This window comes from Salmo salar, chromosome 18 (genome assembly GCF_965601325.2).
Source record: "Salmo salar chromosome 18, fSalSal1, whole genome shotgun sequence".
In the NCBI taxonomy this organism is placed as follows: Eukaryota; Metazoa; Chordata; class Actinopteri; order Salmoniformes; family Salmonidae; genus Salmo; species Salmo salar.
In genome coordinates, this window is record NC_138308.1 from 76,677,414 (window position 1) to 76,965,771 (window position 288,358).

Sequence of the window (288,358 nt, forward strand, 5' to 3'; positions counted from 1 at the left end):
GTGTCTGCTGGTTGCCTGTGAGCCCCAACACTTAATTAATTGAAGCAATTACTTGGGCAGCGGAGGTCTCACCTGGGCGTTATAGGTGTGAATATTTTTGATTGAGACTGCGCTCCAACACCACTAGGACTAGCAGCTGAAACCCCCTGAGCTAGCATATGGAATAGAAACGTTTTGAAGTGCGCTCAAGAGATCATCGCAGAGTTGATAAACTTACTAGACCGAGGTCACTTTCCCTCATTTAGAGTTTCGTAATGGAGTTGGTCTTCTGTCATGAATATCCCCTCTCTATGTGTTATCCATTAAATATTAAACAAGTATTAAATGATGAATATCCAACATATGGGTGCTCTTGAAATTTTATTACATACTGTATGATTTAGACGAACATTTGGGAATGTATTGGTGTAAGGAGCGGAACTGAAGCACCTGATACATTATGAATAAAAATATACATTTTAAAATCTACATAACATAGATAAGATTACGTAGAATCAACATAAAACTTAATGCAGGGTCTGAAATAAGCACCAGACTACCTGCCAAACACTGGTAAAAAGTGTCAGTGGCTGGTGGGCCATTAGGCCATGCTTATCGAATACTAAACATTCTCATATGGCTGCAATGATGCGTTTCCTGTTTGTTTCCTGGCTGCTCCCATAGTAAACATCCTCCTAATATACATAATTATGTCCCCCTCAATGCACCGTTGGTATTATAGTTTATCACTGAAAGCAGTAAACCCTTATCCCGTTGTTACCAAATTATATAGTTCCCATAAAACTCAACAGAAAATGCACTTAACAGGCTCCCTGTGATGCATCCACAAGTTGATCATCAACAGCATCATCAATATCAATAACTTGGCTGTTTCTAAATATGCTCTGCTTGTTCCCATCTGTTCCCTTTATAAAATAATATTTGAATAATAAATATTAAGTTAAATTTTGGGTTTGAATTTCTAATGCTTTGTTGAAGATCTGGTGACCACAGGATGTAATTCAGTATGCAGCTAGTCTTGTAAGAGAATACTTTTGAAGTCCAGGGGCCGTCTGTATCGAGCGTCTCAGAGAAGGAATGCTGATACAGGATCAGTTCAGCCTTTTACATCATAACGAATCAGATTACAGACAGGGGAGACCAGGACCATTCTATAGTGACACATCATTGAACCTTATTTCCACACCTAGCCATCAATCCTCAGAAACATAGTCAAATGATTTGTTTCTCTGTTTAGCTTAGACAATAAAAGATCTTCGGTAACGCTTGACCTAAAGCCTACAAGTATAATGTATTACGATGCGGTTACAATACATTTTAAGACTTGAGTTATGAGAACGTATGATCTACTCAAGGCCATGACATCCCTCCCCCTTGATTTTTACCTCAGCCAATTAAGATAAGACTAGAGTCAACACGTGCTCCCAAGTTGAGCTAAAGGGAGTATGTTGTGTAAGGTATATCTGCACACTACTGTACCTCATCACCTATTACCTGAGTACTGTTGCCATGGCAGTCCCTGTAGAAGTCATTTGCATACTTTATAGTGCTAGATAAAAGGGGATAGAGACAGGGAAGTAGAGAAGGGATAGAGAGAGAGAGAGCAGCCTCAGAGGGAAGAGGGTGACTACGTTTGGAGTTTACACTGGGTCAATTTCATCTGGGGACTCCTAAATATGTGCTGAGAATAATTATAGTCTAAAGAGCTAGGAGGTAAGTTGCTCATCAATAGATTTTTGGTAACACTTTACGATACAGAAATGAACAGGTAGCTTGTTTACATAGAAAGTACATGATAACTATATAGTTACACTGTAATATACTATAACATGCTTGTCTTTGGGATTCATGAAAACAAGTAACTCTAAGCGTCATTTTGTACCAGTTACCAAATGTGTTTTTGTGTGTTTTTATGTACATTTTACATACTGTAGCAAGGTCTCATGCGATGCTGTGGGTTGTTGTTGTAGCCTAGTGGTTAGAGCATTGGGCCAGTAACCGAAAGGTTGCTGGATCGAATCCCCCAGCTGACAAGGTAAAAATCTGTCGTTCTGCCACTGAGCAAGGCAGTTAACCCACTGTTCCACGGGCGCCAAAGACATGGATGTCAATTATGGCAGCCCCCCGCACCTCTTTGATTCAGAGGTGTTGGGTTAAAAGCGAAAGACACATTTCAGTTGAACACATTCAGTCGTACAACTGACTAGGTATCCCCCTTTCCCTTTGTTATAGTTGCTAGCTAGTTTCCTCATGGGGCTATGGCTGGGTCAGTATTTTGGCTGAGTCACTGTATTGTCATGTTTTCCATGGCTACATAATGCAATGATCATCATTAGTGGCTTTAATACCAGCAGCTTCGTGTGACTTTAAATGAGGCATCGGTCATTTCTTACAATTTTCTTCAGTAATTTCCTTGTCATGAGATTTATTGTTTACACTTTTTGAACAGCATGCACAAATGATGGAGTGTGACTTTAACAGGTGGGGAGGTAGATGGGTAAATAAAAAAACATAGCGATCAGATTGGACTTCAGCCTTTTATGTAGTAGTGTCATAACGCTGAACAAAATGATTTACCAAAACCCTGTTGTATTGCTGGTGTGGAGATAAAGGCAATAGGATTCCTTGATAAGGATGTAATAAAATGACAGTCTCATGTCATGTGTTTACCCGTGCACGTGACGAGACAGGAAGAGTTTGAGTGAGTATTCTGTTGGGGTAAAGGTCAGGCCAATATATAAGCACCTACTTTTGGCGATACCACATGCTTTGCTATGATCTATTTGCTTTGGACAAGCTGGTTGTCTACTTAATACTTCATGCTTACCTTCAGCAAAAGTGGTAATAAGTGAAGAACACAAACATTTAGAAGCAAAAGTCAGCTTGATTGGCATGTATTAGCTTAATGTCTTCTCTAATTTCGGGAAAAATGCAATAAGTTGGTTCTAATGTGGCTAATTAGCAGCAAACGACTGCGTAATATGCACCAGATTAATATGACTCTACTGTAGTTGATTGATGCTAATAACATGGCGCTTTGAACATCTAAATAGCCTTAGTTCAAGAAGAGTTTCTGTCTTTGCAGTGACCCATTTTCAACATTTCACAAACAGTTTTGTTGTCAAGTTTTCAAAACTTAAAAGGGGCAATCTGGGTGGGAGGGTGTGTAAGTAAAGAAATTAAAAATTAAAAAAGGGGGAAAAGTGTAATGTTATTTTTTATGATTTCATTGCCCTTGCGACCCAATAAAAAACAATTGTTCACAAAAAAAGGGGCAATCTGGAACAACAAAGCAGTCATGTAAACACACTCCAAATCATACACATCTGGATGGATATGGATGCAAGAACTGACCATCCATGACATTCAAATGTTAATTTTATCCATCTTTTCAAGCTATACAGAGTTTGTTTACAATATCATTATTTTTTTACAAAGAATTAACTTCTGTAGGGTAGGGGGCAGTATTTTGACGTCCGGATGAAAGGCGTGCCCAAATTAAATTGCCTGCTACTCAGGCTCAGAAGGTAGGATATGCATATTATTAGTAGATTTGGATTGAAAACACTCTGAAGTTTCTAAAACTGAATGATGTCTGTGAGTATAACAGAACTCATATGGCAGGCAAAAAACGGAGAAAAATCCAACCAGGAAGTGTGGAAATCTGAGGCTTGTAGTTTTTCAAGTGATTCCCTATCCAGTACACAGTGACTTAGGGTTCATTTTGCACTTCCTAAGGCTTCCACTAGATGTCAACAGTCTTTAGAACGTTGTTTCATGCCTCTACTGTGAATATAGAGCGAACAAGAGGGCCTGGAAGTTGATGAATGAGGAAATGACATGAGCTCAAGAGGCGCGCCCTCACGTGAGTGTGAGCTGTGTTCCTTTTCTTTTCTGAAGACATTGGAATTGTCTGGTTGGAATATTACTGAAGATTTATGTTAAAAACATCCTAAAGATCGATGCTATACATCGTTTGACATATTTCTACGAACGTAAATATAACTTTTTTTGACTTTTCGTCATGACATTTTCGCGCGCTTCCTGCATTTGGAGAAGTGGACTGAACGTGCAAACAAAAATTAGGTATTTGGACATAAATTATGGACTTTATCGAACAAAACAAACATTTATTGTGGACCTGGGATTCCTGGGAGTGCATTCTGATGAAGATCATCAAAGGTAAGTGAATATTTATAATATTATTTCTGAGTTTTATTGACTCCACAAAATGGCAGGTTTGGTTTCGTGTCTGAACGCTGTACTCAGATTATTGCAAAGTGTGCTTTCGCTGTAAAGTTTTTTTGAAATCTGACACAGCGGTTGCATTAAGGAGAAGTGTATCTATAATTCTTTGAATTACAGTTTAATATTTTATCAAAGTTTATGAGTATTTCTGTAAATTGATGTGCTCATTCACTGGAAGTTTTGGGAGGCAAAACATTTCTGAACATTACACGCCAATGTAAAATGGGGTTTTTGGATATAAATATGAACTTTATCGAGCAAAACATACATGTATTGTGTAACATGAAGTCCTATGAGTGCCATCTGATGAAGATCATCAAAGGTTAGTGATTTATTTTAGCTGTATTTCTGGTTTTTGTGACGCCTCTCCTTGCTTGGAAAATGGCTGTGTGGTTTTTCTTGTCAAGGTGATGCCCTAACATAATCGAATGCTATGCTTTCGCCGTAAAGCCTTTTTGAAATCGGACAATGTGGTTGGATTAACGAGAAGTTTATCTTTAAAATGGTGTAAAATAGTTGATTGTTTGAGAAATTTGAATTATGAGATTTTTGTTGTTTTGAATTTGGCGCCCTGCTATTTCACTGGCTGTTGAATAGTGTGTACCGCAGGTGGGACAGTCACGTCCCACATACCCCAGAGAAAATAAGCTTATATTTAGGTTGCGATGGGGTACAAGTTATATTGTTCAAGAATCAATGGCTTATATATCATTCAATTTAAAGTCCAGACATGGATGTGCCATTTCCAGATTGCATCTTTAACACACACATAACACGGAACCCAAACGTGCGCCATCGTGCGCTAATGTGCATAAATGTATTTTGTCCCCATACACCAAACGCGATCACGACACGCAGGTTAAAATATCAAAACAAACTCTGAACCAATGACATTAATTTGGGGACAGGTCTAAAAGCATCAAACATGTATGGCAATTTAGCTAGTTAGCTTGCACTTGCTAGCTAATTTGTCCTATTTAGCTAGCTTGCTGTTGCTAGCTAATTTGTCCTGGGATATAAACATTGAGTTGTTATTTTACCTGAAATGCACAAGGTCCTCTACTCCGACAATTAATCCACACATAAAACGGTCAACCGAATCGTTTCTAGTCATCTCTCCTCCTTCCAGGCTTATTCATCTTTGAACTTATATGGTGATTGGCATCTACACTTTCATAGTATTACCACGACAACCAGCAAAACATTTAATCTTTCAATCACCCTCGTGGGTATAATCAATGAGGAGATGGCACGTGGGTACCTGCTTCTATAAACCAATGAGGAGATGGGAGAGGCAGGACTTGCAGCGCGATCTGCTTCAGAAATAGGAATGCCTTCTATTTTAGCCCTTGGCAACGCAGCCGCTCGTTGGCGCGCGCGCAGTGTGGGTGCAATAATTGAATAAAATAGATTTCTAAATGTATTTTGCAACGCTCGCGCACGCGTCGTGTCCGGTCTGGTCAGCATGTAACACAATGGCTTTATTAATGCAGTTGGTTAAATTTTTCTGAATTCAATAACATGTTGAGTTAAAGCCATTGTACAGAATCAGTGGAGGAAGTATGAAACTGGTTGCAATGACGTCGTCATGACACTATTTACGACTTCAATATTACTTAATCAAGGTCATACTGGTTGTATAAAACAGTTGTATTGCTGAAGTATACACAAAGTTGATTGAACTAAAGGGATAGTTCACCCAAATTACAAAATGGCATATTGATTTCCCTACCCTGAAATCAGTCTATGTACAAGGTTAGACATCAATCCATATTTTGTTTTGTTTACCTGGCCACTGTCTCCAAATGGAAGGAAACCAATGTAATTTTGCAATTTGTGTGAACTATCCTTTTAATATTAGTGAGTGTCGAGATTCATTTTGTCCTCATTAGCTGAATACATGAAAATGCAACACTACATGCTTCAGAATACTTACTGTAAAACACTACAATTTACAGGGTCATGCCTCTTCAGCTGCGAGCAAATAACATTCCATTGAGCCACATTGCATGTAATTGTTTCTACATAGAGAAATCAAACAGGCTGTACAGCATAACTGCTCCGATGCAGAGGCAAACCTTTCAAGACGACCATTTGAGGCCCCATCTTGAGCGTGCGTTTTATAAATAGGAAATTACCTTATGCATTTTTTATAACATAGGTTTCTGGTTATGTCAGGGCTTTTTTTTTACCCAATGATGTCTGTGTAGAGCGTAATGAAATATTCAAGTAAAGCAGAGACAAATACATTACCTAGTGCACACTGAGTTTCTGAAGGCTGTGGATGTCAGGAGCCTGAGCTAAATGTATTTATATAAAATAAACACGTTGTACTTTGTGAGGGCCACACAATATGCAGCCTTTTTTATACAATAGCTACAGCCTTTAATAATGCGAATGTAGATATTGAACAGCATTTAAGTTTCTGTTAATAAGAATCTTCTCAGTCAACTCACCAGTGGTGGAAAAAGAACCCAATTGTCATACTTGAGTAAATGAAAAGATACCTTAATAGAAAATGACTCAAATAAAAGTGAAAGTCACTCAGTAAAATATTACTTGAGTAAAAGTCAAAGTATTTGGTTTTAAATATACTTAAGTATCAAAAGTTAAAGTATAAATCATTTCAAATTCCTTATATTAAGTAAACCAGATGGCACCATTTTCTTGATTTTTTTGTATTTGTTTACGGATAGCCAGGAGCCTACTCCAACACTCAGGCATCATTTACAAACAAAGAATGTGTGTTTAGTGAGTATGCCAGATCAGAGGCAATAATTCATGTTGCAAAATTTTGTAAGTGTTTCAACCTGGTCCTGAATAACCCTTGCCAGCTGTTCAGGAATAGCTTGGCCGAAAGAGGGGCGACAATACCTTGAAGGGACCATTCCATGGCCATGTTTTAAAGCACAGATGTTCAGGGGGATTAGTTTGGGGTGTTTAAGAGTTATTCTGGAGGGAAGTAGCATCAAGGAGTGCGCAGAAGGCCCTTGGCCCTCCTTCAATGCACTGTTGGTGGTATAATCTACTCTGGCTTTGTAAAGGTTTAGTTACCAAACTGTCTGTGACAATGCAGGTTTAAGTCCACTTTTAGGTTTATAGATTTTTTGGTTTTTTACTATGCAGTGCCTAGGCTTTTTTGGTTAGTGGTCTGGTGATTCTGGAATGTGATGTGTTATTGTGCAGAGTTCACCTCCTGCAATGGCACATAAAATATATGTTAAATGTGATGGTTGTCTACAGTAACCAAGGCAACACTTGTTTTTGTTACTATACACTATAGGTCAAAAGATTTAGAACACTTACTCATTAAAGGATTTTTCTTTATTTTTACTATTTTCTACATTGTGGAAAAATAGTGAAGACATCAAAACTATGAAATAACACATATGGAATCATGTAGTAACCAAAAAAGTGTAAAAACAAATAAAAATATATTTTATATTTGAGATTCTTCAAATAGCTACCCTTTGCCTTGATGACGGCTTTCCACACTCTTGGCGTTCTCTCAACCAGCTTCACCAGGAATGATTTTCCAACAGTCCTGAAGGAGTTCCCACATATGCTTAGTACTTGTTGGCTGCTTTTCCTTCACTCTGCGGTGCGACTCATCCCAAACCATCTCAATTTGGTTGAGGTCGTGGAGGCCAGGTCATCTGATGCAGCACTCCATCACTCTCCTTCTTGGTCAAATAGCCCTTACACAGTCTGGTGGTGTGTTGGGTAATTGTCCTGTTGAAAAACAAATGATAGTCCCACTAAGTACAAACCAGATGGGATGATGTATCACAGCAGAATGCTGTGGTAGCCATGCTGGTTAAGTACGTCTCACAAAGACATGGCGTTTGGAACCAAAAATCTTTAATTTGTACTCCAGACCAAAGGACATATTTCCTCCAGTCTAATGTCCATTGCTCGTGTTTCTTGGCCCAAGCAAGGCTCTTCTTATTGGTGTCCTTTAGTAGTGGTTTCTTTGCAGCAATTCGACCATGAAGGCCTGATTCACGCAGTCTCACATTTACATTTTACATTTTAGTCATTTAGCAGACGCTCTTATCCAGAGTGAACAGTTGATGTTGAGATGTGTCTGTTACTTGAACTCTGTGAAGCATTTATTTGGGCTGCAATTTCTGAGGCTGGTAACTCTCATGAACTTATCCTCTGCAGCAGAGGTAACTCTGGGTCTTCCATTCCTGTGAGCCAGTTTCATCATAGTGCTTGATGGTTTTTTGCGACTGCACTTGAAGAAACTTCAAAAGTTCTTGACATTTTCCGTATTGACTGACCTTCATATTTTAAAATAATGATGGACTGTCATTTCTCTTTCCTTATTTGAGCTGTTCTTGTCATAATATGGACTTGGTATTTTACCAAATAGGGCTATCTTCTGTATACCCCCTACCTTGTCACAACACAACTGATTGGCTCAAACGCATTTAGAAGGAAAGAAATTCCACAAATTAAGGCACACCTGTTAATTGAAATGCATTCAAGGTCACTACCTCATGAAGCTGGTTGTGAAAATGCCAAGTGTGCAAAGCTGTCATCAAGACAAAGGGTGGCTACTTTGAAAAATATCAAATTTATTTTGATCTGTTTAACACTTTTATGGTTACTACATGATTCCATATGTGTTATTTCATACTTCGGATGTCTTCACTATTATTCTACAATGTAGAAAATTGAAATAATAAAGAAAAACCCTTGAATGAGGTGTTCTAAAACTTTTGACCGGTAGTGCATGTGTTTTTGTTTGTAGTTATTGTCATATGACTTTTTTCATTATGCAAACATACTGGGATAAACAAATGCTGCAGGCATAGGCAGGCCTAGATGTTCAAGTTACTTTCTCTGGACTCATTTGTTTTACATTTGGTTAGATGATTAGTCAGAAGCACCTGCCAAATACTGCCATGCTGATGTTCTTTGTTTTCTTGTTTTAATCTGATATACACTGAGTGTACAAAACATTAAGGACACCTCTTTCCATGAAATAGACCGACCAGGTGAATCTAGGTGAAAGCTACAGTATAATCCCTTATTGATGTCACTTGTTAAATCTACTTCAATCAGTGTAGAAGAATGGGGGAGACAGGTTAAAGAAGGGCTCGTGGTAATGGTATCAAATAATGGAGTGGAATGGTATCAAATACATGGTTTCCATGTGTTTGATGTCATTCCATTTGCTCTGTTCTGGCCATTTTTATGAGCCGTCCTGCCCTCAGCAGCCTCCACTGATCTATACCCATGTAAATCTACAGGGTTATTACCTTGAGTGTAGACAATGTGTACATGTAAGCCTACATCTTCCTGACGGATCGTTTTGAGTAGGATGTCCTGCTTCTATCACAATAATGATCACTTATAAAGCAGTACTTCTGCCACTGACGAGATATGTAGGTTTATAAAGCTGGCCTGAAAATACCTTTTACCAAGGTTAATTCATCTTTGAATGTGAGCTATAGTTTCCCTTATTAATATAACTTAATGAATGAAGACCTCATCAATGTCAACTCAAATAGCACAATATTTAGAGAGGAATGTGTTGGATACTGATGTGTCTACCAGGGAGTGATTTCTCGGGAAAAGCTGGTAATGATACAGTATACTTGCGTGACCCAGCAATTCACCTCTCCCCTTAGGCACTAATTAAAATGAACTTTGCCATAAGCCATCCCCTTGAACCTGCCTCAGAGACTTTTATGATTCCCACATATAAATAGAGCTTGTAATAGAGGGGGATAAAGAAAAACAGGGATAGATGGAGGGGCAAGAAGAAGAGGAGAGGGAGTAGAAAGAAAGAAAGATGGAGAAGGGGGGGCATTTGCTCTTTGGAAAGGGTGGAACATTCTCTGCCCTCCGATCGGATGACAAAATATCTGTTTACACGTTCCATCATTGCGGGAGTTGAAATAATGCACTCTGATTTAGTAAGTCCCCAAATGCCAGGCATGCATCAGCACTTTTATCTCATACTACATGCCTGTTATTTTCTTTTTCTCTTTCCTCTGCCTCGCTCTGCGCTCTGTTCTTGGCTCTTTGGAACTAATGACACCATTGAGATGTCTTGTGGCACAGCAACATATTTCAATTATTCAGAAGTGTTCCCTCTGTCACTAGGAGAAAATGTTTTTATGGAAAACCCGTGAGATTGTAGTGTGCGGCTGACTTTTTGTTTAGTCTGTATTGACATTTTTCTTGGGGTACAAAAAAAAATACATGTTATGGTAATATTTCAAAAGATTTATTAACCTCAGTGATCCACTTCCAGGTAGCTGTTGATGCCTATTCCTATGTTGCAACCATCTCTCCTACGTCTGTATATAGTATGGTATAAGATGTATGTATGCGTTTCCTCATTTCTGCATAAATGGTATGAGTAGAAAAAAGTAGGACATAGTTAATAGTACCTTTCCAGATCAAATCCATAGACCTAACAAGACTCCTAACAAGTTAGAGTTTACAGGTTTGGTTTAGTCTGTCTTTTGTCTGTTACTTAGAGGTAACAGTCGTTTAACGCTAATGGATTTGGAAAACTGGATGTACACTAACCTCAACTTCCCCATGACAGTAAATAAAACATCTATGAAGTAGGCCTAGCTGTAAATAATGTAAAGACACAGGGTGAAAATGGAAGGAAGAGGAAATGGATAGTTAAAAGCAAAATAATGGTCCTGGGCTTTCCCTCAGGCTAAAACGCAAATCCTCTATCCTAACCTTCTACTCCTAAAGTCCTACAAGTCTTTATGCAGGACATAAAGTTACAGTATCTCAAAGTAGCTTAAAACGGCATACTATACACATACTGTAGCTATCCTAGCTTAACGTCAATCTATATGGCCTATGATTTATAAATACAGTGTCTGATGTCTGGTGAAGTGTTAGCTCTGGTCCAGGGCGTTAGTGCGTGTTCCTTCACGTTCACCAATGCCCTGGACCAGATCTTGTGTACTGTAGTGGTAGTACTACCAAAATTAAGTGAGAGTTGATTAGGTACATTATTGAGATGGTAAGTCATCAGGTTAAATGTATTATTTGGTTTAGAAAAGCAGTGGTGATGTCTAATGTAACCATAATAGAATGCAGGAAAAGGTGACAGCATGTCAATGATGGACCCAAAATCTACAAGTTAAGGGCCTTTCCGTTGTGCAATTATTGAGTTTTTAATAAAGGTCACGATGAGTGTAAAATGCCATTATATATCAATCTATGTTTATTATCTGTTTAATCAGTGTGCCAAGGCCACTAAAATGTTTCATAAATCCTTTTAGTAACGCCTGAAATCGGGAAAAAGAAAACGAACAGAAAAAAATGTATCTATGTTGATTTGTTGGCCATCAATTATCATACAACTGGTTTGTGTGACATGGTGAGGTTGGACCCAGGTGCAGAGAACAGACCAGACGAGGAATGGTTAAGGATAAACATAATACTTTACTGAGAAACGGTAGCCACAGGATCACAGTAAACTTAAAAACAACAAACACTACGTCTCAAACTCAACCATGAAACGAACGCACATGGTAAACAAACTCAAGCTTCTGCAGAGGACAACAGAAAACACACCTCTTCAGGGAAATCATAATGAGTAAATAGGACACACCTGAGTGTCTGTAATGTCTCTAGGACGGCCTCTGCCGCCCTCTGGTGACAGGTAGAACCATGACAGTTTGTGCCTAGAATTCCCATATCGTAACGGTACATTTTAGATATGGGCAACCATCTGGGATTGCTACGTTCTTTTTTGGCATTTTAAATCAATGATATTATAGCCTATAGCAGTTGGTTAATGAGGAATATATTCCTCATGAGCTTAGTTCAACTGTCTTACCCCGTCAGAACTGAAAATATAAGCAAGTTGTATTCCACTCTTTATACCAGTGCAATTCTAAACAAACACTCTATAGCTTCAAAACATGGTTAAAACTATAATTTTGACATAATGCACAGTATGGTCTGTTCTTGCATCCATAGCTCTGTCTATTAATTTGAGAGTGGTGTATCAAACCCAATCCCTCAGCTCTTTACTAATCCCAGATTGCCCCTTTCAACAATGAATAAAACATACTTGGCAAACAATGAATATACTGTAAATACTACATATGAAATAAATAGCTGCCTCTTATCTTTAGACAGAATTATTTGGAATGTAATGCACATTTTATTCTTCATAATGACTTCCCTGTGGATGCATGTACAAAGAATGTACCCTACAAGCAATGAATTTGTATCATTTAATAAGTAGCTGGAGTGTTGCGATTGATTCTATGTTAGATCAGCTTTAATATTGCAGGTAGCTTGTAAGGTTCTATCAATCCACTAACCCGACTTCCCCTCCCCTAATTGGAGAAAACTAATTGACAACAATACTTAGGCTTCTACTTTCAGTTTATACATACTATATACATTTTATGGACACCGTATATTTTATGTTAGCTATCTTTTTTGGTTTGCTTTTAGTCCCACCCTTCAGCTACCCTCAACCCCTCCCATCTATCACTGAAAACCATCCAGTTTTGATTTCTATTTGCCATATATGTTTTACCTGGGTCCTAAACCTTTCTATTCTCATAGTATCTACAGATTGTAAATTAAAGATTGACAATTTTACTAGGAGTAAAGTATTATATTATTGGTCATTTGACTATGGCTTTTAAAGTCCCCCAGCAGTGCTATTTGCAAAGTTAGCTCCAGGTAAATGTTGCAAAGCCATTCCTGAACCTGCGACCAAAAATAAGCTACATATGGGGTGTACCAAAACAAGTGATTTAATGATCATAAACCATGTGCCATGGTATCAGCACATCGAAAGTCTCTTCCCAACTATTTTGCAACCTGTATGGTGCATCTGTCAATTTTTGGGTCCTTATTAAATTAAATTTGAATTATTTTTAATTTATCACAATTTTCTTTAATTAACAAATTTTGGTCTTAATGTAGGGCCGACGTTCTTCCACTTGCCTCCATTTTTTCCAGTAATGCTGCAATGAGTTGGTTGTAATTTTTGATTGAGCAGACATTTCCATAGATATTTGTTCTGTCTTTTCTGGTGGATTAAACTGAAACTGCGACCAGCTTTCTATGGCTTGTTTTAAAAATAGTTATTTCATTTTCAAATAACCAAAAGTGAGAGGTTGTCATCTCAATAAAGGGAAAAAGGCTATTTTTGAACAATGGGTGAGCCATTCTTACTAATCTGCTGGAAAACCAGTTTCGATTTAAGTACAACCTTTGTATGACTGATGCCTTTAGTGAGAGGTTCAATACTTCAATATTTAATCGTTTCAGTCCTCCATATTCATTATATAAATAGGCCCATTTAATTTTGGCTAGCTTGCCCTTCCAAATAAAGTGGAATATTTTTGCTCATATCATTTAAAAAACAAGTCGTTCAGTGTAGGCAGGGCCATAAGTAAATGGATAAACTTGGATTTGACAAAAGAATTAATCAGGGTGATTTTTCCACACAAATAGACAGGTATTTACCTTTCAATGGTGGCAAGATCTTATCTATTTTTGTTAACTTTCTATTAGAATGTATCATAGTGAGATCATCTCTTTCTTTCGGGATTTGAATACAGATTATGTCCACTTCACCGTCAGACCACTTTATTGGTAAACTACATGGTAATGTAAAAGTAGTATTTTTTAGCAATCCAGTACATAACATGATACACTTATCATAGTTCGTTGTAATCCTGACAGGTTAGACTAATTATCTAGATCCTCTATGAGGTGTTGCTGGGATCAAAATTGTGGATTAGTCAGTGTACAATGATACCTATGTTTTTAAGCCCTGTGATTTCTAGCCCTTGATATTATTGTTGGATCTAATTTTAATAGCTACCATTTAGATAACCATAATAAATAGATATGCCAATAGTAGACAGCCTTGTTTCACTCCTCTTGACAGTTTAATACTTTCTGAGAAGTAGCCATTATTTATTCTATTACCCCGCAGGCTCCTATACATAACTCTGCCCCGTTGTAGGCCTATGAGAGATTCTCCTAAATTAAAATAGTCCAGGTGTTTACATACAAATTCTAGTTGTATTTTATCAAAGGCCTTTTCAAAATGAGCTTATTAATACCTGGCCTGATTTCCTAGATTTTTCATAATGTTTTATTGTTTCCAGTACTTGTGTTATATGATCTCCAATGTATCGTCCATGTAGAACGCCTGTCTGATTAGGATGAATAATATCAGACAATACCTTTTTAATTCACTGTTCTATGCATTTTTGCTATAAATATTGCATCACAACACCGAATTGTAAGGGGCCTCTAGTTTTTAAGCTGGACTGGATATTTATACACTGCTCCAAAAAATAAAGGGAACACTAAAATAACACATCCTAGATCTGAATGAAAGAAATAATCTTATTAAATACTTTTTTCTTGACATAGTTCAATGTGCTGACAACAAAATCACACAAAAATAACCAATGGAAATCCAATTTATCAACCCATGGAGGTCTGGATTTGGAGTCACAATCAAAATTAAAGTGGAAAACCACACTACAGGCTCATCCAACTTTGATGTAATGTCCTTAAAACAAGTCAAAATGAGGCTCTGTAGTGTGTGTGGCCTCCACGTGCCTGTATGGCCTCCCTACAACGCCTGGGCATGCTCCTGATGAGGTGGCGGATGGTCTCCTGAGGGATCTCCCCCCAGACCTGGACTAAAGCATCCGCCAACTCCTGGACAGTCTGTGGTGCAACGTGGCGTTGGTGGATGGAGCGAGACATGATGTCCCAGATGTGCTCAATTGGATTCAGGTCTGGGGAACGGGCGGGCCAGTCCATAGCATCAATGCCTTCCTCTTGCAGGAACTGCTGACACACTCCAGACACATGAGGTCTAGCATTGTCTTGCATTAGGAGGAACCCAGGGCCAACCGCACCAGCATATGGTCTCACAAGGGATCTGAGGATCTCATCTCGGTACCTAATGGCAGTCAGGCTACCTCTGGCGAGCACATGGAGGGCTGTGCGGCCCCCCCAAAGAAATGCCACCCCACACCATGACTGACCCACCGCCAAACCGGTCATGCTGGAGGATGTTGCAGGCAGCAGAACGTTCTCCACGGCGTCTCCAGACTCTGTCACATCTGTCACGTGCTCAGTGTGAACCTGCTTTCATCTGTGAAGAGCACAGTGCGCCAGTGGCGAATTTGCCAATCTTGGTGTTCTCTGGCAAATGCCAAACGTCCTGCACGGTGTTGGGCTGTAAGCACAACCCCCACCTGTGGACGTCGGGCCCTCATACCACCCTCATGGAGTCTGTTTCTGACCGTTTGAGCAGACACATGCACATTTGTGGCCTGCTGGAGGTCATTTTGCAGGGCTCTGGCAGTGCTCCTCCTGCTCCTCCTGTTGCCCTCCTACGGCCTCCTCCACGTCTCCTGATGTACTGGCCTGTCTCCTGGTATCACCTCCATGCTCTGGACACTACACTGACAGACACAGCAAACCTTCTTGCCACAGCTCGCATTGATGTGCCATCCTGGATGAGCTGCACTACCTGAGCCACTTGTGTGGGTTGTAGACTCCGTCTCATGCTACCACTAGAGTGAAAGCACCGCCAGCATTCAAAAGTGACCAAAACATCAGCCAGGAAGCATAGGAACTGAGAAGTGGTCTGTGGTCTCCACCTGCAGAACCACTCCTTTATTGGGGGTGTCTTGCTTATTGCCTATAATTTCCACCTGTTGTCTATTCCATTTGCACAACAGCATGTGCAATTTATTGTCAATCAGTGTTGCTTCCTAAGTGGACAGTTTGATTTCACAGAAGTGTGATTGACTTGGAGTTACATTCTGTTGTTTAAGTGTTCCCTTTATTTTTTTGAGCAGTATATTTACCACCTGGGTCCCGTTTCAGTAATAGTAAAATCAGTCTACCATTTTTATTGGTGTGGTTAAAACACACTAATAACGGATCTCTGAGTACATCGAAAAAATGTTTGATATACCTCAACTGGTATTCCATCCAGCCCTGGAGTTTCCCCAGACTTAAAGGCTTTAATTGCATCAATTAGTTCCTCCTCTGTAATTTGGCCTTCACATTAGTCTTTCTGTACAGCTGTTAATTTTACACAGTTTTTAACACTATTAATAGAAAAAAAATCTTTACAACAAACTTCAGTTGGTGGAGATGGAGGAGACTAAAATGAAAACATTTGCTTAAGTACTTTTCTTCCATTTTCAAAATATGGTTTGGTGAATCATGGAGGGCTCCAATTGTAACAAGTTTCTGTAAATTCTTTTTGGTAGCATTTCTACGTTGAAGATGAAAAAAGAAGTGGGTGATTAGTGGCGTTCCCTTATGATGCGCTTGTCCTCTGTATTAAAACAAAAACCTTGCCTTTATTCCATTTAGGGTCTATTAAGTGGGGGTTGCCATAACGACGCTTTGGCAGGATATTGCCTGGATAAGGCATAATGGGTCTCCTGACACAACTCGGTCTGCTCCTGTGGAAGAACTTCACTCTTCGGAAGAGACAAAAGGTAACTGCACACCCTCTGTATAAAATCAATCTATGTCTGCTAAGATCGGCCAAATACGGGGTATAGAAGGATATACGACCGTGTGCTCGTGCTACAGTGGACAAGGACATCTTAAGTATTGTGATAGTGGAAGAGTAGAGGGAATTGTCCTAAACTGGTTCATATTAATGTGAGATGATGCCTTAATTCCCTCGCTGGAAAATGATTTTTTCCCCCAGACACACAGTTGGAAGTGTCACCTTCCAAATGTTATGTCACTTGCAGCCTGTGTTTTAGCTTTTACAAAGTCAGCCTGATGGGAACAGATGGGGCATTGGGAGTGAGTGGTATAAGGTTTGTATAAAAGCTAGACTATACCTTTACCCACCAGAACAACCCTCTATATAACGTGATACCTTAGGGATATGTGTATATGACACAGTTTCAATTGTGTCGGTCCAACTGTAGCAAAATGGGTTCGTCATGCGCTTTGCTGATGTCCTGGTCAAAGTGAACTTTGTTCAAAGACTTTTATAAAATTTGCTAAATAAGCAAAAAACATCCGGGTCTCTGTTGATGGTTGTTGACTCCTCATCTTAGATCGGAGTGTGACATACCGAGTTTGATACCAGCTGCCCTCCAATTTCGCTAGAAAGCTTTGACTTTTACTGGAATGTTGAAAACTATGTAACATTGATGTTCCATCGTCATCTTCTCATCCAATACAGAAGGACATACAATAGAAACAACATATGAGTCAGTGACATTCCAGTAAACAGTACATTCGTAAATTATTCAGACCCCTTCTCCCCATTTTATGTTACAGCCTTATTATGAAATTGATTAAATTAATTGTTTTCCTCATCATTCTACGCACAATACTCCATAATGACAAAGCGAAAACAGGTTTTTAGAAATGTTTGCAAATGTATAAATAAATAAGTATTTAGACCCTTTGCTATGAGACTCAAAATTGAGGTCAGGTGCATACTGTTTCCATTGATCATCCTTGAGATGTTACTACAACTTGATTGGAGTCCAGTTTTGGTAAATTCAATTGATTGGACATGATTTGGTAAGTCACACACGTTTATATAAGGTCCCATGATGACAGTGCTTGTCAGAGCAAAAACCAAGCCATGTAGGTAGAAGGAATTGTCTGTAGAGCTCTGAGACAGGGTTGTGTCGATGCACAGATCTGGAGAAGGGTATCTCTGCCACCCTAGACCAACTTCAGTTTGCATACCGCCCCAACAGGTCCACAGACGATGCAATCGCCATCACACTGCACACTGTCCTATCCCATCTAGACAAGAGGAATACCTATGTAAGAATTCTGTTCATTGACTACAGCTCAGCATTCAAAACCATAGTACCCTCCAAGCTCATCATTAAGCTTGAGGCCCTGGGTCTCAACCCCGCCCTGTGCAATTAGGTCCTGGACTTTCTGACAGGTCGCCCCCAGGTCGTGAAGGTAGGAAACAACATATCCACTTCGGTGATCCTCAACACTGGGGCCCCACAAGGGTGCGTGCTCAGCCCCTCCTATACTGCCTGTTCCCCCATGACTGCGTGGCCATGCACACCTCCAACTCAATCATCAAGTTTGCAGATGACAACAGTAGTGGGCTTGATTACCAACAACGACGAGACAGTCTACAGGGAGGAGGTGAGAGCCCTCAGTGTGGTGTCAGGAAAACAACCTCTCACTCAACGTCAACAAAACAAAGGAGAAGATTGTGGACTTCAGGAAATAGCAGAGGGAGCACCCCCCTATCCACATCGACGGGACAGCAGTGGAGAAGGTGGAAAGTTTTAAGTTCCTCGGCGTACACATCACGGACAAACTGAAATGGTCCACCCACACAGGCAGTGTGGTGAAGAAAGCGCAAAGGCACCTCTTCAACCTCAGGAGGCTGAAGAAATGTGGCTTTTCACCTAAAACCCTCACAAACCATTACAGATACACAATTGAGAGCATCCTGTCGTGCTGTATGGCAACTGCACCACCCTCAACCACAAGGCTCTCCAGAGGGCGGTGCGGTCTGCACAACGTATCACCGGGAAAAAACTACCTGCCCTCCAGGACACCTACAGCACCCGATGTCACAGGAAGGCAAAAAAGATCCACAAGGACAACAACCACCCGAGCCACTGCCTGTTTACCCCTCTACCATACAGGAGATGAGGTCAGTACAGGTTCATCAAAGCTGAGACCGAGAGACTGAAAAACATCTTCTATCTCAAGGTCATCAGACTGTTAACCACCATCCCTAACACAGAGAGGCTGCTGCTTACATACAGACTCAAATCATTAGCCACTTTAATAAATTGATCACTATTCACCTTAAAAAATGCAACTTTAATAATGTTTACATATCTCACATTGCTCATCTCATGTATATACTGTATTTTATACCATCTATTGCATCTTGCCTATGCCGCTCGGCCATATATTTATATGTACATATTCCATCCCTTTACATTTGTGCGTATTAGGTAGTTGTTGTGAAATTGTTAGATTTCTTATTAGATATTACTGCACTGTCAGAACTAGAAGCACAAGCATTTCACTAGACTCGCATTCACATCTGCTAACCATGTGTATGTGACCAATAAAATTTGATTTGATTCGGGTACCAAAACATTTCTGCAGCATTGAAGCTCCCCAAGAACACGGTGGCCTCCATCATTCTTAAATGGAAGAAGTTTGGAAACATCTAGACATTTCCTAGAGCTGGCTGCCCAGCCAAACTGAGCAATTTGGCAAGAAGGGCCTTGGTCAGGTCAGGGAGGTGACCAATAATTCAATGGTCACTTTGACAGAGCTCCAGAGTTCCTCTGTGTAGATGGGATAACCTTCCAGAAGGACAACCATCTCTGCAGCACTCCACCAATCCGGCCTTTATGGTAGAGTGGCCAGACGGAAGCCACTGCTCAGTAAAAAGCACATGACAGCCCTAGTCATTAGCTCCTCACCTTGCTCACTTTACACACACACCTCTCTCTCACACAAGCCTAATGTAGCAGCTAATGAAGATACTTTAGAAAAACTAGATTACTTCTTGGATTACATTTAAATTCAGAAAGGATATTTGCGAAAAAATACATTATGACACCATTCTGTTTTCTCAATGACATTCAATTCAGAATCGAAAAAAAGGCGCAGGTTTAAGTTTGTTCCACCTGAGCAAGTCTGACCACAAGTCAGAGACCACCATGATGATGCATTTGATGGATCCTTTTTGTCTTCTTCTAATGCCTCTCAAGGTGATAGTTATCCAAAAGTAACTGAAAGTAATCAGATCACGTTCTGAGTTTGGGTAATCCAAGAGTTACGCTACTGATTACAATTTTGGATGGATAACTAGTAAGTGTAAAGGATTACATTTAAAAAGTAGCATACAAAACCCTGTGGCTAATGGCGTATGGGCCATATAATACTCTGTGATGTCACCAACCAGCCATACGGTCCCAGACTATACTGACTTAAGGGAGATGTTGCCACAACGGCAACGCCTAGGTCAGAGCTTGTTGTCAGTGAAACTATACTTCCTCCAGGGATGCCACTGTTTGTTATACAGTAGATACAATAAGGCCCTCCATTTTTTCAGTCAATGTCAATCACACAGTTTTTTTGACTTTCTCATAGTGACGGTGATGAGAAAAACACCCACCAGTACACCGGGTTCCCTATGGATAAAGCACAGTAGGCTGCACCTCATTCCAGCATAAAACAGCAGACTTGGGGAAGTTTTCATGTCAGCTTTTTAATAAAGTTTTGACTTTATACTCGATACAGATGACCCGTGGCAATTTTAGCATGTACATCTTAGGGGGCAAACTAAAACATTTTTTGGGGAATGCATGCCAGCAAAGCCACTACACAATACAACACTAAACAATACATTAATGGCCCTATAATGGTGACTAACGGGCCTACATAAAGCTGTCCCAACAGCAGAGTCCCAACAGCAGTCCCAACACCTTACCACTGCTACACCTGGCTATCAGCGGAGCCTTGTCTGGCAGCAAAACAATTCATTCAGCCTCATTTACTGCCTTTAAAAAAACATAGCTGATATGGCTGACTTGCTTAAACAAATGTGTTTTTTACTGATAATTGAGATGTACTAACTATGCCATAAGGGAACGACAAGCAGATACAAGGCAATCTGCAATTTCGATTAAGAAATGAATGTGCGCGCTAGGACGGACGTAGTCAGTTTAACTATTTGTTCAGCACCTTTGAAATGTACAGCGATATAATTCAGATCATGGGCCGTTCTTACAGTGTTCTCCCTGTACACCAAGTCAGAACAGTAGGATAAATGAAGGGGGCATATAAGCAGACAATGAAAGATCTTACAATATTCAATGATTGCATTTCTATTAAACAGGTTACAGGCCACATGTGCACCACCAAGTAAGAACAGTAGGTGAAATTAAGAGGGGTAAATAAACCAAATTATTAGGTGAGGCACATGGGCTGCAAACAGTTTACTACACAACATACAGTTAGTATTACTTTCTTAGCCACAGTATACATATCTCTCTGGCCTATTACATAATTTATGCAGCAGCATACAAGACATTTTTGGACTCACCTTGTTGTGCTGTGCTCACTTGAACATGAAGGTGGCGCGGTGGTCCTTCGTGGGACAATTCTTTCATCAAACTTTATCATCAAAGTCTAGCACTCTCTGGATTTATGGTGCTTTCAAATCAACTGGGAACTCTGAAAAACAAGGTTGAATCATGATGACGTCAATGATATTCAGGTCATAGCTCTAGAAAGAGGCCTGAGTTCCCGACTTACAATTCGGAGTTGGATGACCGTTCAAAAAGTATTTTCCCAGTCGGAGCTAGTTTTTTCCCCGAGTTCCCAGTTGTCTTGCACTCACTGAAGTCAGATTTCCCAGCTCCGCATTAACAGTTGTTTTGAGCATGGCAGAAATGATGCTGGATATATAGCAAGGCCAATGTTGAATGTTTATCATTTTAAGCTTGGAAAAGAGACCCTTAAACCCACAATTGGGACCACACACCCACTCCGCTGAATAGCAGGCTAGTGATTGCTTTGCAATGTTTGCAGCTAGCCGCTGATTCCTTCCAAACTACACTTTTTTTTACATTGTTTTAAAACTGATATGTGACACGTATTACTGGCAAAATAAAAAAACATTTAGCAAAAAATGTGGGGCTCAAAACAAGTGGGGCTCTGTTTTGAATTAGAACATGTTAGGGGAAAGAAACATAGGATATTGACTTGTGGAAACTGAATGGGAGTTAACAAGGAGATTTGGTCTTTTAGAGGTTAATGACCAATTCAATTAATCACTGACCAAGCATTTTTGGGGATTTTATAAAAGTCATGAAACTGATTTTATGGTTCAACATTTCCCATAATTTCATATGGAGAGATTATCCATTCACAAAGACCACCGTGTCGAATGGCTAATGCCTAGAGAGCCCTGTATTGAGAGAGCCCCCATGATCCTTCTCTTCTCGCTCTTTCCTCTGGTACTCTGGAATACATTATAATAAATCCCATTCTCAGTGGTACCACAATTTCCCTGACCCATGTAAGGCTGATGAAAATGGAAGATATGTGAAATGACCCAAGACATCCCTCAAAAACTGGGGGTTTCGTATTGATAATTGATAATTGACTTTTGGATACATACAGCATAACATTGTGGAGCAAGAAATAGCTGAGTGATTATGTACTGTATCAACCAAATCCACTTGGTGTGGCTCATTTAAGTTATTTTATGATGGATTGTGGATCACTGGAGAAGCTACAACACTGAGTAACAACAAACGAAACACCTATATACAGTAACATGTGGTTTGACAACTTGTATAACTACTGTATTGGCAGAGGACCAATGGTGGAAAAAGTATCCAACTGTCATACTTGAGTAAAGGTAAAGATACCTTAATAGAAAATGACTCAAGCAAAAGTCAGTCACCCAGTAAAATACTACTTGTCTAAAATGATTTGGTTTAAAATATACTTAAGTATCAAAAGTAAATGCAATTGCTAAAATATATTTAAGTATCAAAAGTAAAAGTATGAATCAATTCAAATTCCTTATATTATCCAAATCAGATGGCTCCATTTTCTTGTTTTTTTTTAATTTGCCAAGAGCCAGGGGCACACTCCAACATTTAGACATAATTTACAAACGAAGCATGCAAGTTTAGTGAGTCCACCAGATCAGAGGCAATATGGATGACCAGGGATGTTCTGTTTATAAGTGTGTGAATTTGACTTAGCTTTGTCTGTCCTGCTAAGCAAAATGTAACGAGCACTTTTGGATGTCAAGGAAAATGTATAGAGTAAAAAATACATTATTTCCTTTATGAATTTAGTGAAGTAAAAGTTGTCAAAAATATAAATAGTAAAGTACAGATACCCCAAAAAACGACTTAAGTGGTACTTTAAAGTATTTTTACTTAAGTACTTTACACCACTGCAGACGACCGTCTCACAACGCCGTCTCATTATGCCATTATGTATGGCATAATAATGGCATGACACATGCCATAGAGACTCCATAAGTTGTTCACTTTTGAGAGGATTGACAACAATAGACCTGTCAGTAGAAGAGCAGTATTGATTTTTAAGTCTATGGACTCTTGCGAGAGCCAGGCTAGCGCTGCCTCTGATTTCTCTAAGCAGCTAGGTCACTCCACTAGAGATGATGGGGGGGAGGAACACGCCGCTAGACAAGGTTGGCGGAGGGAGAGAGAGAAGGCGCCGAGGGACGCGTAAAAGCCTAAATGAGGGAGGGAGGTGAAGAGTTGAGGCGAGATGTAGCATCGTAATATCTTTCTCCCTAGTTGGCTCCCTGCGAAGCCTGTAGACAGCTCACGCTGTTCGAGCACTTTGACTGTTGTTCTGAATTTCCCTCTCAAAGTGAACTCTAGTCAAGAGGGGAACGCAGGTACACCTACCTTGCCCCTTAGCTACACAAGTTGCCATGGCAGAAGTATTTCCAGGCTGCATATAGGAGTTGGTTCAACATTAGCAAGTTCGCCGACTACTCTTAGGAAAAAAAAGGAGTTATCTAGAATCTTAAAACCCTTTTTTGGTTCCAGGTAGAACCGTTTTGGTTCAAAGTAGAACCCTTTTGGGTTCCATGAGGACCCTTTCCAAAGAATATCTACATGGAACCCAAAAGGGTTCTACATGGAACCAAAAAGGGTTATCCCTGGAACCAAAAAGGGTTATCCTATGGGGGCAGCCAAAGAACCCTTTTGGAACCCTTTTTTTAGGAGTGTGTGGCAAGTTGATGCATTTAAGTGAGATAGCATAGGGCAAGAGTCCCATTGAAATTTTGATTAGCTAGGAGGGGTGAAAAGCCTCCCATCTCCCATGCCACGGTGAAATTGTACTCACAGTGTTCCTAGCCATCTCTGCAAAGGGCAAATGAAGAGATAGACTAAGAGAAAAACTAAAAGAGAACACATCAAGCCTCCATTTGGTCCATCGTTTTTTCTCTCCATTCTTCATTCCCCGGGGTTATTTGGAATAAAAGGCTGAGATCTTTGATGTGGTAAGAAGGGATACGGGCGGGTGGTGAAGTGGACATATTAACGAAGGGAAGGGACCTATGGGTCCAGACACTCAGGTTTAGGTTCCATTTATAGCAGGATGGACAGTGCCTGTGTCCCAAATGACCGCCTATTCCCCTATATAGTGCACTACTTTTGATCAGAGCCTTATTGGGCAGCCCAAAATAGGGAATATGGTGCCATTTGGGATGCAGACAGCGTATGAGGAGATGAGGTGAGTTAGCTTTGGCCGGGCGGAGGAGTGGAGGATTCAGTGGAGCTTGCAGTCTCATCCTCAGAGGTATAGGGATGTAAAAGCCGACCGACCTGACTGCAATGACTATGCTTTGCACCACACACACACAGGCGCCGATACGCATACACACACACACACACACACACACACACACACACACGCTCCAGTGAACTCTCATTCACGTCACTGAACCATACCCAATGATTTGAAAAAAGCACATTTGTACATAACAGGTGAATTTGCAGAGGTGATGCAATTTACTGAAACATCTGACGGCTCCGTGAGAGAGCTGCATTTTTGGTAATCATAGATGGGTTGCTATAGTTTTTGTTTCAAATTCCCTGGAATCATCAGGACCTTTACAGTTTTTCTCAATTGCGTGAAAGCTTTGTTAAATCAATGCTGTTGATTTTCAAAATGGTGTTCTCAAGACACGTAACTCTGTGGCCTTCTGCAAAACAGGAAATGCATTTTCAAAATGAAGTTGCCTTCTCAAAACGTAAATACATTCGTCAAAACGATACTATACCGTCCCAATTACTAATACATTCCGCAAAGGAACACGACTGCCTGCAAAAAGGTTAACACAAACAGGCAAAACGTCAGTACAGAGACAAAGTGGAATCGCAGTTCAGTGGCTCAGACACGAGACGTATGTGGCAGGGTCTACAGACAATCACGGACTACAAAGGGAAAACTAGCCTCGTCATGAACACTGATGTCTTGCTCCCGAACACCGGCGTCTTGCTCCCAGACCAGCTACACACCTTCGCCCGCTTTAAGAATAACACAGTGCCACTGATGCGGTCCGCTCCCAAGGACTGTGGGCTCTCGTTCTCCGTGTTAACCCTCACAAGGCTACCAGAACAGACAGCATCCCTAGCCACGTCCTCAGCATGCACAGACCAGCTGGCTGGAGTGTTTTTATGGACATATTCCATCTCTCCCTATCCCAGTCTGCTCTCCCCACTTGCTTCAAGATGTCTACCATTGTTCCTGTACCCAAGAAAGCAAAGATAACTGAAATAAATGACTATCGCCCCGTAGCACTCACTTCTGTCATTATGCTTTGAGAGGCTAGTTAAGGATCATATCACCTCCACCTTACCTGACACTTTAGACCAACTTCAATACCTAAATAAGAATGCTGTTCATTGACTATAGCTCAGCCTTCAACACCCTAGTACCCTCCAAACTCATCATTAAGCTCAGGTGGTGAAGGCAGGAAACAACACCTCCACTTCACTGATGCTCAACACAGTGGACCTACAAGGGTGAGGGCTCAGCCCCCTCCTGTACTCCCTGTTCACCCATGACTGAATGAGCTGATCATGGACTTCAGGAAACAGCAGAGGGAGTACGCCCCTATCCACATTGACGGGACCACAGTGGAGAAGGTGGAACGCATCAAGTTCCTCGGCGTACACATCACTGACAACCTGAAATGGTCCACCCACACAGACCGGCTACCACCCGGTTACTCAACCCTGCACCTTAGAGACTGCTGCCCTATATGCATAGACATGGAATCTCCGGTCACTTTAATAATGGAACTCTAGTCACTGTAATAATGTTTACATACTGGTTTATTCTACAGTATTTTAGTCAATGCCACTCCGACATTGCTTGTCCTAATATTTATCTATCTCTAAATTCCATTCCTTTACTTTTAGATTTTTGTGTAGTGTTGTGAATTGTTATGTACTACTGCCCTGTTGGAGCTAGGAACATAACCATTTCGCTACACCCGCAATAATGTCTGCTAAATATGTGTACGTGACCAATAAAATATGATTTGAATTGATTTGATCTTGAGTCAAATCTGACAAAACAAAGTTATTCTATCATTTAAAAAATCCTAGTTATCAAATTGTTTTCTTTGAAGTCTCTAAATCATGATGATCAAAATTTGAAATACGACTATCAAAAGGTGCAGAATTATGCAAAATTACTCTCTTATGTACAGTACCAGTCAAAAGTTTGGACACACCTACTCATATTTGAGATTCTTCAAAGTAGCCACCCTTTGCCTTGATGACAGCTTTGCACACTCTTGGCATTCTCTCAACCAGCTTCATGAGTCAGTCATCTGGAATGCATTTCAATTAACAGGTGTGCCTTGTTAAAAGTTAATTTGTGGAATTTCTTTCCTTCTTTCCACTGTCATTCATTAGTGTCATCACAATCCAAGTCCATGTATTCAAAACTGTACATAGGCTTGGACATTCCGACGGCAAGCAGAAACGCACTCCCCAGTAGAAATAAGGAACGGTGAATACAGTGGAGGAACCACAACTGATATGAATGTATAGGCCGCAATCCACAAAAAAGCAAAGCTGTATAATGAAAAGTCACAATGTTGGAGATGATAACTTAGAAGTAACTCCACTTTATTTTCTCAGCATCTCTTCAGATTTTTCCCTATATTGTACCTGGTGTTCTACTGTTAAAGCCATATACAATTTTGTGTAGTAGTACTTACTGGAAATAGAGAACACATTTGCAACCTTTCCTCTTCTGATGAAAACTACCTGTTGATATTCTGTGAACAGAACACTTTACAGTGAATGTTGTATTCATTGATGACAATTGTATTTACGGTTTTGCAAAAGTGGGTCTAAAATATGCAATTGATGTACAAAGGCAAGAAAATTATCAGCCATTCTGCGAATGTATTTAAGCATTTGATCATTTGCTATAGTTATGTTTAACCACGGTTTCAAAAAAATACTGGTACGAGATTGAGATTTTTTTTATTGTGGACAGTAAATGTCATGGCATGTTAATCATATTAGATTATATGGCATTTGTTTTAGAAATCTATGCATTTGGCATGCCGATTTGAATATACAAAGTATTTTATTGTGACGACAAACAATGTGACACCAACTCCACTTCAGCAACAAGTGTCGACCCCTATCATTTAGGGCTAGAACACAGGCATTAGCAACACAAACACAGAGACTAGAATGGGATTCATGAGGTAATATCCTGTAATATGATATAATATGATTTAACATGAGGTAATCTGTCTACTTCATCTTCAATTCAGGTGCGTCTGGTGGTGGAGTTGTTGTGGCCTCTCTTTCTGTTCTTCATCCTGGTCTGGGTGAGATCAACCACCCAACCCATTTACCAGGGCGAATGTAAGTAGAATGGTCCCAGTTTACGCAAACTGCAACTTATTAAGGCTTTATAATGCATGTATAAAGTATTTACAATTTAAATAGATGCTTCACAAATAAACTATAGGCTCACAAATCATATGCCAAATGTGACACTATATCAATTCCCCCAAAATGAAATCTATTGCACTACAATCATAGTGTTTCTAATCGTGAAATGCAGCGTGTCCCTTCCTTTCTCCAATTTCTGCTGTAACTTTGTCACCTGATAAAAGTAGCAATGTCACCGTGGCCCAGCAAATGTCATACCTAGGACTATAACACACTGTTCAGTATCACTCTTCCTACAAACTCTCATTAGTATAATGTACATTTTCGGACACCCCTACTCCCTCTGACATGAAGTATGAGTAGGAAGTAGGGACAATTGGTCATGTGTAGAAGGGTGTCCTAAAAAGTTCACCTGACATGTCAAATCCAAGGGTAATGGCTAGACGGGCTTATGTCCAAGTGTAGCTTATGTTAAAGTGACATCAAAATATGCGTGTTTGAGTTGCGTCTGGGATAATTTGTGCATTTTAGATGAGCCTAACCCTTCTCTTAACCTGTTACGTTCATTCTCCTAACCGGCTACGAAAGTCCCTTCTGACCATAGCTGTATACCATCTAGTCAAAACTCTATTAAAGTGGCTGAGGGAGTACGCAAGATGGCCGCCGAGTCAGCTGACACTAACAAACAAGTCAGCTGACACAGAACATGAACACGCACACCAAGCAATTCCCTAATTGAAGCCATCATCTGAGGACACTGCAGAAAGCTGCAGAAAGATGGTGGAGGATGAGGACTGTTAGGTGCTCATGTATGGAAGAAGAAAAAAAAGTAAATTATTTTTTGGGTTCAAGGTCATTATCCAAATAAAGCCATGCCTTCCGCCGGGGTGCTGCCTTGGCTTCAAGGCATGATGTGTAACATAGACAACCCATGTGTAAACCATTCCACGCCAGGAGAAGCACCGGGACAAGTCAACAACTTCAACAATTCCATGTATGTAGAAGGGCAACCTTTTTCAAGCCATTTACCTACAGTGACAATTTCCAAATGTACTGTAAATGATCCTAGTTTGAGTTACATTATTTCACCTTGATAATGGCAGGTTTTGGTAGTCAGTTAGCCATTGATGTCCCTTTAGAAAGTGAGTTACATCACATTTGAAGTTGGCCTATTAGCTATCTTTCATTTAGCCATGCATTGTCTAAGACTTTCTAAATTCTTCCTCTGTCCAACCAGAATTGCTGGGATGTTGATCGAGTTACAGTCACTTCTGGCGAACAGATCCATCATAACCAAGATCCAGACGCTTTCTGATGATGTGGACCAGTGGGTTTTGATTCTACAGACATCTAACCATAAAAAAGGTACAGTATTTGAACCGTTATCAAATTGTTCAAACTGTTTTTTTTAGAGCCCTAGAAAATCATGAGCATTGATGATCTACTTTAGCACACCAACCAAACTGATCCTGTACTCACTGTTCAATACACTGAGGACCATATTAATGAACTAAGTTCTAAGCCAAACCTTGAATATCTCATGAATAATAAAGCTTTTACAGCCACTGACTAATGGCTCAGCAGTAATTGGAACAGTATAATACTTTACCAGACTGACAATCACTTTGCCATAGATTTGACCACAGTCCTCTATCAACTAGAGTAGCCCATTCATGAGGGTGACAGTTTGGAGGATTTGTTATTCTCTGAGATCACTCGAAAAACAATGACAACTGATTATTTATGATCTAATTTGCCGTGTGGAGTGGCAGATCGTTTATCTTCATAAGTTGCTACTTTGCATTAGGCTCATTTAGCCTGATGATATTCAGATTTTCACAAGGCACCTAATTTGCAAATAGGCAAAAGTGGGCCCAGCCATTGTTTGAGGCTCACACAAACATCGCACCCAAAACCTTATTTGCATTTTGGGGTCACAGGCTTGTAATATACAAGATTAAATCCATCAGAGATCTAAGGCACGGCTTAATTAATGGGATACGCTGTCTGAGGCGACATGGCGAAAGGTCATATAGCACAAGGGAGAGGCAGAGGGATATCAAAGGGATATAAATGGCAAAGGTGATTGTGTTGTGCTTCTCACCGGAGATGTTTAAAAGTGTTGGGGTGGGGACTCCAATCTCGCCCGGTAACCAAGTTCAGACAGAGCCCAGAGCATGTTTTTGTTTCGACCTGTACAAGAGTCATGTTGTCCTACCTTATTGATGGTGTTGAAAATGATAATGACAGAGGTAGTAGTAGTTTTAGTAAGAGTATAATGACAGGATAAGTATCTCTACCTTGAATTCCTATAAACATGAATTAAACGTCATAGGTACATACTATCATTTATGTTCTACCATATTACAATGCCATGTATGTGGCTTAAGTCAAAATGTTCTCTGCATATTCTACAATATTGTATTCATGAGTTTGTTTCAAGAGCAGATTTCTTGAGAATACTCACGAACCATGTAGCCTAAGAGATAAACATTGTGGAGTGAAGTGGTAATGGGCTGTCTTTGGCTTGTGATCTGCACCCAGACATTCTCACCAGTCTAAGCGGGGAGGATTACATTAAACAGTCGATTGGTTTTGATGTTGTCATTTCGACCAAGACTATCAGTGGGCATCTAATCAGTACAAAATGACTGTTTAACTGACTGATGCATGTTTAGCAACGATGTGCCAGCTCCCACTAAAACAATTCCACTGTCGACCCTCCCTCGCTCTTATCCACATTTTATTGCAACATTCACCTGTGGAATACAATACAATTTCAACTGATTACGACCAAATGCCTCCCAAAGTGGATGTTAAACAAAAAAAGCATGGCAAAGCAGTTTGGGGAATGCTACACTTAAATATATCAGTTGGATGCTGTCAATATCAAATGAGTAAGGAACATCACATTTTCCAAACCCATCTTTGATGTTCGCCACGTCTATGGAGTATACTGTTTTACATGCCGTCTATCAAAACAAACTGAAACAGCTCCCTCAAAAATAGTTTTCATTCCAGATCCATTCTAATTCTGACCGAGTGGAAGCACATTACTTGTTCTCGCTCTTCATGTTTAAGGTCAGCCCATTCCTCTGAGAAGTATCCTGAATGACAATGAAATGTTCACCACATATCTGAGGGAAAACCTGTCCATGCCATCGATGGTAGCCAACAGTCTGATTACCTCAAATATTCGCCTGAATGAGGTGAGTCAGCATAATTACCACAAAATATTTTTTTCACAGCATAGTACTGCAGAGTGGTCTGGAAACAAGATGTAATGTTTTGGGTGACCTGAACAAATTCACATAGAAATATGCATTATAGATCTGTTATTCTCATTGAAAGCAAGTCTAAGAAATCGTAGATATGTTCTATGTGCACTATTTCTATGCTTCCTGTTCTTAAGGTTGTTTTTGTGTCTTTCGGTTTTGTACACCATCTTCAGAAAATACAATATTTGCGGTTATGGAAAAGATATTTCACAACTGTTTAGATGGTACAATAAACTGAAATTAGGTGAACTATTAGAATTTTAGCAACCAGGAAATGGCGGAGGGATTTCTGCATAGTGCATCTTTAACAAACACAACGCAAATCTTCAATCCAAAATGAATCTTCTGCTCTTCTGTCAACCCCCTCTCTCACATAAGACACAACCTTCTGGCTTCAGGTCTGCCTCTTCAACCTCTAGGCTACCTACCCATATGATTGAAAATAATGCATCGCAAGGACATCATTTCTTGACAGTTCTAATCGATTCAGGAGAGACATACTGTATGACTTTGCAGAGAATTTACTGTAAGAAGTCAATGTTTCTCAATTTTTTCTTAGGGGTACACACTTTGTTATAGCCCAGCATTAACACACTTGGTTCAACTAATCAACCAATCCCCAAGCTCTTGAATAATGAAATCAGATGTGTTAGCGCTGAGCTAAACCACAAATGTCACACATTGGGGGTACCCCAGGAATTGATTGAAAAACACTGCTCTACCTGGCACGTTTGTGTTCAGGTGAAATGCAGCTGTTGTAGCGATAAGCGTGATCTGTGAGTGGCCCCTTCAGATGTTCCACATCGATACCTTGCCATGTTCCAACTGACGTCAGAGGAGTAGGAAAAATATCATTATTTGTGCCAGGCTATACACTCCTCACTGACAAGGGTGCTTGGTGTGTGTGCTTGTGTGTGTAAAGTACACAAATCAAACTCCAGGTAGAAAACGGAATCAGATAGGTTTCTATTTTACTTCTACCACTTCTGATGCTCATCCTATCCTTTCACCAGATGATAGGCATTTCAAGGCAAGACGATCTGAGGATCACCCTTTGCAATGGAACAGCTCTTGATAGATATGTGGAATTCAGCAGCGCCTCTGACAAGGAGGCCTTTCAGAAAGTCAGCTGCTCCCTCACAGCACAGCAGTTGAGACAAACCGGAGAAGTTTTCCTACAAAACCTGGATACAAGGAAGATGCTCACCAATGTAAGTCAAATCGAATTAGGTCTACCACTCAATTATGGAAATGTCACTTGATTGTACTGTTTACTTCATTGTGACATAAAGATGTAATTACGTATTTTACTTGCTTCTTAATTGAACTTTTCTCTCTGTGGCTCTTAGTTGTTTGAAATCGATGTTAGCTACTGCCAAATAGCATTTTTTTTATTTTCATGTCATCCAACAAATGTAAACGCCTAGAGCTCTCTAAACGGTATTGGCGATTAGTACTGTATGGTCAGATGACATGAACACAAGTGGTGGGTTTGGCATCGAAAAGAGGAATCAAATGCAGAAAAAAAACCCATACCTAATGTAAAATATGGTGGTGGATCTTTAATGTTATTTGGTTATTTTGTTTCCGCTGGTCCTGGGGCCAGTATTTTGCCCAGTACCAGGACATTTTAACCTAAATCCTGGTCGGCTCTGCCAGGAGGCTAAAACTTGGCCGCAAGTGGATATTATAGCAAGACAATAACCCCAAGCACATCAAAATCCACAAAGAACAACATTTGGAATGGCCATATCGGTCTCTGGACTTGAACCTAATGGTTTTCAATGGAAGAGGGCATCCCATAAGCGCAGACGAAAGATATCAAGGATCTGGAAAGATTATGTATGGAGGAATGGTCTAAGAACCCAACGTGTTCTTCAATCTCATAAAACATTTTACAAAAAATGCTTAGTGCCATTATCCTCGTAAGGTGAGATATTAACAGGTATTGAAAAGAGTGTTGCCAATAATTTTGACCCCTATCTTTTTGAGAGAAAAAATATTAACTTGTTTAACAAAATCTATTTGGTTTTAATTGTATTCATTTAAAATAATATAATAGTAAAACAAATAATGTGCATACTTTATAACTCAGTATGTGTATTATTTATTTCACTCTTATTTCACTCTTTTGATGGACCTGACTGCACTATACATCTATAGATTTTGCCATGAGTGTGTGGAGTTGGCAACCATTTGGGTTTATATTCTAGATTATACTCTCCAGAGTACTTTCCTTACTGAATCTTGTGTCTTGTATCTCATTGACACCAATGCATGAGTTCACTTTTTCAATCTTGCACCAAACAGAGCGCCCTGAGGTCAAAACTGTCAAAGCCACTCACCATTTTAACCTGCTTTGTTTATTGCACCTTTGAAATATGTTAGTGTCTCAAGAATATTAGCTAATGAGCCAGCCAGCTAACATTAGCTAGCTAACAGTACACTTTAACTTGGAGTCTTTTGTTTAGACATGTACAGTGGGGCAAAAAAGTATTTAGTCAGCCACCAATTGTGCAAGTTCTCCCACTTAAAAAGATGAGAGAGGCCTGTAATTTTCATCATAGGTTCACGTCAACTATGACAGACAAAATGACCGATTTTTAATGAATTTATTTGCAAATTATGGTGGAAAATAAGTATTTGGTCACCTACAAACAAGCAAGATTTCTGGCTCTCACAGACCTGTAACTTCTTCTTTAAGAGGCTCCTCTGTCCTCCACTCGTTACCTGTATTAATGGCACCTATTTGAAGTTGTTATCAGTATAAAAGACACCTGTCCACAACCTCAAACAGTCACACTCCAAACTCCACTATGGCCAAGACCAAAGAGCTGTCAAAGGACACCAGAAACAAAATTGTAGACCTGCACCAGGCTGGGAAGACTGAATCTGCAATAGGTAAGCAGCTTGGTTTGAAGAAATCAACTGTGGGAGCAATTATTAGGAAATGGAAGACATACAAGACCACTGATAATCTCCCTCGATCTGGGGCTCCACGCAAGATCTCACCCCGTGGGGTCAAAATGATCACAAGAACGGTGAGCAAAAATCCCAGAAGCACACGGGGGGACCTAGTGAATGACCTGCAGAGAGCTGGGACCAAAGTAACAAAGCCTACCATCAGTAACACACTACGCCGCCAGGGACTCAAATCCTGCAGTGACAGACGTGTCCCCCTGCTTAAGCCAGTACATGTCCAGGCCTGTCTGAAGTTTGCTAGAGAGCATTTGGATGATTTAGAAGAGGATTGGGAGAATGTCATATGGTCAGATGAAACCAAAATATAACTTTTTGGTAAAAACTCAACTCGTCGTGTTTGGAGGACAAAGAATGCTGAGTTGCATCCAAAGAACACCATACCTACTGTGAAGCATGGGGGTGGAAACATCATGCTTTGGGGCTGTTTTTCTGCAAAGGGACCAGGACGACTGATCCGTGTAAAGGAAAGAATGAATGGGGCCAGGTATCGTGAGATTTTTAGTGAAAACCTCCTATCAGCAAGGCCATTGAAGATGAAACGTGGCTGGGTCTTTCAGCATGACAATGATCCCAAACACACCGCCCGGGCAACGAAGGAGTGGCTTCGTAAGAAACATTTAAAGGTCCTGAAGTGGCCTAGCCAGTCTCCAGATCTCAACCCCATAGAAAATCTTTGGAGGGAGTTGAAAGTCCGTGTTGCCCAGCGACAGCCCCAAAACATCACTGCTCTAGAGGAGATCTGCATGGAGGAATGGGCCAAAATACCAGCAGCAGTGTGTGAAAACCTTGTGAAGACTTACAGAAAACATTTGACCTGTGTCATTGCCAACAAAGGGTATATAAAATTGAGATAAACTTTTGTTATTCACCAAATACTTATTTTCCACCATAATTTGCAAATAAATTCATAAAAAAATCCTACAATGTGATTTTCTGGAATTGTTTTTCTCATTTTGTCTGTCATAGTTGAAGTGTACCTATGATGAAAATTACAGGCCTCTCATCTTTTTAAGTGGGAGAACTTGCACAATTGGTGGCTGACTAAATACTTTTTTTGCCCCACTGTAGCTAGCTAAACAATGAACCATAATCCCAATCCATAGAGTACTAGCAATACAAACAGATTGTCATAGCTAGCTAAAGCTAGCCAACTAGGTTCAATGTTAGTTAACTAGCTAACATTAGGCTATAACTAGAAATGCAAATTACTTTCTGAGATATTACTACACAGATCATAGACGTAATGTTCTAGCGAGCCAGCCAGCTAACGTTAGCTAGCTATCTAACATTACGCTTTAACTTGAGATGAAAATGACTTTCTGAGAAAATTAGAAACTTATATATTATGTTGGCATGATGATATAATGGTCTGGGTGACTGTGGGGACAAAGTATGTTTGATTAAAACCCAAGGTGAGAGATATTTTTCCTAAGCCTGAGAAGCTGAGCTTTGCGCTTCATTAAAGATGCTTTATGGATGTTCAGTCACTTAACGCAAGAAACCACACAATCCTTAGTTTTTGGCTAACAATATGCTTTTGTTCATGGGCGTGAGTTATATACCTTTTAGTCAAATTAGGTCATCTCTGGCCAATATCTGTCCATTTAGGGGACCCCTTTTGGCTCAAGAGCACCAGAGGCAAAATGTCTGTACAACCTCTTTAATTGAAGTTTGTTCTCTATGCTCCTCCTCTCTTGGTCTCCACTAACCATTGTAAAGTAGAAACAATTAGATTTATTTAGCATTGATATTTGCTGGATATCATTGAAACCTTACTTCCTGTAGAGGCGACAAAAGAGTGCACTTCCCTTCCCAGTTTATCTTTGAGAGAAAATGTATGGGACAGCAAAAGCAATGAATAAGTGATGAGGCAAGAAGTTCATGGAGGGGAAAAAAAAGCCATTTGAACAACTTAAGCTTGGAGGCATTTTCAGTCATCGAAGAAAATGCCAGACAAGATATGGCAACAAAAAAAGTCATCTGGCCCCCCTGAGCAAAATGGAGGCTGAAAAAAATACCCTTTCACACACTGAGAGCTTGGGGTTGAAGAAAAGTGGTGATAAAAAATACATAAAGAAAGGGACTTTAGAAATAAAAAAATTTAGTCTGGGTTTATCAAGACAGCATTGAGTGGTAGTGGGTGATTTAGTTGTGTTGAGACTTAATAGATATTTTTAAGGGAACGCAGAGCACAATATAGTGAGGTTATAGGGAGCATTGTACAGAAAGTAACTGGTGCTATCTTGTCTTACAAGAGTCCAGGTGCACATTACAGTAGCTTAGAAATATTACTTTTGCAACGTGGATATTTCCGGGAAAACAATGTGGTTGGTAGTATGTTATAAACATAGAAGAATTTAATTGAATACAAGTAATTTATCCCCAGAGGGGAAATTGGATTTGTCACCAGCATTGGGCACATAGCTACAGGGACAATACAGACACACAGGAATACATAAGAACACAAAGTCCTGATAATACTGTTGGCTGGTGGAAGCAGTGCAATACACAGTGCATTCGGAAAGTATTCAGACCCCTTGACTTTTTACATATTTTGTTACGTTAAAACCTTATTCTAAAATTGATTAAATTGTTTCTTTTCCTCATCAATCTACACATAATATCCCATAAAGACAAAGCAACAATTTTGCGATTACGGCCTCGAGTCTTCCTGGGTATGAAGACTCTCCATGATGATGGTGCCAGCATCATGCTGTTGGGATGTTTTAAAATGGCAGGGACTTGGAGACTAGTCAGTATCGAGGGAAAGATGAATGGAGCAAAGTACAGAAAGACCCTTGATAAAAACCTGCTCCAGAGTGTTCAGACTGAGGCGAAGGTTCACCTTCCAATAGGACAACAACCCTAAGCACACGGCCAAGACAACACAGGAGTGGCTTCGGGACAAGTTTACGAATGTCCTTGAGTGGCCAGCCAGAGCCCAGACTTGAACCCAATTGATCTCTGGAGAGACCTGAAAATAGCTGTGCAGCGACGCTCCCATCCAACCTGACAGAGCTTGAGAGGATCTGCAGAGAAGAATGGGAGAAACTCCCCAAAAACAGGTGTGCCAAGCTTGTAGCATCATACTCAAGAAGACTCGAGGCTGTAATCACTGCCAAAGGTGCTTCAACAAAGTACTGAGTAAAGGGTCTGAATACTTATGTAAATGTGATATTTCAGTTTATTTTTTGTCATAAATTTACACAAATTTCTAAAAACCAGTTTTTGCTTTGTCATTATGTGGTACTGTGTGTAGATTGATGAGGATTTGTTTTATTTAATCCATTTTAGAATAAGGCTGTCACTTATCAAAATGTGTAAAACGTCAAGGGGTCTAAATACTTTCCGAATGCACCGTATGACGTCAATAGCATCAACAGAATCAACTACACATTCTGAAACATCTTAAGATATCACATGGTATATGTATTGTAGTAACCAGTCATACTGTGTTGTGAAAGTACAGTAAATTACAGAGCTATTACTTAAGGTCAAAGTAACATTCGTTTTTGTCCCCGACTCATTTTCAGTGACAAAGTAGGGTGCTTGGATGTTATGAACTCTGAAACAACAAATCTGAGGAGGTTGTTTTGGGGGCATTCCTTCTGAAGTTACAGTATCCATTACAGTTCCCATTACATCTAGTAAGGTCACTGTCTTGGTAACCTTTGTGGTTTCTGAGTCCACAATGAAATGAATGTTCTATTTTTGTAACACCATTCCATGCTCTAGCCTCCCTTGGAAACACAGCTGAGAAATGACAGATCATGCGGAGAAAAAAAAAGAGTGAAACATCATAGAGTTTACCGAATGGCTCTGAGAGATTGCCTTGTGCCATGGGTCTACTTATCAAGCCATTAATACGATACAGCCCAAGACCTCACTTTCTGCCCATTGACTACTTAGCTGTGATTTCAAGCTGTTTCATCCCAAATTTCCTAAGTGAGATGCCCATGCTTTTCCAATCAGCACGTCTCGGCTTCCTTGTGTATTGCTGCCGACGGTAAAAATTTAACCAAAATGAATGTACTGAGAACTCAATAAGGGCTGCCGGATAAACGGGGATTCGAGTGACACCTCCTTGAATTTGTAAATGCTCTGTGGCTTTATACTTTTCATAAATACAACTGGGGGATTTAGGATTCATTTTCTCTCTTTAGCACTCTATCTCTATGGATTTGAGCTATATTGTTTTTCTCAGTGACGGTCAATGGGGACTCATGTTAGCATACTCCTGACACATGGAAAGGATAGTGTTTCAAAGGAAACGTGCAGCGGCTGGGCTGCCTTGGGCCGGTGTGTTCTAAACATCAGATATGTGGTATGGCTCTGAATCATATTCCTGACATTTTATAAAAATACATCCACAATAAACATTGTTGGGGAAGATATTGGTTTTGACATTGCTTAGACTAAACCACGGGCCTCATGCACCCAATGCTTTTGAAGGAGGGCACTGTTGGAAAAAAATGCTGTGTCTAGGCTGTTTTTCCATTGTTACAGTAACTGCACTTTATATAGTGCTGTATATCCTCAAGCAACCATTACTTTCAACTGAATGACATGCACCTGAAAAAGGAAATGCAGAACTACTCTCTGTCGGCCAGTTTTGTTGCAAACACCTGAGGTTTTTGAGGTAACATCTGAGGTGTTCGCTTGAAGGGGGAAGTACAGTATTTTACAACATAATCTTAGAAGGTTTCTCACCGTGAAAGTAGTCTATGGGCAAAAATAAACTGTAATCCATGGTTTGGTTTTCTTTAAATAGCCACTACGAACATGAGCGAACTTTAACCAACGATAGCTAAAAATCAACGGGAGTGATAAGGGCAACAGTGCAATTCAGATTGAGGAACCATCTAACATTAAGTTGTAAAATACATCATTTAACCTTTAAAACACTGAGCCTGTTACAAACAAATGCACATTATATATTGAATATAAATCAACAATGTTTGCTGAATCAACTTCTTATTCCCTCATTTAGCTACCTTCAGCTTTGGATTTGACTCCGTCCGAGACCTTTGGATTAGTGAGGAAAACTACAGAGGATGCCTTACCCGTGCTTGATGAGGTTGGTGTGGTAGTTATTTACCATCTGACAGGACAGTGGGCCTACATGGAAATCCAATAACATTCAGTATTAGTTTGTTGAGAACACCTGTGTCGCCCAGTGACCTGGGCTTGTATGACTCATTGTAATCAATAACAATAATGGGAATTTGAAGACAAGTCTATTGAGAAATTGCATGATATTGGGTTGTATCATATCAATTTGTTGTCTTGAAGTCAATAAGTGAAGTACTATTCCGTCATGTTCTGAAATGTAGTTGTGCATCTTCTTTCAATGACACCCCCACCAATACAGATGAACAAGTTGCAGAACTCAATGTTGTTAAAGGCCGCTGATATGCTGGATTTCAGAGCAGACACATTTGGCAGTCTGAACATCCTACTTTGTAGTAAAACACCAAACTCCAACTCCACAAAGACCACCATGAATTTCCCTGCTTTTGGAGCGATGAGGAATGACACAGAAAACAACGTCAGGAGCAGCAATTCCAGTAAGTATTGTTAATACTGCACTCTGCCTTGACCTATCAAAATACTAACTTCAATTGTTGAAGCTTTTATTTTCATATTTACCACTGTATCAGTCCAAAATTGCATTTTAAACAAATAGGGGAATGGTTCAATTCGAGCCCCCTGAAGCTTAGACTTTTGTTGCTCATATCTCAACCGTAATTCACACTGAATACAATATTTGTATCAGGGTGAACAGAAAATTCCCTCAATGTTCTTACTTTTTTTGTGTAATTAGTTTGAGTTCACACAACAATAACAAATATTAATTTCTACAAAAATAAAATTACATTGACAGAACAGAACAGACATAACACAGGGGCGATTCCAAACACACAATGTTTTTTTAACTCCTTTTTCTCCCCAATTGTGTGATATTCAATTGGTAGTTAGATTCTTGTCCCATCACTGCAACTCCCGTACGGACTTGGGAGAGGCGAAGGTCGAGAGCCACGCATCCTCCGAAACACGACCCTGTCAAGCCACACTGCTTCTTGACACACTGCTCGCTTAGCCTGGAAGCCAGTTGAACCAATGTATCAGAGGAAACGCTGTACAACTGGCGACAAGAGTCAGCGAGCATGCACCCGGCCCGCCACAAGGAGTCGCTAGAGCGTGATGGGACAAGGACATGCCAGCCGACCAAACCCTCCCCTAACAATGCTGGGCCAATTGTGTGCTGCCTCATGGGTCTCCCTGTCACGGGCCGGCTACGACACAGCCTGGGATCGAACCCGGGTCTGTAGTGACGCCTCTAGCACTGCGATACAGTGCCTTAGACCGCTGCGCCATTGTGTGGGAGGCCCACACAATGTTATACATGGAGTACCCATCACTGTGGGGTAGGAAGAGAGACTGTGGAGAGAAACCCCCTGCGCGAGCATTAAAGCCAGGCCCTAAATAGAAGCATTCCAAAACATTGGGGACTAGTCAGCTGACAGCATCTAGTAACGCATGATGTTTTCCCCACCTCAAAGAATAAACACTAAGCCAATTCGAGGATAACAAAAGAATATGGCCTTGATGAAAAAATACTTGTAGTTATACTGTACATGCAGCTCCAGCCTATGAAAAATCACAGAAGTAAAATACAATTGAATGTACACGTTTGGCCAAGCCTCCCACCCATCTCCCACCAACAGCCAGTAGCAAACTTCTCAAATAGTAGAGATAGTCAAAAAGAAACAAAAAAGGGGAAGAAAAGAGAGGTAAGTCAGCCAAGCAATTGGTCTCTTAGGGCGGAGGATATCCCTGCCCATGCCTGCACTGTGGACGGCATCGCCCTATTGTTTTTGCTGTTGTGCATTCCAAATGAACAATATTCTGGAAAACATATAGTCAATTTCCAGAGCCAGCCCCGAATTACACCGTAACTGCACAATAGTTTTCTTTGCTGCTGTAAATCCAGCTAGTAGAATTCTATGTGGAATAAGTGTGAAAGATAAAGATGATTCATCATTCAGCAGGCAAGGAAGGATCTGAGATAAGGCTTACCATCATCAATCTTGACAGCACTGAGCATGTGTCACTCCAAAATGTGTGTGTAACCGGACAATCCCTACAACATTGATTGTACAGTGTGTGCAGTTTGGAATTATTATTTTCATCAGAAAACGTTTATATGGAGTTGCATATTTTCTGTGAATCAATTTGAAGTGAATGAGCTGGCTAAGATTCTTAGATCCCTCACTCAGATTTGACCATATCCTATCCATCCTCTCCAACTCTGTCTCCCATACCACCTCCATGGGTAATATCTAATAAGTCTTCCCTGTAAGTGTGTCATATATCTCTGCTACTAGCCCTCTAAAACTGCTATCTGGACCTATCCAGCCTGCCATTGGGTGGCAAGGGCAAATTCCAGGGTACACCATAAGCCTTCATAGCTGACCTTAACTGCAGATGCAGATAGTATGAGGATCCTGGCAGGGAATAGTCGTCTTTAATATCCTGAAATCTGTGCAAGCCAATCTCAATATAAATACATCTGTTTCTACATCTGCATTGCTTGCTGTTTGGGGTTTTAGGCTGGGTTTCTGTCAGGGATTTCGTCGTCGTCAGACGATATGGCGAAATCATCGTCGGAAAAGGAGGACCAATATGCAGCAGAATGATGAATGTTCATCTTGAAGTTTTATTAACTCAAAAGTGAACACAAAATAATAAACAACGTACTCACGATCTACTAGACAGTCCTGTTATGCTCACACACGCTAAACAAGAAACAATCTCCCACAAATACACAGACAAACACACCCAACTAATATAGGACTTCCAATCAAAGGCAACACCACACAGCTGCCTTCAATTGGAAGTCCACCCCAATTAACTCTACATAGAAACAGACTACCTAGACTAAACATAGAATACATGAATCTCAATCAGTGCCCAACAAACCCCGGAATACTTAAATCAAATGCCCTTCTAGAAAAACACCACCCTGAACCACATAAAACAAATACCCTCTGCCACGTCCTGACCAAACTACAATGACAATTAACCCTTATACTGGCCAGGACGTGACAGTTTCTGTATAAGCTCTTTGTGACATCTGCTGACACAACAAGGGCTTTATAAATACTTTTGATTTGAAATAAATGTGATCCTTCAAAACATAAACACCCTTTGAAGACCAAGAGGTCTGTGTGAAAGGATGTCCACCTGTCAATTATTTGAAATTGTTCCATATTGGAGATGACCTGATTACCTATTCACTTTTTCACCCTCTTCCATATATTCAAGGAGTTCAAAACTGTGCTACCAAACGTAAAACGAAGATGTTTTCTACCTACCCCAGCAAATACAAACTGTTTTAGTCGATGCCGTTTAACCAGACCAGATTCAATAGCTCTCCAAGGTACAACTGATTGACGGTCCATTCACACTTGTAATGCTCTTATTTGAAAAGCCCAATGATATAAATTGAGAACCTCCTGTGCATTTAGCATGCTGCAAAGTAGGGAGTTTGATCCTAACCCGTTTTCCACTTCCTATAAAGTTAGAGATAAACGTTGGAGGTGGCGATAAAGGGATCATAAAGAATAAAAAGTTAACCCGGGGCAAGATATTCATTTTCACTGGGGTAACTCTGCCCTGTAACAATAGTTCGATTAGACCACCTCTGCAAATCCTTGTTAATGTTTTGCAACAGGCCATAGAAGTTGTCTCTAACAATTTTCTGCAAAGCAGAACATTTTTACCTCCAAATAAGTAAAGCTGGTGCTTATTGGTTCAAAAGAGGGTAAAAGAGCATAGCTGCTTTATTTAGAGGAACACAGATTTGGTCCAGTTTATCTTGTATCCAGCCAGCTCTTTAAAATTATCAAACAACTCCAGTACATGAGAGAGAGAGGACCCAACATTGGAGAGGAACAGAATGATGTCATCTGCATGACATGAGACAAAGTTTGTAGACCCATGAATTGCAATTGGAGATATAGTCATACTTTCTCTGACAGCCTGTGCAAAGGGCTCTAGTGACAGAGCAAAAAGCAGTGGGGACATAGGACAATCTTGTTTAGATCTGCGTTGTAATGGAAATGGAGACGATTGACAGGTACCAGTTGTCACTGAAGCAGTGGGGCTGTTATATAATGTTTTTATCATAGAGATGAAATTATGATTGAACTCAAACTGCTCCAAAACCATCCCTACATATCCCCATTCTAACCGGTTGAATGCCTTTTCAACATCAAGTGACAAAACAGAGTAGTCGTGACGTAAATTGATCAGCAATGTAAATAACATGCAGTAAACGGCGTACATTATCTGCAGCCAATCTCCCTTTTAACAAAGCCAGTTTGGTCATGGTGTATTAACTTACACACCAAGAGATCAATACACATGGCCAATACTTTTGCATTTAACTTTGCATCCCCACAAATCAGGGAGACTGGTCGGTAACAAGAACATTCAAGCGGGTCTTTTCCCTTCTTCAGTAACAGAGTAATTCATGCAATGTTCTGGTCCCTATGGAGTGACCCAGTCTCAATAGCATAATTAATGGAGTCCAAAATCTGGGGATCAACTTTATCCCATAGAACCAGATATAGTTCCATCAAGCAAGGGAGATTTTCCTTTTTGTAGAGCCCTGACCGCATCCCCAGCTCTTTTAAGGTTACGGGTTGTTCCAGCAGCTCTGTCTAATAAATCCCATTTAGTTAAAGCCAAATTCTGCATAAATAACTTGCTCCTTTGCATATCAAGTGTAGCTTCTGATGAGTAAAGGGCACTATAACAAATATTTAAAAATGTAATTTATTTCTTCAGGATCTGTGACTACTGGCCCATCACTTAAGCGTATAGCATTAATTGATGTCTTAGACTCATTCTGCTTCTGCCACAGAGCAAGCAATCTACTAGGTCTTTCCCCATGAAAATATTTCTGTTTAGTTCAGTGCATAAAAAAATGCACTGTTTTGCGCAATGAGAGTGCATTGAATTCCCCTCTCAATGCTAAGAGTTTATTTGACCTCTCCTCTGAGAATGCATCCATCTGCTCCCTCTCCAATGAGTCAACTTCAGCCTCAATCTCTGTGTAGCGCTTATTTCTGGCAGAGTTTAATGTAGAGGAAAACACTATACAATTGCCTCTGATAAAACATTTAGCTGCTTCCCATAATGTCTGAGGACTCTCACACTGCTCCCTATTGATTACCAACAATTCTTCCAGCTGTTGATTGATCTACATTGTCAATCCTGGGTTAGACAACAAAGAATCATTGAAACACCATCTACGAGCTCGGGGAAACTTATTAAAATGGGTTATTGTGCACATCACAGGAGAGTGATCAGATATCAAAATGGGCAACATCTCCAATGTTGATATATTTTCGATTAGTGAAGGTGTGACAAAGATCATATTCTAGAATTGACTATATTTATGTAGAGCAGAGTCTGCCATATGTCTATTAAATTCAGTTCTGCAATAAATGTTCTCAGCTCAAGGGAAGACGCAGGAAGAGAATCCTGACTACTTGAGGATTTATCTGATGCTGGGTTAATCATTGCATTAAAATCTCCCCCCACAATGAGATGACCATAATGGAACCGTCGCAAAGAGACGCTGAGATCTGGAGTTTTCTATCAACGAAGACCAACAATAAAGACAGCATTTACCTTGAAAGCGCATGGTACATGCAGTGACATTAAAGACAACAGAGGATACATATTTCCATCTAATAGCTATGTTAATTATCCAATCGGAGACTGGGTTGTAATCATCCATACCTGTCATCGCAGTCTTCCTGCTGAACTATTGTTGTGTTTCTTGATAGTTTCGCTAGCTAGCCAGCCAGCCAACTACTCCCCCTACTACTAACAGTAACAGACAAGTTGCTTGCCTTTATCTACAAAAAAAAGTATTCTTTCAGTTCGGAAGAAACGGTTTAGTAAAGTCCTCACAACAAAACTACTCGCCACGCCAGTTAATTCGTAAACTCAGTTCTGTGAAGCACAGAGCTGTAGCTAAGGTTAGTTTATGTCTACTAAAAATAGCCAAACAATTCAAGGACCTAGCTAGCTAGCAAGCTAGTCAGCCGCAACACAGTGGCTACCGCTCTATCCCAGGGTGAAGAGATGTCCATCTCCTGTGCGACTTTGTCTTCTCCGCAATCCAAGCCTGGATTGTCACTGCGGCCTGGGTTCGAAGTCCCATTTGCCTCGAATGTTGATCAGGGGAAATCCTCTGCCTCCCTGAGTGAGTTGAAGATAATCCTGTTGCCTCCATGCGTTAGTTTAAGGAGTGCAAGATACTGCAGACATGTCTGTAGACTAAGCGCCGTAATCTTTTTTACCGGGGTGAATGCAGTTCTCTTATTTGTGGTCTCTGCACTGTAATCCAGAAAGAACTGCAGATGTTGGTGTTTGTGCATAATGGGGAAAACGGCCATTGCCCCTTGCAGGATAGCCTGGCGGTCAGTGTAATCCAGCAGATTAAAGATCAGGGTTAGGGACCGCTCAGACCCGATGCCTTTGCCGAATACACAGTGCGCCCTCTCGATGTAGATGTCCTGGCCTACCAATGAAGTGCTCCAAATTGACAGATTTCCTTTTAGGAACCAACGGAGTCCGACCCTTCCTCTGCGTTGTCAAGTCCCACCAATTTCAAATTTGACATATGATTTCTGTCCTCGTTTTTCTTTCGTTTGTTCTCATGCACCTTGGAGTGAAGCTGGTCTTATTTTCCCTCGGTCTGTTTAAGAGACTTGCTCAAGCCTTCCACGGCAATTAACTGAATTGGCTTTAGTCACCAGGACCTGCAATCAATCAATCAATCAATCAAATGTATTTATAAAGCCCTTCTTACATCAGCTGATGTCACGTAGTGCTGTACAGAAACCCAGCCTAAAGCCCCAAACAGCAAGCAATGCAGGTGTAGAAGCACGGTGGATAGGAAAAACTCCCTAGAAAGGCCAGAACCTAGGAAGAAATCTAGAGAGGAACCAGGCTGTGAGGGGTGGCCAGTCCTCTTCTGGCTGTGCAGGGTGGAGATTATAACAGAACATGGCCAAGATACTCAAATGTTCATAGATGACCAGCAGGGTCAAATAATAATAATCACAGTGGTTGTAGAGGGTGCAACAGGTCAGCACCTCAGGAGTAAATGTCAGTTGGCTTTTCATAGCCGATCATTCAGAGTATCTCTACCGCTCCTGCTGTCTCTAGAGAGTTGAAAACAGCAGGTCTGGGACAGATAGCACGTCCGGTGAACAAGTCAGGTTTCCATAGCCACAGGCAGAACAGTTGAAACTGGAGCAGCAGCACGACCAGGTGGACTGGAGACAGCAAGGAGTCATCAGGCCAGGAAGTCCTGAGGCATGGTCCTAGGGCTCAGGTCCTCAGAGAAGAAAGAAAGAGAGAAAAAGAGAGAATTAGCATACTTAAATTCACACAGGACACCGGATAAGACAGGAGAAATACTCCAGATAAAACAGACTGACCCTAGCCGCCCAACACACAAACTATTGCAGCATAAATACTGGAGGCTGAGACAGGAGGGGTCGGGAGACACTGTGGCCCCGTCCGATGACAAGCTGCAATCTTTGGTGTCAGAATGTTGTCTACAGCCTTTTCCACGGCTGAGGTAATAATAGCATCCAGGCTGCGATGTTGTTCCACCATAGCCTGTCTAGAGGCCTGCAAAATGGCGTTGTGGAGCTCTTTACAGAGGGCCTCAGTTTTCCTAAATTTCTTCTTCACGGGAGAGCTTGCATCTTTTCTTTTGACCCCACCTTTGTACACTGACATGTTACAAGGTTGTTAGTAATACTATAAATCTCAACACATATCAAAATAACACATTTCGAAGGAATTGGAGGTGAGCTGAGAAATCAAGCTTGCATCGCTCCCACTTTTTCTCCCCGTTTTCGTGGTATCCATTTGGTAGTTACAGTCTTGTCTCATCGCTGCAACTCCCATACGGACTCGGGGGAGGAGACGGTCGAGAGCCATGCGTCCTCCGAAACACAACCCAACCAAGCCGCACTGCTTCTTGACACAATGTCCACTTAACCCGGAAGCCAGCCGCACCAATATGTTGGAGGAAACATCGCACACCTGCCGACCGTGTCAGTGTGCACTGCGCCAGGCTCGCCACAGGAGTCGCTAGTGCGCGATGGGACAAGGACATCCCTGCCGGCCAAACCCTCCCGTAACCCACAGCACAGCTAGCACTGTGCCACTCGGGAGGCCCCCCTCAATGTTCTTACAGTGTTAGTACTATGTTCCTAGAATGATACAATCAGTTTTTAACAGTCCAAGGAGGTTTCTTTAATGTGTAAATGTTGTCTTACCGTTAAGGAATTGTTGTACAACAGTTTTAGAAAATTTGAAATAATGATTGGAATAGCAAATTATTATTATTATTATTATTGTGCAAAGGGCTTATTATGTGGTCTCGGATCCATTTAGCTGTCAAACAGCAATGTTGGGTAATGTATACACAGCTCAGACATAGCACTCTACCATGTTTAGAAATTACATTCATGAACGCTTCAAAGGTCACACTTGTCATGTGGGACCTGTATGATTCCCCTGATCACTGAAGTATTGTTCTGAGAAATGGGCTTCAATATGCTTCCTCCAATGACAATAAATCCATTTAGTATAACAGTAACCAGCTAGGCATACACATGTGGTTGCTATTCCCAATGACATTTAATAAATATGTAGCCCGTTTTTTTTCTCTCTGTTTTCCGACAAATGGTCATGTTTTAAAATGCAGCTGAGCCCTTGTCTGTTCAGCTTGACAAATAGTCGGGTGCTAAGATATTCATAGATTTTTTACAGAGTGGAAAGGTTTTCTGAGGCCAGGAGATGCCAAAGTAAAAAAACGAGATAATCTTAAACCTTACCAGGGGTCTGACCTGTCAAGCCAACCTATTTATTTACAGTGCTGAGTTCCTCATTACACAAATGGGTTTGTCCCTCCGCTTACCACTGAGTACAATTTCTCAAGTGTAATGTTTTTCGGATTGCACTAATTAGGGGCTGCTCTATGCTGTTCCATTAATTGCCTGTTAGTTTGAGGATCCGCAGGATTTCTTTTTGATTTTAATACGTTTGGTTTTTCCGTGGATTTGTGTTCTGGTGCCACTACAAATTAGTAAAACAATGCAGCAGCCATTTCAAATGAGTGCCAACACCTCTGTCTGCATGCTAATCGCTTAACTTGCTTCTTTTTAGTGTTCTGTACAGTACATGAGTATGGGAATACACATCTCTTTACAATAACCAATATACAGCACGTCTCTTTTGCAAGACTCAAAGTGGACTCTGAGGAAAACTAAAATAGAAACAATAAAGGCTATAAAAGTTTCTTGGTAAAAAGTGTACCCCTCCCAAATGAATTTATGTTGGGATTAGGCACCATCCAATAGCATCATTAAAGTAAAAAACAGGGTAGTAAACTGCTGTCTGTGGCAGTAAACACTTGTAAAACATTTTTTAAGATGGCCTCCCACAAAGGAGAAATAAGTTTAGACCTTTGGATCGATTGTTTACACTCCCCACTGTGCTGGGGAATCACATATCATAGAAAAAATTGTGTGTATAGGGCATTGAAATGTATGATGGATAGAGCCTATAGCAGTTCTTTCCAACCCTGTTCCTGTAGAACTACTGTACCTTCCTGTAGGTTTTCAATCCAACCCCAGTCGTAACTAACCTGATTCAGCTGATCAACCAGCTATTTAGTAGAATCAGATGCACTAGGCTTAGAGTTAAATATCTTCAGGATGGTAGCTCTCCAGGAACAGGGTTGGAGAGTCCTGGGCCCTGTTTCACCAAATCTTCTTTAGGATAAGTTCATTGTTAGAACTGTATGATCCTATAGTTCTAACAATGAACATAGCCTTCTGGGAAACCGGGGCCAGGCCTATAGCATACAGAATGATACGTTCATTTTGCTGGAGGCTGTTTCTATATACACTACCGTTCAAACGTTTGGGGTCACTTAGAAATGTCCTTGTTTTTGAAAGAAAATTGTCCATTAAAATAACATCAAAATGATCAGAAATACAGTGTAGACATTGTTAATGTTGTCAATGACTATTGTACCTGGAAACGGCAGATTTTTTTATGGAATATCTACATAGGCGTACAGAGGCACATTATCAGCAACCATCACTCCTGTGTTCCAATGGCACGTTGTGTTAACTAATCCAAATGTATCATTATAAAAGGCTTATTGATCATGAGAAAACACTTTTGCAATTATGTTAGTACAGCTGAAAACTTTTGTTCTGATTAAAGAAGCAAGAAAACAGTAAAGTAGCGAGGCTACATACAGACACCGGTTAGTCAGGCTGATTGAGGTAGTATGTACATGTAGATATGGTTAAAGTGACTATGCATGTATGATGAACAGAGAGTGGCAGTAGCGTAAAAGAGGGGTTGGCGGGTGGTGGGTGGTGGGTGGGACACAATGCAGATAGCCTGGTTAGCCAATGTGCGGGAGCACTGGTTGGTCGGCCCAATTGACCATTGATTGCCCTTAGTTGGATGTAGAAGTTGCAGTAGAGCACTGTTTGTAGATGTTCATGTGAATTTGTGTGTGTATGTGTGTGTCTGCACAAATATTATGTTTGTATCTGTGTGTGAGTGATGAAAGGAATATTGTATGGCTTTCACTTAAGAGAAAGTCCTGTTTGAATAACATTCTGGAGAGTTCTATTTGAATGTTGGAAGCGGTGCAGTTTAAGTGAGTGATGTGTGTGTTAGCCACGATAGGTAGGCGTGTGACTGTGTGTGTGTACGTGTGCAGAGTAAAATGTATGTGTGTGTGTGAGAGAGTCTTATTTCTGCACTGTGCGGAACTCAAATGTATTAAATTTGCCAGGTATGATGAGGGGCTGACTAGAGGCTCCGAGCAATTACTTGGCTGCAGCTCCCTGTGTAAAATATGGATTCAGTTCCTCCCTGCCACCATTGTGTGATAAATCAGACACCTTTGGTAAGAATATGATGGTATGTCACAGTTTTGGGGGAGATAAATATTAATATGAATACGAATGTGTGGAAGAGATTCATCCTGATATCAATATTTATTGAACGGAGAGCTCTAAGCCATGTGACGCTGTGTATGATTATAGGAAATTACGTGTGGTCAGGGGAAACAGCTGGCCGGAGTGAGGGCGGCCATTAGCACTCGACAGAGTTTCCCCGGAGCACCTTAGAAGGGATGGCCGCAAGGCAAAAGACTAACATTTATCGCACATCCTGCACTCAAAATTTCCACAAGTCTTATAGGTAGCCAGCGGTTAAGGGAGCACTGTGATAGAAGAGGTGGAAGGGGCTTTTGAGTCGAGATGACGAGTCAAGTATAGACCTACGCACCTGAGCCCAGACAGACGGACCAAAAGACACACATAAAAGTACAGACAGTTAGATAAAGACACAGTGACACATAGAGGCAGACAGAAACAGAGACACAGATATAGAGACATGTACAGTAGGCAGGCAGACAGACAAATATAGGCAGGCAAGCAGACAGACATACCGATAAACAGACGCTTTACAGGACAGACAGACATCCTCACACCCTACAGAACACAAACAAGTGGTGGTGGTTTCAGCACCTTTCACCATGCTATTCCCTCAGATCTATCGTCCTGTGTAACCTACACAGCGCTCCAACCGACCTGGCAATATTCACATTGGCAGATTGGATAAATTAATAATGATCCCACTGCAGCTGAGCATATTGACTTGTTTTCTCGCTCAGTGTTGAGCACTCCTGGCTCCCAACTCCTACTGTGTGTATTCAGCTGTGCTGGACTGCTATATAAATATCTTGCTCCCTTCCTTCCTCTCTCCCCAGCCATTGTGTTATTAGCTACACATTAATGGAGTCGTTCGACACAAAATAATTGAGTCTTTGAAGTGTCGTAATTGCAATAAATCCTCCACGTAGTGAAAAGTGTAAACTTGACCGGTTGTCAGATCGCCTGCTACTTCCATTATTAAGCATGTGAAGACTACCGTTTATTTTCTCAGCAGTGGCGTGAGGGTTTGATGTGATTTCTGGATTTCTGGAATCTATGGACTCTATTTGTACCCATAGTGGTCCACTATAGGGAATAGGGTGCCATTTAGGATGCAGCATAAATCTTCTGTTTCTAACCCTGAAATACAACAGATTAACAAACTTTTATTTTGATGGTAACTTTGATTGTAACAGATGGATTAAATGTGGTCCGCAAATGTGATGCCAACATAAAATGTTTTTCATTTTTTTATGTCTATTATCATCAAGACATTATTAATTTATCTTATGTTATATTTGGTGGTTTGGTCCAAGTACTCATTCAGACAGATGTCTGTACAATTTTTATCTGTTGCTTTTCTCAATTTCTAAGTCGCTAACAGGTGTATTTACACATGTTTTTGAAGGAACAATCGATGTTTCTCTCTCACCAGGTGCCTTCTGCAAAGTACTGATTGACACTCTTGAGGGAACTCCTGGCCTACGTATTGTTTGGAGGACATTTCGGCCCCTGATCCAAGGGAAGATCCTCTACACCCCTGACACACCTGCAACTAGACTAATGGTGAAAGAGGTAAAACAAAGGAGAAACTCATATTGTATGCACATCACATGTCTGCCAGGGTTGGTGTCAATTTGAATTGAAGTCAGTCAATTAGACTGAAAGGAAATGGATGTCTGCAAGAATGTGGACTCTGTGATCCCAACACTCATAACAGTGTTGGGGACATTGACTTTGGGTGCCTATGTAAATAGCTTGAATAATTAAAACGTTTGCGATTGTATCTAATTGCATATTTTCACTTCACGAATCATACCAAGACGAGGCATTTAGATTAGCTGGTAAATCAAAACGTGATGATAGACGCTATGAACCCCTCTCCAGAAACCGCAAAGAAAGAGCCAGAGAGAGGAAATAGGGAACACACTCAGGGGATATGATCTATTTTTCATGACGTTTCTCCCATAATTAACATCATTTTGAAACTGCATAAACAAAACAAACCAATGGTGAGAAGCTGTAGGGAATTGGATGTGAAGAATATCTAGTAAGATAATGGCTGAGTAGATCCACCGACTTCACAGCGAGTGGCTCGGTCTTGCCATAGGGGCCCGTTTTCACACTCCTAGCAGCCCAATTGTTTACATCTCAGTGCTTGGGTGTAAATAACCCTGTTTACATTAGTCACAACGGGGGTAGAAATCAAATCAGTCTTCCCGGGGGATAGGTGAAAATACGAAGACGCAGTGTGTTCTCAAGGTCAGATTGGCTGCGAAATAAATTTGATAGCACAGTGTGAATGCCTTCAAATGGAGTAGGGTTAGAGATGGAATTTTCCATATTTTAATCACCACACTGTATCTCTCTTTCTTGTTTCAGGCAAATAGTACTTTCAACGCATTGGCCATGTTGAAAGAGTTGTTGGAAGCTTGGGAGGATTTTGAACCACGTGGTCGGAACTACTTTCAAAATGGCCCCCAAGTCAGTGCACTGCGGGTAAGATTTATGACTCCTTCAACAGAAACATGGAAACCTGATGTACTACACCGGAGAGCTGATTTACATGTGACAGATGTTAGACAAGGATGAATGACTTGTCATACATGAGTATCACTGTCTTATCTATGGTGATGTTATCCAATGTTAATGTAAGTGAGAAAATAAAAATAACAGTTGGTTTTATGTGTTAAATCCAGTTGAAAAGAGCTTTAATGTCAATATACATCTGTGGAGGCTCCTCAGAGGAAGAAGGGGAGGACCATCCTCCTCAGTGAATTTCATATTTTTTTTAAGTAGTGAAACATTAAAAATCGATCCTTTTTAGATAAGACTATACTAAATATATTCACGTCACCAAATAATTGGTTTAACCACTGTTTTGCAATGAAGGTCTACAGTAGTCTCAACAGCACTCTGTAGGGTAGCACCATGGTGTAGCCGGAGGACAGCTAGTTTCCATCCTCCTCTGGGTACATTGACTTACAAAATACAATACAAAACCAAGGACGCTCGTGGTTCTCACCCCCTTCCATAGACTTACACAGTAATTATGAGGACATCCTCCACCCTACCAGAGCTCTTGCAGCATGAACTGACATGTTGTCCACCCAATCAAAGGATCAGAGAATTAATCTAATACTGAAAGCATAAGCTACAGCTTGCTAGTATTCCAGTGCATAACATGTGAGTACTTAACTAGCGAATGTTTAGCCTACTCAAACACCGGGCTCAAACAGAGAGGGATGCTATGTTAGCTAGCTGGCTATGGCTATCAAACACTGGAACTCTTCCAAGTCAAGGTAAGCTTTTGGTTTCATTAATTTATTGCAACCGATGCCCGCCAGTGTAACTGCTAAACTGCTTGCTGACTGTATTACATGATTGTAGCGGATTAACTAACACGTTAGTTCTAGTAGCTACGTTGACTATGACGTTAGCTAATATGGTGACAACAATGTAGGCTGTGTTTAGCGGTTATAATATGAAGGATTGGCTTGGAAAGTTTTTTTTCACCTGGTCACAGGCAGCTGATGTGTTGTGCACTGAAGTCCACAAGCAAAGGGAAAAGGTGAGAGGAGGAGAGTGTGTAGATGCAAAAAATAATTATTCAATGATCAAAGGGATCAAGTTTGTATGTGGTTGCTATGAAATTGAACAGTGTTTACGTGTGATCAGGGGTGAATTCATTCCGCCGATTCTATTGAAATCTGTTCCTTAAACGGAAGCGAATGGACCAAAATGGGGATAAACATACCTGAATTTAACCAATAAAAACTCTTGTTTTCAACTGTTGGACTAATGATTACACTCTAGATCAGCTAGATGCAGGCATGTGTGCAAGGCGGTTTTGAATGTGTCAATGTCTGTTACCTTGATGACTCAAATTTATCTCGACCTGTGCACCTACGTTGTAAACTTCCATTCATAAGCTAGGTCCTAGCAACTTCATGATAGGTATAGGGAAAATGTGAGTATCATGTTGTAGCCTAGACCTATCGATGTTACATTGATCTGCCTGAATGGAATATGAATGGCAGTCATCCAATATGCTGTAGTAAAAATAAGGCCATGCTCATAAAAAAAATGATCGTCCTCCCTCATCTTAAAACTTCTTCAGGATCGGTGGGTCCCCTGCAGGATGTTGAGCTAACGTAGGTTAATGCAATTAGCATGAGGTTGTAAGTGACAAGAACATTTCCCAGGACATAGACATATCTGATATTGTCAGAAAGCTTCAATTCTTATTAATCTAACTGCACTGTTCAATTTACAGTAGCTATTACAGTGAAATAATACCATGCTATTGTTTGATATATATATATGGCCTTTCTCTTGCATTTCAAAGATGGTGGCACAAAAAAATACAAAAGACGGTTGGTTTTCTCTTTGTATTATCTTCTACCAGATCTAATATGTTATATTCTCCTACATTCCTTTCACATTTTCACAAACTTAAGTGTTTCCTTTCAAATGGTATCACGAATATGCATATCCTTGCTTCAGGGCCTGAGCTTCAAGCAGTTAGATTTGGGTATGTCATTTTAGGCGAAAATTGAAAAAAGTAGCGGATCCTTAAGAGGTTTCTAAACTGCACCAACCGCCACTGATATACAGTGTGTTCATAATGTATTCAGACCCCCTGACCTTTTCCACATTTTGTTACGTTACAGCCTTATTGTAAAATTGATTAAATTGTATTTGTACCCCATAATGACAAGCAAAACTGTTTTTTAGAAATGTTAGCAAATGTATATAAAAAAAAGGTTAATATCATGTTTACATAAGTATTCAAACCCTTTACTCAGTACTTTGTTGAAGCACCTTTGGCAGCGATTACAACCTCGAGTCTTCTTGAGTATGACGCTACAAGCTTTGCACACCTGTTTTTGGGGAGTTTCTCCCATTCTTCTCTGCAGATCCTCTCAAGCTCTGTCAGGTTGTATGGGAAGCGTCGCAGCACAGCTTTTTTCAGGTCTCTCCAGAGATTCTTGATCGGGTTCAAGTCTGGGCTCTGGCTGGGCCACTCAAGGACATTCAGAGACTTGTCCCAAAGACACTCCTGTGTTGTCGTGGCTGTGTGCTTAGGGTCATTGTCCTGTTGGAAGGTGAACCTTCACTCCAGTCTGAGGTCCTGAGTGCTCTGGAGCATGTTATTATCAAAGATCTCCCTGTACTTTGCTCCATTTATCTTTCCCTCGATCCTGACTAGTCTCCGAGTCCCTCCAGCTGTAAAACATTCCCACAGCATGATGCGGCCACCACCATGCTTCACCGTAGGGATGGTGCCAGGTTTCCTCCAGACGTGACACTTGGCATTCAGGCCAAAGCAAACTCCAAGCAGGCTGTTATGTGCCTTTTATTGAAGAGTGGCTTCCGTCTGGCCACTGTACCATAAAGGCCTGATTGGTGAAGTGCTGCAGAGATGGTTGTCCTTCTGGAAGGTTCTCCAATCTCCACAGAGGAACTCTGGAGCTCTGTCAGAGTGACCATCCGGCTCTTTGTTACCTCGCTCACCAAGGCCCTTCTCCCCCGATTGTTCATTTTGGCTGGGAGGCCAGCTCTTGGAAGAGTCTTGGTGGTTCCGAACTTCTTCCATTTAAGAATGATGAATACCACTGTGTTCTTGGGGACCTTCAATGCTGCAGAATTTGTTTTGTACACTTCTCCAGATCTGTTGCCTCAACACAATCCTGTCTCGGAGCTCTACGGACAATTCATTTGACCTCATGGCTTTGTTTTAGCTCTGACAAACGCTGTCAACTGTGGGACGTTATATAGAGAGGTGTTTGCCTTTCCAAATCATGTCCAATAAATTGAATTTGCCACAGGTGGACACCAAACAAGTTGTAGAAACATCTTAAGGATGATCAATATAAACAGGATGCACATGAACTCAATTTCGATTCTTATGGAAAAGGATCTGAATACTTTCCATTTTTTTTATTTGCAAAACAATCAATATTTGCAAAACAAACCTGTTTTCCCTTTGTCATTATGGGGTATTGTGTGCAGATTGATGAGGATTATTGTCACGGGTGTTGTTGTGTAGAGATGACCAAGGCGCAGCGGGTTGCGTGCTCATCATTATAATTTATTAAGTAAATGTGAACACGGGAAAAACAATAAACAAAAGAACGACAGAAGACAGTTTAACCTGGTTATACTTACAACAGCAGTGCTAAAGACAACTACCTATATATAGGACTCTCAATCAGAGGAAAATAGAAACACCTGCCTCCAATTGAGAGTCCACACCCAAACCTAAACATAGAAAAACTAAACTAGACAGAACGTAGAAAATACAACCTAGAACATACCCAACACCCAGAACTAATAAATCACACACCCTAAACACAACCAACCACCCCGAACCAACCAAAACAAATACCCTCTGCCACGTCCTGACCAAACTACAATACAAATAATACCTAAACTGGTCAGGACGTGACAATTATATATATATATATTTTAATCCATTTTAGAATAAGGCTGTAATGTAACAAAATGTGGAAAAAGGGAAGGGGTCTGAATCCTTTCCAAATGCACTATACATCAGTCGGAATTTTGAATGACATACACAAGCCATTCCACTAGGGATATTTACCAACCTTTATCTCTCAAAAGTAGAGTCCTACACTTCCTCCCACCAGAATATATATAACATTTTTAACACATTCAGCTGAAAATGGCACGTTCGTTTGTAGAAACGGACCAAGGCACAGCGTGAGTAGCGTCCCACATAATTTATTAACAAAATACAAAAACAATAAAGAATAAACAAAACGTGACAACAATGCAACTACACATAAACACAATATCCCATAACCCACAAGTGGAAAACATGCTACTTAAGTATCATCCCCAATTAGAGACAACGATTACCAGCTGCCTCTAATTGGGAATCATACACAATCACCAACATAGAAAAACAAACCTAGAACCCCACATATAAATAATAAACTAGACTAACCCCCCAGTTACGCCCTGACCTACTCTACCATAGAAAATAAAAGCTTTCTATGGTCAGGACGTGACAGAAAAATATAGCTACATATCAGGTTTATCGATATGGAAAAAAATAAAGTAATTATGGGTAAGTGCTGGATAATTTTCACCCCGGCAGTCAGGGAAGGGGATTAGCTTGGAATGAAGAGATGGAGAGCTCACACACCTTTCCTTTCCCTTCCCAGAAACCCCCTCTCTCTCCTTCCCCTTCCCTTGAAGCAGACATTACTCCCGTGTCACCTGAAATGAGCTTATGGGCAGCTAGGGAAGAGCGTAGCCGAGCACTCCATGTAGCCAGGTTATTCATTACCCCAGCCCTAACCTTTACACAAATGGACCCTGCAATTCTCCTTTGTCTTCATTTTCTCCCTCCGAGCAGCAGGCATCAGAACTGGTAGTTCCATGGTGTCATCTTCTCCAGAGGTCTCTCAAGGTTTTAGCAACTTTCTACATTGATGGCGGCAATTACAGCACAGTTGAGTTATCAGCCGAGCTGAAGAGAGAAATCTCTTAAATCCCAAATAAACCCCTAGCCCCCACTGATGGGATCTAGGAGGATTGGATAGGCATAAGCAATATGGTGACAATTCCACCTCATAGACATAGATAGACAACTGCTGTGACCAAAAGCCATTTTAGCATGGGCAGTGCTATTGAGGACTTGCATCATTTTGAAGGCAGGTTTACGTTTATTGTCATGAATCTTGTCCTGGAGGCAGAGCTGAGCGATTTCCGCTAATGGGCCAGCTGCAAGGTGAAAATTGTCTACATTGTAAAAAGTAATTTAATTTCAGGTTAGGTATTAGGGTTAGCAGTGTGGGTAAGTTTAATGTTAGGGTTAGGTTTAAAATCAGATTTTACGACTTTGTGGCTGTGCCATCTAGTGCTCACTCTGCAGAGCTGCCTCCAGGGTAAGATTAATGACAATAAATGCCAACCGGCATGTTGAAGTAGTCAACTGGGTGTGACTCCCTATGGGTTAAGGAAGGATCACTTAATTCCATCCAGGTTATCAGGATGGATCAGCCAAAGAATTATACTCGTGAGCAAACATTCCACAACTGCAAGTTGTCTTTATACCTGTTCAAACAAGACAGTATGCACCCTTTCAGTTTGTTAACCAACTCATAGAAGTTGTAAAATAAGAAAATGGACTACTTAAAAATGGATATGGTCTTTATGGCGCTACCCGTGCGCTCACAGATGCCTTAGTGGAACAGATACAAAGAAGAGTCCTCTAACTAGCTCTATGTTCCACCTTGACTATCAGAGGGCAAGATGGATTTACTACCATTTTCCCTATACCCATTCAATCCTCTCAGATCTATGCTAGTGCATAGGGGAGAGGGGATAGCTCTGATTTTATGGAATGGCTTGAAGGACCCAGAAATCAGTATTCTCAAACACTACTCTGTGTAAAAAGAATTACTAGTGTTGCCAACAGGTAATCGTATGGGTTTACATCTGTTCATATAGCCTTCTATTACAGTAAAAGGGGCAGCAGGGTAGCCTAGTGGTTAGAGCGTTGGGCTAGTAACCTAAAGGTTGCAAGTTCAAATCCCCGAGCTGACAAGGTACAAATCTGTCGTTCTGCCCCTGAACAAGGCAGTTAACCCACTGTTCCTAGGCCGTCATTGAAGAATTTGTTATTAACTGATTTGCCTAGTTAAATAAAGATAAAAATACATTTAAAAAGGTTGGTTGCCATTTACTCGATGCCAAACCAGTGACCATCTAGGAAAATGTCAAGCAGGAATTATTATTAGAATGACCCTATGTTGGAAAATGGTAAGAGGGCTGGTTTGAGTTTTCATTGCCGTCGGGAGCCGACCCTTTCCATCCTTTTAAAAGGCCAGGGGAAATGTGGGGAAAACAGGGGGACATGTATTGGTTTGCTCGGAGACCTCATGTCGGATAATGTAATTTGACACTTGGACGCCGGGGTTAAACGGCATATCTGCAACAATCCGTCCCAAATGCCACTGAACGTTAGTAGTAGTACAACATATAGACCATGTTTAGCCACAGACACATTGGCAATGTATAATCAATAGAATTTCAGTGACCCTTTACAAATATTCTTAACTCTAAAGTAAAAACGGCATATTGTTTACAATATATTTCTGTATGTACATCTTGAAACTAAATTAATTATTCCACCCTTACTATCACAGATATATGGTTAAACCTCATGTTTTTAATGGGCAGGAGCAGCATAGACGTTTGACACTTTGACCTCATGTTAAACATTCCAGTGTTTACTTACAAACGCCACTGAACACATTGGTCAGAATATGTTTGAGGCAGAAAGAGACAGAGAGAGAGAGAGAGAGAGAGAGAGAGAGAGAGAGACAGAGAATTTCAGCCTGTTTTGCCACACTACATTATCAGCAGACCATGTTCAGTTATGCAATACAACACCACTATTATCGTGTTATTACACGGTTGCAATTTCATGGTTGCGAGCATACTGTATGCACCCTACAGATCACACTGAGGGGAGCAGTCCCAGACAGATGGAAATTGTACATCCCAAATGGCACCCTATCCTCTTTATAGTGCACTACTTTTGATCTGGGCCCATAGGGATCAGGTCAAAAGTAGTGCACTATATAAGGAATAGGGTGCCATTTGGGATGCATGTAATGTATTTTCACCAAACCTGTACCAGGGAACGTACAGAACCTGAGTAGGAAGCTATTATGTAAGGCTCCCATTGTTCTACACTACAGGGATGGGTGGCCATTCATTTTTGAAACTGCACACATACTGTAGGGAGGCTGTAACAGCAACAACATTTGCATTTAGATTAGCATATCTCTTCCTTAACTCTTTGAGTGCCGAGTGAAATCATGGAATGAGGCTTAAGCCGAGCTGACAGTTAAGACACCTGGTGCTTATCACACTGGGGTGAGGGCTGGGGAAGGAGGAAGGAGACAGTCACAGGAAGCACACAGTGTGTGTATGTGTGTGTGGGAATGTACACTTGTTTGTGCACATGCCTGAGTGTGTCTGCATATGTGCCTGCGACTCTACATGTGTGAATGTGCATGGTCATGAAAACGGTGGGTGTAAATTCCCAAGCCTGCAATACAACAGTGCCATCTAGCTTAATGTTTCTAATTAATTCTCTCACAGAGGAAAAACTAGGTCCTAAGGATCTGCAGTGCTGCAGGTCTCCAATTAGCTTCCATTGCATTCATTTCTCAGTGCATTGATTGTTTTATAATCTGATGAGTGTAAATTACCCACACAACCCCTTTTCTCTGCTTTTCAAATCAGGCCTTTCTAGATAACCCGGTGTTTGCAGCCGCACTCAGCCACGGGCTCAAAGGCACAAGATGGACGGAAGAACTGCTCGCCAACTTCCTGTACAACAGGCCCCCCGAGGACCGCCCTGCGGGCATGCCGCCGAATGACTGGCGCGACGTGTTCAACGCCACCAGCCAAATCCTGGACCTCCTGAAGAAGTTCATTGGGGTTTGTTAATTCTGTCTCTTCACATTGGCAAATGTTATTTGATACTTTTCCCCCCCCCTTTACAAAATACACTGACATTTTGGAGTGTGTTTATGTATCCTCCCACTGGGCACAGACAGTCAATACAACATTTATTCCACATTGGGTCAATGTAATTCCATTGAAATGAGGTGGAAACAACGTTGATTCAACCATTGTGTGCCCAGTTGTCTAGCTCTAATACATGAGTAAAAACGTTCAACATCGTGTGTGCGTTCACAAATATAATAGTTAAATTCTTCACCCCCAACAGCACAAGCTGTCGTTTGATTGGGTGAATACAAAGCTAGACTGCCAATTGCTACTGTATATACAAAGGTCCATATCAATTGACAACTTTGACAACATTCCGAAAATGCCTAACTGTACTGCTGTGGTAATATAATGGATTGTTATAAGCCTCCACGGACACACATTTCAGCTAACATAACAACACAAGACACAGCGCTATCTTTACACATACTGTTGTGACATGCAGACAGTTGGGTGAACATTGACGTATTGATCCGTTTGGTGGTTTGCAGCGATACACTACTTTCCCTGCCGCTATGTAGCCACACGTGTAGACTACAGACATTTTATCATCCCCCTCAATGCTAATACCTGGGAGATTACATCTAAGCCTCCTGGGGTTTAACCACATGGGGCAAAAGAATTCCAAAAGTAATGCAATCCATTTTCGTTCCTGATGTAATTCCATATCTCAAAATGGACGCCGGGATGATGTTTACTCGTCAATCATTTACCTTTTCCTTGTCGCATAGGCTCAACGCATGCTGAGCGTGGACAGGGGGGAGAAAATGTGAAATGTGCTCTCTGTCTCTCTCTTTCTCTCTCCCTACCTCTTTCCCCCCGCACTCCTATGTTTGCTCTCTCTGTCTCTCCCTCTCCCCCTGCTCTCTCACATTCGCTCTCTTTCTCTCCCCCTCTCTCTACACTTCCCCCTCTTTCCCCGCTCTTTTATTTTTGCTCTCTCTCTCTTTTCCATTTGAATTTCTCTCAAGGTATAAAAAATGTAATCAGTATATTAATCAAAGGCTCATGTAGTCAATACATGTCAAGTTGAGGAAGCATGGCAACATTTAACTATAAATCAACATTTCTGGTCTTTCAGGTCCTTCAAACTCAAGAAGACATATGACTAGTAATACAACATTGATTCTTTATACTTTTTGAAAATGAAATGTCAAATTGGTTGGACTCATTACATCCACAGAATTTACTAATACAATATTAATTTTATTAATACACAAATTGTAGCTAATCATTGACCAGAGCATACGTTTGGTTGTGAAAGATGTTGACTGCCTACATAAGCTATTTCCTGAAGTGGTCCATAGATAGATTAACTGAAGTGAGTAGAAACACTTGATTTGTACTCTGTTATCATCTATAATGCAGACGGCTAGTCCTCCCCAGCAAATATGCTGGCACATGGCTAAAAACATATCATTATCATATACAATATATAAATATACACTGAGTGTACAAAACATTGTGAACACCTGCTCTTTCCATGAAATACCGTGCCTTCTAAAAGTATTCATACCCCTTAACTTAGTCCACATTTGGTTGTGTTACAGTATGAATTCAAAATTGATTAAATCAATTGTTTTATCACCCATTTACAAACAATATTCGTAATGACGAAATGAAAAAATATGTTTTTAGAAAATGTTTCAAGTTTATTGAAAATGAAATACAGACATATCTAATTTACACAAGTCTTCACACCCCTGAGTCAATATATGTTAGAATCACCTTTGGCAGCGATTACAGCTGTGAGTCTTTCTGGGTAAGTCTCTAAGATCTTTGCACACCTGGATTGTGCAATATTTGCCCATTATTCTTTTTAAAATGCTTCAAGCTCTGTCAAGTTGATTGTTGATCATTGCTAGACAGACATAAATTGCCATAGATTTTCAAGACGATTTAAGTTAAAACTCTAACCAGGCCATTCAGGAACATTCAATGTCGTCTTGGTAAGCTACTCTCCCAGTGTTTGTTGGAAAGCAGACTGAACCAGTTTTTCCTCTAGGATTTTGCCTGTGCTGATAGTTGTATTCCTTAAATGTTTTCCCTAAAAAGCTCCCTAGTCCTTGACAATGACAAGGATACCCATAACATGAAGCAGCAACCACCATGCTTGAAAATATGAAGAGTGGTACTCAGTGTTGTGTTGTGGTGGATTTGTCCCAAACATAACGCTTTGTATTCAGGACCAAAAGTTCCTTTCTTTGACACATTTTTGGAGTATTACTTAAGAGCATTGTTGCAAACAGGATGCATGTTTTGGAATATTTTTATTCTGTACAGGCTTCCTTCTTTTCACTCTGTCATTTAGGTTAGTATTGTGGAGTAACTACAATGTAATTGATCCATCCTCAGTTTTCTCCTATCACAGCCATTAAACTCAGTAACTGTTTTAAAGTCACCATTTGCCTCATGGTGAAATCCCTGAGCAGTTTCCTTCCTCTCCGGTAACTGAGTTAGGAAGTACGCTTGTATCTTTGTAGTGACTGGGTGTATTGATACACCATCCAAAGTACAATGAATAACTTCACCATGCTCAAAAAGATATTCAATTTCTGCTTTTTTTTTTACCCATCTACCAATAGGTGCCTTTATTTGCAAGGCATTGGAAAACCTCCCTCGTCTTTGAGGTTGGATCTCTTTTTGAAATTCTCAGCTCGACTGAGGGACCCTACAGATAATTGTGTGTGTGGGGTACAGAGTTGGGGTAGTCATTCAAAAATCATGTTAACCACTATTATTCAACACGGAATGAGTTAGTGAAACTTATTATGCGATTTGTTAAGCACATTCTTACTCATGAACTTATATAAGCTTGCCTTATCAAAGGGGTTGAATAGTTATTGATTCAAGACAGCTCGGCTTTACATATTTTATGAATAAAAAAAAAATCTAATAAATAAATTCCACTTTGACATTATAGAGTATTGTGTTTAGATCAGTAACACAAAATCTAAATGTAATCAATTTTAGATTCAGTCTGAAAAAGCAAAGGGGTGTGAATAGTTTTTGATAGCATTGTAGAATTTACCATGTGAATCCAGGTGAAAGTTGTGATTCCTTATGGATTTCACCTGTTAAATCCACTTCAATCAGTGTAGATGAAGGGAAGGAGACTGGTTAAATAAATAGTTTTTAAGCCTTGAGACATGGATTGTGTATGTGTTCCATTCAGAGGGTGAATGGACAAGAAAAAATACTTAAGTGCCTTTGAACCGGGTTTGGTAGTGCGTGCCAGGAGCACCGGTTTGAGTCAAGAACTGCAACGCTCAACAGTTTCCCGTGTGTATCAAGAATGTTCCATCATCCCAAGGACATCCAGACAACTTGACACAACTGTGGGAAGCATTGGAGTCAACATGGTCCAGCATCATTGTGGAACGCTTTTGACACCTTGTAGAGTCCATGCCCCGACGAATTGAGGCTGTTCTGAGGGCAAAAGGGGGGCATGCAACTCAAGGTGTCCTTAATGTTTTGTACAGTCAGTCCATGCTAATGTCCTCCCGCAGCTATCATCTATCAGCGTACCCTCTACAACCATGACATCACTGTGTCTGCTACTACAGTGTTGCCTCGCACCCAAATAGCAACCTGTTACATTTATGGTGCAGTTCTTTTGACCAGGGCCCATAGGGCTCTTATCCAAAGTAGTGCACTATTTAGGGAATAGGGTGCCATTTCTGAGTCTAATAAAGGGCAGCGAGAGATTGGAGGTGGCACCCTGTCACATTGTCAGTAGGTTAGTTCCTCAACCGTGAAAGTCCGATCATTGCTATCCAACTGCTTAGACTTAGCACCACCATATCCAGTGGTTGGGGAAAAGCACGACATGTTTGACATAGGGCCAATTTGCTCTAGATGCTGATTTTGGATCAGATTCACATTTTCCCAACTAATGGTTGAAGTTAGGATTGGGGGAGGAAGATGCTGACCCTAGATATGGACCTAGCGTAAACTTCACCCCGGAGCTAGTTGGGTTAGGGTTTATCGAGGACAAAAGTGTACTTACTATGACTGTGATAGAGTATGTGGTTGTCTCACCTAGCAATCTTACGATTAATGCAATAACTGTAAGTTATTAAATGTAATAGGATTTTGATGGGTTGACTTAGAGCAGTGGGCTTGTGCTGAGTGGCTGCTTAGCCTGCTTCCTCAATGGATCACTACAGATTACAAGTGTAGATCCAAACTCTTAAGAGGACAAACTTTTTAATGCAGTTGACGTTTGACTCGGCAGCGTTCTTGTCGTAAGTCGTCACGGAGATTATGAACTAAGTGGGATATCGAAGAGTCTGTCAGGTCTCAATTGAAACATCAACTTGATAAGCACACATACACAGTCCATGTCACAATTGTCTCTAAGCTTAATATGTTTTCTTTAACCTGCCTCCTCCCCTTCATCTCCACTGATTTGAAGTGGATTTAACAAGTGACATCAATAAGGGATCACAGCTTTCACCTGGTCAGTCTGTGTCATGGAAAGAGTGGATGTTCTTAATGTTTTGTAAACTCCGTTTATATGACAATGAAACACATGTATTTGTTTAAGAGATGCTGCCACATGGTTGGTCGTACAGTATATAAACAGTCTCATAGTTAATACATTGCAGGTAAGATGACACAATATATAATCCTACCTAATGCATTGCGAGTAAACCAATGCATTAAAGCCCTTTCCTGCAGTCAAATGACCTAGTGGCCTCATGGGTGGAATAAACATATATATTTTTTAAATGCTGGAAATCCGGTGTTTCTATGTAAAATAGTTTTGTTATATTTCCGTCTTCTGTGATGTATATAAAGTGTAGTATTGGGATGGAAACTCAAAATGGAATACATTTCAACTCTATATCTGACATGGTACAGGTGTCTTCTTCTTTGTAAGCCCATAACCATGTGTGTGAGATGTATACTTCTGTTTCAAAGTAGATTTGTTTAAGACTACCAAGAAACACTCTGTGTAACCCTGATTTAGCCCACTGCAGCAAAAGGCGAAACAAACCTGACATTTCCCTACATACAGGGGAGGCACAAACTGCCCAATAATCAAATAATGTCATGTACTGCATAACGTACAGCCAACAATGTGACATGCTGAATTTGGACACTCAATAACAACATAGGCAATTATATGCTGTCTGTGAAAATAGTAAAGGACCTTCTTTACTGAGAGAAAGTAACATAACAAGCCTGTGTGGTAGAGGTATGTGTGGACAGCTGTCAAGCCAGACTCACTCCCCAGATGGCTAGCTCATTACAGTCCATTGGAAACAAGGATAAAGCGAGTACCAGCCAGCTACCAAATCTGTATCTCAGTATGCCTCAGCCATACTCCATAACATATCCCTTGGCAGCTCTGCATCATTTGTAACTCCGCTGTTGTCCAGTCTATTGTTTTCAGTGTCAGTACCAAAACATATTTGTTCTACTGCACCATTCCTCAGGCATGTCTTATGTTGTGGTTACTGTTCATCGCTTCTTTTTGGATCGTGGTATTGCAGAAATGCGATTTTCCCTTTTTATTTTATTATTGTCTTTTAGTGAGGAGCATTAATACAAATATGGTACGATTAAGCAATTAGGCCTGAGGGGGTGTGGTATATGGCCAATATACCACAGCTAAGGGCTGTTCATAAGCACGACTCAACGCGGAGTGCCTGGATACAGCTCTTTGCTATATTGGCCATATACTGTACCACAAACCCCCGAGGTGCCTTATTGCTATTATAAACTGGTTACCAACATAATTAGAGCAGTAAAAATACGTGTTTTGTCATACTCGTGGCATACAGTCTGATATACCACTGCTGTCAGCCAATAAGCATTCAGGGCTCGACCATCCAGTTTCTAATCATGTGTACATGTCTAAAATCTTACTGTCGGTACAGGAGAAAAAGGTTGTGTATGATATTGCAGAAGACCTAACATGAGTTCGTATGCCCTGTGCACTGAGGCACAAACTTGATTTGCACGCTCAACTCAGGTTTAAGTCGAGTTACAAATCATGTAATTTCAAACATTGTGTACAACAATCTACCAAAGTTACTCTGATGTTGACTATTGTCGCTATGATACATAATCGGGAGTTGAAATGAGTTGAGTGTTGATTGAAGGACATTTAGATTAGATAGGTAAGATGACTTTATTAGTCACATGCACAGGGTGGCAGATGTAATCGCAGGGTACGGTGAAATACTTGTGCTTCTAGCTCCAACAGGGCAGGTCAAATGTGGCCGGTGACTCTTTGCTTCTTGAAAGCCCAATATCTTGAAGACTTGACTGCTGACATGCAAAACATTTTGGGACTGTATCAATAGCGGACTAATGGAAAAAAATACCAAAAGATAGTTTGAGTGAAGTTTTCCTTTAAGATTAGTTTCTGAAGGTAATGGGACTCTGTTGAGTTCAGTAGTGCAACTACATATTACAAAAATTATATGATTCTACTCTTTCAACCATGCAAATAAGTTTAATCATTTCTTTCATGGGCAGTACAGTTGGCCTTGAAGTCTCCATCTTTCAGAGTTGTTGGAAAGATGGGAGATGCGGCGAGTGGGCGTAATGGTTTTGGACATGTTCTTTCTGTGTAATATCTATGAAACACCCAGGGCTGGAATTGGTTGGCAACGGGTGGGAACTTTTAAAGGAATGGGGTTCCCAAAGTGACATTTTCAGTAAGATTTGTATCCTGAGATGAATGCATACCTAAAGCACTCTCCAGCGCTCTCTTTTCTCATCTTATATTAAAGTAATGATCTTGTTTAAGACACCTAGCAGTTTGTAAAGAATTAAGTAAACTTATTTTCTCTCTTTCTTGGTGTAACTTGTCTTTCAATGTTACAGTGCCTGGACCTGGATAAGTTTGAGGCTGTTGACAGTGAGGGACATCTCGTGGCTAGAGCCTTGGAGCTTCTAGAAAACGATACATACTGGGCTGGTATAGTTTTCGAAGAACTCGACCCTGCCGCCAGCCACCCCCCTCCTTACGTCAAGTACAAGATCCGCTTGGACATCGATGAGGGGGAGAGTACCCGTAAGATTAAAGAAAGGTAGGCACAGTACACAGACTCTCCGCTGTCAGCCTGTTCTGTTTTAGTGCTAACGAGAAAACATTTGGCGACAGGGCCCGTATTCATAGTGTCTCAGAGGAGTGCTGATCCAGGATCAGGTCTCCCCGTCCATGTAATGTTATTCAAAATGACCTAAAAGGTGCAAAATATCCTAGATCAGCACTCCTACTGTGAGACACTTTATGAATACAAGCCGTGGTGTTGCTTAGCCTTTTTGTTTTTTACCAGACAATTGAAGTATCTAAAGCAAATAGACATTTTCTTGCATATTTCTCTGCTATATCTCAGATGATTAATAGTAAGCATTCGGTGCCAATAAATGGATGATTCCATGTCACTCATGGGATAAATGTCATTACAAAAAATGTATATATTTTGGTGTAACATATAGCGGTTTCATCCATGATGTTTTCAGCCGCGGCTGTCTCTTAAACACTGACAGTCATGTGACGTGTGTCCTTTCAATTTAAAGGGGATGGTCTCCCGGGGCCCGTGACTCCGTCAACAACCTGCGCTATATATGGGGAGGCTTCGCCTATCTGCAGGACATGATGGACCACGGCATTATACGGTTGCACACGAACAAATCACAGCCACTCGGCGTGTTTGCCCAGCAAATGCCGTATCCCTGCTACGTGGACGACGTGTGAGTACAAAAGCTTTTATCTGTCTGGCCCATGATTAGAGAGGGAAGAAGGCATTACCACAATAAAAATCTACTCACTCTGGGACTTGCCACTCACCGCCACCACAGGCTTGAGTAATGGCAGTTACTAAGGCCTCACAAATGTCCCTGTGGAAATGTTTTTTTGAAGCTACAGTGCATCTCTTCTTTTGTCTTTCATCGTTGGCTACTGCTGTCTGGTACAGCCACAACTTAGGAAAACATAGAGGAGAGAATTGTTAGTATTGCAATTCTAACATGAACATTTGAGGTCCGTCAGGAGTTTTGAATTATGAATTTTGGCTGAGCTGAGGAAAAACAAACGTGTGGCAAGACGGAGAGACAACAAGACAGAGCAGAAGAAGTCTGAGCTATTGATTTACTCAAACCACAGGCCTCCCAGGTCTTGAACATTATATACCCGAGCCAGTTTTCCCAAAAGCATCTTAAGGCTAAGTTCCTCGTTAGACTCTTCATCAGAGCATCATTGAATCTTTAGAGATGTGTTTCCCTAAACCATTGTTACTAAAGTTGCAGTTGAAAAGGTTTGTTATTTAACGATTGCATCAGACCACTCGTAGAACAGGTACTGTAATTGTGTCGAATTAGACGCCTCACAAGTCCTCAACTGGCAGCTTCATTAAATAGTACCCGCAAAACACCAGTCTCAACGTCATCAGTGAAAAGGCGAGTCCGGGATGCTGGCCTTCTAGGTAGAGTTCCTCTGTCCAGTGTCTGTGTTCTTTTGCAGGTATTTAATGAAGCTGCCAGTTGAGGACTTGTGAGGTGTCTGTTTCTCAAACTAGACACACAATGTTCTTGTCCTGTTGCTCAGTTGTGCACCGGGGACACACACTCATCTTTCTATTCTGGTTAGAGCCAGTTTGCGCTGTTCTGTGAAGGGAGTTGTCCACAGCGTTGTATGAGATCTTCAGTTTCTTGGCAATTTCTCGCATGGAATAGCCTTCATTTATCAGAGCAATAATAGACTGATGAGTTTCAGAAGAAGGTATTTTTTCTGGCCATTTTGAGCCTGTAATCGAACCCACAAATGCTGATGCTCCAGATAATCAACTAGTCCAAGGAAGGCCATTTGTATTGCTACTTTAATCAGAACAACAGTTTATAGCTGTGCTAACATAATTGCAAAAGGGTTTTCTAATGATCAATTAGCCTTTTAAAATGATAAACTTGGATTAGCTAGCACAACGTGCCATTGGAACACAGAGGTGATGGTTGCTGATAATGGGCCTCTGTGCACCTATGTATATATTCCATAAAAAATCAGCCGTTCCCAGCTACAATAGTCATTTACAACATTAACAATGTCTACACTGTATTTCTGATCAATTTGGTGTTATTTTAATGGACAAAAAAATAGCTTTTCTTTCAAAAACAAGGACATTTCTAAGTGACCCCTAACTTTTGAACGGTAGTGTACCTACGGTATATATTTCAATGATATTGAAATACATTTCTTATTCAGTCAATTGAGGAAAGATGTATGGTTAAAACACTCGTAAGCTTAAGTTCCATCGCTATCGGGAAACAGGGCCCTGAATGCTTGATGTACCTTTTGAATTATTCAGGCTACATTCTTATAGTCCCTCCCTTTCATTCAATATTATTTTTCCTCCTCGAGAAAGTACCCAATTCCCTTATGAAGCCACTGACAAAGTCCATCATATAGAGATTGATAGGGACCATTCTATTCTGTGTAAATCAGGCATTCATTAGTGTTGCTGTTTTATGTCACAATACATACAGTATCTGTATTTCGAGACAGAGAATGCACTACTGTGCTCAGTCTTAGGCAGCTAAGGTTTCCTTAGAGGAAATTACTCCCGTCTACATGGATTGATCATGTAGCTCAATGACGTCATCGGGGGACAGATAATTACAAAGGAGATCTAAGTCCACTTGTACAACAAAGTACACTGAGTGTACAAAACATTAAGAACACCTTCTTAATATTGAGTTGCACCCTGCCCTTTTGCCTTCAGAACAGCCACAGTTCATCGGGGCTTGGACTCTACAAGGTGTCTTAAGCATTCCACATGGTGTCACGCGCTGACCGTAGAGAGCCTTTTTATTTCTCTATTTGGTTAGGTCAGGGTGTGATTTGGGTGGGCATTCTAGATGATGTATATCTATGTTTTGTATTTCTATGTTGGCCTGATATGGTTCCCAATCAGAGGCAGCTGTCTTGCGTTGTCTCTGATTGGGGATCATATTTAGGCAGCCTTTTCCCACTGGGGTTTTGTGGGATCTTGTTTTTGCATTGCGCTGTATTTAGCCCTGCAGAACGTTACGCTCGGTTTTTGTATTTTGTTGGTTTTGTTGGTGTTCATAAAATAAAGTAAGATGTACGCTTACCACGCTGCACCTTGGTCTCATTCTTACGACCAACGTGACACATGGATGCTGGCCCATGTTCACTCCAATGCTTCCCACAGTTGTGTCAAGTTGGCTGGATGTCCTTTGGGTGTTGGACCATTCTTGATACATACGGGAAACTGTTGAACGTGAAAAACCCAGCAGCGTTGCAGTTCTTGACACAAACCGGTGCTCCTGGCACCTACTACCATACGTTCAAAAGGCACTTCAATCTTTTGTCTTGTCCATTCACCCTCTGAATTACACAGATACACAATTCCATGTCTCAATTGTCTCAAGGCTTATAAATCCTTCTTTACTGATATCCTCCCCTTCATATACACTGATTGAAGAGGATTTAACAATTGACATCAATAAGGGATCATAGCTTTCACCTGGATTCACCTGGTCAGTCTGTCATGGAAGGAGTTCCTAATGTTTTGGACATTCAGTCCCAAGTGACACCCTATTCCCTATAGTGCACTAAATAGTGACTAGGGTGCAAAGCAGACGCAATGTTTCAGGACACAGATATTTCCCGCATTAGAAATGCTGGTGGCATTGATTAGAGCACATATATTTCTAATACTTTATCTGTGCTTTATCGAGCTTTCCCAATTCAATGTAACCCCTGGAATAGTCCAAAGTGTGAATCCCACCCATCTGGCACTCCAGGTAGGCCCAATCAAGCTCAAAATGTTCATGCCAAATACTATTTGAACCCAGGTCTGGTTAGAAATGTGTTATTTTTAATGATGGTAAGTTACTCCATATGGTTGCCTTGGAAACATATGGTTAAAGACAACATCAGTGCTAGTCAGACAGAAAGCACATTGGCAGAGTCAGTAATGTCTTTATTGATTTGTCATCAACATCTGGACTAGCAATTGAATCTCCATGAAAAACGTCTCTCTTTAGCCGATAATCAGCTTGATTGGTAGCACAGACCACATAACATTCTGTTGAATCTTCAAAAAGGACCTTGATCGAATATAGGGCCTACTAGGCTTATACTATGAACAAGGTATTACACAACCAACATAGAAAATTGATTAGCTGTTTGCAAAAATCGAATCTATCTGAATACTTGGAAATGAAGGTAAAAAAAAATGCATAACAGGCATAACAGCGTTGTTACCTGTGGTGCCTTTATGACAGTCGTTACTTGCTGAATATCAAACTGATTGCAGTCCACTTTTATGGTTTCTGAGTATTAGCTCGTTTCAACAAACACATATATTACAGAGGTGGTTTGGTAAGCCACACTTGTGTGAGGACTAATCTTGACCGAGACCTGAAGATCTAATACCTTGGTTTTTAGCTCAGAGGGCTAACACAATCTCATAGCGAAGACCTGGGTTCAAATCCCAGTTGGTCACATAGACACTATGGTGACACACAACAGTAAACTCAGTTGGCTTTATCCCGTGATGACTGCTGGTGAGAGGGTGAAAGATCATCTTGCATATCCATTGTGGTTTGCTGTAGGCCTGTATTTTTAAGAGTGGTCCCCTCACCCTCATTCATGGCACAATGGAAACCATCCATTTTATGTTAATTATTTGCCAGCGAATGTTGCAAACGAGCTCAAATGAGACAATCAAAGTGTTATTTCCTAATGCTGCCCTCCTGCCTGGGTTCCCTCTCTGTGAAACAAAGGAATAATAACCACTGAAGATGAATGGGGGCTATAAAGCACCACAAAACCCTTGGTCCCTCCGCCATTTACTCTTTCCCCTGCCTAGACATTTGGGGGTTTCCCGTAAATTATTAACACTTGAAAACCGTTATTTAGTTCATAAATAATTGAGAGTGGGATTGCAGAAAAAAAGGAAGATGCAGGGAAGCATGAGAGAAAGGACCTTTTGGGGTGATTATTGTGATCTCAAAATGTGTCGCTGCTGCTGCAGCCAAAAGTGGGAGGAAGAGCATTGTGCATTCAGATGTTCCTGTTTTTAACCTGCTGTAACCATTTTTCAGTTTAGAAAAGACCAAAATGTCTAATCTGACTTTAAAATGCAATTTCAAAACCAGAGAATTCTCAGTACTTTTACACAACTTATTATCAATTGAAAGGATGTGCACTTTAACTGTGCGAAGCAAATCAAATATATGGATTAAGGTCCAAAATTACATACACTTGACACAGTAATGTAAAGTGCTTTATTAAAGCTTTAGTCCATGTAATGCCCTTGTTTGAGTTGATAACAACACACTTTCACTTTACCTGCATATTTTAGATGCTGATAGCATCCCAAAGGTGATTTTATGAACAGTACTTGCAATATTGATTTGATTTATCATGCTTTGTTCCATTTTCCATATTATAGAGGAATGAGCCTTGCACTTTCCTTTAAACATTGAGCTATGCATTTCAATCATTGCAGCTCTTTCTCAGGGATACTCTTAATCAGAAGAGTACATTCCGATTGGACACACATGGACACTTCCTTTCAACGTGGACAATTGAGTAATATTTGATTGACACGTTGATCAATGAGATCAGATTATTCAACCACTCAAAAACGTGAGATTGGTATCACTACACTAAAAGCACAACCAACATGATTAAATAATCCCGTGGTTAAAGTTTCGCCCTCCAAACAACCGTTTACATTCATGAATTTTTGCAAATCCAATGTATTTTACATTTAGATTCCACGTCACAAAACTGCACATTAATGAATTATGCTGAAACAGTGTTGATTCAACTATTTTTTCCCCAGTGGGTTTTCTTTCCCTCCATTGTTCCTATAATATATTATTAGACAGGGGTTGACCTACAGTATTGACCCAGTGGCTTTCATGGAACAAAGACCCATAGATACCACTGTGTTTCCAGCAGGTTTACCCTCTCTCCTTCCTCACTGTATTTCTCTCCCACTCCAGTACCTATATACAGTACAAAGTCAACTGCTACAGATCGGTTGGCTCTTCGACGAGAGCCGACCCTTTTTGCATTTTCAAACCGTATTAGCTCCATGTTTTTGTCACATTCCCACACCAACCATTCAATGAAGGCTGAGGATAAGAGTTCAGGCTCCTCGGCCTTTAAGGGCTTGATAAGACACGGAAAATGAGTCTCTGCTGCGCTCGAATCAGAGAATCAATTGTTTGTATCTCAATGCTGTTCCACATCAATAGTCGTTTAACAATGCCATCTTGATATTGTATCAGAACTTAATTACAATAACATGTACATAGAACTTGGATATTGCACAGGGCAGGTTCCTATGAGGCTTTTGAAATTGTTTACAGCATAGGTATATGAGTATTGTGACTCCACTATCCAGCAGTGTTACTTTGCAAACGTGAAAAAGGATGTATTATCTGCAAATACGAGAGACAAATTTACATCAATGATACTGCCCCTTTGTGCCCATATGCACAACAATAAAGACACCATATTGACTTTCAAACAGTAGATACTTTTGAGAATCACCACTTCTGCAAAGATTAATGTTTGTAGCGGCAGTCAAAATGATCTCTAAAACATACCAACCAACTAACCCTTGGATGATTCCCTCCCCCCCTTTCAGTGGCAAGAGCACATTTAACATAATTACACTATTCTCTGGGGTTTCTCTGCTCCCCATATCACTTGATTTACTAAGAACCCCAAGTCTCCCAAGTCTCCTAAATTTAAGTCACGGCGGCGATGTAACTCGAGCCCTGTAACATGCACCCAGTAGAGGACTTATATTATTTAAGCATCCTCAAATCGATCAGCAATGTATTATTCAGGAGCATCTGGTGGCAAGGTTGTCAGTGTCAAACGTGGTGTGCATGACTGATGTACTCTATAGTGACAAGTCGACAAGGAGTTAACGGTCGCAGGTTGGCAACCATTAAAGGGGCAATCTGGAATTTGGTTCATCAATGTTTTTTGAATCCCAGATTGCCCCTTTAAAGAGATATTGCAATATAATAAGGACTCTGTAATAAGGGGATTACTATTCAATCTGATGCAACTGTTAGCTGAGGCACGATCTTGTTTGTTTGTTTGTAAAAAAATAATTTAAATAGGCACATTTTACATACAGAAAATGACGTGATCTAATAAACAGACCGAGTAAGTAGAAAAAGCATAAATAAATAACAGAAAATAAAATTAACCAAAAATAAATAAAACTAAGACACAAAGTGGTCTAATCAGGGATCAGATTACAAAAGTTATTATGAAGACAGGGCTTCTTTAGATTTAACTAATTTAAAGGAAGTCTTGTACAATGTAACCTCATTCAAAAAGATTACACACAGAGGGGTCATTTTTAAGAAAGAACATTTGTGCGTGAAATATTTTGCCATAATAATTCAACATTTCTGTCCTCCATTAGGAAACAAAATCTGACATTATTATATTAAAGTGGCTATAATAAGATCATTTTTATGTACTCTAGTATTGAAATGCATCCCAAAAGGATTTAGAGTTGACATGTAAAGAAAAGATGTGATTAAAGTAAAAAAATAGATTGAAAAACACAACCACTGTTTTCTTTTTTTCCCTTTTTTTCTTTACTTTAAGCTCTTAAGCAGACCTGAGTTGACATTAGACATGTTATGTTATTTGAAATCCACACACACACACATTTCAAGTTCAACTTTTTTGACACTCCTATTCTGTTTCAGTTGCTCCTAGAAACTTGGTGGTGTTAACTTGAACCCTTCTTGTGGCTTACACTGCTTCCTGTGAAAGTGATACATCCCACGAGAGAACAGGAAGTGACCTCGAAGCCAGGTCGCTCCCATTCAAGCACTCGCATTACTGAATTTTCTCTGTCACAAGGGCTGTCTCTACATTGCGAAGTAGAGGACAAGGTACACCATTATTCCCCTCTGACTCCCTAATTGGTACTATTGAGAGACAGCGTTTGGTTGATGTCTTTCAAAGCTAGGCACAACTCCAAATTCTCTCCACAAATGGTTAGAAAAGTCTATTTTGTGGTGCTTGCATTCTGGCATATGGTAGGGAAGGGGGCAGGTGAGGGATTTATAAAAGGCACTTCTCATCTTATAAATGGACTATCCTAGCGGATCACGCCGTAATTTGCAATTAATATGATACATTGGCCCGTGATATCATATAAACTTTTATAGTGTTTTTAAAATCTCTGGATAGCCACTACCCATGTTTCTATGCTCACATATGCCTCTACTAACTCAGCTAGGTATGGAGAAAATCTTTAGGTGCTGGAGAGAGAAAAAACCTGTCTGCTACTGCTTTCCTCGTGAAAATTGTCCTTATTGTCAGGGGCGAATTACCAATTAAGGGAAGTAGGCTTTTGTCCCGGCCTGTTTTCAATTGGCCGAGTTTCAAAAGTCCCTTAACAAATCACTCGCCCAAAAGTTAGCCCGAGAAATTAGCCCAATGTAAATGCACTGGAAATGTACTTTCATTAAATCTTAATGTTTATTAGCTTGAAAGTGGGACACCGTTCTACCTATTACGGTATATAGAGTCCCTTTATCCTGCCTGCCCCACCGTGATAAACTGGTGCTTCGTTGGCATTCTAAGGATTGTATTTATGGTCGGTAAGCACAACTGATATGTGAAATCTTTACTTTGTCAAAGGCTCAATCCATTTGATATATCTTCTTCACTGTCTAATAGAGCATTGGCAGCACTTTATTATATTGGCGCCGTACAATATATTGACATGGCGTTATGAAACGTGTTTGAAGTTTATTGGGATGAATCTTATCCTGGGGGCAGAGCTGAGCGATTTCCACTAGATGGGCCAGATGCAAAGTCAAAATTGGCTATATATCGTAACAATCCAATGAAAACAAGAAATTAGCTTTTTGGTCATTTAAGGTTAGGGTTAGGCATTAGGGTTAGCAGTGTGGTTAAGGTTAGGGTTAAGGTAAGTGTTAGGTTTACAATCAGATTTTGAGACTTTGTGGCTGTGCCAGCTAGTGACTATCCTGCAGAGCTGCCTCCAGTACATGAGTCATCCCAATAAATACCACCAACCTGCTTTAATACTGTCTGATTCTATTGTAACATCATCAAATGATCCATCATGCTGAGTATGGCGGGTGGTTCTAGATGGTTAGATAGAGCTGATGCACAAGGTTTATGAAGGCTAGCTCAATGTAAAATCCCCTTATAATAGAGCTGAATCTATAAACGTATTGGACCCTTGATTAAAAACTCCCAGAGTGTGTCTATCTTAATGGATCATCCGTTGGGACGATGACATTTACTGCATCAACAGAACTTATTTTCTATCTCGGTCTTCTAAGGGGCAAGGGTCCATTCAACGGATGAAAAATGAGGTGTTCAGACAAAGTGTTATCCTAAACTGTGTTGAATTTCTCAAAATGACTAGAGGCCATTTTAACAATAGAACAATGGTTGCCAAGGCTCCCTGTTCAGTACATTATCATGCTTAGCTATGATAGTACGACAGGATCAAAACAACGTGTGAAAGACTATATTAGTCCATTAAACTAAGTGCTGATTCTGAACTCAAGATACACATTGATTTGAAGACAAGATTGATTTTGTTTTTGTTAGTTGTGCAACATGCCTCATTCAGCCCATCTCTTAAAACCTGATTGCGAGAGCTCTGTCTTTACATAAGGAGTGTGGTTTATACAACAGGTGATCAATAAATAATGCATTAACTCCCATCTCGCTGCATTACCTTCCCTTATCAAAACCTGGGCTTGTCGATATCACCGGCTTAGCTGTTTCGTGACCTCTGTGATTGCCTCCCTTGCCTTCCCTATGCACCCACCAGCTTCCTCGCGAGTATCGGAACCATGCTTCCCATGTACCTGGTGCTGGCCTTCATGTACACCGTCTGCATGATCATCAAGGGCCTCGTCCTGGAGAAGGAGCTCAGGCTCAAGGAGGTTCAGCGGGCCGTTGGAGTTCAGAACGGTGCCATTTGGTTCGCGTGGTTCACCGAGAACTTTGTCCTGCTCATGGTCCCATGCGCATTCATAAGTGTCATGGTTAAGGTCAGTACTGAGAATGATGACTAAATTCAAATAACAAAGCACAATATCACTTGGTTACTAAAATAAACTGATGTGGAGGAACAGATTCTACCGGTTGTTAGCTATCATTGACTGTCCTTGAGCTTGTAGAGCATATTGTTTCCTGATAGTCCTACTTAGTGTGCAAAGTAATACAGAAGAAGATTACCATGCAAGTTATAAAAACTTTACCTAATGAGTCAATTAAAACCCATCCTCGTTGGTGTAAATGCATTATAGGCACAGTGCCGTTTGAAGTGCTATATTGTTTAAAGAGAAGTAACAAGAAAACACTGTTTTATTTAAGAGAAGTATGTACATTAATCAGAGTAAGTGTCCATATCAGGACAGCGTGCAGGTGCACAATATTTTGTTATACAGGATCTAAAAGATATTTCATTTGTAAAGTGGTTGTGCCTTGTTCTTTGTTACTCTTGCTCCCGTTAATTCTGGGATAACTAAAGCCAATAATAATGTTTAAAAAACGAATCAGGCATGACCTATCTCAATTTCCACTGTGTCATGCTAATTGATTGAGCTTGGTACTAAAATCGTAATTTCCCTACATTAAAATCAGCCTTGTTGTAAATCAAATGCCTGTATTTCCTGCGATTGCATCGCCTTCTTTGCACGCTATTCAAGCATATACTGAATGATGTTTATCATCGATGTGACACAACTTCCCTAGTGACACTCCGGAGAGTCATACTGGTGCGACTAGATGAAAGACAGTATTCCACCCATCGAGACAGTCTAGGGATAAAACGTCTGTCATTGAGAATGGATACATTAGGAGAAGCTATATGTAAAAAAAAAAGTCCATCTGTTATGCTGTGCACTTACAGAATCAAAGCAATTTTGGATGCTTACCGGAATATCACATTAGACTGGATATGGCCGACTCGATACGGCCTCTGAGTGACTCTATATAATCATGTATGACAGTAGGAACACTGTGTTCAATGTTGTACAACGGTCCTGTTCGCTGCCATATACATACAGTATGTCCTCTTGATAACTTTCAAATGCTGCATCAAAATGTCCTATGTTACATACAGCTTTCACCTAGTTCTTACTGAACGGTGTCACTCTTAAAGCTGTTGTTGTTGATGTGAGACACATGAGCTGCTGCTCTGTAGCTTTAAATCACTCCTCTGTGTCATTGATCCTGCCGTGTGTAATTAAGTGGCCTATCTGTTAAATTGATCCCCTGTCCGTGGACTAATGTGCGTCTAAGCTAAATTATAGAACCATTATCACAATGAGGTGGCCATTTTGTTTGCTCATCACCACACAAACATGTTTGCATTGTTTTTATCTGCCTCTAAAAGGTACTGTGCCCTTTTCAGCCTCCTAATTCATATGCATGGTTGAATTAAAAAGAAAAGGATAGTATATAATGTAGATCAGCTAATACATTTTTTTTCAGTTTAATTGGAAAATACTCCTGGTAAATAAAATTGATATTTGAACAGCTGGGCAAAATGTAATTTCCCCATCACCCTAATGTGCTTGCCAGCCATCATCAATTTGTAAACATTAATAACAATAAATTGAGTTAGTTGGGTGCCTTGGAGGAACCACTGGGCACGGTGTGTATTCAAATCATAGAGATCAGTTATTATTATGATGATATTTTCATGCCCATTTTGTATACCAGGGAATCAGAAGGAAATTATTTGACTGCTGTGTCTGGACAAGGCATGACTGCCACAAGTTTGGTCATCCACACCTGAATTTCCCCTCTTCTTTTCCAATTGCCATTCCACTCCAGGGGATGTCAAAATGCTAATTCCCCTCCTGTCTAGAGTGATTTATCGGAGTTTATTAATATTGTTGGCCCAAACACTGTGGCCTTTCTTTGCTTCCCACTCAAAGAAAAACAACATGAAGCATTGGTTAGGTAAATCGATTAGTTTGGTTCTTCACAGACCATGTTCCCTAATGGAAATATGACTTTAGTGGTGATCAACATATTCTACCTCTATACGACCTCATAATGCACTTACTGCCCACTGGGCAAAAACTGGTTGAATTAACATTGTTTCCACTTAATTTCAACCAAAAATGGTAATGTCATGACGTTGAATCATGGTGGAAAACTGATTGAATTTGAAAAAGTCATCAACGTAAGGGAATTTAGTATTTTTCCCCCCAACTTTTAACCTAAATACAATAACATGGTGAAATGTTTTGTTGAATATACATTGAATTCACGTTAGTTGACAACTCAACCAAAAGTAAATCAAAAATAGGTGTTGGACTGACATCTGTGTCCAGTGGGTGAAAGTCGTTTCAGCGTCTCTGGATAACATTCATACTTTCTTTGAGAGTCTGCCACATGCGCTTGTACATATCAAAACGACTGTATGTTGACACAGAACTTTGCAGAAAATGAATGAGGTCAAAACATTGGAAATCCATATCTCAGGCCACTTGAATGCTATCACCACCAGTGAAGTCTATTTGCTGTAATATCTATCAAGTTTATTGCTAGAAATCAAGTTGTAGTTACATAACACACACATTGGGATTTTGCCACGACAATAGCACAGTAGAAAATCTCAATCAGCGTCCAGATGTGACTGGGCCGTGTACACCCTGCCCGCTGTCCGACCCCTCCCCCTTAGGTTCCTCAGCTCGCTGGCGCGCTCTCTGCCCCTATACATGACCCTGGCCTGGATCTACTCGGTGGCCATGATCGTGAAGGGCATCGTTATGGAGAAGGAGGCGCGTCTGAAGGAGACGTTGAGGATGACGGGGCTGAGGAGCTCCACCTACTGGCTGAGCTGGGCCGTGTCCAGCGTGCTGCCGCTGGCTGTCAGTGCGCTCCTCCTCACCCTCATCCTCAAGGTGATTCACCACTGATTCCACTCTGATTCAGGGAGACCTTTGACCACTTCTTGAAGGGCTGTGGGAAATGGGCACCAACTCATTCTCATTTCAAGGCTAAGATTGCCAATGGCTGGACTAGAAGGAAGTGATGAGGTATATTGTAATATCAGCATGTAGTAAACAATTAAGAAACAATCATTAGAAGTGCTGTAATACCAAACAGCAGAATTAGGCAACATTTCTTATCAATTTAGATGAGGCTGTTAGCTTGGCTACCACTGCTTGTAACGAACCAGTGGTGTATCAATACTCCTAATGACAGTATTCAGTGGGTTTGGGTTTGTTCAATGGACATTGTAATGAAGTGTAATCAAAGAGTTGAGTTGCTCTAGTGGACAGACCTCCAAGACTGGGAAAGGGTCTCCTTTTAATGTAGCTAAGCAGAGTGACACCACTATTGGGTTTATATTACTACTAACTATAGACTAACAATTAAAGGCTCACTCCTTCATTAGAAAAACAACAAAATGGCAGCAAGTGGATTGCTATTGGGCTGGGGAAGGGTAACCACTTTCAAATCCATAGAGGGAGTCATGGATGCAAGGACTGACAGTCCATTACGTCAACGTGATATTGAATCATATTTTGATACTACGGTATGTTAGAAGTACAACAGGTGATACATTAGTAGGAGTAGTCTTCAGAAGACACTGGTCACTCTGCCTACTGCTTATCGAATCCTCAAAAATGAGTCATTTTAATCAAAAGCTTTATTTTTGTTCTGCTTCGTGCTCTCTTCACAAATAATTACTTAATCACTCAGTTTTTTTTTGTAAGATGCCTGCTAGACACAAGAAATGGTTGAGGCTCAAACATCAATTGGCAATCAATACTCCCAAAGTGCTAACTAGGGTAGTTTTGTGGCTACCAATGGCCCTGTTCGAAATACATCCTTCCTTTATACTTCCTTGAAGTAAACACAGATCAAAAATGTTTTGATTGATGAAAGTAAAACCCTGATAATGTGGGATTATTTTTACATTAGATATTATTATTTTTTCTAAATTACAGTTCTGTAGTTCTTAAATATGGTGAGTTAGTTGTTTTGAATTGTAATGGTAATTGATCATCTACCTACAATAGCCTTGCTTTCACCTATCACAGATCTTTGATTATCTCATGAAAATGAGGAAGGAAGCATTTCAAACAGGGCCACAGTGTTGTTTCCCCCTCTTGTCCCTTTTATTATCCCTTTCTTTCCTCTCCCGGTGCAGTATGGGAAGGTGCTGCAGTACAGCGACCCCTCAGTGATCTTCGTCTTCCTGCTGGTCTTCTGCGTGGCCACCATCATGGAGTGTTTCTTCATCAGCGTCTTCTTCTCCAAGGCCAACCTGGCGGCGGCGTGCGGAGGCCTCATCTACTTCGTCCTCTACCTGCCGCACCTCCTCTGCTACGCCTGGAGGGACGTCATGGGGTTCCAGGTCAAAATCGCTGTGGTGAGTGGACCTATGGAACTACTGTACCTTCCACCACAGGTGCATAATGGACAGCAGAGACCCAGTGGGTGTTTATTAGGGTTTGGATTTGGAACTGTATTGAAGACTCAGTAAGTGATTCTGTTATGGTATTGAAGAGAGATGAAGTTTGTACTTTGACCTAGAGAGTTGTGGGGTTGAGGCTTGGAAACATACTGTAAATACCAGGCATAATCCCAGCTTAAATAGCAGACCTGATTCAATAAATGAACTGATCGTCAAACCCGTGGTGAGTTGATCAATTCAGTTGTGTTGGAACAAAAGCCTGCACACCCTGTGGTTCTCCACGACCAATGTGAATCTAAACAAATATGAGAAGTGGGTTACTGAAATAAACACACACACACACACACACACACACACACACACACACACACACACACACACACACACACACACACACACACACACACACACACACACACGCACACATGCACACGCCTAGTACGGATGCTGGGATAATGTCCATACACTGTACAATCCCCATGACCTGAACTATAGATCCTTGCTCTGACACACAAGAATAATTTGGATAATAAACGAGACACTAATGATATCCCTATGTGCCCTGTAACCGTTATTCTCTCAACCTTTTAACTCTACCAGTGTATCGTCAGATCTATATTGCTACTTCAATAACCTTAACCTTAATAATAATGTTGTTGTATTTGTGGTTCCATTTGATCCAAACATTTATTGATCTCTCCCACCTTTTCACATTAGGTTCATGTGTTTTGAAATGTATCCCATTGACCTTATCCCATAAACAAGATGCAATTTGCAATACTTCTGTCTGTTTTCTGTGATCTCTAAGTTGGAAACGTTGATTTCCTCTGACATCGTGGACTTCTGGTTTTCTAATATCGAGTCGTGTTTTTCATTTCCTGTACGGGTGCAGTTATTGAGCTTTTAAGGTTTACTTCAAATGGGGATATTACTTTTCTGACTCTCTGCCAGAAGTACAAGCACTCAGTCATTTAACTCAGGACTTTATGATACACATACTTGAGAAAGCAGATAAGTGTGACTGAATAAACCCATTGGGTAGTTTTTATGGGATTCTGTCCTTTGGGGAAAAAAAATACAAAAATAGCATATACATGCTCAACTTTGATTGTAGCGTTTCTGATTGACCTTTATGTTCTGTGTAGGATCATTTGTCCTGGAGTCGTCCGTTCTGCAGACACAGACGCAGCAATTCTTAATCTTCATTGCAGTGAGGCCTAGACACATCTTTCGAGTAGAACCATGTTTCCTTGTTTATCAAAATTGAAATATTAAGCCGCGGCCTGGAAATATATCTTACTTTGGCATCTGACAATGCTTTGTGTGTTTTCTACACTACATGACCAAATGTATGTGGACACCTGCTTGTCGAACATCCTCATTCCAAAATTATGGGCATTAATATGGCGTTGGTCCCCCCTTTGCTGTTATAACAGTCTCCACTCTTCTGGGAAGGCTTTCCACTAGATGTGGGAACATCTCTGCAGGGACTTGCTTCCATTCGGCCACAAGAGTGTTAGTGAGGTCGGGCACTGATGTTGGGCGATTAGGCCTGGCTCGCAGTCGGCGTTCCAATTCATCCCAAAGACATTCGATGGGGTTGAGGTCATGGCTCTGTGCACGCCAGTCAAGTTCTTCCACACCGGTCTCCACAAACCATTTCTGTACGGACCTCGCTTTGTGCATGGGGACATTGTCATGCTTAAACAGGAAAGGGCCTTCCCCAAACTGTTGCACAGAATCGTCTAGAATGTAAATGTGTGTTGTAGCGTTAAGATTTCCCTTCACTGGAACTAAAGGGTCTAGCCTGAACCATGAAAAATAGCCCCAGAGCATTATTCCTCCTCCCCCAAATGGCGAGCTTTATACCACTCCAGCCAACGCTTGGCATTGCGCATGGTGATCTTAGGCTTGTGTGCGGCTGCTTGGCCATGGAAACCCATTTCATGAAGCTCCCGACTAACAGTTCTTATGCTTCCAGAAGCAATTTGGTACTTCGTAGTGAGTGTTGAAACCGAGGAGAGACTATTTATGTGCTTCAGCCCTTGGCGGTCCCGTTCTGTGAGCTTGTGTGGACTACCACTTCGCGGCTGAGCTGTTGTTGCTCCTAGATGTTTCCCCTTCACAATAACAGCACTTACAGTTGACTGGTGCAGTTCTAACAGGAAAGACATTTGACGAACTGACTTGTTGGAAAGATGGCATCCTATGACAGTGCCACTTTGAAAGTCACTGAGCACTTCAGTAAGGCCATTCTACTGCCAATGTTTGTCTATGGAGATTGAATGGCTCTATGCTCGATTTTTATACACCTGTCAGCAACAGGTGTGCCCGAACTATGCGAATCGACTAATTTGAAGGGGTGTCCACATACTTTGTATATATAGTGTATCTTTTTATGCCGGTATACACTGCTTCCTTTAAACCCAGCATTCAAACAAGTAATGCCAACACGACGGCACAAATTGATCTCATCTGAGAGTAGTTTGTGTTCTAAGTAGTTAGGGTATTTATTGTGTTCTTGTGTGGAAAAGTTGCCAGTTCTCCTCATGGCATCTCCACTTTTCTGCCTAAGTGTGTTTCATATATATTGTATCATGAGGGGAGAAAAAAACACTGCTTTACAGAACTATTTTATTCCGGGCACTCTTCCTCAGCCAAAGTGGTTTTGTGGAGTTGTGCCCTTGGCATTGAGATGTCCTTCCTCTGCTCCCCCTGCTTAGACAGAAGGCTACTCCTTTCATTTGCATGAACAGTGTTCCTCTGACCACGTTGACTTACAGTCCATCCCTATAGTTTATTTATTAGAGTGTAGGGATGTTTTTCCCCTTCCCAACATAGAGGAAAGTACATTGTTCCCAGGCACACACACACACACACACACACACACACACACACACACACACACACACACACACACACACACACACACACACAGAAAAACACACACAAAACACATCACCCGCTCAGTATTGTGCGTGCGTATTGTCTTTAATATCATATCCATACCACTGCATTTAAATAATGAAAAATATTGTATATTTTAATGAGAGTGTTGTGACTCAAGGATTTTTCCTAAGCAAAGGTATTGGCTGTGTGTGTGATGTCACAGGGACAGCAATAAGATAGCACAAATTCAAAATCCAATTATCTTTCCAGCGTCCAGTTTTTTTTATTTTCTTCCTTTGATTCACCTCCACAAACAAACGAAGGATCCTCCTCTCAGATGTAAATGCGTTGCTTGTCGTCTGTGAGAGCTCTCTAACAGAGCTAGTAGCTTTTTCCTTCTTTCCGCTGGCTAGGTGCTTGTTGTGGCCTCCGTATTGTCATGTTGACGTGTTTTCATAGCGGGTGGTCTGTTTGTGTTTGATTCTGCTGTGTCTGCCCTTCTCAAAGTCAGACTGGCCGCACCGTCGCTCTGTCAGCCTGTCACTCAAAGGTCATGGAGGGGTCATTCACTGCCCTGCCGTCACCCATTGTCTGGTGGTTGGCTGCCCATTGTTTGGCAGGCGAACGTGTCCGACCTTGGGCTTAGGGGGACAGTTGAATGGATGCCAGGGGCTGTGTATGGAGAGACTGCGGACAGAGGTCAGATCAGACCTCGGGTGTCTGTGGGGCTGTAACTGCCCCTATTGTCACTGTCAGAATTTCATTCACTTGGAGACTTTGGCAGTTGTCGATTTTAGACGGTTAAGATGCGACAGAGGAGGGCGAATATTGATACTTTTTTTGTGCTGTTGTACATAATGTGTTGGTCTACAAGGCTTTATTAAGGAAAAATACCACTCAAAAACTATCTTTTGATATTTGTGACCAACCGCCTCGATTCAGTCTAAATGAAGCAACATTTGAAATTGTGTTTTTTTTTACATTGGATAAAAGTAGAGATATTTGACATATGTCAAGCTTCTTTAAACAGGTCACATTTGTTTCATTAGTCCAAAATGGACTGTGACACTTAGTGTTTTGAAAGTTCTATATCTTGAAAACTTGATTGCTGACATGCTAAATATTATATCAACAGTGGACTAATGGAGCAAATACCAAAATACAGTTTTTGAGTGGTATTTTGTTTGTGGCATCTGACTGGGCTTAAACGCTTGGGGGAAATTAAGCATGCCCAAACAGCTGGCAGGCAACATGGAGAAGAGAGTGATCGGCTGTACCAGAGGATGTGTCATGGGAAAAGCATCATTTGCCATTTCCCTAGCTTTCCTACGGTATGAAAGATGTAACGCGTTTTTGTTTGACACACATGACTTGCCGTCCACATTTGTTTCTTTGACCAGCTGGAACTTCTTGGGCTGCACAAATCCAGTCCCCAAAAGCCGCTGTCCTGTCTGCTGATGTTCTTTTATTCTTTGTACTTAAAGGAAATGATTTATCAAGAATTTACATTGATTAGCTAGACTAGTGTGTCCACATACCAGGAGGGAGAAAGCGGTAGAAAGCGTTTTGAAACATTTTAAAATTGGGTGGAATTTGCCCAATTAGAACATAGAATGGTGTTGTCTGTTGCAAAAAAAAATGTATCCTACATTTTGCCCTATTGAACACGACCACAATTTCCCAAAGCTAGATCATGTACTGACCATAGACAAAGGCTAGAATGAAAATCAGCAAACACAATATAATTCAATGACATTGTTGCATCTCCTGTACAAGTTCATTGTTTTGCCTTGAACTTCCTGACGTGCTCTGCCACACTGATATTGAAGATGATATTGATGATCTGACATGATCCTGACGTCCAGTCTGAAATAATAACCAAACACATCTTAACTTCATCCATTTCCAGAGTTTGCTGTCGTGCGTGGCCTTCGGGTATGGCTGTGAGAACTTTGCCAAGTATGAGGAGCAGGGCATCGGTATTCAGTGGAGTAACATCGCCCAAAATCCTGAAGACGGAGACCGGTATAGCTTCATCGTGTCCATCCTCATGATGCTAGTCGACGCCCTCATCTACTGGCTGCTCACGTGGTACATAGAGAACGTCTTCCCAGGTAACTCATTCATGTGAACGCCATCAGTAATGCACTCATCCGGAGTGAAGTGTCCCCTAGGTACAGATCTAGAATCCCCTCCCCCAATCCTAACCGTTAGTGGAGAAAAAGCTAAACTGACCCAAGATCGGTGTCTAGGGGCAACTTCACCCTAGTGTACACCGTAATGCTCACTGTACGGTATCCATATTAGGATTCTCCAACTCCAAGTGAATCTGACACAACTTCCTTAAAGGTGGACAGTGAGCATTATGGTGAAGCTGCCCCAATCTGTGACCCTGGGTCAGTTTAGCATTCTCCTGAGTTTAGCATTCTCCTGAACACTTGAATAAATGGGGGATACAAAGTACATTGAAAGCAGGTGCCACCACACAGGTGTGGTTCCTGAGTTAATTCAACAATTAACGTCTCGTCATGTATAAAAATGCTGGGTAGGCCATTATTTTGGCTACCATGGCAATGCCCCCATATAATGACAATAACCCCCATCCACAGGGCACGGGTGGTCACTGAATGGTTAAGAGCAGGAAACCGATGTAAACCATATGCCATGGCCATCTCAGTCACCAGATCTCAACCAAATTGAACACTTATGGGAGATTCTGGAGCAGTGCCTGAGACAGCGTTTTCCACCACCACCAACAAAACACCAAATGATGGAAATTCCAGTGTAGGAGTGGTGTCGCATCCCTTCAGTAGAGTTCCAGACACTTGTAGAATGTATGTGGTGGTCCAATGCCCTATTAAGACACTCTAAGTTGGTGTTTCCTTTATTCTGGCAGTTACTTGTATGTTATACTGTAATTATGAAATCCACAGAGTACACAGAACTGATACGCACCTCTCTTGCCAAAACAACTTTGGTCAATAATCAGAAAATATATATAATATCCCAGCAGATTGCCATAATGTATTCATCTCATCTTCTCTAATTAAAAAAAGAGGGGGATTTGTGCCAGTCTTGCTGGATGGAAATATGCACTGCAAAGCGCCATCCCTCAAGCCAAGCTGTTATTAAAATGTGAATGATGTTTCTCCATGCTTGATCACAGGCCAATATGGAGTAGCAAAGCCATGGTACTTCCCATTCACCGCCTCCTATTGGTGTGGGACTTCATCGGCGCCCAATGCTGATCCCAGTCAGTTCAAGGACCCCATTGAATACACCGGTATAGTAGGCAGTTTTTCACGCACACACCTTTGCACAAACACACACTCAATCCCATAGTGGATCTATTCAATCAGCCATTACGCAACATTTATTAATTTGTCTGGTTTAACACAGGTCATTACAATCACAGACTGTTTGCAATCTAAATAAGTCTAGTTAATTAGAACTTGCCTCCTGATTGTTACCACCTTGGTTGTTTGTTGGATAATAATGGAGAAAGAGAATGGTTGGGGGAAAACAAGGCTGAAGTTAAAACTGATTGTGTTATTCTGAGGGGGAGAGCAGAGAATTGTTTTTATTTGTGTCACACAACACCGTAACATAAAAATGTATATAAATTACCTTTTGTTATAATAGCAGACACCTTTTTTTTATGTAATTAAGGGAATATAATTATTGAGCTGTGGGTAGATTCTGTTTGGAATACTATTTATTATGTATCTTTTCTGAGGACATGAATCAAAAGTCTAATTTCATCTTATTAATGTAATAGTAAAATAATATTATACAACAGATGGGTCTAATCCTGAATGCTGATTGGTTATAACCCCATTCCAGCCTGTGTCTATTCCACAAATTACCACCGGCTAAATCTATGACATTAAAATGCCTATTTGCTCTGTTCCATCTGACTGCACAATCCACTGTCTCTTCAGCCCAGACAGGTCATTTATAAACCTGATCACTATAAAAAGCATCGAGACATAATCTCACATTTCTTTTAGACTAACATTTTAGTTTTCAACAGCGGAGATTTGTATAAACCTTGCTATCTGTCTCTCCGACATTTGCAACATTGTTTCAATATTGAATTTGATCTCCAGCTGTCCCATAGTAATGAAGGTGTTGGGAGTCGGGACGAGACAGGCATGCAGGCAGCTTTTCTCAGCCAGTCGAAATCACGAATCAGCTGGCATCATTTTTATGGATCTATACAAAGAAATGCCAATAGAAAACAGGTCAAATGAAATGCAGCTAGTTTGCTGTCTTTCCAGCTTCAGTTTGAAGTGATTATGTTAGCTGTGTTGTTGGTTAGCTCCTCTGAACAACAGTGTCCTGACGAGAGCACATTTTCTATGCCAGGTGAAATCGTGCCTCATTTACCTTATTGTTATGGATGTATCCAAATAAATGTCATTAGAAAACAGCTTTAAAAAATGCTAATTCAGCTACTTTGCTGTTATTCTGTCTGCACTGTTTGACATGACTGTAAATTAGCCGTAGTTGGCTAGCTAGCAAGCAAGGGATAAGAACGTTGCCAGCCAGTATGGCAATGGAACACTTAGGACGAACAACTGGGTCGTGTCCATAGATACAGAACAAAGACTTAATGAATGGGCCGAACCGATAGGATGAACGACCAGCCAGCTTGGGTAGCAACCTTAGATTTGTGTCAGGACTATATCTCTTGGAAGGATGAAATAGTCTGAATCAATTAATACAAATATAGTTAATGAAAATATATCAAACATTATTTGACTAGGTTGGTAACCTGTTGTATAAAAGTGATAATGCCCCCGTAGCCGGTGTTTGTCTCGGGCCTAACAATTCCCGTGCCAATTATATCCTCCAAACACCAGCTTCTTGGGCATTATCACTTAAATTATGGCAGACACTTTTAGCCTAAGAGACTTAGTCATCTGTGCATATATTTTACTTATGGGTGGCCTCAGGAGTTGAACCTACAATCCTGGCGTTGCAAGTGCCATGCTCTACCTACTGAGCCATACAGGCACATGTATTTGATATTTACCATCTATATATGCATTAATGACACGTGACCTATTGTCACGTTCCTTAATTTGTCATAAGGAGAATAAGGTATGTCTTCTTTTTTTTAAAGATTATTTGGAAAAGCCACCACTCAATATGAAGGCAGGGGTCTCAATCAGGAACCTTGTAAAGATCTATAAAACTGGGAAAAAGCTTGCAGTGGATGGACTAACTGTGGACTTCTTCGAGAATCACATCACCTCTTTCCTTGGTCACAATGGGGCAGGAAAAACAACCACCATGTAAGTAACACAATAATACAAATGGACTGAATTTATGTAGCGCTCTTCTAGGTTTTAAAGCTTAAAGGGAAAATTGCCTCAAAAACTGAACAAAATACCTAAAGATAGTTTTTGAGTGGATTTCCCCTTTTTAGAGCTTTACATCATTGTATGGATGCAACTCACCTCATCCACTGCCAATGTGTAACACCCACCTGGGTGATGCCACAGCAGCCATTTTGTCCCAGAAAGCTCAACACACAGCTATCACAGTGGAGAGGTGAGGAAAGGACTTACAAACTGGCAGCTCTCCATGGTATCACATGAGGACACATTACATAGTAGTTCAAATGTATTGTGCAACAAAAATAAATGCAATGATTTGCACATTTGTTTCATCTAGTTCATTTAACTCTAATTTCTTCTTGAAATAATAAAGTGCACATAAAATAAAATCTTGCTCTTACTTTGTGATGAGTTTGAAAGATGACAAAACTGCGAGTGGAAAGTGAGTGGGAATTATACTTGACGGGTTACATTGTTTTCACAAGCTGTTTACAGTTAATTCACTTTTTAAAGATGCTACTTCACTGCAGCTGTAATGAGATTACTCTATCATGTCTATCCTCACAATTAAATATGTGAATTTTGTTGATTGATTAGCCAACCATGATACATTTTGTTGATTAGTCACTGGGAAAGTGACATCTATTTCAGCCACCACTTTCATATTCACTTTTTCTGTTTTTGACTGGACTTCCAGATGATATAATCAAATTCCAGAAAATGTGGTTATTTAAGATATACAAAATTGTATATAAAATTATATTCATAATTGTGAATTAATTTACTTCTACACAATGCGTTTTATGAAGGTTTTCGATTCCGTTTCTATAGATACGGAAGTGAAAATGACGTCCCACTTTCCCAGTACATTTTCTTGTACTCCTTTTGTCTTATAGGTCGATCCTGACAGGACTCTTCGCTCCGACGTCGGGGACCGCTCTAATAAACGGTTATGATATCCGCACAGACATGGACACCATTAGAAAGCATCTGGGAATGTGCCCTCAGCACAATGTCTTATTCAACGAGTAAGTGGCATTCAACAAGTGGATCGATATCGCTCAATCACCTCTTCAATAACCTATATCCCAGCAGGCAAAACTGGTTGCAATGACATCACTATGTCATGGGCAGGTTGTGCACTGGTTGTATAAGGACGTTTTGCAAAGGTCTGACCAGATTACAGCCGAAATATGACAGACCCCCACGATCTCTAAATTTTGATATGAAAAGACGTCTTGGTTTCTTGGTGTAATAGAGACCAGCTGGTTGTAATTTGGCTATATGGCCTCTTTTCAACAGGAAAAAAACATGTTTACAATTAGACAATATTCATGAAAATGTTATGTCACAGTTAATGTTGGACGTAATTCCAAATGAAACATCGACAGTAACTTGCATCTCAAATCATTGCGATATTCTCACCCATCCTCAGGCCTACTTCGAACTAAGCTTTTTTTCATTCCATCCACTTTCTTCCCTCTAATAGTGTCATTATCAACCACGATGCAGACTCACAGGCTGACATTGTTCGTTATGCCCTTTCATAACCGGGTTCTCTTCCATTTTCCCCTTTGCTGAGTGATCACCTGCGACCTCCGATGCCTCATGTCTCTTACATCATGATTATGACTGAGTACCGGGCAAATTACGGCCATGAATATTTATCCCAACAGAACTGAAGTGTCTATAATTAAACTGGGGCTCTCAATATTCATGCGTACGGGAAGTAGGTTAGACGCTAAAACGTACGCACAGATATGCCCGCCGGCTTGGCAGTCAAGATGATTCCGCGAAAGTTCGTGACATGTGAACGGAGTCGGCTGGCTGGAGTGGAAACAGTGGTGTCAGAGAGGTGTGGATTGTATTAATATGAAAGGTTGCGAGTTGATGATGAGGGTACTTATGGGCGCTAATAAGTCATGGATCATATGATTTTGTTATAGGAGTTGAAGTTCATTGGAAGTTTAGTTCAAGAGTGACTATCCCGTGTAACTTTAAGTACAATGAAATAATATATATTTCAAATAATATATAATCAAACATTTTATTATTATTATTGTCACTTGAGTCTGGAAATGCAGAAAATACTGGATCCACTTTTTGTACATTTGATAAATCAAATCATTTTTTCTGCTTCTTAGCCTTACAGTTGAGGAACACATCTACTTCTACTCCAGATTAAAGGGACGAAGCCGAGAGGAAGTGAAAACAGAGATTGACCAAATTATCAAGGATGTCGGGCTGCCACACAAACGCAAGGAATTTGCCAAGAACCTGTCAGGTGCGTGTGTGTGTCCAGGGAATGCAATCATGCACAAATTTAACTTTATATAACATTTTCATTAGGTAACTCTGTCCCCGAGCCACCACTTGTCAAACTGTGTGTGCACGCATGCGTGTGTGTGGAAATGCAGGTGTATAATCCATTGTCTGGGGGGCAAACAATATGCTTGATAAATTGGCTCCAGTCATGGGTTGCATGTGAACAAAATCACTGAAATATGCCATTCAAGGTTAATCTAGTCTGACATTTCCACAACATTAGCACAACACAAGACACATTCACAACAGCTCCCAGAGTGTCAGCCTGTGCTGTTCTGTGTCAGGTTTCCATCCAACCTTTTTAATGTGAGGAAAGTACATGTCAAAAAAAATGTGACGAAAGACCTAATGGCCTGATGGAAAGTCATTATCCCGATACACAATCGGGTTTCTTCACCATTTGTGTATCTGCTTGTTAACAAATCAAATTTTGCAACGCGTGTAGACTTTACCGTGAAATGCCTGCTTACAAGCCCTTCCCAACGACGCAGAGTTTAACCAAAAACAATAGTAACACGAGAGGAATAAAATACTCAAGATTAGAGCTATATACAAGGAGTACCAGTACCAGATCAATGTGCAGGGGTATGAGGTATTTGAGGTAGATATGTACATCAAGGCAGGTTAAAGTGACTATGCATCAGGATAGGTGCATAGTCACGTGTGGCTCAGTTGGTTGAGCTTGGCGCTTGCAACGCCAGGGTTGCGTTTTCGTACTGGGGGGACCAGTACGAAAACATATGCACTCACTACTCTAAGTCGCTCTTGATAAGAGTGATGACTCAAATGTAAGAGGAAGATATGTACATAATAGCAGAGTAAAGTGACTAGGCATCAGGATAGATAATAATAAGGTATTTGAGGTAGATATGTACATGAAGGCAGGGTAAAGTGACTAGGCATCAGGATAGATAATAATAAGGTATTTGAGGTAGATATGTACATGAAGGCAGAGTAAAGTGACTACGCATCAGGATTGATAATAATATGAGTAAAATAGAGAACAGAATAGCAGCAGGCAGCATAGGATTTGTGTATGTGATGTGCAATCTGCTTGGAAGGTGTGATATTCACACAAGCAGATTGCACATCACATACACTGTCGATCAATAGTATAATTGTTTCATGTGCTTGTACTATCTGTAACAAAATGTCAAACTGACCATTAGCTACAGTACATACCTTGCCATTCTATGACAGTGTTTTCCTATCCTTATTGAGAAAGACACCTGGTGGTTTTGATTTCAACCAAAAACGTAACCTTTATGAAAGGAAAAAGCTGACAAACTGTAAGTGATATCAAGACCAAACCTCAAAGAAATTGATCAGAATGAACACAGATATGCTTTTTAAATGTCAAAATTGATCAGGCCTAGTCTTTGAGGGCCACTGTAAATGCTAGTTTTCATTTCAGTCTCTTGGTTCTCGTTTCTTCCCTGTATCGATCAATAAGGTCATTGATTAGCTAGGAATTCCACACACCTGGTTTTCAGGTCTAACTCTGACACATTTTAAAGGAAATAAATAAAACCGGAAGACAATGTGGCCCCACTGCATGGATCTGAAATGATTGGATCATTTTACACAATATGGTTCAAATTCCACCTATCAGAGGGAAAGGTGGAGAAACAGAGTCCAGGAGCTAGGGGCCAGAATTTGATTTGGAATTGGGCCTGTATGTTCTCTCAAGGGCACATAAAGTCCTCTTCTAATCGTACCTGTTTCCCTATACCTATTCAATTCATTAAGATCCACCACACAAGTGTGTAGGGGCCAGGGGTCGATTTGGAATTGGGGATATGTGTGCTTTGAAGGGGAAGAAAGTGTGCCCTTTGAAGGGAGCAGAAAGTGACCAAATATGAACTGTGCCCTTTCTCAGGGGGAATGCAGAGGAAATTGTCGGTGGCAATCGCATTCGTGGGAGGGTCCAACATCGTCATCCTGGATGAACCCACAGCGGGGGTGGACCCATACGCCCGGAGGGGGATATGGGAACTACTGTTGAAGTACAAACAAGGTATGGGATCTGTCGGTTGAATACCAAACCACTCTGTTGAGCTCCAAAGTCTATACACTATGTTTGATGTTGTTAGGAGTGTTGACTTTAAGTATTTATTATGGGTCTTCTCTATGGACAGAATTCTCAGATATGGACCAAGGTACTTCAGCTTCAGCTTTTTCACTGTCTTTTTACTGTTGTTTTTATTTCTTTACTTATCTATTTTTCACCTAATACCTATTTTTTACTTAGAAATTGCACTGTTGGTTAGGGCCTGTAAGTAAGCATTTCACTGTAAGGTCTACAGCTGTTGTGTTTGGCGCACGTGACAAATAAACTTTGATTTGATATATAGGAATATCCGAAGTTAAATGCATTGTAAAACATCCAGAATTACATGATTTAGTATTTAAAAAAATGACAAAATGAAGGTAGATCATTTGGCTTTAGGAGAGCTCACGCAAGTTAACTCTTTTTTTAAAATGAGCATTTCATTGATTTAGTTTTAATTACTATTTTTCTGGTATGATTTTGTTTGGGTCGGCAATGACACAGTTGTCTTCCCAGTCTACAGTATCGTCATGGAGACCGATAATGTTGACTAGATGACAGCGATAATAAGGCATCGGAGACTCATCCAATTTGATGGGACAGTTAAAAGGCTCTTTAATTGTTGACATATTCAATTGCTTGTCATTTTCTGGGATGCACTTTTGCCTGTTTGCCCAAGCTTCCCTATGACTGAAAGGCAAGACATGGACATTATAATAACACATTTCCAAGATGTCTAAATGTTTGATGTGCATTGAGCAGCATTTCATCTTAGCTATTTCATTAGCAGTATTCATTACCTAATCAAGTCCCATCCAGAGCTTGAGAACTCTTGTTTAATGAGAACATTCACATCCATACTAAGTTAAGTGTCATACTGTAGCATGTCTTATTGGCACCACAATGTTAGAATTGTTGCTAAAGTTTATCATTATCACTGGAATGAATTTGCACTGAGAGTATATTTGTTTGAAACCAAAGCCAAGCTGATATATTGCATGTTTTACTTCCTTGATTAAGTGCTTTGGTCTTAAACTTAAGAGTAGCTCAGACGTTTGGCTGTTTTTCCAGGAAATGGTATTGTCTGGTTCTCAAATGTTCCCATTAGTTAGTCTAAGTGTTATTGATAGCAAGTAACTGACACCTTTCACATAGTTGAAGCTCTGAAGTAGCCAAACTTGTAACATGTATGCACCGAAGCTTGTTAATTAGAACATTCAATAGAAACTAATGAGGTCCCTATAGGAATACATCACATTTCCACCTCCATTTATTCCTCTGAAGATCTCTTACACTCTGTAGATGTTTGATGATATGACCTGCATGGATAATGTGGTTGCTGATCTATGATCTTCCTAGATTACTTCTAAAACATAGGTATGGAGATCTAATACATTCCAATTGAACTCATGTGCTGAAAGCACTTGCCATTCCCCAATTTGAACTGTAGATGTGTGAACATGTGTCAAATAGTTGGGTAGGAGAGAGAAGGGAGAGAGTGTAATCACAGCGTGGAGGAGTTCTTAAAGATCAACAAAACGCAACAATTAAGAAAAACAATATTTCCGTCTTGGGGGGGTGTAGTTTGATGTGGTAGTTACTGATGTTTGTCCCCCATGAGACACCATAGGAACAAAGCCAGTATTCCTTCCTCAAAATAGTGAGAATGAATCTAAGATACACTACATGACCAAAAGTATGTAGACACCTGCTCGTCGAACATCTCATTACAAAATCATGCACATTAATATAGAGTTGGTCCGCCCTTTGCTGCTATAACAGTCTCCACTCTTCTGGGAAGGCTTTCCACTAGATGCTGGAACATTGCTCCGGAAACTTGCTTCCATTCAGCTACAAGACCATTAGTGAGGTCGGGCACAAATGTTGGGCGATTAGGCCAGGCTCGCAGTCGGCGTTCCAATTCAACCCAAAGGTGTTCGATGGAGTTGAGGTCAGGTTTCTGTGCAGGCCAGTCCAGTTTTCCACACCGATCTCAACAAACCATTTCTGTATGGACCTTGCTTTGTGCATGGGGGCATTGTCATGATGAAACAGGAAAGGGCCTTCCCCAAACTGTTGCAACAAAGTTGGAAGCACAGAATCGTATAGAATATCATTATATGCTGTAGCATTAAGATTTCCCTTCACTGGGACTAAGGGGCCTAGCCCAAACTATGAAAAACAGCCTCAGACCATTATTCCTCCACCACCAAACTTTATAGTTGACACTATGCATTCAGACAGGTAGCGTTCTCCTGGCAACTTCCAAACCCAGATTCGGGCTGCCTGATGGTGAAGCATGATTCATCCCTACAGAGATAACATTTCCACTGCTCGAAAGTCCAATGGTGGCAAGCTTTACACCACTCCAGCTGTCACTTGGCATTGCGCTTGTGTGCGGCTGCTCAGCCACGGAAACCCATTTCATAAAGCTTCCAACGAACAGTTCTTGTGCTGACGTTGCATCCAGAAGACGTTTGGAACTCGGTAGTGAATGTTGCAACCCGAAGACAGGCGATTTGTACGCGCTATGCACCTCAGTACTCGACGGTCCCGTTCTATGAGCTTATGTGGCTTACCAGCTAGGGTTGTGGCGGTCACAAAATGTCGTCAGCCGGTGATTGTCAAGCTAATAACTGTAGGTCTCATGGTAACTGTCTTCCACACACAGCCTACAAGCCACTGATGCAGACCTTTGGAACATTTACATTTTAAAAAGTCTAATAAATCCATGTAAAATAGCCTACACCTTCATAACAAATCCATGATTTACTTTAGACAGGTCTAAAGAAGCATGATATGAAGAAAATGTAGAAGAACAGAATAGCATACTCTGGCTATGCCAAATGGCTTTGGACTACACAAGTTATTTTAGGAGACAAGATTTGCTTAAAATTCCGCGGCATTATTTAATATGTTTTTATAGTATGAAGACTACAATTGAACAAAGCTGAATAAAATAGAAAGGATATTTTCTCCAAATGATTTGAGGGAGTGCGCACATGTGGCTATTCTGTGTTGAGCAGTTAAAAAAAGAAATAGGTACTCCTGTACGCTTAATTTGGAGTTATTCATTTAACTTTAGTTGTTCTACAAATGTTGGGCTATATGTTTTGATATTTAATACATTGTAAGGCTGCATGATGCGACTCTAATGATGATTTGAAAAAGTTGCTTGAAAGGCATGAACTCTCCTTTGTTTTTTGAGCAGGCTGTACACACTCAGTCTCTCATTCAAAATTTGACAAGAAATTGATAATGCCTCGAATTTCACGGCAGCATTCCCTTTGTGTGGCCGTAATGCACCCTCAAAAAGTCCATGCCTTTTGCGGCCAGTGGCCGTTGTGCCGCTGGCCTTTTCTCACAGGCTACAAGTGAAGACAGACACATCAGGGACTCAATTCCGAGGTGTATATTGAAGATATTGGAAGAACTGTCCACATTTACTTTTCGTCAGTCAACAAGATGAGTAGACCTAACGAACAGCAAAAGCACTAGCCTATGTCAACCTACTATCCCCCATAATAATAAAGTCAACCTATTCTATTCTATGCGAGAAATAAATATTCCAAACATAGTCTGGGACAGTTGTGGGATGCAATAGATCCCAAATTAATACAGCCACTAACATCAAAAAACTTTTATAAGCAATGTGGCTGACGCAACAGATCAGAACATTTACCTTAAAATGCTGATAAACTATTAGGCTATTTCTTCACATTATAAGCGCAGCAATGCGCACATGGCAGTAGGCTATATGGTCAAATGTTCCATTAGCGGGAAAACACCATTATCAAAAGTGACCTCAAATGTGATTATGCGTGTACTGTAAATTCCGGACTATAAGCCACAACTTTTTTCCCAGGCTTTGAACCTCGCGGCTTAAACAATGACGCGGCTAATATATGGATTTTTCCCGCTTTCAATTTTTTTTTCTCCAAAAAAACACATTCTGTGACGGGCTCAGTTTTTTGGCGGCATGAAGCTTTCATTAGACCAATGAAATTGCCAAACGGGTTAAGGTCAGGTTAAGGTCAAACAACTTTTTTGTTTACTGTTTAGATTAAATCGAGCACTCTCAAACTTCCCATCATTCTGATTACGGTAGTCATTTTGTCACCCTCATCATGGCAAAGACACGGAGAAATGCATATGATGCAGCTTTCAAGTTGAAGGCGATTGATCTGGCTGTTGGAAAAGGAAATAGAGCTGCTGCACGGGAGCTTGGTCTTAATGAGTCGATGATAAGACGTTGGAAACAGCAGCGTAAGGAATTGTCTCAGTGTAAAAAGACAACTAAAGCTTACTGCTAATTTTGTATTTTTTGTTACAAGCCGTGTTTCGTTAAAGTCTATTTATTTTTGTTACAAGCCGTGTTTCGTTAAAGCCTATTTATTTTTGTTACAAGCCGTGTTTCGTTAAAGCCTGTGTAAAGTTAATTTGTTTCAATGTACCGGTAGGTACCTGCGGCTTATAGACATGTGCGGCTTATTTATGTTCAAAATAATATACATTTTTTTAAATTCAGTGGGTGCAGCTTATATTCAGGTGCGCTTAATAGTCCGGAAATTACGGTAATGCTTTTATTATAGAGGTGCATTTTTATGGTGAAAATTATCTTCCCCAAACTTGAAACTCATGCACTGCTTATGTATGCCAGCTAGGCTCTACACCCCTTGTAAAGTGGATTAATGTGGTTAATTTTAAGAAGATATTTTGCCACTTGTGATACAACCATATCAAAACATATATGCCTATGGGCTAGGCTACATGAGGTGTGCGACTATGATTAGAAAAGTGTCAAAAAGAAGGCATTGTTTCTTATGCTGGGTATCATTCACAAGTGATTCATATATAATTCACAAGTGATATTATAGAATTCTTTACATATACTAAATAATATACAGAACCAGTCAAAATTTTGGACACACCTACTCATTCAAGGGTTTTTCTTTATTTTTACTATTTTCTTCATTGTAGAATAATAGTGAAGACATCAAAACTATGAAGTAACAGATATGGAATCATGTAGTAACCCAAAAAGTTTTAAACAAATATATTTTTTGTTTCCTTTACTCTGCGTTCCAACTAATCCCAAACCATCTCAATTGGGTTGAGGTCGGGGGATTGTGGAGCCCAGCTCATCTGATGCAGCACTCCATCACTCTCCTTCTTGGTCAAATAGCCCTTACACCGCCTGAAGGTGTGTTTTGGGTCATTGTCCTGTCGAAAAATAAACGACAGTCCCACATAAAGCAAACCAGGTGGGATGGCGTACTGCTGCAGAATGCTGTGGTAGCCATGCTGGTTAAGTGTGCCGTGAATTCCAAATAAATCACTGATAGTGTCACCATAAAAGCACCCCCACCATCACACCTCCTCCTCCATGCCTCATGGTGGGAACCACACATGTGGAGATCATCTGTTCACCTACTCTGCGCCTCACAAAGACATGGCAGTTGGAACCAAAAATCTAAAATGATTGACTCATCAGACAATAGGACAGATTTCCACCCGTCTAATGCTTATTGTTCATGTTTCTTGGCCCAAACAAGTCTCTTCTTCTTACTGGTGTCCTTTACTAGTGGTTTCTTTGCAGCAATTCGACCATGAAAGCCTGATTTACTCAGTCTCCTCTGAACAGTTGATGTTGACGTGTCTGTTACTTGAACTCTGCAACGCATTTATTTGGACTACAATCTGAGGTGCAGTTAACTCTAATGAACTTATCCTCTGCAGCAGAGGTAACTCTGGGTCTTCCTTTCCTGTGGCGGTCCTCATTAGAGTCAGTTTCATCATATCGCTTGATGTTTTTTGACTGCAAATGAAGATATTTTCAAAGTTCTTGGAATTTCCCCGATTGACTGACCTTCATGTCTTAAAGTAATGATGGACTGTTGTTTCTCTTTGCTTATTTGAGCTGTTCTTGCCATAATATGGACCTGGTCTTCTACCAAATAGGGCTATTTTCTGTATACCGCCCCTACCTTGTCACAACACAACTGATTGGTTCAAATGCATTAAGATGAAAAATAAATTCCACAAATTAAATTTTAACAAGGCACACCTGTTAATTGAAATGCATTCCAAGTGACTAGCTCATGAAGCTGGTTGAAAGAATTCCAAGAGTGTGGAAAGCTGTCATCAAGGCAAAGGGTGGCTTGATGATAAATGTAAAATATATTTTTGTATGTAACACTGTTTTGGTTACTACAGGATTCCATATGTGTCATTTCATAGTTTTGATGTCTTCACTATTATTTTACAATATAGAAAAAAGTTCAAATAAAGAAAAACCCTTGAAAGAGTAGTTGTGTCCAAACTTTTGACTGGTACTGTATGTGTGAAATTTGTTTTGATTTAGAATGGACCATTATCATGCACCTGTCTCAAAGCAGGGGCAGCAGAAAAAAATACATGTCATCTATGCACTTTAATAGCGAATGGAGCACACTTTTTCCATGGTCCATTTTCATGCCAGCCAGGTAGGCTATACTCCTGTTATATAGATAAGTAATGTGCTTAATATTGGTAAAGTTGAGAAATATATATATATATATATATATTACTAGACCTAGCCTAAATAAAGCTGATGGGATCCTCCTCTTTTTAGTAGAGGCCATCACTCTGTTTTCTCGCGCAATTGCTTAGCCTATAGAAATGTTGTGCAACATGAGCTCATGGGCTCTCATGAAGTGTTTGATTCGATTTTCGATTACATTTGCATTGATATCAGAGTGATTAGAGGGACAATAGAGGGCTGAGTACCAGGCAGTTATCAAGTTTGATAGACTACTAATGAGCATCAGAGCTTGGAGAAGCCAAATTACTGTGATTAAATGGTCACGTGGAATTTGACTGCCTTCAATGACTCCAGACCGCTGGTGTGGGGGTAATACGGTCACCGCCACTGCCCTACTACCACCTCGTGGCTGAGCAGTTGTTGCTCCTAGACGTTTCCACTTCACAATAACACCACTTACAGTTGACCGGGGCAGCTCTAGCAGGGCAGAAATTAAAAAATCTGACTTGTTGGAAATGTGACGGTGCCACCTTGAAATTCACTGAGCTCTTCAGTGATGCCATTCTACTGCTAATGTTTGTCTATGGAGATTGCATGGCTGTGTGCTTGATTTTATACCCCTGTCAGCAACGGGTGTGGCTGAAATAGCTGAATCCACTAATTTGAAGGGGTATCCACATACTTTTGTAAATATATTGGTAGAGCATGGTGTTTGCAATGCCAGGGTTGTGGGTTCAATTCCCACGGGGGGCAAGTACGGGGAGAAAAAAAAAATGTATGCATTCACTACTGTAAGTCGCTCTGGATAAGAGTGTCTGCTAAATGACTAAAATGTAAAAAAATAAAAAGTGTAAATGTATAAAGTGTAACTTAAGAAATCTGTTATGTGTTCTGTGGTGGGATTTGATAGAGCGCAATCCCTGCAGCTGTGTATCCCGTGTTAGTGGGCAACTGAGCATTGCCGAAATCGAAACTCAAGCCTCAGAGACTGACTTTCTGAAAAAAATGATCCTATTTACACTTTGTTGTCAATTTTGACACTAGAATACATTTTCCTGACTAATATCGATGCCACATAGGCCGCTTTCTATCAGAGAAGTAGTTTATTGCCTAACTTCAAAGTTTAACTCGGGATTACATTAAATAACATGTCCTGATATTACAGCTTACAGCGTTATATATTTGGTTAAAGCTTAATGTCTCAGCAGTGAAATATATTCTCATATTTAGGCGAGGATGTAGTTGACAAAACGTTTGGTAATGATAGTGGATTATGTTTAAGTTTCATTCGATCAGTTGGGGAAACAATAGCGTTTATGCCATTTAGAGAATGCTAGAAAATGATCCGTGCGTATCTGATGCTACAGCCTGCAGTGTGTTTTTAATTAAGGTGATGAATCATTGAGATAAGACAAATGTTCTAAGCATAAATCAAAAAGCAAAAACAAAAGGCATTTTATGGAAATGATGCATTTATGAATGAAATTAGGCTGAATTAAATGCCTCATCTCCCACATATTTTTTTATAATCAAGTCAATAAATGAAATAATCACCGTGATGCCACATTGCCTTGCAAATGAATCCTATTATCACCGATATCACAGCTGAAAACCAATTCATAGGTTATTCCATGAACAATTTGTTTCGTAGCTGCTCAATCTATTATGTATACAGATTGTAATTTAATACAGCATCTCCCCGGTTGACAAATGACATAATATAGTATCAGAACAAATGAATCCCCTGTTGACAAATGACCTAATACAGTATAAGAACAAATGAATCCCCTGTTGACAAATGACATAATACAGTATCAGAACAAATGAATCCCCTGTTGACAAATGACATAATATAGTATCAGAACAAATGAATCCCCTGATGGCAAATGACCAAATATAGTATCAGAACAAATTAATACCCTGTTGACAAATGACGTAATATAGCATCAGAGCAAATTAATCCCCTGTTGACAAATGACCTAATATAGTATCAGAACAAATGAATCCCCTGTTGACAAATGACGTAATATAGCATCAGAGCAAATGAATCCCCTGTTGACAGATGACATAATACAGTATAAGAACAAATTAATCCCCTGTTGACAAATGACCTAATATAGTATCAGAACAAATTCATTCCAAACGTCGGAGCAGTAGTGTAAACAAGCTTTGCTTGTACAGTAAGGAATCTGTCTGTGTTGACATACAGTTCCTTCAAAAAGTATTCATACCTCTTGATTTTTTTACACAATTTGTTGTGATACAGCCTGCATTTAAAATGGATTCAAATTAGATTTTGTGTCACTGGCATGCACACAATACCCCATAATCTCAAAGTACAATTATGTTCTTAGACATTTTTACAAATTAGTAAAAAATGAAACTTTGTTATGGCAAGCCTAAATTAAGTTCAGGAGTACGAATGTGGTTAACAAGTCACATAATAAGGCCTAACTCTGTGTACAATAATAGTGTTTGACATGATTTTTAATGACTACCTCATCTTTGTACCCCACACATACAATTATTGGTTAGATTCCTCAGTCGAGCAGTGAAATTCAAACACAGATTCAACCACAAAGACCAGTGAGGTTTTCCAACGCCTTGCAAAAAGGACACCTATGGGTAGATGACTAAAAATAAAAACAGACATTGAATATCCTGTTAATTACACTTTGGATGATGTATCAACACACCAAGTCACTGCAAAGATACAGGCGTCCTTCCTAACTCAATTGCTGGAGAGAAAGGAAACCGCTCAGGGATGACATTAAAACAGTGATAGAAAACTCAGGATAAATCAACAACATTGTAGTTACTCCACAATACTAACCTAAATGACAGAGTAAAAAGAAGGACGCCTGTGCAGAATATATACCAAAACATACATCCTGTTTGCAATAAGGCACAAAAGTAATCAGGGAGAAGGGCCTTGGTCAGGGAGGTGACCAAGAACCCGATGGTCACTCTGACAGAGGTCTAGAGTTCCTCTGTGGAAATGGGAGAACCTTCCAGAAAGACAACCATCTCTGCAGCACTCCACCAATCAGGCCTTTATGGTAGAGTGGCCAGACGGAAGCCACACCTCAATAAAATGCACATGGAGTTTGCCAAAAGGCACTTAGACTCTGACTATGAGAAACAAGAATCTCTGGGCTGATGAAACCAAGAATAAACTCTTTGGCCTAAATGCCAAGCGTCACGTCTGGAGGAAACCTGGCACCATGAAGCATGGTGTGGCATCATCATACTGTGGGAATGTTTTTCAGCTGCAGGGACTGGGAGACTAGTCAGGATCGAGGCAAAGATGAATGGCGCAAAGTACAGAGAGATCCTTGATGAAAACCTGCTCCAGAGCGCTCAGGACCTCAGACAGGGGCGAAGTTTCACCTTCCAACAGGACAACGACCCTAAGCACACAGCCAAGAGAACACAGGAGTGGCTTCGGGACAAGTCTCTGAATGTCCTTGAGTGGCCCAGCCAGAGCCCGGACTTAAACATCTCAGGAGAGACCTGAAAATAGCTGTGCAGCAACACTCCCCATTGAACTCATATGTACATATATATATATTATTCAGACCCCTTGACCTTTTGAGTTTTACTGGGGTGGAGGTGTGGTAAGAGAGACCCTCCACCGTTGTGATATAACTCAACACTCTCAAGACACTAAGAAATCCTATCCTTCCAATTCATCAGTAACTTCCCACTTTTCTCAATTGAAATGTTCTATTTACTGTTGATTAGATAAACAGAACACTCTCTTTATATACAGCCTGTTTGCAGTAAAAGATGTAGACAACCCCAAAACGAAGTGCAAGTCATGTTTCTAAATGTAGTCCCTTAAAAGCAAAACTTCACAATTTGTCATCTTCATGTTCATCATCTCCTGCACCACCCCAAAATCAACAGACTGTATGTGAAAATGATGCGTTTCTGTGTTTTGTAGTAAAAAAGATAGAGCAAGATAAATGTTTCCAGTGACATCGTCAACCAATAAGTAGGAAATGCCTACTCACAGTTGGTCAAAATCACGCGATGCACACCGATGATGTCATTGTTAACACTTATCTTCCTCTGTCTATGCTATGGAGTGTGGTGAATGTCAGACTTATTTAGTGGTTTAGTAATACGATAACTGCAACACTTCAGGCAGATTTTCTGTTTCTCATTGAGTGAGAGAACAAGAGAACAAGCCCAGGTACTGTTCAGGTGTAAATAGTTTCCACATTATTGATCTAGTTATTATGGAATCCATATTAGGAATATTATCATTCCTCAGACCTCACCCTTCACCTAGTCAAGTTTGACGCTTGACTAGTGCAGGGTTTGGACTTGACTAGATGAGGGCTTGAGGAGGAGGGAGGAGGAATTGACTAGTTTACAGTTAAGAAGACTGGGTGATGTCTGAGGAGGAGGGAGGAGGATTGACTAGTTTACAGTTAAGAAGACTGGGTGATGTCTGAGGAGGAGGGAGGAGGGTTGACTAGTTTACAGTTAAGAAGACTGGGTGATGTCTGAGGAGGAGGGAGGAGGATTGACTAGTTTACAGTTAAGAAGACTGAGTGATGTCTGAGGAGGAGGGAACATTTTCTGAATGTGGATTTGGTTAATTAGGGTCCAGCCTCGGCACAGCAGTACGAAGTGCTTACTTTAGCCTAAATATACACGCCTATTAACTATCTTGCAGCTGTTAAACTGCATGAATGTCTGCATCCCTCCTTTTGATGTACTCTTAAAGGAATACAGGATTTTAGAACTTTGGTTTTCACCGGTATTATGTTGCATGTAGTCACAGCACAGGAGATGTGCCCGTGTTTCCCACTACTTTGATTTATCACTTTATTCTGTAATGCACCACAACACACCATAAATCAGTATACCTTTGTGGGCTGCACACCAACCAAACACATTTATTTTTCTCCCAGCTCCCATCATCCAGTGTGTTTTTATTATTTCTCCCTGTAAACCAAGGCAATTTCTTGAAAAATCAACAGCGAGCACAAACGGCCATGCAAAATGAGCCATGTCAGTAGTGCCGAATCACATGGGACTACCTGCTGCACTCCACCCAATTTCCCCCTTCAAACAACCGCTCTTTGCTATACATTTTATACGCATGGAAAGTGCATTCCGTCACATTTGGTAAAATATGAACACAACTGTAGCCACCTCCCATCATTCTGGAGGCTTTTTTTTATGACAGCGTTACTAATTAACTATCTTGCTACTTCGGGGAGAAACAATCTGATTGGAAAGTGTAGACATCATGGTAAACAGTGATGGAGACACCAAACCGTTTTTGATACAGCATCTTGCTTGCTAGCAACGAGATTTGCATTGGCTAATTAATGTTAAATAAGTGCATTGTTTTCCCCCGCAGTTAGTCAAGGTAATTAGTTAGCCAACAAAATGTGTTTGCAGTTAGTTAGCAATTGTTTCTACCCTATTTTGCGTGCTACAGTAGTGCTGCCGTGTCAATTACTTGTCTCCAAAAATGAGGTGTCTCCAGTTGTTTACATTTTACCATTGTGATTGACATATTTACAGTTAGTTAAGTACTGCATCCCTCTTTGCTAGCAAACCTAATGCTGCCTAAAACTAATAAGGTGGCTGCACTAATGTTTACATTTTGATGTTTGTGACATGCTTGTTTTGATACTTTCAGAGTCATGGGATCTCAGTGAGACACTCAATGGGCGTCTGGGCCATGGTAGTAAAGAGCTATAGCATAGCACAGAGAACGAGTTTAGAAGCTCAGATGGTGACAGGGCACAAGAGGTGTGAGGGAAAAAATGGTTTGGGTTCTCAGTTTCTCCAAACAAAATAGCATATTGCTGCGTGAGGCTATGGCTAACGACCTCCGAGTGTGTCCTTATCCAGGTAATGCGTCCTGAGGGGATACAAATTTAACTAGCTCGGAGGGGAAAAAACGACACGCTCAGCCGATAGCCTTGACCTTTTGTAATAATGACCCCAAATCTGACGAAAAATGGCGGGGGGAGGGGGGGGAATCCAGCCGGTCAGCTAATCAAGAGAGAGTGTGCGTCATATCATGGAACTGTATGTCCGACTGTACAATGCCCCTCTACTTGTGGCTGTTACTGTGGCTGTTAGTGTATCAGCATGAATTATCCTGGTAAAGGACTGCATCACCAATATTATGCAGATACAACTGTCAATTCCACAAAACAGCACAGTGTATTTCACTTCCATATTACTTTGACTCTAGTCAGTATCTTGTAATATAGGGGTTGCTAGTTTTCACATTGTTGTTTTACACAATGGTTGCATGTAGTGTTTAGGCCTAATTTCACATCCGTTTAGCAGTCTTGCAGTATGTAGCCTGTTACATCATTATTTCCTCTTAAAATGTAAATATCCTGTTACAATGGCTTTATTGAAGTGTAATGCTAACCTTTAAAATCCTACATTTCCTTGCATATCAGAGTATAAATTGGAGACAAGGGGTGTTTATGCTGTTTTGAAATGTGGCACAATCAACAATAACAGAGATACATTTCACCGCTGCCACTACGCACGCTGTGAGCTAACGACATCGGCTAGATGACCATGCTGTGACTTCATCACAAATGTCATGCCTGCTTCCTGATTGACTAGGAATGTGCTAATTAGTATATGTTAGCTCAGGCTGCATGATATAACCCACCCCCTCCCTCTGTGAATAAGCAGGCTCCGGGGTCGTGTATGGATTCTCTGTGGTTGCCATTTGGTTTCACTCAAATATAACTTCCACTGACAAGAAAGGAAAGTGTGTTCAGAAACACAACAAAGGGACTGTTTAGTAGATTTATTTAACCAGGCCTATGCATAGTTGTATGTTGGTTATATTGTATTCTATTTAGGAGGAAGTGTATGTAGTTGTTGTTTTCTATCTTGATTTGGAAGGAAAACTGTTATTGCAGAATTTGTCATTTGTTCCAGATTCCCACCCACACACAGTCTTGTTGCTTTGCAGTACAGTGTGAGTGTTAACACAGAGGCCTGGACAATGAGGATATAAGCACAAAAACACATTGTGGAAACTTGTCTCAGTTCAATGACTTTACATTTGTTGTTTATTTGGTGCAACTTTCTTTATTTCTCAAGATGGTTGACAAAACAAACAAACTACTCCCAGAGTACTGACTCACACACATACACACACCACCCCCCTACCACCCACTAGCGGTTCTGGGGGGGGGGGGGGGCAGTGCCCTTGTGACAACAATTTTGGAACCCCTTGTGGCCCCCACTAAATGTGGAGTATGAAATCATTTTTACATAACAAATTTTTGCTAGCGTTCTTTTTTTACATCCGTTATTAGACAGTGGCAACGCGGAACATGGTCTTTTGCCTGCTAATGCCTGCAATGCAGTGAAGAAAACAATAACGTCTAATGTAACTGGCCCCTCTAACAGTACAACTGGCCCCAGCTTGCCCCCCCCCCCCCAGTTGAAATGGTCTAGAACCACCACTGCTACCACCTCAAATTGGACCCATTGAGTGAAATCAATAGATTGGTTTTCTCCATCTCTTCCCCGTAGGTCGCACAATCATCCTCTCCACTCATCACATGGATGAGGCGGACATCTTGGGAGACCGCATTGCCATTATCTCTCACGGCAAGATGTGTTGCTATGGCTCCTCCCTGTTCTTGAAGAAATACTTTGGCAGTGGCTACTATCTCACTCTGGTCAAGGCCGGAGACGAGCAAATGACCAACCAGTGCACTGGAGTCGAGCAGCGCCAGGTGAAAGAGGTAAATGGAGGAGAGTGAAGTTGCCCCTAGACACTGATCTCGGGTCAGTTTTTCATTTTCCCAAACAATGGTTAAGGTTTGGAATAGGTGAGGGGAAACTGATCCTAGATCTGTACCTACGGGAAACATCACCCAGGAGCAAAGTTAATAATTTACCATGTGTGCTGCATTTTGCATTGATATCTGTTTTGGGCATAGGAAATATTATGTATTGATAACTTATCGATATGATTTTTGAAAGTTGTGCTAATAGTTGAAATTGTTGAAGATCCAAAACATGCCCCCAGATTGATAAATAGTTCTCTATTTAGGAAATGATGGAGCTGGGTGAACTCCACACTTGAAACTTCATGTGCTACCTAGTTAAAAATCCCAACTTTTGTTTTATTTTTATTGGCTGTGTGTTTTCAGCTTAGTTTAATTTGATCATTGTGAGCTAAACCTGTATTTCCAAAGGAAACATACAACTCTGGTGCATATTTGCAATTGCCCATTCATGATGTCTGATCCCACATTGAACAACATCATTACACCGACCAATAATTCACCCATAATGGGGCATGATCATTTGTTAGACTTTTTGCATCTGGGGGAATCACTCCAATAGTAACCTCTAAGACACATCAGCAACATTTGCCATGCAGTCCGTTATTGACACGGTTCCTCTGACTTTCCAAAGTGATCTGACTTGTTGCCCACCCCTGTAATGATCTATGTTTAGTCTCCCCCAGCATGAGAATTGGCAGATACCTCTGTACTGGATGATACTAATTGTCTTGAGGGATGGGGGGGAGTGGGATTCTTGATCTAGTTCCTTGCAGTGCCTTGCACACTTAGTTTTAATCAATAGCAGCAAATGAACAAGATTCACTGATGCCTGCAGGGCTACAACAATTACCATTCGTCTATAGGCTCTTTGTGGGGAGTGGAGTAATTTGTTCAAAAATAAATAAATTAAGAACAAAAAGACAAACAAGAGAGATGTAATGCTCCCCCAAAATGACTTGCATATTCAGCCGATTGGTGCCGAGGACTTGGCCTGTGGTTCTCATAAAAACAATAGTTCATGCTTCCCATTCTGTCCATTGACTGTAAAGTTAAGGCCAGGCACCACAGGGTGAAATTACATCTACTTATCAATTTTGAGGTTTTTGGGTATTTTGGTCCTTTAATATCATTATTTTCTAAAAGTAAACACAAAAATGGTCAAGAACTTGTTGAGCACACTACCGTCATCAAAATGTCATGAGTTTTAACTATTTTTTACATGGATACACACGACAGTGGGGTCCAAAATGATTGACACCCTTGATAAAGAGGCGCAATAATGACTGTTTTAAATAAATAATTTAAATACTGACCAATATTGAATGCTCCAAGAAATTGGGAAACTATTTTCTTTAATACTAATACAATTGCTCATAGAAATAGATTTTGTTCAACAAGTCATATGTTTTTCCCTCAAAGGTAGAGGTAAAAATGATTGACAAAGATTCTTATCAAGTAGTCAAAAGTTTAGTATTTGGTACCATATTCTTAGCACGGAATGACTACATCAAGCTTGTGACCCTACAAAGTTATTGGATGCATTTGCAGTAAAAAAATTTATTTGGTGTGTTTCAATTTTTTTGAGCCCAGTAGAAATGAATGGTAAATAATATATGCGTCATGTTGGAGTAACTTGCGTTGTAAATAACAATAGAATATGTTTCTAACACTTATACGTTAATGTGGATGCTACCATGATTATGGATAATCAAGAATAAATAGTGAATAATGATGAGTGAGAAAGTTACAGTGGGTCAAAGATCTTACCCACAAGACATGCTAACCTCTCACCATCACCAATAACTCATGACACGATGGTTGAGCGAATAGCATGAAGTATATACAGTGTCCATATTAGGATAGTCTCAGTAGGACTTTCAATCTCAGCAGTCCTGCTTAGTGGTGATTCGATAGATATGAGGAGAGAATTATCAAGGTAACAATCAGCCTGAGAGCTCCACCGTGATGCAACCTTTTTAATTTCTCTCTAATAGGAGACTGGTGAGTCATTGAGGAGAACCAGTCTGGTTGAAGGGATCGCAAGACAGAACTGGAGTAACTCTGAACCCACAGGTAGGACTAACACCACCTAAATACAATTCATCAACAGGATCCCCCTTAATAATGTATCCAAACTTTGTCATGTTTGTCCCTTGTGCTTCATTCACAAGAGCCATATAAATATGTTTTACCTTAACTGTCATGGGAAATAGTTAAATTGAAGGACGATTTTATGTAGTGTTTTTCCAAGTACTCAAATCACCTAACATTGTATGGGTGGAACTCACCACCACACAGCTAGAACAGAAAAGAGAGACGAAGAGTGGCCTGAGAGTCTGACAGGCTTTAGAATGTCATGTCAGCAGTTGATTGTGCACTCCATTTCTTGTCACAGTGACATCTCTAAGTATTCTAGTCCACTCTCTCTCTCTCTCTCTCTCTCTGAAATCTGTGACACTGGCTAGTGGGTCTGATTGCCCGACCAGTGTCAGTCCCAACCAGAGTAGGTGTCGACCGTAGTCCCAATCAGTCATAAGGCAGCCTTGGTCTTCTTCCAAATCATTTTTTTTTAAAACTTGGAGTGATGATCAAGAATCAAGGAGCTGGGATGGGGGCCTGGATTGTACCTATCATGAAGGGAGAAAGACTGGATTTTGATTGATTGATTGTGTGAGTGTGTGTGTGTGTGGGGGGGGGGGGGGGGCATGAATACAATGTCATGGCTTCATTTTGATCAATATCCAAACCGTCTAAAAAATATACACAACAAATATGACAGAGGGAGCTTTCCAAGGATATATTCAATCATATCCTCTGTGTAGAACTGTCTGGGTATGCTAATGTTCTACTTAAAAACCATACAGATGTACCAGTCAAAAGTTTGGACACATCTACAGTACTCATTCCAGGCTTTTTCTTTATTTTTACATTGTAGAATAATAGTGAAGACATCAAAACTATGAAATAACACATATGGAATAATGTACAGTAGTAACCACAAAAGTGTTAAACTAATCAAAATATATTTTAGATTTTAGATTCTTCAAAGTAGCCACTCTTTGCCTTGATGACAGCTTTGCACACTCTTCGCATTCTCTCAATCAGCTTCATGACGAATGTCTTTCCAACAGTATTGAAGGAGTTCCCACAATGTGACCAACCACCTTATGTAGCAAAAGTTGAAATTGTGTTTTTTACATCAGATAAAAGCAGAGACACAAGCTACAAAATGGTTTATCATACACTGCATTTGAGGAACAATGGGAAAGTAATTCTCCCTTGAAAGTTGATTAACTTGTAACCTCACTTTTGCGAAAATGGCCTTTGAATGTTTTGGTACCTGCTGGAGAGCTCTCCTTTGTCTACACCCATTTAGCATTGTTCACACCCTCTTCAGCTTTAGCCCCGACACAAACTCTGACCATTTTACTCGCCCTAGCAGAGCTGGTTAGGTTGTTTTCATGTTATCCAGAGCGTTGGTAACTAACTGTGCTGCTGGCAACAATTTAATTACGCTTTTTTGCTAACGTTTACTGACACCGGCCATATTCAACAGGTGTTGAGCGTTCCTAAATTCATCAGTTATTCTGCGCTATGGCACACAGACGAGAGTGCTCTGAATTAGGAGTATATGGCCAGACTGAATATGCTAACGCACCCAAAATAGTTGCTCTTTTGTTAACTGGCTTAACAATGAACCACAATCCCAACTCATGACATTACTACCCTGCATGAATCTGCAGGTAGCTAACCAGCCAGGTTCAATGTTAGCTAGCTAACATTAGAATATAACTAGCCAAGCAAATGGCTCTGAGATACGAATAATAAGGTCATACACGTAATGTTAGCTAGGAAGGCAGCCAACTAGCGTTAATTAGCTAACTGTACACTTTAACCTCTTGGGGCTATGTGGGACGCTAGCGTGCCACCCGTGGTGCACCCTATCAACAGCAGGTGCATTTCAAGAGCGGCAAATTTGAAACCAAATAAATGTCAAAATTCAAATTTTTCAAACATACAAATATCTTACACCCTTTGAAAGATAAACATCTCCTTAATCTAACCACGTTGTCCGATTCCAAAAAGGTTTTACGGCGAAAGCATAAAGTTAGATTATGTTAGGAGAGTACATTGACAATAGCTGTGTGTAATGTTTTGTCAATTCAAAGACAGGCGTCACCAAAACCATAAAACCAGCTAAAATGATGCACTAACCTTTTACAATCTCCATCAGATGACACTCCTAGGACATTATGTTAGACAATGCATGCATTTTCAGTTCTATCAAGTTCATATTTATATCCAAAAACAGCGTTTTACTATGGCGTTGATGTTCAGGAAATCGTTTCCCTTCAATAACCGGCAGTCAAGTCAGCACCAGAAATTAATTAATTAAAATTAGAAAACATTGGTAAAATATTATATTGTCATTTAAAGAATTATAGATTTACATCTCTTGAACGCAATCGACTTGCCAGATTTAAAAATAACCTTACTGGGAAATCACACTTTGCAATAATCTGAGCACTGCGCCCAGAAAAATACGCTTTGCGATACAGACAAAGGGCCATGTTGGAGAGATCTAAAATCGAAAATACTATGTAAATAATCCATTACCTTTGATTCTCTTCATCAGATGTCACTTCCAGGAATCCCAGGTCCATAACGAATGTAGTTTTGTTCAAAAAAGCTCATCATTTATGTCCAAAAAGTTCCGTGTTGTTAGCACATGATCTAAGCCCGCCGGACTTCACTTCATGAACGAGGGGAAAAAATATATTTACGTTCGTTCAAACATGTCAAACGTTGTATAGCATAAATCATTAGTGCCTTTTTTAACCAGAACATGAATAATATTCAAGGTGGACGAATGCATTCTCTTTTATAACGTATTGGAACGAGGGTACCCAACATGAACTCGCGCGCCAGAGTCTAATCGGCCATCACCGTTCCAAAGCTCTTGTTCGGTCAGATCTCACAGTAAAAGACTCAAAACACTTTGTAAAGGCTGGTGACATCTAGTGGAAGCAATAGGAAGTGCCAAAACATTAATCAACCCCTGTGTGTTTCAATGGCATAGGCTTAAAGGTAATTCAACACATCAGGTATCCAGAAAATGTCTCAGGGTTTTGCCTGCCAAATGAGTTCTGTTATACTCGAAGACACCATTCAAACAGTTTTAGAAACTTTAGGGTGTTTTCTATCCATATATAATAAGTATATGCATATTCTAGTTACTGGGTAGGATTAGTAACCAGATTAAATCGGGTACGTTTTTTTATCCAGCCGTGAAAATACTGCCCCCTAGCCCCAACAGGTTAACTTGAAATGAAACCACTTTCTGCCAAAATTAGAAATGTGTAATATCTGAAAATGTAGCTAGCTAGACTATCTTACCCATATACATTATAGATGGATGTGTCTTGTCAAAGATGCCATGGTTGCCCTTAGTTTGAAGATGTAATCCAGAGACAGGTGTTTTCTCCATCTCCTTAGCTACGAATTCCGCATAGAATTCCACTGATTTCAAAACTCGGTCCTCCAGAAAGTGGAGAGCAACACATATGCAATTTTACTACGTAATAAAAAAAATGTAAACCGTGTTAGACAGGATTACCTACACATACTGACAAGCTCAAATAGACAGAAGCGTGCTATATGGCAGACCAATCCAAACTCAACTCTAGGCATGTCCAGCCCACTCATTATCTCAGCCAATCATGGCTAGCGGGAAGGTTGCTGACTTTTTCTGTGGCTAAACCAACTAGGCTCATAATCAATTTTATTCCTATTTACAGAAGGCGTACAAGTTTGTTATTAAGGCACATGAAAGTTCATATGTTCGAGATGGCATTTCTGCCAAAGAAACGCATTTTGATAAAGAAAAAAGTTTATGTTCAAGCGGCTCTCCTGTGAAGTAGTGATCTGCAACATACGCCTTGTTTCCTTAAACGGGTCACACATGCTGGCACTCTTGGCATTCTCTCAACCAGCTTCCCTGGAATGCTTTTCCAACAGTCTTGAATGAGTTCCCACATATGCTAACCATTTGTTGGCTGCTTTTCCTTCCCTCTGCAGTCCAACTCATCCCAAACCATCTAATTTGGGTTGAGGTTGGGTGATTGTGGAGGTCAGGTCATCTGATGCAGCACGCCATCACTCTCCTTCTTGGTCAAATAGCCCTTACACAGCCTGGAGGTGTGTTTTTGGTCATTGTTCTGTTAAAAAAACAAATGATAGTCACACTAAGAGAAAAAGAGATGGGGTGGAGTATCGCTGCAGAATGCTGTGGTAGCCATGCTGGTTAAGTGTGCCTTGAATTCTAAATAAATCACTGACAGTGTCACCAGCAAAGCATCACCACACCATCACACCTCCTCCTCATGCTTCACAGTGGGAACCACACATGCAGCGATCATCTGTTCACCTACTCTGTGTCTCACAAAGACACGGCGGTTGGAACGAAAAACCTCAAATTTGGACTCATCAGACCAAGGACAGATTTCCACCGGCCTAACGTCCATTGCTTGTGTTTCTTGTCCCAAGAAAGTCTCTTCTTATTATTGGTGTCCTTTAGTAGTGGTTTCTTTGCAGCAATTAAACCATGAAGGCCTGATTCACACCGTCTCCTCTGAACAGTTGATGTTGAGATGTGTCTGTTACTTGAACTCTGAAGCATTTATTTGTTCTATAGTTTCTGAGTCTGGTAACTCTACTGAATGTATCCTCTGCAGCAGAGGTAACTTCCTTTCCTGTGGCAGTCCTCATGAGAGCCAGCTTCATCATAAGCGCTTGGTTTTTGTGACTGCAATTGAAACTTTCAAAGTTCTTGACATTTTCTGGATTGTCTGACCTTCATGTCTTAAAATACTGTATTACCTCATCCCAGGTGTAGATGATTAGATTTCACTTTCACCATAGCTTGTGCATGTCATGATAGTCTTTGAAGCAGTCCCTCTCTGCCAGGAAACAAAAAGTGAACTGGCATTTCAGCCTGAAGATCTGGCATTTCACACTTTTTCTCCCCCGTGTTTTGTGCAATGCGTGCAGTTCTTCCTTAAAGTCTTTTGGCATGTGTGTTGGATAGTGGCGCTCACCTTGAGTGGGGCGTCTTGAGATGGTTGTGAGGTTGCTTTGGGCCCCCAATTCAGACATTTCCAACACCAGCTGCTTTCGGAAGGCCAACTGGGAGAGAGGGGTTTGACCTTTTGCGTTGCCCATCTACTTGTGGAGAATGAAGTCCTTTACTGTAGCAATGTCCACAAAGTGGTAAAAAAAAGCCTTATACCACTTCCTGGTCTTGTGGAGGACCTGGTAGCAGAGCATCAGATAGGTCGACACCCCCTATGCTGGCATTGTAGTCCTTCACAGAAACAGGAATGGGGTCATTCTTCCTCAACCATGCCCCATTGGCATTTTTCACCCACCTTGAGACATGGTCGTTATTGCATGGCTTATGCTGTGTGGTGAGCATGGTTATTTCCCTAGTGTCCTACCATTTCACAAAAAGCAGCTTGTTAGTCCTGATCCAACATATGGTCCCCTCTCCGATGTCTTTGTCATGTCGTTTACCTTGGTCTTGGGGAAACCGATTCTGTTAGGGCAAATGGTGCCACAAGCCCCTATTTTATTTTTCAAGACCTCCATGAAAAGCATGGGACTAGTAAAAAAAATGTACACAAAGAGCTCGTACCCAGTGCCAAGTAAGGAGAAGTCCATCGGCTGCATGACAGAGTCATAACTAAGGCCCTACCCAGCGGGTGTGATCGTCTTGTCTTCATAGATGAAAAAGTTCCATGTGTAGGCAGAGACTGAATCCGCTAGAACAAAGAGCTTGTAGCCCCATTTGGTCAGCTTAGTTTTCATATATTGCTTCAAGCCAATTCTAGCCTTTGGGGCAACCATGCACTCATCTATATATAGATTTTGAGCAGGCTGGAAGTAAGTTTTGCATGGCTCCACCATGTCATGATGAAGGGGCTTGACTCTTGCAAGACAGTCATACCCTGCAGTCCCCTTATTCTGGTCATTCTCCTGATACTTTTGTGTGTCACTCATGTGAGGAGTACGGTTGATGGCCAAGAATCAGTTTTCACTGATGGAGGTGGGGAGCTAGCACTGATAGAGTGGGGACTTGCTCCAGTTGTCAACTAGTCTTGATACCTTTACCAGTCCCATGAAAATCACCAAGGAAATGTAGTTGAGCATGTCACCCATGGTGACAGGTTTCCAGGACAGCTTCCTTCCCCCCTGCAGCTTCTTGTTCCCATACTTGTTGGTAATACTAATTAGTGTTTCCAGTACAGAGATGGTAAAGTAAAGCTGAAACAGCTGTAAAGGGATGTATGTTTCATCACTCACCAACTGTGGGCATTCGGGTAGTTTGGGTTGAAACTTCCATTGCTCTGGCTCCTGATCATTTTCAAGGACCGTAAGCCCCCTGTCCTCAGTTTCATCTCCCTCTGTTTTGCTGCTTCCACTGCCTCTCCCTCTTCTCTGTTGAGGCCTAGATCTCCTCCCTGCCCCACACCTCCAGATGAACTTGCAGAGAGGTGAGTGGTGCCAGGGCCTGCAGTGGGGGTGGTTGAAGAGGAGTGGGGTCTTTGCGGAGTAGTGGATGCATATTGAAACTGCAGTGGGGGTGGTTGAAAAGGAGTGGGGTCTTTGCGGAGTAGTGGATGCATATTGAAACTGCAGTGGGGGTGGTTGAAGAGGAGTGGGATCTTTGCGGAGTAGTGGATGCATATTGAAACTGCAGTGGGGGTGGTTGAAGAGGAGTGGGGTCTTTGCAGAGTAGTGGATGCATATTGAAACTGCAGTGGGGGGGGGGGGTTGATAGAGGAGTGGGGTCTTTGTCGAGTGGTGGATGTAGAACCATCAGACAGGGTGATTATCATAGCAGTGGGGGGTGAAGACCTTGACCGGCAGGGTCACTTGCTGGGGTGGGGTGGCTCCCAAATGTCATCATCCAAAACCTCTGCATCCTCCACTCTGTGGTGAATAAAATAAAGGGATATATTGTTGTAAGACTAAATTTACAAAATAACATTACTGTAAAGAAAAAACACCAATCATACCCTTTATCTTTACAGTGACTCACACAGAAGGTGTGAAGGACACACACAATGAAAACAGTAATACCTTGGAGACAAAGGCAGAGGTGAGAACCACAAATAAAAAATGGCCATGAGAGTTTAGTGGCCTCTCCAAAGTTACAAGGATGAAACTTAGAACAGCAAACAGTGAACTAATACGAAACATAGACAATAACTACTTATAATTATAACATTAACTTTGAAATTAGTTGTTACATAGGCCTATGTAAACTAAATCCAAAGCATAAAAAGCATAATCGTAAAATACATAAATTCATAAATACATAAAATACATAAATACATAATCGTAAATTAGCTATTTAAAGTCATGAAAATAATTTACTTACAGATCTAAAAGTGGATCCTTCTAGAAAGCAATCTTCGTCTGCTGAGTCGAAATCCTCGTTGACCAAATCGTTCCCCTGATCCGAGTCCGACTCCAGTATTTTATTCAAAGCTTCTATTGCAGTATACTTATTCATAGCTGCTTTCTTTTTAGGTTCCTGTTCGATATTCTTCATTTTGACCTTTTTCCCTCCTTGAGCAGCCATCTTTTATGCTAAAGCGATGAAATTAAAGTCATGAAATCTGTTTACAATATAATGTAATCTAGCGTGCTCAGTGCGTCTCATCTCTGAGCCAGGTAGCAATAGTTAGCATTACGCATAAAAGGTTCTAGGCCTTGGTTTGTCCCACCCAGGTCAACTGCATATCCCTGGAAAACTTATCTCATTGGCTACAAGACTGTGAAGGTGCCATAGCAGCCAATCCCCTGTGTAATGGGCCCAGCGCGTGCAGGCAACATCATATTTTTGATGCGCAAAGTTAGTCACTCGGTGGCCATTCGATGTTGTCATTAAGTCATACATCATCAGATAACATTGGCAAAAAAACATTGTTCCTTCCAACCTAAGGATTCATTTAGAATCACCCTATGTAGCTATACCTCAAATCAAAGCTTACCTTGTAAGATGTTTGCTGTTTGAAAACGTTGTGTAAAATACAAATATTGACTCTCGGGGCTGGTGATCAATAACGATAGGTCACAGGCAGACAAATGAGATATCCTAATGATCTGTGAAGTCCCGGCTTTCGGTGTGTATCAACGTATTCAATGTTTATTTTGTTTCTGCTTCACAATGCTAACCAGAATGTCGGTAGCAGCCATCTTGAAATGAGGTCATCAGCTTGGGCTGCCCTTATAAATTTGTATGCCCATATATGGTAGTAAGTCACACCAAATAAAACAAATCAAATAGGGCCCCTTACGTTTAAGAGGTTGTTAAGGCAAAAGTGTAACTCATGTGAAGCCGATCCACTTTCCGACTTCCTCATAAAGCCAAAGCCTCACTTGGTTGAGCAGCTGTAATTATCTATGTGATCAATGGAGTAGATGGTGTTTTCTTGGGCTGTGCATCCCAAATGGCACCCTATTCCCTATAAAAAGCGCAATACGTTTGATTTTGAGATTTGCTCTTTAGATATCATGATGATGAGGATCTAACAAGATATGGCAATTCCAGTATCTCTTTGGAATGTATAATTTCATATCCACTTGCGTATCTCGAATATCTTCCATACATGTCATGGTGCTGGTTTTTGAAAAACTCAAAAACCAACTGTATCTCAACTCTGAATATGACCCTTAAAACTTCTCTAGGGTAGGGGGCAGTATTTTGACGTCCGGATTAAAGGCGTGCGCAAATTAAACTGCCTGCGACTCAGGCTCAGAAGGTAGGATATGCATATTATTAGTAGATCTGGATAGAAAACATTCTGAAGTTTCTAAAACTGTTTGAATGATGTCTGTGAGTATAACAGAACTCATATGGCAGGCAAAAATCTGAGAAATATCCAATCAGGAAGTGTGGAAATCTGAGGTTTGTAGTTTTTCAAGTGATTCTCTATCCAGTATACAGTGACTTAGGGTTCATTTTGCACTTCCTAAGGCTTCCACTAGATGTCAACAGTCTTTAGAACGTTGTTTCATGTTTCTACTGTGAATATGGAGCGAACAAGAGGGCCTGGAAGTTGATGAGTGAGAAAATTACATGAGCTTAGAGGTGCACGCTCACGTGAGAGTTAGCTGTGTTCCTTTTCTTTTCTGAAGACATTGGAATTGTCCGGTTGGAATATTACTGAAGATTTATGTTAAAAACGTCCTAAAGATTGATGCTATACATCGTTTGACATATTTCTACAAACGTAAATAGAACTTTTTTTGTCTTTTCGTCGTGACATTTGCACGCGCTCCCTGCATTTGGAGCAGTGGACTGAACGCGCGAACAAAAGGAGGTATTTGGACATAAATGATGGACTTTATCGAACAAAACTAACATTTATTGTTGGACCTGGGATTCCTGGGAGTGCATTCTGATGAAGATCATCAAAGGTAAGTGAATAATTATAATATTATTTCTGAGTTTTGTTGACTCCACAAAATGGCAGGTTCGGTTTCGTGTCTGAACGCTGTACTCAGATTATTGCAAAATTTGCTTTCGCCGTAAAGCTTTTTTGAAATCTGACACAGCGGTTCCATTAACCTCTCTGGGGTATGTGGGACGTGACCGTCCCACCTGCGGTACACACTATTCAACAGCCAGTGAAATAGCATGGCGGCAAATTCAAAACAACAAAAATCTCATAATTCAAATTTCTCAAACATACAACTATTATATCCCATTTTAAAGATACACTTCTCGTTAATCCAACCACATTGTCCGATTTCAAAAAGGCTTTACGGCGAAAGCATAACATTAGATTATGTTAGGACAGCACCTAAACAAGAAAAACCACAAAGCCATTTTCCAAGCAAGGAGAGGTGTCACAAAAACCAGAAATACAGCTAAAATGAATCACTAACCTTTGATGATCTTCATCAGATGGCACTCATAGGACTTCATGTTACACAATACATGTATGTTTTGCTCGATAAAGTTCATATTTATATCCAAAAACCCCATTTTACATTGGCGTGTAATGTTCAGAAATATTTTGCCTCCCAAAACTTCCGGTGAATGAGCACATCAATTTACAGAAATACTCATCATAAACTTTGATAAAATATTCAACAGTTATTTAAAGAATTATGGATACACTTCTCCTTAAAGAGACACCGATTCACCTCACTTTTGAAAAAGTAAAAAAGTTGTAGAACGTTTTTGTGTTGGCGTCAATGATTTTAAATGCAGTGTATTGACTTGTACGGTTGAATTTTTTAAATGTTATTATTGTCATTTGTCAATATAAAGGACAACAATTATACTGTAAGTTCTTTTCAATACATCCAAGTCATCCTTCCTGTTTCTCTTCACCATGTTGTGCTCATAGATGTCAGTAAGGTGGTGTGTCGACATGTTCCCGAGGCGGTGTTCCTCGAGAGCATCGGCCAGGAGATCACCTACATCCTTCCCTACGGCGGGGCCAAGGATGGCACCTTTGCCCTCCTCTTCAAAGAGCTGGACCTCAAGATGGCCGACATTTGTGTCACCAACTATGGCATCTCAGATACCACACTAGAGGAGGTATGAGGCAGGCGAGACACACACATACACTGCGCTCTCCTGAACTAACCAAATGCTTACTATGCCAAGGGTAGTTACATACCACCAAGTGAGTGTTGTTAAACTCAACTCATATGTCTCAGATATTCTTGGCAGATGAAGAGGCACGGCAGGCAGTGTGAATAATTCCTTTTCAACAGACACAACAAGGTTATTCAGGTGGTACCTACTGCACATATTTACTTAAGGAAGGGAAACGAGATGTCAGTCCGTGGTATTTTCAATATTTTGTGTGTGTGTGTGTGTGTGTGTGTGTGTGTGTGTGTGTGTGTGTGTGTGTGTGTGTGTGTGTGTGTGTGTGTGTGTGTGTGTGTGTGTGTGTGTGTGTGTGTGTGTGTGTGTGTGTGTGTGTGTGTGTGTGTGTGTGTAATACAGGAGGAGGGAAGGAGGACTATTTATCAGTGTAATGAAGATAGTCCTTGTTTTTGTAATTACAGCAGTGTTGTCGATCATTTGTTTAAGACACACATAGAGGTCACTTCAATGATGAAAAATGATGATAAAAAAAGCCTTTTCATATCATGGTAATTATGCTGCGTTCCATCTCACAGATTTTCCTCAAAGTGGCAGAGGACACAGGTGTTGATGCGGAAATACCAGGTAAAATGGCGGTTGGCTGTAATTTGGGGGGTTAAAATGTAACAATTTAGTAAAATAGTTTAATTGTGGACTGATTATATGAAGTATCGACACTAGAACAGACACATCATTGAGTCTTCTGTCTTGCTTTGATTTTCAATGATTCTTTCTACTACATTGATTGAACTAGTGTTTGAGTGATTATGCACTCATTTAGTATAACTCAACAGCATTTTCCTTGTTGGATCAATTACCAAAGGACTTTGCTTTTCAACCTACAGCCAACCTTCGCTTTTTATCTCAAATCTTACAATTACTTAAAAACCCTGGCCTTTTAGGGTTTTCTGTTTTTACATACAGTAGTGTGTAGAAATGGGCCCTGATATGGAATATCGATACGATATCAGTTTGTATTGGTTTTATTAAAAAAAGCATTGCAACTGTGTGAATGTTCACTTTTGCTCTCGAGAGTCCAGACTTGCTGATCGCCCATCGGGCCAGGTGTGAATCTTCTGGGAGCCTAAACCTACCCAAATAATTTGAATGCAATGGGAAGCCCATCCACCGTGATGTCCCAAGAAGAGTAAACTGATATGACGATATACCTTGATCATATCGATATCAATATCATATCAAATGATTAATATTAGTGCCCACAGCTAGTAATAATACATCATATAGGCCACAATACAGGTTGCTGTACTTTCTGTATGGTATTCATAACTGAAAACGGATTAAACCAAAACAACTCATCTTAAGTGTATTCTTTCAGCTATCAATGCAGCTTTGGTAAGAGACAAGACAAGAAGTTCAAGGGAATCCAAGAGGCAACGACAAAGCCTCACCAAAGTCGGGAACACTTCAGACGAAATGCCTGGGAAAAGTGGTACGCCATTAACTTTTGATAAGTGTTATCGTCCAAAAATAAAAAGTAATTAAGCCTATTCTGAACTAGAGAAGGGATGTTTAAGTGTAACGTATGGTCATGATCCATTTTCTTTATGTCCTCCCTGTCTATTGTTACTATCCAGCTGAAGACGAGATGAAAGTGAAGTTCACTAGCAGAGTGGAGGGTACGTATACCGAGTCAATGCCTTGTCGTCTTGCAGCAGTACACACATTCCTGTAAAAAAAAAGGCTCATTATTTGCTGCTCTCTGACAATTAACTCTGGAGACGATGCAAAAAGGTCAGTCATTGTGACAATTCGTGCTCCTTTCTCTCCTTGGTTGCCAAGATAGCTGATTTGTCATACAGGTGGCTTTTTCACACTAGCGGCCATTTTGGAAAGCCAAATGGTCCTACAGCCCTTTTCAATTAATATTCCTCACAGGAGGTTTTCATTTTCCACCATTCAATAGTATCAGAACATGTCTCCCATCTTGCAATTTCTCCCTGAGCAAGACCATTTATGAAACAAAATCAATATCACACGCCAGTTCACCATTTGAATATGCTTTGTGTCAAAAATATTTTGGTTGGACTTTTGAGACTGATAAGGGGTTGCTTTTTTTTGTGGGGATTGTTTTACTCTTTTGGGTGGAGACTGATAACTGTGTTTTTTGTTCCTTTTACGCTATGGGAGAAGCTAAATAATTTGTATTCACTTCCTACAAACCCAAGAGCCTAACAGATTGTCAGTTGGTTATCAATTCACTTCATACAATCCTATTCTACAGAAAGCGCACTGTAGTAATGCAGATATTTTGTATGCCTTCCATTTTAGATGTGGAGAGAGTGGCCAATGTGAATGGGAAGGGCTCCAGTGTGATCACGGGATGGGAACTGATCCGGAGACAGTTCCTGGCCCTCTTCATCAAACGCTTTCACCACGCACGCAGGAGCCGCAAAGGCCTCATTGCTCAGGTAGTGACCACACATAACCCCCATTGTTCTCTATGCCCTGTTATAAACTGGGTGGTTCGAGCCCTGAATGCTGATTGGCTGACAGCCGTGGTACCCATATACCACGGGTATGACATTTATTTTTACTGCTGTTTTTACTTTGGTAACCAGTTAATAATAGCAATAAGGCACCTCTGGGGTTTGTAGTATATGGCCAATATACCACGGCTAAGGGCTGTATCCAGGCACTCCACGGTGCGTTGTGCATAAGAACAGTCCTTAGCTGTAGTATATTGGCCATATACCTCACCCCCTCATGCCTTATTGCTTAATTATACCATTTAGTGTTGTCCTGTCATGAAAAAATAATTTACATTGTAAAAAATAGGTTGCACTGTGGGAGGGAAGTAGTTTTATAAATAGATGTGATAATACTTCCAACCAATGAATCTGTGGAGGAGAAATGAAATGAGCTAATGAGAGAACTTGTTTTAGGGGACAACACACATTTGAATGCTCAGTCCCTATATATCTGTGTATGCAACACACCTAGAATGCATGATCAGTTTCTTAAGGGCAGTGGAGATTTGATCTCATCTGAAGAATTTTGGCTGTCTCTAGCTGTTGCCAAGGAGACGGAGGTCGTCACAACTTTAAGAGATGCTCTGTAATGTCCCCCCCACACACACACACACACACACACACACCACCACACACACACACACACACACACCACACACACACACACACACACACACCACACACACACACACACACACACACATACCAGCCACCAGCTCTGTGAACTTTGTCTCCCCACCACAACGGATTCCACTTTAAATTCATAGGAACCTGAAAGTCAGAGACATGTCTGATTTGTTTAAAGTTTTTTTTTCCTAATTTGCGAGTATGCTAATAATGTGGTTTAATGAGTTATGTATCAGATAAGATTATCATAACAATTAGCTTGCTGACAGGTTGCTATTAGCCTATTAAGTGTGTGTCTCTATCATTTTGTGGGTCATTTTAATTTCCAGTCAGAACCAATACACGGTTATCTATTTACACGACACCTTCAATTTGTCTTTCATCAGAGAGGATACACAATTGTTGACTTACAACCTGAGAATTTGTTGTTCTTTTCTCATTTATTTTGAGCTCTGCTCCCTTATTAATCACAAAGATGAAAATCTATATTCATAACACGTGTATAGACGTGGTGTAACCCCATCAGCGATGAATGATACCACGACATTGAATTAATTACACTCCAAAGGCATCGTAATCATAAAGTGCACCACTCCGCTCCTTCCATTTGCTCATGTGTAAACCTACCACCTGCCGCGTTATAGAACACACTTCCTCCTGTAACTCTGCAAAACTGATCCCACCATTAGTCACTGTCAATCCCGGACGTCGCTCTGTTGCGTTAGCGAGGGGAGGTGTGTGGAAGTGTGTGTGTGTGGAGTGTTAGTGATTCCCAAAATGCACCCTATTCCCGATATATTGCCATACGTTTCATTTTGGGCTCTAGTTGAAAAAGTAGTGCCCTATGGAATATTGGGATGCAGACTGTTTCAGGGCTACTCTCCTCCCTCCTTCCTCCTCTCTTCTTCCCCATTCATGTCACTTGCAGGACTGAGAAAGGGCCTGACCGTCATGTAAACACCTCCCATTGTCAGCTGATTGTGAAGAGCATCTCTTCAAGCAGAGCCGGTGGGGAATTCAAAAGAGATGATGGTGTGAGACTCAAAGGGAAGTGATTTATGGGGACGAAAGTTAGGGGATGGACGCTTATGGATGTGGTGGGGAGGCGAGCTCATTGGTTGTGTCGTGTGAGCGAACTCGACTGAATCGGAGCTCGGCGTGCGTACATGGGATTGATTGCGATGCCTTTTGGAAAGGGGATTCCAGAGCTACTTGTGTGAGGAAGCATCGTGTTTCATTCAAAGTGGAAGTCCTCTGCCTCCACAGCAGATGACCCTCCTGCCAATGGAAGCACGGGGGGGGGGGTTGCGAATCAGGCCCCTCATAAGAATTAAACTATTTTGTTGCTGTGCACCCCCAAGACATGTTGGCCATTCCCAAGAGTGAATGTGTAATTTGAATACAGCCGATAGTTTGCGGCAAAGTGAAGTGATATCTAGTGACACTTTTGTGTGTTATGCCAAACAATTGGTATTAACATTGCACTTGAAGAACAATCATCATAAGAAACATTGAATGCGGGAAACCAGACCCATGACTCAGCATATGTTGTAATTTTAAGCTCAAATTACTTGGACAGTTTCATTGAAAAGTGAATGATGTCAATCTCGGGGCATCATACGCACAGGGAAATGAAAGGACAGTCTTGTTTTTTGTAGACTCCTACGACATTGTCCTTCCAGTCTCTTTGTTCTACCATTTCTCTATTATCCTGTGGTTTACTCGTCAGTAAGTTGATGGTCTGAGCTGCTCTTTGACTTCTCAGACCTGTAACCAATGGCAACAAAGTTACATCCTTAAACTTGGCCCCCGAAGTAGCTTTCTGTGGTGTTCTGAAATGTTCCATCAATTGCTTATTTCTTCTTATTAGTCATCAAATTAGCCTGTGTATTGCAGTGAGCCTCTGTTATTAGCACTTGTGAATTAGTCTAATTTATTATCGCGAGTCATTGTTATTTCCTGTCAATTAGCATTTAATGGCCAACATCGTACATTATATACTGTAGCATCACCTTGACAACCCAGGTCAGATACATAGTGTGGAGAGTGCAATGCATATCACTTATGTTGTTCTACATTGATTCCACACTGGTCTGGATTGAGACCAAGGTGTCATGATTAGGATGATTATCAAAATCCCTGTTGATGGAATATAATTAAATAGAACACTATTAGTATATCATATACTGTACAGTACCAGTCAAAAGTTTGGACACACCTACTCATTCATTTCTTTATTTTTACTATTTTCTACATTGCACAATGATAGTGAAAACAGCAAAACTATGAAATAACACATATGGAATCATGTAGTTACCAAAAATGTATTAAGAAATTCCAAATATATCTTATGTTTGATATTCTTCAAAGTAGCCACACTTTGCCTTGATGACAGCTTTGCACACTCTTGGCATTCTCTCAACCAGCTTCACGAGGCAGTCACCTAGAATGTATTTCAATTAACAGGTGTGCCTTGTTAAAAAAAGAAGGTATATTTATTTATCTTAATGCGTTTGAGCCAATCAGTGGTGTTGTGACAAGGTAGGGGTGGTATACAGAAGACCAAGTCCATATTATGACAAGAACAGCTCAAATAAGGAAAAAGAAACCACAGTCCATCATTACTTTAAGACATGAAGGTCAGTCAATCTGGAACATTTCAAGAACTTTGAAAGTTTCTTCAAGTGCAGTCGCAAAAACCATCAAGCGCTATGATGAAACTGGCTCTCATGAGGACCGCCACTGGAAAGGAAGACACAGAGTTATCTGCTGCAGAGGCTAAGTTCATTAGAGTTAACTGCACCTCAGAAATTGCAGCCCAAATAAATGCTTCACAGAGTTCAAGTGATTTATTTAGAATTCAAGGCACACTTAACCAGCATGGCTACCACAGCATTCTGCAGTGATACGCCATCCCATCTGGTTTGCGCTTAGTGGGACTATTATTTGTTTTTTCAACAGGACATTGACCCATCACACTTACAGGCTGTGTAAGGGTTATTTGACCAAGAAGGAGAGTGATGGAGTGCTGCATCAGATGACCTGGCCTCCACAATCACTCGACCTCAACCCAATTGAGATGGTTTGGGATAAGTTGGACCGCAAAGTGAAGGAAAAGCAGCCAACAAATGCTCAGCATATGTGGGAAGTCCTTCAAGACTGTTGGAAAAGCATTCTTCATGAAGATGGTTGAGAGAATGCGAAGAGTGTGCAAAGCTGTCATCAAGGCAAAGGGTGGCTACTTTGAAGAATCTCAAATATAAATTATATTTTATTTAGTTTAATACTTTTTTGGTTACTACATGATTCCATATGTGTTATTTCATAGTTTTGATGTATTCACTATTATTCTACAATGTAGAAAATAGTAAAAATAAATAAAAACCCTTGAATGAGTAGGTGTGTCCAAACTTTTGACTGGTACTGTGTCTCTATGGTTGATGGTCTGTTTTACATGTAGGACGGTGTACATATTAGGACGTACGCCACATCAGACAAGTAGCACGTTGGATGCATTTTCTGTTGGATGTCTGATGCAGTATGTATGTCCTAATATGTACACTGTACATTACCTGTGCATTTGCAAGCTAGTTGATTCACAAAAACAAATGTATTGTGCCAACAAGCCAGTCTGCCCTCAAATGAACTGAAATTTTACAGTGAATCACAAAACACAATAATTGTGTTTTGGTGTTTGTATTGTACCCATTTAGAAAGATGATATTCGTTGTTTCACCAGACTTGAGTATGTGCTGCTAAACTCAGTCTATAGAGTGCATTGACATTGTGAACGTAATGACTTTTCTGTATTGTTTGCGGGGCGTTTGCAGAAGAACTACTACAAGCTGCCACACACAATTACAGTCAGAGTGTGTGTTCTGTTGTCCTCCATCTTACGTATTGTCTCATTAAGCCGCTTTTCAGTAAACGCGGTCTATTCCTTTTTCGGTGCCTGCATTTACATAGAACTCTGCGGTAAATATAGCATTTTTTCAAATGTATTGTACTGTTTGAATGGGCTCCGGCAGTTGCAGCATGCAATTAATCAAGTTGAGCAAACATCTCTCTTCAGTGGAGTACCTAACGGTACAAGTGATTAAAGAGATATTGCGCATTCTATCTGTGACTTTTTGTCAGCTCCAAGAACGGAAATGAAAAGGGAACATTTCCACGAGGGAGAGAAAGGGAGGAAATTGTGGCAGTGAGCTTCGATGGTAGAAAAGAGAATAAAGCAAAGTGGGTGACGATTGATGATGTTTGAAAGTGTTTAATAAAACTCCTTACACATGCATGGCAGCCAAAACAAGTTCACGGTGAGCATAATAATTGACACGGGTACAAAAAGGCTTCGGTCTCATGTCTTCTTGCTTGCATCACTATTGTTGTGGAGTGTAACAGAGATTGGGTGGGGGTTGGGGCTGATGATGGGGGTAGGATGATGTAACTACTGTAGCAGTAGATGTTAGGAATTACCCTCCCCACCCATCTCTTCCACAACAGGCACACACAGGCACTGGCACGGATGCACACGCCACACGCCACACACACACACAAATGCAAGCACGATTAATAGATTTGTGGCAATGATACAGTGCATTCGGAAAGTATTCAGACCCCTTTCCTTTTTCCACATTTTGTTACGTTACAGCTTTATTCTAAAATGGATTTTTTTTTTTTTAAATGTAACGTAACAAAATGTGGAAAAAGTCAAGGGGTCTGAAAACTTTCCGAATGCACTGTACTTCATTTGAATGATGCTTATTCAGTGCAGTACAGTACACATTTCCAATCTGAGTAAAAGCATGAAACAAGTGAAAAGACAAATTATCACTCCCAGCATTTACTAATTGGATTGTGCAATAACACTTTGATGCTGCCTGAGTGAGCCTCGGTCGTACACTTGAAACTACATCCCTCTTCTAGTTCTATGGGGAATATGCTCTGTTCATTTGGTTGGCTGGTGAAAGTGGTGCCGTAACACACATTATTATTTTAGATATCCCACTATTAGATTAGATTACCTTAATAACAGAACATACTGTACTGTAACAGTACTCTGTATGCAAGACTTGCATGTAGCGTCTGTCACATGATGACATGAATGACAGACCAGCCATGACACTGTCCTAACATGGAAAATAGGCAACTTTTGTTAATATCATTACAGAGTTATGTGGTCAGTCCGTTATTGTCATGAACTGTTATGACGAGCATTGTGTCAGCCTTGTGTTGTGACAGTGTCACAACAGTGTATTGACAGGATAGGACACCTAAAATAGGCATCGCCAAAGAAGCGTCATTTTGCAGCTGATTATGATATCATATCTATGTCACACAGGTGATTCTGCCTGCTGCCTTCGTCTGCCTGTCTCTCATCTTCTCCGTCATCGTCCCCCCTTTTGCTGAGTACCCCAACTTGGAGTTGCAGCCTTGGATGTACGGACTGCCCCAAACGACATTCTACAGGTGAGCCACTGAAACGTCATGCTCTCAGACTTTAAAATGACACCTCTCAGTGCAGGTGTACATGTTGATATTTGTATTGAATATGTATAAACGTAGCGAACGCAGCGGGGTAACCTGACCGGGACAGATATAAAATAATTCTTAAAAGATGTAAAGTAGTTCTACAGTGTTGTTATGAACAATGAGCATACTGTTAACTTCTTAAGGTATAGGGGGCAGTATTTTCACAGCCGGATGAAAAACGTACCCATATTAAACTGGTTACTACTCCTGCCCAGAAACTAGAATATGCATATTATTAGTAGATTTGGATAGAACACACTCTGAAGTTTCTAAAACTGTTTGAATGGCGTCTGTGAGTATAACAGAACTCATATGGCAGGCAAAAACCTGAGAAAAATTCAACCAGGAAGTGGAAGATCTGAGAATTGTAGTTCTTCTTTCTTATCCCTATCGAAACGACAGTGTCTGAGGGGTCACGTTGCACTTCCTAAGGCTTCCATTGGCTGTCAAAAGCCTTCAGAAAGTTGTTTCATCCGTCTCTTGTAACCGGGCAGAGTATAGGAGCCCAGTCAATCAGTGGACTGCCTGGGGACAAAGGGATTGGATATGCGCGATACCGCGAGCGCGCCTTTCCTTATTTTTCTTCTGGAATGAATACGCTATTGTCTGGTTGGAATATTATCGCATTTTTACGTTAAAAATACCATAAAGATTGATTTTAAACAACGTTTGACATGCTTCTAAGAACGGTAATGGAACATTTTGACTTTTCGTCTCTGGTACCACGCTCGCGCGTTATGCCTTTGGAAAGTGCTCTGTACGCACAAACAAAACGGAGGTAATTGGACATAAATATGGATTATTTCGAACAAAAACAACATTTCTTGTGGAAGTAGTAGTCCTGGGAGTGCATTCTGACGAACATCAGCAAAGATAAGAGAATATTTATGATACTAATTCTGAGTTTAGGTGACCCCAGAACTTGGCGGGTGTCTGTATAGCTTACTTTGATGGCGAGCTATGTACTCAGAATATTGAAAAATGTGCTTTCGCCGAAAAGCTATTTTAAAATCTAACACAGCGGTTGCATAAAGGAGTACTGTATCTATAATTCTTAAAATAATTGTTATGTATTTTGTCAACGTTTATGATGAGTATTTTTGTATATTGATGTGCACATTCACCGAAAGTTTTGGTGGGAATACATTTTCTGAACATCACGCGCCAATGTAAAATGCTGTTTTTGGATATAAATATGAACTTTATCGAACAAAACATGCATGTATTGTGTAACATGATGTCCTAGGAGTGTCATCTGATGAAGATCGTCAAAGGTTAGGGCTTCATTTAGCTGTGTTTTGGGTTTTTGTGACATATATCCTTGCTTGGAAAATGGCTGTGTGGTTATTTTTGTCTATGTACTCTCCTAACATTATCTAATGTTTTGCTTTCACTGTAAAGCCTTTTTGAAATCGGACAATGTGGTTACATTAAGGAGAAGTGTATCTTTAAAATGGTGTAAAATAGTTGTATGTTTGAGAAATTTGAATTATGAGATTTTGTTGTTTTGAATTTGCCGCCCTGATATTTCACTCGCGTCCCACGTAGCCCATAGAAGTTAATGTGAATGCAGAAAACACATGCTGTAGCTGATACTGCGGATCGCTTCTAGTTCCAATGTTTGGAGGGAATAATTGTTTTGATTACTTTCCCCTAAATCAGGCACTCCATTAATTCCAGGTCTGGTCTCTAAGTGTGTGTGCTTCAGCCAACTCTTCTGACTATCGCCGTCATATCAACCCCATACTGTATGTCATCATGACATTGATTGTCAGAGAAGTTGTCTGAAGCACATAAAGGTCTAGGACCAGGCTAGTCCTTTCCTTCCATGGTTGAGTCTGCAATGACATACTAAATAATTAATCTTACTGTGTGCCCCAAATAGCACCCTATTCACAATATAAGGCACTACTTCTTTTTTTGTTGTTGAAAAATGTAGTGCACTCCATAGGGAATAGGGTGCCATATGGGACATACACAATTTCTTTCTAACCTCAAATCAAATCACAATTTATTTGTCACCTGCTTCGTTAACTAACAGTGAAATGCATACTTACTGGCCCTTCCCAACAATGCAGAGAGAAAAATGTAGAAAAATAATAACATGACGAATAAATACACAATGAGGAACGATAACTTGACTAAATACACGGGGTACCAGAACCGAGTCAATGTCCAGTGGTACGAGGTAATTGAGGTAGTACAGTACATACAGTACCAGTCAAAGGTTTGGACACACCTACTCATTCAAGGGTTTGTATTTATTTGTACAATTTTCTACATTGTAGAATAATAGTGAATACATCAAAACTATGAAATAGCACATATGGAATCATGTAGTAACCAAGAAAGTGTGAAACAAATAAAAATATATTTGAGATTTGAGATTCTTCAAAGTAGCCACCCTTTGTCTTGATGACAGTTTTGCACACTCTTGGCATTCTCTCAACCAGCTTCATGAGGTAGTCACCTGGAATGCATTTCAATGAACAAGTGTGCTTTGATAAAAGTAGATTTCTATAATTTCTTTCATTCTTAATGCATTTGAGCCAATCGGTTGTGTTCTGACAAGGTAGAGGTGGTATACAGAAGATAGCTCTATTTGGTAAAAGACTAAGTCCATATTATGGCAAGAACAGTTCAAATAAGCAAAGAGAAACGACAGTCCATCATTACTTAAAGACATGAAGGTCAGTGAATACGGAACATTTCAAGAACTTTGAAAGTTTCTTCAAGTGCAGTCGCAAAAACCATCAAGCGCTATGATGAAACTGGCTATGATGAGGACCAACACAGGAAAGGAAGACCCAGAATTACTTCTGCTGCAGAGGATAAGTTCATTAGAGTTTCCAGCCTCAGAAATTGCAGCCCAAATAAATGCTTCACGGAGTTCAAGTAACAGACACATCTCAACATCAACTGTTCCTAGGAGACTGCGTGAAACAGACCTTCATGGTTGAATTGCAGGTTCCAACTGCCGTGTCTTTGTGAGACACAGAGTAGGTCAACGGATGATCTCCACGTGTGTGGTTCCCAACATGAAGCCCAGAGGAGGATGTGTGAAGGTGTGAGGGTGCTTTGCTGATGACACTCTCTGTGATTTATTTAGAATTCCAGCCACTCTTAACCAGCATGGCTACCACGTTATTCTGCAGCGATACGCCTGTGGGACTATCTTTTGTTTTTCTACAGGACAATGACCCAACACACCTCCAGGCTGTGTAAGGGCTATTTGACCAAGGAGGGGATGGAGTGCTTCATCAGATGACCTGGCCTCCACAATCACCTGACCTTAACCCAATTGAGATGGTTTGGGATGAGTTTGACCGCAGAATGAAAAAAAGCAGACAATAAGTGGTCAGCATATGTAGGAACTCCTTCAAGACTGTTGGAAAAACATTCCAGGTGAAGCTGGTTGAGAGAATGCCAAGAGTGTGCTAAGCTGTCATCAAGGCAAAGAGTGGCTATTTTGAAGAATCTCAAATATAAAATATATTTTGATTTGTTTAACACTTTTTTGTGTTGATTCCATATGTGCTATTTCATAGTTTTGGTGTCTTCACTATTATTCTACAATGTAGAAAACAGTAAAAAGAAAGAAAAACCCTTGAATAAGTAGGTACTGTATAGGTTGGTATAAAGTGACTAGGCAACAGAATAGATAATAAACAGTAGCAGCAGCGTATGTGACGAGTCAAAAGAGTTGTGCAAGTAGGGTCAACGCAGATAGTCCGGGTAGCTACTTGGTTAACCTTTTAGTAGTCTTATGGTTTGGGGGTAGAAGCTTTTCAGGGTCCTGTTGGTTCCAGACTTGGTGCATCAGTACCGCTTACCGTGCGGTAGCGGAGAGAATAGTTTATTACTTGGGTGGCTAGAGTCTTTGACAATTTTTAGGGCCAGCCTCTTATACTGTATAGAGGTCTTGGATGGCTGGGTGCTCGGCCCCAGTGATGTACTGCAGGGTACGCATTACCCTCTGTAGCTCCTTGTGGTCGGTTGCCAAGCAGTTGCCATACCAACCGGTGATGCATTCAGTCAAGATGATCTCCTTCAACGTCATCAAGACAAAGCTGATCATGGACAACAGGAAACGGAGGGCCGAGCACGCCACCATCTACATCACCGGGGCTGTAGAGGGTTGAGATCCTCTGTCTCTACGCCAAAAAGGAATTAACATGGTCCACACACACAAACACACGACAATGTCTCTTCCCCTTCAGGAGGCTGAAAAGATTTGTCATGGGCCCTCAGATCTTCAAAAAGTTCTACAGCTCTTCTTTGTTCAAGTGGCCCAAAAAAAACACTTACATTTACCATGCCCATATTAGGATAGCCTCAATCTCAGCAGGATTTTATTTTCTCCTGAGATTGAGGCTGTCCTATTATGGGCAACATAAGCATTCTATACATAACATATCGACAAGCCTGTTTTTCTTCTTCTGTGAAAGTTCACCATCAGTACATTTTCTTTGAGAATTTCATGTTCTGCGTTTTGGGGTTTGCTTTTGAAATGCATCCCAGAAAACGTAGATATAATGTGAAAAACATGTTGAATATTTCATAGAGTTGCCGATACTCTGCTAATGTATCCAACCGCTGCAGTGACAATGAATCTTATTGGAGTCCCTGCTCCCGCACATTGATATTCTATTGAGGTTTGCTTATTTTATCCAGGGGAGATCATTGCATTGTAATAGATTGATCCCGTTGGACAGTTTAAAGGCGGCCAAATGCAGCCGTTTTTATAGCAATATCAAATCATTTCTGGGTAACAATTAAGTACGTTGCTGTAACAGTGTTCCATTAAAATGGCTTTTTATCTTCAAGGAAGAATCTTTCTGGGAGTGGTCTGAGTGGGGAGGGGAAAACTGAAAACTAGCTGTTCTAGGCAGAGAGGTTTGGAACTCTCTTTGTTATTGGTCTATAAACCAATTAACCACATGGTGACGTCAACATGGAAAGCCGAAACACGCCCCCATGCAAACCTGCTGATTAGATTGTACTTTCAACCAGCAAATATCAGAAATTACACTGATCAAACTTATTCACACTTCTACAATATTAGTTTCATCAGGTGTTTTACAATATGATACAAAAAATATGGGGAAAACAGATTTTTGACTGCACTGGGCTTTTAAACAGACAATATCAGGCTCTAGCATGTTGCTATGGAAATCACAGGTAGAGCTTCACCTTCTTAGTCAAAGTTAGACTAAAGGCAGTGAGTTTTAACTGCAATTGTTACGCCACATTAAATATGCAGAACTCAACAGAACGACCAGAATCTAGCCTGGTTATGTGTCACATCATTAGCAAGCTGAAGTTCTTTCTCTTCTCTGACATTCTCTGTGGTCAATTACTGCATATTGTCTTCTCCCCTGAATAATTTTAAGACACTTCCCTTTGTGAAGTCTTAAGCTGGAAAGCCATACCAGGCTGAGACAGAGAAGGTATGCATAATTCATGCAAGCTCAATTAGTCAATGTCAACCAAACGTGCCTGGGAAATGTGGCAAAAAAAATACAGATTCAAATGCAGGTTAAAAAGATTGGTTTAAAAAGAAGTTGTCCTGATACTAAATTCATATCACAGTATGGTCGTACATTGATGACACTATTAGATTCAAACACAATTGTCCCATGGACAAAATTGTCTTAGGACTTCATTCCTTTAACATGTAATATCCATACAATGCTGTCTCAGATATTAAGGGAGTTGAAAGGAGGGGGTTGCATGTTTAATCAGACTACTCTCTACTCTGTTACTCTGTGACGTTTCACAAAGTTCATCCATCTGACTGATTTTCCTTTACCAGGAGAGTGAAGGCTATGATGATCAAAACCATCCTTTCTACCAAAGCAGTCTGATGAGAAAGTAACCATTTATATTTTACACTCAAGGAAACGCATCATATTTCCTTCCGGGAACATTAAGCCTATTTTATTTCCCAAATTAGTATTTCAACACTCAGATCTGCATTGTTTGTTGTAATCTCATTGCATCTAAATAGACTATTACCTGATTTTCCCTTTCTGTAGATATACCTAAGATTCAACCTAAGATTAGTTCCAGTCTGTCTCTGCTCGTTTTGATCCCCCAATTGTCTTGTTACTTTGAATAAGAGTGCTTCCCAAATGGCATCCTATTCCCTTTATAGTGCACTGCTTTTTACCAGTGCCCTACAGGCCCGGGTCAAAACTAGTACACTATATCGGGAATAGGGTGCCATTTGGGAAGCAGACCCAGCTATTGTTAATGTTAAAACAGATGGCTGAGCAAAATCCATTTTTACAATCAGCCACTTCGATTGGACTCCTCGCTTATGGTGGCGGAAATTATAGGTTGACCTTCATGAGAGATAAATGAGCCTATGAACATTGTATTAATCCCATTGGCCAACAGTGACTACAGCTGGACCCTAGCCATGATCTTTATAAAAAGCTGTTTTCGCAGCGCCAAGGTACACTCAAGACAAAGAGCAGAGATTGTGTATACATTGATTGTAGAAAGCGGTCTGTTTTTCCTCCAGGCACATATGTACAATAGCGTGCTCTGATGCACACACACACGCACTCTCACACGCAAGCATGCATGCGCGTGCGCACACACTCACACACACACACATATACACACACATATACACACACACAGAGTTTATGTTATGTTGACATGTGCTCCATTCAGTCAGAATGCCAAGAGCTTTTCTCACCCATACGTGCTCAGTGGTGTGTATTCATTTGGAAATGTAATGTTCTCAACAAAATACCAGCGACATATAACGATTCTTCAATCATCCTTTATTAAACTAAGTCTGGTTGCATGTTAGCTGGACATCATGCACTACTTTAAATCCAAAAGTACAAAAAAAACCACTCCTGTTGGTCTCATTTCCTTTTGGCCAATTTCTCTATCTAGAGATGGATACATTATACCCATTCTCTTCATCTTTGTTGATTCCCGTGGGCCATACCCTCCGTGAACTAATCAATGCTATAGCGTGCTTGATCAACCCCGGTTACGGTATCTGGTCCAGTAATTGAAACTCCCAAAGTTCCACCAGGATAAACAGCTGGTCAGGTCATGATCCAAGTGCTTTGAGCCTGAACTTCTGCCTCACATTCAGCTCTTAAAGCCACAATGCTTCGTTTGTTTTTCAGTCAATGGCAGCCCCACCACTTGGTTTCCTGTCAATCTAAGGGATGTGGTTGGAGGGATGTAGAAATTGCAGTTTGCACCTTTCAAAATGTTCTGTTTCCACATTCTCTGAATATGTGCACAGTCTGTTTGTTATCGTGAGGACTGGGGATGTTTTGTAAATCCAAGATGGTGGGCAATTAAATGATTAGACGATCACCTTGGATTATGTCGATAATTAGCCCTCCTGTAAGGGATAGTGTTGGAGTCTAGCTAACAAGGTCCAATTTCATTACAGCAATGATGGACCGCCAAATAACACAGAGGTTGCTCGGGTGGCGGACTCTTTGGTGAATAATCCTGGGTTTGGGACTCGCTGCATGGCCAACAACCCGATACCGTAAGTATGACCAGCGGCCATTTTAACACACCTGTCCCTCAATCCACAGATTATTACTACATTTGTTTTGTTTGCAGTGTTTCTCCTGTTTCAAATGTTCTTGCACAGCATGACAATAGCTACGTTGTCCAGGAAGTACAAGAGGCTTCTAAACAGCTTCTATCCCTAAGCCATAAGACTCCTGAACATTCGAAAGGATTGGATACCCTCTGATATGCTTGGTGTAAATGTTCCCACATTGTTTTCTTGTCTGTCATTCCTTCAGATCGCCACAAGTGCATTTTGGGTGGGGGCTATGGGTCGATTTGAAATTGGGCAAACATCTCCCCCATTGGCACATTGTTCACCTCAATAAGACAATAAACATGTTGTTTTGACCAAATCTAAAGCTGGTTGATTTGGAATTGGATCAAAATATGGCCCATTGGCATGTTTTTATAAAAATGATGTTTTGACCGAATCTGAAGTTGAATATCTCATGGAGGATAATTCTTTGAGAGACAAAGTTCGGTTTTATTCTTACATGTTCTAACACAATATCCATGCGGTAAAGTAAATCATTGACTTAATCCAACCATGGAATAAGATTCTTCAAATATTAATTGCATACGACTGAAGGCATTTACAATGTATCGTATAATACATGAATAAACATAATACATTATTCACGGCTTCATTCTAACTTATATACCACCATTTATTTTATATTCATTTGTTCTGGGGTTCCCAGAGGTGAATGATGTTTGTATTGTGTAGATTTGCCTTGTTTTTTTTACGGTTAGGGGTTGAAATAATGTTGACAATAGTAAGTACCCCTGATATCCTATATCTGCTCTATCTTCTCTCTGTCAAGCCTGATCAGGTTCAACATGCTTTATCAAGCTGTTCTGCTTCCCTAATTCTTCAGCTGCTTATTGAAACATGCTACATTACCTCCATGTTTTAGATTAGGAGACTTGTATGCTGTAGCTGTGTTGATAACGTGATTTATTATCTATGTTTAGAAAGAGCTTGACCTAAAACAGGTATTATATGAGAATGGCATGTCTTTCTGAGGATAACTGCTGAGAGTTCTTCTGCCGAAGTACCATTTTTCCTATTCGGATGTTTTCTTTATTGAATTATGCTGGTTTCTTATGAAGGTTGGCAAATGGATTCACATGTTTCATCATTATCATTGTTGTTTTACCCCTTTTTCTCCAGAAATCTCCCATGTGTCCCGAATGATTCTAAGTGGTTCACTCCCACAGTGGATCCCTCTATCAGCAACATCTTCATCAACGGAAACTGGAGCATGGCCAACCCTTCCCCTAACTGCCAGTGCAGCACTCCTCAAAAGACCACCATGTTGCCAGATTGCCCACCTGGAGCCGGTGGGCTGCCTCCCCCTCAGGTTAGTCCACAATCTGGCAACCCTAGGTCTCCCTGTAACATAACGATTTACAATCGCAGTACTAGACCTCTGGCCTGAAATGTGTACTGATCTGGCAACCTGCGTTGGACCTGAAGTCTTGTGTTAGCTCCCCGAACGAATGCCTAAGCTTTAGCTCTGCCAGCTCAAGAGGGCAGGCTTCCAACCCCAGACAAAATTGGTGCAGTGACCCAGGTGCAGTGAGGAGGAGGTCAAAGGGGGGTGAAGTGTAACATAGTTGGTTCAGTGTGTTATGTCTCTAGTGTCCGGCAATGGCAATGCAGGGGTTTGAAATTGAAGTTATCTTGCCCTCAGATGTTTCTGTTGTGAAACCATGTTTCCCAAGGTAACCCTCTTTCTTGGGGTAATACTGATTGAATGCTCTGTCTCCCCATTGTAATATATACACCTTACCAATCAATCAATTTAATCCAACAGGACAATACATTATGATCATTAACCACAATTACTATATTACAAGGGTCAACCAGAGTATTCATATCCAACACCCAATATATGCTCATATGGGAACATGTATCCAGTGAATTTGGACATTGTTTTATGACATCAATGTTACTATTGTCTCATGTCTTCCACAATAGCCTTATGGCTGGTCTTAAGACAAAAATGTATGTTGAGATAATGCGTCTCATCACTCTTTTTTTGGCAACCCGTGAACTCTGACCTCTCGTAGACCAACCCTTGGAGAGCAGGTACGGGTTAGCACTGAGCTTGCTGATGTCCACCCCCTCCCCTATAACGTCCAAGACCTGAGCTTTGTCTGTCTCCTGGAAATCAATGGCAATGTTTTATAAGCTATTAGCCTATCAACATACATGGCCAAATGCAGGAGGGCCAATGTTCCTGAGCTGACCTCTGGATTCTTAATCCTGGCTGGATCGATGGCAGGTCCTTGTGGTCACCGGGCTTGGGGCTCTTTCCCCCTAGAACCATTACATGGCCTAAATGGATTGCTCCAAACGTACACTGTAAAACCGGATAAGTTCTCTACATAAAAAACACTAATTCAATTAAATCAATATGGTGAAGTGAGCACAACAATCTTAAGTCAAAGTCTACTTAATAAGTATATAGCTGCAGTTAGTGTCGGTCAGCGAGGGAGGATGTTAATCTCATTTCTATTACAGCATATTGGATGACTGTCATTCATATACCATTCACATAACTCAATATAACATCAACAGGTTTAGGCCACTACATGATACTCACATTTTCCTATACACATCATGAGGTTACTACAACCTAGCCTATGAATTAAAGTTTTCAACATAAGTGCACAGGTCGAGAGAAAAAATTGAGTAATCAAGGTGACAGACAGTGACACATTTATTACTGCCTTGCACACTCTTGCCTGCATCTAGCTGATCTAGCGTGTAATCATTAGTCCCACAGTTACAAACGAGAGTTTCAATGATCAAATTCAGGTTTGTATATCCCTGCTTTGTTCCGTTTGCTTCCTTTTAAGAAACATTTTTCAATAGAATCGGTACAATGAATACACACCTGATCACACGCAAACACAGTTCACTTTCATAGCAGCCCCATACAAACAGCATGATCATTTTGCTCGTTGTTTAATTCCTTCTCGCATCTACGCACTGTCCTCCTCTCACCTTTTCCTATGCTTGTGTGCTTCAGTGCAGTGACCATGCGAAAAATCCTTCCCAAGCCAAACCTTCATATCATAACCGCTACACACAGCCTACATTGTTGTCACCATATTAACTAACATCATAGTCAACATAGCTACTCTAACTAACGCATTAGTAAACCCGCTATAATCATGCAGTCAGCAAGCAGTTTAGCAGTTACACCGGCGGGCAATTAATTAATAAAACCAAAAGCTTACTTTGACTTGGAAGAGTTCCAGAGTTGGATAGCCATAGCCAGCTAGCTAACATAGCATCCCTCTCTGTTTGGGCTGGGTGTTTGAGTAGGCTAAACTAGCTTGCTGCATTCTCTAGCTACTCTAAGTGAAAGTGAAAAAAAAATACAACAAAATATAGATAGCTCTCTTCTTCTCTCACTCGCTCTTGCTTCTCTTTTAAATTTAAAGAAATGCATTTGTTCAAAACTGTTCAACTATTGTCTTTCTCATTGAGTTAACTACTCACCACATTTTGTGCACTGCAGTGTAGACAGAGAATTACTAGAATGGACAAAGCTCCTCAGACCATTTCAATTTGACTGGATAGACGGAAGCAGTCATCGTGTGGGTTATCGGTCCACTCAATATGGCCGCCGGTCCACTCAATCACAGAACATTGACTTGAAGGGGAAATGCTATTCCATGGCTCCAATATCTTGAATGGTAATGAAAAAGCTAGACATTGATGGACAGGTGCATTCTAACTTTTATTGGAAATGGCTTTTGGTGTTTACACAAGGTTTGTTCTCTGCCAGTGCATTATGGGTTATTATTTGAGGTATGTGAGATGAGAGTCTGAGTGTGCCAAGTGATCTTGGAAACATATCTATCATAAAGATGGTAGATTATAGTCCATTACAGGACCAGAGGGAAATGTGTCTGCATACATAATGCTTTTTGTTACATTCTAGGGTCGTTCATGCTTGGCTCATTGACAGTCGTTCATGTCTTGACATGAGCTGTTTCTGTTCTGCTGGGTTTTAGGAAACCAAAAAATGTTCTAAGAAAATATGTTCCGCTCCCGCAAATGGTTTAAGTGCAATGACAAAAAGTTAAAGGGAATGAATGTACCCCTGAATAATGAACTCATGATCTAAATCTATCCCGGTTATAGGGCACGCAAAAAGTTATAATAATGTATAAAGTTTCGCAAATGATCAAAAGCACTGAAAGTCAGTATACAGTACCCAGTGGTTTGATTGACTGATTATTTTCCTTTTTTTCTTGGTGTCTTGGCATGTAAATAGAAAGTCAATATCCCACATTTACACACAAAAACTAAAACCAGTCCTTTGAGTCGTGCTTTTCAAGACACAAACATCTACGAATCCCAATACTACTAGATGGGGTAGTCATGACATTCACTGTTTTGATTCTGGGGGCTTTGTATTGACAGCCACATCGTTTTCTTCCCTCAGACAGAAATACCACCTGTCTATTTTGTCAATCAACTCCTGGTTTGATGTGCCTGTCCAAATCCCAGCTGGGAGATATCTGTGGACACTCCTTGAGACTGAGGACAAACACTCTACTGGTGAGGAGGCGTGAGGTTGATTTGATAGGTGATCGACAGAGTTAGTCACCCACTTGAATGGTACATTCAACAGTTGATCAAAGACCAAAATAGGGTGATAAATCAAATACAGTGGATGTATAAATTTACATTCTTGTCAGAGAAGATGTAAGGAGTGACACTTTATCCCTGCAGCGCTATGCGAAGGTGTGATGCCTTTTGACATGTATTTGCAGACAGTGTTTTGACTTGCACAGACAGTTTGTGAAAAGTTCCTCTGTTTTTCACCCTTCTTTCCCCTCTCTTTTACCCCCTCCTGTTCTTAGAGGAACTTGAATGTCTAAGAGGCGGATATAGTACTGACACAGTTTCCAAACAAATATCCAAAAGCACAGTCTGACAAATCTGAGATCATTTGGTTCTGTGGAGCTTGTGAGGGAGATGACTGTTTTTTTCTGCTTGGCGTCATGTTCTGAAGTACAGATGTAGGATCTTAATGTGATCACCCTGTGGCACGAGATTTAAGATTTAAAAAGGCTTCTGATATTTGTAATTTCCCCTTTTACATTTCAGACTTGATTTTCCCTTATATCAAATGTATCAACTCCTACAAAAATATCCATGAATTATAATCCACATAATAATTCACATTTTGTCATGCTGCAAGATTATTTTCCTGCTGTAGCAAACTGGCTCAAATTAAAACCCTACATCTGTATCGCATAAACTTGGAATGAATATTTAGATGTTTGACTGTGAAGCCTTTGAATATTTTTCTAAGATTGCTAATTGGGATGTTTGACAAAATCTTGGCAAAGAGGAACTCTTATACACACACACACACGGAGACAGACGGAGACAGACGGAGACAGACAGTCAGACGGAGACAGACAGTCAGACGGAGACAGACAGGCAGGCAGGCAGGCAGGCAGGCAGGCAGGCAGGCAGACAGGCAGGCAGGCAGGCAGGCAGGCGGAGACAGACGGACAGACACATGAGAGAGGCTGGAAGTAGCACATAGTAGGTCACAGAGCAGGGCCCCTGAAGCAGGTTAGAGGTTAAATGCCAGTAGGTGGCACCTAAGATTCTGATATTAGCAACCCAACCTGCCCAACCTGTGTGTTTGTGAATGCCAATGCGTATGCATGCATGTGTGTTAGTGTGTACACATTTGTGTCTGCTGAGTCCTCTCAGACAGACAGTAAGAGGCCCTTGAAAGCCAAAGGCTTCCCTTAACGACAGCCCATGCTGTTTGGTGAAAATACCCTTTTTAAAGACGCACGGCTCATCCCCAGTCCTCATCTCTTCCCCCCATCCTTCCGTCCTTCCAAGAGCTCATTTATAGCGATGGACTATCACAAGACGTCAGCCGTTGCCGGATATATAATACCTCGTTGAGCTTGTGCGAGCCTCACAGTGTACCCCCACATCCTGTGACAAAGCAGGGCCTATTTGAAGTCGCGGTTGGAAAACGGTATTATGGGATATGGATTGTTGTCGAGACAGTCGGACGAAAGGAATACCCTTTGTGTGGCCTTTCTTATTCTGACACATGGATGTTCCGGATCTCGACGAGGTTATCAAGGTGAGACGTGCTGTTGAATACATTACACGAGTCTCTCTCTCCTTCTCAATTTTTTTCCGTCCCTTCTCTAAGATCACTGTATTTTGATTGTATCTCTTTCTGCCACTCTTCCCTTCACATGGTGTTGTTCAAACACAAGCGTTCAATGGTATTTGGGGAATTTTTGGAATAGGTTGGATGATGTTGGACCATATAATCCATGCCTTTAATGAGCATGGAACATTAATGCCACGTGTAGGCCTGATGAACAAGTCAGAAGGATGAATGTTACATTTCCTACCGGCAAGACATGAGAACGTCTACTTCATTCTCCTCAAGCAGAGCTAAATGACTCATCAGTTGTATGACACAAGAATGCTTTCATTGTGATTTGTCGCATGCTGTCTAAAACAGCAGTCCTATTGGAACATACAGTATTTTACCCACATATCTTGTACGTCATTCTGAAGGAAGATGACATTCCACGCCATCTGCCCTTGTGAGTTCAGAGGAATAAGCTATACTACTCTTCAGATTTGGGAGACAGAGGTACAGACATGAAACATATAAAGATAGATGCACTTGTCGCGGGATGAATCCCACCCCCGCACACACACGCACGCACGCACGCGCACACACACACACACACACACACACACACACACACACACACACACACACACACACACACTGGCACACACTGGCACATGCACACACTCAGGCACTGACCATACACAGTCGGGGCCAAAAGTTTTGAGAATGACACAAATATTAATTTTCACAAAAACTGCTGCCTCAGTTTGTATGATGGCAATTTGCATATACTCCAGAATGTTATGAAGAGTGATCAGATGAATTGCAATTAATTGCAAAGTCCCTCGTTGCCATGCAAATGAACTGAATCCCCCCAAAAATCATTTCCACTGCATTTCAGCCCTGCCACAAAAGGACCAGCTGACATCATGTCAGTGATTCGCTCGTTAACACAGGTGTGAGTGTTGACGAGGACAAGGCTGGAGATCACTCTGTCATGCTGATTGAGTTCGAATAACAGACTGGAAACTTCAATGGGAGGGTGGTGCTTGGAATCATTGTTCTTCCTCTGTCAAACATGGTTACCTAAAAGGAAACACATGCCGTCATCATTGCTTTGCACAAAAAGGGCTTCACAGGCAAGGATATTGCTGCCAGTAAGATTGAACCTAAATCAACCATTTATCGGATCATCAAGAACTTCAAGGAGAGCGGTTCAGTTGTTGTGAAGATGGCTTCAGGGCGCCCCAGAAAGTCCAGCAAGCGCCAGGACTGTCTCCTAAAGTTGATTCAGCTGCGGGATCGGGGCACCACCAGTACAGAGCTTTCTCAGGAATGGCAGCAGGCAGGTGTGAATGCATCTGCACGCACAGTACGGCAAAGACTTTTGGAGGATGGCCTGGTGTCAAGAAGGGCCGCAAAGAAGCCACTTCTCTCCAGGAAAAACATCAAGGACAGACTGATATTCTGCAAAAGGTACAGACTGTTGAGGACTGGGGTAAAGTCATTTTCTCTGATGAATTCCCTTTCCGATTGTTTGGGGCATCCGGAAAAAAGCTTGTCCGGAGAAGACAAGGTGAGCGCTACCATCAGTCCTGTGTCATGCCAACAGTAGAGCATCCTGAGACCATTCATGTGTGGGGTTGCTTCTCAGCCAAGGGAGTGGGCTCACTCACAATTTTGCCTAAGAACACAGCCATGAATAAAGAATGGTATCAACACATCCTCCGAGAGCAACTTCTCCCAACCATCCAGGAACAGTTTGGTGACGAACAATGCCTTTTCCAGCATGATGGAGCACCTTGCCATAAGGCAAAAGTGATAACTAAGTGGCTCGGGGAACAAAACATCAATATTTTGGTTCCATCGCCAGGAAACTCCCCAGACCTTAATCCCATTGATAACTTGTGGTCAATCCTCAAGGCAGGTGGACAAACAAAACCCCACAAATTCTGACAAACTCCAAGCATTGAGTATGCAAGAATGGGCTGCCATCAGTCAGGATGTGGCCCAGAAGTTAATTGACAGCATGCCAGGGCAGATTGCAGAGGTCTTGAAAAAGAAGGGTCAACACTGCAAATATTGACTCTTTGCATCAACTTCATGTAATTGTCAATAAAAGCCTTTGACACTTGTGAAATGCTTGTAATTATACTTCAGTATTCCATAGTAACATCTGACAAAAATATCTAAAGACACTGAAGCAGCAAACTTTGTGAAAATATATATTTGTGTCATTCTCACACACACACACAGACACACACACACACACACACACACACACACACACACACACACACACACACACACACACATACACACACACACACACGCACACACACAAACACACACACACACCAACTCAGTGTTAATTTATCAAACAATGAATGCTATAGATCTTACCTGTGTGCCGTAGTCTTGAATGGGGGGGGGCTTGAATTGATTTGTATCTCAGGCAGACCCACCAACAGAAACCCAGAACATACAGAGAATACATTCCCTTTAAAGTGGATTTATTTTCTTTTATCCCTGCTATCCTCCCAATATGCCCTTGAAAAACTGCAGAAAGGAAAGGAAGCGAGAATAAAACAGGCCCACACAGACACAGTAGTTAGTGTGAAATTGTTGTTTCCATGGAAATGGCATGTGACAGTAAGTCTTATTACCAAATCTCAGGTATTGACTCTCATTGGCGATATTTAACCTTCACAGATGAAAAGGCCTCCATTCATGCAAAGGAATTGATAAAGCCGCCGTGCTCTGGGTATTACAATTGATGTCTTTATCATCAGGAGACCGCTCTAACTACAGACTGTTTGCAAATGATTCTCCTCATCTACTGCTGCATAGCCCTGCCCCCATTATCTTTCAAATAAATCATTGAAGTTGTGCATATTTTCTTCATTCAACACGTTTGTGAGTAGAGGTGGGAGTTCTTGAAAATGCTTATATCCCAATTCAATGAAATATGCTTTCGGAAGCCTTCAAAAACAACCCTTAATATAGTAACAATAACATATGCCATACATATGCACACATTTTACATATGGGTGGTCCTTGGAATCAAAACCACTAGACAATCCCTTGCAAAAACTATTTTGAATGAATGAAGCACACTTAGTTCACAAAACATGAGTACAGCAAGAGATATTGAAAACTAGGCATTCAAACTTCCACTGTTACTGATGTACTCCTGTTTTCTAATTGGCCAGGGGTCCAAATTGGACAAGTTTAAGGGCAACCCTCCCTGTTTCAAATTACTTTTTCGTATTTTTTTCTTCAGGGTGTTGTCCTGGCATGGTAATGCATTGTTATTATATTGTACATCAACATTACCAATTTCCATTGTATTACCTGAACAATATGAATCAGAGTTCAGCTTATTGGGAACGGAACCCCTCATTGACCAGCCTAAGCCACACTATGACGTAAACATATCTGAAAATAAGCAACGAAATGTATTTGCAAGTCCTGCAACCTGGAATCAAGCAGAGAGAACAAACAATTTGGGTTGGCCACATCTTTGCTTCAAGAGATTACTGTTGTTTTATTTAGGCTTTTACCCCCAAGATCCATTTTAGTGTTAAATGACCTGTCCGAACCAGTGCGTTCAACAAGGAAAGGCGTCTTGGAAAACAAAAGTGAAAAGGTTGTGAGGTCACGAGATGAGGCAGATGGTGGAATGAGGCCCAGTAATTTGTTTTAGTTTTTGGGGAGTAAAACTAGGCTCTGCCGCTGATAGTATATCTACAGTGTTGACTTGTAAAGATGGAAATGTCTCTCGCAAACACAGGGAAAACACCCCAGCAGCTTATGTTTGTGTTCTTTTGAACACAGCCTTATGTCGGAGGTTGATCCACACAGCAAGGTGAGGTGTTGTCAATAGATTTTCTTCAAACCAATGTCTGTTGTGCGGTGTGCGAACGAAGGTACTCAAAACAGATTTTGCAGTTCCAAGTTAAGTTGTTTTAAGGGTGGCACAAATCATACTTCATTGACAGCATGGCCAATGTTGAATGTTTATCATTTTTAACTAGGAAAAGCCACTCCACTGAATAGCAGGCTAATGATTGCTTTGCAATGATTGCAGTTAGCCACTGATTCCTTCCAATCCACTCATTGTTGAATTTGCAATTTCCAATTTGTTGTGTAATATTTATGTCCAATAGCCAATGAGCAACGATACGTTTTAGCTATAATTTATCTTCATATGACAAGGATTAAAAAGGATTTACCAATAGATTGTCGACTTGATTCATGATAATGACTGCTAGCTAAGATTTTGAAAGTATGATGTTGACGTGATCAGTCCAATCGAAGCTACTGGAGATATAATGTGTTTTGATGTCATTTTATCTGTGGCCAATGACATTGAGCCTTCTTGGATGGGCACTAATGTAACTCTATGGCAGCACCCAAGGGGCTTGAATTTTCTAGCTCTACCCTTAGACTTGGCGGTGACGTAGTGTCCCCATGAGTGACAGAACACTGAGCCAATCATGGCGCAACACTCTGTATTTTCTGCTGGCTTGCCCCACCACCACAGAAAGCCCTGAGCTAGGCTGAAACACCTGCATTTTGGAGCTGCCTTACTCAAGAAAACAAAAAAGAGACCATGTTTTTATGCAGCTTTATTAACTTAACTTTATTAACTTTATTAACTTAATATATGTATATTTTTACATTGTTTACAAACTGATATGTGACACATATTAATTAATATGCAAAAGCCCCCCATACAAAACAGGAAAGCCCCCCCATAAATGTGGGGCTCAAAACAGGTGGGGCTCTGCAAATAACTTACCAGCAGTTACTTTACCAAGACTCAGCTCCACAAACAAGACAGGTACAGCACTTTTGACGGGAAATTATAATTATAAGTCGTGCCTTTCTGGAAATGGGAATTATATGTTGTGTCTTTAAAAACATAAGAAAACACAATTGACTTGATCATAACTGAGCATTTCTGAGAGAATCAACAAACTAGATGAGACATACTCTGCCTAGGCCTCCAAAGCTACATACAGCAGATGGCACACATAGTTTAAAGCAGAGCTCTATGTCCCGACGATTGCATTCCGTTGCTGTCTGGTGAAAACCTCTTATCTCCAAAACAAAAACCTTTCAGGAAATTACCATATTTTCCCATTAACGAACATACAATTATGGAACTTCAGAAGCTATTTTGAATACATGTTCTTGTTCTTAGAGTCATGAAATGTTCCAAGTACATCGAGGGGAGTTAATGCTTTCAGTAATTAAAATAAAGAATGCAAATTGACAAAAATGGAGTTTAAAGGTTTTCATCAGACAGCGACGATTTGTTTGTGCCAGGTAAAATTGGACGTTGGTCTTTGAGGTTTGCAACACGAGGCTCACGTAGTTTTAAGCAGAACTCTACATCCAGAAGATTGCATTTGTTTGTGCCAGGTAGAATTGGTAGTTGGTCTTTGAGGTTTCCCAAGATACAGAGGCTATATGCAGAGATTAGTAAGAACACTGCCTACCCTCTTAAGGTCTCTCTAACACTGCAGCATGTCAGCTCAGGTTTGATTACTCTGAGTTTACATATGCCTCTCCTGTTTGCCTCTTCTGTGTGTCATCAACCTGCAGTCATCTGGTCGAGAGCGACAGATGCGTGCGGAATAAGAGATGTCATGTATAGGAAGTGCGGGTAAATAGTTGGGATATATAAGACGTAGATGGCCAATATGCCTTAAAATGACTTGTGAAGTCGAGAGCGGCATATGCTCGTGGAATGATTGATGTGAGGTATAGAATGACAAGTGTAGAGAGAGCATTCTATGTACAGTAAATCATCTAGATGAGAAGTGGCTGATGGGAGGAGATACCTGAGAACATGCTCATTGTAAAGGCTGAAATGGAATAATTGGAAAGGTACCAAATACATCCAACACATGGTTGCTATTTCATTCATTCCATTTCAGCCATTACAATGACGTCCTCCGATATCTATCAATGGAGTTACATAAATAGCTGACACATACGGTGTCCATATTAGGACACACGTCCATGGAATGTTGGAAGAGACCTCACGTTATCTGTGGTTTCGATTGGAGGATGTGGAAATAGGCCAAGGCAATTAGACTCATGCTGGCTGTGAGCTGTACGGTTAAGTCAACTCTCTATCTGTTTGTTTATGCCTGAGTTCCTGCTGCTCGGACAGGAGACCCAGATTTTTCAGTGCTAAACAGTGTATTGTGCTGTGACTCATCTGCTTCTTCCTGTTACACAACTTCCTTCTTGCTTCACTAGTAGAGAAACTACATTTTCCAGTAGTGTGGAGTTAGTTGAACTACATTTCCCAGAAGTGTGGAGTTAGTTGAACTAAGTTTCCCAGTAGTGTGGAGTTAGTTGAACTAAGTTTCCCAGTAGTGTGGAGTTAGTTGAACTACGTTTCCCAGTAGTGTGGAGTTATTTGAACTACATTTCCCAGTAGTGTGGAGTTAGTTGAACTAAGTTTCCCAGTAGTGTGGAGTTAGTTGAACTACGTTTCCCAGTAGTGTGGAGTTAGTTGAACTACGTTTCCCAGTAGTGTGGAGTTAGTTGAACTAAGTTTCCCAGTAGTGTGGAGTTAGTTGAACTACATTTCCCAGTAGTGTGGAGTTAGTTGAACTACATTTCCCAGTAGTGTAGGGTTAGTTGAACTAAGTTTCCCAGTAGTGTGCTGTTAGTTGAACTAAGTTTCCCAGTAGTGTAGGGTTAGTTGAACTAAGTTTCCCTGTAGTGTGAAGTTAGTTGAACTACATTTCCCAGTAGTGTAGGGTTAGTTGAACTAAGTTTCCCTGTAGTGTGGAGTTTGTGTAACTACATTTCCCAGTAGTGTAGGGTTAGTTGAACTACATTTCCCAGTAGTGTGGAGTTAGTTGAACTACATTTCCCAGTAGTGTAGGGTTAGTTGAACTAAGTTTCCCTGTAGTGTAGGGTTAGTGTAACTACATTTCCCAGTAGTGTGGAGTTAGTTGAACTACATTTCCCAGTAGTGTAGGGTTAGTTGAACTAAGTTTCCCTGTAGTGTGGAGTTAGTGTAACTACATTTCCCAGTAGTGTAGGGTTAGTTGAACTACATTTCCCAGTAGTGTGGAGTTAGTTGAACTACATTTCCCAGTAGTGTAGGGTTAGTTGAACTAAGTTTCCCTGTAGTGTAGGGTTAGTGTAACTACATTTCCCAGTAGTGTGGAGTTAGTTGAACTACATTTCCCAGTAGTGTAGGGTTAGTTGAACTAAGTTTCCCTGTAGTGTGGAGTTAGTGTAACTACATTTCCCAGTAGTGTAGGGTTAGTTGAACTAAGTTACCCTGTAGTGTGGAGTTAGTTGAACTACATTTCCCTGTAGTGTGGAGTTAGTTAAAGTACTTTCAAAATAACATGGTTCTTTCGTAGACAACTAATTTTCTCAACATGTAGTGGGTTAGAGTGTTAAAAGCTCATCACTACACATTCATCTAATTTGAAGTAGAGTCCTGCTATTACGTATTGCAGACTGCATTTTCTGCAGTTGGCCTGTATCTTCAGTTCAACCAGGGGTGGATTTGGAAAGTCCATCTAACTATCTGACCAAATAAATTCTGGTCAGATAATACAGATTACATTTTTACATTTTTTTACATTTTAGTCATTTAGCAGACGCTCTTATCCAGAGCGACTTACAGCATTGAATGCATACATTTCATAGATTTTTTTTTTTTTTTCTGTGCTGGCCCCCCGTGGGAATCGAACCCACAACCCTGGTGTTGCAAACACCATGCTCTACCAACTGAGCTACAGGGAAGGCTAGATTACTGGGCAAGCAGTTGAAAAAAGATGAAAATAAGAACAACATGGAACCCTCCAAATATCTATCTGAGGGACTGGTATCTGAGAGACAGATAGGCACACAAACAAGCTTTCGGAAAAGAACCACCGGCCTTGCACTTCCCCTCTCCCCTCCTAATCCGCCCCCTCGCCCCAACCAAACTAGGAATGAATTAACAAGCAGACGCCTGTTTGCATACATATCCATGTCATTACTAAACGACATAGAAAATAGGCATACAAACACAACTTATCAGCATGGGGGAGGCTATTTCAACTCATTATGTGGGCAGTGTTGTTTACCATCGGTTAGCGCGATAAGCTAGGAACCCAGTGAAGGGTGGAGAGAACACAACTGGGCAAAAGGGAGTCAGGGTGGGGAGGGTGATGAAGGCGCATGAGGCTCGGCTTGGGGCGCTCTGGACCCTAATAAGCAGTCTCCATTAGCGTTGCCAAGAAATCCTTCTAATCAGCGTAGTATCCCGACACCAGGAAATAAACTGGGCCAGACAGGAGGGGCTTGCTAGTTGTTAGCACGTGTTGGATGTGACTATGGAGGGTATGTGGAGTGGACGCACACCACAGTGTCGCATCCTCCCTAATTGTGTCTTTGAACGTGCCAATTTATGGAGAGTACGGGCTAATGAGGGCCCTTTGACATTAGCCACAGCTTTGGCTGTATCATAGTGATGGGGAAGGCTCCAACAGGCTCACTATTAGGATCAGGTTCAGTGTTCTTAGTTGGGTTCCACAGCGCCACGCATATCTGAGTTGTTTATGGTTAGAAATGTGGCTGGTGCCGCCATCGTGCAATAATGATTGGAGTGCTTCCACCCTGTTTGTATTAGAATGGTGTGGCCATTGTTTTGGCTGAACTTTTTCGATCATGATCATAGTGCCTGGCTTTCAACGGTAGACATGGCAACCGGTAGTTGGGATTCATTTTTTATTTTTTTGTCTTTGATCTCTTTGACATTGTGTTAAAACAAACACCATATTATTCGTCAACAGCTGATTGGAAATGTAGATCAGGTACTGGTACATTTCAGTGCCCAATCAGTGAATCAGATAGAGGGTTGAAGTACATAGCCTGCCAGACATATTTTTGTTTTATTTTGCACAATACAATATCTGGAGCTTGTATGTATCACCACTGCTGTGTGGCTCAGTTTGTATGGTGAAGCGCTTGCAACGTCAGGGGTTGTGGGTTTAAATCTCGCTACCAAAATGTACGGACGTGGGGTTGTATGTCCCTTTGGATAAATGCGTCTGCTAAGACGGCATGTCGTTGCTATTTTATCCATTGCTTTGAATGCGCAATTTTTTTCTTCATATTTTCCTCTTAAGCCACCTTAGAAGTCTGTACACTTTAGCGAAACGCACATCACATGTCAGTGAGTGCTGGGCTGAAGAGGACGTACGTATCTTCGAAATAATACCATCTCATTATCATGTCTTTCCAGAGGACCCAGAATACAACGGACACACTGCAGGACCTGACGGGGCGGAACATGACAGACTTCCTCTTAAAGACCTACAAGGAAGCAGGGAGAAAAAGGTAATTTTACTTCTTTTACCAGACACTATTATCCAGAGTGGTCATTTTGCATTCACCTAAGTGCTTGGTAGAACTTGCGTAACATTCAGATATAATGCCAACAATGCGACCGGAGTTATCTAAGATAACGTGCATAATGTTAAACTCAAGGTCCTGTTCATGATAACTAATCTAAGAGTCAAATGAAAGGTTACTGTTTAGGTGTGTGTGTGTGTGTGTGTGTGTGTGTGTGTGTGTGTGTGTGTGTGTGTGTGTGTGTGTGTGTGTGTGTGTGTGTGTGTGTGTGTGTGTGTGTGTGTGTGTGTGTGTGTGTGTGTGTGTGTGTGTGTGTTTATTCCTGTGTTTGTGTGTCCATGCGTTTTCATATCTTATTAAATTGCACTGTGATCTCTGCCCCCACAACTACCACTACCCACCACTCAAGGTATGGAGGGATTTCTGTCGGAGGAGTCAACTCCCAAGTCAGGATGACTGAACCGGAAATAGAAACTGTGATCAGGGATTTGAGGAGCCTATTAAATTCCTCCCAGGTATGCTATGGATATTGGAATCGTGGTAGCCTTCCTGCCGGCCGTGGTACAGCTTGACTACTGAGGGAAAGCGCATTCATTTAATATGTGCCTGTGTGGGAGGAGGATAGACAAGGTACGTTTGCTGCGGTTGAAAGCCAGAAGGGGTCTTTGGAGACCTCAATTCACTGAGGTCCTTGGATGTTGTTTATCTATGTTCAATTATGCATAGACGTAGAAACCAAGGACAAACCCAGCTTATAAACCGGCCTGATAGCTAATGCTAAGCTTGTGCTCTTTGTGAAACATGGACTTGAATCTGCTTGAGTGACTCTTGAATTTCAATACATTACCTTCAAATCGAACTCAGAGGAAAGTTAAAACTCAGATAGACTTTTTGGTGTCCATGGAAACTGGGTATGATGTATTTCAAAAAATGTAGTTCTTCCTCTCTTTCTCCTCAACACACTCAAACAAGCGTACACACTCCCACTCTATCTATCTACTATCTCTCTCTCTCTCTCTCTCCCTTTCACTTACACTTACACACATACCCTCCCACACACACACATACCCTCCCCCCCCCCCACACACACACACACACACACACACACACACACACACACATACCCTCCCACACACACACACATACCCTCCCACACACACACACACACCCTCCCACACACACACACACACCCTCCCACACACACACACACACCCTCCCACACACACACACATACCCTCCCACACACACACACACATACCCTCCTACATACACACACACCCTCCTACACACACACACACACACACACACACACACACACACACACACACACACACACACACACACACACACACACACACACATACCCTCCAACACACACACACACACACATATACCCTCCAACACACACACACATACATACCGTCCCACACACACACACACACACATACCCTCGCACACACACATACACACATACCCTCCCACACACACCCACATACCCTCCTACATACACACACACATACCCTCCTACATACACACACACATACCCTCCTACATACACACACACACCCTCCTACACACACACACACACACATACCCTCCAACACACACACACACACACACACACACACACACACACACACACACACACACACACACACACACACACACACACACACACACACACACACACACACACACACACACACACATACCCTCCCACATACACACACACATACCCTCCCCACACACACACACACACACACACACACACACACACACACACACTTATCCTCCCACACACATACCCTCCCACAAACACACACACATACCCTACCACACACATACCCTCCCACACACATTAAATGTTCAAACCTGTCGAAAGCCCGGACCTCAAACTTCTGTGAGATCAGCAGAATGTTGCCCACCCTCGGGGCATCTTCCCCATCCTTACCCAGGGCACTTCTCCACGCTCCAGATTCTCTACGCTAACACAACTTTAATTAGTCGCCGCAGTGATGATGTAACTCTAACGGCCGAGCATGAGCCGTTCCCAGCTCTGTGCCTTTCCCTTATTAAAGTGGAAAATTGTCCTTGAGATATGGCTAACTCGCTGACTGTGACTGGGTCCCAAATGGTACCCTATATAGTGCAGTATTTTGGGCCGGGCCAAAATAGGGTGTCATTTAGAACGCAATCTGTGTCTCCTTGGGTTGCAGAAGGAGAGAGAACAGTAGTACTCTGCTGTACCACCTGACTGGGCTGGAAGTTAGCTTTTAAATTCACGTTCATTTTTGGGGGGAGGGGGTTCCACGGCTGAAATTGAAATGAGACTCAAAGGATTCTGGGATTGATTAGGATGACGGATATAATAACATGGTAGAAACAAAACACACCGTGCTTGAAGACGATTAAGACAGACTAGTAAATAAAGTAGTCAAATGCAGTCAAGTACAGTGTCTTGAGAGCCATACCAAAACAGCTTTTAACATAGGTTGCAACTTGTCACGCACTCGACACAACACGTCGTGCCACAGTCGTATCACTGGCCATGGCTGTGGCGGCCGGCCGGCTCATTTGCCATACAACCATCACTTTTTTCTCATTTGCCATCACCCTTGAGGAGGAAGTTGTTTCGTAAGGGATTAGCAGCAGTAAACGCTCGCTGGGGTTCCATAATCCCCCTCTGTCTCGCCCGCGGTGAGTCTTCCCGTCTGGCTAAGAAACCAGTCGAACAAGCAGCTAATTCTCAGGAAGACCCCATTCCCATGTTGTGCCTGCTATGTTGCCAACCTGCGCCAGACTCTTTCTCCCTACACCTCAACCCCCTCGGGTTTCCTCCTCCCTCTAATCCCATTCCTCAAAAGGGAGAAGTAAAAGCAAAATATACATAAAAGCAAAATGTGAGTCCCAGCTTTGAGGAAAGGAGAATTACAGACAGAAAAATGTGTTGTAGTTCCTGGGCTCATGAATAGTAAATGAGCTAGAACAGGGAAGTAATTTAACACAGATACGTCTGTACGTACACAACGTCAGTTGGGCATAGAGGAAAGGGCAGAGTTGGGACATCCAGCTATCTTATGTCACTGCCTTATCCGCTTGTTGCCCTAGCGTAAATATCCCCCACAAAAATACTATCTAGCAATATTGAGTGCATTATTGAGTGCATTTCGTAAGTGGTTAGTTTGCATCAACCTTCCCTAAAAACACTGCGAAGGTTTTGTCTGAAAATTCCAAATTGCGATGTTCTGGCATGTCTGCCTCGTGATTTGCTGGGAGAGTTGTCTGTCTTTTAAGAGGACCCTCCCCTTTTCGAAGTTAGTAAGAGAATCCATCATTAATCCCAGACCAAGTGCTGTCGCTGCCTTAGGTCTGGACTCCATAGGACCCAAGCAAAGTCCGATTTGAAGATGAGAGAAAAGATATGATGATAGTGAAATGTTCATGGGCCTGTTCCCATCCTAGTCCTCTCGGGGGTGGCATGGGGTCATCTCTCTCTCTTTCCCTCCCCCTCTTCCTTCCTCTCTCGTGTTGTAGGCTTTTGATAAAGGTGAGGGGAGCCATTTGCATTTATTTATATTACACCTGTAACGTGTGCAGTGTGCGCCGGGTTGAACTGGGCACAGGCAGGATGATGGGCCATTGCAAATCACACGCGGCGGCCCAGTCATCTGCAGCAAGCCCATTTCACATGAAACATGACCAGAGTGTATTTTTTGAGGCGACCCATTCAGCCCACTTCTGCTTGGTCCTGTAGCTGTCGTGTGCTATATGTTATAACACCATGTTATTTCCATAGTGAGAAAAGAGAGACATATGTAAAAAAAAACACAAAAAAAAAATGAAGAGAGGAGAGCGAAACAAGTGGAAGGCAGTCCTGGGTTGTCGAAGTCACTCGGCCCCCACTCGGTCATCAACATTGACTCATTCGGCTCCCACTCCCACCTGCCCTCTATAGCTCTAGTACTCAGGGGCCGTATGCATCAAGCATCTCAGAGCAGGAGTGCTGACTTAAGATCAGTTTTTGTATCATTTAGATCACAATAGATAAGATGACATGGACATGGGGGCAAGCGAAAGGCAGTGTTGCAGGTTTGCCAAAATAACAAGAGAATGAATGTTATTTCTCAAGCGTATATAAAGAAAGTGGGCCTCAGCAACCTACAGGTATTGCTGAGAGACCTATCCCTCTCTCCTGTTCTATGTTGTTTTGCATTTGAAAGAGGATATGTATTTTCCCAAGTGTGTCCAATTAAGCCTTTTTCTTTTTTTCTAAATTCTCTCCTTCATTAGGATAACACGACCGATCAGATGCTCCTGAATACCGAGACGCTCCTGAAAGAGCTCGGGACCAGGGATAACGTCAAGGTATTATATCGCTGGTGTAGCCTAAGGCTGGTATAGCCTAACGCTGGTGTAGCCTAACGCTGGTGTAGCCTAAGGCTGGTATAGCCTAACGCTGGTGTAGCCTAACGCTGGTGTAGCCTAAGGCTGGTATAGCCTAACGCTGGTGTAGCCTAAGGCTGGTATAGCCTAACGCTGGTGTAGCCTAACGCTGGTGTAGCCTAACGCTGGTGTAGCCTAAGGCTGGTATAGCCTAACGCTGGTGTAGCCTAACGCTGGTGTAGCCTAAGGCTGGTATAGCCTAACGCTGGTATAGCCTAAGGCTGGTATAGCCTAAGGCTGGTATAGCCTAACGCTGGTGTAGCCTAACGCTGGTGTAGCCTAAGGCTGGTATAGCCTAACGCTGGTGTAGCCTAACGCTGGTGTAGCCTAAGGCTGGTATAGCCTAACGCTGGTGTAGCCTAAGGCTGGTATAGCCTAACGCTGGTGTAGCCTAACGCTGGTGTAGCCTAACGCTGGTGTAGCCTAACGCTGGTGTAGCCTAAGGCTGGTATAGCCTAACGCTGGTGTAGCCTAACGCTGGTGTAGCCTAACGCTGGTGTAGCCTAACGCTGGTATAGCCTAAGGCTGGTATAGCCTAACGCTGGTGTAGCCTAACGCTGGTGTAGCCTAAAGGCTGGTATAGCCTAACGCTGGTGTAGCCTAACGCTGGTGTAGCCTAACGCTGGTGTAGCCTAACGCTGGTATAGCCTAAGGCTGGTATAGCCTAAGGCTGGTATAGCCTAAGGCTGGTATAGCCTAACGCTGGTATAGCCTAAGGCTGGTATAGCCTAATGCTGGTATAGCCTAACGCTGGTATAGCCTAACGCTGGTATAGCCTAACGCTGGTATAGCCTAATGCTGGTATAGCCTAACGCTGGTATAGCCTAATGCTGGTATAGCCTAATGCTGGTATAGCCTAAGGCTGGTATAGCCTAAGGCTGGTATAGCCTAACGCTGGTATAGCCTAACGCTGGTATAGCCTAAGGCTGGTATAGCCTAACGCTGGTATAGTACATAGATAGAGCTCTGCCTGTGTAGTATGATGCTAATTTGATAGTTGCTTTTTTTGGTTCTAGTTGCTGTTATATAATTGTTTTCATGTATTAAGTATGGCAAGGGCCATGCTTTACATTGGCATTTAACTGGACTAACTACCAGGAGCACTCTGTATCATTTCCATAATTAGCTAAATTAAGCATATCTGATGATGCAATATAGTCCCATAACAGATTTACTTACACCATGGAATAATGGTTATGTTATGCTAAGTGTTTCCACATCTTGATAACTGTTGTCACTTGCTTTGGTGCTACATAGGTATGGAGTAAGGTACACTCCACGGGCTGGTTTTCCAGACCAAGATTAAGACAAGTCCCGGATTAAAAAAAAAACTTTAAATGGAGAATCTCCATTGAACATTCTTTTTATCCTAGGACTCGCTTTAATCTTTGTCCGGGAAACTGTATATATGCTTTATATTGTCTTTGAACTATAGCAGCAGTAAACCATCTGTCATGTCTCCAGGTGTGGTTCTACAACCAGGCGTGGCACGGTATTGTATCGTTCCTCAATGTGGCCAACAACGCCATCCTGAGAGGCAACCTGCCGCCGGGTCATGACCCCAGGGAGTATGGAATCTCCACCTCCAGCCACCCCCTCAACCTCACCAAGGCTCAGCTTTCCTACCAGGCAATGTAAGTCGGGTTGAATCAGCTCTGGGGTTCCCCTAGGTACAGATCTAGGATCAGTTACCCTTCCCCAATCCTAACTGTAACCATACATGGGGAAAATGCAACGCTGACCCAAGATCAGCATCTAGGGGTAACTTTACCCTATACCTGTTCTATCACCTGTATGACAGGCCAAGTGGAGCCAAAGGGAGGGAGGGAGGGGTTTAGACAGAGGGGGAGGGAGTGAGGGAAGCTGGAGCGTCAGAACGAGTAGCGGGAGTCTGAGACGGAGAGGGGAGAGGGAAAAGTGGAGAGAGGGAGAGGGATAGTATTAGGCTGGCGTATAGATGAATAGGGAGATTGAGAGGATGAGGCCCTCTGAGAAATAAAGAGAAATAGTGATGGGAGAGAAAGGCAGAAAAATAAAGAGTGACGGAGAGAAAGAGAGAAATAAAGACAGAAAGACAGAGAGAAAGACAGAGATATAGATTTGTGTTTGTAATAGCACACTAGAGGCGATCCCATGGGGACCGCCCGCTTTCACATACTGTTGCTTTATAACCCAAGTGATCAGTCTGGAGCCCTGAAGCTCCCCCATGAGATCTCTAGTGTCAATGAGGGCGTTATGGAAGTACAGAACCACAAGCCTTCACTGTCTAATGCAGTCTGAGTCTATCATCGATCTAATTTCCATCATCGAGCAAACCCCTCTCTGAAATGAGGTAATGTAACATATAATAACATATAGTGTAGCATAATACAGAGTAATATAGCATAACATAATTACTTAACATATGAAAACATACAGTAGCATCAAATAGCACTAGCATGACATAACACAGCATAATAAAATAACATGCCGTAACATATCACATCGTAGAATAACATAACATTACATAGCAAAGCATACAGGTGACTGGCAAAATAAAGGAACCGCCAACATTCCCGTGTCCTAATAGGGCGTTGGGCCACCACCAGCCAGAACAGCTTCAGTGCACCTTGGCATAGATTATACAAGTGTCTGGAACTCTATTGGAGGGAGATGACACCATTCTTCCATGAGAATTCCATCATTTGGTGTTTTGTTGATGGTGATGAAAAACGCTGTCTCAGGCGCAGCTCCAAAATCTCCCATAAGTGTTCAATGTGGTTGAGATCTAGTGAATGAGACGGCCATGGCATATGGTTTGCATCGTTTTCATGCTGATCAAACCATTCAGTGACCACTCGTGCCCTGTGGATTGGGGCATTGGCATTCTATGGGGGCATAGCCATGGTAAAATATGGCCAAAATAATGGCCTACCCAACATTTTTATACACTCTAAGCATGGGATGTTAATTGTTTAATCATCTCAAGAACCACACCTGTGTGGAAGCACCTGCTTTCAATATACTTTGTATCCCTCATTTACTCATGTTTCCATTATTATACCTATAGCATAGCATAACATTACATAGCATAACATAAAGCTCTATTTGTGTTGTCCTGTACATCTTTCTCTGTAGATGCTTACTTTTCACACTTTGTTTGCTGAAATGTCAGTTTCGATGTTGAAACCTGATGCGATCCTGTGGACACGATCAATCATGCCACAGATACCATTCAATTCCTTGTTCCTTTGTTGTGTTACCAAGTAAGGTATTTATGTAGTGGCCGGGTGTTAGCAACAGTGGTGAATTAGAGAGAGAAGCTGGCTTGGCTAGAAGATAACGACAGCTTCCAACCCATAAATTCAGCCCAAGACAAATCTCTCTTTCTTTGTCTCTGTTTGTGTCTCTTTGTCTCTCTCTCCTGCTCTCTCAATCTCCATGTGGGCCCTGCCTGTAATTTATTATCCATGATCTAGAGATTAACTTGGGATTCTCCTTCCATGTAAAATGAATTACCAGAGGAAAAAAGCTAGGGTGTCCGTGTCCTATGTGATTGTGCTCGTGTCCCTGCATCATTGCCTTAATTCAAGAGTTATTTCCCACTCAAAGTATGGTTTTCAATTTATCAGATAGGGAAACGTGAAGGGGTGGTTGTGTTCGGGGATAGCTTCTGTCCAGGCATTTTGTTTGACTGACCGCAGTGCTCTGCTAGCGTAAGAAGACACAGTAAATCATCATGGTGGTTCTATGTGACCTGGAGCTTGCCTTCAGTGAGTCAGAGAGAGACCTGTTCAGTCACTAAATCTCCAATGTCCTTTAATAAAAGAGAGCTTGACATTTAGGGCTTTGCGTACGGTCTTCACAGAAGGTATTCGTTTTTCCGGGTAGTTAGAAAGAAACATCCTTTGTCATGAGTTTACTTCTTTTTTTTATTTTTTTTACATTGGTAGCACCAAACAGATGTTGACAAACTAGTAATTATTTGGACAACTAGTCCCTCTGTGTTCAATAGAATGAACAGATTTTCATTATGGCTACATATACTGGAAAATTGTTTACCTAAACAATTGAAAGACAGATGATTATTTGACCACTTCATGATGGTTTTCTAACCCCCCTCCACACCTCCATTTTTGAAGCCGTACCTCACTCTAGACCTTGGGCAAAAACAACTGGAAAGACCAGGCACATTAAAACACATTAAAAGCTTCTCCCCAACTATACAGTTTGTTACTTCACTAGCAGGGTGCGTGTTCCCTCACAGTGATAAGCCGCTAGCCCTTGTTCAGGGTTACCTCATTAGCCAATCACTTGCCTCAAATAATCTTTGGCCCCGTTGAGTGCGGTCTAGATAAGCCTGTTGAAAACTGTTGAAAGTGGGGCAGCACCCACTGCGTCAATTATTTCATGTTTACGCAGCCCAATTACGTCCAGGCCATGGCGGGGCTGCACGTGACGACTAATGTAATATGTTAATTACCTGGCATGTGGTCTGGTGAGAGATTGTGGCAGGGTGGGGAGGGAGGAGGGACGTTTGTGTGTGTGCCTGCCTGTTGGTCTGTCCGTATCTGTATGTGTGTGCGTGGGTGTGAGGAGGCGGTAGAATACACTGTAGTCTGGTTCACAGCTAAATAAGCGGACGCAGCAAGGACGTTTTGACAGCAAAACATTGGAAATTAAGATGTATTCTTACGAAGGAGAGGTCAGCCGCTTCTGAGGAGAGAGAAACGGTTGCGCCTTGCCCCTCGCAAGTGAGTTGGGAAAGAGATGAACTCTTTGAGCCTCTCATTAGATCTTAAGCTAAAGACGTGGTCGCCCACTGCCTGCAATCTGCAATTAGCTAATAAACTACACAAGGGGGTAACTAAGACCTTAACATCTATAATAGCCAACTCCTCTAGTGTTTCTTCTTCAATGTGGATAAAATAGCAAAGAAGAAATCCATTTGGAGGAAGTTTTTTATTTTGGCCCACTCCATACCAGCTAACATGAATAATTTAAGTGCTGTTGAATGACCTCAAACGTCCAGCACCTCTCTGGTGCAGTTTCCATTTCTTGTTTGTGAACTTCCAAAACCACCTCCTACCCGAAACTCTGTTAGATGTGACAGCAGAGAGCAGAAAGAGGGTGATCCATTCATCAAAAGAGACCAGCAGGAGCTCTGAATTGACAGAATGTGAAAGTATGGAAGGCAAGAAAGCACAACATGCCTTTAGCGGGGTGAATGATATTCAAACAGCATGGAGGATCAAGAGTTTCCATGAAGAATCGTCATTGGTTCTCGGAAATGTTTTCAGTAGTTTTGCCTGATTGCATGTCAAAAAGAGAATTCAGTCAAATTGAGTCATCTATTGGTAACAAGCTAATACATAAACTAACAGTATATTATAGAACATAGACAGAAATGATCCAACTGGCCATATTTGACCTATTAACCTGTTAACGACAGACATTCCGCTAGCGGAACCCCGTTCTGCCTGCGGAACCCCTAGCCAACAGCCAATGGCATCGCACGGCGCGAAATACAAAACCAACTAATATACCACAATTTAATTTTCTCAAACAATCAACTATTTTACACCATTTTAAAGATAAGACTCTTGTTAATCTAACCACATTGTCCGATTTCAAAAAGGCTTTACAGCGAAAGCAAAACATTAGATTATGTTGGGAGAGTACATAGACACAAATAATCACACAGCCATTTTCCAAGCAAGCATATATGTCACATAAACCCAAACCGCAGCTAAATGTAGCACTAACCTTTGATGATCTTCATCAGATGACACTCCTAGGACATTATGTTATACAATGCATGCATGTTTTGTTCAATCAAGTTCATATTTATATCAAAAAACAGATGGATATGTACAGCATGTGATGTTCAGAACTAGCATACCCATCGAAAACTTCCGGTGAATTTACTAAATTACTCATGATAAACGTTCACAAAAAACATAACAATTATTTTAAGAATTATAGATACAGAACTCCTTTATGCAATCACTATGTCGGATTTTAAAATAGCTTTTTGGCGAAAGCACATTTTGCAATATTCTCAGTAGATAGCTCGGCCATCACAGGCTAGCTAATTTGACACCCACCAAGTTTGGTGCTCACTAAACTCAGAATTACTATTAGAAAATTTGGATTACCTTTGCTGTTCTTCGTCAGAATGCACTCCCAGGACTTCTACTTCAACAACAAATGTAGTTTTGGTTCCAAATAATCCATAGTTATATTCAAATAGCTCCGTTTTGTTCGTGCGTTCAGGTCACTATCTGAAGGGTGACACGCGAGCGCATTTCGTGACAAAAAAATGCAAAATATTCCATTGCCGTACTTAGAAGCATGTCAAACGCTGTTTAAAATAAATTGTTATGCTATTTTTCTCGTAAAATAGCAATAATATTCCAACCGGGCGACGTTGTATTCATTCAAAGGCTGAAAGAAAAAAATGGAGTGGTCTCGTGGACGCGCATCTCCAGTGTCACTGTTCCCAGGCTGACCACTCACAAATTCTCCTGCTGTTCTTCGCCCAGAGACTGCAGACACCCCATTCCACTTTCTGGCGCCTTCTGAGAGCCAATGGAAGCCTTAGAAAATGTCACGTTACAGCACAGTTGCTGTATTTTCAATAGAGATGCTACAGAAGGACAACAAATTGTCAGACAGGGCACTTCCTGTATGGAATCTTCTCAGGTTTTGGCCTGCCATATGAGTTCTGTTATACTCACAGACACCATTCAAACAGTTTTAGAAACTTTAGAGTGTTTTCTATCCAAATCTACTAATTATATGCATATTCTAGTTTCTGGGCAGGAGTAGTAACCAGATTAAATCGGGTACGTTTTTTATCCGGCCGTGAAAATACTGCCCCCTATCCCAAACAGGTTTTAATTAAACCATATGGGACTTGTCTGCTAATACTCAACATTTGGTCTCATTTTAGTCATTAACCCAAAAACCACCAAGGTGTCAAAAACATCATTTCAAAAACATTTTTTTTTATCCTCCTTAAATGTAAGGACTTTGTCAAGCAACTAGTGAAAAAGTATTATAAAATGTACTATGATTTCATGTTCTCTGCAGCGTACGCACAACCCGGTGTAATTAGAATGCCTATTTAGAATGTCCAGTTTCAATTGACGCAAGTCAGCGTTTGAGCAGGCCACACTGTTTTTTCACAGAGACATTTTGCACAAACACAGTCCTTACAAAGTTATGTCCTGAACTGTGACCAGTTTATTTTTAAATGAAATGTTCAGACATTCACAGAAGTAGTGACAGCGCAACACAATCATCCAAACTGGAAAATGTAGGTTCGCATTGCTCCTAGCGCTAACTGAGGAAAGATTGACATAACACAAGCTATAATATTTAGCTAACTCTCAGCTGACAGAAACCACAATATCAATTAGCTAATAGCAATTATTATTTACAATTCATCACATCATGGGTGAGCTCACCATTGATCGAAATAATTGAGTGAAACACTTTCAAAAAACTCGAAAGTAATCTGACGATGGGTAGTTTGTGCGCTCCAACATGTTTGTTTTTTCCGCATCAAACAAAGGTGAGAAGAGAGGACAATTTGAAACAGTGAGCGCATTCTGACATCACATGCATAAAACAACTCACACTGCGGCGACCATAAGATATTTGGAACTCACGTGTGAAAAGTTTAATATGGAGAAATGAAAAATGATCTCCCTTTTGTGTACTAGTGGTGTGTCTAAACTGAACATTTTGACTCAACAGTCCACTTTGAGATAAAAGCACCACATTTGTCACAGAGGTAGATGTAAGTACCCTGAAAATATATAGATATGGAGCCACCCCTAATTTGGCCCCTTGGAGCCGTGGCAGCCACTATAATTGAAAAATAACTACAAAACATGAATACATTTTTAGCTTTCAGTCAATGTCTCTATACCAAGTTGAGAGTCTCACATTTCAGATGCAATAGCGGACATGCATGAAGTTGGCGGCCCGTCTGTACTTACCACAAATGCTTTATTTGCCATATTTGACAGTGCTCTCAGAGTTTCCATAACTTTTTTTGTTTGTTTTAGCAGTAGCACAGTAAACTTGATCCCAATACTATTGACATATTGAACCATGTTGCGCGCTTTAGTTTAACTCTGTAGGTAGGTCTAAAAACAAGGACGTCCTATCTGAATTCCTCCATCTTTATGCACCTTCGCCATTGGACGTGAGTTGATAGCCCATCGCGTTCCAAAGTTAGAGCTTTAAGTCTGATGGCACCGCTGCCCATATCACTCATATCAGCAGTCATCTTAGGTTGTACCGGTGTGTCAGATTAGCTTAATCACCAATTTATCAGCCTCTGAGTATCACAGAGACACAGCACCGTGAATGAATAGCGCTTTAAATGTTGCTTTAAATGAAATTGATCAAAATAACTGTTCAAAACATGAAAAACATACAAAAGCATATTTCTTTTTACACCAAATTTGACTGTAAATGTGTGGATCTTTTTTAAATATGTTTATTTAGGGGACTTAAAACCATTTACTTGTGTTACAAAAAGTTAATAAAATAAAAAGTGTTACAGCTTGACATACAATCATCACCATAAAAAATGACTCCTGTTGGTGCTTTCAGGGTTATAAATATGCTGGCACTTTTAGAGTTCTAAATATGTTGATGCTTTTAGGATTAATTAAGTAGAAACTCTTATCCAGAGCAACTAAAGTATAGGTAAAACATTTCAGTAGCATTTGTGTTCATTCCAGGTCAAAGGCAAGATTAACGACAAGACTGGGGCAGAAAGTGTGAGATTTCACTCAGAATGAAACTCAACACCTGGAAAGGTTATGAGGCTTACTTCCACCAAAAGGCCTCTTGACCATCCCTCCATCTACGGCCCCTGAGGGCTAAGCAGACATTGGCCTCAGATCCCTGGACTACTTTTAACAAGGGCCCATAGGGGTCCGGTCAAAAGTAGTGCACTATATAGGGAATAGGGTGCCATTTGGAATGCATCCAATGTTAAGTTCATAACATACTTCTAGAACAGGATTTTTTTTCCCTCTTTACCACTGTGACCCTATCTGCTCCCTAGAGTCCTCGCGTGTTAGGACTAATTGTCAGGTGAAAGGTCTGAGTGGCCTCTGGCTCTTGTTTGTTAGTAAAGGAAGTATATGGGTTTCAAATGTGTCCTCGGTTTACCTCTGGCTACTCCTACTGTTTCCTAGTGAGTCATTAATCCATTATGGGAAAGAAGCAAAACAAGGGAAACACTATTTTGTAAGTGGTGACTGCATCATGGGAAACGCACGGAAACAAAACACTTATAGAATTATAAAAACAAGCTGTTCACACACCAGACTAAATATTGTATGGCCCTTTAGGACTGATCTGTACGGGTTTAGGCCAGGTTACTGTAGAGGACATGACAGAAGATGTAAAAGAGTAATGAATACATTTCATGATTGATGGATCGATACTAGGAAAAAATCAATCACTCTTAATGGTGGAGTTCAATATTTTACAACTTCATGCTAGATGGTTCTGCACACTGAAAGTAGTCTGTGGGCCGGGGGAAACTGTAATCCATTGTTCGGTTTTCTTTAAGAGGTCCCTTCACCTTACTTTATCTACCGCTAGCTTGTTAGAAATTCATGGCAGTGATTGGGTCATGTGGGACCTGGGAAAAAAAGGCTAAATCAACTGAAATAAACTCAATTATTTGGTTTGACCTTACTTATAGGTGATTTGGCAATTGTTTTGCTCCCATCACGATGTATTTTTAGTTAGCCGTTGCTACAGTTAGCTGACGTTTGTAGTGGCTGTTTAAAGAAAACCAAATCAGAGATTAGGGTTTATCATCTAACATTGAGTTGTAAAATACTAAACTTCCCCTTTAAAACAATTGACCCTTTATCAGTTCTAGAAATATCAACCAGACCTATTGATCATGCTAGAAGATCACACAGTATCCAACTTGTACTCAACTTCCTGTTTTCTCTCCTTCAGGGCCGCCACCTCCACCGATGTGGTGGTGTCCATCTGTGTCATCTTTGCCATGTCCTTCATCCCAGCAAGCTTCGTCCTCTTCCTCATCCAGGAGCGTGTCAGCAAGGCCAAACACTTGCAGTTTGTCAGTGGCGTCAACCCGACCGTCTACTGGGTCGCCAACTTCGCCTGGGATATTGTAGGCTATCTTCATTAGAGAATTTAATAGTACAGAATTCAACGTTATTGTCCAATGTGAATTGTAAATGTGTCTTTTTGCTGTCTTATGTCATTCCCAACCCCCCGGACATCATACATACACACATGCAAGGCACAGGGTCAGCCACAGAGAAGGGCCCCTGGAACACATTAGGTGTTAAGATCTTGCTCAAGGGCAAAACAGCAGTTACCTGACACTGCTCTATGTTCACTACATACTTCAGTCTGAGACTGCCATCATTGAAGTCATTTGGGGTGTTGTCAAAATGAGGGGTGTTGTACAAAACAAAGTCATCAGCAATTGGATCATTTCTAACCAACTCGAGTATCAAAGCCAATGAAAGATTATCAAAATGCTGCGTAACCCACATGTGTTCTGGCTCTGACCCAACCCATCAGATTGGTTAGAATATGTTTGCATTCTAGATATCGTCAAGGAGGCACTCAGATCTTGACTCATTGCAGAGAAGAAACAAACCTGTGTGGGGTGACGTTTTGACGTTTGGTTAGTCAGGCAACAATGGCAGTTGGTGGCACCTGAGATTCTGATGCCAGCAAACCTTCGGTTTCTCCGCCATCTTACCCCTAATTGGTGACCACACCAGGGGGTACACAATGGCCTTCTACTGTCCACCGTGAGGAAGGGATGGATGAGAATGAACCTAAAATAAAAGTATAGAAACCACAACCAAATTATTCCTGGATGTTGTAATTGGTAGAGCGATGATTGCAGAGGGATTGGAAAGTGGTCACAAGTGAGACGTGTAGAATACCCCACTAGCCTTTCCATCAGTGCCACACGATGCATCTTGGATTGCTGTTAACGGTTTCCATATTGGGACAGCCTGCGTCTCAGCACATTATGCATCACTAAGTATATTTGGATAAGGATACATTGGAGTAGATCATCCATAGGCTGTATAGAACGAATACTCATCAGCAACATTAATGGCAAATGTACCTGTGATCGCAATGGCTGCTAGGAAGTCCATGCCTGAGTAACTGTTATTGGCAAGCGTTGAATTATTGACACCGGCTGTTCTGATTTGTTGTGCTCAACAAGCTTAGCAGTGGCAAAAAGTGATGCAAAGTGGTAGAACATGATCACATTCCCTCAGGCTTAATGGCGGTAAACCGTCTATCAGGTAACTCAGAACTATTAGCCATTATGCTGGATGAATGCTAACAAAGTGAAAGACAAATGTAATTATGCAGAGAGTCACATTTTTTTAGGAATGCGGTCGAAAAACTCTGTCAGATGGTGAGCTTAAGCATTTCCGTTCTCCCTGAATGCTTCCCAATGGGACAGTGAAGCATTTGGGCTTCTTTTGGCTGTATACTTAAAAGGTATTGAATGTAGATGCTGCAATGATTACAAATATTATACCCCCCAAAAATTGCTAACCTCCCATGTTATTGTAAAGGTGAGAGGTTTGCATGTCTTCGGGGCATGATATTTGTGCATCTGTAGCTTTCTGACTTATCATTATTCACGATTCATTCAGGATTATCTAGCGAAAATGCTTAAGCTCACCATCTGACAGAGCTTTTCGACCGCATTCAATACCATTCCTTTAAAAGATATGAGGCACAGAGGGGGAACTGTGGAGTAGAAGTTTGCAAATCACATATGTTCTTTTTATTTGTATATATAGTTTTTTCCCCCACATCGATTCATCATGCCTATTGCAGTATTTAGCGATTCATTAGCCAATATCATGATTGTAAAACTTGTTTCAGATAGAATATTGATATTCTTATATACAGTTGAAGTCGGAAGTTTACATACACTTAGGTTGGAGTCATTAAAACTCGTTTTTCAACCACTCCACAAATTTCTTGTTAACAAACTATAGTTTTGGCAAGTCAGTTAGGACATCTGCTTTGTGCATGACACAAGTCATTTTTCCAACAATTGTTTACAGACAGATTATTTCACTTATAATTCACTGTATTACAATTCCAGTGGGTCAGAAGTTAACGTACAGTAAGTTTACTGTGCCTTTAAATAGCTTGGAAAATTCCAGAAAATGATGTCATGGCTTTAGAAGCTTCTGATAGGCTAATTGACATCATTTGAGTCAATTGGAGGTGTATCTGTGGATGTATTTCAAGGCCTACCTTCAAACTCAGTGCCTCTTTGCTTGACATCATGGGAAATCAAAAGAAATCAGCCAAGAACTCAGAAAAAAGAATTGTAGACCACCACGAGTCTGGTTCATCCTTGGGAGCAATTTCCAAACGCCTGAAGGTACCACGTTCATCTGTACAAACAATAGTACGCAAGTATAAACACCATGGGACCATGCAGCCGTCATACCGCTCAGGAAGGAGATGCGTTCTGTCTCCTAGAGTTGAACGTACTTTGGTGCAAAAAGTGCAAATCAATCCCAGAAACACAGCAAAGGACCTTGTGAAGACGCTGGAGGAAACAGGTAGAAAAGTATCTATATCCACAGTAAACCAAGTCCAATATCGACATAACCTGAAAGGCCGATCAGAAAGGAAGAAGCCACTGCTCCAAAACCTCCATAAAAAAGCCAAACTACTGTTTGCAACTTCACATGGGGTCAAAGATCATACTTTTTGGAGAAACGTTTTGGAGAAACTTTTTGGAAGAAATAAAAATAGAACTGTTTGGCCATGATGACCATTGTTATGTTTGCAGGAAAAAGGGGGAGGCTTGTAAGCCGAAGAACATCATCCCAACCGTGAAGCACGGGGGTGGCAGCATCATGTTGTGGGGGTGCTTTGCTGCAGGAGGGACTGGTGCACTTCACAAAATAGATGGCATCATGAGGCAGGAAAATTAAGTGGATATATTGAAGCAACATCTCAAGACGTCCGTCAGGAAGTTAAAGCTTAGTCGCAAATGGGTCTTCCAAATGGACAATAACCCCAAGCATACTTCCAAAGTTGTGGCACAATGGCTTAAGGACAACAAAGTCAAGGTATTGGAGTGACCATCACAAAGCTCTGGCCTCAATCCGATAGAAAATTTGAGGGCAGAACTGAAAAAGCGTGTGCCGCGCAAGGAGGCCTACAAACCTGACTCAGTTACACCAGCTCTGTCAGGAGGAATGGGCCAAAATTCACCCAACTTATTGTGGGAAGCTTGTGGAAGGCTACCTGAAACGTTTGACCCAAGTTAAACAATTTAAAGGCAATGCTACCAAATACTAATTGAGTGTATGTAAACTTTTGACCCGCTGGGAATGTAATGAAAATAAATAAAACCTGAAAAATCATTCTCTCTACAATTTTTCTGACATTTCACATTCTTAAAATAAAGTGGTGATCCTAACTGAACTAAGACAGGGAATTTTTACTAGGATTAAATGTCAGGAATTGTGAAAAACTGGGTTTAAATGTATTTGGCTAAGGTGTATGTAAACTTCCGACTTCAACTGCACTACAGTTTGGTACATTGCGAGATGGTTTTCATTAGATTTGTCCAGTCAGGCCAGCCTCAGACTCGTCTCCTCATATGAAGGGGAATAGATTGCTCTCTTGTTAATGAGCAAATGAAAGAGGGTAGCTGGGAAAGCGAATTGAAACCTAATCTATAGAATTCACATTTTACTGGAGTTCAACATATTTTCTTTCAGAGGGTGTATCTACATAGTCCAATAAGGGGTTGTGTATTTTATTACAGTGTAACTACATAGTCCAATAAGGGGTTGTGTATTTTATTACAGTGTAACTACATAGCCCAATAAGGGGTTGTGTATTTTATTACAGTGTAACTACATGGTCTAATAAGGGGCTAAACATGCTTTATTACAGTGTAACTACAGTCTAATGGGTTTTGTGTGCTTTATTACAGTGTAACTACATAGTCCCGTGTCTAATAGTCATCGTCATCTTCCTGTGCTTCCAACAAAAAGCCTACGTGTCCCTTTCTAACCTACCAGCTTTGATTCTGCTACTGATGATGTATGGGTAAGTAGAGCCAAAATGATATCCATATTTTTATGTGCTGACTTACTCAGTTCAAAGAAGTTTCAGGAGAAGTAAGAACATTGTGATTGGACTATAGATGTAATGTTCATATGGAGCAAGAAGTTTGAAATGTTCGTATTGCGGTACGAGAAGGTCAAGTTGACCCACATAGTGCTTAGTCAGCAAACATCTCATGCATTCTACAAATAATATTTGAGGGTTGTTCAACTTCAAATTCACAGTTTTCCACATGGTATGCCACAGTCAATACAGTCCAGTGAGCTCTAAACGTGTTGGGACAGTGACACAGTTGTCGTTGTTTTGGCTCTGTACTCCAGCACTTTGGATTTGAAATGATAGAATGACTATGAGGTTAAAGTGCAAACTGTTCCTTCAAGTCTGTATACCCCTCTTCATGTATCTCCCCCTGTCGCATTTCATACTGTGCTGTTTAAATAGTCAAATATGAAAACTGAAGCTTCTATGCAGTTAACCGTCTGTGTTTTCAGGTGGTCTATCACACCCATGATGTACCCAGCCTCGTTTATCTTCAACGTCCCCAGCACGGCCTACGTGGTGCTGACCTGCATCAACCTCTTCATCGGCATCAATGGGAGCGTGGCCACCTTCATCATGGAGTTGTTCGCTGATGATGTAGGTGATGCGGGTTGCCTCTTTCCTAAGTCTTCATTGTTACGGTGTCCATATTAAGACAGCTTCGGAGTAACAAGGGATAGGTGTCTGTGTCCTTTTGGCTGTCCTAATGTGGACACCGTACATACTGGGAGGAAAATACACACATTTATCAAAGAAACGATTGCTCACTCGACTATTATATCAGGGTGATTACATTTTTGTCTAGCTAATTGATCCCTTTCCTCAATATACCACTGTGTATTTGTGTGTATGCTTTCAACTAGTTCGAGGGAGATTTTTCCACCTGGAATTGCTTTTTTTGCTTTTAACCCACTCGATGAGTTTCAAAGGTGGTATTTTAAATTCACTTTAATGTTTAATTGTGAGGTGAGAATTGTGCCTTTGTAGAATGTGCTTCATCCATCTTTCATTCATACCAAAACCTTCCCTTTCTCCCTGGAGAATCAAAAGACAAAGAAGGAGAAAAGAGAAATAAAGAAAGTAACTAAGAGAAAAAGACAACTGGAGAGAGTTAAGAAGATAGGTAGCAACAATGAGAGCGGTAGAGTGAGAGATGCCATTTTTCAGTGTCATGGTTGCTTTTGTTTAGACTGAATTGTCAGTTATCAAAAACATGGCTGTTTCAATACTTACCAAGATAACAATGAGTTAACTTCATGGAAAATACTCATACACTGAACAAAAATATAAATGCAGCATGTAAAATGTTGGTCCCATGTTTTATGAGCTGAAATAAAGAATCCCATACATTTTCCAAAAAGCTTATTTCTCTCAAATGTTGTGCTCATTAGTTTACATCCCTCTTACTGAGCATTTCTCCTTTGCCAAGATAATCCAACCTCCTGACAGGTGTGGCATATCAAGAAGCTGATTAATACCACCATTACACAGGTGCACCTTGTGCTGGGGACAATAAAAGGCCACTTTAAAATTAGCAGTTTTGTCAAACAACACAATGCCACCGATGTCTCACGTTTTGAGTGAGTGTGCAATTGTCATGCTGAGTGCAGGAATGTCCACCAGAGCTGTTGCCAGAGAATTGAATGTTAATTTCGCTACCATAAGCTGCCGCCAATGTCGTTTTAGAGAATTTGGCAGTACGTCCAACCAGCCTCACAAGCATAGACCACATGTAACCACGCCAGCCCAGGACCTTCACATCCGGCTTCTTCACCTGTGGGATTGTCTGATGTGGGGTGTGGTGGTGCTGAGGAGTATTTCTGTCTGTAATAAAGCACCTTTGTGGTGAAAAACTAATTCTGATTGGCTGGGCCTAGCTCCCCAATGGGTGGGCCTGGCTGCCAAGGGGTGGGCCTATCCCCTCCAAGGCCCACCCATGGCGCCACCCCTGCCCAGTCATGTGAAATCCATAGAATAGGCCCTAATTAATTCATTTAAATTTAGTGATTTCCGAATATATAAATGTAACTCAGTAAAATCTTTGAAATTGTTGCATGTTGCGCTTATATTTTTGTTCAGTATATTTATACTAAGGACAACATTTTCTTAGTTTAACCATTCTTTATAAGCTGGAACCAGGCCCCCAGTGTCTGCTCTGCTGGGCAGATAATGCGTGGAAACCTAGCGGTGCCAGAATCCCTGGTCCAAACATTTTTTTACGCTCTGAAATGTGTTTATAATGATGAAGTTCAATCCCCAACGTTAATTATTTTAACGTTCGCCACGGTGTGTGTGTGTGTGTGTGTGTGTGTGTGTGTGTGTGTGTGTGTGTGTGTGTGTGTGTGTGTGTGTGTGTGTGTGTGTGTGTGTGTGTGTGTGTGAGAGAAAGAGAGAGAGACCATTTGTGCTTATCCATGTGTGCACATCCCTAGTGAGTGTGTGCGTGGTTATCAGTGGAGGCTCCTCAGAGGAGGAAGGGGAGGACCAACCTCCTCAGTGATTTTCAGAAAAAGAAAACCATTTATCCTTTTATGATAAGACTGTACTAAGTATAATCACGTCACCAAATAATCGATTAAAACATACTATTTTGCGAAGGCGGTCTACAGTAGCCTCAACAGCACTCTGTAGGGTAGCACCATGGTGTAGCCTGAGGACAGCTAGTTTCCATCCTTCTCTGGGTACATTGACATCAATACAAAACCTAGGAGACTCATGGTTATCACCCCCTTCCATAGACTTACACAGTAATTATGACAACTTCCGGAGGACAGCCTCCAACCTATCAGAGCTCTTGCAGCATGAACTGAAATGTTGTCCACATTTTTTCCACCCAATCAAAAGATCAGAGAAATAATCTAGTGCTGAAAGCATAAGATACAGCTAGCACTGCAGTGCATAAAATGTTGTGAGTAATTGACTCAAAGAGAGAGAAAGACAATAGTTGAACAGTTTTGAACAAATTAATGTCTTCCAAAATGAAGGTGAAGCAAGAGAGAGATTTTGTCATTTTTTTAGATAGCAAATGCAGCTAGCTAGTTTAGCCTACTAAAACACCCTGCTCAAACAGAGGGATGCTATGTTAGCTAGCTGGCTATGACTATCCAACACAACACTGGAACTCTTCCAAGTCAAGGAAAGCTTTTGGTTTTACTAATTTATTGCCACCAGGGCCCGCCGGTGTAAGTACTAAACTGCTTATTGACTGCACACTGTAGCGTTACTGCATGATTGAAGCAGGTTTACTAACACGTTAGTTCTATTAGCTATGTAGACTATGACGTTACTTTAGCTAATATGCTGACAACGATGTAGGCTGCGTGTAGCGGTTATGATATGGTTTGGCTTGGAAAGGTTTTTTCACCTGGTCACATACAGCTGATGTGTTGTGCATTGACGTCCACAAGCGACGAAGGGAAAAGGTGAGAGGAGGAGAGCGTATAGATGCGAGAAGGAATATGACGTGACTGTTATGAAACTGTGTTTACACATGATCGGGGTGTATTCATTCCGACGATTCTGTTGAAAACATTTTCTTAAACGTAACAAAACGAGAATAAACGTACAGTACCTGAATTTGTCCAATAGAAACTCTCCTTTGCACCTGTTGGACTAATGATCACACCCTATATCAGCTAGAGGCAAGCGGAAGTGTGCAAGGTGGTATTGACTGTGTCACTGTCTGTCCATGTGTCACCTCAAATGTTTCTCTCGACCTGTGTGCAACTACCTTGTAAAGTTTCATTCGTAGACTATGTTGTAGCAACCTCATGATGGGTATAGGGAAAATTTGAATATCATGTACTAGCCTAAATCTATCACTGTTACATTGAACTGGGTGAATGGAATATGAATGACAGTCATCCAATATGGTAATAGAAATGAGGCCATGCTCATGAAAAAAACGAAATTGTACTACCTCATCTTAAACGGCACTGACCGCCACTGGTGCTTATCCTCTCTAGGGTATGTGGGACGAAATCGTCCCACCTACTCAACAGCCAGTGGAATCCCGTGGCGCAATATTCAAATACCTTAGAAATGCTATTACTTCAATTTCTCAAACATATGACTATTTTACAGACAAGACTCTCGTTAATCTAACCACACTGTCCGATTTCAAAAAGGCTTTACAACGAAAGCAAAACATTAGATTATGTCAGCAGAGTACCCAGCCAGAAATAATCAGACACCCATTTTTCAAGCTAGCATATAATGTCACATAAACCCAAACCACAGACAAATGCAGCACTAACCTTTGATGATCTTCACCAGATGACACTCCTAGGACATTATGTTATACAATACATGCATGTTTTGTTCAATCAAGTTCATATTTATATCAAATATTCTGAGTAGATAGCTCGCCATCACGGGCTAGCTATTTTGACACCCACCAAGTTTGGCCCTCACCAAATTCAGATTTACTATAAGAAAAATTGGATTACCTTTGCTGTTCTTCGTCAGAATGCACTCCCAGGACTTCTACTTCAATAACAAATGTTGGTTTGGTTCAAAATAATCCATAGTTATGTTCAAATATCCTCTGTTTTGTTCGTGCGTTCAAGACACTATCCGAAGGGTGACGAAGGGTGACGCGCCCGACGCGTTTCGTGACAAAAAAAATCTAAATATTCCATTACCGTACTTCGAAGCATGTCAACCGCTGTTTAAAATCAATTTTTATGCGATTTTTCTCGTAAAAAAGCGATAATATTCCGACCGGGAAACCCTGTTTTCGTTCAAAGACGAAAAAATAAAAACATGGTGTCGGCTCGTGCACGCGCCCCCAGTCTCATATTTCTCTGATCGACCACTATCCAAATGCGCTACTGTTTTTCAGCCTGGGACACCAGAGTCATCATTCACCATTCTGCCGCCTTCTGAGAGCCTATGGGAGCCGTAGGAAGTGTCACGTTACAGCAGAGATCCTCAGTTTTCAATAAAGAGAGTGTAGAAGGCCAAGAAATGGTCAGAGAGGGCACTTCCTGTAAGGAATCTTCTCAGGTTTTTGCCTGCCATATGAGTTCTGTTATACTCACAGACACCATTCAAACAGTTTTAGAAACTTTAGGGTGTTTCTATCCAAATCAAACAATTATATGCATATTCTAGTTTCTGGGCAGTAGTAATAACCAGATTAAATCGGGTACGTTTTTCATCCGTCTGTGCAAATACTGCCCCCTACCCTAGAGAGGTTATCCATGTATTTGTGTGCGTGTGTGTGCAAGTGAGAGTGTGTTGTAAGCACTTCACTCCGACAAGTTGCAACATCAGGTTCCCCATCTGAGCTTCCACTTCAAAAGTCAGCTAACTCTAATCTCCACTCCAACCTGAGCAATATCTTGGCTTCACTGACTTTGTCATATGCTCCTGTCCTTTGAACATTCATCTTCTCTCCACCCTCTCTGGTTTCTCAGACATAGCTTAATGTCGGCGGTCTCCTTTTTACATCACCAGACAACCTCATTTGCATAGAGATTTCATTATTGCCATTGCCGTCGTTCATCATTGATTTGTCTTTGGTTTGTCTTTCCGCTGACAACCTCCCCATCAAACAAAATCATATTTTTGTTGTCACTTGTTTTCCCATATATTTATCAGTATTGTTTTGGCGAATCTCATTCGTAAGGGGCTCTGGCAATAATAATGGAGCCCGTGCCGGTCACTGCCAATTTGTGAGAGTGACTTACCAGGCTCTTCCTTGTCAAGGGCATTTGCCTAGTGTATTGGAAAGCCTGCTGTGTAGTGTAGCTCTGAGGGTCAATTGAGACATGTCAGACAGGGGACAATAACAGCCCAGCTATCACTCCTGGGGATGTCAATGCAGATACGAGCCCTGTAGTTGGCCACGGTCCCGGACTGATGCATCACTTATCCTACCAATCGACTGTCAGAGTTGAACTGTCACTGTTGGACCGCCTGGAAAAATAGGCTGCGACATGCCGGGATGTTGTCGGTTTCCACATTTCCTCTGTTCTGTTCTGATAAACCCGATGAACAGAGAGGAGCCAAAATGTCTGACGTAGATAAGAATGCACAAGACCCCCCCCCCCCCCCACCCACCACACACCACACACACACACACACACACACACACACACACACACACACACACACACACACACACACACACACACACACACACACACACACACACACAGTTAAGCGCAACAGGTTGTATTGAGATACCTGGCAGCTCGATCTTTCTCCGTCGTCTCTATTTCCACGCTTTCATGCTTTTATTCCTTCGCTTCCACCCTGTGCTGCGACGATAGCTAAAATGGGAACAGCGTAGTTGAAGTTCTCTTCGTTCATTTATTTCTCCACTGAAGGTCAAAGTGAATAGCAAAGTGAATATGGGATGATGACTGGTAGTCTAGAGGGAATATTTTACAAAAAAAAGCCAAATCTTGAGACAAAAGCAAAGCACACTACAGCATCACATTTAGTACTTTATGTCCCAGTTTTATCTGGAGACTGAGCGAGGGAGCATGGAAGATCCCCCCCCCCCCATGCTACCTGAGCATCGCATCAATCGCAGCCTGCCTTGCATACATGAGACAGCACCTGAGTCAATAGACCAGCCGCTAGCCACTCAGACAAGCCTGTAGGGCATGGATCTGGCCAGGCTAGGGGCAGGGTGAGTCGGGAGGGAGGAAGTTGATGGGGCTGTATTAGTCAGGGACATTATGTAGTTTCATTGTAGTGTGCTATATGCTTTGAGGTGACATGCTTTGGCGTAGTGATGTGTGTGGGTGGTGGTGGGAGTGATATGTGTTTAAATACAGGAAAATGTGTGTTTATCAGCTGTCCACATCTTTTAGTGTATAATATAGTGTTTTGTATATGCAGTACTGTGCTATGTTACATTCCATTTGTGATGTATTGTACATTACTGATTATGAAGTTTCAATTTAATTCCCTTTACACATCTAGTTTGAGAAATCAGCTAACGGTCGCAATCCCCACGACGCTTCCAGCCATATATTTTCCTTTTCGGAAGTCCCTCCGGTGAAGATGGAGGCGATGCTTGGGGAATATGAACACTAAAGCAATATGGGTCAGACGAGAGCCTTGGAGATTTTTCCCCTTCAGAACCCATTCAGAGATGATTTATAGGCATATAGCGCAAACTTTGAAGAAAATTGTCAAGCGTTTCATCATTGCCTAAAAACCTCTTTGATCTCCTTGATAAACACCCAGTCGAGAGAAGATCTGTTATTTCACATATTGATCTCCAATTAGGTCTCTATTTCTTCAAATCCTTCTCGATGACAAATGGACCCTCGGCCGCACAAGGTCATTGGTTTGCTTTTATTATTTAATTTTTCCCAATTCACTTATGTTTCTAAATTCAGGCTCTTTTAGCCTTTTGCCAGCTTCTTGAAGTTTGACCATGCCGATTAACACTTTTACGTATAGTTCAGTAGGAATAGGCCCAGAATGTGTTGATATGACCAGATATATTCAAATTGAGCTTCTTAGCATTGAAAATAAAAGGTAACTATGTAATACATTATATGGATGGCAAGATTATTAGCCAAGATATCACGCTTGACATTTTAGTTGGCTAGCATGTGCCTTAAGTCTTTGAGAAAACAGGTAGAAGTTCAATAAGACCGAGATGAATTGGCAGACATATTGCTTGGCATTTGAGAGTTAGCTGTGACACCATAATCAATTAGGTATTTTTGTTTTGCATTCATACTTGCCTGCAGGGAAATTAGGCCTGGACTGCCCAGTTACTCCCTGGCAGAAATGCTCAGATTGCTGCTGCATGTAAACTAGCTGTGACTTTCCAACTCTAACCTTTGATCTGTAGCTTAAGTTTGGCCATTAGGAGAAGATAACATATTTACTTGAAGTTGAGCTACATTATTACTGCTGTATACCCAGACGTCATACATGAAGTCCTAAACCAAATTTGTTTTAATGATGATGGTAGTAAGTTACCATCCATGACCAAAGAGCCCAATTCCATCCATAACAGATGAAGGAAACTGTACTGCTAAATTCATCCTGAATGTTTTCTCTACTATCTTAGAAAAAAGGTGCTATCTAGAACCTAAAACGGTTCTTCGGCTGTCCCCATTGAAGAACCCTTTTTGGTTATCCAAATGGGTTCTTACATGGAACCAAAAAGGGTTCTACCTGGTACCAAAAAGGGTACTCCTATGGGGACAGCTGAAGAACCCCTTTGGAACCCTTTTTTCTAAGATTGTATGACAGGTGTTCACTGCTTCACATCCAACATGCTGCAAAAGCTCTCTGTGGACATTGCCATTGGGTAGTGCCTCTAAACCACACCTGTGCTTAAAATATAGCAGAAACAGTGTGTGTGAACCACAATTGATTGAATCTACAAGTCATTGAGTTGCAGACCAAGTAAATCCTTTCATTGATGCCATTCCTCAAACTAGAGGAAAACATTGCAAAGCAACAACTCTCCATGAATAAATCTGACAACGATAAGGTGCCATCTGTCGTTCTCATCTGCCGCCCCACATTGCACCATGTTAAGAAATGCATGGCACTTTTTGCCTACCAAAAGAGGAAACAGAGAATTTATGGTTTTTCTCAATATACGCTAGTGTCTTTGAAGACTTTCCTGAGACCAAACGTATGCATTATGCATAACCTTGCTTTAGAACAGGCAGAAGTGGCAATATCTTTCCTCCATCTCTCTCATTCTCTCTCTATTCATCTATCCCTCTGATTCACTCTCCCCCCTCTCTTTATTCCCTCAATCCTCTGTAATGAAAGCGATGTGGAGAGCTGAGACTGGCGTTGTAGTAGTCAGTGCAGTCTGGCTGTCTTTCATTCCTTCTTCACTTAATTAATTAGGGCTTGTGTGCTTTAAAAGGCGCCATCGTTCCACAGTATAGCCACAGGGAGGAGAAGGGATTTCAGGAGGGGTGGCTTAATCAGGAAGGACCAGATATGAACGGGCCTAACCTAAGTAATTAAACAGCCAATAAGATGGCTGTGAATTTGTGCGATAGTGTGACTGTGTGCCTGTAGGTTTGTATTTTATTGCAAGTGGGAAAGTGAGAAGTGGGTGTGTATATCATTCTGAATGTGTTCATCTTTCAAAGTCTCGGGGCTTGAGATGAGAAAGTTTCCATCTGTATGTGTGAGCAGCTGTTCCTGCCCTCACATTACGCGGGTGAGAGAGACATCACTGAGCGAGAAAGCGTGCCCCTTAATAACGAGTCAAGAAGCCGAGGCTCATTTCCATGTCATTTGGCGCCCCACTCAAGCACGCAGTGTGCCTCCGCTGATGAGCAAGCATGGATGATGTGCTTTAATTATCTGGCGAGTGTCGGAAAACTCGAAACTCCACGAACACTCTTTTACCGCCGCCGGGGGTTCCAAACCCGCTGCTTCCCTCAGGTCACTCGACAGACTCGTGCCTTGGTGGGTGCAACACAGACGCATCCAGCGGGTTCTCTGTCACGTGTCACCCCTAATACCAATCTGCCCTTATGTCTTGCAGTCTTTCTTGTCTTTTATGCGTCGCTAATGCATTGTTGTTGTTTTTCTGTTTGTGTTTTTTTCTCCCACAGAACATCTCAAAAATCAATGGTATTGTGAAGCAGGTGCTGCTGATTTTTCCGCACTTCTGTCTGGGTCGAGGGCTCATCGACATGGGCAAGAACCAGGCTATGGCCACCTTGTACGAAAGCTTTGGTGAGCATCCACCCAACCACCTTCGGAGTAAATCGAAGGATGGTGAAACTATTCAAATCAAACTTTTTTAACATATATCTATATCTGCAGAGATCTGTATACTATCATTACACTCCAACACGTATTAAAATTGTACTTTAAATGAATCGTTTTTTTCAGTCTTTTAGTATATTATATATACAGTATACTACCATTACACTCCAACTGAATAACATTGTACTTTTAATTACACATTACCATTTTAAATTTGAATTCATAACTGTAATATGAACAACTAAACTGCGAAATGACACTGACAGTTATCAAACATTTTATTTGTAAATTGTTGTCCATCCACAACTGTTTTTGCCTTCAGAACAGTCTCAATTCTTTGGGGAATGGACTCTACTAGGTGTTGAAAGTGTTCCACAAGGATGCTGGCCCATGTTGACTCCAATGCTTCCCATAGTTGTGTCAAGTTGGCTAGATGTTCTTTGGGTGGGAGACCATTCTTGATACACACAGGAAACTGTTGAGCGTGAAAACCCAGTAGCAATGCTGTTCTCGACACAAACCGATGTGCCTGGCACGTACTACCATGCCTCGTTCAAAGGCACTTAAATCTTTTGTCTTGCCCATTCACCCACTGAATGGCACGCATACACAATCCATGTCACAATTGTCTCAAAGGCTTAAAGATCCTTCTTTAACCTGTCTCCTCCCCTTCATCTACACTGATTGAAGTGGATTTAACCAGTGACATCAATAAGGGATCATAGCTTTCACCTTTTTCTATGTTTTGTATACTCAGTGTATATGTTTGCACTCACTGTACTGTAAATTGCTTTGGATAATAGTGGCATATATTATTATTATTAGTAGTATTATATTACTATGGGTAACAGCAAAGAACAAAGGTTAATCAGTGCAAAGCGTTCCCCTCCTAGCTAGATGGAATTAAACGTAAGTGGTAGGACGAAAGGTCAAATGAAGCTGAGTGGTACGAGGAAAAGAAAGTATGCTGTAAAGAAAGATGTCATGGCTTTAGCTTTGGTGTTGTCTTTCAATATTTTATTCAGAATAACAGGTGCAAACGTTCCACTTGCTACATACTAATGTAACATTTGGTAGTGAACATTTTGGCTTTAAGATTAGCCAAACACCAATAGCTTAGCTACTTTAAAAGAAGTCCTCTACTTATACAATGCTTTCACACCATCTTCTTCATACCGTTACATAGTGCCTTTTGCAGTACACTTCTTATGTGTTGCTACATCATTACCAAATAGCTTTTAGTCCCTTAAGGGGACTTACATTTGACCAATAAAGCGACCGTAGCCCTTGGTTCTCAACACATAATGTAGAAAACAAAAGGGAATATGTACACAGGGGAGATTTAGAGGCAGAGAGACACATGAATGGCGGGAGCAAAGGCTTTATCTGGGGAATAGATGTGGCAGGAAATAGCCGTTAGAGAATCATTTGCAGCGACAAAGGTAATGAGGAAAGCAATCACAACTTAAAAGGCTAGTCTGGAGAGGGCCTATTTGCTGGAGAATGAGACTGAACACTTCCGTTTCTGTCCATCATGCCTCCAGCACAGAGAGGGAGAAATAGGGAGGAGAGAGAGATAGTCAGTTGCTGTCAGCTTTAAACAAACATCTATATTAGTGAAAGGGCTCCCATTTAGAATAAAGTGCATTTGTTCAGATGTCTCCCACTGATTACGGTGAAAGGCAGCTCTATGAGTGTCAGTCAGTGGTTCTGAGCCGCTGAGATTTAGACCATTACCATTGAGTTCCAGTGACACCCGTCCGACGTGATTTATGATACATAGCAGTTACAAACATTATGTTTCTCTTGATGAAGAACTGTGTTTTTTGTCTCTCCCAGGGGAAGACCGTTACCAGGACCCCCTCAGCTGGGACATGGTGGGGAAGAACCTCTGTGCCATGGCCATCCAGGGGGCAGTCATGTTCACCATCACTCTCCTTATCCAGTATAAGTTCTGCTACAAACCCAGGCAAGAGTAGAATAATAATAACTTTGGTTCGTAATTAGGTGCAACAGCGGCTCAGCCGCGAAGTGGTAGGCCATGCAAGCTCACAGAATGGGACCGCCGAGGGCTGAAGCGTGGAGGGCGTAAAAATTGTCTGTCCTCGGTTGCAACACTCACTACCGAGTTCCAAACTGCCTCTGGCACGAGAACTGTTAGTCAGGAGCTTCATGAAATAGGTTTCCATGGCCGAGCAGCCGGACACAAGCCTAAGATCACCATGCGCAATGCCAAGAATCGGCTGAAGTGTTGTAAAGCTCGCCACCAATGGACTCTGGAGCAGTGGAAACGCATTCTGATAAAGTGTGCTTCAACATCTGGCAGTCAGACGGACGAATTTGGGTTTGGTGGATGAAGTGTGGAAGAACTTGACTGGCCTGCACAGAGCCCTGACCTCAACCCCATCAAACGCCTTTGAGCTGAATTGAAATGCCGACTGCGAGCCAGGCCTAATCGCCCAACATCACTGCACGACCTCACTAATGCTCTTGTGGCTGAATGGAAGCAAGTCCTTCAATAATGTTCCAACATCTAGTGTAAAGCCTTCCCAGAGGAGTGGAGGCTGTTATAATAGCAAAGGAGGGACCAACTCCATATTAATGCCCATGATTTTGAAATTAGATGTTCGACGAGCAGTTGTCCACATACTTTTGATCATGTAGTGTATTAACAGGTGGTCATCATTTAGGATTTGTATTGTTGGCTTTATGGGAATGTGGTGAGAATGTGTGGGTTAAGTGTTTTTGAATCCTTCTTTTTCTCCAGACTGATTTCTGGAGAGTCATTCTCCAAGGAGGACGAAGATGTGGACGTGGCACGGGAACGTGCACGCATCCATAAAGGTGGCTCTGAGAAAGACCTGTTGAGAATCTGCGATCTTTCTAAGGTACAGTACCACCGTTTACTACCACACTTAGTGGTAGCAACATCACGGTTATATTCGTTAGTGCACACTGTAGCAAAACATTTCCCAATGGAAAACAGAAAGCGTTTTCTTATTGGACAAGATCAGGTAGTCCCTCTCAGTTTCAGCCTTTGTGCTTCTGTTTTATTCCTAGTGAATATGATCCAGGGGCCTCAATGCCCAAGGCCTAGGGTCAGTTCAGGACATGACATTACAAAAAAATCTAACAAATATGATTTCAAGTTTCAATGTCATATGCACAGTGAAATTACTTTCATGCCAGCTGTAACCCCAACAATGCAGTAATCTATAACAATGTAATACTAAAAATAACATAAGATAGAACAAAAACACACGCGAAATAAAAATAAGAAATAAGAACACAAGAAAGTAAGTAAGTGTACTATATTTCCTGTTATGTAGCATTGCTACATTTCTATCTGCAATATTCTGAAGTTCTGAACATTTTCCACCGCTGTGTCTGTTGGTATCCTCCTCCCTTTCCTTTGATACTTGGGTGTCGTTAATCTGTCACAGTATGCTGCAGGCTGGCGAGGTGCAGCTGTAGTCACTCCACACTCCACGGACACATTGGGAGTGTGGGGAGAAGTGCGTGAAGGAAGGGAGGGGTATGGATTTTCTGTGAGGCAACACTGATGAGATCTCTCTCTCTCGCTCTCTCTCTGCGCCGCTAAGCCCAACAACTCTCGTCCCCCCCTCCCTCAAAGGTTTTTCTGCAAATGAGCATGCGAGTGCTGCACGGCATACCGGGTAACGGAGGCCACTTAATCACGCCCAGATTAACACCCTGGCCGAGGCCAGATGTTCTTCTCTCGAGCTCGTGGCAGCAGGAAGCGTCGCCGCGGCAAACAACCCTTCGTCGACATCTGTCCAAACTTGACGTCTCTTCAAACCCTCCCTTGTCATCTCGCGCCATCTCACCCACTCCATCTTTCCCCCTCAATGTCTCACGGATACACTCACTCACACTCCGAGGTAATTAACAATCTAGCTTTGAAAAAAACATTTGGGACTGGATGATGTATTGCCGCCCACAGCAGACAAAGTAACTTCATAAGGTCTTGTCTCGTCTTGTTTCACATTCTGTAACCTGTGATAAGTTAGCTTAGAGCTACAGTTGAAGTCGGAAGTTTACATACACTTAGGTTGGAGTCATTAAAACTCGTTTTCTAACCACTCCACAAATTTCTTGTTAACAAACTATAGTTTTGGCAAGTCAGTTAGGACATCTGCTTTGTGCATGACACAAGTCATTTTTCCAACAATTGTTTACAGACAGATTATTTCACTTATAATTCACTGTATTACAATTCCAGTGGGTCAGAAGTTAACGTACAGTAAGTTTACTGTGCCTTTAAATAGCTTAGAAAATTCCAGAAAATGATGTCATGGCTTTAGAAGCTTCTGATAGGCTAATTGACATAATTTGAGTCAATTGTAGGTGTACCTGTGGATGTATTTCAAGGCCTACCTTCAAACTTAGTGCTTCTTTGCTTGACATCATGGGAAAATCAAAAGAAATCAGCCAAGAATTGTAGACCTCCACAAGTCTGGTTCATCCTTGGGAGCAATTTCCAAACGGCTGAAGGTACCACATTGATCTGTACAAATAATCGTAAAATAAAAGTATGAACACCATAGGACCACGCAGCCATCATACCATTCAGGAAGGAGACGTGTTCTGTCTCCTAGAGATGAGCGTACTTTGGTGTGAAAAGTGCAAATCAATCCAAGAACAACAGCAAAGGACCTTGTGAAGATGCTGGAGAAAACAGGTACAAAGGTATCTATATCCACAGTAAAACGAGTCCTATATCAACATAACCTGAAAAACCGCTCCGCAAGAAAGAAGCCACTGCTCCAAAACCGCCATAAAAAAAGCCGGACTGCGATTTGCAACTGCACATGGGGACAAAGATCATACTTTTTGGAGAAATGTCCTCTGGTCTGATGAAACAACAATAGAACTGTTTGGCCATAATGACCATCGTTATGTTTGCAGGAAAAAGGGGGAGACTTGCAAGCCGAAGAACACCATCCCAACCCTGAAGCACGGGGGTGGCAGCATCATGTTGTGGGGGTGCTTTGCTGCAGGAGGGACTGGTGCACTTCACAAAATAGATGGCATCATGAGGAAAGAAAATGATGTGGATATATTGAAGCAACATCTCAAGACATCAGTCAGGAAGTTAAAGCTTGATCGCAATGACCCCAGCATACTTCCAAAGTTGTGGCAAAATGGCTTAAGGACAACAAAGTCAAGGTATTGGAGTGGCCATCACAAAGCCCTGACCTCAATCCTATAGACAATTTGTGGGCAGAGCTGAAAAAGCGTGTACGAGCAAGGAGGCCTACAAACCTGACTCAGTTACACCAGCTCTGTCAGGAGGAATGGGCCAAAATTCACCCAACTTATTGTGGGAAGCTTGTGGAAGGCTACCTGAAACGTTTGACCCAAGTTAAACAATTTAAAGGCAATGCTACCAAATACTAATTGAGTGTATGTAAACTTCTGACCCACTGGGAATATAATGAAAAGAAATAAAAGCTGAAAAATCATTCTCTCTACAATGTTTCTGACATTTCACATTCTTAAAATAAAGTGGTGATCCTAACTGAACTAACACAGGGAATTTTTACTAGGATTAAATGTCAGGAATTGTGAAAAACTGGGTTTAAATGTATTTGGCTAAGGTGTATGTAAACATCTGACTTCAACTGTATGTACAGTACGGTTCACCTTTATGACATCCCTTGTCAGACAGGAAGTGGTGAGCGTCACAACAGCAGAGTACCACTGTACCTTCCTATCAAGGTTCAATTATAGACCCATCCGTTTTGTTGTCATGCATCTGTTTTTGGGTTCGCTATTGTAGTACTGACAGTGACACTGAAACATGTGGAGAATGACACAAAACCACAAAGCTCTTCAAGGTGCCTCAACATATGATTTGATTTATATCGTTTGGAAGATACAGAGAGTGCTCCCATCGCCTCCCACCACAACTGGTGCAATCCAGCCATAGAGTGCAGATAACGAATTGATCAATGAGTGCGCCACCTCAACCGCCGCACCACCTTGGTCTCGCCATAAATCTGAGCATCTCTCTCAAGCAATTGACAGCCCATCAATCATCTGTCAGATGCCTCCTCCTCCTTCTCTTCCTTCACTCAGGAAGAACCATTTACCTCCAAACAACGGCTGCGGCGGCCTCATGGGTTAGTTTAACCTCTGGGTTAGCTGTTACCGCGGCGGCGTAATCGATGGGTTCCGTTATGACAGCACGTCCTCCAGTTAGCACTAACACGCCCCGCGCTGTTACCGTGACCTTCCAGTCACTCAGAAACTAGGAGAGAAACTTTCTTATGCCGCACTGCCTGTGACAGCTGTTTGATGTTATAGGAGTCATGCGAATACGGTATCCATATTAGGACGTGAGCTCAGTGCTTGGCAGATACATACTGTAAGACTAGCAGCATTTTGATTTTACCGTTGATATAATTACTTCTAGAATTATTTCTGATGATTCATCAAATATTTATGTGATCTGTCAGTGTTGTTTGTGTGCGAGAGGTGACTGTGAAATTTCAATTACTGAAGTGCCGGGTAACCGGATGTTAAACAACAACAACAACTTAGACATTTCACAAATACATTCAAGTTAGTCAGATGGTTTCAGACCTCAAAAGTTTTGTTTTGGGACTTGATTTCATCTTGACATTAGAAGAATTTAGAGGTCTGAAAAGGTCTGACATACTTTGATTTGAAAGTGTAATGTCCCTTTAATATCATGTGTTTCACGAAAAAGTGAAGCACTAGTTTAGCCCTTTGTTTTGTCTCCCAGCCAAGCTTGTGACCCCAGCTGTTGGGGTCAGAAAATACAGACTCCTTGCTCTCTCTAAACAGTGTGTGTGTGTGTGTGTGTGTGGTCCGTCGAGCAGCATCAGATTTTCTCAGCTGTCTCATCTGATTAACTGGCCACCACCTCGACAGCTATTATGCTTGTTAGGATAGGAACTTTTACTTCTTCTACCCGTGTCTACTTGTGTTGTACCAGTGCTGTGGCGCAGCACGCTAATCCCAAAGTAGCATGCAATCCAGGGGAGTAGCATTTCCAAGTCCCCAACAACAGCGCATGCCCCCTGGGCTTTTAAGCAAACATGATGCACATTTGACACGCTATCACAGCGATGAATAAGACATTGTTGTTTGTCAGGCTTGAACTGGCACTGGGGGGGCTCTTGTTGTCGAGGTTGCATTGCCTGCATCTCAAATGGTACCCTATTCCCCTATATAGTGCACTGCTTTTTTACCAGAACCCTTGTCAAGTAGTGCACTATAAAGGGAATAGGGTACCACTTGGAACACCTCCGTTGAAAGAGTGGGGAAGGGTTGGCTACTAGAGCTCAGTTAAAGTTGATTCTTAATCATTTACTTACAAACCAAGTGTTTCACTGCACCAAAAGGTTGTAACTTAATTTGGGCCCCATTGGCACTGCTCCAAATACACACGCTGACCCGGAAGAGAAAGACTTGCTGTAATTAGGTGTTTCATGGCCCAATATTCATTCAATATTCAAGTACCTTCTTCCAAAGATGAATGGAATTGTAAAGGTGTCTCATGAATCCAGAGAGTAGCTCATGCACACGTTTAACATACCCTGGCCTGCCCACAGTCATATACTCATTTTAACGTAGCAATGACCAGGAAGTGAACATAAAACATGCATTTACTCCTCATGTCCATTGTACTACTAACTCATAGCACCTGCATTACATGGAAAGGAAAGGGCTGGTCAGAGGAAAATCCAGAGACACATAGATAGAGCTATAAATACTATAGATAGATCCTGTAGATATAAATACTGTAGATGGATGTGCAGACAGACAGGCTGGCTGGCAGACAGATAGACCAGCAGAGCATTTGACGTGCGTTAGGTCCCCGACTTCTTTACAACCAGAGCAGACATCAATTATCGACCATAATGATGTCATTACAGGATTCCATTATGCCCCCGTGGGTCTCTTACCTAGGGTTGTATGATTCAGACCTGAGAAGAGGTAGACAGAAATACAAATGACACAATTATCCGGGAATCCATCCCCCAAGGAGAGTAGAGCTGCGTCCGTCCTTCCTGTCGAGTGCTGAATGAGATCTCAGACCTGCCAAGAACCTTGTCAAGCTTCTGGGTTTTTCTTACACAGAAAAATACATCTAACTTCCCTTTGAAACCACTTCAAACTCGCTCCTCGTGGTCGGCCCGAGGTGGAAATGTTGCTTGACATGCTAAGTGCTTCATTTTGTTGACAATTGCTCGGTTATTTGTACACTCCCGAACCCATTTTACTAGTCTAAGTGTCGGTTTGTTTACCGCTACTCGCAACAGCAGCGTCGATGATGCCCGACTCGAGAATTTTGACTTGTTGGAGGAAGGTGAGTGAGTAGCCTGCTTGGGCTGCACCTCTGCGACTGAGATTTGATATTTGCTCGGGAAGAAGAAGAAAAAACGGTTAAATTTAAATTCCAACACCAAATGGAGAGTTAGTTTGCAGGCTAGGAGCAGTGAAACCCAGACACATTCTAATCTGCAGTTTTCTACAAGATCTAGGCGGGAGTCGGAATCCTACGGAGAATACCAAACTGTTGTACTCTTTGTACTCTCCGTGTAAACTGTCAATGGGTTACTGAGCCCAGTGGTAGACTTACAGTACCATCAGGCCTCAGACTGGCCTCTGCCTGGGGGCTTCCCAATCACTAAGTCCACCCCTGACTGAGCCTCAGATGGCCCCATAGGCCCAAGTATGCAGTCTAATGTTCTTATTTCACACCTTTATCCACTGTCTTATGTTATGTGCATTAAAGAGAAAGGACACTTTTTTCAACATCAAATTCAGCATCTCCAGCACCACATGAAAATGATGGGTTTCTATGTCTTGTAGTCAAAACGAGAGAAGATAAGTGTTTCCGACGACATCCCCCGGAGACACTGATAACCTCATCTGGTGTGCGTCATGTGATTTTAACCAACTATAACCAACCATGTCTCTTTGTTTTTGAAAGTGGTAATAGGCTACGATTGGGCTTTTTGTGGGGAGGGGAAGGGGTAATTATATTGTTTTGAATGGCAAACCAACTTATTGCGTTTGGGGCAGGCAAGAAAAAGTAAGATGGACTGAATGACATGATACACAAAATACTAGTTGATGAAGGTTATTTTTATCTGAGGTATAATGAATTTAAACAGAGTGTAGTGAGTAGCAGACTCCACCTGAGGCTAGGACTGCTTCCCTAATGGCACCCTACTTATTAGTCCACTACTTGGGCTCTGGCCAAATGTACTGCACTGTATAGGGAATAGAATGCCATTGGGATCCGTGTCCAGAGAGGGGAGGCCTCTCGTTCCCTCGCCTCTTACCTCCCTCTGATTAATTATGCCGTCTGTTCCTTGCAGGTGTACTCGGGGAAGAAGATTCCTGCTGTGGACAGGGTGTGTGTGGGCGTTCCAGCCGCAGAGGTGAGCCACACACACACACACACACACACACAAATAAGTTGATACCAAGGGGAAAAATCCCTGATCCATCTCATGCTCAATACTTTCTCTCCCTCTTTCTTTCTCTTTCGTTTTCTCTCTCGTTCTCTCGCTCTCATACACAAACACTCACATCCCAGAACTCTTTGATTTCAACAGGATCTCCGATGCTGACACGTACACGCGCAAAGGGGTGTGTTCTCCTCGCCCTGTTTACCACAAACTGAATGTAAATGCCAGCGGAATATGACTGAATCTCATAGTTTGTTTCATGCATTATTTACACCCCAGCTTCGTCTTGCCACCACACTTTCACAGGACAGGGTTCGGAAACAAGAATGGATTGATAAACTCAATGGTTCGTTGGGTAGGTTAGGTTGGGCAGGGTGGTTAGTGTGTGAGGTGGGTTGGGTAGGTACTGTAGGTTAGGTTGGGTAGGTGAGGTGGGGTGGGTAGGTACTGTAGGTTAGGTTGGGTAGGTGAGGTGGGGTGGGTAGGTACTGTAGGTTAGGTTGGGTAGGTGGGGTGGGTAGGTACTGTAGGTTAGGTTGGGTAGGTAGGGTGGGTAGGGTAGGTAGGTACTGTAGGTTAGGTTGGGTAGGTGGGGTGGGTAGGTACTGTAGGTTAGGTTGGGTGGGTAGGTACTGTAGGTTAGGTTGGGTAGGTGGAGTGGGTAGGTACTGTAGGTTAGGTTGGGTAGGTGGGGTGGGTAGGTACTGTAGGTTAGGTTGGGTAGGTGGGGTGGGGTGGGTAGGTAGGTACTGTAGGTTAGGTTGGGTAGGTGGGGTGGGTAGGTAATATAGGTTAGGTGGGGTGGGTAGGTACTGTAGGTTAGGTTCGGTAGGTGGGGTGGGTAGGTACTGTAGGTTAGGTTGGGTAGGTGGGGTGGGTAGGTACTGTAGGTTAGGTTGGGTGGGTAGGTAGGTGGGGTGGGTAGGTACTGTAGGTTAGGTTCGGTAGGTGGGGTGGGTAGGTACTGTAGGTTAGGTTGGGTGGGTGTGGGGTGGGTAGGTACTGTAGGTTAGGTTGGGTAGGTGGGGTAGGTAGGTACTGTAGGTTAGGTTGGGTAGGTGGGGTGGGGTGGGTAGGTAGGTACTGTAGGTTAGGTTGGGTAGGTGGGGTGGGTAGGTAATATAGGTTAGGTGGGGTGGGTAGGTACTGTAGGTTAGGTTCGGTAGGTGGGGTGGGTAGGTACTGTAGGTTAGGTTGGGTAGGTGGGGGTGGGTAGGTACTGTAGGTTAGGTTGGGTGGGTAGGGTGGGGGTGGGGTGGGTAGGTACTGTAGGTTAGGTTGGGTAGGTGGGGTAGGTAGGTACTGTAGGTTAGGTTGGGTAGGTGGGGTGGGGTGGGTAGGTAGGTACTGTAGGTTAGGTTGGGTAGGTGGGGTGGGTAGGTAATATAGGTTAGGTGGGGTGGGTAGGTACTGTAGGTTAGGTTCGGTAGGTGGGGTGGGTAGGTACTGTAGGTTAGGTTGGGTAGGTGAGGTGGGGTGGGTAGGTACTGTAGGTTAGGTTGGGTGGGTAGGGTGGGTAGGTACTGTAGGTTAGGTTCGGTAGGTGGGGTGGGTAGGTACTGTAGGTTAGGTTGGGGTGGGTAGGTACTGTAGGTTAGGTTGGGTAGGTGGGGTAGGTAGGTACTGTAGGTTAGGTTCGGTAGGTGGGGTGGGTAGGTACTGTAGGTTAGGTTGGGGGTGGGGTAGGTAGGTACTGTAGGTTAGGTTGGGTAGGTGGGGTAGGTAGGTACTGTAGGTTAGGTTGGGTAGGTGGGGTGGGTAGGTACTGTAGGTTAGGTTGGGTAGGTGGGGTAGGTAGGTACTGTAGGTTAGGTTGGGTAGGTGGGTGGGGTAGGTACTGTAGGTTAGGTTGGGTAGGTGGGGTGGGTAGGTACTGTAGGTTAGGTTGGGTGGGGTAGGTACTGTAGGTTAGGTTGGGTAGGTGGGGTGGGTAGGTACTGTAGGTTAGGTTGGGTAGATGAGGTAGGTAGGTACTGTAGGTTAGGTTGGGTGGGTAGGGTAGGTAGGTACTGTAGGTTAGGTTGGGTAAGTGGGGTGGGTAGGTACTGTAGGTTAGGTTGGGTAGGTGGGGTGGGTAGGTACTGTAGGTTAGGTTGGGTAGATGGGGTAGGTAGGTAGGTACTGTAGGTTAGGTTGGGTAGGTGGGGTAGGTAGGTAGGTACTGTAGGTTAGGTTGGGTAGGTGGGTGTGGTAGGTAGGTAGGTACTGTAGGTTAGGTTGGGGTAGGTGGGTGGGGGTGGGTAGGTACTGTAGGTTAGGTTGGGTAGGTGGGGTGGGTAGGTACTGTAGGTTAGGTTGGGTAGGTGGGGTAGGTAGGTACTGTAGGTTAGGTTGGGTAGTTAGGTTGGGTAGGTGAGGTGGGGTGGGTAGGTACTGTAGGTTAGGTTGGGTGGGTAGGGTGGGTAGGTACTGTAGGTTAGGTTCGGTAGGTGGGGTGGGTAGGTACTTTAGGTTGGGTAGGTGGGGTGGGGTGGGTAGGTACTGTAGGTTAGGTTGGGTAGGTGGGGTAGGTAGGTACTGTAGGTTAGGTTGGGTAGGTGGGGTGGGTAGGTACTGTAGGTTAGGTTGGGTAGATGGGGTAGGTAGGTACTGTAGGTTAGGTTGGGTAGGTGGGTGGGGTAGGTACTGTAGGTTAGGTTGGGTAGGTGGGGTGGGTAGGTACTGTAGGTTAGGTTGGGTGGGTAGGTACTGTAGGTTAGGTTGGGTGGGTAGGTACTGTAGGTTAGGTTGGGTGGGTAGGTACTGTAGGTTAGGTTGGGTAGGTGGGGTGGGTAGGTACTGTAGGTTAGGTTGGGTAGATGAGGTAGGTAGGTACTGTAGGTTAGGTTGGGTGGGTAGGGTAGGTAGGTACTGTAGGTTAGGTTGGGTAAGTGGGGTGGGTAGGTACTGTAGGTTAGGTTGGGTAGGTGGGGTAGGTAGGTACTGTAGGTGGGGTAGGTAGGTACTGTAGGTTAGGTTGGGTAGATGGGGTAGGTAGGTAGGTACTGTAGGTTAGGTTGGGTAGGTGGGGTAGGTAGGTAGGTACTGTAGGTTAGGTTGGGTAGGTGGGTGTGGTAGGTAGGTAGGTACTGTAGGTTAGGTTGGGTAGGTGGGTGGGGTGGGTAGGTACTGTAGGTTAGGTTGGGTGGGTAGGGTGGGTAGGTACTGTAGGTTAGGTTGGGTAGGTGGGGTGGGTAGGTACTGTAGGTTAGGTTGGGTAGGTGGGGTAGGTAGGTACTGTAGGTTAGGTTGGGTAGGTAGGTGGGGTAGGTAGGTACTGTAGGTTAGGTTGGGTAGGTAGGTGGGGTGGGTAGGTACTGTAGGTTAGGTTGGGTAGGTAGGTGGGGTGGGTAGGTACTGTAGGTAAGGTTGGGTAGGTGAGGTGGGTAGGTACTGTAGGTTAGGTTGGGTAGGTGGGGTGGGGTGGGTAGGTACTGTAGGTTAGGTTGGGTAGGTGAGGTGGGTAGGTACTGTAGGTTAGGTTGGGTAGGTGGTTAATGTAGGTTGGGTAAGTAGGGTATGCTAGGTTAGGCAGGGTAGGGTAGGTAGATAATGTAGGTTAGGTTGGGTAAGTTGGGTTTCCTAGGTTAGGTGGGGTGGGTGGTTACTGTCGGTTGGGTAAGTGGGGTATGCTAGGTTAGGTAGGGTAGGGTGTGTAGATACCTTTGTTTAGGTTGGGTAAGTAGGTTTTGGTAGGGTGGGTAGGTAGGTACTGTAGGTTAGGTCGGGTAAGTGGGGTATGCTAGGTTAGGTAGGGTAGGGTGGGTAGGTACTGTCGCTTAGTAGGGTATGCTAGGGTAGGGTGGGTGGGCACTGTGGTTTGGGTGGGTGGGTAGGTTAGGTAGGGTAGGTAGGGTCAGTAGGGTGACCAGGAGGTGTGTTTTCAGAAGAAGTGCCCTGGAGGCGGAAGTGGAAGTATCAGCTCTGTCAGAGAGAGAATAAGAAGAGAGCTCTGTCAGAGAGAGAAGAAGAAGAAGAGGGCTCTGTCAGAGAGAGAAGAAGAAGAAGAGGGCTCTGTCAGAGAGAGAAGAGAGCTCTGTCAGAGAGAGAAGAAGAGAGCTCTGTCAGAAAGAGAAGAAGAGAGCTCTGTCAGGAGAAGAAGACGAGGGCTCTGTCAGGAGAAGAAGAAGAGGGCTCTGTCAGAGAGAGAAGAAGAAGAGGGCTCTGTCAGAGAGAGAAGAAGAGGGCTCTGTCAGAAAAAGAAGAAGAAGAAGAGGGCTCTCTCAGAAAAAGAAGAAGAAGAGGGCTCTGTCAGAAAAAGAAGAAGAAGAAGAGGGCTCTGTCAGAAAAAGAAGAAGAAGAAGAGGGCTCTGTCAGAAAAAGAAGAAGAAGAAGAGGGCTCTCTCAGAAAAAGAAGAAGAAGAAGGCTCTGTCAGAGAGAAGAAGAGGGCTCTGTCAGAGAGAGAAGAAGGCTCTGTCAGAGAGAGAAGAAGGCTCTGTCAGAGAGAGAAGAAGAAGAAGGCTCTGTCAGAGAGAGAAGAAGAAGAGGGCTCTGTCAGAGAGAGAAGAAGAGGGCTCTGTCAGAGAGAGAAGAAGAAGAGGGCTCTGTCAGAGAGAGAAGAAGAAGAGGGCTCTGTCAGAGAGAGAAGAAGAAGAGGGCTCTGTCAGAGAGAGAAGAAGAAGAGGGCTCTGTCAGAGAGAGAAGAAGAAGAGGGCTCTGTCAGAGAGAGAAGAAGAAGAGGGCTCTGTCAGAGAGAGAAGAAGAAGAGGGCTCTGTCAGAGAGAGAAGAAGAAGAGGGCTCTGTCAGAGAGAGAAGAAGAAGAGGGCTCTGTCAGAGAGAGAAGAAGAAGAGGGCTCTGTCAGAGAGAGAAGAAGAAGAAGAGGGCTCTGTCAGAGAGAGAAGAAGAAGAAGAGGGCTCTGTCAGAGAGAGAAGAAGAGGAATAAATGTTATGTTAAGTGGTTAGGGAAAGAAGGGGGAATGGTGTTCAGAATGCTCTGGTGTGTTTGTATGTGGGGGGGTGGCTGTAGTGGAGGATTGAGGTGAGTGGTGTGTGTGTTTTGCATCTTAATGTGTTTGTGTGAGTGCCAGGTGTGGACAGTTGAATGTATGAGTGGTATTCCTAATGTAAGACACTCAATGTTGACACTGAACGGCCATATGTAATTGTGTACATAAATTCCTGTCAATTTGTTTTGTTTCAATGTGTGGATAACTCAGATAATATTGACACGGTGACGCAGGCACTGCCTCTTACGACACACAGTTCCTACAGCACAAACAATACGATTATATTAAGTCAACAGACTAGTACTAAAAGTGCTATTCCAATCATGTATGTTGAATGACTGAATCCATTTATTGGATCAGTCAGGAAATGATTCACAATCCATTATCTACTACCAATACCTTTACCTCAATAAAGGGTAACTGTAGAGTAGAGCATCTTGTTCTTTGAATCATCTTCGTCCTATGTTTTTTGTTACGTAATGAGATGCTCCATTGGAAGTCTTGGATCTCTTCGTCCAATGTTCTTTGTTAATGAGGGCTCCTCTCTCTGTGTGTGTGTGTGTGTGTGAAGTGCTTTGGACTTCTGGGGATTAACGGGGCAGGAAAAACCACCACCTTCAAGATGCTGACAGGGGACATCTCCATCTCCGGAGGGGAGGCCTTCCTAAACGGATACAGGTGAGGAGGAGCCACTGGCTGTTAGCACACACACACACAAATTGAGCGCCGTACCACATCGTTGTGCGCCTTTAAAATTTTTAACAATGCAGAGGGCTCCATATAGCTCCACATTGACATGATTGGTTGACGGGAGGTGGGGGCGGGAGGTCCTGTATAATAAACACAACTTCCTTCACATCAGCTCTGTGCTGTTCTGTCAAGTGCAAGAAGCATGAATGCTCTGACTTCTGCAGGGGCCTTATCACCGTAAATGCTGTATGGCCACTGCAGACGTCAGAATGACCATGCAGCGCATTTATGGGATAGAGCTAAGGGAGTTTTGTTAACTTTCCTAGTTTCCATTGGCTGACCCATTCCAAATGGCACCCTATTCCGATATAGTGCACTACTTTTGAACAGGGCCCATAGGGCTCTCGTCAAAATGAGTGCACTATGCAGTAAATAGGCTGCCATTTGGGACACAGTCCTACTCTTTCTCAGCAACTTTTGCTCTCACTCACTTTGGGTTTTGCTCTCTCCCTCTTCCTCTCTCTTCCTCTCTCTTCCTCTCTCTCCCTCTGGACGTCTCGACCTCTCTTGTACATTCTGTTTTCTCGTCCGTTTCAACTCCAGTCCTCTCATGTCCTTGTTCATTTTTTCAACGTGCTGTCTCGCACATTCCCCATTCTCTCTCTTCCACTCTCCATCTCCCACATATTTCATTCTGTTGCACACCCTCTCTCTTTCCCTCTCCCTCACTCCCACTCTTGTTTTCTGTCCCTCCTGCCACACACATAGACTCAGACGCACACATACACTGTATACACACACACACACACACACACACACACACACACACACACACACACACACACACACACACACACACACACACACACCCAAATAAACAAACACAAAAATGCCTTGTACACTCAAAAAGGGGCGTGTTCTTTCATATTTAGAGAGAAAGAACATCTCCCTGTTCTCGGCGCCGTATGAAGTAATCATCTCTATGGAAACGATGTAAGGCAATCGGTGGATGGATACTAGTTCACTGCGGTCTCCACTGGTTTGCGTCCCCAGTTGTGTTGCCATAGTTATTCATTTATAAAAACGGATCATTTTCTTTGTGTTCAACAAAGAGATGGCGCAAAACACGTCAACATTAATGTTGATTAATGTTGCCAGCGGTGATCTCTTGGACCTTCAGGGAAAGAAAAACAGAAGCACGACCACCCTCTGTTTTCGCCTCATTACGTTCCTGGTAGGATGAGAGAATGACTTTTTAAGCAGTGTGGAACAACAAATAGAGGGAAAACCTAATTTTCTCTCCAAATAAAAGAGTTTGTGTTGAACCCCCAAATCTTACATTTGTTAATTGTCTGTTTACACTCGTAAAGCCCGCAGCAAATAACCTCCATCCCGTGAGCGATTACTTCCTACCTGTCACGTCCTGACCATAGAGAGTCCTTATTTTCTATGGTAGAGTAGGTCAGGGCGTGACTGGGGGATTAGTCTAGTTTATTATTTCTATGTGGGGTTCTAGGTTTGTTTTTCTATGTTGGTGATTGTGTATGATTCCCAATTAGAGGCAGCTGGTAATCGTTGTCTCTAATTGGGGATCATATTTAAGTAGCTGTTTTTCCCACCTGTGTTTATGGGATATTGTTTTGAGTTGGTGCACATAGCATCTCTGTAGTCACAGTTCATTGTTAGTTTATTGTTTATTTGTTTTTGTCTTTGCTTAATTTCACTTTCTAATAAATAATGTGGAACTCAAGATTCGCTGCGCCTTGGTCCGACATTTATTCCAGCGAACGTGACAATACCGGCCCACTGCAGAGCTTGGTACAGCATTTTTTTCAGTCGTCGTCGTCGTCCCCCGTCCCCCCCTCCAACCGATATCCAAATTGTCATGTTCCAGCTATAGTTTTACACATTGTGTAAGGCAGATTAACGAAAACTCTCTTTAGACAGGAAGCATTCCTTTGCAATATGCAAGTTTAGCTGCCTTTTTTTTCTACTTTCAGACTACAGATGACAAGCAACGATATGCCCCAAAGCGCTGTTCATTTTCCATGACATATATTGTTTGTCGAAAAACGTCACCTGGGCCCAAGAATACATAATTATGAATACATATATATATATATATGAATACATAAACGTCTGTGTTGTTCCTCATGTTTGGCTCCAGACAACGTGTGGAAAGCGGAGAGTTCTCTTAACCAAGTGGTGATATTTATTCTGGTAATGGATCAACGTGTTCCATGAGGACCTTTTCTTTTCACACAGCCTCTGTGAGATACACTATACAGAGCACTTGTCATACACGCTGTACTTCTTTGACCTCCAGAAAACCAAATTGATTTCCAAAATGTAAATGTAGTATAATGGTAATATTTCCTCTCTGAAAACAACAGTATTACCCAGGTGTTATTTGAATCAGTCGGTGGATGTAAGACAGTACCTACTGTATAGGGATGATGGTGACGACACAGTTGGATCACTCATCTTCATTATGAACATTGTGTTATTGTTGATGATGGCGATGATGTTGACGAGTTATCCTAATCATGTGGTGTTACGGTCTGTGTCTGAATATATGTTCCATGACGCTCCTCTCAGCATACGGACAGAGATGAGGGACGTTCACCAGAACATGGGCTACTGCCCGCAGTTTGACGCCCTCAACGACCTTCTCACCGGACGAGAGCACCTGGAGTTCTACGCCAGACTACGAGGCGTACCGGAGAAAGAAGTCCCCATGGTAACATTTCCCCTTGTCTGACCTGAATGGTATCATTTCCTGTTCCTGTACGACGCAACCCCATTTGATTCCTATGGTCATACAGTTGTCATGATGACGGACGAGAACAAAGAACTTCATATCCTTTCAGACATTTATTTCCCCCCCCATACAATACCTGCACTTCCAACCATAAAAGAAAGTGCAGACATAGACAGCACACTGCGCTTGGTCAAAGTGCTGAGTAACCTCTGAAGTAGAAGACCTATGTAATACATAAGGTTCTGGTTAGAGGAGCTGGCCACAGGTAATTCCTTTACATTGTTCACCAGCATGCCTAGCAGTGTGGCCGCCCCACCATGGGCCCCCTGTTTCTCCACGGCCCCCCTCAGTAACAATAAGATCAAAAGAAAGTTGGCTGGTCAACTTGCCAGTGGCCTCAGCCTCAGGCTCAGGCGCCCAGGCCTTTGATCTCAAACTACTAGGCCAAGGGACCCAGTTTCTCTGGTCTCTGTTCCGTTGGGTCTGCTGAGTTGTGCTTTGTGATGGCCATTTTGGCTCCAGGGAGAGCCCCGGGGAGCTGGTGTCATTTCCATATCATTAGTCCACCAACATGTCAATATAGGGAGTAAATGAATGTCCGGATGGTTGGAATGAAAACATGCCTGCATACAATACATTTGGTTGGGGGTACCTGAGGATAGGGATTGGAGAATCGCTAGGGGGATGAATATTGGATAAGTTCCTGCTGGCTAGTACTATTTTTTTAGCTTGTGATGTGGCCCAGAAACCCACAGTGCAGCATATCAGCCTTGAAAAAGGTCCTGTGGCGATGCCAACCATCATGCATGCATATGTCTCATGCCAGGGGAAAGGAAGGAAGAGAGGGAGGGTGTGAGAGCAGAATGCCAGCACTAGACAGCCCAAACCAAAGTGGATTGTTGTGCTACTGTCACAGAAATACAATTTGTAATTATATATTTAAATGTTCTCTCGGTTGTGTTTTTGTTATTAGGTGGCAGAGTGGGGCATCCAGAAGCTAGGCCTGGTCAAATACTCGAACAAGTCAGCCGGTACCTACAGTGGAGGGAACAAACGCAAGCTCTCCACCGCCATGGCTTTGATTGGCTGTCCTCCTGTGGTCTTCCTGGTAAGATGATTGGCTCAGTCCAAAACACAGCCTCATTATTGCCCGATGACAATGTTATGAACACCTTTTGAGATCATTGATATGACACTATTGATATGGCTCTATGATAAACGCCTACTAGCTGTATTAACACTTTATTAAGATATTTTACAGATCACATCCAGTTTTATGGTTCAGTTTATATTACTGAAGTTTGTCCTGAGCAGTGATTAAACTTTCAGTGAGGGCAGAAAAAAAATTATAAAGAATTTTCTTCATCTTTTTTCGGGGTGCAAAAATATAACTTTTGAACTCCAAAATGTTTTTGCCAACGAAGACTAGATTGGATTCCACTTTGGTTCCTTGTACAGCAAAGAGGAGAGAGAACCAATTAGAGGATGTATGCCTGCTTGACAACATAACAAATCCTGGATACAACTTAGAAATTGTTAATGAATTTCCTTGGGGATTATAAGTCAATTACTAGTAGATGACAAAAAAGGGGCTGTATTTCAGTCGGGTCGCCATCCGGTCACGTTTTAATTAATCTTTCAGAGTCCACCCAATCTCATTTGGATATTTAAAGCATACGTAACGCTGTTTGCAGGAATTAAAGCCTTATACTGGGATTGATTTGAACAGGGAGAGTCGGTGGCTATATGCTAGCTAAGCGTTTCTCACAGAAAGAAAATGGCATCTTAATTCAAGTGTGTTCCTTACCTTATTATGTAAAGCAGGCTGGCCATAGAGAGGGTTGAAAAAGTATTATAATGGCATAGCCTCATTAGGAGGGACCAACTTTGGGACCTGACAAGTCACTTCAAAATCTTACTGATTCCATGAAAATACGATCACTAAAATATTGCGCCCACACGCCTGATTAGGCAAATGTTATGTTTACTGTTATACCACTAAAGTATTAATTAATTTATCCATCCATCCTACCCACCCATGAATTAATTCATGAATTCAGCAAGTCAGTCAGTCATGACACAGGAAATCATTCAGGTTCCCTCACTATCTGTAATGCTGTTTAATGTTATATGTACAGTACCAGTCAAAAGTTTGGACACACCTACTCATTCAAGGGTTTTTCTTTATTTGTACGATTTTCTACATTGTAGAATAATAGTGAAGACATGAAAACTATAAAATAACACATGGAATCATGTAGTAACCAAAAAAGTGTTAAATAAATCAAAGATATTTTATATTTTAGATTCCTTGAAGTAGCCACCCTTTGCCTTGATGGCAGCTTTGCACACTCTTGCCATTCTCTCAACCAGCTTCATGAGGAATGTTTTTCCAACAGTCTTGAAGGAGTTCCCACATATGCTGAGCTCTTGTTGGCTGCTTTTCCTTCACTCTGCAGTCCAACTCATCCCAAATCATCTCAATTGGGTTGAGGTCGGCGGATTGTGGAGGCCAGGTCATCTGATGCAGCACTCCTTTACTCTCCTTCTTAGTCAAATAGCCCTTACACAGCCTGGAGGTGTGTTTTGGGTCATTGTCCTGTTGAAAAACAAATGAGCGCAAACCAGATCGGATGGCGTATCTCTGCAGAATACTGTAGTAGCCATGCTGGTTAAGTGTGCCTTGAATTCTAAATAAATCACAGACAGTGTCACCAGCAAGCACCCCACACCATCACACCTCCTCCTCCATGCTTCACGGTGGGAACCACACTTGCTCTGCATCTCACAAGACACAGCGGTTGGAACAAAAATCTCAAATTTGGACTCATCAGACCAAAGGACAGATTCCCGCCAGTCTAATGATCACTGCTTGTGTTTCTTGGCCCAAGCAAATCTTTTCTTCTTATTGGTGTCCTTTAGTAGAGGTTTCTTTGTGGCAATATGACCATGAAGTCCTGATTCATGCAGTCTCCTCTGAACAGTTGATGTTGAGATGTCTGTTACTTGAACTCCGAGAAACATTTATTTGGGCTACAATCTGAGGCTGGTAGCTCTAATGAACTTATCCTCTGCAGCAGAGGTAACTCTGCATCTTCCTTTCCTGTGGCTGTCCTCATGAGAGCTAGTTTCATCATAGCGGTTGATGGTTTTTGCAGCTGCACTTAAAGACCCTTTTAAAGTTTTTGAAATGTTCCGTATTGAATGACCTTCATGTCTTAAAGTAATGATGGACTGTTATTTCTCTTTGCTTATTTGAGCTGTTCTTGCCATAATATAGACAACACAACTGATTGGTTCAAACGCATTAAGAAGGAAAGAAATTCCACAAATGAACTGTTAATTGAAATTAATTCCAGGTGACTACTTCATGAAGCTGGTTGAGAGAATGCCAAGAGTGTGCAAAGCTGTCATCAAGGCGAAGAGGGACTACTTTGAAGAATCTCAACAACAAAAAATGATTTGTTTAACACTTTTTTGGTTACTACATGATTCCATATGTGTTATTTCATAGTTTTGATGTCTTCACTATTATTCTACAATGTAGAAAATAGTACAAATAAAGAAAAACCCTGGAATGCGTAGGTGTGTCCAAACTTTTGACTGGTACTGTATGTACATCATGTAGCTTACCTACCTGCACAATATCCTCTATTTCATATCCCAACACAGTGCAGATGCTTTTGTTCATTCAGACAGATAGTTCACTTGCAGTTGTTTGGTAGCCCTGGCTCGTAACTTTGAGACAGACGGATAATGTAGTGTTAGAGTGAGTTTCCATTTGTGTGGCAGGTAGAACACTGAGTCTTGCTTGGTTCCCTTAAGGCACCGCCATGTCAGCTTTGCACTGGGACACCGTCAGCATGGTGATGGAGATCCCTGGTGGGATTTGGGGGATTCTGGCAGTGTAGGAGTGAGGCTGGAGCACAGGCAATGGAGTGAGTCCTGTCTCTCTCTAATCGTCCATGGACAGACTAGCCCGGGGAGAGAGAAAGGGAATGGGGAATGAGAAAGTGTGTGTGCCCGCGCATATTGCATTCACAATGTCTGTAAGAGAGAAGTCCCCTGGGAATTTGTTTGGCTGGGTCTAAAAGTGCTTGATGCCCTCGGCTCTCCCCATGTAGCCTCCCCAATTCCAAAGCTCCTCTACCCTGCTTTGATTCCACTGGTTAGTGTTGGTAGCAGGAGCCTTTGAAACATTAAGTATGCTTTCATGTCTAAATGTAGTCCTCTTCCAACTAGAAGGGGCATATCAGTTTAGTGTCAGCAGCATAATTCTGTGAGATGTCAAAGTTTGGGGCTATAGGGATATGAGACCTTTGGAACACATTCTGAAGGTTAAAGGCCCAATTTGTAATTTCAACAGCCTGACCATGCCATTAAAAATCAATTTTATATTATTAATCACAATCACTATTGACTAAAATATTACACATTTAGCATTTAAAGGGATAATTCACTCAAAATAAATATTTGAATATTGTTTGGGATTGTACTAATGAACAAAATACCAAAATATTTTTTTTTAATGGACAATCCTTTTAAGCTTAGAACATCTGTCTATGGTTCTGGGACATTTAAGTAAGATTGAGATCATTTGAATGGAGAATAAGAGTAGAGATGTGATAACATTGGGATAACGTAGAACATAATGGAGGTCAAACGTTGACGGAATGCTTTTTGGCCCGTTACTGTAGGATGAGCCAACGACAGGGATGGACCCCAAAGCCAGACGCTTCCTGTGGGACTGCATCCTGAGTGTCATCAAAGAGGGACGCTCAGTCATCCTAACATCACACAGGTATGTTCTCTTACTGTTTTAAGGCACCTCTCAAATTAGATTTGGGAGTGTGACTCTAATTTGCAACTTCCTGTTTTACAATTGGATCTGGTTCGCAAGTTTGAAAACATTATTTAAACATTAGCAATACAACCTTTACTCATGTCCTTGCAACATATGTTTGTTTTTTTATTATGATAAGTTAACAAAGCAGTATTAAAGAAATTCTGGCATTTCTAAGCAGTGTCATTCAAAAACCATGAGGAAATAAACATTTCCTTAAAGTTCATATGTTGGATCTGAGTTCAGAGTTAATATGTGCAAATGTATGTATACACAATTATAGTGAATGGGCCAGGTGGAGTGGATAATGGTGCAATTACCAATACGACACACTGTAACTCAAACTAAGAAATCCAGGAAATAAAAACAAACAACGAGATGGATAGTACTTCACTACATGTTTATTCATGACTCCATTGTGGTCTCTCTCCAAACTGCAATATTGTTTTTAAATCTTTAACTTCTTATGGAAGCGGGTGATACGAAAAACGTTGTACAGTTTAGTTTGTGAATCCATTATCACCATTCCATATTGTGTTATTTTTCAGAGAAACAAAATGCATTTGTTGTATTAGTGATAGCTGGTACACAGCTCAGTTGCGTCCAATCGTCCATATTGCAACCAGGTGCTTTTGTTGGTCAAGTGGCGCATTTGCCAGGTTTTACATTATCATAATACTAATTGCTCCATCCCTCAGCAAAGCAATACAAAGCCTCCGCCTCAGCAAGAAATGAATCGGGCTGCATCCAAAATGGCAGCTGAAACACAAAACAAAAATGTACAGATGTTCGACTCCGCTCCCCCTAATTAAGCTAGGGCTGTCAAAGGAGATGTCCTAAAATGATCACCAGAGCCCGGGAGCCAACCATCCTGCTCTCTGGACCTGAACCAGGCATGAAAAATTAGACCCTCATCTCATGCCCCCCCGCCTCCAAACGAACAGCGTGAAGCGAATCCCAGCTAAAATAATTATTCAGCTAAAAGTTGTCCATTTGCTGCAGTATTTACCACAAAGCTGAGGAAAGGTGGATGCGGCATGCATATTTCAAAGACAGGACAGATGTGTCTTGTTTTTTTTCTTCAAAGAAGGAAAGAGACAGAACTTGAACATTGGTCATGAATTTTACGGGCAGTGTATTCCAATAAGATCCTTCTTACTGTGTGGAATAGAGTCGACTTTATTCTGATAACTTTCATGGAAATATATACAATATATAAACAAATAAGCCTTGATTAGGCAGTTAGCATTCTCAAACACACTTTCCCACGGATGACTCCATTGTTTGGAATGTTCTTAGGCATTGCTATGGGCCTACAGGAACAGTATGTGTGACCCACCACCTGGATTCGGTCCTATGTAGCAACATTATACCAGTGTTTTTTTATATTGGATAAAAGTAGAGACTCAGAGATGGTATGTCATACACTGCATTTGAGGAACAATAAGAAATTGAAAGCTGATAAACTCGTAACCCCACTTTTGAGGAAATGGCCCTTAAATGTTTTGATACACCTACTGGAGAGCTCTTCTTTGACTACACCCATTCAGCATCGGTCACACCCTCTTAAGCCTTAGCCCCACCCATCTCTTTAAGCATTCACGTAAGTCCATGTGCTAAAAAGAGTGAGTAGTGTAGTAAACAATCAAAGATTTCAAGACTAAAAGTGGTAAAACTAGTACCCTACAATTAGGAAAAACTCCAGGTAAAAATACACTTTATCTAGTCTTTGGCCTATATCTTAATTTTACTTTTGTACAGGTCATGTTGTTCTTCACATTGCCGCCTCTGGTAAACACACACTATATCAAATAAATTCTAAGTTGATTTGTCACATGCACAGGATGCAGAAGGTTTTGACGGTATAAGGAAATGGTTACTTGCATATTATAGTAGCAATATCAAAAACTGTGTCCAGATATAAACATTTTATAATTATTAGTCGATGCTTACCCAGACACACTTGTCTAAATTGATGGGTTATGTGAAAAAATGCTATAACCACCCCCCAGCCACATCTAGCTAAGTGGATGGGTCACTATTGTCTGGACATGTACACATGTTCATGAAATACTTTAGACGGCCGTAATCACCCACAGACACACCTGGCTAACTTGATAGTTCATGTAATCATCTGGCGAATTGGAGTCTTTTCTTTAGACATGTAGCTAGCTAAACATTGAACTGGCATGATCCCAAATCATACTACTACCAATACAAATGGATTGTCATAGCTATAGTATGAATCTGTAGGTAGCTAAAGCTAACCGACTAGGTTCAATGGTAGCTAGCTAGCTAACATTAGGCTATAACTACCAATACAAATGGATTGTCATAGCTATAGTATGAATCTGTAGGTAGCTAAAGCTAACCAACTAGGTTCAATGGTAGATAGCTAGCTAACGTTAGGCTATAACTAGCAATGCAAATGGCATACCTACACAGATCATACACATAATGTTAGCTAGTGAGCCAGCAACAGTACACTTTAACTTGCAATGAAAACAACGTTCTGACAAAATTAGAAACATATAATATCTGAAAATGTAGCTAGACTTTTACCTGTATACATGGATGAACACTTCACAGCAGACTGGAACCATTTAACTCCATTTTGGTTTGTAGGTACATCTTGTTTGGCCAGCGTTGTGTCAAGTCACTCCGGTTCACATTGACCGTGGCGTGTGCAGAAAGTAGCCACCACAACTTTTTCCAGTTGATCTGTCGAGAGCGCCTGCTAAATTCAGGGCATCAAAGATGTTGAGAAAAGTTGCAAAGCTTTTGTAGTTCTCGATGGCTAACGTTATATCTTTAAAAAAATCAGCGGTAGAAAGGATTATCAACACATACTGAGCAGCTCACGTTATAGACAGAAGTATGCAACATGGCAGACCAATCCAAACTCATCTCCTGGCATGTCCAGCCTATCCAATATCTCAGCCAATCATGGCTAGCAGGAAGGTTCCTCCTTTTTCCTGGCTAAACCAACTAGGCTTGTAATTTAACAGTTGTATTAGTATTTACAGATGGAATACAAGTTTGTTATTAAGGCACATGAAAGGTCACATGTTCCAGAAGGCATTTCTACCAACAACAAAAAAACTTATTTTGATGATAAAAATGAAAAAAGACGTTCCTATGAAGTAGTGACATGCGACATACACATAGCTTCCTGAAACGGGTAACATATGGCATGTTACTAGTCAGCCCTATGGGATGGAGAACAACCAAACCAGAAAAAAAATCTTACTGACTTGTTTTGTTTCTGCAAGTCTTTTGACTAACGTTTGTGTAGAGTAGAAAAATGGTGCCCTATAGTACACAATTGAACCTTTCTCTCTCTCTACCTCTCTCCCTTTGTCTCTTACAGCATGGAGGAGTGTGAGGCCCTGTGCACGCGCATGGCCATCATGGTGAATGGACAGTTCAAGTGTCTGGGCAGTATCCAGCATCTTAAGAGCAGGTGAGGCCTTGACAGCGGCCCTAACAGCTTGGCCACAGCCTTAATGCTCTTAATGGGAAAATTCCAATGCAATGTACATCGAGTGAACAACCTCAATTTGTCAGGGCATGGACTCTACAAGATGTGGAAAGCCTTCCACAGGGATGCTGGCCCATGTTGACTCCAATGCTTACCTGAGTTGTGTCTAGTTACCATGCCCCGTTCAAAAGGTACTTAAATATTTTGTCTTGACCATTCACCCTCTGAATGGCACACATACGCCATCCATAACTCAATTATCTCAAGGCTTTAAAATCCCTGTCTCCTCCAATTCATCTACTCTGATTTGAAATGTTTAAAAATGAAGTGGATTTAAAAAGTGACATCAATAAGGGATCATAGCTTTCATCTGGATTCACCTGGTCAGTCTGTCATGGAAAGAGCAGGTGTTCTTAATGTTTTGTACACTCAGTGTTTAACAACTTATGCTGAAGCCCTGCGAAATGAGTGACATACAGAAATGCTATTGATCTTTAGCCTTAGGTGCACTCACATGTACAGTACGTAGGCATGATGCTATCTAAGGTTTGTCTGTATTCTATGAAGGCCAGTACCCTTATAAAGGGATTCCAGTATTAAGCAACAAGGCCCTAGGAGGTGTGGTATATGGACAATATACCACGGCTAAGAGCTGTTCTTAAGCACAACACAGAGTGCCTGGACACAGCCCTTAGCTGTGGAATATTGGCCATATATCACAAACACCTAAGGTGCCTTATTGCTATTATTATAAGATTTTTTTATTTATTTAACCTTTATTTAACTAGGCAAGTCAGTTAAGAACAATTTATTTTTTACAATGACGGCCTACCCGGGCGATGCTGGGCCATTTGTGCGCCATTTGTGCGCCTATGGGACTCCCAATCACAGCCGGATGTGATACAGCCTGGAATCGAACCAAGGACTGTAGTGACACATCTTGCACTGCGATGCAGTGCCTTAGACCGCTGCGCCACTCGGGAGCCCATTATATTATCAACTGGTTACCAACATAATTAGAGCAGTAAAAATAATTGTTTTGTCATACGTGTGATATACGGTTTGATACACCACGGCGGTCAGCCAATCAGCATTCAGGGCTCGAACCACCCAGTTTATAATGACTCATACATCATCAGTGTTTCTCAAAATCAGAGGGGATTATTTCTTGGTAGTTCTCAATAACATTATGGACATTTGGTCTAGCCTTAACGGAGCAAGCCACCCTCTCCGTCTCTAAGCTGTGACATGAGTGTGTCCTCATTTGGCAGTCTTTGGGAAATCTGGGATTGATATGTCCATTCTTTAGCCTCCAATGTATGCGTTCAGTTGCCATGAACACTGGGATAAGCAACATTTTGAAATCTATTTTGAATTGAATAAACTTTATTCAATGCAACATGGTGACGTAAACAGATATTAGCCTACAATTCCATAGAGTGCATTAGCATTAGTCTTGATGTATTATGTTAATAGCGCATGTTGTTTTTTTCCCCCTTTAATGATGTTGTAGTAAACAAGTATTGCTATTATAGTATTTTACAGTACAGGGTTAGAGTTAGGGTTCTATCTATGTAAATAACACACCTTGGTTTTTCCCTCATTCACGTATTGAATTGAATGACTATTGAATTGAATAAGCATCGTCCGGGTTAGGGAACGGTTTGGCCGGGGTAGGCCGTCATTGTAAAATAAGAATTTGTTCTTAACTGACTTGCCTAGTTAAAGGTTAAAAAAAAAAAAAAAAAAAAATAATAATGTTTATGAACATGCATCCATCTCATCCATATTACTGTAAACCAGGGTTCCCAAACTAAGTTTCCTAGGGGGGTGTCATGGGACCTTTTTTGTTTTTACCCCTTTTTCACCCCAATTTCGGGTAGTTACAGTCTTATCCCATCGCTGCAACTCCCGTACGGACTCGGGAGAGGCGAAGGTCGAGAACCATACATCCTCCGAAACATGACCCTGCCAAGCCACACTGCTTCTTGACACACTGCTCGCTTAACCCGGATGCCAGACTCACCAATGTCTCGGAGGAAACACCGTACACCTGGCGACCGTGTCAGCGTGCATGCGCCCGGCCCGCCACAGGAGTCGCTAGAGAACGATGGGACAAGGACATCCCGGCTGGCCAAACTCTCCCCTAACCCAGATGACGCTGGGCCAATTGTGCGACGCCTCATGCGTCTCCCGGTCGCAGCCGGCTGCAACACAGCCCGGGATCGAACCCGGGTCTGTAGAGACGCGTCAAGCTCTGCGATGCAGGCCAAAAAAATTCACAATTGTTTAAACAAATCTATAACGGCACATTATGTCGTGATGCTTTATCCTAGAAACAAAATGCCCGATATCTTCATCTCTATGACATTCAGAAGCTGAGCTAAACATTCTAAAGTCAGGACTTGGAAGTAATGTTTCGCAACGTGTGACTCTGTCGCTATCATTTATCTATTCACTTTCTGTAAAAAAGAATATGTATAATTAAATTAAGGTTTCATATAAATTCTAATAATAATTTAAAAAAAATAGCGGATTAATATTTGGGGAAATCGTGTCTAGACTATTTTCCCTATATATTATTATTAAAAAGCCTATCTAAAAGATGTCAATAGTCTTGGTAAGCTACGTAGACTTGCAGGAAATTAGTTTCAAAACAACAAAATGTTCGTAGGTCGCTCAAATGAAGACTGTTGGTGGTGTATTTAATAAACAATAACACAAAAGGTTGGGGAACCCCTGGTCTAAACCACAAGATTTTTTTTGTGTGAAAATAAATCCTTCTTTGTCTCTTCCATCTTTACCCGTCCTGTAATGGCATTTATACACGCCTCTTAACACATTTAGTCAGGCTCCATCTCCAATCTCCCCCTGACCTTAAACCCGGCACTTAAGTATGCTCTCTGATATTCACCTGACATTTTCACAAGGCCAACCCCCTTTTGGGCCATCTCACATGTGGTGATGAGGGTGTGGGTGGGGCCATCCATTATGTTGTGCTGGGGGGTTGACATTATTACAGCAGTATCGTGTGATCTTCTAGGAGGACATTACAGACTAAAGGGACGAGGGGGGGGGGGGGCAATCCATTTTACAAGTCAGAGAGTGGGGAGAGGACGAGTATGGGTGGAAGGGGATGGGGGAATGTATGCCTACTTAAGGTCTGATGCTGAAATGAGCAATGGGTGTCAAGGATATTTCCCATCGAGAGGGTTGATGTCATATCATCTCTGTAGCCGTTAAATCAGAGAAAGGAGAGCGGGCGGGGGGACAGAAGAAAAGGGAGAGAGAGGGAAGAAGAGAGAAGAATATAGAGGAGGAGAGAGTGAGAGAGAGGAAGAAAGCGATGGGCTGACCTGTCCCTCCCAGCTGTTGGTGTAATTGACAGATCCTCTGTGTCAATGACTTCCTGTCCTCAGGGACAACGAGGCCGCCCTAAATAATTTGAGAGACACTGTATAGTTAAGGGATGTGGGAAGAGGGAGGCGCTGAATGGGTTAACCCGTGCTCTAGTCTACTGTATAGTCTATGCTGTCAGCCACAGCCAATCACTCATTTCTCCCACTTCATAGACCAGAGCAGGGGGGAAAAAAACAGATAAACGCATTGCCAGTTTTTTTGTTAGTAATTTTAGGTCACATGAGTTTTTTGGGTGTGGCTGTTGAAATGCTATCGCTCAGTTCTCGCGACACAGTGAATAATTTCTAATTAAGCGTCGCTATCTCTTTCTCGGCTCATGTAATTCATGTTTCATGAGGTGTGGGCCCCGTTAATGACTTGCCGCTGTTTTCCTTTCCACTCTTCCCCCACGCACGCCCATGAAATGTGTCCCCAAAGCGGGTGCGGGGGGGGGGGGGTCAGGCAGAGAAACGGGACAGGGGGGGAGGGTGGTAGCAGAGCGTTTGATCGACCATCTTTAAAGTCAAGCTGCGCAAACCACTCGGCAATGTAATCTGTCCACATTTACCTGTGGAAGCATGGCATCGCTTTTCTTCTGCTTGTTTATGTAAATGGCCCGGCCATGCTGTGAGGGAGGGGCGTGTTTACGCAACATCTCACTATTACCCAAGTTGTTGCCGATTAGGAGACGGGAAGACTTCCATCAGCGTGTGACTGGAGGGGGGTCGAGGCGGGTGGCGAGCCGCTGGCACACAGTGGTATTAACGACTGACCTGCGTGATGGGCGGGGCTTCTTTTTCTCTCCCCCCCATCCACCTCATCACGGGTGAGAAAGAGAATGGAATCTCTCCACAGGATGCCTCTCACATTTTGACTCCGTATTGTGTGCGTAATACCTGCTAGTCCACCTTCTTCCTCTCCGTCTTCTCGTCACCCCACCCGCGCACTCATCCTCCTCCTCCAAAACGTCTCGTTACATTACCTTTATATGTTCATCCTCCAGCTGCCTCTCTCTTTTTCTCTCTCTCCCTCCGCCCTCTCGCTCAGTTGGGGATGGAGCATCAACCCACCCTTGTTTGTGCTGCCCCCTTCAGGCCACACCGATGACCTGTCTTCCCACCTTCTCATTGGAGCTGCCTGGCTGGCGGCCTCATTGTTTTAACAACTCCTGTATATCAATCAGGTCCAAAAATAAGCAAAAATAGCACCATTCAAATCAGAGAGAGACCTCTTAACGCAGTTATGGGACGGATAATGTTTTAAGAGGACGCCCTCCATTATCTGGGATCGTGATTGTTTTTGTCCCTCTATACCCACCTGCCCCACGACCGGGTCGGCTCCGTTGCATTTCCAATCAATCAATCGTTCGTCGGAGGAGAGAATTTATGAAAGCCAAAAAGAGAACCGGGGAGATAAATAAGTGGCTGTAAATATACTTTTTACAATCCAGGAGCGTCAGATCCAGTTCAGTCCCAGGTGTTTAGTAAAGTGAAATGAAGTGCACGGCAGTAAAAAAACTTCCATAGCTCCCATATAAGCTGGTCAGGGGAAGGGAGAAGGACGCGGGAAGCTGGTGTTCTTTTCCTGTGACTGACATCATTCATATTTAGTATTTAGTATTTTATGAGGATTCCCAATTAGCCTCTGCCGAAGCAGCAGCGACTCTTCCTGGGGTCCAAAGAGGAAATTAAAACTTAACATTCATACGTCTGGAGAATAAGGGTTTATGCGGCTAGCAGGAGCTGTATTTCCCTGCATCTCAGCGTTTTTTTCCTCCGTCCTTACTTAGAGAACCAGTGCAGTCACAAACATGAGTTTCATGTGTTTTTATATACCCTGAGTATACAAAACATTAAGAACACCTGCTCTTTCCGTGACAAAGACTGACCAGGTGAATCCAGGTGAAAGCTATGATCCCTCACTGAAGTCATTTGTTAAATCCACTTCAATCAGTGTAGCTGAAGGGGAGGAGACAGGTTTAAAGAAGGCTTTTTAAGCCTTGAGACAGTTGAGACATGGATTGTGTATGTGTGCCATTTAGAGGGTGAACGGGGTATGGTAGTTGGTGCCAGGCGCACTGGTTTGTGTCAAGAACTGCAATGCTGCTGGATTTTCACAGTTTCCAGTGTGTATCAAGAATGGTCTACCACCCAACGGGACATCCAACCAACTTGACACAACTGTGGGAAGCATTGGCGTCAACATGGGCCAGCATCGCTGTGGAATGCTTTCGATACCTTGTAGAGTCCATGCCCCCGAAGAATTGAGGCTGTTCTGAGGGCAAAAGGGTGGATGCAACTCAATATTAGGAAGGTGTTCCTAAAGTTTGATTTGCTCAGTGTATATTTCTACACTGAGGTTGGAATGATATTGTGAAAATTATGATAATGCTCTTTTAGTGTAAGAGCTGTTTGAGAAGACTGCGTGAAATTTCAGCATGTTTTGGTGGGATAGTGTTTTGGCCTGCCCAGTTAATAGACCAATAAGAAAAAGTTCCAAACCTCTCTGCCAATAACGACACATTTTCAGTTTCACTTTCCACTCAGACCACACCCAGACAGTGCAAAATTATTGCTTGAGAAATGGCTCTTATCAAAGAAGCAATTTTGTTTTTTACCATTTTAATTGAAAACAATCAGTCAGGTACTTATTTGTTACCCAGCCAGAACTGATTAGATATTGAGATATAAACAGCTGCATTGGACCTTTAAGGGAAAAGAGTGAAATAAAATATAAACGAAAGCTGCGAAGTGCATTTAATGCATTAAGGTAATGTTGCGCGCAGCGCCAGAGAGTTTTATAAGAGCATCTAAAAGTTGTGATCAATCTGAGGAAGTTGCCTTTGAGATGTCTAATAAATTTGTGCATTGACTATGTGGATTGACTGCATTGCACTGTAGCTAAGTAATACATTATCTAACTGACTGTTAGTGTCTGAGATGGATGGGGAAATAACACCCCTTACGGTTTACAATGCATCAGCTGTTATTAATACCCATTGTACATGGACAGATAGTGTGTGAAATCCTCTATGGCCATCGAAAGCATGTGGTGTCTGTTTGAGGCATATATCATGTGTATGCGTACATATTTATGTATGCAGTGTATGTTTTGAAGTGTGTGCGTGTACACGTGTCCGTGTGGATTCATGTCTGTCTCTCTGAGCGGAAGCGTGTGTGTGTCCATTCCAGACCTCATCTGAACAGTACCATATGTATTTTCAACTCCAGCCTTGAATAAAACATGCCTCTGCACCGTATATATCCATCGCCCATGGCTTCTCCCTGCTAGGGAGCTTCAGTGATGACCCTTACAGGCGACCTCTGTGTGTGTGTGACCCATCGAGGACTTCCTGCCTGATCAAAGCACGGCCACCCAGCCTGGGGTGTGACCCCTTTCCCCACTCCCTTCAACCCCCCCTGGACACCAATATGGGGGGTGTTTGGTGACCTTTTCCCTCTCTTCCTCAATCTTTTCAAGAGGGGAAAGATGGGAGAGGAGAGTGTAGAGGATAGATGATAGAAGAGAGATGGGATAGAGGAGAGCAAAGAGGAGAGATGGAAAAGGATAGATGGGAGTGGAGAGGAGAGATGGAGGAGAGTGGAGAGAGGAGAGATGGGAGAGGAGAGACGAGAGATGGGATGGGAGAGGAGAGACGAGAGATGGGATGGGAGAGATACTGAGAGGAGAGATTGGAAAGGAGATGTAGAGAAATGCACAGCACTCCAGCAACAGCTTTCTGAAGCTGGAGGTTATGTGCTTGAAATGACACGGGAGGGACTCCAACTGAGTCGGGAGATAAGAGGAGAGATGGAAGAGGAGAGATGGGGGGGGAAGAGGAGAGATGGAAGAGGAGAGATGGGAGATGAAATAGATGGGGGAGAAGAGAGAGGAGAGGAGAAATGGGAGAGGAGAGGAGAAATGGTAGAGGAGAGGATAAATGGAAGAGGGGAGATGAAATGGGAGAGGAGGAGAGTGTAGAGGATAGATGGGAGAGGAGAGTGTAGAGGAGAGATGATAGATGAGAGAGGCGCAAGGAGAGATGGGAGAGGTGGGAGGAGTTATGGGAAAAGGAGAGAGCTTGAGAGGAGAGCTGGGAGAGGAAAGAGGATGAGAGAGATGAGATGGGAGGGGAGAGATGGGATAGGAGAGATGGGAGAGGATGAGATATGAGAGAGACGGGAGAGGAGAGATGGGAAAGGGGAGACGTGGGGAGAGGGGAGATGGAAGAGGAGAGATGGGAGAGAAGAGGAGAGATGAGAGACGGTAGAGGGGAGATGAGAGAGGAGAGATGAGAGAGTGGAGGAGAGCATGGGAGAGGAGATATGGGAGTGGAGAGATGGGAGAGATGGAGGGGAGAGATGAGAGAGATGGGAGAGGAGATATGGGAGCGGAGAGATGGGAGATGGGAGAGGAGAGATGATGAGATGGGGAAGGAGGAGAGATGAGAGATGGGAGAGGAGAGATGAGAGAGATGGGAGAGGAGATATGGGAGCGGAGAGATGGAGGGGAGAGATATAAGAGATGGGAGAGGAGATATGAGAGAGATGGGAGAGGAGATATGGGAGAGGAGATATGAGAGAGATGGGAGAGGAGATATGAGAGAGATGGGAGAGGAGAGATGGGAATGGAGAGATGGGAGTGGAGAGATGGGAAAGGGGAGACGGGAGGAGAGATGATGAGATGGGAAAGGAGGAAGGAGGAGAGATGGGAGAGGCGAGATGAGAGAGGAAAATGGAGATGAGAGATGGTAGAGGGGAGAGGAGAAAGTGGAGGAGAGAGTGGAGAGGAGACATGGGAGAGGAGAGAGGATGAGAGATGGAAGAGGAGATATGAGCAAGAGGAGAGATGAGATGGGAGAGGAGAAAATAGATGGGAGTGGAGAGATGGGAGAGGCACAAAGAGAGATGAGAGATGGAGAGCGGAGAGGAGATATGGGAGAGGAGACATCGGAGAGAGGAAAGGTGGGAGGAGTTATGGGAAAATAGGAGGGCTGGAGAGCAGAGAGGAGAGATGGGAGAGGAGAGATGGGAGAGGAGAGATGGGAGAGGAGAGATGGGAGATGAGAGATGGGAGAGGATACGAGATGGGAGAGGATACGAGATGGGAGAGGAGAGGATATGAGATGGGAGAGGATACGAGATGAGAGAGATGAGGAGAGATGGAGAGCAGAGAGGAGAGATGAGAGATGGGAGGAGAGGAAGAAAGCTGAGAGATGGGAGAGGAGGAGATGAGGGGAGATGAGAGATGGGAGAGGAGAGATAGGAGAGATATGAGAAATGGGAAAGGAGAGATATGAGAGGAGAGATGAGAGATGGGAGAGGAGACTGGAGATGAGAGTAGAATGGAGAGGAGAGATGGGAGAGGAAATAAATAGAAGAGAGGAGAGATGGGAAAGAATAGATTAGAGAGGAGATGAGAGATGGGATAGAGGAGAGGAGAGACGGGAGAGAGGAGAGGAGACATGGGAGAGAAGACATGGTAGAGGAGCCATGGGAGAGGAGACATGAGAGATGAGACAATAGAGAGGAGAGAGGATATGAGATGGGAGAGGGGAGTAGATATGAGAGAGGAGAGATGGGAGAGTAGAGGAGAGATGGGAAAGGAGATATGGGAAAAGAGGAGAATTGAGAGTGGAGAGGAGAGATTGGAGAAGAGGGATGGGAGAGGGGAGATGGGAGAGGAGAGACAGAAAAGAGGACAGAGAAGAGGAGGGATGGGAGAGGATGGATGAGAGGATATGGGAGAGGATGGATGAGAGGGGAGATGAGAGATGGGTTAGAGGGAAGCACAGTGGAGAGATGGTAGAGATGAGATGAGATGAGCGAGATGAGAGATGGAAAAGGGGAGAGGAGAGAGTGGAGGAGATATGAGAGGAGAGATGATGAATAGATGGGAAAGGAGAGATGAGAGAGGAGGATATATGGGAGAGGAGAGATGGGAGGAGAGATGAGATATGGAGAGAGGTGACATGGGAGAGGAGATATTGGAGAGGAGAGAGGGTAGGAGATATGGGAGAGTAGAGGAAAGATGGGAGAGGAGAAATGAGAGAGGAAATAGAAGGAAGAGAGGAGAGATGGGGAGAAGAGAGTTGGGAGAGGAGATGAGAGATGGGATAGAGGAGAGCTGGGAGAAGAGAGTAGAGACAGGAGAGACGGGAGACATGGGAGAGGAGACATGGGAGAGGAGAGAGGGGAAATGGAAGAGGAGCGGAGATATGGGAAAAGAGGGGAGATGGAAGAGGCGCAAGGAGAGATGGGAGAGAGGATGAGAGATGGGAAAAGAGAAGAGAGCGGAGAGGAGAGATGTGAAAAAAGGAGAGATGGGGAGATTGGAGAGATGGGAGAGGAGAGATAGAGAGGAGAGATGAGAAAAGTGGAGAGATGGAGAGCTGATCGGAGAGGAGAGATAGGAGAAGAGAGATGGGAGAGGAGAGCAGAGATGATAGATGAGAGAGGAGATGGGATAGAGGAGAGAGGAGAGATGGTAGAGATGAGATGGTTAGAGGAGAGAGGAGAAGAGAGATGGTTGAGATGAAAGAGGATAGATGAGAGTGGAGGAGAGAGTGGAAGAGAGTGGATGAAAGGAGAGATGGCAAAAGAGGAGAGATGGAGACGAGAGAGAGGAGACGTGGGAGAGGAGACGCGGGAGAGGAGAGATGGGAGAGGAAATAGACGAGAGGAGAGCGGAGATGGGGAGAGGACAGATGATACAGAAGAGGAGAGATGGGAGAGGATAGATGAGAGAGGGGGAGGATAGATGAGAGATGAGATGAGAGATTGGCTAGAGGAGAAAAGAGATGGCAGAGGATGGATGAGAGAGGAGATGAGAGGATGGATGAGAGAGGAGAGATGGGATAGAGGAGAGCAGAGATGAGAGGATGGATGAGAGAGGAGAGATGGGAGCGGAGCAAGGAGAGATTGGAGAGATCTCTCCCTCCCTAGCTCCACACTGCAGATATGCGCAGCACTCCAGCAGCTCTCGTCCCCTTTCTGAAGCTGGAGGTTATGTGTTTTAAATGACACGGGAGGGAGAAGATGAGAGACGGGAGAGAGGAGAGATAAGAGAGGCGAGCCGGGAGAGGATGGATTGGAGAGGAGAGGAGAGATCATGGAGGAGAGTGACTAACAAAATCAATGAGAGCCCCCGGTCAGTAATTCAACAATGATTGCTACAAGTTTAGATAGCTGGCCGCTGGACTAATTTACCAATGTAAAAAATGTTAGCTGACGAGCTAATTAAGTGGCTGTCAGTAACCAGGTTTCCATCCAACCTTTTTATGTGTGTAAAGTACAGGCCTGACAGAAGAAAAAAAAAACTTTTCTGTATACTTTCCAAATGTTGACAAAACAAAATACACTAGACAAGGTGGGATCTTTTTATGTCGGTAAAATGAAAGATGCAAGTAATGTTGTTGGAAACGCTTTTATGTGCAAATATTGATATAACAACCATCATATCGAAGTAAACTTGGAGTCATGCGATGGTCTGTGGTCCTCCCACTATGACTTGTCTGGAAAGCAAGCAGTTTATTAGGCTACAGATGAAATACACTACAGGGCCAAAAGTATGTGGAGACTCCTTCAAATAAGTGGATTCGGCTATTTCAGCCACACCCCTTGCTGGCAGGTGTATAAAATCGAGCACACAGCCATGCCATCTCCCTAGACAAACGTTGGCAGTGGAATGGCCCATACTGAAGAGCTCAGTGACTTTCAACATGGCACTGTCATAGGATGCCACCTTTCCAACAAGTCAGTTCATTAAATTTCTGCCCTGCTAGAGCTGCCCTGGTCAACTGTAAGTGCTGTTATTATGAAGTGGAAACGTCTAGGAGCAACAACGGCTCAGCCGCGAAGTGGTAGGCCATGTAAGCTCACAGAACGGGACCGCCGAGTGCTGAAGCACGCAGCGCGTAAAAATCGTCTGTCCTCTGTTGCAACACTCACTACTGAGTTCCAAACTGCCTCTGGAAGTAATGTCAGCACAATAACTGTTAGTCAGGAGCTTCATGAAGTGGGTTTCCGTGGCCAAGCAGCCGCACACAAGCCAAAGATCACCATGCGCAATGCCAAGCTTCGGCTGCAGTGGTGTAAAGCTCGCCGCCATTGGACTCTGGAGCAGTGAAAACACATTCTCTGGAGTGATGAATCACGCTTCACCATCTGGCAGTCGGACGAATCTATATGTGCGCTGTAAGGAAACAGCGCGCAGCTACTATCTACTATACCAATACCAGAATGGGTACACTCACTATATCACGCAACATTGTTTGTGAGAAAACCATGAATTGAGTTGAAAATGTTATAGAAACCCATTGAACTTTGTTTTCTGATTCAGTGCATGGAAATTTAACCGCAAAAGGTATTTTAATGTGCACTATGTCATCACGCACAGCCTTTTTTCTGCGACAAGTCAATTTGATGGAAACACATCTCTAGTGTAAAAATGCGCATGTTGTTTTTATGCCGATTTTGAGAGAATGCCAAGAGTGTGCAAAGCTGTCATCAAGGTAAAGGGTGGCTACTTTAAAAAATCTCAAATATAAAACATATTTTGAGTTGTTTAACACTTTTTGTTGGTTACTACATGATTCCATATGTGTTATTTCATAGTTTTGATGTCTTCACTATTATTCTACAAATAAAGAAAAAGCCTTGAGTGAGTAGGTGTGTCCACAGGTTTGATTGGTACTGTAGGAACAAGTGGTCAATCTGGGATTGGGCAAACAATTGATGAGGGAAGGTAACATTTTACATTGTGGTCGAGATAATTTTCTATTCAAATCAAATTGTATTTCTCAAACGCGTGGTAAACAACAGGTGTAGACTAACAGTGAAATGCTTACTTCCGGGCCCTTCCCAACAATGTAGAGAGAAAGAACATAGAGAGATAATAGAAGAGCGATAGCAGAAGTAGTAAATCCACAACGAGTAATGATCACTTATATTATTGTGAGACGACCGAAGGGTAGAAATTGGAAAATGAATAATACATACCGCCACTCTCCTGTTGGAGTATAGCGGAGAAAATAGAGCACAGAGAGAAAACAGAAAGAGAGCGAGAGCTCATTGATCAGCCTCTTTCTGCTGCTGGGGAGCGCCGTTTGATTACACATGTGCGGCTGAAACCTCTTCTAGCGACGCCCCCAAGCATTATTGGATAAAAAAAAAAAAATCTTGTCTTTGCTGAGCTCAGCACCTCTGAAAGCTTAGCTGCGCCTCGCCACTCTGAGCGCCGGCCGATTTCCTGTCTGGCTCGATCCCATCGCTAAATGGAAGGGGCGCTTGTCAGACTCATGATGATTGGATGATGAATCAGACTGGATAATAGCTAAATCTCAAAAAGGGTGGGATTTCAGACGACTGCTACTCAGACTGGCTTCTCTGTTGACATTGCTCTTTGTTCCTTCAAACTTTGTACTGAAGGCCTATTTCAAAATGCTATGAAAAGAAGTCCACAGGACTGTGTAATCACAGAGAATTGGACAAATAAATCATGGATGGTAAAGAATAGTTGATCTTCTCTCTCGTTTGTTATTTCCTATTTAAATGTTGATGTTCCATTCTAGCAATCAGAGGAATGAAGAATATGCGTTTTAATCTAGGATTTCAAATAAAGTATTCAATCAGCACAGAGACATGGCTTTGTTATTAGGTATAATGATGTATTCCCATTGAAAGGCTCTGGGAGTTGACCGTCATGTTGAATATGTACTGCTAGTCTCTGTTCCTATCGCCATGCAGACGAGCGTACAATTTAGAATGAAGCAATGTATTTGGCCTTGGATTCTACGTTGCATGCTAGTACGGACATTGAAAAGAAGCCTTAATACGGCTGAGGCTTACACACCACGTCTCTAATTACTTTTAAGAGGTTGCTGCCTCTCCTTGCATGTAGCACTTAGCAGCCCCCAATGGACATTTTCCACGGCTAAATATAACATTAGGGGATTCATTAAGCAGAAAACAACGGTAATAATAGTACTAACAACAAAATAACACTGGTCTCACTCGACTTAGCATAAAAGCCAAGGAATGTTAAAGGCTGGTAGCCCATTCCAGCTTTGAGGGATCATTTAATGTCAAAGTTAGAATCATATTTTGGTGGTTTTTATTTGATGTGCCGGTGCATTGATTGGGATCTGTTTTAATTATTCATGTCAGAGTACACAGTGTAACTAAATAGAAAGTGAATGAATGCACACCGCTTTATACAAATAGATTTGACGAGTGAATCTCATCATATGCTGATGTGCCTTAAGTAATTCACTGATGTCTTTGGAACAATGCTTTTGTTTGCACATTCTTGAGAGACCTGGAAATAATTTGATAAGTCAGATTTATCTGATTTTGGATTCACAATAAGTCATTACTAGGCCTCATTGCCATACTCCTACCTAATTCTTTTGAGGCAATCAGTTTTTCTGAATTTATTTTCTGAATATATAAATAAATAATGGGATTGAGACATTGTAATTTGCAGAGGTATACAGGGCCTTCGGAAAGTATTCAGACCACTTGACTTTTTCCACATTTTGTTACGTTATAGCCTTATTCTAAAATTGATTAAATTGTATTTTTTCCTCATCAATCTACACACAGTTTTGCTAATTTATTACATTTTTTAAACTAAAATATAACATTTACATAAGTATTCAGACACTTTACTCAGTACTTTGTTGAAGAACCTTTAGCAGCTATTACAGCCTCGAGTCTGCTTGGGTATGATGCTACAAGCTTGGCACACCTGTATTTGTGGAATCTCTCCCATTCTTCTCTGCAGATCCTCTCAAGCTCTGTCAGGTTGAGATGTTTGATCGTGTTCAAGTCCAGGCTCTGGCTGGGCCACTCAAGGATATTCAGACTTGTCCCGAAGCCACTCCTGCGTTGTCTTGGCTGTGTGCTTAGTGTCGTTGTCCTGTTGGAAGGTGAACCTTCGCCCCAGTCTGAGGTCCTGAGCAGTCTGGAGCAGGTTTTCATCAAGGATCTCTCTGTACTTTGCTCTGTTCATCTTTGCCTCGATCCTGACTGGTATCCCAGTCCCTGCCACTGAAAAACATCCCCACAGCATGATGCTGCCACCACCACCATGCTTCCCAATAGGGGTTGTGCCAGGTTTCCTCCAGACATGACACTTGGCATTCAGGCCAAAGTGTTCAATCTTGGTTTCATCAGACCAGAGACTCTTGTTGCTCATGGTCTGAGAGTCCTTTAGGTGCCTTTTGGCAAACTCCAATTGGGCTGTCATGTGCCTTTTACTGAGGAGTGGCTTCCATCTGGCCACTCTACCATAAAGACCTGATTGGTGGAGTGCTGCAGAGATGGTTGTCCTTCTGTAAGGTTCTCCCATCTCCACAGAGGAACTCTGGAGCTCTGTCAGAGTGATCATCGAATTCTTGGTCATCACCCTAACCAAGGCCCTTCTCCCCCGATTGCTCAGTTTGGCTGGATGGCTAGCTCTAGGAAGATTCTCGGTTGTTCCAAACTTCTTCCATTTAAGAATGATGGAGGACACTGTGTTCTTGGGGACCTTCAATGCTGCAGAAATGTTTTGGTACTCTTCCCCAGATCTGTGCCTTGACACAATCGGAGCTCTATGCACAATTCCTTCGAAGTCATGGCTTGGTTTTTGCTCTGACAAGAACTGTCAACTGTGGGACCTTATATAGACAGGTGTGTGCTTTTCCAAATCATGTCCAATTAATTGAATTTACCACAGGTGGACTCCAATCAAGTTGTAGAAACATCTCAAGGATGATCAATGGAAACAGGATGCACCTGAGCTCAATTTCAAGTCTCATAGAAAATTAAAATACTCATTTAAAGAAGGTATTTCTGTTTTACATTTTTTATAGATTTGTCAAAATTGTAAATAAAACTGTTTTCGCTTTGTCTTTATGGGACATTGTGTGTAGATTGCTGATATTTAAAACAATATTTAATCCATTTTAGAATAAGGCTGTAACGTAACAAAATGTGGAAAATGTCCAGGGGTCTGAATACTTTCTGAAGGCACTGTACCTACACAAAGAGAGATTTTGAGGCATTCTGAAAATATACTGTATGTCCTTAGATTAGGATTGGCTTTAAGATGGCCTAAAAGTATCAAGACATGCACGTATCAAGACATTTTAAGTCTGAATAATAGAAAATAAACTATACACCCGAACCTTGTCATAGTGGGTGTGTTCCACATCATCTGTACAGATTGTACGATCGTTATATAATGTTTTTTTTTACCTTTATTTAACTAGGCAAGTCAGTTAAGAACAAATTCTTATTTACAATGACGACCTACCCCGGACAAACCCGGACGACGCTGGGCCAATTGGACGCCGCCCTATGGGACTCCCAATCACGGCCGGATGTGATACAGCCTTGAATCGAACCAGGGACTGTAGTGACGCCTCTTGAGATACAGATGCAGTGCCTTAGACCGCTGCGCCACTCGGGAGATGTGGTTGCTGAGACATTAAACACTTAAACAGTCCAGATAATAAACACTATGCTTGAGTCCCAAATGGTGGCCTATTCACCATAGGGTGCCATTTGGGACACAGACTACATTAAACATCCCCAGGTATTTTAAAGATCTGATCATCTGTGCAGACCTGTGTTGAAACTGTGTGTCTGGAATGCAGCCAACATGTCACACTGTGATCCACTGCTTACATATACAGTAGGTACACCCAAAGCACCATGGGCAATTCTACATGCCAACTCATGGATTTGTCCAAACTCAGGATGTAGCATCAGCACCTAGCATTAGCACCTTCTGAAGCAGAGCTAACAGCGGAGGGAGGGTGAAGAGAGGGATGGGAGAACAGCAGTAGGAGGAGTGAACATTCCTTCAGGCGACGGGAAAAAAACTCACGAGTTTCTCGGGTGTGCGGCGTTGGCCGACTCCCGGTGTTTGTGACGCACCTGTTCCTTCGACACGCTGCACCGGATGCACAGGGAGCTTTCAACGAGCCGGGGGAATGAAGATCAATTATGCCTCCCCCCTCCCTCGCTCCCCATCTCCTACGTTCCATCCCTCTATCCGTCCTTCTCCTCCTCTTTCATCACATTATGTTAGCGCAAGGGTACCACCAAATTCAGCACAGTGAGGAAATAGAAGCATATTATTTAAGTGCTGCTGTTAAATTCAGGAGTGTGCACTTTAGCTTGGGTGGTGCATAGACATAAGGCAAGGTGAATATGGAATCAAGGGAATTAGCTGGAGCATACAAAATTGTTCCAAACGGGCATTTTATGGTGTGTAATTTACCGAACTGCACTAACCTTGGATAACCTCACTTTTCTTTGTGTGTGCGTTCTTGTGTGTCAACGGTCAAGTAGAGGTTGCTTATATTTGTCCTGTTTCACACATGTACAAGTGTGTAACCTGTACAAGTGTGTGGTGTGAAATGGAAATATGTTTTTTGCATATCCCACCCTTGGAAAGCGGGGTCACGGCCAGGGATCAGCCATTATTGACTGCGACCCTGGCGCAAATAGGGTTAAGTACCTTGCTCAAGGGCAGACCGACAGATTTCACCTAGTCGGCTTGGGAATTCAAACTAGCAACCTTTCAGCAGCCAACACTCTAACCACTAGGCTACCTGCCGCCCACATTAGGCAAGGTGAATATCGACTCAGGTGATATGCTGGAGCATAGAAATTGTTCCAAAAAGGCACTAACCCTGGATAACCTCAAGTTTTTGTGTGCGTGTTTGTGTTGGTTTTGTGTGTGCATGTATGTGTGTGCCTTTTTGTCAGTCCATATGCTTTAATTGATGTGTAGTGTATGTGTTTATCCATGTGTCTGGTTTTTCTAGGTTTGGGGACGGCTACACTGTGATCGTGAGGGTGGGCGGCTCGCCCCCGGCTCTGGGCCCCGTGGAAGAGTTTGTCCACGAGACCTTCCCCGGTAGCGTACTGAAGGAGAAGCACCACAACACGCTGCAGTACCAGCTCCCCCACAGTGAGGGCGCTCTGGCCAACATCTTCAGCCAGTTCACCACTCATCAGCAGAGGCTGGGTGTGGAGGACTACTCTGTCTCCCAGACCACTCTGGATCAGGTAACCAGATTAAACCCTTCATTCAATTGTGGTTCTGGTTGAGGACCATAGAGAGATAATAGTATTTCTATGGTATTTTACTATATTCTGTTGTGGGGACACAGTGTGTGGAGGCTTTTGTTCCATCCCTGTACGAACAAGCCTAATTCAACAAATCAAGGTATTTTTTTGTGTATGGCGGTATGGGTGACTCTGATCCTGGAGGGCAGGAGTGTGTGCAGGTTTCTTTTCTTGGAAGGCGTGTTAAGGCTGGTGTAAACGTCTGCAGACACTGTGGCCCTCCAGGAGTGAGATGCCCATCCCTTTTAGGCATACATTATCTATAGAACACATTTCCTTTAAGACTTGTACACTGAATGCTATTAGACTTGATGTCGAATGTCGACTGCCTCACCCCACGTATCTGATGTGTTGTGTGAAGCTTGAGATCTGTTGCAATCAAGGCTCAATGAGAAAGTGCCTGGTCTTCAAAGCACAGCAGTGAAGGAGTAAGGCTTGACTAGAGCACCTTCAGAGGGGCAAAGGTCACCTGTCCACTCATCCTTGGGGAGGAAAGGAGTGGAAAGAAGGACTGTCCAGAATAAAACAAGCCTCAGGGTGAGAGCCTCTCAAAAGCAGCTGCCAGGAGAGGAATGCTGGAATCCTTCAGGAAGGAAGGAAGGAAGGAGGAGGGATAAAAAGAAAGAGTGAAAGAAAGAAAGAGTGAGTGAAAGAAAGAAAGAGTGTGTGAAAGAGTGAGTGAGTCGGTGAGTGTGTGAAAGAGTCAGTGAGTCAGTGAAAGAAAGAAAGAAAGAGTGAAAGAAAGAAAGAGTGAAAGAAAGAAAGAGTGAGTGAAAGAAAGAAAGAGTGAGTGAGTGAGTGAGTGAAAGAAAGAAAGAAAGAAAGAGAGAAAGAAAGAAAGAGTGAGTGAAAGAGTGAGTGAGTGAAAGAGTGAGAAAGAGAGTGAGTGAGAGAGAGAAAGAAAGAAAGAAATAAAGAGTGAGAGAAAGAAAGTGAGAGAAAGAAAGAGTGAGGGAAAGAAAACAATATAAAGAGAGGGAAAGAAAGAGAGGGAAAGAGATAAAGAACCAACAATGCAGCCATTCTGTAATAGACCATACTGTATTTACCAGATCACAGAGACTAAATAAATCACATGCGGGCTATAAGGTCACTGCACTAAAACACAAAGGGGATAAAAACCAACACCTATGGGGGACTGAGACCAGACAGTCACCTTTCAGCTGGTGATTTATTGATGACAGTCCTGACCTATTGTACTGTAAGACCTGGCTCGCACTACAATTAATATTGATCAGGCCCCAAGGCTGAGGCATTAATGCCTATATTGAAAGACATTGGCCGTGTCCGAAATCTGTCTTGCCTACTACTTAATAAAACAACATACTGTGTACTAATCATACTATATACTATTTAGATCGTACTGTTGTGTAGTAAGCTACAAATATCAAGATACTAGGCTCACCCATACTGAAAAGGTGTCATGTTATATGCAATGGTGTTGTTTCCCAACATTTGTCCATTTTGGTACAGCCCGTCCCCTTATCTGATTATCAGCTGATTATCAAGTATGTATCAGCTGATTATCAAGTATGTATCAGCTGATTATCAAGTAAGTAGCCGGAATGAGTCATAGGAGCAGGAGCCTAGCTCCTTACAAAGCAAGTACGGGTATCCAGATACAGCATTGTCCAAAAGCCACTGAACTTATGAAGTACATGATTCACTGTACCGCTAGACTGTACTTTGTTGTGCATATTGTTCTCTGAAACTGAGTTTTTCACAAATTGAAAACACAATATTTAACTTGAGCACGAGGATGCTATTTCTCAACTGTATGTGTTAGATATTATCTTCACCTTCATGGAAAACAAAGGGTTACCTTTTGTCTGATAATGAGGACAAGCACTGATGCAGTGATAACATTACCATCTTCTATGTTCCTGGATTGACACCTAAAATGAAGTGGCACGTCCATTTTTACTGTACCTTACATCCCTGAGAAAAAAAAAAGTGATTTTCCACCACACACCACAGAGAGCATTTCAAAGACGACGGAGCACATAGCTGGGCATGGACTGGGACGGCCTGCATTTAAAAAGTTCACCGAGGCGTGCGTGTGTCGCGCAGGGACTCCACCTCCAGAGCGGCAAAGGTTAATTGAGCGCCTCTGCATCCTTCTCCTTGCCACGCGTCGGCAGCCATGTAATAAACACCCGAATGCCCCCTCGCCATAATTAATGCCCACACCCATCTTTTATGAACAAAATGTCAGTGAAGACCAATGGAGCATGTGGTCTAAGTTATAATAAACGAATTGTTAGAAGATGAGAGGTGATTAGAGAAACATGTTTGTAGCGAGTACAGTGGGGAAAGAGATGTTATTACTGTGTGTGCCGTATGAAATGCTAGTATTTGAAAAGGTCACATGCTCCGTTCCACAAATCTAAAGTCTTTGAGCAGATGCAGGATATTAAATATCTTCACCATATGATTCAACTATGCAGGATATGTATGCTCCCATGTGGGTTATTGGTGACAACATTTTGACCACTTGCGTAGGTCTACATCAGGCCTGCCGTACGGAGCGCTCTATTGTTTAGAATGCATTCATAAACGCAACATTGTTTCCAGCCTTGACAAATATACAGTAGACAACTTAAGAAGTGTAGCAGTATGTGGTCTGGATATTGTATTGTCTGTCAAACTCTGATATGGAAGGTCAAAGGCATCAATGTTTTAAGCCTCTTGGCATACTGTATTCAACCAAATGGCATCTGGGGTCAAGGGTGAAATAATCCTCCTGATAGGCGGAGTTGAAGAAGGTGTTGTTGTTTTTCAACTGCCTCATTTTCTCCCTGACAAGATGTCACAGCCGTCAAGTTATTGAATGGAAACTGAAGAAGAAGAAAAAAGGTTTGTCAGACATTTTTGTAAGGAAGCATTTTGCTAAACTTTGTCTGTCAGTTTCAAAAGCCCAAAGAGCCGAGCACTACAGTTCTTCACTGGGCAAGTCCTCCCCAATTTAACAGGACGTTTCTTGAAACAGGATCTAACAGTCAAGGTCCTCCTCCATCAAAGGTATCACATACTTACCGTCCCATCTGACTTTTCTCTGGAGTCTCGACCGAAGACTTTCTAGTTCCAATTAAGATGGTCGACATTATCTGACACTAGAACGGATCGGGGAAATCGGTGGAACACCTCCCCTTTCTTTTCAAATGAAACATGCCAGGCTGATAACAGCCAGTTATATCACAGCTATTGCATCAAATGCGTTGTACTGGGCTTTCACTTTAACGCTGAAGCTAGAAGAGGGAATTTGATTCCACCAGGGATTCAGAAGATGCCTGTGGAGGAGAGGAGGAGGAAGAGCTGAGGAGGGGTAGTGGGTGGTGGAAGGGAGTTTTTTTTGTTTGAATCATTTTGTCTTTGCTGCCGAAAGGAAATAGAAGAGCACTTGTTCTATGCCTCGAAGGGGACTGTATACATATTGTGTGGCATTATTTTATTGGCTGTAACTGTTGAGGAAGATATACTTCATAGGCAGTGCTTAATGGACTTGGCGGAGATAAAAAAATTAATAATAATAATAATGACTTCCCCTGTAAACGGTTGTTTCACTGCAGAAACAGTCCCCGCTTAAGTGACTCAGATAGCATGGTATAATATTAGTCAGGTCGATCCGTTGTTATACAATCTGGCCATTCCACATTTCCTCTTGTAGTACATATAGTCACGTCATATCTTAATATATATGGTGGCCTTAACGGGCCTTTTTGTTTTATGTCTTGTCCTTCTTTCTTAATACTTTACCTGATGAAGACTTTTACTGTTGTTTCCCCACCCCATAAAGCAGACCAAGGTTGATGTCTGACTCCTTTTCACCGTGAATAAAGAAATTGTTGGGGGGGTAATAATTAACAGGATACGTTCTGTCTTGTTTCACAGTGAAGTGTAAGATATTTAAGGATACATCATATAAACATGTTTTGTTTAAATGTCATTAGAAGAGGCAGATCGAATATGCTGATTGACTTTCGGTTTAAATGTTGAAATAATTCTGAAAACAAAACAATCTTTAAACATATTTGAAGCCCATTCATATGAACAGATGTGTGTGTGTGACATGCAAGGACGTTCTATCTACAGCTACTCTTACCACCATGTCTTCATCTTCAGGTCTTTGTCAACTTTGCGAGGTACCAACAGGAGGAGGACAATCAGGCCCTGCAAGTTTATGACCACAAAGTGGACGTGTCCGACGAAATGCCAATGGAAACTCGGATCTCAACCGACTCAACTGTACCAGAGAGCGTCTGAGTCACTTCAGATTCCATCACTAAATCACAAGCACTGTTTATCTCAGGTCTAAGCTTGTAGATAGCTTTTGTATGTTTTACTTGTGCCATCTGCCATAATGAAATGTTGCTATGTTATTATTGAAATGTTAAACGTGAACAACACACATAATGGAATTCCACACCTAGCAGAGCAAAATAAAAATGTGATTGGTCTACCTGCATCAGAGGACTGTGAGGTCATCAATGTTTAGATTAGATACTGTTATTTTCGGGGATTGCTTGATTATGAAAAACAGAAATACAGATCGTCAGACTTTGTCCTGTTTGCCAAATGATATGGCTAGGAAAACACCTCTTCCTCAAAGGTCAACACATTGATTCTATTATGTTGCCCCTCGACATTCTCTTACGATTGTTGTTGCAGTTGTTTCACTGCTGATAAAACAGTGAATGCTTCCCAAATGGTACCCTATTTCTTTTACAGTGCACTTCGTTGGACCAGATCCCTGCGGATCTTCCAGGACCAGATATTTTCATGTTATCCTCTCCTTCATTCCAAAATTAGAATGGCATGGCCTGCTTTGCAAAATATGCTTTGTGTGCAATACGGAGTCGAGAGCCTTCCGGTGTGTATTTGCAGGATAAATTTAGCCTACCCTCTAACCCAAGAACTTTGTGAAGAAGAAATATTTGTTTCCATTTTTGTTTATTTTCGACTACCCAGGTAGATATGCGTATAATATAACTATATTTGGAATGCGGGTAGTTTTTAACAATGGTGAAACCACCAAACACTTTGCCAGTAAAATAATGGTTTATTTTTGACAATACACACATAGACACGCATATATTACAGCTATATTGAGAGAGTGTGAGTAGTCCTTTTTTAACAATGGTGAAACCACAGCAAGCACTTTGTCAATTTGCCTACATTACCTTGCAAGTGGAATTAGCACTTTCTAATACAAATAACCTCTCTGTATGTTCAAAGGGTTTACTTTAAGAGCCCAATGTAATTTGTATGCCGTTCAATGTCTCCCGTATTATTATCTTGTTCATTGCAAAGAATAAGGAATCCCATTTGTACTGAATATTGCTTTATTCCAGGACAGATGATTAAACATTTGCACAAATTGGCAAGCGACTACAAGTTGAATTTGTAGATCCCCAGCTTTATTTCCTCCGGGATTTATTGGGCCTTGTTTGGAAGTCACTTTTAGCCACTTGAGAGATATGTGGCAGCCACTTTTAAACTTCTGACTCTGCAGCTTGAATAAGTGCACCATTATTTTATTATTTGTTTAACACTCCTTTTTAATCTGTCTTTGTCGTGTAACTCACAAGTGCAGCATTTCAGCTTTGACGTAGAACTCTGCAAATGGTTCGATGGTGAGTTCCTTGTTTATAGCCAAGTGGACAGTAGTTTACCATAATAAACAGACACGCTTTTTATCTTCCCTCTGCTAACCTTTCTTTTTTTTATTCAAACACCAAGTTCCCTCAAAATACTTTTTATTCCGTTTTATTAACAGCATTTAGATGTGTCAAAAGAGCATCAAAACGCTACATTTTTCTTTCTCAATGTGCACGTAAACTATGAATAAACAATGTCCATTTTGACAGTTATGAGATATCAGCACTCTTCTCCTCTGAAACCCTGCCAGTTCTGGCCATGCTACCCATAGGCCTTTGCTCTCTTTGCTACCAGCCCCATGAATCCTCCAGATGCACAGCACCTCTTACCCCCACTTCAAAAAGACCTCTCCTCCACTACATATGCATTTCTGGTTCATTTTTTCACCCACTACCTATCTTTATCAATGTAGTCTCACTCAGTGTTCATGTGTTGTAAATCCGGAACACTTCAATTAGTATGATAGTGTGATATGTATTGATTAGTAAAAGTAAATCCGAACACTCCAATTAATATGATAGTATGATATGTAGGATGTCCATTATCCATTTCGTATGATACGTTACGAGTTACAATTCATACAATATGTTACGAATTTGCAAATGTATAATGTAATGAATTCCAATGGCTAACGTTAGCTAGGTAGCTAACTTTAGCTAAGTTAGGGGTTTAAGGTTCGGGTTAAGGTTATGAGTTAGGTTAGGGGAAGGGTTAGCTAACATGCTAAGTGGTTACAAAGTAGCTACATTTCTAAAGCGGTCCGGAATGAGATTCGAACACGCAAACTTTGACTTTCACGTTATACGCCCGACCAACCCCCTTACTTTAGATTTTGCCTTAAGTAACCTTTTGTCTTATGTAACCATTCCAAACATAACATATCATATCATCAGTGTTGCAGATTTACGTTTACTATGTTATGTGTAGTCTATGAGACCAGGCTGGTTTGCATGGTCTCCCTGGTTTTGTCTGTGTGTCTGTCACACTTTGACCTTTAGTCCTGGGGCTCAGATCAGGAAGTGGATGACTGCAGTCCTCCAGAAGCTTCTACCGTTCTTCACCTGCAGGAGGTATCTGCCATGCCATCTCCTAGCCCACAACAACATCTGGGTAGATACCAATGCAGAAAAGACTGCACCTAGGAAGGAAGAAGCATATGCTTGGTAGTATCAGGGTGTACGTTGTCAGTAGATAAAGTCTGTGGAGGTTTGCTTATTAAATGCCAAATCTGTGATAGTTGTTTTTGATCATTTAAATGAATGATACATACCTATGGATTCTTGAAGAATAACACTCATAAATAGCTCACAAGCTTAGTTCAACTGTCTAATCCCATCAAAACCCACATGGTTAGTTTAATCCATTGTTTGCATGGTACATTTTGTGCAATTCACTTAATTAAATGGAACAGTTTGTGTCATGATGGATAAGCTAAGCCAAGCACCAATCTGAATGAAATAATGGTCAGGGACACATTTAGAGTCGTCATTAATATAAAGACAACATTTGTCCTCACAATGTAATTGAGAATTTAATGTTAGCTGTGTGAAATGTGGTGTTTACAAACTACTGCATGCGATCATGTTATCAGTATATAACACTACCATAAGGTTGAAGTTGGAAGTTTACATACACCTTAGCCAAATACATTTAAACTCAGTTTTTCCCAATTCCTGAAATTTAATCCTAGTAAAAAATCCCTGTCTTAGGTAAGTTTGGATCACCACTTTATTTTAAGAATGTGAAATGTCAGAATAAATAGTAGAGAGAATGATTTATTTCAGCTTTTATTTCTTTCATCACATTCCCAGTAGTTATTCCCAGTAGTTATTTTTTGGCCTATTCCTCCTGACAGAGCTGGTGTAACTGAGTCAGGTTTGTAGGCCTCCTTGCTCGCTCACACTTTTTCAGTTCTGCCCACAAATTTTCTATAGGATTGAGGTCGGGGCTTTGTGATGGCCACTCCAAAACCTTGACTTTGTTGTCCTTAAGCCATTTTGCCACAACTTTGGAAGTATGCTTGGGGTCATGGTCCATTTGGAAGACCCATTTGCGACCAAGCTTTAACTTCCTGACTGATGTCTTGAGATGTTGCTTCAATATATCCACATAATTTTCCTGCTTCATGATGCCATCTATATTGTGAAGTGCACCAGTCCCTCCTGCAGCAAAGCACCCCCACAACATGATGCTGCCACCCCCGTGATTCACGGTTGGGATGGTGTTATTTTGCTTGCAAGTCTCCCCCTTTTTCCTCCAAACATAACGATGGTCATTATGGCCAAACAGTTCTATTTTTGTTTCATCAGAACAGAGGACATTTCTCCAAAAAGTACAATATTTGTCCTCACGTGCAGTTGCAAACCATAGTCTGGCTTTTTTAATGGCGGTTTTGAAGCAGTGGCTTCTTCCTTGCAGATCGGCCTTTCAGGTTATGTTCATATAGGACTCGTTTTACTGTGAATATCGATACTTTTATAGCTGTTTCCTCCAGCATCTTCACAAGGTCCTTTGCTGTTGTTCTGGGATTGATTTGCACTTTTCGCACCAAAGTACATTCATCTCTAGGAAACAGAACGCGTCTCCTTCCTGAGCGGTATGACGGCTGCGTGGTCCAATGGTGTTTATACTTGCATACTATTGTTTGTACAGATGAACGTGGTATCTTCAGGCGTTTGGAAATTGCTCCCAAGGATGAACCAGATTTGTGGAGGTCTACACATTTTTTTCTGAGGTCTTGGCTGATTTCTTTTGATATTCCCATGATGTCAAGCAAAGAAGCACTGAGTTTGAAGGTAGGCCTTGAAATACATCCACAGGTACACCTCCAATTGACTCAAATTATGTCAATTAGCCTATCAGAAGCTTCTAAAGGCATGACATAATTTTCTGGAATTTTCCAAGCTGTTTAAAGGCACAGTCAACTTAGTGTATGTAGACTTCTGACCCACTGGAATTGTGATACAGTGAATTGTAAGTGAAATAATCTGTCTGTAAACAATTGTTGGAATATTTACTTGTGTCATGCTCAAAGTAGGTGACCTAACCGACTTGCCAAAACTATAGTTTGTTAAAACCTCTTATGGCTAGGTGTCCCACTAGAGTTCCACTACAACAACATCTGGTGAAATTGCAGAGAGCAAAATTCTAAATACAAAAATCGTAATATTAAACATTCATGAAAATACAAGTGTCATACATCATTCTTTAGCTTAGAATGTTGGAAACAAACCGCTTTGTCCGATTTACAATAGGCTTTACGGCGAAAGCATGGCATTTGATTGTCTGAGGACCCCGCATCCGCTCCGCATACACATATTTTTCAAACCAGCACAGGCGTCACAAAAATCACAAATAGCGATAAAATAAATCTCTTACCTTTGAAGATCTTCCTCTGTTTGCAATCCCAAGGGTCCCAGCTACACAACAAATGGTTGTTTTGTTCGATAAAGTCCTTCTTTATATCCCAAAAAAGTCTGTTTAGTTGCCGCGTTTGATTCAGTAATCCACCCGTTCAACTCGTTCAACATGCAGACAAAGGAATCCCAAAAGTTACCAGTAAACTTCATCCAAACAAGTCTAACAACGTTTCTAATCAATCCTCAGGTATCCTAATATGTATGTTCAATACCAGAGATAAATAACGCCCTCATTCTCGCGCGCCACAAGACTTCAGTCCTAATGAGGGACACCTTGAATAAACTACAACTACTTGTTCATTTTTCAAAAAACAAGCCTGAAACCTTGTATAAAGACTGTTGACATCCAGTGGAAGCCATAGGTACTGCAATTTGCGCGATATTTGTTTGGAAATTCAATAGGCCAAAATAGGAATGGCCTGGGAGCTCCAAAAAATTATTATGGATGATTTTCCTCGGGTTTTCGCCTGCCATATCAGTTCTGTTATACTCACAGACATTATTTTAATAGTTTTAGAAACTTCAAAGTGTTTTCTATCAAATACAACCACGCATGTCCTAGCTTCTGGGCCTGAGTAACAGGCAGTTTACTTTGGGCACGTCAGACTATCCAAACTTCTGAACACTGCCCCCTAGCCCTAAGAGTGTTTTAACAAGAAATTTGTGTAGTGATTGAAAAACATGTTTTAAGTGTATGTAAAGTTCTGACTTCAACTGTAGGTGTATTGTGGACAATGGACCACTTTATAGAGCCAGGTGAAGGGATTATAGGTGGGTCAAGGATATGTAACTCCTTTACCTGTTGACAGAGGTACAAAACGATTGCTTTAGCAAATAGAAATGTGTCTTCTGGTTTATCTCAACCCTTAATCCATCTATGTTTCTATGATTCCAGCATATTATCTGATTGCTGGTCCACCTCTCTAACCACTGGGCTATCTGCTGCTACATTAGTATTCAGTTGGGGCGGCAGGTAGCCTAGCGGTTAGAGCGTTGGACTAGTAACCGAAAGGTTGCAAGATCAAATCCCCGAGCTGACGAGGCAAAAATCTGTCGATCTGCCCCATGAACAAGGCAGTTAACACGCTGTTCCTAGGCCGTCATTGAAAATAAGAATTTGTTCTTTACTGACTTGTCTAGTAAAATAAAATGAATAAAACAATTAACTTCAATAATCCAACAGACAATATGCTGTTTAAAAATAAAATTAGAAATATTTTTCACTGACAAATGTTTTCTGCCTTTGTTGTTGTGTTTGCTAACCTTCACTCGTTCTGTGCTCATTAGAACACTGTGCCTTTGGCAACCTGCCTGGGAGCAGAACTTCTGAAGTGCGTGGGAACCTTACACTCCAGTCTTAAGTACAGTATGATATTTTCTCTCTTAAGCCTGCTCCTCCTTTTTTCTTGATTAATAGTTAGGATGTTGTTGCAGCTGAGGGTATAGCTCAGCTCTGAGGAGATGGTCAAACGCGTGCAGGCAATGGAAATGTTGAGTTTGTTAGTTAACCAACAATATATCTCCATACTCTTACATTACATATCTTCACACACTCTGAGGCCCCGTATACACATACGTTTTACAACATATTTGGCAGAACAGTTGTGATACAACTGTTTTTCACCACAAAAATAATTACACAATGGTTGTGGAGACACCACACAACAGTTGCATAAAATATTATGTGCAGACAAACTCAGTTGTATCAAATGTTATATCACAACTATTGTGTCAAATGCGTTTTACATCAGTTTTGCAACCTGAGTGTGTACAGGGCCTCAGCACATCTGCGACTCATTCCTAATGCTTTATCCCATCAAGGTAAAATATATGTCTTTACAGTTCCTGTGTTCGTCCACATAATCTGATTTCTTCCCTGGCTGGAGCACTGTCATTTCTTCATCTTTGACACCTTGCACATACCACATTCACTGTTAATGAGAAATTGTATGTATCTTAGCCATGTGGTTTATGACCCCTAGGAAGCTAATGCTGAGCTCCAGCAGTGAGCTCGGATGTTCTTTCCTCGCTTCAATCTGCTTAGACGTGAGCCCATCTTAATCATAACCCCCTGGTGTCTCTGTCACAGCGGCGAGATGGAGAACGATATACCTATCATGACAAGGTAAAGCTGTTTTTTTTTGGGGGGGGGGTACTTTTCCAAGTTCTGCCGAACCCCTTTCGGGCTTTAATGAAAAACCTGCGGCCCTGTTTAATCGGGTGGGGAAACAGCCAACTGTGGCTTGATAAGGGCTTCAACTCGCCAAGCGGGCGTGTTTTCCGTTTGATTCGAGTTCATGTAGAATCTCCAGCAGGGAGGACATTTTTCAGCGTCGCACAGCAGTTTCTGGCGTGCTCGTGGCCTCGCCTGCTTCCGAAGTAACCACGCTGTTTTGCTGAAGGATGTCTGTGTCCTCTACGGGTCCACGTTCATGGTGTGATGTGGCCGTGCACTGAGTATGTACATTTTAATCCTTTTGCACGCTTTACGTCACTTTAGCAGTCACTCTCCGATATTCATTACTTCACCTCTCCGTTGCACTTTCCCAACTCATATAAAAGATAATTGTCTTTTCTGAACATTTCAGAAATGATTATCATAACTTTAATGAGAAAGGTGAAGACGGAATTATTTGAATATTGATAGAAAGGGAATGTTATCAATGCATGTCTGCAAGAGGATAGGCTTACTTATACCTACTTTATCTTGTACGACTATCTGCAATGTATATTTCCACTTAATTAATTGTTTGTTGATTTCCAAGGCTTTTCTTTTAATTAGTTTGGTCTTTAATGATCCCGTGTTCAATTAAACAGGAATTTTCTGAGTGCTTGTCTGTCTCATAACACTCTCGCTCAGGAGTAGGAGGTTGTTAGTCAGATTAGATTTGAATCGTCAAAAATGCTTTTCAAGGTCATGATAACGTCATTATTCACACAACTCCACAGAAGATCTCAGCGAATAAGATCATGTATAAGTGTCCAAGTGGCTTTTTTAATACAAATAATGAGCAACAGATATATATTATACAGCCACTGCTATTTCAATTATTTATGGAATTGTTTTTATTACTGTCCTCCAATTTTCACTTCTTGCTGAGGTTACACTATAGAGAAAAAGTATATGCTAAAGGGGCAATTCAATTACGTGTTGGGGATATTTAATTCCGGTTCAATGCGTAGAATAATACTTTGCTTCATGGAGCTTTTTTCATCAAAGATGCAATTTACCAAAAAGCAAACCAGAGACTGAATCACCTGTTTATTATTGTAATCTGTAAGAAAAAAACACAAAACAAATAAAATAAACATATTCATTTACATTCTAATGGAGACATAATGACACTTCTTTAAAGTAAATGTGACTCGTTCCTACCAATTACTTGTATTTTCCTGACAATATTTTCAATTACTTCTCGTTTTCCTTCTCAGTGGTGTGCATGATCCCCAATATTTAATATTAATTCTAATATTTTTCTGATGAGAACCGACACCCAACTAGAGAGACACAGATGAGATGCTATTGCAGATGATTAGATCCTTAATTTATTCATACTTTTGAAGCTAGTCACTTAATTAGCTTGAGGCTCATTTGAAGTGTGAAAGGTACGGATCTGGGACATGATGATATCCAATATGTATTTCCTGTGAATTTATTTGTAGGGAAATTACATCTTGCAGTTCAAAGTTTAAACTATGTGCAAAACAATCTGTAAACTCAACTAAAAATACACTCAGATTCTACGACATGTGAGTCAGGGGAGTTTTAGTATCGTGTGAGATCTGAAAGGATTAACGGGGATGGAGAATGCCACAGTTGGGTTACTATTTATAATATACAGCATTTCTTTCTGTAGATCTATCTTGAATCATCTTATATCTCCCCAAGAAACTCTTATTTTATACATTCCGTTTGTCTCATTTCTGCCGTTTCACCCATTAAAGTGATCCTTGAAGTCTCAGCAGCGCTTGTGACCTTGTATGTAATTTTGTCTAAAAAGGCACTTCTCTCGAAAGAGCACCAACATATCTCGCTGACAATAGAAACGAAATAACGAGCAGTTGATGCCGACGCCGCTCCCCACTTCAAAAACGACAACATCTAATGGGGAATGTGGAGTAAAAGAGGAGCGTGGAGTTTGCCAAGAAGGTTGATGGGGGGAGGGGGGTGATAGGGAGAAACGAGAGAATGAATGGGGAGGGGAAAGAGAAATTGAAGGAGAGTTCAAGGCTCTTTCTTGTCTGACTGTGTCTCTTTTCTCCCGCCTCCCGGCGCTTTCCAATCTGTTAGGTGGCCAGGTGTGCCACTCCTCTCTCGGTATTGATTTGACACCATGAAGGGTCTCGCCAAACCTATCAGAGGGCGCGTGCCAACACGGCAGATGAGAAAGCCGCTGAGTCTGTTGGGGCTTTGCCTTGCCCTCGGGCACGTCACCTCCTCGACCCGGCGGAGGCAACGCCACGGAGACAACCTTCTCATGATTCACTTTGACGGGGCTGCATTGTTCCGGGCGATAGGGCCCGGGCTTGTTTCCCATGGCAGATGTTAGAAACTGCACCCATTGGCACTTGCTGTGATAACGCTAGCTGAGGAGGAGAAAGAGGCTACTGCTGCTGGCTGTGGTTGAAAAACAAAGGCGTTCGCCTCTGGTATATTCACGTGGAGGGTTGTACAATGAGTGGTTGACATAATACCCAAGCCAGGTCATGAAGCCCCTGTAGAAGGCACAACCCTATGGGGGGGAGGGTTCTTTAATTGAACTGTTATACTCTTTGTTGTCCCCCCCCCCCCTCCCCCCGAGCCAGAATATAAAGGATGGAAAGAGACCTATTAATGCATCTCACACATCAGCCTGGGTCGGCATATACTGATCTGCAAAGCTTGATGATTCACCCGTGCTTCCTATTTGGTTGAGTGATTTGAGACCCGTACATGAAGGACTACTGTGCTCTCCCTTTGGTCCTTGGCCTCCTCATTAAGAGCTCATGATGAGGCCGGTTGCTAAGCCCCAGGAGCAATGAGCTCCCTAAAATTCTCCACATGTATATTTTTCTTCCTCTAATCAAATGAAGTTTGGTCTTCCTCTCTGCAGAATATAAAGCAGCCACTCTTTAAGCTCGATTTGAGTCCTTCCTGATAATCTGCAAGTGGAGTTGAGGAAAGCACCAGTATCAGCACACTCGCAGATAAGTGCAGTCTGCAAAAAAACGTAGGAAATGCATGTTTACCAGCAATATTCACTGCATCAGGGAAAAAACATAAGGAAACAAATGGCTGACCTTCAGGCTTGTGATTCTGCTACTGTAGAGTATAGTATTATATTTAGCATCAGACCGAAATAGCATCAACCTCAAGCTACAATGATGAAGACAATAGTGACAGGACAACAGTTGTTCCTAGACTAGTTCAGTGTTCCAAGACAGACATAATATTATTGAACATGACTTATATTGCTCAAGAAAAGTAACTGAGTCCTTTGTCCTATGCAGAGCTCATTAAAGCAGGAATTCGCAGCTTGTGGGTGACCCTATGTGTAGTGATTTCACTTTGAACGAAAACAAGTGTTAATGTATCATCCTATGACTTGATGGCCCACAGTCCACCAATAAAAAAAAATATATATTGGTTTTTGCCAAACAAGTGACCAGAAAGGTGACTGTTCTGTCTGGCATTTAATTGTTGACAGCCAGTAGACAGCATGTTCATATTGGAGAAAGTGACACATTTAAGGAGAACTGCATTTAAGTTGATCATGTTGTGAGATGGAAGATATTTTCTGTTAGTTTTGAGTAAACAAAATTATAGGATATATTTGTTGTCTTAAGGGGGAAGGTGTTACAGGCTTTGGTTTTTCCATTTATGTTTTGAGGTTAGACATAAGCACATTAGCACGTGAAGCGCATCGATTTGGCGTCACTTTTTTAGTCATTATGTATTACACCTGTGCTGGTTTGTGACAAAGTAGGGGTGGTATACAGAAGATAGCCCTATTTGGTAAAAGACCAAGTCCATATTATGGCAAGAACAGCTCAAATAAGGAAAGAGAAACGACAGTCCATCATTACTTTAAGACATGAAGGTCAGTCAATACAGAAAAGTGCAGTCGCAAAAACTATCAAGTGCTATGATGAAACTGGCTCTCAAGAGGACCACCACAGGAATAGAAGACCCAGAGTTACCTCTGCTGCAGAGGATAAGTTCATTGGAGTTACCAGCCTCAGAAATTGCAGCCCAAATATATACTTCACAGAGTTCAAGTAACAGACACATCTTAAAATCCACTGTTCAGAGGAGACTGTGTGAATCAGACCTTCATGGTCAAATTGCTGCAAAGAAACAACTACTAAAGGCACGAATAAGAAGAAGAGACTTGCCTGGGTCAAGAAACACGAGCAATGGACATTAGACCGGTGGAAATTTGTCCTTTGGTCTGGAGTCCAAATTGGAGATTTTTGGTTCCAACCGCAGTGTCTTTGTTAGACGGGGTGTGGCTGAACGGATGATCTCCGCATGTGTATTTCCCAGGGTAAAGCATGGAGGAGGAGGTGTTATGTTGTGGGGGTGCTTTGCTGGTGACACTGTCTGTGATTTATTTTGAATTCAAGGCACACTTAACCAGCATGGCTACCACAGCATTCTGCAGTGATACGCCATCCCATCTGATTTGGGCTTAGTGGGACTAACATTTGTTTTTCAATAGGACAAGGACCCAACACACCTCCAGGCTGTGTAAGGGCTATTTTACCAAGAAGGAGAGTGATGGAGTGTTGCATCAGATGGCCTCCACAATCCCCCGACATGAACCAAATTGAGATGGTTTGGGATGAGTCAGACCGCAGAGTGAAGGAAAAGTAGCCAGCAAGTGCTTAACATATGTGGGAACTCATTCAAGACTGTTGGAAAATAATTCCAGCTGAAGCTGGTTGAGAGAATGCCAAGAGTGCGCAAAGAGTGGCTATTTAAAGAATCTCAAATATAAAATATATTTTGATTTGTTTAACACTTTTTTGGTTACTACATGATTCCATATGTGTTATTTCATAGTTTTGATGTATTTCTACAATGTAGAAAATAGTAAAAATAAAGACAAACCCTTCAATGAGTAGGTGTTCTAAAACTTTTGACCGGTAGTGTAACTATACTGAACAAAAATATGAATGCAACATGCAACAATTTCAACAATTTTACTGAGTTACAGTTCCTATAAGGAAATCAGTCATTTAAAATAAATTCATTAAACCCTAATCTATGGATTACACATGACAGGGCAGGGGCACAACCATGGGTGGGCATGGGAGGGCATATGCCCACCCACCCCTGGAGGCAGGCCCTGCCAATCAGAATCAGTTTTTCCCCACAAAAGGGCTTTATTACAGACAGAAATACTCCTCAGTTTCATCAGCTTGTTGGGTGGCTGGTCTCATACGATCCCTCAGGTGAAGAAGCCGGATGCGGAGGTCCTGGGCTGGCGTGGTTACATGTGGTCTGCAGTTGTGAGACTGGTTGGACGTACTGCCAAATGCTCTAAAATGACATTGGAGGTGGCTTATGGTAGAGAAATTAACATTCAAGTATCTGGCAACAGCTCTGGTGGACAGTCAGCATGCCAATTGCACGTGTGACAAAACTGTTGTGTGACAAAACTGTACATTTTAGAGTGGTCTTTTATTGTCCGCAGAACAAGGTGCACCTGTGACAATCAGCTTCTTGATATGCCACACCTGTCACGTGGATGGATTATCATGACAAAAAATAAATGCTCACTAACAGGGATGTAAACACATTTGTGCAAAACATTTGAGAAACTTTTTGTGCGTATGGAACATTTCTGGGATATTTTATTTCTGCTCATGAAACATGGGACCAACACTTTACATGTTGAGTTTGTATTTTGTTCAGTATATTTTGGCCAATTACCAACAAAATAATTATTGAATCACAAAGCATAACAAAAAATGCATTCTCTTTCAGTGTTGGGGTTTGCACAACCACCACTTGTACAGCCTCAGGTTCCCTCAAAATCAGTGTCCACCAGTATTGTCCTGAGAAATACATGTTTGTGTGATGTTAATGTACTGAATTGCATAGTTAGATTACATTTCTTGAGGTGGTCCTGGGCTGAAAATGCTGTCAACCACCTAGCTAGCTACCATTGTCATCTACGAATGAAGCAAACAGTTTTATCAACAATCTGCATATCTAGCTTTAGCTAGCTACCGTTAGCTAGTTGAAATAAAGGCACTGGGCATTTTGTGGGATTTGTAGCTACATGATGCTATCCTTAGATTCCTTTGAGTACAAAATAGTCTGAATACAAAAGATGCTAGCTAGCTAAGTAGCCAAGTTCTCTAGCATTGAACACACTATTAGCAGCTAATGTAGCTATTAGGCTAAAAACACAACCAAACACTTACCTAACATTACCAGTCCATGAGAACGGTGTTCATTTCAGCTTCACTCTTCCACCTTCCAAAATGTATTCCGATATTTATCCGGTTTCTGGATTGGTCATGAGCAGTCTTTTTGTTGCTTCTTTTTCTCTTTTGGAGATGAGTTGATTTAGATCTAAGAACCAAGAATGATGCTTGTTGGCTTCATCTTCCCTGTTTGTTTCTGGTGGCTGTAACATAAGGTTGAAAGTGACTTTCACTTCCTTGCCAGCTCCAGGGCAGCAGGGTCATTCGAGTGGGCGGGATTAATGCAAAGACACACCTAGCCCAGAAGGCCAGCCCAAGGCAGCTCAGGGCTCAACTCCCTTGTTTTAGTTCAAAGTGAAAACTTTACACAAGAAGTGGGGTGGCATAGGGTCGCCCACTACCTGCGGATTTCTGCTTAAATTAAGTGAAAAGTTATATTTTGTATTTTTGTTAGCTTGATTTTATCATTTCAATTCACTTATGTAAAAAAAAGGCTTCTCTGCAACAATGGCACTCATTTCCATAAAGTTAATCTTCCCCTTGTTACGACCGTGTCATTTTTTATTTTGTGCTTTATTGTTTTGTATGAAGCACAGTCCAGATAAATTATCCTTTATCAGTGTCTACTCAGTGAGGGGAAAGTCATATTTTTTTAATGTCGCTTTTTAAAATGCTAATGTGGCCTTTTGGCATTTAGCAGAACTCTGGAGGATACTTTGGAGGCTTGCAGACACGGCTGTCGTTAGCACCGCTCGCACCTCTCGGCACGCCTCGTGGTCTTGGCAACCAAGAATCAAATTACAGCCCATGCAAATGGACCTCCTGGTGAGTGTGTCGGTCTCCCACAGTAACAGACCATTCTCTCTCTTTCTCTTTCTTTCTCTCTCTCTCTCTCTCTCTAATAGCTTGTGGTGGAACTCTAACTGTGGAGTAGGGGAAACAAACCATATGCTATGAGACTAACAATATACATATATCTATGAAATGAAAAGCATGTTCAGCCCTAGACAAATAAAACATACAATTCAATCTACTTGGCAGACCTGGGTTCAAATAGTACTTTTATTTAAAATACTGTCAGTGTTCCATTGAGCCTGTCTGGAGTGCCAGAGGGGTGGTGTTTGACTTTTGGGGCTATTCCATTGGTTCTATTGCGCCAGACAAGCTCAATCAAGTGGAGCTGAGGTATTGAAATAAACAAATACTATTTGAACCTCAGACTCATGTACTGTCCTTCTGTAGTACTCATTGGGACATTAGTTGTGAATCTGAATGTCTGTGCATATATATGTATTGGTGGATGGTGGATGGTGAATAGCTGCTGCAAAGTGAGCCTTGTGTGTGTATGCGCAAATTTGGTGTGTGTGTTTGTTGATGGGGTAAGCACTTCCGAGTGCCCCTGTGTGCCCACTGCCAATGGAAGGCCACTCGAATCGATTGGCAGGGCTTAAGGGCCTCAGGGAAAGGGCACATTTGGGCTCCCTCTCTGAGCTCCGCGGGCACACTGTGCTATGGTGCTGCCCCACTGTCGTTTGCTCTCTATACCCCTTCCAGCAGGCTCATCCAAGCACACCGTGATGCCAATACACCATGCCAAAGGGCAGCGAACGGATGAAGTGCATGGGGAGAGCAGCTCGTCTCTAAAAAGAGGCAATTTTAATCCATGGTCTATTTTGGTCACCAGAAAAAAGGCTACACTTACGTTCTTTGTGCATAGTGTCTCTGTTTGAATGGCTCATACATTGCAATTAGCATTTAGCCACCAATGCAAAGCTATTAGAGGCTCTTGCAATTAACAAAAACAACGTGTGTTGGCATGTGTTAGCGTTGGAGTCACTAATGACAGGATGTTAATAGATCAAGACATATGTCTTTCTGACTAGCCTCAACTACTTTTCCTATCATCTGAAGCTGACTAGAGACCCCATCACTCTCCGTCTTTTCCGTCTAACTATTTTCCACTTTTCCATCTATCCCCTTTATCATTTAATTGTCAGTATACTGCAATTCAGCTTTTCACTGTGAATGTGTGCAAGATTAAACAAGCCAAACTATATATATCATCATTTTTTCACTTCAGGAAGTTGATGAACAAACAGGGTCTCCAGCAGGGTTTTATGTAGTGCAGGGAGTGGCAGAAACAGGCCAAGCAGAGCAAAGAAAACAAGAGAAACAAACATGGTGGTCATTTGTCAGAGGGTACGGGCATCACCTGCTCCTGTCCTGCTCTAGTTTAAATACAGTAGTTTAGATGTGTATAGGAACCATGTGTGTGTGTGTGTGAGAGAGAGAGAGAGATGCGTACAAGGGGTTGCAGATAGCATTGTAGTTATTTTTTGTGCAATCTTATTCCATTCTTATTGATTTGTTTACAACTATTCTTTATTTTATTGGCACTGGTATTATAATAACAATTGGATGTGTGTGTGTGTGTGTGTGTGTGTGTATACATTTAAAAAAAAAATCAATATACTTTACTCAAACCAGCTAATATAATTTATTATAGACTTGTACGGTTCTGCTTTTCCTTTCTTAGTCAACCTTGTGTTCTTTTTCTTTGTGTTCTTGAACGTAGCCCTGTTTCTTTGTGTTCTGGAACGTAGCCCTGTTTCTTTCTGTTCTGGAACGTAGCCCTGTTTCTTTGTGTTCTTGAACGTAGCCCTGTTTCTTTGTGTTCTGGAACGTAGCCCTGTTTCTTTGTGTTCTGGAACGTAGCCCTGTTTCTTTGTGTTCTGGAACGTAGCCCTGTTTCTTTGTGTTCTGGAACGTAGCCCTGTTTCTTTGTGTTCTGGAACGTAGCCCTGTTCTTTGTGTTCTGGAACGTAGCCCTGTTCTTTTTGTTCTGGAACGTAGCCCTGTTTCTTTGTGTTCTGGAACGTAGCCCTGTTTCTTTGTGTTCTGGAACGTAGCCCTGTTTCTTTGTGTTCTGGAACGTAGCCCTGTTTCTTTGTGTTCTGGAACGTAGCCCTGTTTCTTTGTGTTCTGGAACGTAGCCCTGTTTCTTTGTTCCGGAACGTAGCCCTGTTTCTTTGTTCCGGAACGTAGCCCTGTTTCTTTGTGTTCTGGAACGTAGCCCTGTTTCTTTGTGTTCTGGAACGTAGCCCTGTTTCTTTGTGTTCTGGAACGTAGCCCTGTTTCTTTGTGTTCTGGAACGTAGCCCTGTTTCTTTGTGTTCTGGAACGTAGCCCTGTTTCTTTGTGTTCTGGAACGTAGCCCTGTTTCTTTGTGTTCTGGAACGTAGCCCTGTTTCTTTGTGTTCTGGAACGTAGCCCTGTTTCTTTGTGTTCTGGAACGTAGCCCTGTTTCTTTGTGTTCTGGAACGTAGCCCTGTTTCTTTGTGTTCTGGAACGTAGCCCTGTTTCTTTGTTCCGGAACGTAGCCCTGTTTCTTTGTTCTGGAACGTAGCCCTGTTTCTTTGTGTTCTTGAATGTAGCCCTGTTTCTTTCTGTTCTGGAACATAGCCCTGTCTTTCCTTTTTGTTCATTGATTTCACCTGTGTTCGTTTCTCACCAGCTCCCTATTTAGTTCAGTTCTTTCTGTTTGTATGGTTGTGAGGTATTGTTTGTTTTTGACTGCCTGTGTTTGACCATTGCCCGCCTGTGTTTGACCACTGCCTGCCTTTGTTTGACCATTGCCCGCCTGTGTTTGACCATTGCCCGTCTGTGTTTGACCATTGCCCGTCTGTGTTTGACCATTGCCCGTCTGTGTTTGACCATTGCCCGTCTGTGTTTGACCATTGCCCGTCTGTGTTTGACCATTGCCCGCCTGTGTTTGACCATTGCCCGCCTGTGTTTGACCATTACCTGCCTGTGTTTGACCATTGCCCGCCTGTGTTTGACCATTACCTGCCTGTGACTACGATTCAAAACGCACGGGGCGCAGCCCGGCAATCCCAATGTATGATCCAAAAGTACGCTGCATAGTAAAAGCAGCGCAAAATACCAACTGCCACTCATACATGACATGAAATAATCCCGCACGAATTCCCAAACAAAAAAGACAAACGAAATACCCCCCCACTAAATGACTAACAAGGAACAGGTGCGGACCTAGACAGACAAAACCAAAAGACACAGAAACATAGATCGGTGGCAGCTGGTAGGCCAGCGACGACGACCGCCGAGCGCCACTCGACCGGGGAGGGGCGCCACCTTCTGTGGACACTGTGACACAGACGCTCTTATCCAGAGCGACTTACAGTAGTGAATGCATACATTTCATACATTTCATTTCATGCATTTAAATTATTATTTTTTTTTTTTTTTGTAACTTCTGGCTGCTTTCCTGATGTCTGTAACCAGGGGAACAACTCTCCTATCCACAAAAGTGGAGACAAATCAGACCCCAATAATTACAGCAGAATTTATGTAAACAGCACTTGGGAAAGGTTTTCAGTAGCATTTTGAATTCAAGAATTCAAACCTTTATTCAAGAAAAAAAATGTAATAAGTAAATGTCAAATTGGCTTTCTCCCCAAACATTGCACTACTGACCATATACAGTTGAAGTCGGAAGTTTACATACACTTAGGTTGGACTCATTAAAACTCGTTTTTCCACCACTCCACACATTTCTTGTTAACAGTGAGGACATCTACTGTGTTCATGACACAAGTCATTTTTCCAACAATTGTTTACAGACAGATTATTTCACTTATCATTCACTGTATCACAATTCTTGTGGGTCAGAAGTTTACGTACACTAAGTTGACTGTGCCTTTAAACAGCTTGGAAAATAACAGAAAATGATGTCATGGCTTTAGAAGTTTCTGATAGGCTAATTGACATCAATTGAGTCGATTGGGGGTGTACCTGTGGATGGATCTCAAGGCCGACCTTCAAACTCAGTGCTTCTTTGCTTGACATCATGGGAAAATCAAAAGAAATCAGCCAAGACGTCAGGAAAATAATTGTAGACCTCCACAATTCTGGTTCATACTTGGGAGCAATTTCCAAATGCCTGAAGATACCACGTTCATCTGTACAAACAAAAGTACGAAAGTATAAACCCCATGGGACCACGCAGTCGCCATACCGCTCAGGATGGAGACGCGTTCTGTTTCCTAGAGATGAACGTACTTTGGTGCGAAAAGTGCAAATCAATCCCAGAACAACAGCAAAGGACCTTGATTCTGGAGGAAACAGGTACAAAAGTATCTATATTCACAGTAAAATGAGTCCTATATCAACATAATCTGAAAGGCCGCTCAGCAAGGAAAAAGCCGCTGCTCCAAAACCCCCATAAAAAAAGCCAGACTACAGTTTGCAACTGCACATGGGGACAAAGATTGTACATTTTGGAGAAATGTCCTCTGGTCTGATGAAACAAAAATAGAACTGTTTGGCCATAATGACCATCGTTATGTTTGGAGGAAAAAGGGGGAGGCTTGCAAGCCAAATAACACCATCCCAACCGTGAAGCACGGGGGTGGCAGCATCATGTTGTGGGGATGCTTTGCTGCAGGAGGGACTGGTGCACTTCACAAAATAGATGGCATCATGAAGCAGTAAAATTATGTGGACATATTGAAGCAACATCTCAAGTCATCAGTCAGAAAGTTAAAGCTTGGACAATGACTCCAAGCATACTTCCAAAGTTGTGGCAAAATGGCTTAAGGACAACAAAGTCAAGGTATTGGAGTGGCCATCACAAAGCCTTGACCTCAATCCTACAGACAATTTGTGGGCAGAACTGAAAAAGCGTGTGCGAGCAAGGAGGCCTACAAACCTGACACAGTTACACCAGCTCTGTCAGGAGAAATGGGACAAAATTCACCCAACTTATTGTGGGAAGCTTGTTGTAAGGCTACTCGGAACGTTTGACCCAACTTAAACAATTTAAAGGCAATACTACCAAAAACGAATTGAGTGTATGTGAACTTCTGACCCACTGGGAATGTAATGAAAGAAATAAAAGCTGAAATAAATCATTCTCTCTACTATTATTCTGTCATTTTACATTCTTAAAGTAAAGTGGTGATCCTAACTAACCTAAGACAGGGAATTTTTACTAGGATTAAATGTCAGGAATTGTGAAAAATTGGGTTTAAATGTATTTGGCTAAGGTGTATGTAAACTTCTGACTTCAACTGTATATACACCTTACATACACTAATTAATAAACATGTCCACCAAAAAAAGGAGAGCAAAATCATTGCTTGCTTTATTGACTTTTAAAAACACTCTTTGGCACAAAGGACTATTCTAAAAATTCTCCAAAGTGGGCTTGGTGGTAAGGTGTCTGACTTAATAAAATGTACACTACCGTTCAAAAGTTTGGGGTCACTTAGAAATATCCTTGTTTTTGAAAGAAAAAAAAAAAGTGTCTATTAAAATAACCTCAAATTGATCAGAAATACAGTGTAGACATAGGTAATGTTGTAAATGACTATTGTAGCTGGAAACGGCAAATTGTTTATGGAATATCTACATAAGCGTACAGAGGCCCATTATCAGCAACCATCACTCATGTGTTCCAATGGCACGTTGTGTTAGCTAATCCAAGTTTATCATTTTAAAAGGCTAATTTATCATTAGAAAACCCTTTTGCAATTATGTTAGCACAGCTGAAAACTGTTCTGATTAAAGAAGCAATAAAACTGGCCTTCTTTAGACTAGTTAAGTATTTGGTGCATCAGCATTTGTGGGTTAGATTACAGGCTCAAAATGGCCAGAAACAAAGACGTTTCTTCTGAAACTCGTCAGTCTATTCTTGTTCTGAGAAATTAAGGCTATTCCATGCGAGAAATTGCCAAGAAACTGAAGATCTCATACAACGCTGTGTACTACTCCCCTCACAGAACAGCGCAAACTGGCTCTAACCAGAATAGAAAGAGGAGTGGGAGACCCCGGTGCACAACTGAGCAAGAAGACAAGTACATTACAATTTTAGAAACAGACACCTCACCAGTCCTCAACTGGCAGCTTCATGAAATAGTACCCGCAAAACACCAATCGCAACTATCACGTCCTGACCAATAAAAGGGGTTATTTGTCATTATAGTTGGTCAGGGCGTGGCAGGGGGGTGTTTGTTTTGTGTGTTTGGGTATTGTGGGTTTAGGTTCTAGTTTTCCTATTTCTATGTTTAATCTAGCTTTTCCATTTCCATGTGAGTTTTGGCAATGACCTCCAATTAGAGGCAGCTGGTTGTTGTTGTCTCTAATTGGAGGCCATATTTAGTTGTGTTTGTTTTCACTTGTGTTTGTGGGTGGTTGTTTCTAGTATAGTCTGCACCTTACTGGATTGTTTTTGTCATTTGTTTATTTTGATTAAGTGTTTTCTTTAATAAAATTAAGAAGATGAGCACTTTACCCGTTGCGTTTTGGTCCACTCAATACGACCCTTGTGACAGCAACGTCAACAGTGAAATGGTGACTCCGGGATGCTGGCCTTCTAGGCAAAGTTCCTGTCCAGTGTATGTGGTCTTTTGCCCATCTTAATCTTTTCTTTATATTAGCCAGTCTGAGATATGATTTTTCCTCTGCAACTCTGCCTAGAAGGCCAGCATCCCGGAGTCGCCTCTTCACTGTTGATGTTGAGACTGGTGTTTTGCAGGTACTATTTAATGAAGCTGCCAGTTGAGGACTTGTAAGGCATTTCTAAGTGACCCCAAACTTTTGAACGTTAGTTTATGTACACAGAATAAAAATCTAATCCAAAGAACATCATTATTTTTGCAACGTCGAGGTGTGAGAGAAGGCTGCAGCTTGAGTCCAAACAATTTCAACATTTATATAAATGAATTAGCAGACATGTTGGAGCATTCTGCAGCCACAGGACTCACACTATTTGACACAGAGGTAAAATATCTGCTATATGCTGCTGATTTGGTTCTTCGATCACCAACCAAAGAAGGTCTTCAACAGAACCTTAACATTCTAGAGCAATATTGCCATAATTGGGCCCTGGCAGTAAATAAAAATAAATAAAAAATCATTATTTTCCAGAAAAAACCCAGATGCCAGAAACAACAGATTCAGGGCCCAACAACATTGGGCCCTGAACAACACCACAATTGAACACACAAAAAATAACTCATACCTTGGTCTGACCATATCTGCATCGAGAAACTTTAATATGGCAGTGAATGCACTCAAAGAAAAGCCTGCAGAGCATTGTACGCAATAAAAATGAAATTATTCAAAACCAATGGAATTTGGACCAAAATATTTTATAGCGTAATCCTACCAATAGCTCATTACAGAAGTGAGGTTTGGGAGCCACTGAATAAACTGGACTTTAAAATGTGGGACAAACATCTAATTGAAGCCCTACGTGCAAAGAAATACACCAACTATTGAATGTAGGGCAGAATTGGGCCACTTTCCAATGGTAATGAAAGTACAAAAAAAATCATTAAAATCTCCAATTTAAAGCACTTCAAACCCAAGAGCTGAGCCCAGAAATGAGCCCTCTCAGTCAGCTGGTGTTGGACCTAACCAACCAAGCTGACACCATCACTGCTTCAAAAGAAAGAATTCAAATAAACAAAATCATGAACCAATCAAAGGACTCATATTTACAACATTGGAAAAACGAAACAAAATCCCAAAGCCGACTAAATTGCTATCTGGCTCTGAACAGAGAATATGAATTGGCTGAATATCTCTACTCTGTCAGAGATACAAAGCAGGGACAGATCCTTACCAAGTACAGGCCGAGTGACCACCAATTGGCAATAGAAGCAGACATAAAAAGACATGGCTACCCAAAGAGGAGCATGTATGTGGATACTGCACGACAGGGGAGGTAGAAACAGAGATTCACTTTTTCCTTTACTGTGATAAATATTCCTCACCAAGAGATTCATTATTCACAGAAATTACAAAATGTATTCAAAATTGTAACTTATCAAACCCAGTGGGAAAACAAAAAATACTCATGGGCGAAGGAGCAATTGCTCCTCTTGCTGCCAAATATGTATTTGCCTGCCATAGCATGAGGGACACTGGATAATAACATCTGCATAGTAAATAGTAACTTACTTATTATTAGTATTATTGTTATTACTATTATTAGTGGTATTATTGTTATTACTATTATTGTTATTATTATTATTGTTGTGATTATTATTGGAAATAGTAGTGGTATGGGTAGTATGGTGATGGTAATGATAGCAGTTTAATGATGGTGGTGGTAGTAGTAGTAGTAATGATGATGGTAGTTGTAGTACTGATGTAATGTTCAGAAGGATAGTTAGTAATAAGTTATTTATAGTTTTCCATGTTTAGCCTTTTATATTTATTATATTTATTATATTTCTACTATTGAGTGTCACCATTTTATTGTTGTTATTTTTTTCTTTATTTGTATTCTTTGCTACCATTTTATATTAATGAGAGAGAGAAAAAGAGAGTGGGAGGCCTGGTCTCACAACGGGGCTAAAGGGGGCTCGGCCCCCTTTAGTTGTATGTCCCTACACAAAAACAGCAAAAAAGTTTAAATGATTGAGCGACAAGTTGGTGCAGAAAAAATCTGTATCCCCGCTGCGCTGTGTCAGCTCTATGGACAGGGCGCGCCGCGGTGTGTGTAGGGGGGATATGGAAAGCCACTGGGTGGTTAGGTATGACTTCTTTGGGTTTCCTGTAAAAAGCGTTAGTGTTATTAGCCTTAGCCAATTTAGCCAGCTCGAACCAGCTAATCTGCCACAATGGATATCAGAAATGGACTTTGTCAAGGTACACAAACAAAGGAGAAGGAGAGCAATGAGGAGCAGCAGCAGCATCAAACCACCTTAGCCCAGCAGGGATGATGCTGCCGAGCTCCAGCTAGTTCCATGTGCAGAGCCTACCCACCCTTCCACAAGTGCCGCCAGGATAATGGCTCCACAGCCGCCTCCACCTCTGACTGTTCCTGATGATCTTGGAATAGAGGAGCCAGCCCAGGTTAGCCTAGAATCCTACACTAGCCGCAAGTTTTATGTCCATAAACGTTAATTTAGTAGCGGCTGGTTCATAGGAAGAGAATGGCTGGATTTGGAATACTCGGTTACTGCAAGATGCGGCATTTTGTTTCTCATGTCTAAAGTTCTGTGTTGGGTCCAATGCTAACGCAGACGAGGCCTTCACCCAAGCTGGGTATTCTAACTGGAAGAATGCTATTGATAGTACCTAAGGATTTGACGCACCAGCTCCAAGCAAACAATGATGTTATGTAAGTACAAATCTCCAGCATACGTGGTGGACAGTACAGTAGGCCAGCAGGACAGAGGAGAAGAGACTGAGTGTAAAAGACTGTTCTTCAGCACGTAGGATGCTGTCATTGGGGAAATGGCAGAATGATTCAGCGAACGCAGTAGTCAACTGGTGGAGGCCCTGTGTGCCCTTGACCGAGAGAGCCATGACTTTCTATATGTGAAAAAGGTGAAACCACTGGATCTAAACAAAACAGATTTGGTGGAAGCTGAGGTTAGTGTCGCTTGCCAGTTTTTGCAGGCTGAAATTGCCCACTTTGGCTCCAGTGAGAACAAATGGACCCCACTTGATAACTTGTAACGATTGTCGGGGCCTCTATCCACTATACCGACCGTGCTTACTGCACTGAAACATGGACTGACTTTTGGGGTGTCCACAGCTACATGGGAGAACTCATTTTCCACTTTGACAACAGTATTCAGTAAGTACAGAAAAAGCATGCTATGAGGCCTCCTGAGTGGCGCAGTGGTCTAAGGCACTGCATCGCAGTGCTGACTGTGCCACTAGAGATCATGGTTTGAGTCCAGGCTCTGTCACGACTGGGAGACCCATGGGGTGGCACACAATTGGCCCAGCATCGTCCGGGTTAGGGGAGGGTTTGGCCGGCCGGGATGTCCTTGTCCCAGCGCGCTCTAGCGACTCCTGTGGCGGGCCAGGCTCATGCACACTGACAAGGTCACCAGGTGTACGGTGTTTCCTCCGACACAATGGTGCGGCTGGCTCCCAGGTTAAGTGGACATTGTGTCAAGAAGCAGTGCGGCTTAGCTGGGTCGTGTTTCGGAGGACGCACGGCTCTCAACATTTGCCTCTCCCCAGTCCGTACGGGAGTTGCAGTGATGGGACAAGACTAACTACCAATTGAATACCACGAAATTGGGGGAAAAAAAGGGATACAAATAAATACATTTAAAAAAAAGCATGCTTCACCCGAGGCAAGCTCAACTAATCCAACTGGCATTTGAGGAGAATCTTACAAGAAGATTTTGGGGAGAATGGAATGATCGATTCAGGAAGTTCCACAGAACTTCAAGGAGGCTGCTACTTTTTCAAACAAATCTAGCTGGTTGGATTTGATCAAAATCTTGCTTTAGTGTGTAGGGCGCTGTCCACGGTGCTGATAGAGTGCAGCGGTGATTTCGTGCCATTGAACCTGGCACTTCTTGGTCAAAAGCATTTCACTTTTGTTTATTGTGGTATAGCGTGATATAAGCAGAATTCTATATAATTCCAATGCAAGAACCTAAATGATGACCCTGAGTATAGCTACATATCGAGGTATTTCATCATAGAAATGGATACATTCTATTATTGTTATCTTGGTTATCTTGGTATCTTGGTATTGGCTTTCATTGCTGTAAATGGAACTGTACGCATTGGAAACATGTATATGGTAGGTTGGCATTGCTTTATTGATTATATGGGTCAAATTTGATTCATATCACAACGTGTTGCTGAACGCATGATTCTCCATGTTTGAAGGGGGCCTGTATAGGCCTATTTATTTAGCAAGACAGCTGTGCGTGGCTGCATCTCACTGTAGTAGGCAGTAGGCTACGTTTTGATTATTTGGGTCTCCATTAGACTTTTGTTTACTGCGTTGTTTACTGTTAATGTAACTAGCCTAAATAAAGATTGTGTCATGCCTTTATCGATGTGATATTTTGTTTACTAGGACTACTACTTAGTAACGCTGTTTTGTTTTGTTCTGTTTGCATTCACTCATTCGTATTCGCAGTTGTTGGTATTCTAAGCCAAACTGCTATTCAGTATTTTTTGTTACATGCATGAATAACTTAGCTACTACTTTCAGCATTTAGTTTGCATTATTTATTTTGTTGGTATTATTATTTTGGTAAGACAGCTGTGTGTATGGCTGCATTCAAATTTCCCTATGTTCATTACCAAAACAGCCTTGTTGTAGGGCTCTGTCCGTTGTACTGATACAGCGCAGCAGAGATAGGCTACAGATTTCAAAGCATCTCAATGTTTTCGGAGTCTCTGCATTTGGACTTTGTTTATTGTGGCACAGTGTGATTATATAAAGAAAATTCTATATAATTCCAAAAGCAAGAACCCCCCCCCCCCCCTCAACGATTTCAATTGCCCCCTTAGTCACTTTATTCTGGCGCAGGGTCTGGTGTGTGTGCCAGGTGTGGATTTGCGTGATTTTCATCTCACAAATGATTAAGAAACAATAATCTTCTCATAATCTAAATCAACTATAAAGAGTATTTATCAGGGAAACTATGAAGTTTAATCCTCTCTTAATAAATTAGAAACATAATTATATTGGTCTCTTTGTAGCATGCAGAGATGTTTAATACTCACTGTACCACCTGGTGGTTACACCTTTTGATCGAGTCGTGATTTCCAGTTGTCGGTCAGAAATAAAACACAAGGTATATTTGGAGTGGTCCAACATACTGAGTCAGAAATACCCGAGATGTAAAAGGAAGCACAGACATTTCTTATGATGTAAACATGAACATTTGTAGATATCTGATAAGAAATATGGAAAAGACATACTAGGTCCAAGTTCAGAAAGCAAATATTGTGGAACTTTGTAGATAGAAATATCATTAAATTGTCACACCCTGAACTGTTTCACCTGTCTTGTGCTTGTCTCCACCCCCCACCAGGTGTCTCCCATTTATCTCCATTATCTCCTGTGTATTTATACCTGTGTTTTGTGTTTGTCTGTTGCCTGTTAGTCTTGTACCGTCAAGTCCTACCAGCGTGTTCCCATGGTTCCTGTGCTCTAGTTTTTGTTTTTCCTAGTATGACCTTTCTGCCTGTCCGGACTCTGGTCCTGCCTGCCGTCCTATATCTGCCTGACTCTGATTTGGATTACGACTCTTTGACTGCCTTGACTTACCTTTTACCTGCTCCTTGTACTATAATAAACTCTGAGACTCGTACTGTCTGCCTCCTGTGTCTGCATCTGGGTCTTAGCCTTAGCCTTGATAGTACGAACTGACCTTGACTGACCCGGGAGACTCGGACCAGCTCCGCAATGCTGTCTCCTCCCAAGGAGCCACCATTGGAAGACACAAGGAGTTATTGCAAAGCCTAATGGATTGACTCCATATCCTTGCAGAACGCCATGACCATGCATTCAATACATTGCTGGAGCAATTCTGTGGATTCCTAACTACGCAGCAAGTCACAACAGTAATCCCCCATACTATCAGAAACCCCGCCACCAGCTGTGCTTCTTCACAGCCTACCCAGGTGTCCCGAGAACCTTGCTTAACTTCTCCAGAGCGCTACACTGGAGATTCTGGAACATGCTGGGCTTTTCTCTCCCAGTGCTCCCTCATCTTCGAGCTGCAGCCTCTTTCATTCCCCTCGGACTGCTCGAAGACAGCGTACCTCATAATGCTGATGTCCGGGAGGGCACTCGCCTGGGCTACAGCGGTGTGAGAGCAACAGTCCACCGTTTGCCTAAGTCTGGAGGAGTTTGTGGCAGAGGTGTAAAAAGTGTTCGATTCTCTGTTATCCGGGAGAGAGGCTGCTTGTAAGCTGCTCCAACTACGTCGACTCCCATAGTTTGGCAGACTAAGCAGTGGATTTTCGCACATTGGTAGCTGAGAGTGCCTGGAACCCAGAAGCCCTTTTCCACACGTTCCTTCACGGATTATCGGAGGAGGTTAAAGATGAGCTCGCAGCCCGGGAGCTTCCCATGGACCTCGACTCCCTCATCGCCTTGGCTGTACGGATTGATTGGCGGCTACGGGAACGTAGGAGGGACAGGAGGTCAGTTCCTGGTCACACTCGCTCGTCCACTGCTCCCGCCTCACCTCTGAGGAATCCCAGAAGTTCTCGACGTCCACCTAACCGAGAGAATCCAAGGTCACCCGAGTGCCCACGAGAATCACCGAGGGCAGTCGACTTGTCTCCTCCAGAGCCCAAGCGATTGGGAAGGGCTAGATTGTCTCCGGATGAACGTATACACAGGTTGAGCACCAAGAGCACCAAGCTAACTCTCTCTCCTCTGCTCTCATCCTTCTAGACCTATCTGCTGCCTTTGATACCGTGAACCATCAGATCCTCCTCTCCACCCTCTCCGAGCTGGGCATCTCCGGCACCGCGCACGCTTGGATTGCGTCCTACCTGACAGGTCGCTCCTACCAGGTGGCGTGGCGAGAATCTGTCTCCGCACCACGTGCTCTCACCACTGGTGTCCCCCAGGGCTCTGTTCTTGGCCCACTCCTATTCTCGCTATACACCAAGTCACTTGGCTCTGTCATATCCTCACATGGTCTCTCATATCATTGCTATGCAGACGACACACAATTAATCTTCTCCTTTCCCCCTTCTGACAACCAGGTGGCGAATCGCATCTCTGCATGTCTGGCAGACATATCAGTGTGGATGACGGATCACCACCTCAAGCTGAACCTCGGCAAGACGGAGCTGCTCTTCCTCCCGGGGAAGGACTGCCCGTTCCATGATCTCGCCATCACGGTTGACAACTCCCTTGTGTCCTCCTCCCAGAGTGCTAAGAGCCTTGGCGTGACCCTGGACAACACCCTGTCGTTCTCCACCAACATCAAGGCGGTGACCCGATCCTGTAGGTTCATGCTCTACAACATTCGCAGAGTACGACCCTGCCTCACACAGGAAGCGGCGCAGGTCCTAATCCAGGCACTTGTCATCTCCCGTCTGGATTACTGCAACTCGCTGTTGGCTGGGCTCCCTGCCTGTGCCATTAAACCCCTACAACTCATCCTGAACGCCGCAGCCCGTCTGGTGTTCAACCTTCCCAAGTTCTCTCACGTCACCCCGCTCCTCCGCTCTCTCCACTGGCTTCCAGTCGAAGCTCGCATCCGCTACAAGACCATGGTGCTTGCCTACGGAGCTGTGAGGGGAACGGCACCTCCGTACCTTCAGGCTCTGATCAGGCCCTACACCCAAACAAGGGCACTCCGTTCATCCACCTCTGGCCTGCTCGCCTCCCTACCTCTGAGGAAGCACAGTTCCCGCTCAGCCCAGTCAAAACTGTTCGCTGCTCTGGCACCCCAATGGTGGAACAAGCTCCCTCACGACGCCAGGACAGCGGAGTCAATCACCACCTTCCGGAGACACCTGAAACCCCACCTCTTCAAGGAATACCTGGGATAGGATAAAGTAATCCTTCTAACCCCCCCCTTAAAAGATTTAGATGCACTATTGTAAAGTGGTTGTTCCACTGGATATTATAGGTGAATGCACCAAATTGTAAGTCGCTCTGGATAAGAGCGTCTGCTAAATGACTAAAATGTAAATGTATTGTGGGACTACAGGACATTATATTTCCACCTGTCCATTAAAAAGACCAGGCTCACCAGTAGGTAGGAGTACTCTGATGAGCCGTACGGGGATTTTCCAATCTCCCATTAGTTGTACCCCTCTCCATGCCACCCTATTGTGAGTTGACCAGGCCAAATCTCTCCGGGTGCTCATTGACTCTGGGGCTGACGAGAGCTTTATCGACGCTACCTTGGAGTCAGAGCTGGGAATCTCCACTCAACCCCTCTCCATCCCCATGGACGTCAGAGCGCTGGATGGGCGCTCTATTGGCAGAGTCACCTGCAACACGGTTCTTATCAACCTACGAGTATCAGGAAATCCAGGTGAGTGTATGCAGTTTCCTGCTCATAGAATCTCCCCATGTACCCGTGGTAATGGGGTATTCATGGCTCCAGAAGCACAATCTCCTGGTCGACTGGGCTACTGGTTCTATCATGGATTGGAGCCCTTTCTGCCATGCGCAGTGTCTTAAGTCGGCACAGCCTGACCCGGGACGTCTTCCTGCAGGCTTGAGAGAAGCCTCAGATCTCTCTGTAGTACCTGGACCTCCAGGAGGTCTTCAACAAGGCCCGCGCTACGTCCCTCCCTCTGCATCAACCTTACGACTGCGCCATTGACCTTCTCCCGGGAACTACAACACCTCGGGGGCGGCTTTACTCCCTGTTGAGTCTGGAAACCAAGAAAATGGAGGAGTACATTGAGGACTCTCACTGAAGGGAGTGTTCGTTCATCTGCCTCTCCAGCCAGTGTATCGACTACCTCATCTTCTCGGTTTTCAAACCTCTTCAGGGAGTGACCATCTTCTCTAAGTTGGACCTTCGAAACGCCTACCATCTTGTTCGGATACGTGAAGGAGATGAGTGAAAAACAGCCTTTAACACAGCTAGCGGGCACTATGAGTACTCGGTTATACCATTCGGACTGACCAACGCTCCCACTGTGTTCTAGGCCCTGGTCAACGCTGTGCTCCAGGACATGCTGAACTGGTTTGTGTTTGTCTACCTTGACGACATCCTTGTCTTTTCCCATTCAGCTCAAGAACACGTCCTCCAAGTCCGACAGGTCCTTCAGCGTCTCCTGGACAACCTACTTATCATTAAAGCAGAGAAGTGTGAATTCCATCGCTCCACCATCTTCTTCCTAGAGTACATCATCGCTGCAGGACATATACAGATGGATCCAGACAAGGTAAGAGCGGTGGTGGATTGGCCTCAACCCACATCCAGAGTGCAGCTGCAATGTTTCCTGGGATTTGCTCATTTCTACCGCCCCTTCATCCGGGGTTACAGGATCCTGGCTTCCCTCCTCTCAGCACTCACCTCTCCCAAGGTTCCATTCATGTGGTCTCCAGCAGCTGGGCGTTCTCTTACCTCAAACATCGATCCACTACAGCCCCCATCTTAATCCAGCTGTCAAGATGGCATTGGAGCAATGGAGGCACTGGTTGGAGGGGGCAGAACACCCATTCTTAGTGTGGATTGACCATAAGAACCTGGAATATATTTTCACTGCGGAGTGCCTCAAGTCTAGGCAGGCATGTTGGGTCCTGTTATTCACCCAGTTCAATTTCACTCTCTCCTACCGCCCGGGTTCCAAGAATGTGATGCCTGATGCACTCACATTTGTATAGCCCCACTGCTACTCAGTCTGACCCCGATACCATCCTCCCTACCTCCTGTCTAGTGGCTGCACTCGTCTGGGGTATAGAGAGCCTGGTCCGGGGTGGGTCCGGCTAATCGGATGTTTGTCCCAGACTCTGCCCATTCCCCGGACCTGGAATGGGCACATTCCTCAAGACTGACCTGCAATCCAGGCTCCCGTTGGACCCTGGCTTTCATCCGACAATGCTTTTGGTGGCCTTCCATGATTCCTGATGTCTCCACATTCATCGCCGCCTGCACTGTATGTGCACAAAATAAGACTCTGCAGCAAGCTCCGGCTGGCCTTCTTCAACCACTCCCTGTTCCTCATTGCCCTGGTCCCATATATCCCTGGGCTTTGTTACTGGTCTTCCTCCATCAGATGACAATCCCACGATCGTGATGCTGGTGTATTGGTTTTCTAAAGCTGCCCATTTTATTCCCCTTACCAAGTTACCCTCAGCCAAGAAGATGGCTCAGCTCATGGGGCAGAGGGTATTGCTTTCCACTCGGGACCTGCCCCTCCAAGTGGAGTCCCATAAACTTTCCCCCCGTTTCATCCACCCTTTCCCCATCTCTAAAATCCTTAGCCCATCTGCAGTTCATCTTCTGTTGCCCCGCACCCTCTGTATACATCCCACTTTTCATGTGTCTAGAATTAAACCCCTGTCTCACAGCCCTTTGTCTCCTGTTTCCTAATATAGCTGAAGTTTCCTTATTCTGCATGTCAGAGAGGCAATTTTGTTTTAATTCCATCTGAATGCTTTACAACATTGTGACCTTCTTAATGTGTCCCTGGTCTTTCCTGTGGTACTTTGTGAGAGCAGCAATCACACTAACTTCCTGCTGTTATGGTACTTTGTGAGAGCAGCAATCACACTAACTTCCTGCTCTTATGGTACTTTGTGAGTGCCACAATAACTTGTTCCTGGTGTGTGCTGGTATTTACTGTGCTCCAGCCAACCTGCCAGCCCTGGTCAGCTGAAAACATGAATACAGTCATCTCTAAGAAAAGGACCGTCTGGAGAAAGAGGGGGAGTAAAAAAAACGAGAGAGAGGGGGAGGGAAAGACAAACAGACAATGAAACCACAATGTCTGTAGACTTGAAAACCCATCATACATTCTGCTCGAAGCCAGGGGACATATACAATCGCAAGAATTTTGACCTGTTTTCCTTCATAACACAACCGTTCGCACCGCTTGAAAAACTACTCGAGCCACTTTGGACATACAGTAGTACCGCAAGCTACGTGTCCCTCTGGGCACACCATGGGACGAGACGTTGATACATGGGATTTCAACCTATATTCACCTTTCAAAAAGAGAGCCAAAAGTTAGTTGAATTTCCAATGTGTTATTTTTCTTTCAACCATCTAAAAGCACAACCAAATTCCAAAGAAAAAACTATCTCTGATTTTTGGTTTAGTTGTCACCCAAATGTCTATCACTGCGCTTTCAACCATTTAAAAGCATGGCAAAGTTAAAATAGGAATGCAATGTCAAATATTTTGTTTATACAACAGCTAAAGGGTAGAGCTGCTGCTTTCAAGGAGCGGGACTCTAACCCGGAAGCTTATAAGAAATCTCGCTATGCCCTCAGAGGAACCATCAAACAGGCAAAGCGTCAATACAGGACTAAGATCGAATCGTACTATACCGGCTCCGACGCTCAGCGGATGTGGCAGAGCTTGCAAACTATTAAAGACTACAAAAGGAAGCACAGCTGAGAGCTGCCCAGTGACACAACCCTACCAGACAAGCTAAATTACTTCTATGCTCGCTTCGTGGCAAGTAACACTGAAACATGCATGAGAGCATTAGCTGTTCTGGACCACTGTGTGATCACGCTCTCCGCAGCCGATGTGAGTAAGACCTTTAAACAGGTTAACATTCACAAGGCCACATGGCCAGACGGATTACCAGGATGTGTACTCCGAGCGTGCACTGACCAACTGGCAAGTGTCTTCACTGACATTTTCAACCTCTCCCTGTCTGAGTCTGTAATACCAACATGTTTCAAGCAGACCACCATAGCCCCTGTGCCCAAAAACACTAAGGTAACCTGCCTAAATGACGACCAACCCGTAACACTCACGTCTGTAGCCATGAAGTGCTTTGAAAGGCTGGTCATGGCTCACATCAACACCATTATCCCAGAAACCCTAGACCCACTCCAATTTGAATACCGCCCCAACAGATCCACAGATGATGCAATCCAGCCGATGACACAACAGTGGTAGGCCTGATCACCGACAACGACGAGACAGCCTATAGGGAGGAGGTCAGAGACCTGGCCGTGTGGTGCCAGGACAACAACCTCTCCCTCAACGTGATCAAAACAAAGAAGATGATTGTAGACTGCAGGAAAAGATGGATGGAGCACGCCCCCATTCTCATCGATGGGGCTGTAGTGGAGCAGGTTGAGAGCTTCAAGTTCCTTGGTGTCCACATCACCAACAAACTAACATGGTCCAAGCACACCAAGACAGTCGTGAAGAGAGCACGACAAAACCTATTCCCCCGCAAGAGACTGAAAGCCACACGGTCCCGTGTGGCTCAGCTGGTAGAGCATGGTGTTTGCAACGCCAGGGTTGTGGGTTCAATTCCCACGGGGGACCAGTACGGAGGAAAAATTTATGAAATGTATGCAGCCACTACTGTAAGTCGCTCTGGATAAGAGCGTCTGCTAAATGACTAAAATGAAAAGATTTGGCATGGGTCCTCTGTTCCTCAAAAGGTTATACAGCTGCACCATCGAGAGCATCCCAATGGGTTGCATCACAGCCTGGTATGGCAACTGCTCGACCGCAAGGCATTACAGAGGGTAGTGTGTACGGCCCAGTACTTCACTGGGGCCAAGCTTCCTGCCGTCCAGGACCTCTATACCAGGCGGTGTCAGAGGAAGGCCCTAATAATGAGTCATTTTAAGGTTGAATGTTACATTAGTTTGTAGGACAGCCTTAACTTTAGGCTACTTACTGTAAAAGTCATTTAATTATGTTTGGTTGACAACGCAACAAAATCTTAACATTTAAAGAAGATGTACTGTATACCGCTTGCATAGTTCCATCTGAGCCACTGGCTTAATCCCATTTTTTTACTTGTGTTTTCGGTTGATTTGGAGATGTGAATCCAACATATAATTTGTTAACTTGTCGACAAGTTAATAGGCTATTTATTGTATTTCAAAAGTGATATGGAATTGTGTTTGGTTGTTAACGCAACCAAATATCAACAGGATATTTATCCTCTGCTTGGATAATTCCATCTTTAATTCCAGTTTGTCTACAAATGAATAATTGATATGTTGGATTCACGTTTCTATCTCAACCAAAAATCGAAGTTAAAGAATAGGACTAAATCAAACTTTAAATTCATTTTAATGCAAGTTTGATTTGATTCAGTCCTATTCTTCAACAACAAAAAATGGTTGAGATTCAGATGTGAATTCAGATCCAACATACAGTATCAATGATTCATTTGTAGACAAAATTAAATTAAAGGCAGACTAAGTCAGTGGCACAGTTGGAACTATCCAAGCAGAAGATACATTTCCTTCAAATGTTGAAATGTGGCTGCGTATACAACCAAAAACAATTCAATATCATAAAATGTTAAATCAACCAGAGCTTGAAACCCTAGGCCTATTGTATTGAATTCTGGGTTGAATTGAAACCATAGCTGTTGATCACTTTGCAAATGCTATACAGGCCTAAATAGCATAATTGATGATGTATGAGAGATAAAGTTTGGTCTCATGTTTTATTTGCTCTGTTAAACCTACCCTTTGGATTGACTTCGATAGCAACAGTGAATCTGTTTTTAAGTAGAGATCAATCAACTATCATTCTCACGATACAATACCACATTGGTAAAAGTCAGTGACAAATATTATCGATAAGCTGGGCTTGGTTAAAACCCTGGATGGGAGACCAAAGGGTAGCTTAACTCTCCAGTAGGAGGTTCTGCCCAACCTATTGTTTATTGTTCTGATACTGGATATAACGTTGAAGATCTGACATTGATATAAGGTTTACAAATTCAACATATTTGGTTTGTCTATGTTGAAATGTCGTTATCATGACATAATCCTGTCATTGAGGTTTCACCTTCAAAACAATACATTTGATAACTTTTTTGAAACCCATGTATTTTCCACGTAGATTCTACGTCACAATATGTTAAAAAATTACGTTGAAACAACGTTGATTTAACCATTTTGTGCCCAGTGGGTTACTTCTAGCAGCACTACGATGCATGTGGTTGCCTTCATGAGTGGAAGTTGGGATTGTGTTACATAATTTTTATTTTTTAATTTCACCTTTATTTAACCAGGTAGGCTAGTTGAGAACAAGTTCTCATTTGCAACTGCAACCTGGCCAAGATCAAGCATAGCAGTTAGACACATACAATACAGAGTTACACATGGAATGAACAAAACATACAGTCAATAATACAGTAGAAAAAAGAAAACAAAAAGTCTATATACAGTGAGTGCAAATTAGGTAAAATAAGGGAATTAAGGCAATAAATAGGCCATGGTGGCAAAGTAATTACAATATGGCAATTAAACACTGGAATGGTAGATGTGCAAAAGATGGATGTGCAAGTAGAGATACTGGGATGCAAAAGGAGCAGAATAAATAAATAAATACAGTATGGGAATGAGGTAGATAGATGGGCTGTATACAGATGGGCTATGAACAGGTGCAGTGATCTGTGAGCTGCTCTGACAGCTGGTGCTTAAAGCTAGTGAGGGAGATTGGAATCTCCAGCTTCAGAGATTTTTGCAGTTCGTTCCAATCATTGGCAGCAGAGAACTGGAAGGAAAGGCGACCAAAGGAGGAATTGGCTTTGGGAGTGACCAGTGAGATATACCTGCTGGAGCGCGTGCTACGAGTGGGTGCTGCTATGGTGACCAGCAAGCTGAGATAAGGCGGGGCTTTACCTAGCAGAGACTTGTAGATAACCTGTAGCCAGTGGGTTTGGCGACGAGTATGAAGTGAGGGCCAGCCAACAAGAGCATATAGGTCGCAATTGTGGGTAGTGTATGGGGCTTTGGTGACAAAACGGATGGCACTGTGATAGACTGCATCCAGTTTGTTGAGTAGAGTGTTGGAGGCTATTTTATAGATGACATCGCCGAAGTCGAGGATCGGTAGGATGGTCCATTTTACAAGGGTATGTTTGGCAGCATGAGTGAAGGATGCTTTGTTGCTAAATAGGAAGCCGATTCTAGATTTAATTTTGGATTAGAGATGCTTAATATGAGTATGGAAGGAGAGTTTACAGTCTAGCCAGACACCCAGGTATTTGTAGTTATCCACGTATTCTAAGTCAGAGCCGTCCAGAGTAGTGATGATCGGTTGAATAGCATGATCGGTTGAATAGCATGATCGGTTGAATAGCATGCATTTAGTTTTATTTGCGTTTAAGAGCAGTTGGAGGCCACGGAAGGAGAGTTGTATGGCATTGAAGCTCGTCTGGAGGTTAGTTAACACAGTGTCCAAAGAAGGGCCAGAAGTGTACAGAATGGTGTCGTCTGCGTAGAGGTGGATCAGAGAATCACCAGCAGCAAGAGCGACATCATTGATGTATACAGAGAAGAGAGTCGGCCCAAGAATTGAACCCTGTGGCACCCCCATAGAGACTGCCAGAGGTCCGGACAACAGGCCCTCCGATTTGACACACTGAACTCTATCAGAGAAGTAGTTGGTGAACCAGGCGAGGCAATCATTTGAGAAACCAAGGCTGTTGAGTCTGCCAATAAGAATGTGGTGATTGACAGAGTCGAAAGCCTTGGCCAGGTCGATGAATACAGCTGCACAGTAATGTCTCTTATCGATGGCGGTTATGATATCGTTAAGGACCTTGAGCGTGGCTGAGGTGCACCCATGACCGGCTCTGAAACCAGATTGCATAGCGGAGAAGGTACGGTGTGATTCAAAATGGTCGGTAATCTGTTTGTTAACTTGGTTTTCGAAGACCTTAGAGATGCAGGGTAGGATAGATATAGGTCTGTAGCAGTTTGGGTCTAGAGTGTCTCCCCCTTTGAAGAGGGGGATGACCGCGGCAGCTTTCCAATCTTTGGGAATCTCAGACGATACGAAAGAGAGGTTGAACAGGCTAGTAATAGGGGTTGCAACAATTTCGGCAGATAATTTTAGAAAGAGACGGTCCAGATTGTCTAGCCCGGCTGATTTGTAGGGGTCCAGATTTTGCAGCTCTTTCAGAACTTCAGCTATCTGGATATGGGTGAAGGAGAAATGGTGGGGGTTTGGGCGGGTTGCTGTGGAGGGTGCCCGGCAGTTGACCGGGGTAGGCGTAGCCAGGTGGAAAGCATGGCCAGCCGTAGAGAAATGCTTACTGAAATTCTCAATTATAGTGGATTCATCGGTTGTAACAGTGTTTCCTAGCCTCAGAGCAGTGGGCAGCTGGGAGGAGGTGCTCTTATTCTCTATGGACTTTACAGTGTCCCAGAACTTTTTTGAGTTTGTACTGCAGGACGTGAGGCAGCTTGATGTAAAATTGTGAACTCGTGCTGACTGAAGAGAAAGTGTACAGTATGTAGGATCAGTCTGATTTCAATCACAGCTCTGAGAGAGTTTTTGACAAGATACTGAGCGTTAACACCTCCATTTCCAATGCACAAATTTGATTCCACCATTTTGTTTGTGGACACTTAATGTACTACTCCAATCATGTCTTAAAGGCGATAAAGAGGTCTAATTTGCTGAAGAGTGTATCAGTATCTCAATTGATTGTGTATCCTACTCAAAAAGGCAATGCAGTCGAGGTTTCATTTATTTATAGCATATTTTAGTGTATATCTCCAAGCCGTGAAATGATAGCGGATGTAATATTGATGTCCCAAATCGATATAATTTATTAAATCTGTAATCGAGGGTAAAGTGCTTGGCAAATGCTGTAGTCTGCTAAGTGATTTCAGTTCTCATGAGTGTCTTCTTATGTGGTAACATAAGTAACTAAGTAGCCTTGCACAAGCCTTGGTTTGTGTGAGCCAGAAAGTCTCCTGCTCCTATGAGCCAATCTCCTGTTTCTGTAGCGTGAGGCAGCTTGATGTACAAATACAGAAATGTTAGTCTATCACAGGGCCCTAACCCCAATCTCTCTCCTTATGTGGTAAAATATGATATAAGTCTAATAAAAAGCATGAGCTGGCACACACCCAGGGAAAAGTATTTAGTGTAGAGGTGCTGCCTAACGGAGATTAAACTGTAAGCTATAAAAAACGAAGAGAGTCGCACACTCCATACGTATAACCTCCGAGTAATTTATTGAGTAAAAAAACACCAACGTTTCGGCATCACTGTGCCTTCTTCAAGGTTTTTTTACCCAATAAATTACTGGGAGGTTATGCATATGGAGTGTGCGACTCTTTGTTTTTATAGCTTATTGTAAAATATGATATAACAAACCTTATATTCCAAATAGCAGTGCAAGTATTGTATATTGTTGCATATTATGTACTGTATATTATATATACTATATATTATGCAAGTATTTTTCTTTTTCGTAGAATTGAATGGGCTAGCAACATTTCCCAAATTAAAATATAATAATAATTTAAAAAAAACTGATTTTCAGTTTATTCAACTGTATTTAATGTATTGCTCATGTGCAATAAACCAACTTCCATCCAAACGGAATATCATGGAAGCCTTTAAGACCAAGAGAAGCCCGATTTAATAAAAGGTCTACAAACATAATTTCTCATCAGATATCCTATAGAAAACAAAAAGACCTTGAAAATGATCTCTTCTACTTTTAAAGATTAGATGACCTCCAAGCTGTAAACCCAATATTATTTGGAGGGCATGCTTAATAGCGATCCAATCCAATGCCACCCAGACTGCATTAATCTACTCTATTCTTGATCTCCCTGGTCTCATTGAAATATTATTCTGTGTGGCCTCCCTCTGCTATTGTTGGATTTAGGGGACATCTGGAATGGCATTTGGAAGCAGCTGTGAGGGTGCCATTACGGTTGCCCGCGCCTCGTCAGACATATTTCTTCCATCAGCGTAACCGCAGCAATGAGGTTTTCGGGGAGGGATCCGACCCGGAGGTTGGCCTCGTCTTCCAGACCAATCTGTTTCCGGGCGAACACACTTATACACACACACACACCTAATGCACACACACAAACACACAACTAGTGTACTCACACACACACACACACACTGTTCTCCAAGCCATATACATTGCTTAATGAGGGTTACTCCAGTGCCAGAGTGGTGAGTGACTGACAGGACACAGGTGCATTGAGTGGCGGGTCGTCCACAGCACAAAAGTACTGAGATGGGAGTCTCCAAAGCAAGCCTAGACATGCAAGGCAGGGAGGTTTCTGGGCCTGTGGTGGAGAGCTACAAAACACTTGACCCAAGGTGACTTCCCTACACTCTTTTCTCAGTCTGTCTCCTTCTGAAATTGCTATGATAGAGCGTGTTGAGGTTGCTGCAGAAAGTTTACAAAGCAAAATTATTGTTTTGTAGGGTTACTGCCACCATATTGTAGGATTACTGCCACCATATTGTCTTGTTTTCTGATCTGGTTTGAAAACCCAGTCATGAATACTCAAGACTTTTTCGTACCATGTTAGGAGAACTTAAGCAGCAGGTTAGGAGAATTAACGTAACAGGTTAGGAGAATTAACATAGCAGGTTAGGAAAATTAATGTAGCAGGTTAGGAGAATTAACGTAGCAGGTTAGGAGAATTAATGTAGCAGGTTAGGAGAATTAACGTAGCAGGTTAGGAGAATTAACGTAGCAGGTTAGGAGAATTAACGTAGCAGGTTAGGAGAATTAACATAGCAGGTTAGGAGAATTAGCGTGGCAGATAAGGAGAATTAACGTGGCAGGTTAGGAGAGTTAACGTAGCAGGTTAGGAGAATTAATGTGGCAGGTTAGGAGAACTAGGCTAAAGTTAGGAAAAGGGTTAGGGTTAGCGAAAATGCTCTCCTAACCAGCCACAAATCACTTCCGGTCATAGGTGTATAGAAGTGGCGTGAAAAGAGTGTGTCCCATGAATACACAATGTGAATGTGTTATGTAGCCTTCCTATCTGGTTGACATTCTGATTGATAGGCTTCTCTAGTATATGAAGATATCAGGTCATCTATCCCTCTGTTTGTGTAGACTTGTCCTTGTTATCTGTCCGTGTAGACTTGTCCTTGTTGCTCAGCACTCTCCTGTTGAATTATCTGCCTCATGGCTGTGTTGCTGTCATTAAGTCTGAGAAAGACAAAATCCTACTTCAAAATAACAACATCTTAAACAGGCTTTAAAGAGATACTTTGAGATTTTGGCAATAAATGCCTTTATCTCCTTCCCCAGAGAGATTAACTGGTGGACACCATTTTCATGTCCCTGTGTCCAGTATGAAGGAAGTTAAGAGGTAATTTTGCGAGCCAATGATAACTATGAGTTCATCAGACTCTTGGGAATACTGAGAACATCACAAAGTATCACTTGTCCATGTGTTAAAGTCTTTTAATTAGCTGTTCACAAGTTATGTTTTGTAGTGGGACCAGACATTGATGATATGTATTTGTACAGTATATTTCTATCATGTAATATGGAAGAATAACAATGGCATATTGCCCCAGTCTTTTACACAAAACCAGTGTCTATGTGGTTCATGTAATTACTATGTGTTGTGTGGTCTTTTACAAAAGCTGTTTTTACTTCAATTATCGTTCTCTGACAAATTATAAGGGCGGTAATGATATGCCATTCATGTTTCTCCCAGCAATTATCTAATTTTAATGGATATGTGCCTGCTTCATTGTTTCCCTTGGAGCTTTTATTATTACATTTTAAGGAATGTGTATTTTGATTTGATTTATTAGGATCCCCATTAGCCAACGCCAATGGTGACAGTTAGTCTTACTGGGGTCTGACGCATAACAAAAAATCTATTACAGACAAAAGGTGTGTGTGTGTGTGTGTGTATTTGGGTGTTGTGTGTGTCCGAACTTGTCTGTGTGCATGCAAAAAAATAAATAAATAAAACTGCTCAGTAGTTCATGGCTTGGCTGAAACATACATCTCCCAGATGAATGGGGGTTTACCCGCAGAATACAGTTTGGAAAAATGGCTGTTGATGTAGGAAGCAATGCAGGCATCTGTTGGGGCACCATCTGGGCCCACCTTGCTAATGAGCGTGATGGACCCTTTTAATAACTTTCCTAATGTCTGCTACATCACAACAGTGAGAGGTGTGAATGCACCAAGACAAGTCCCTGGATGGCAGTAATTAGCTATTTTTGTTTGTGTGATGCCAACTTAATTCACAATGTGGGAAGATTGTAGGGACTAGGGTTTGATGTTCATTATTTAGCGCCTGTGAGTTGGTTGTGTGGGTCTTTTGACTCATCGTATTGTGATCCTGAAGGGCCACCACACTTTGGCTCAACATTGTTGTTATGCTAGCTGAGGAACTTGAGCATGTTAGAGTGATAGCTATTAAGCCTGAGCCGTTTATAAAGAACAAAGTCTCGTTCTTCCAACACAACATTGGCGACGAGCATGGCTGATTCTGCACCCGTCATCCCCACCATCTCTCTGCCTCCTCCTGACCCGTTTCTGAGTCACCCAGGCGATCCTGGGAGCAATGGAAAGACTTGTTTGAAACGTACCTTCCAGCCATAGGACTGGATACTGTTGCCGGCACCAGGAAACATGCCATTCTCCTACACTGTCTCGGAGAGGAGGGGCGCTGCATTTTCAGCACTTTGGTACCTGTGTCCTCATAAGAAGAAACAACAGCAGCTCTCAACTAACATTTTTTTTAAATCTCCAAACTTTCTACTGAGATTGCTTCTGTTCAGACAACAACATCAGCGAGCTAGTGAGTCAGCTAGCCAGTTTGTAGCTGATTTGAAAGCTCTAGCACAGTCATGTAATTTTGGAGCAATACAAGAAGAACTGATAAGAGATCAGCTGATTGAAAAAAACAGGACTTTTATTTGAAGATGCTAATTTAACCCTTGCTAATTCACTCACACTTGCTCTACAAGTTGAATCAGCCACTGAATGTACTGCTAAAATAGCTGAAACACAAGCTTACCCCACAATAAGTGCTAGCATTAGGGAGCAGTCAGGGCACCAGCTACATACTAGGTATGACGTGTGTGACTTAGACTCAACCTCCAGCAATACAGCTAGCACGACCCTACCAAGGGCCCCAGCAGAGGCGCTGTGGAAATTGTGGATCTACCCATCACGCTACAAGGGCCCCAGATATGCAGACACTGTCAAAACTTGAACATTTTGAAGAGTGGTGCAGCTCCACCTCCGCTGACGGATCAGCGCAACCACGTGCCTACGACAGCCACAACACACAGGCAGTGATCCATACAGTGGGGCCCCACTGATTGAATTCTTGAGGTGGAGTAACTCTGCCGAATCACGGTCGAACCAGGGGCTGAACCTGTTTTTAATTCTCATTTTCTTTATGGGGGCATGTTTGTGAACAATACCACATTCTAAGAACTAATCAGTCCCTCAAAAATGGAATGCACGCGCACATGGCCGAAGGTTGCTCTCTAGGGACTGCACTCTCCCAGGCCCTTCTCCAATATCGCGCAGCTAGTCTCTCCACCACGGGAGTCTCCCCCGCCCTCACTCATGTTGGGGCGTGAGCTGGTGCTGCCCCCGACCAGACTCGGCTCACCAAGGGCACTGCCACCTCACCCACCAGTTGGGTCTTCAGTGCAGAAGCATCAACGTGACATGAAGCAGAAGTTCGATAAGAAGCACAGAGCTCAGCCGACAATCATCAAGGTGTCTGACTCGGTCAGTGCCCGTCGATCTCATCAGGCCAACAAACTGAGCACCTTCTGGTCCTTTCCAAGTCAGGTCAGTTGTCAACTGGGCCCAGTGACCTTTCAACTGGCAGATGATCTCAGTGGCATGCCAGCTGTCTCCACAGGGTTCCTGCTCCCGTGAACACATCCAACGTGATTCCCGCTGCAGGAAGTAGGTATACTGAGGGTGCTGCAGCACCCCCTGAATAAAAGAATGACATCAATAAAACAAAATATGTTTTGAAAATAATGTTTTTACAAAAGTAGTGCACTGGGTCTTTACTAGTCCTGTATTAGCAGATCAATGTAGCCCTGTAGTGTTGGCTATGAGTTGGACCGCAGAGTGAAGGAAAAGCAGCCAATGAGGCATGTGGGAACTCCTTCAAGACTGTTGGAAAAGCATTCCAGTTGAAGCTGGTTGAATCTCAAATCAAAATTATTTACATTTGTTTAACACTTTTTTGGTTACTACATGATTCCAAATGTGTTATTTCATAGTTTTGATGTCTTCACTATTATTCTACAATGTAGAAAATAGTAAAAATAAAGAAAAAGCCTTGAAGGTGTGTCCAAACTTTTGACTGGTACTGTACATAGACCGTCGAATGCCCCCAATCTTTTTTCTTGTGCCCCACCCTGTATTAACAGCTCACGACAGAAAACAATTCACCCCAGGTGAAGTGGGTTAGCGTTGATTGCATTCGTTTTGGAACTGGGCTGCATCCCGGGCATAAGCCAGGTGCCCAGTTTTGGCCGATGGTGAAGTTGGCTCAAAACAAAAGTGACGTAGGTTAAGCATGTGGAGTGGTGAGTAGGATTCTGTTTTCACTTGTAAAAGTGATTGCTTTTGATAAAAATGATTTATCTGCCTTCCCAATGAAACTAGTTGTACTTTCAAACATATTTTATGGAAAAGAGATGCATGTTTCTAAAAGATGCATCATGCTGCCTTGTTGGCAACATGACCGAGCGGCGCACATTTCTGCTCCTCTATCATCGCTTTTTCCCGTTCAAGTCACGGCTGATAGCCCGATGCACTTTATTGATCTCCCTCATTGGCTTAGAATGATGGCTCCCTTCCAATCAGGCAATGCAACGTTGATTGATAAATGTGTCGACCCTGACAGCCGTTGCGGAGTGAAAGACAGACAATTAGAACGCTTGCTAGAGGAGAGCCCCCCCATACAGGGGTTTCCATAGAAACGTCAGATGTAAGAGTTTGGCTTTCTAGTCTGTCGGGGAGGAGAATGAAGAGAGGGAGGAGATGGCTGTGTCGAATGTGGAACTACGGAGGCATCAGAAGTGATGTCTTCTACACAACAACACAAGTGTTAGGACACGTTACTATACCTTCCTAAATCTCCATGCAATGCCCAGTTCAACCCTCAATAGTGCACTACTCAGCTGCTGACGGCTAAGGATGAAACCAGATCTACCAGGAAAATATGTGTGTGCCAATGTCGATCATCATGGACGTGGTGACATGCTGCCATTACGTGTCATTCATTTCGATGGCATCAGTACATCAATTATTATGGATGATTATTATTGATAAAGCCATTATACCTCTAGCATACAAATGCCCAGCTCCAGTGTAGCTTTGGGTTGTAACCATACAGCTTGGATATTAGCATACCTCTGTACCGTTAAATGTCAATCTTAAATTGATTACCTTATCTATATTCCCGAGGGAGAGCGAACGCGAGTTGTGAGAAAAAGATTGACTGAAGGCTGAAGGTGCATTTAAATGGATACTGTTGTTCTGCCACCTAGTGGGCATTAAGATAATTTCAGTTACACTGAAAGGGACATGGAGACTATTTCATGACTAGTAAATAGAATAATTTGAATATTGTGCAATCTTATACAGATATGTTTTTTTAGAGCTTGGCGCTTCTAACGCTATTGTTACAAACAGGTATGCTCGCATGACTAAGTAGCTTTGCATAAAAGCGTCTACTAAATGGCATATATACACTGAGTGTACAAAACCTTAAGAACACCTTCCAAATATTGAGTTGCACCTTTTTTGACCTCAGAATAGCCTCAATTTCGTCGGGGCATGGACTCCATAAGGTGTTAAAAGCGTTCCACAGGGATTCTGGCCCATGTTGACTCCAATGCTTCCCACAATTGTGTCAAGTTGGCTGGATGTCCGTTGGGTGGTGGACCATTCTTGATACACATGGGAAACTGTAGAGTGTGAAAATCCCTGCAGCGTTGCAGTTCTTGACACAAACCTGTTCGCCTGGCACCGGCTAGCATACCGCGTTCAATGAATTTCGTGTCAAATCGCCAATTGTCAACCCATCCCTTATGGGATTAATTGGCACATAAACAAACATTACAATAATTCACTGTCAAAAGTTTGGACAAACCTACTCATTCTAGGGGTTTTCTTTATTGTTACTATTTTCTACATTGTAGAATAGTAGTGAAGACATCAAAACTTTTAAGTAACACATATGGAATTATGTAGTAACCAAAAAAGCAGCTATATATATATATATAACATTCTGTTGGTTGCAAGAATTATGCTCTTTAACTCTTAGCAAGTGGCTCCTGAGACCTTGACCCCAGTCAAATGTTAATTACCTCGAGCTGATCTCCTCATCTTTATTATCAAAGACAAGGGTAAAACTACACTTCTATATATCTACCTACCACGCCAACCTATGTGAGTGAAAATGTCTTTGATAATACTCGGGGAAACGGCTAAGAAAAAAAAGTAACCGTTCCCCTTTAAAGACTATACTTACACGCTTTATGAAGTGTATTTTTCACGTCAAGAACAGTTGTGGAGAGACGCACCTGTGGAATAGAAGTAGATGGAATGTGATTAAGTTGCGACCTTCATTTATTGTTTGCGAAAACCAGAAGCTTCCGCAGTGATTTATGGCTGTCAGAGCTCGTCCTAATTTCCGTCTGGGTGACACGCCGACGCTAGCGTGAATCATACTTCAGGCGCTGACAGGAGAGTTGCAGAGCTATCTCCCCCACCTCCCGCCTCTCCTCCTCTTCCCTCCCACTCTACCTCTCAGCGACTGTCAGAAGCGCCGTGATTGAAGATTGTCATGCAGGGGTAGGCTCACACATCTCCATTGAGTATCAATGCCCTCTAGAAAAGTGTTCAAAGGAAAACGAGAAAGAAAATACATATCACTTTCGATTTTTTTTTTGATTCATGAATCCAATGTGTCCCCCCCACCTGCATGCGCACAGCTTGGGTAGGTACACGCCTACTCACTCACACAGACACATGTGCGTGCATTCACTTACCATGCGCGCATACACATACGCACACAAATACGCACGCACACAAACTTATATACACTCTTTTATGTACAACACACGTGTGTAATACACACACACTCAATCTATTCTTCCACTGTCTTTATTCTCAGTCCCTGTTGGCACTGCAAAGTCTACCTGGATCTGGGCCTCATTACTATCCGTACATGCAGCCTGGTTTGGAGTTGAGGTAGGAAATTAAAGTTTTAAATGTCACCTTTGGTTCCTTGGCTTCTGGGAAAGGGCTACAGAGAAGGGAATGGGACTGGGTTGGGATCTGCTGATCCCTAGCGTTGGGACAGATGGCACTTTCGGACCCTTGGACGAGGAAATGGGTGGGCCATGCCAAACGGCGTAGGGGGCGTGGACACGGGTCGCAACGCTCAATCAAGGCCACGAACCGCAGTGTCAAGAGGGTGGGCGGGGCCCCAGCTGCCGAGTTGGCCGTGGTGACTCTAACGATGGGTCAGCGGCCAAGAATAGGTCTGGACTGACCATGACTAGATACCTCTCTTCCTCTCAATCAAAGATTAGCAGTAATGGAAATAGTGTGGAACCAGTGTCTTCACTATGGTTTAAGCCAGACTTGGAGTTAATTGGGGTTAAATTGGAAATAGAATTTGAAGTGGAAAACCTAATAAATGAATATGGTTGCTTGCTTTCCAATTCAGATTTAATTACCAAATCAGTTATGGATTGACTGTAATTGAAAATACATTGACCCTTCCTTGCAAGCCTATATTCCCTTTCATACAATGCTGGTACTATCTGTCACAAAACAATTACTCATATTTTTATCGTCTTTCAATTGTGCTTCTCAAGTCTACTATCTTCGACTAATGACGCAGGTTGGTTGTCAACACGTCCTCGTAAGTGGCATATTTGGCAGTGACATTGAGCGACTGCATCTTATTGAAAATAATAAAATTGGATGTTTTCCAATTAAAAGGGAAATGTCAGGAATGAAAGAAGAAGCTTACTTGTGCCTAGCTTGTTTTCCAAGAGCTAAAAGAGAGTTGCTCTGCTTAACCAAACTGAGCAATCAAATTCTAGTTAACCTTGAAATCCCAATTGTCCCAGCAAAGTAAAGTTCAGCCATCTGTGCAGCATTCGTCCTGACGCTGTAAGAGTGTGTCGCAGTGCAATCTAGTTGTTAATGTCTTCTATTTACTCTTACCCGCCTGGTTCTACCAATCACCTAACGTGGTAGAAATTGAAATACTGTGTGGTCTTACACTTCAATAAGCTTGTAATTGCACATTTGCAGTATTAGTTACAGCTTTCTATTGTCTAACAACGTCACAGAATCATTGGGATAGTGGTTGTGGCTTGTACCCATAAGCCATTCAGAAAATGGATGTGTTCTGTTTAACTAAGAAAATAGTAATTGTGTAATAATATTTACATTGCTGTCAAAAACATCTGCTATCTACCACAAATGCGTGTCAAAATCTCCAAGATTTTTCACAATGACTTCCCATAGCACCACGGTCTAAACGGACTTGTGTTTCTCCATCATCCCTTAGACCTGTTTGGTAGGTGAAGACTCGTATTTTCCCATAGCTTTAAAGTGGAAATTACAAACTTTGTAAACCTTTTCAAACCTTGAATACACTACAATTGTACATTTCCTGCAACAACAGGTGTCACGTCCTGACCAGTAAAAGGGGTTATTTGTTATTGTAGTTTGGTCAGGGCGTGGCAGGGGGTGTTTGTTTTGTGTGTTTTGGGGTTTTGATGTATGTTCTATATTTTATATTTCTATGTTCATTCTATGTTCCCTATCCTTGTTTTGTATTTCTGTGTTTTGGCCTGGTATGGCTCTCAATCAGGGACAGCTGTACTTTGTTGTCGCTGATTGGGAGCCATACTTAGGTAGCCCTTTTTCCACCTGTCTTTTGTGGGAAGTTGATTTTGCATAGTTGTGAGTAGCCTGTAATACTGTTTGTTCGTTGTGTTTTGTTTATTGTTTTGCTGGTTCACGTTTATTAAAATATGATGAACCCAACCCACACTGCGCTTTGGTCCCCTTCTTCTAACGACGGACGTTACAACAGGTATAGATCCGTCCAACCCGAGACTGCCTCCTCATATATGCTAACACTTAGCCCAGTCTGTGGAAAGGAATCTTGAAATCGTAGATAGTGGTTTGAGCTCATATTCTCATAACTCTTACATCTTTCTACCTTTATTTCTACCTGGGAAATATAACATGACTGCCAGTTTTGGAAAAGTTCAGTTTCTCAATCTGTTGCATTACAGCGCCATTTGGGACAGAAACAAGGTCAAATTGAAATATGAGGCTTTTGAACATAAATATTATCATTCATAGTCAGTTATTGGCTAACTCAGTGGAGGCTTTTGGTCCCTCCAATCAAAGACCTTGAGGTGGGTTGATTGACAGTGCCTGGCAATCCCTTGTCACACTTACAGTCAAACTACACTCCTCATCTTCTGAGTAGAATAGATCCTTACAATGCCTATAAGCCACAGTTTATCCATTTGATGATGCCCTTCGCTCTACCAAGCAAAGACTGTCTTTCTCTCTCTCTTTTTGTGTGTGTGTGATGCAAGTGTGTGTGTGTGTGTGTGAGATTGAGTGTGTGGTCTGTGTCTTGAATAAAACATGTGCCGCTCTGTATCTCCACCGCCTGTGTGTGTGTTTGTTTGTGCGCACTAAATGCATGTACAGTCTGTGTTGGTATGAATATGACGCTATCACTATGCATGACACTATTACCAAGCATTGAATATGTGTCTGACTGAAGCTACAGTAGGTTCAACTTTGTTATCACTGTGTGCTTAGTCTGCAACCGTCATGTCCTTAGGCTGTATGTCAACCCATTGCAATTCCAGGAAGTAAGTGTGTGTGTGTGTGTGTGTGTGTGTGTGTGTGTGTGTATGGTATGACGCTATCTCTATACACAGAGTCTGACTGTACAGCATTACCACTGGTTAGAATCACACCTCTTCTCTGGTATGCAGTGAAACAGTGCCATCTATGGATAGGATGTAGACTACATTTTATATTTTTTATTTTTATTTAACTAGGCAAGTCAGTTAAGAACAAATTCTTATTTACAATGACATGACGCGCTTGGGAACAGTGGGTTAACTGCCTTGTTCAGGGGCAGAACGACAGATTTTTACCTTGTCAGCTCTGGGATTTAATCTAGCAACCTTTCAGTTACTGGCCCAATGCTCTAACCACTAGGCTACATGCCTAAGTGGAGACAAAATAATTACATTCTTAGCAGGTAGGAAAGGGGGGGGGATGTACAACTGAATGCGTTCAACTGAAATGTGTCTTCTGCATTTAACCCAACCCCTCTGAATCAGAGGGGTGCGGGGGGCTGCCTTAATCGACATCCTCGTCTTGGTGCCCAGGGAACAGTGCTCAGGGGCAGAATTACTTATTTTTACCTTGTCAGCTCAGGGATTCGATCCAGCAACCTTTCGGTTACAGGCCAAACGCTCCTACCCGCCAGGCTACCTGTACACCACCTGCATTATACATATGTAACAAATTACATGAATTCCCTATGCTTCTCTTAAAGAAATACGTAATATTTTCTATGAAAAAATGCAGTTCATTCATTTGCTTTGGATTTTTTTATATATATATATAAATAATTACACAGTGTCAGTGATGGATTGCTACTGTACATCCAGTGGTAAGCAAACCCACTGCTCACTAGAAGCAGACCTGGGTTCAAATACTATATATGTGATTGATTGAGCTTGCCTGACGTAATGGACTAATAGAATGCTCCTAAATCTACAAACCCCGCCCATCTGGCACTCCAGGCAGGCTAGAGCAAACGCTCCAAGTATTTCATTTATTTCAAATAGTGTTGGAACCCAGGTCTGACTAGCAGAGCCAGTGCCCTGGCTTCATGATTGTAAATATTCAGCTGACTTGAGAAAATAAGTCTCATATGTCAGGTTCCGGTGCTCTCAATCATGCTTATTGTTGTTATGAAAGCCTGTCAGCTCAGAGCAATATTCTATCCACCGCAGGATTCTTCCATTTTCTCCTCACTATTAACAGCCTAATAGCATTTCCAGTTTACTGATGCCTTGGGACCCACAGGAGATGTAGATTCATTCTGATCTGTCAAATCGTGTGTGCTCATTTGACATATGCTTTCGAGGGTAAAAGTCTATTTTTGGAGATGCTCCCCCCCCCTCCCCTAAAATATTCTCATAAACAAATTGAGTAGCTCCCAAATGACTGTCCTGTGATAAAATGAATAGATGTTTACTGTGTGGTACAGTATGTGGGTTCCACTGCTCTTACCATTATCTCTATTGCAAAAGTGTAGCCTATGAAGTGATCTAAGGTCTTTGCTAAAGAGATATAAGCTGCTTCAGAGAGAGAGAGAGAGAGATAGAGCCAGGTGCTAAGCTTAGACTGTGAGATGATTCCCCTAGCCACCAGGTAGAGATAACCCCCCCTGTTACTTCACCCCTTCACCACCCCTCCTGTCTTCTTTCTATCAAATAGGAAGTGCAGGGCTGAAACAGTACAATGTGTTCTGGCAAATACCCAGAGCCCAACGAGTCTGGAAGTCTGGAAGCCTGGTGTCCTCCAGGGCCAAGAGTCTGTCAGTTCTGTCTTCACTCTCAGCCCTCAATTACTGAATCAAAGGAGAGGAGAGGCCCAATCCTATGTTACACCAGGTCTTCATCTCCTCACCCCAAACCTGACAGACACACACTACGGTGTAGCAGAACCCGAGGGAACCTTGCAAGCGAGCTGGTGGTTGTGCTCCAAAGAAGCTCTTTCTCTCTCTCTCTCTCTCTCGAGCAAAGACACACATCTCTCCTAACCCCATCCCCCACCATCTTACAAACATTGGTTGTATATACTGGTTATGCAGTATCCCCCAGCAACCACTGCATTTTAAAACTGCTTGTAGTCCTACAAAGGGAAACGTACTCTTTATCTGGTGCTTGTTGACTGATCATTTCCATGCACAGAGAAAGGTCAAGGCTCAACCCGGAAGAGAGGATGAGATGACAGCTGAAATATTAAAGTGACTGCTACCACTCGACTAGTTTATTATGACAGACAGGCTACAAAAATAACTTCCTTTTCTCTTCTGCATCGCATACACCGAGGATAAATATTCTCCAGACAATTTCTGCTGGGTTGTGCTCCAAAGCCCTGGAGAAAAGGCTTCATAAAATCCTTGCTCCAGTAAGGTTTTTCAGTGCAGCACGTGGCAAACTGAATTTTCAGTGGCAAAGGAGCTTGAAAGGTTTGCCAGGAACTGTGTTACATGACAAGTCAAGCTCCCTTTTTTTATTGGGGGCTTAGTTTTTATGTGAGGGTTTTGTCGACAAGGCGCAAACTTGTGGCTAAGGTTTTTGGCCTTGTGGATTTGTTGTGAGATAACTTTCTATTTAAACGAATCCTCCTGCCTTGTTGGAAATCTGTCTTTTGATGAAACAGTACATATATTTTTAGACTATTTAGTGATACTGAACAACATATACACTGAACTGAATACTATTACACATGCAGTTATATTGAATCATATGGTCTGAAAGAGACATCTATCATAGGTCAAAGCATTTGTTTTTGCCTTTCACTATCAACCGGTGCTGCTACACGTGCTAGAGGTGTTGTGTTAGTTACACATGTTCAAAACAGACTGTTGTTTGTTTTGAAATATGATTCATAGTTCTTGTGAGAGTTACAGTAATGGTAAAAGGTTACAGTCCTTGTACATTATGGTTATAGATAAGGCTTGTCACTACCACAAACTAAAATGGCCGCTTAAAAGAATAGCTCCTAGTCCTGAAGCTTAAAAGGATTTGGGAACCAATGACCGCAAAGGCCCCGCTGAGAGGATCACAATAAATGCAGGTTGTAGTTTTTTCTTTTACATTTACTCAACCATTTACGTTTTTCGTCATTAAGAAATGCCCTAAGAGAAGAGTTGAATCTGGGTAATCTGGAAAGGCTTGGTTGGTTAAAAAAAAGAACAACTGTGAAAAGGTTTGTGAAGGACATCTCAGGTAGACCTAGTACAACATTAAATGTCCAACTGGTTGTCCACAATGTCTCCTTGGTTCATCCTTACTCCAACCAAATCCTTAACTTCTCGATCATCTCACCACATAGTCCATCCTATTATAAACCATGCTTCACATAGACCATCTAGTATACTATACCGTTCTGTCATGGCATGATCTTATACATCTCAAACACCCACTGATATATGTATCAGTTGACATCCATTAATACTTTGTTATTACAGTTTTTTTGAGAATTTGTATTTTCCTGTTAAATCGCCAGTTGGCAGCCCATCACTTATGGGATTAATTGACACATAAACAAACGTTACAATAATTCACTGTGATAATTCAGTGATAATTCTTCTCTGCAGTGCGCATCGCATAAAGAGTGAAACATTTAAAGATACAAGTCAATACATAATAGTAAATAAGGTTATCCAAACAATAATTATATCCTTAGAGCAGTAAAAAAGATATACATACATGCATAGCATATACAGAAAAATGAAACAGAAGACATTTGAACTCAGTCTGGCACAAAGAAAATATGCATGTAGCTTTCTTAATTTACTTCAAGCTTCACTTACGCAAATTACTATGTTTTACCTTTAACAACAGGAATCACATGTGAATTACATAAGTCTTACAAGGGCCCATGTGGAGATTCTTTTTCCACCAAAGGGCATCTGTATAATTCATAATTGCCCAGTTGGACTAACTGTGAGATAACAGTGCAGTGCCATGTGATGCCGGCTCTTTCCTTCTCCCTTTCTCTGTACAGCACCTGTGTCACCTCTGCTTCTCTGCAGCATACACTGCTGGGGCGTTGCGCTTGATAAATCACAATGTTCCCAAGAGTCAGCCACCGGGAGGAGACAAACATTAATTATCCGAATGTCTCCGACTTCCATTCCCTTCTGCTGCAGGTTGCTCCCATTCTTGCTTATCTCACCCTGCCTTAGCACTTCTCTAACGAGCTGCTCCCACATTACAGGGGAAGTCTTTGGTTAAGAGGAGGATGATCAATATTCCATTTAAGCAGATGCTGAAAGAGGCTGGAGTGAGTTTACTGTACTGTACTGTAGGTACCTGAATCAAAGCCAAGAGTAGAGGAATTGGTAGTGCTTTGGGTCTGTGCTTTTTGCTTAGCACTGAACTGTTCTGGCAATTCATCCCTTTTCTACTTAACCAGAGATGAACTCTTGGATACCATTTTTAGGTTCCTGCATGCAGTTTGAAGAAATTTGCTTACTATTTTATTGTTATTTATTTCACCTTTATTTAACCAGGTAGTCTAGTTGAGAACAAGTTCTCATTTACAACAGGGACCTGGCCAAGATAAAGCAAAGCAGTGCGACACAAACAACAACACAGTTACACATGGAATAAACAAACATACAGTCAATAACACAATAGAAAAAAGTCTTTATACAGTGTGTGCAAATGAGGTAAGATAAGGGAGGTAAGGAAATAAATAGCCCATAGTGGCGAAATAATTACAATTAGCAATTAAACACTGGAGTGATAGATTTGCAGAAGATGAATGTGCAAGTAGAGATACTGGGGTGCAAAGGAGCAACAACAAAAAATAACCGTATAGGGATGAGGTAATTGGATGGGCTATTTACAGATGGGCTATGTATAGGTGCAGTGATCTGTGAGCTGCTCTGACAGCTGGTGCTTAAAGTTAGTGAGGGAGATATAAGTCTCCAGCTTCAGTGCTTTTTGCAATTCGTTCCAGTCATTGGCAGCAGAGAACTGGAAGTAAAGGCGGCCAAAGGAGGAATTGGCTTTGGGGTACCTAGTGTAATATATCTGCTGGAGTGCGTACTACAGGTGGGTGCTGCTATGGTGACCAGTGAGCTGAGATAGGACGGGGTTTTACCTAGCAAAGACTTATAGATGACCTGGAGCCAGTGGGTTTGGCGACAAATATGAAGCCAGGGCCAGCCAACGAGAGCGTATAGGTCGCAATGGTGGGTAGTATAGGGGGCTTTGGTGACAAAACGGATGGCACTGTGATAGACTGCATCCAATCAAATCAAATCAATGTTTATTTGTCACGTGCGCTGAATACAACAGTGAAATGCTTACTTACAGGCTCTAACCAATAGTGCAAAAAAGGTATTAGATGAACAATAGGTAGGTAAAGAAATACAACAACAGTAAAAAGACAGGCTATATACAGTAGCGAGGCTATAAAAGTAGCGAGGCTACATACAGACACCGGTTAGTCAGGCTGATTGAGGTAGTATGTAGATATGGTTAAAGTGACTATGCATATATGATGAACAGAGAGTAGCAGTAGCGTAAAAGAGGGGTTGACGGGTGGTGGGTGGGACACAATGCAGATAGCCCGGTTAGCCAATGTGTGGGAGCACTGGTTGGTCGGCCCAATTGAGGTAGTATGTACATGAATGTATAGTTAAAGTGACTATGCATATTTTTTATATATATTTTTTATTTCACCTTTATTTAACCAGGTAGGCAAGTTGAGAACAAGTTCTCATTTACAATTGCGACCTGGCCAAGATAAAGCAAAGCAGTTCGACACATACAACAACACAGAGTTACACATGGAGTAAAACAAACATACAGTCAATAATACAGTAGAAAAATACGTCTATATACAATGTGAGCAAATGAGGTGAGATAAGGGAGGTAAAGGCAAAAAAGGCCATGGTGGCAAAGTAAATACAATATAGCAAGTAAAACACTGGAATGGTAGATTTGTATTGGAAGAAAGTGCAAGTAGAAATAGAAATAATGGGGTGCAAAGGAGCAAAATCAATAAATAAATACAGTAGGGGAAGAGGTAGTTGTTTGGCCTAAATTATAGATGGGCTATGTGCAGTGATATGTGAGCTGCTCTGACAGTTGGTGCTTAAAGCTAGTGAGGGAGATAAGTGTTTCCAGTTTCAGAGATTTTTGTAGTTCGTTCCAGTCATTGGCAGCAGAGAACTGGAAGGAGAGACGGCCAAAGGAGGAATTGGCTTTGGGGGTGACTAGAGAGATATACCTGCTGGAGCGCGTGCTACAGGTGGGTGCTGCTACGGTGACCTGAGATAATGGGGGACTTTACCTAGCAGGGTCTTGTAGATGACCTGGAGCCAGTGTGTTTGGCAACGAGTATGAAGCGAGGGCCAGCCAACGAGAGCGTACAGGTCGCAGTGGTGGGTAGTATATGGGGCTTTGGTGACAAAACGGATGGCACTGTGATAGACTGCATCCAGTTTATTGTGTAGGGTATTGGAGGCTATTTTGTAAAATGACATCGCCGAAGTCGAGGATTGGTAGGATGGTCAGTTTTACGAGAGTATGTTTGGCAGCATGAGTGAAGGATGCTTTGTTGCGAAATAGGAAGCCAATTCTTGATTTAACTTTGGATTGGAGATGTTTGATGTGAGTCTGGAAGGAGAGCTTACAGTCTAACCAGACACCCAGGTATTTGTGGTTGTCCACATATTCTAAGTAAGAACCGTCCAGAGTAGTGATGCTGGACGGGCGGGCAGGTGCGGGCAGCGATCGGTTGAAGAGCATGCATTTAGTTTTACTTGTATTTAAGAGCAGTTGTAGGCCACGGAAGGAGAGTTGTATGGCATTGAAGCTCGTCTGGAGGGTTGTTAACACAGTGTCCAAAGAAGGGCCAGAAGTATACAGAATGGTGTCGTCTGCGTAGAGGTGGATCAGAGACTAACCAGCAGCAAGAGCGACATCATTGATGTATACAGAGAAAAGAGTTGGCCCAAGAATTGAACCCTGTGGCACCCCCATAGACACTACCAGAGGCCCGGACAACAGGCCATCCGATTTGACACATTGAACTCTATCAGAGAAGTAGTTGGTGAACCAGGCGAGGCAATCATTTGAGAAACCAAGGCTATTGAGTCTGCCGATGAGGATGTGGTGATTGCCAGAGTCGAAAGCCTTGGCCAGGTCAATGAATACGGCAGCACAGTATTTTTTTCTTATCGATGGCGGTTACGATATCGTTTAGGACCTTGAGCGTGGCTGAGGTGCACCCATGACCAGCTCTGAAACCAGATTGCATAGCGGAGAAGGTGTGGTGGGATTCGAAATGGTCGGTAATTTGTTTGTTGACTTGGCTTCCGAAGACCTTAGAAAGGCAGGGTAGGATAGATATAGGTCTGTAGCAGTTTGGGTCTAGAGTGTCCCCTTCTTTGAAGAGGGGGATGACAGCAGCTGCTTTCCAATCTTTTGGAATCTCAGACGACACGAAAGAGAGGTTGAACAGGCTAGTAATAGGGGTTGCAACGATTTCGGCAGATCATTTTAGAAAGAAAGGGTCCAGATTGTCTAGCCCGGCTGATTTGTAGGGGTCCAGATTTTGCAGCTCTTTCAGAACATTAGCTGACTGGATTTGGGAGAAGGAGAAATGGGGAAGGCTTTGGCGAGTAGCTGTGGGGGGTGCAGTGCTGTTGACCGCGGTAGGGGTAGCCAGGTGGAAAGCATGGCCAGCCGTAGAAAAATGCTTATTGAAATTCTCAATTATAGTGGATTTATCGGAGGTGACAGAGTTTCCTATCCTCAGTGCAGTGGGCAGCTGGGAGGAGGTGTTCTTATTCTCCATGGAGTTTACAGTGTCCCAGAACTTTTTTGAGTTTGTGTTGCAGGAAGCAAATTTCTGCTTGAAAAAGCTAGCCTTTGCTTTCCTAACTGCCTGTGTATATTGGTTCCTAACTTCCCTGAAAAGTTGCATATCGAGGGGGCTATTTGATGCAAATGCAGTACGCCACAGGATGTTTTTGTGCTGGTCAAGGTCAGTCAGGTCTGGAGTGAACCACAGGCTATATCTGTTCCTGGTTCTACATTTTTTGAATGGGGCATGATTATTTAAGATTGTGAGGGAAGCACTTTTAAAGAATAACCAGGCATCTTCTACTGACAGAATGAGGTCAATATCCTTCCAGGATACCCGGGCCAGGTTGATTAGAAAGGCCTGCTCGCTGAAGTGTTTAAAGCGTTTGACAGTGATGAGGGTTGGTCTTTTTACCGCAGACCCATTACGGATGCAAGCAATGAGGCAGTGATTGCTGAGATCCTGGTTGAAGACAGCAGAGGTGTATTTGGGGGGCAGGTTGGTTAGGATGATATCTATGAGGGTGGCTGTGTTTACAGATTTGGGGTGGTACCTGGTAGGTTCATTGATCATTTGTGTGAGATTGAGGGCATCAAGCTTAGATTGTAGGATGGCTGGGGTGTTAAGCATGTCCCAGTTTAGGTCACCTAACAGCACGAGCTCTGAAGATAGATGGGGGGCAATTCATTCACATAAGGTGTCCAGGGCACAGCAAGGGGCAGAAGATGTTCTATAGCAAGTGGCAACGGTGAGAGACTTATTTCTGGAAAGGTGGATTTTTAAAAGTAGAAGCTCAAATTGTTTAGGCACAGACCTGGATAGTAAGACAGAACTCTGCAGGCTATCTCTGCAGTGGATTGCAACTCCGCCCACTTTGGCAGTTGTATCTTGTCGGAAAATGTTATAGATAGGGATGGAAATTTCAGGGTTTTTGGTGGCCTTCCTAAGACAGGATTCAGACACGGCTAGGACATCCGGGTTGGCAGAGTGTGCTAAAGCAGTGAATAAAACAAACTTAGGGAGGAGGCTTCTAATGTTAACATGTATGAAACCAAGGCTTTTACGGTTACAGAAGTCAACAAATGAGAGCGCCTGGTGAATGGGAGTGGACCTAGGCACTGCAGGGCCTGGATTAACCTCTACATCACCAGAGGAGGAGTAGGGTAAGGGTACAGCTAAAGGCTATAAGAACTGATCGTCTAGTACGTTCGGAACAGAGTGTAAAAGGAGCAGGTTTCTGGGTGTGGTAGAATAGATTCAATGCATAATGTACAGACAAAGGTATGGTAGGATGTGAATACAGTGGAGGTAAACCTAGGCATTGAGTGATGATGAGAGAGGTATTGTCTCTAGAAACATCAATTACACAACTAGCGTTTGCGCTAACGCTAGTTGCGTATTGCGCTAACGCTAGTTGCGTATTGCGCTATACCTGTAGCACAATACCTGTAGTCTTCCAGTCATTGCGGTAATGCTAGTTAGCAATGGCTCGTGAAACTACATTTAACTCCCTTCAAACTGCACGCAGAGACATAAAAACGGTATCATGAGTTTATCTGAAAAAGTGGAAAAAGGACTTATAGTTGAAGTCGGAAGTTTACATACACTTAGGTTGGAGTCATTAAAACTCGTCTTTCAACCACTCCACACATTTCTTGTTAACAAACTATAGTTTTGGCAAGTCGGTTAGGACATCTACTTTGTGCATGACACAAGTAATTTTTACAATTGTTTAGACAGATTATTGCACTTATAATTCACTCTATCACAATTCCAGTGGGTCAGAAGTTTACATACACTAAGTTGACTGTGCCTTTTAAAAAGCTTGGAAAATTCCAGAAAATTATGTCATGGCTTTAGAAGATTCTGATAGGCTAATTGACATCATTTGAGTCAATTGGAGGTGTATCTGTGGATGTATTTCAAGGCCTACCTTCAAACCCAGTGCCTCTTTGCTTGAAATCATGGGAAAATCAAAAGAATTCAGCCAAGACGTCGTTGACCTCCACAAGTCTTGTTCATCCTTGGGAGCAATTTTTTGAAATGCCTGAAGGTACAACGTTCATCTGTACAAACAATAGTACGCAAGTATAAACACCATGGGACCACGCCGCTGTCATACCACTCAGGAAGGAGACGCATTCTGTCTCCTAGAGATGAATGTACTTTGGTGCGAAAAGTGCAAATCTATCCCAGAACAACAGCAAAGGACCTTGTGAAGATGCTGGAGGAAACAGGTACAAAAGTATCTATATCCACAGTAAAACGAGTCCTATATCGACATAACCTGAAAGGTTGCTCAGCAAGGAAGAAGCCACTGCTCCAAAACAGCCATAAAAAAGCCGGACTATGGTTTGCAACTGCACATGGGGACAAAGATCGTACTTGTTGGAGAAATGTCCTCTGGTCTGATGAAACAAAAATAGAACTGTTTGGCCATAATGACCATCGTTATGTTTGGAGGAAAAAGGGG

At 41.9% G+C, this 288,358-nt stretch overlaps 1 protein-coding gene and 1 long non-coding RNA gene across 3 annotated transcripts; both read left to right on the forward strand.

Moving 5' to 3' along the window:
* Positions 1-1,479: 1,479 nt before the first annotated feature.
* LOC106577627 (phospholipid-transporting ATPase ABCA1) lies at positions 1,480-230,899 on the forward strand. Of its 2 annotated transcripts, none has more exons than XM_014155904.3 (50): positions 1,480-1,713; positions 16,630-16,757; positions 27,608-27,701; positions 28,584-28,725; positions 28,969-29,096; positions 30,813-30,940; positions 32,023-32,220; positions 38,982-39,068; positions 39,363-39,558; positions 51,497-51,636; positions 52,444-52,560; positions 60,352-60,549; positions 67,465-67,670; positions 68,164-68,337; positions 77,478-77,700; positions 81,828-82,049; positions 86,893-87,097; positions 88,150-88,266; positions 90,112-90,283; positions 91,225-91,356; positions 92,473-92,612; positions 94,533-94,670; positions 108,772-108,986; positions 111,029-111,107; positions 121,460-121,653; positions 122,244-122,292; positions 123,044-123,157; positions 123,303-123,344; positions 123,997-124,136; positions 130,162-130,289; positions 137,785-137,886; positions 139,090-139,279; positions 153,354-153,448; positions 153,873-153,978; positions 157,754-157,828; positions 159,371-159,540; positions 167,891-168,068; positions 171,915-172,030; positions 172,540-172,684; positions 181,657-181,780; positions 183,653-183,782; positions 184,581-184,701; positions 191,194-191,256; positions 196,787-196,893; positions 199,504-199,645; positions 200,640-200,774; positions 204,364-204,467; positions 207,880-207,972; positions 225,212-225,455; positions 229,638-230,899. In XM_014155904.3, exons 2-50 carry the CDS (start codon positions 16,692-16,694, stop codon positions 229,776-229,778), a joined length of 6,765 nt encoding a protein of 2,254 aa, XP_014011379.3. In that variant the 5' UTR covers positions 1,480-1,713; positions 16,630-16,691; the 3' UTR covers positions 229,779-230,899. The 2 variants fall into 2 exon arrangements, with proteins under 2 accessions (XP_014011379.3, XP_014011380.3); XM_014155905.3 differs by lacking the exon at positions 77,478-77,700 and adding an exon at positions 80,349-80,571.
* On the forward strand, positions 68,344-70,730 carry LOC123728735 (uncharacterized). The gene is made up of 2 exons (XR_006760482.2): positions 68,344-68,952; positions 69,142-70,730. It is a non-coding gene; the product is annotated as an uncharacterized LOC123728735 (long non-coding RNA).
* Positions 230,900-288,358: the final 57,459 nt, after the last annotated feature.

Coding starts and splice junctions, on each gene's coding strand:
- LOC106577627 (XM_014155904.3), top strand. CDS start 16,692: ATGGGTCTCCTGACACAACTCGGTCTGCTCCTGTGGAAGAACTTCACT. Junction 124,137..130,161: donor GCAAAGGCCTCATTGCTCAG/GTAGTGACCACA, acceptor TATGTCACACAG/GTGATTCTGCCTGCTGCCTT. Junction 183,783..184,580: donor AAGTTCTGCTACAAACCCAG/GCAAGAGTAGAA, acceptor CTTTTTCTCCAG/ACTGATTTCTGGAGAGTCAT.